Here is a 288358-nt window from a genome sequence, read left to right on the forward strand (position 1 = left end):
GGAGAGTCGATTTAACAACTTGTACTAAATGGTCATAAATCATATGGTACAAGTGCTGGTTTGCCTTCTTGGTTTATAGTAATCTTTCTTTTTAACTATAAAAAGAAAGTAATTTTTATTTTTGTGCTCATTATGTGGTACAAGTTTAACTGGCAAGAATTTAAATAGTCTTTAAAATGGTCATTATAGAAGCTAATTTGCACTTCTTTTGTTCCTTTATTTTACTAAAATGTATGCTTCCATTAGCTGAAAGAAAAACATCCTCATAGGACTAGCTGTAATAACACAGAGACTTTCCTTTATTGCTGCTAAATTAATTTTCTGTGTTGATATTACCTTCACTCCCTGAATTTCTGTATATGTCATGGGAGTGCTTTTTTCTTATCTAGTGTATTTATTAATCTTTCCAATTATAACTCCCTCTCCATGCCACAAGCTTAATGCTTGTGAAGTTACTTCCTCTAGGAAATACTTCAGGCTAAATATGGGTTAAATTCTTGAGACAAAATCTAAGCTTTATACCAAATCTTTTCATCCAAACTCTTAAATTCAAATAAAGCAAGAACAATATTTATTCATGGAACAAGATTTTTTTCCAACTAATTTTCATAGTCATATTAGCCAGAACTACTTATACAAAAAATTAGCATACACCCCAAAATACACAGAAACAATCCCCCCACAAAAATCCTAACTTCATAAATTTATAAGAGGGTGACAAGTTTTACTTCTGAGAGGTAGCACAACCAAGCAAATGAATATTGTATGTGCATTAACTGAGGCACTTGAGATCACCCAATTTACAATAAAACCTCTCTTCAGAATTCAGTGCTTGTGAACAATTATTAGAACAGTGGTTTCAATTTGCCTTGACAAAAACCTTCATCTAGACCTTAAACTTGTAAGGAAAATGTACTATCTCAGGCAAGTGTTTTTCTCAAAAGCTAGTAATAAAAGATCACTGTGGGGAAAGGTGTGATTTCTTAAAATTGGGAACACATTTTAACTTTGTAATTGTGAAATCCATTAGTGACCTGAAAGCACATTGTTCTTCCTATTCTATTTAGGGTCTTTTTAAAAAATTTCATTCAACAAACATTTATTGAGCACCAGCGATTGTGTGAGGTGCTAGGAATATAACTGTGAACTATTTAGGGTCATTTTAATATGTAAAAGGCTTCTGACTTCATTTTGTACACTAAAACAGAAAAATGTAAATTAAGCATCATGAATCAGTTTAAGTAGAGATATGATTAAGAGTAAATGATGGCTTCTCTAACACACACAATTACTAAGTAGTAGGGTGATCTCAATCATAAACTTTGCTGCATATGAAATGTTTTCATTAAAATTGTTTTCTTTAAAGTAAGAAAAATTTGGAAAGCATAGCTCCTGAACTAGCTAAGTTAGAAACTGCTAATTTTCTGAATGAAAACAGCACTGTTTTTTAAAATATTTATACCACGAATTGAAAGACTAGAAAAAGAACTGCAGTTGATAAAGAGAACTATTAAGTTGTCTAGACAGACATCTGGGATTCACTCTTCTCTATTTACCATCTTCAACTGCTTGCTTCTGCCTTGTCATTCACTGACATTTCAAGCCTGTCAGCTACTGTATCTGCAGATGCTGACTGGACATGGCCCTCTGACTGTCCTCCAGTGTAGGTGGGGGTGCTGTACTTTAAAAGGATAGCTTTAAATTGTATCAGAGGTGCATCTGTACGAACACCCATTGGGTCAAAATGAGTTCGGCTTACTCGAAAGCCTGCTTGAGAAAGATAGCACAAAAACTTTTTTAACCTGCAAAAAGGAAAGGAGGAAAAAAATATGAGTTTCTTGTATTTTTAAAGAAATCACAATGTCATTAAAATATGAAATGCACACTTTGCCATTCACTGGTTATCTTACTTTGGCATATTCATTCCTTTAATGCTGTGTCTGTGGATATTGTAATAAAAGGGAGGATGTTCAGCACTGACATCAGTCTTTTGCCTCTTGGCTAAATTTGTGACTGTTTCATTACTTTTTCTTTTTCCTGAAAAATAAACATATATACATACAAAAAGACAACATTCTCTTAAAAATACAAACCAAATACTTTTTTAACTATATAATCTCTCAAATCTAAAATCTTCTTTCATACACCATTTCAACCTATCTATCCAATATTAAATCTTAAATAACTCTTATTATAAGAATATTTATTATTGATATTTTCACTCTCCTCCATCCATGTAACTTTAATATTTAGCTGTTTGTCAAGTCAGAGCTTCCTTTCTACCTTCCTCAACTTCAAACCTCAATTCTATTTTCATCTCCTGTAGGAAGCTATTTATGAATTCTGGTCCCATCACATCACAGATTTGATTACTGTCAATATACTAGTCAGAGTTTAAGTTCTGTTACTTTTTTCTTTCCTTGTTTCATATATGTAGGCCTTTTATGTGTATAAATCCTTCCTTCCCAAATATATTCTAAGTTTCTGGGGATAATGTTCTTCCTTTTTATACTTGTACTCCAACTGAATGCAAATATTTGATATATTAGGTCTTCAATGAACACAAAAAGGAAAACACAAAATAGTAGAATGATGCTCTTAAATCTAATGCTCTTTACAGTATACCATAATGCCTTTTCTTCCCTGCAAAAGAGAAATTAAGTAGAATAAGTCATTTTAAGTCATTTAAAAATCAGCCAATTAGTTGAAGATGTCAAATGAGCATCTGTGTTGGAAAAAGCATGTAGTAGTTACTAAACCATAAGCTTCAGGAGTTGAAGTTTTCTTGTCTTTAAAGATCAACAATAAAATGTTGAACAACTAATACAAATTATAGCTGTAATTATAATCCTCTGGTCTTTAAACCTTAACACGATTTCTGTTTTTTTACCTGTATTCAAAACACAATAAAAAACTAAAGTCTCTTAAATAGCAAAACAAAACCTTAAGATATTAAGGCACTGACATTATAAATCTTAACATCCTTTTGTTAAGAATTTTCAGTGCCTAATACAACTAACTGTATTATTAAAGTATGCCACACACACACATCCCAAATAATAAGACCATTTAATAAATTCTTATAGCTAGTCTAGAATAGGGTCTTCTGGTCGATCAATGGAATTGTTAGAAATCATGCTGATGAGGTTTAAAGAATTAGAGTAAAATTTAAGATCTTAACGCTGTAACTTTATCAAATATAATTTGATCTTATTGTGATTCACATGGTTCTTCAAGACCTTAGAGTTCTTTTGAGGGGGTCTGCACATATTAGAGATGTAAACAAAGTACATGTTAATAAAAATTTTGAGGGGTACTAATGCTAGATAAACAAGTTTTACTATAATTATGTTGTTAGTATAAGATGATGAAAAATGCATTTTGAAGTAGGCTACTAAAGCAGTCTCTCCTTTTCCTACCCTCTGCTATCTTCCTTTCTGCAGATACATACATACGTCCATATGTACATACACACCTTGTGCAGAGTAATTATCTGTTGTATCATCTGTCGTTTTAATAAATACACCATATTCTTCTAAAATGAAAATGGAAATAAAAATTTTACAAAATGATAGTAACAACAATTCAAAGCTTAAATAAAAGCTTATTAAATTCTATCCACATTGTTCTTACATAAGAGACTCTGGTGAAAACAGGCTGCAAGAATTAAATTTTTTAACCCTAATAATAGCTGCTGCTTCTAATGACTTATGAGGATACTAGGATATATCATAGGCCCACCAGTACATTAATAGTCAGGTAAAACTACAGAAGCCTGTACTAAAGAGAAAAACCTTAGCTTTACTGAGTGATGAGTTTAAACCTAGTTTCCATGTCACAATGTATATCACCAAAACTTGGCCATAGTACTCTCAGAAATACCTAAAGTTTCTCTTTCTAGAAAGCAGATAAAGAGTAATAAAATGACAACAGACTTTTAGTTCTTTTAGTCTACTAAAATAAAAAATGTGTATCTTAATAAAATTATTCATTTTAGACTCGGAATATAAATCTTAAGAAATTTTTAACAGCCAGATTATGATTACTCATTAGGGGATTTACTTAAAACAACACTATTTATAGTGCTTTTCTTTATAACATCATATAATTTATCATAACCAATTTGTAAGCTGGTATAAGCTAATGTTCAGTTAGTCCCCTTGCTTGCTGAGATTTCATGGTGCCTGAACTGAAAACTTACTTTGAGGAGTACACTCTGACTCAAAGATTAATGTCTTTATTAGGGCCTGAATGTCATCTAAACCGTGGTGAGCAGATTCAAACAGCATTCTTTTGAGAAATCCCGTATTGAAAAGGGAACTTGACCTGAAAATAAAACAAAACAGAGAATTGGGTTTGAGAAATATTTTCTTTAAAAAAACAGGTCTCTATAATTTAACCACAACTAAGATACATAATTACATAGGATAAATACTGAAATTAAAAAATAATTTATGATTTAATTTTAAATTGTTTATATTCTATTTCCCACTTCTTTTATCATGTCAGTTCTTTAAGGTAGTGGGATTGGTCAAGGAAATTTAATTCACAGTAAATTAGTAAGAATTTATTGAGCCCTCATTAGGTATACAGCCCTGAGTACATAGAAATGTGGGGGATATACCAAAGTATAAAATGTTTACCCTATAAAAGCCTATAAATCTTGACAGGATCTAGACAGGGACATAGAGTAGTGCAGAAGTTTTCACAACACATTCCTGTCAGTGACAGGAAACCTTAATTCCAGTGTGTAGTAGTGGGGTGGCATGGGGCAGGGGGAGATACATTAGAATAACATGTTGTGGTGATGTACTTAAAAAATGGCTTTGCCGTGAGTCTGATATGCTTTCCATTGAATTTGATAATCACATGGACAGAATAGGAATTCTGAGTTAGATAAACTTGGATTCCCATCTTGGCTGTATGTACCACTTACTAGCTATGTAATCTTGAGTAATTACTGCTTTTGAGTCTTAAATCCCTCATAAAATGGAAAACAAAACCTCTCACAGGCTTCTTATGGAAATTAAGTAAGACAGCACATGTAAAATCCCCATTACAATGTTTATCTTCAGTGAAGAATGGTTAGCTATTATAAGGGTCAGCAAAAATATATGAAAGGATATATGATTTTAAGGTGTCAACTGAGTGATCTATGTAAGATTAGCTAAAAGGGAATTTAGAGATTATTTTGGGTTGAAGCACTAAAGAGAGACTATAGAATTTGAACTGGAGAAGGGGAAGGGGGAAGAAATTCTGGATAAGAGCAAAAACAAAGCCTGATGAAATTGTTAAGGCACAGTTTAGAACTCAGTCCTAGGAGTCTGAAAGCCTGAGTTCTGGCCCTACCTGTACTTCTAACTAGTTCTTGGAGGTTGGTTTTAGCCAGCCATATACTGTGCCATAATTTTCCCAACTGTAAAATGAGCATGTCATGCTAGAAGACTTTCCTTCTGAATATAACAGCCTGTTATTCTTACTTTTTCCAGTTCTCAGATCAGTGAGTATGATCCACATGTAGCAGACGATACAGGCAAAAGCATACAAGATAAGACTGGCTAGGTCATTCTTAAGTGTATTTACGTGGGAAGAAGATAAAATAATGGGCATCAGAGCAAACATAATAACCATTTGGGTTAATTTTTAGGTTTAGTATTTGGCTGGACCTTGACCTTATAAAGTAACAAGGTAGAAATTTACAAGTGATTCTTGCATAGTGTTGTTAGGAATCTCAAGTAAAACAAGCTTAAGGTAAGGATTCTAATTAAAAACAACTCAATTTTAAGGCATTAAAAACACAGTAACCATTAATGATGCAAAAGCTCACAAACATTAAGTATTTGCAGTTGAGTCCCATCTTTACCTATAACAAAAGCAGACATTTACTTGCACATGCCTTTCTCACTTAAAACTAATTCCCCAAAGACCTTTTATGTTGACTCTTCTATAAAAAGTTATCATGATCACTTTATAATCACAACTGCAAAAAGCCTCATTACTATTCAGAAATTATTAATTTAGTTGGCACATCAGCCAGGCTTTTCTCTTTGATCCCACTGTCTCTTAGCAGTATCACAAACTTAGGAGAATAATGGTATAGAAAAACCTGAAAATAGACAACACCTCAGGTTCATAGGGGGAGAAGAGTGATAATTATTTGCCAGGGAAAAATTAAATCAGTTTGTCTTACCACACATAATCAAAAGTTGGTAATCAAATCAAGACATAAATCAATCTTAGATATAGATCTTCCTCAACTTACAATAAGATGTCCCGATAAACCTATTGTTAAGTTGAAAATGTAAGTTAATGCATTGAATACACCTAACCTATGAACATAATGGCTTAGCCTAGCCTACCTTCAATGTGTTGAGAATACTTTCTTACACTAGCCTACCATTGGGCAAAATCACCTGACACAAAGCCTGTTTTATAATAAAGTGTTGACTATCTCACATAGTTGAATACTGTACTGAAAGTGAGAAACAGAATGGTTGTACTGTGGCTCGCTGCCACTGCCCAGCAGCACAATTATCATATCACATACCACTAGCCAGGAAAAGGTCAGAGTTCAAAGTCTGAAATGGGGTTTCCCCTGAATGTGTATTGCTTTCACATCGTAAAGTTGGAAAACGGTTGAACCACGGTAAGCTGGGGACCGTCTGTATGTAATTATGCTTAGGCACATACCACAGAGGTCCAAGTTCTATTGCTGTCTTTCCAGGCATGCTTCCATGACAGTTACAGGGTAGCTGTCTGTATGGGTTTTCTGTGAAAAGATAGAGAAATCAGAGGAGAAATAACAGTGTAAATTGTAGTAACTGTTATAATAATTTGTAGTTACCATATACTGAGGATCTACTATGTGCCAGGTGTTGTGCTAAGTATTTTATATGCATTTTAAAACTTTAATTCCTACAATGCTCTAGAGTAGGTACTGTTAAAATCTCAGTATACAGATCAGAGGATTAAAGTTCAAGAGATGTAGAAATCCATTCAAATGGCTTATTAGAGGCATAGCTTTTACTAGCTTTTAGTCACTATACTAAATGAAATAATATAAGTAGGAGAAAATGTTGTCAAGTCCACAAAATTACCATATTTTAAAATAACTGGTTGGGGTAATTTACATGCAATCAAATGTATATATTTCATGTGAAAAAGTTGAGTTTTGACAAATATATATAACCATTTAACCAACATCCCACCAAAATGACATTTTTCATAAGAACTCTTAGGCAACTGGAAGAAAATGAATTACTCTATTCTTTAGGCTTGATTCACATTCAGCTCTCAAAATGTAGGCTAGAAAAATCTAAAGAGGAATGAGGCCTGATATAATCACAAGCAAATTAGGGAGTACTAGCACTGTTCTTAGTTTCCAAAATGGGGCAATATTCTACTACGGACTTCTCAGTTCACTTAAGGCCCAAGATAATCATTTTAAGTCAGATTCTTGCCAATTAACTTCCCCCAGGCCATTCCTGGGCTTATCCTTCACTGTCTTGGAATGGCCTAAATCTGATCATATATCCCAAACCCAGGATTGTGGTGGTATAGGCATAGGTCAGTAGCTTCTTGCTATCTGATAGCACTCATCACTCAGTTGGTCAGTTTAAATGGTATAATGCACACAAGTAATATGTTGTTTTAGATTTCCTTAAAGGCTTCCCTGACTTTTTCCTGGGTCTATTTTTCAGTATTATTTAATTCTAAGCCTTAAAGGAAGGTGTGGTGTTATCAATAACATTAGCTTTGTTGAGAACTATGTTCCTTAAACACTATAGGAATATATTCAATAAGTCTTCCCTGGAGCCATTAAATAACTAAATTACAAATACTACAGGCAGTATTAGCTAAATTCAGGCAATTTACACTATGGGTCTGTAAGTTATACCTACTTACCGCAGGTAAACAGCACACACAAAAATTTAACAGTTTGTTTCTTGATGCACTTTGCAAAATGCTCCCATCATTCTTTCCCCAAGCCTCTTGCCTAGGATTTCTCAATGCTAGGTCAGCATCAGCAAATTTCCTCTCTGAGGGGTCAGGGCTTTCATTTAAAGTTATCAGTAGCAAAAAATGAAGGTGTAAAAGAAAGAGACCTAGTATTACCATGTCATTAGCATATAGGCTATGCAGGCAACTCCAGGTGAGAAATTAAAAAGCATCCAGAGACTTTTATTTAAATACAATGGGTTGAACACATATTTAATTTCTCCTGTCTCTTAATGCATTATTAAAATGAGAGCAAAAGAATAAAAATGGAACCCCGGTGATAAGTAAAATGGGGGAGGAGGTTACAAAGATGATGAGAGATGTCAAATTTTAGAAGTAGGCATCGGATACCCAAGGGGATTATGTATTTTATATGCATTTAAAAATTTAGTATCCTTACGACACTGAAGTTTGCGGGCCAGAGAAAGCTAAAGTCTGAGCCTGAAACTGGCAAACTGAAACAAGCCTACGGTGCTGTGGGACCCTGGGAAAGCGTGAGAATTGAAGGTACTGAGCATCTCTGCAGGTAGCTGTAGGATGGTACTGCAAAAAAAAGAGGCCTGGGTAAAAAATTTTAAGGGGTTCGATTAAGACTCCTACATCTCCTCTAATACCCACAGTCAATCTCTGTCATCCCCATCCCCAAAAATGAAGTTAATCTTGGATGTGGCTGAACTATGGAGGATCTGGAACCAGGGGCATGAGTCACAGTTGAGGGTGAGAGGATATATGAAAAGAGAGCGATTAAGTAACAGAAGAAATGGTAAGACTTTCTAGTCTCCTTCCCCAACATGGTTCCTAGAAAGCCAAGAGAAGATTGGGAGATTCCTCTCTAGAAAAACTTACCAATCCCAGAAAAAAAGACCTATGTATGTTTATTGGCATTTGGGGAAGGGGAGGATGGGTTTGTAGTGAAAAGGCAGACTGGTTCCCTTCTCATTACAGTAAAATTCATCAGTTTAATAAGCCCTTCCCCAAGTGCTTACAAATAACTTTCACTGTGGACAACCTAAGACCACCAAACTTTCAAGATCTGCCATGAGAGACAGAAAACAAAATTACAAAACAGAAAAAGCAACTGGAAACATAAGAACTAAACAACAAAATAATACAAAAATAAAACCAAAAAACCCTGTTTTCCCCTAAATATAAAATATACCCAACTATAGTCAGTATTCTTAGATAAGATTATGTTTTACATCTCTGAAACAATAGGACACTATTACAAAAGGAACAATAATTCTTAGAAATGAACAAAATATGACAAATTTAAGAGTTGGAAAATAAAAATCAAGGAAATCATTTAGTAGAATTAAACGCCAAAGAAATTAATAGTTGAGATTTTAAAAAAAATTAGAGGACCAATTTATGAGATCCAACATAAAACTAAAGTAAATTCTTGGCAGATAGAGAATTTGAAGAAGAACATTATCAAAGAAGTAATATAAAAAAATTTTCCACAATTAGGTTTCTGTTTTAAAAGGGCTCCAGACTGTCCAGCACAATATATTTAAAAGAATGAATTCACATACATATTATCATGAAATTGTTTTAGACTATTGGGTAAAAAAGAGATTTTTAAGTACATTCAGAAAGAAATACAAAGGATTAGCTGTAAGAACAGTAACAGACTTCTCGATATTGGAGGCTGAAGACAATGGAATAATTAAACATTCTGAGGAAAAATGACATACAACTTAGAATTCTATATTTGGCCACGTAGTCCTTCTCAGGAAGCTACAGGCAAGTGTTCATGCAAAATGAGAGAGTAAACAAGGAAAGTGGAAAAATACATAAGATCCAAGATGTAGGAGATTTATCACAAGGAGAAAGCCAAAGGAAATTTCTAGGATGATGAGTGAAAGGAAGCACTAGGGCAACAGCTTTCAAAAGACTGAGAAAACAGATAACCCACACTAAGAGCAGGCCTTTCTCCACGCAAGTGAACCTAGAATCCACCGACCATCTGATGTGCTTGACCGCACTGAAAGGGGCACCGAAACTGTAGAGATGAGGAATGGATTATGAAAAATACACGCACACACACACAAAGGAAACAAAAACATAGTAATCATTAATTATAATTATCAAAGAACTGTATAAAAAAGAAACAGTATTATAGCTTATTAACTGGTTCGTTTCAGTGGAAGAAGCCTTCTAACGTAGGCAGCAATGATCTCTGTCTCCTGGTATTCACACCCTTGTGTAGTAATCCCTCCTCTTGAATAACATTGTTTCAGCAACTAGGTTACAAAAGAACATGACTTCTGTATTGCTTATATTCTCTCTCTCTGGTTCTTCTTGCTGATCGCTCTGATGAAACAAGCCACCATGTTGTGAGCTGCTGTGGGAAGAGGAATGCACGATGAGGAACTAAGAGCACCTCTGAGCAGCTGGCAAAATGTTGAGGTCTTCAGTCTACCAACCTACACGGACCTGAATCCAGGCAATAACCATATGAGTGAGCTTGTAAGCAGATCCTTACCCAGTTAGGCCTTGAGGACTGTAGCCCTGGCCAACACTTAGACTGTGCCCTTGCGAGAGACCTTGAGCTAGTGGACCTACCTAAGCCATGCCCAGATTCTTAACTCAGAGAAACTACTAGATAATAAATATTGTTGCTTTAAGCTACTAAGTTTTGTACTAACTTATTACACAGCAATAGATAATATAATTTGTGAATAATCTGAACACTGAATACTGATTTAGCTAGCTGGAGAGGGGAAGTATGTGCATGTGACTAGTTTGGTTTAAGAAGCTGAATACTTGTCTTCATGGAAGAAGTTATAGTCATAATAAGTATACTATTTAGAAATAGTAATGTAAACAAAAGAAACAGCTGTGAGATTTTTAACTGGTTATTTTAGGGAATGGGAAGTCATTTTATTGATAAGATATATAAAACTGACTTTTAAACTATTTTTTACAAATTGGTAAAAATAAATTCTGAGTGAGCTGACTTATTTGAAAGACATACTCCCACTCTCTTAGGTCTGCATGATTGCAAGAAAAATGCAGAAAAATCATATTGCTTTATAGCAATTTATTAAGTAAAAAATCCTTTAAAATGTTTGATTGAAGAAGAACTACTATGGTACACAGTCTAAATTAAAGAAGAGCTACTATATGAAACAACACGAAGGACTTCTGATGGAGAAGGAAAGAAGTTATATGGATTCAGGATCAAACTTAAGCAGAGTATATTTGAGTTTAGTTAACTTGTTGACACTGTAGAACACAACATGGTAAGAAATGAATAAAAACACTGTAAGAGCTGGTTCATAATTTTAAAGGTAGGGACACCATCAGTAATACTGGGGTATGAGGTAAAAAACTGAGTTTTTTTTTTAATTGAAGTGAAATCTACATGACATATCCTTTAAAACACTGAGATGTCTATTATTCCTTACAGAAAGGAAAAATGAATTAGGAAAATATAAAAAGAAACCATAGGCCACTAAACCAATTATCAGTTATCCCGGAATACCAAACCTCTCCAAAGTTTCATCAAAGGTTTTATAAAAATCTGAATTTTAAAAAGGCAGAGTGGATTCTGTAACTCTTCTGATTCTGTTGCATTAAAAACAAGATTAGGATGGTGGACTAAGCATTGAAGATGGTTTCTCTTCTCAGTCTATCTACATCTCTAGAAATGACAGAGAAGATATTTTTATGAATAATTCCTAAACTGCTCGAAAATAAGGTGAGCTATCATACATCCCAAATCACTCATACTTTCTGAAATCAGCCTAAAAAGCTGAGAGATCATCATGCTGGAAGAAAACCACACTGGTGACAAAAGCTATTAAAGCAGAAAAAGCCTTAGTGAGTACATGAATATAAAAGGCAAAGATGAGTGCAGCTCGAGTAGCTCATTGGCCGCTGTTTAAGAGACTGACTAGATGATATCTCACTGTGCTGATGGACAGTGACTGCCATGGGGTGTAGGGGGGACTTGAAAATATGGGTGAATGTTGTAATCACAATGTTGCTCATGTGAAACCTTCATAAGAGTGTCTATCAATGATACCTTAATAAAAAGAAAAAAGATTGGCTAGAAAACTGTACTTGAAACAGCTGAACGTATTACTCCAATCCATGATTAGTAGATTACAGAAGGTATCTGCCTGCAGTGTGAAGTGATGAAGGTGGGTTTAGGTTGGAGGAGCAAGACAGTGTCCCAAATTTGATGAAAAATACTTATCTACATACCCCAAAAGCTCAGTGAAATCTAAGTAGGATAAACATAAAGAGACCCACTCACATATGCCACAATCAAACTGCTGAAAGCCACAAAGAGAGACTCTTGTAACCAGTTTAAGAGAAAAATAGTTCATCAAGGAAACAACACGATTAAAGGCTGATTTCTCATCAGAAACAATGTATGCCCGAAGGAACTAGAATGATATAAAGTGCTAAAGAAAACAACCTCTTCAATAATACTATAGATAGCAAAACTATCCTTCAAAAAGGTGATATAAAGACATTCCAAATATTAGAAATTGGGGGAATTTGCTGTAAGAAATACTAAAGGAAGTCATTCATGTTGAAAGGAAATTATATAGAGTAACCTGAATCCAAAGGAAGGAATAAAGAGCCCTGGAAAGGTAATTACGTGGGTAACTATAAAAGATATATGTGTGTGTGTATCTTCTCTTAATTTCTTTGAAAATCATAAGATTATTAAAAAAAAATATATAATACTGTATTGTTGGATTGGGTCTACACAGATGTAATTAATGTAAGACAGAATAGCACAAGAAGGGAGGGGAAAATAGAATTTTATAAAAGCAAAGTTGCTACATTTTGCCAGTCTTGTCAGTATTAACCTGAGGTAGATCAACGTAAATTAAAGGCATATACTCTAATACCTGGATATACCATTAAGAAATAACTGAAAAATATATAGCTAAAAAAATCAACAGAGAAATTGAGTAAAATGGCACACTAGAAATACCTGTTTAACACGAATGGAGACAACAAAGGAGGAACACAGAAGACATTAAACACATAAAACAAATAGTAAAAGAAGTGACATAAAGCTGACTGTTTTAATAATTACATCCCATATGACTGGTCTAAATATTGTCAACAAAAGGCAAAAAAGATCAGACTAGATAAAGCAATATCCAATAAGACACTTATAGATTCAAAGTAAAAGGATGAGAAATACATATTATGCAGTAGCAACTACTTTTTTATTTAGGAGGAAAAAAGATCCAATATCAGAAACACTCTGAAAATAGAGCTTTGAGGAAGGATTGCCTTTGCAGATAATAAGCAACACTAAAGTCCTCTGTTATCAAAACTGTGGTAGAGGTATATCAACAGACATCGAGCCACTGGAACAAAGCAGGAAATCCCGACACAAACTCAGTGACACGTGGGGCTTTCATGTAGGAAAGAGAGAGTATTCTCAATCAGTGAAGAGGTGTATTACTCAATAAAACAATCTACCTTGAATAATTTAGAAATAGGAAAGTCTAATTATAGACAAAGTCCAGAATACATAGAAAGAAATGTCTGATTAACTTTACAAGAGCTACAACGAAAAATTATTAAGAAACATTAAAAAAGTAGACACAAGTGAAAAAATGAGAAAAAAATATTCACAACTCATAGCACAAGAGTTAAACTCTAATATATAAAGAGTTCTTAAAAATCCTTACTTAAAAATGCCAACCAAGAACATAACAAAAACAACAGAGAATTGTTTCTATGTCCCAGAAAAACAGAATATAAACAGCTTTATGAGGGCATATGCCACATCTTTTTCTTTGATCCCCAGGCCTGGCATATAGTAGAGGCTCAGTAAATATTTATTGAATGAATATTGAATGAATTTTATAACTGATGGCTTTTATATTAAGCCAGAAATAAGAAAATTATTTTTATAAAATTATATTAATGATTTCAAACAGCCTAGGGAAAGAGGTAATCTGATTTATGTTCCTAAAATTAGTGACAGTGGAAACTAAGTTATTTCTAGATGTTTCAATATAGGGTAGGGCTAGAGAGCATAAGTTGTACAGCATGAGTAAATAACTTTAATAAACTCACTCGAATGTCTTGTCTGTTGATGAAAGGAAATCCAGTATAGGAAATAAAGTTAGCACTGTAATCTTTAAAATCAAAGGACAACAATATGTATAATTAGGGATGTGATAAAGGCTTATTCATTTGAGGCTTATATATAAATTAATATATCAAGTCAAGAGAAAGTTGAATTTACCTTCTACCATATTACCATCCTTTTGAAAAATTCTCTCTTCACACCACTGACAATGGATCAGGTACTGAATCTTCTTGGCTGTTTCATCTGCAGAAGTAGGTCCCCTCAAAACTCTCACAACCACCAACACAAAATGTTCCAGAGCCACTGCAAACAGCACTTCTATGCCTTTGTTACATCGTGCTGCAGCTCTGGAAAAAATTTTTTTAAAATTATTTGGGAACTTGCTTTTTTTGTTTGGTATTATATTGACAATGCTAACTTTGACAGTAAACTATGGGTGGGTTATTAGAAAAGGAAATTTCAATTCTTAGTAGTAGTGCTTTTAAAAGATCATTGCTGTAACTTTTACATAAAGGAAATAAAGGATGGTCGACAAGGTATTCAGCCACTAGACATTTTCCGATATGATGTCCTCTCAACAGGATATCATATAATATAGTCTAAGATTGTCAGTCACTGTCAGCACCACCACCTTTCTTCCTTTTTATCTTTTTGTTCTATAAAAACTCTTCCAAACAATGTTTATTGCATACATAAACTACTACATGCAGGATAGTATGCTAGCTGCTGACTATCCAGTGACAGATGAATAGGCAAAGTTCTTGCCAATATTAATTTTAGAGACTTGGATTAAATTCTACTTGATACATACACCATTTATGTACTTAATTTTCCCTCTGCAGTTATACACTAAACTTAAGTCATATGTATAATTTGAATTTGTTGATGTTATGTTATGAACACTTTTAAGTATGTACCAACTGAACATCAGTTTTCCATTAATTGGGAATAACTGTAAAGGTCTGTTAAGTCTAACTAATCTGTATTTATGCTGAGGTTGGAATTTCAATTTAAATGCTGTGAAACTAGTGTGCAGGCTGGTGAGTGAGGTGCTGATCGTCCGTTATCGATACTCTCAATCCATTTATATTGTATATTATTCTTCTAGTATAATATTCTGAATAAAATGGTTGCTCAAAAAGCCTTCCTTTTTTCAATTCTTTAGAAATCCTAATGAGAAACAGATCTTTTGTTCTATGCATTAGATCACATCATAGAATCAAGTTGATAGGCTACAATTTCTTTCAAACTATGTAAAGAAGATAAAATGCAATGGACATATAAACATGATTGTTCTAAAAAAACCTTTGCTTTCCCTTTCATGGTGCTATCCCTTATCTATCCCACATTGTTGAAATAAATGAATTTGAAATTAACTTTCATTCTTTTCTTTTTTACTACTTTATTTTAATAACATTTTTAATTGGGAGAGTGACTATTTTAGGCACAAGCTTTTAAATTGAATTCTAACAGATACAACATAAGATTACCAAACAAGACAGATACAGAATACAGAATTTGTATTTTATGCCTATTTTGAAAGATGAGATAAGCACTTATAATATTTGTATCATATACCAAAACACAGTAGGTACACTGTTGGAATTTGGTACCTTGCCACTGCAGCTACAACAATTCTGGCTGCGAGTTCCTTGTAATACTCGGTTCGGACAATGTTACAGCCGTAATGACGCCGGGCCACATGTTGGGCCTTGGCATATAAAGAGCTGATATCTGTAGAAGTCACTGACACTATGCCAAGGTTTCTTATATTTCTGAATGCAGAATCTAGATAGTTCACTGATGTTCCAAAAGGGTCTAGGTGTCTAAAATCAGAGAGAATGAAGACATATTTAAAACCATTATAGTAATCAAGATTTTACCATTGTCAATATTTGCAATAACAAAATTCCATGGGATCAAAAGTACTTTACAAATCTATTTTAAATAAAAATTCTTTTTTTTAAAGTAAGCAATAAAATGATCATATGATACATTAGACATATACAAATAAATAAGACCTAGAGGAAAACTGTCATGCCCAGGCATTCTATTTCTAATGTTAGTGTATGTTCTTCCTGCATTCCTTAGGGCAATGCTAAAAGCCTGTATTAATTTACATAAATGAACAGCAACGAAGAACTGTCTTAGTTTTTTAACACCCCCTTGCACCCTCACTTCAGGTCAGTTTAGAAGTAATTTTTTTCACTTACATGAAATCAAAAGATCTCAAATGCATCAGTACATTGGCATCCATTTTTGTCACCTTAATATTACCAAGGTTTTCCTCCCCTTCTTTAAGGATATCATCATCACTCTCTTCTTTTTCTTTGCTGTCTACCACCACTTTCAACTTGTTTAAATGGCAGTTTTCCTGAATCAATGTCACAGAGTTTTCATTCAAGTCATTAATTGTAACCTTGACTGCATTTCCAAGATGTTTTGCCCATTGTAATCCCATTATCCCTTAGGAGAAATGAGAAGGAAAATAATTTTTAAATGTTAATAATTAAAGAATAAAAATAGTATAATAATAATAAAGAATTTTATAAATAACAAGTTGCTTCAAAATCTTAATATTTTCATTAAAATAATCTTGATTCTACTTCCTCACTACAAAGTCTCTGAAAAGTTATCAGAAAAAAATATAAATTTTCATTTATACTTATTACAAAACTTTTCCATGATCTATATTCAAATAAAACATCCATGTTTCTTCTTTATTTTGGGGAACAGCGGGGTTTTTTCTTGCAATGAAACACTTTTTTCAGACAAAATCTTATAGAGAAAACCACTATACAATATGAGTAAGTGCAGGGTTAGTCTGCTTGAAGGGAGGATGGGAAGCTGGACCTCCTGCTGAGATTACCCTAGTGCACCGAAGTATAAAAACAACTTTCCTGGACCAACACTTTTCAAATACTGCACAAGAGCATCATTGTGAATTAAAAAGAATAAATTTATGTAAGTAAATGATCAGGAAGAATTCAGACCAAGAAAGTTCCTTCTCCAGGCTTTCTATACCTACTGGGTTAGCACCATAAGGGACATTCATTACAAAACGGGAGATGGGAAAACTCCCAGAGAAAACATATCCTGTAAACTCGTGAACACTGGCATTAGTAATGTTTTTTCTGGATTTTGTCTCCCCAGGCAAGGGAAACAATAGCAAAATAAACAAGTGGGACTATTATCAAACTAAAAGGCTTCTGCACTGCAAAGGAAACCAACATCAAAACAAAAAGACAACCTACTGAATGAAGTATGAATGAACTCAAACAATTCAATAGCAAAAAATCTGACTGAAAAATAGGCAGAGGACCTTGCGTAGACATTTTCCCAAAGAAGACATACAGATGGCCAAGAGGCACATGAGAAGATACTCAACATCACTAATCATTAGGGATATGTACAATGAAATACCACCTCAAACCAGTCAGAATGGCTACTATCCAAAAGACAAGAAATAACAAGTACTGGGGAGGATACAGAGAAACCCTTGTTCACTCACTGTTGGTGGGAATGTAAACTGGTGCATATATTGGTGCAGCCATTATGGAAAGCAGTATGAAGATTTCTCAAAAAAACTGAAAATAGAAATGCCATAGGACCCAATTATTCCACTTCTGGGAATTTACCAGAAGCAAACAAAATTACTAATTCAAAAAGATACATGCACTCTTGTTTATCACTGTTCTATTTAATAGCCAAGATATGGAATTAATCATCAGTAGGTGAAAGGATAATGTAAGACATGAAACCATAAAACCCTTAGAAGAAAACATAGGCAAAAATCTCTTGAACATTAAGCATGAGCAATTTTTTCTTGGATACATCTCTTCGGGCAAGAGAAACAAAATAAAAAATTAACAACTGGGACTACATCAAACTAAAAAACTTCTCTACAGCAAAGGACACCATCAGCAAAACAAAAAGGCATCCTATAGTATAAGGCCAATATATTAGTAAACAATTTATCCCATAACGCGTTAACATTCAAAATATATAAAGAACTCATATGCCTCAACACCAAAAAACCAAACGACCCGATTAAAAAATGGGTGGAGGACCTGAACAGACATTTCTTCAAAGAAATTCAGATGGCCAACAGGCAAATGAAAGATGCTCCACATTACTAATCATCAGGGAAATGCAAATGAAGACCAAAATGTGGTATCACCTCACACCAGTTAGGATGGTCACCATCCAAAAGACAAGAAGTAACAAATGTTGGCAAGGATGTGGAGAAAAGGGAACCCTCCTACACTGTTGGTGGGAATGTAAACTGGTAAACCACTGTGGAAAGCAGTATGGGGGTTCCTCAAAAAATGAAAAAGAAATATCATTTGACCAGTAATTCTATTTCTGGGAATTTACCTGAAGAAAACAAAATCCCTGTTTCACAAAAAGATGTATGTGTCCCTATGTTTATCTCCATGTTATTTGCAATAGCCAAGATATGGAAGCAAACTAAGTGTTCATCAATAGATGAATGGATAAAGATGTGGTACACATACATGATGGAATGTTATTCAGCAATAAAAAAGAGAAATCCTGCCATTTGCAACAACATGGATGGATGTAGAGGGTATTATGCTTACTGAAATAAGCCAGGTGGAGAAAGACAAATACCATGTGATTTCACTTATTTGTGGAATATGAAAACAAAGCAAAACAAAAAAGGTGAATGGAAAAAGTTGTATCACATAGCTATAATGGAGTATTACTCAACCATAAAAAAGAATGAAATCTTGCCATTTGCAAAACATGGATGGACGCACAGTGTTTGCTAAATGAAAGTCAGACAGTGAAAGACAAATAACCATTTGACTTTACTTACATATGGAATCTAAAAAACCAAACAAACAAAATAGAAATGGACTCATAAATTCAGAGAACAAACTGGTGGTTGCCATGAGGGTCAGAGGATGGGTGAAATAGGTAAAAGGGAAAAATAAGAATGTTTGATATCTTGATATTGATGATTGCATGAATGTATAGGCATGTCAAAATTCACTGAGCTGTAAACTAAGATTCATGCATTTTATTGTATTTACCTCAGTTTAAATCAACAAAAAACAAAATGGGAGATGATAACACAATCAATATGGATTAGAAAATCCCCTGTGTACTGGAAGCACTGACCATGTTCTCCATACATGTACCTCATAAATGTAAAAATTTGACAGCTACTATGTGCCATGGTCTTTACATATGTTTTCCCATTCTCATGACAACTTATGAAGTAACTTCTAATATCCACATTTTAGAGATGGGGAAATGTACAAAATGAGTGCTATGAATGTGATATAAGTTAACAGAGGTACACTAAGAAGAATTAGGTGAAGGTGGTCAAAGAGCACAAACTTCCTAGTTATGAAATAGATAAGTTCTGGGGATGTAATGTACAGCACAGTGATTACAGTTAACAATACTGTACTGTTTATTTTCAAGTGGCTAAGAGAGTCTTAAAAGTTCTCATCAAAAGGGCAAAAAGTATGTAACTATGTGAGGTGATGGATGTTAACTAAAATTTTTGTGCTAATCATTTTGCAATATATACACATATTAAATCATGTCGTACACCTAAAACTATACAATGCTATGTGAATTATATCTCAATAAAACTGGAAGAAAAATAAAAAAGAAGAAAATGATTCCACTGTCAAGAAACATTTATAGTACCTAGTTTAAGATTGACATTTAATAATTATTGAATGCAAAATAAAAAAAGAGAAAACAGTAGAAAAAAAGGGTTGTGTGAGGAAGAATACTGGGAGATAAATTTTAAAAAATAGGTTTGGATCAGATTATAGAAAATATTACATTGCACTCTGAGAAGTTTGGACTCTAAGCAAAAGATGAATGACTTTTTTGATTGAGAAGTAGCATTATCAATGTAAAGTTTCAGAGGAAAGTCTATTTGGCAATACTATGTAAGACAGAGTGGAGTGGAGAGAATAACTGTCATAAAATCATTAAAATGGTGGATATAGAATGGAAAAGGAATATAAGTCACATAATAAAAGAAAAATTAGAAAAGACCTGGTGGCTGAGTGGATTTGAGGACAGTGGAAGGGAAAAAGGAATAAAAACATGATTCAGATTTAAAATTCCAGTGGCTCAGAGGATATTATCAGCTTAGAATCATCACTAGACCACTTTTTACCCTGAGCCATGGTAGTAATAATAAGTAAAGATGCATGAATATAATAGAAAATAATACCTAATACTCTTAGTAGCATTTGCTATATACCAGACAGTGTTCTAATTTCTTTACCTGTGTTAATTTACTTAATCTTCACGTTATCGTAAGGTAGGTGCTAGCGTTCCCCCCTTTGAAGAAACTGAAGCTCAGTTTTTGTGGCCATACAGCTCGCATGTGAAGAGGCTGGGATATGAATCCGGGCAGTCTGTGTCCACAGCCCGTTCTTTAACCACTACCTCTCCCTGACAAGAGGAACTTAAGAAAGAGCTAACTAATCCTTTCATCCCTTTGGTACAAACTTCCCCAAAATAATACTCCTATAACCATTAAGAAAAAGACTTGGATTAGGTACAAGTAGCTTTTCGGAAATGTCCTCCTCTTCCCATTATCTCTTCTCCACGATTAAAGTCCTTTTGGAAAAAAATGTCCTCAATCTCTAAAATTTCACTTTACCCAATTGCCTGATGGCTAGACAATGTTTACTGCATCACAAAAAGAGAAACAACGAAACTCAAAGTGCTTCCTTATTGCAGTAAACAAATATTCTTGCAAAAACTAAAAAAAAGAAAAGAAAAATCCTATCCGAATCTGATTAAGCCTAAAGAGCCAACTATCAGTTTATAGAAATGCAGGGCGTAGAGGAACATGTTATATGAGCCAAGGTAATACAATCAGCAAGAATCTAGACTATGGGAAACTCTATAGGGCAAATGACCTGTTATGTCAACAAATAATTATCTCACACACACACACAAAGTGATGGAAAAGAATATAGATTAAAAGACTTAGGGGACATATCAAAGCATTGAAATATACAGTCTTTGGATTCTGATTTGATTTTTTTTTAAATTATGAGATAATTGGGCATATCTAAACATTTAATGATACTAAATAATTATTCTTAATTTCTTAGGTGTGATAATGGTATTGTAGTTTTACTTTTAAAAAGTCCTTATCTTTTACAGATCCAATTGAGATATTTACAGACCAAATAACATATCTGTGATTTGTTTCCAAATAATGGGGATGGATGATGGGGGAGTTAGGTATGAGGGAAAGTACATGAGGATAGATGCACTGAGCACGAGTTGATAATTTTTAAAGAGCAGGATACAAAGAGATTCATTCACTATTCTCTAGTTTTGTATGTATTTGAAATTTTTCCACAATAAAAAAATCTACCTTGAATATTTAATTTTTTATATCCAAATATTCTGCTAGGTAAGATAGCCATATAAATTCTCTATGAAAAGAAACAAATCTGACAAGCAAAGCAGAGTTCCAAAAAAGCTTCCTTACTTACCAGTGGCTCCAAAGGCATCTAGACATTCCAAAGGTTTTCGTTCTTCAGCCAAAGCAGCCAGTGTACAGAATATTAGCTGCCTAGAAGAAAGGATAATAAACTGAAGTAGTTGTGCTGTACCATGGCTTCATCACTGTAGGTTTTAGTTAAGAATAGTGAGAATTGGGGTTCTTATATATGGCACAAACTATTTCAAAAAGAGACCTAGTAACATATTCTCTACTTAATAGGACAAGAGTTAAAAATTTGTGAAATTAAACTATGAATCTATTTGAGTTCCATTAATAAGCATTCAATATGAACCATGATTTTATAAATAAAATTTGCCCACAAAAGCAGCAGCCAGTTCATTAATTATATAAGTTAGGACTATTTTACTCTCTAAGAAACAAATACATTAGGAAAAAAGAGAGAAAACAATCATTCCAAGAAAATGTGAAAATAGATGATTTACATTCTGTACTTAGTTTTAAATGTCAGTATGTAAGAACATAAGGATTAAGAGAAGGTACATTTGTAATAATATAAAACAGCCCTTAATGCTTTTTTCAATTAATCTTACCTATTTAGTTTCATTTTGGGATTAAAATAGGAATCTGTTTTCTGAGGTACAGAATAGTTAGGACAAACTTGAATATCTGTGTCTGCCTCTTTCAAAATTTCATTAGGTGGTTTAGCAGTAGAAGCTAAAATGAAAAGAAAAAAAAGGTTTCCTGTGAAATACAAAATAATCCTAAATATCTAAAACAATATACATTAAAAAAAAACTTTCCTTTATAGTATTTTGCATTAATGTAATCAGTTGGGTAGATGTCAAAAAAACAAATGAAAAAATTTACCTACTCGCAGTTTCTGGAAAAGAGCAGCACTCATTTAAATACTTGGTGAATTAAAGTTTATTAGAATCTTACTGACTAGCATATCAATGTATCTGTATTATGACACCTAGTTAAGAAGAATCTAAGATAGCACAAAATCCTAAAGTACCTTTATTACCCATCAGACATTATTTGACTTTATACAGATTAGCTGCTAAATATATTTTACTGTGGTATAATTGTTTGAAAATTAGTACCTCTGTATGGTTGCATATTAGCCAGGGAGGATGACTAAGAATCACTGTATTTCCTGCACATGCTAGATTTTAGAATACTTCCTCATTTATTATAATTTTAAATCACAAATTATATTCAAATGGCTATAAAGTAATGCAAAAAAGGACTCTACATTTAATATACATTAGAATCATTTAGCTGTAAGCCCAAATGAAATACTGATGTATTTGTGTGTATGTGTTTTAAAATTTAGGAAATGAGATATACGTAATAATGTGGGGAAAAATAATTGACATTCTTTATGTTTGGATTTCTTGGTAATATTACAATATAATGTTAACTAAATGGCAATCATATTTTTCTTTTTACATTGCTAAGTAATAGTAACCTTTCCTAGTGTTTCCTAGTGTTTTATATTCTTTTACACCCACCAAAGTAGCATGTCACATATCTCACAAGATCAGCCTTTCTCAAACCAGATTCTGTGAGAATATTAAGCTCTATAGAAAATTATTTCAGTGACTATTTTTTCAATTCTCAAAATAAAGGTAAATAGTACCATTCTAGATACATAGGAAAGAAGTCAGTTCATTACATACAATGCATGCCTCAGGGCATAACGTCTTAATTCTTGGTTCTTCAGGGCTGCTTCAGTAATAACAAGCTATTAATTTGATATCACTCAAGATAATAAATGGTACTTTCTCTCCTTTTCCCAGTGTTTTTCAACAGTAAGTATAACAAAATTATTGGTGCAGGAGCTGTCATTAGTAACACAATCCTACAGTTTTTCATTAAGATACCTATATTTACTTGAGCATCTACTGCTTTTTTCTACTCACTTATTAGATATATCTGCTAAATTGAGGACAGCTAAATGGTGTTGGGAGCCTCATAAAAAGAAAATGAAACCTGAAGGATTTAGCAGTTAAGGAAGTCATTTGATTAATTCACTGTATTTTATATGCCTGATAATAGAGGATAACAGAGAAGAGTAACTGGACCACTGTATAAGGATTTACTTACTAACTTGTTATTGAGATTTCTCAACTTACCAGCAACATACTTGGACTTAGTCTCTCCTTTATTCACATGGCGCCTAACATGTCCTAGCATATCAGTCCTCCTGGTGATCGTTGCTGAACAAATAATACAGTGATAATGGGCGCCCATTTTACTGGATATCTATCAAACAGAGTATTTACTTTAAATATATAAATAAGTTCATTTAAGGCAGAAGTTCATTTAAGGTTGCAAATTTAAGTATGTTAGTGTGTTAGGTGTAATAATATAGAAGAAAATATTAATTTTGCCAAGTGATTTGGAAGGGATCTTTACATCCTTACCTGTATTTATATATGCTTTTCACTCTTAGTTTAAAATAGTCCATAACTTTCATCTTAGTTTTTTCCATTCATTTGAATCAGTAAATAATGGTACCTTATTTCTGTTTTCCACAAGTGGAAATTACAAATGGTTTACTATTAGCAGCTATGTGCTGGTAAATATTTAACAACTGGCTTTCCAGGAAAAGAAGGACCTCATATGTAGTTATGGCAGCTTTCTGTGGTATAAATACTCTACGATGGACAATTTCAAGCTACAATTGTGACGGATTTCAAGCTACCAATGTGACATCACTGAATATAAATTTGGGAAAAGATGTGCAGTATGATACCAGAGAGCACTGTCACCATGCACATGAAATGTATTCACATAATTGTGAGAGCACAGTAATAATAAAGCGTAGTAAAATAATTAGGAAGTCTTGAGTTTTGAGAATTCATTGCCTTTGTTTTGATGTAACTTAGTTTTAATAATGGCCATATTTAACATTCAGCTTCAAAATTTCTGAACTCTGAACTAGTTGTGGCATACCACTGAATGTGAGAGATACAATGAAAAGTCTACTATTCCAAGTAAGAAATTGTCACTTTATTATTTCTCATTTAGCTGAGAATGAAAAAAACACCCTAGTGATTCTCCTACTCTTGATGCCTTTCACTCTTAGTGCTTCTATCTCCTATTAGTATCATATAGCAAGTAGAGAATAGTGGAGAACCATTGCACAGGGTTCCTTAAGGTACTGTCGGTACCATATTCAAAATATCTTGTATAAGGTTGATGGACCAAGCACTGTCTGAGTACTGCTTGAGAAAACATTTATGTTTTTCCCCCCAGTACTTTGCTCTTTTTAGTGATCTGAAAGAGAAATTAATAACGAGGACTTACTAAGCTAATGTATTCAGGATAGTGTCACTAAAAATATTTCAAAATTTGTATTCCCCAAATGTCAAATCTATCCTAAAAATGAAAATATTTACTTTTAAAAGTTACTAAACTCTCAGGAACTTTCTTGAGTCTGTCCTTTGACAAAAGGAAGAGCACAGGGAGGATGAATATGAATTGACACATACTAACATATTTACTAAATCATAGAAATTGAAGGTTCTTATTCTATAATCAAAAATTTGAAGTAAAAAAAACATTCCTCTCATTTAGTCTCCATTCCAAAAATCAGTAAATGGGTTAATTTTCCTTATGAAGACAAGAGAACAATTTATCTGATTGAAATTAAAAACTATGAAATAAGTTCAATACAGTTAACTCTTTCTTCACACATTTCCTAGTTTTCACTATGATAATCTGAAAATACCCAGATACAAAATCTTAAAGTAAACCCCATTGCTGAATATGCACATTTTAGTCTTAAAGCAAGTAAAAGTTGCATTTTTTTTTTTTTTACAAGGGGCTACATTTAAAAATAAATCTAACATCTGATTACCTGTTCTCCAATAACATTTGGTTTCACTGGTCGACAAGGTAAGTGACAGATGCACATCCTGTAACCTAGAATGAAGAATAACTGGTTGTCATATCACCGTTCATTAAATACTCAATTACCATTAAAATTATTAGCAAATGTTACTTTGTAAGACTAATGGATTACTCTAAGTTGTAATATCATAATTGATTTATTAATGAGACTACATTTATGAATGAGATTGCCTTAGTTTATACACTTAGTAACTAATACAGGAGGATCCAGGTTCCCAGTCTGGTTCTGCCACGACTACTGTGTTAGATTAGTCATTTAGCTTCTCTGGGGCTCGAATTTATCATCTATTATCTGTCATCTTGACTTTTCTCTTAGGCTTCGCCTTCTTTGCCTTGTGCTACATTTGCCATTACACGGCCTCTTGCTCATTTATGATATGGCACTATCTAGGTCTTTTCCCAATCTTCTTTGTAGGTCCTCTTCCCTCTCTCATACTCTAGATGAAGATTTTTCAGTAGGCTTGATCTGCCTACATTACTTTTTTCTCATTTCCTTGGTAACTTTAATGCCTTTCATAACTGCAGCTATCTCTCCTGTAAGTAGGAATCCACAATTACAGCTCTAGTTAATAACTCGTTCCTGAGGGCCAAATGTCTATTTCTAGCATATTGAGGATATATGACTGGTTATTGGGTCAGCATTTCAAAACATACTTGTCAGGGACTAAGCTTACATCACTTGCTCTTGAACCAGATCTCGTTTTCACTTTCTAAATAAATGATGCCTTCCAGTCACTCCTAACTTAAATCTGTAAGTTATCTCTAACTCCTTTCTCCTCCTATCTTACATATTCATTTCTCTTACTTGTATTATATTTAAGTGTCTCAGGACTCAGCCCTCGGACAACTTCTTTCTTCTGTCCATAAGTACTCTTGTGGTTATCCCATTCAGTCTTATGACTTTAAATAGCACCTTTTCTGACAACTCCCAAATGTGTATATTTAGCTGAAACCTTGCCCAGACTCAGATTTATATAGTTTACAGGCTACTTGGCATCTCCCCTAGATGCATCTCAACCTTTGCAAGTGTAAATCTGAGGTCCTGGTCTTCTTCTCCATACCTGTTCCTAATACAGTATTCTCCAACCCATTAAGGACAACACCATTTTTCTAGTTGCTCAGGTCTCAAACCCAAGCATTCTTGGCTCTCTTTCCTTCACATCTCTCTTCTATTCCATCAGCAGATCTTGTTGCTTCTACCTTCAAACTATTCGCCAACTACTTGAAAGCCTGCCTCCTCACTAAGGCAAAAATTACCATATTCACCATCTACCAGATTACCACCATGTGAAGAACCTAACCACCTTATGTACATGAGAGAGAAAGAACTATGAGCCATTGAGGAGAAGAGAATAACTCAGAGGAGAGAGAGATCAAACCTAAAGGTTAAATAATGGTTTAAAGAATATGCAAGAGACTTTTTAAGTTAAAAATAGATCTTTTTTTTTGAAGTTAATATGGTTTACTATATATTTTTATATACAATTAAACATAAAAGACAGGATGGCTTCTGAATTAGTCTCTAATTCCCAATTACCTATGTAACTAATGATAACCTTTTAACAGTAGAGTTCTCGCTTCTTTTCTGGATTCCTCACACTGGCTATTTCTTTTTTATTGAAGTATCATTGATATTTAATTTTATATTGGTTTGAAATATAAAACACAGTGATTCAACAGTTACCCATATTATTAAATCCTCACCCCCACTAATGTGGTTACTATCAGTCAACATAGGAAGATGTTACAGAATCATCAGCTATATTCTCCATGCTGTAGGGACAACCATCCCTGTGACCGACTTAAGACTGAGAATTTTTGTGCCCTTTTATCCACCTCTCCCACTCCTATCCCTCCCCCACGGTAACCACCAGTAACTTCTCAGTGTCTATGAGTCTACTACTATTTTGTTTATTTTATTTTGTTTTGTTTTTATATTCCACAAATTAGTGAAATCATGTAGTATTTGTCTTTCTCCACCTGGCTATTTTACAGCATTAATACCCTCTAGGTTCATCCATGTTGTTGCAAGTGGCAGGATTTCTTTCTTTTTTATGGCCAAATAACATTCCATTGTGTATATATATTCACTGGCTATTTCAAACTGGCAATTTGGTTGAAACTCCAGATGACCACACTTAACATCAATGTTCACATAATCACATACAGATATAAGTATATACTGGTTTAAGACTGAATTTATAAGGGTTTTTTTTGGGGGGGGGGAGAGGGACACTTTTTGTATTTTATCCAAATGGAATATTGGAATATTATAAAATCTCCCCTATTGTATTCATTAGTAGTTCACCATGAAAATCCTTAGAAGAAGCTAGTTAGATCTAATGTACTCATTTTTCAATGGCTATATATTATTTCATGGTATGTTGTATGTGCCATAATTTATTCAATCATCCTCTTATTTTAGTTCCAAGTTTTTGTCACTAAGTACACACTGCAGTAAATATTCTTGTACATCTATCCTTGTTTATTGATTATTTTACTCCCAGAAGGAGTGCCTGGAACATGGATATGTGTATTTTAAATTTTAAAAATGTTGCCAGTATCTTTTCAAAAATGCTCTAATTCATATAATTCACTACCTGAGAATCTAATAATTCACTATCCTTAGGAAGTCTTTAACTTGACTGAGATCTCATATTTTGCCCTTCAGCTTTATTAATCTCTTTATATAGGCCCTCTTGTTAAGTTTACTCCACTAAATAGTGTTATTTTTGTTACTATTATATTTTTTTTCTAATTTCCATTTATCCAGAATAGAGAAAGGCTATGATTTTGAATATTTATATTATGTTCCATCACCATTCTGAATACTCTTATTAATTAGCTTTTTTAATGCCATCATGTTATCTTTTCTTTTCCAATATTCCTACCAATTACTTTATTTTCATATTTCACATTCAGCATACCCTCGAAAATGTGTAAAGTGGTAGTTGTTCTAACATAAAAGGAAAAGTATAACTTTTTAAAACATTGTACAATATGGAGTAGTGTGAACCCCCAGGGCCAAGAGAGTACCCGGTGCAGGACAGATGCTTAATAAATGTTTGCCTATTAAAAAAAGGGCATTACAGCCCTCGTAATTTCAAACTGAAAACATTTGATTATATTTATAATAAAACTCTAAAAATTGATACCTAAACTGGTATCAAATCTTAAATTTCATTTATATTACTTTTTTGCAAGCACAAAAATACTCACCTTCAAATTCAACTGAAACCTTCCAGTGTAAATTTTGAAGGTGACGATGAAGCTTATGGCTATTACAGGCTCTGAATTTCTCCTTAGGGCACAATGGGCAAGCCTGTTTTTTTCCTGAGAAAGCAAAAAGAACCAATAATACATAGAATATACTAGCTATTAATGCCTAGATCCAGCTACAAATGAAGTAACAGCCCCTCATGCCTACTTTTTAGGTAATGTCTTTCTTACCATCCCTGCCTTAGCATGTAGTTAATAATTATTTTAGCACATGGTCAGTGTCTGATTTTTTTACCCCCAAACTCTCCTTCCTGTGGCTGGCTGATGTCCCATTGCCACTGGAAAAGAAAGGATGAGGAAGTGATAAACTATACGACAGTGTGCCAGCCAACATGCCTGCGAGAGAGCAGTCATTCTGTACTTTAAACAGGAGAAAGGGCAGCAGTGGTCATACTCCCAGAGGGGCAGGAGCTGGGCAGAGAGAATTATCTGCTGTAGTATTCTTCTCCTTTAGCAGCAACAAAAACTTTTAGCATGTGGAGTTAGAAAACCAGAAGAAGGAAGTCGAAGGAGTATGTGGGATCCAATATAATTGCCATTCTGAGACTGGGGGCATGGTCAGAGCCATTGTGTCCCACTACTGAACTGGTTAAGTTCTTCTTTCTTTACTGACATACTCTCCAAAAGGTTATGGATGATCAAAATAAAAGTCTCATTTAATCATAAATGTAATGTATCTCAAATAAAAACTCTGATAGTATACAAAGAATTAAAATCACAAATTCAGGTTTAGAGCAATACAAATAGAAATAATAACTCAATAATTTTTAAACCAACAAATATCTTCCATACTTGCACACTCCAAGTATAGACACAATTATTTTATATATTCTGCCTACTTCAAAAAGCCTCGAGGTGATCTTGAGATGGAATTCAAGCACTAAGGATAGTAAAGCAGAAAGAGAGGAGCTTCGGCAGTGGCAACACAGGATCTCTTGTACTAGCCCTAAATTGCCTGCCCTGGCACTTCTTTTATATGAGAAATAAAAGCCTCCATATTATTTAAGGCACTGTTTTTGGGTATTTCTGTTAGAGCCTAATTCAGTTCCTAACTTACAAAATGCAGAGCTCTTATATATTCATGAATTGTAATTTTCTGGAGGAGCTGTGAAATAACTTAATCCCATAGCACCTTTGCATATAGAAGGCTATCAATTTCTTGAGTAAAAAAATTGTATTTTACCAGTATTCTAGTTCAATGGGAATAAACAAGTTTATTCTAAGCGAACTGTGCATTAGTTGAAAAACGACAAACCATTAGAAATTCAGAGAAAAAAACCTGTCCAAACATGGAAATACCTGTTTCAAGATTATCTGAGTTCAATGAACTGGCAGAGTCAAAATCCCCTTCAGTTATGAAAACTAACTTCTCTAGATCAGCAAGCTGCCTCTGAATTGAGATGTGTCTCTCTGGAAGGAAATAATAAGTTAGAGGTCATGCTTTAACAATCTGTATTCCATTTCCATTTTTATTCGATGATGTCACAAAGAATTTTACTTTTATTTCCTGTAGCATAGTGCCCTAGTACTTAGGTGGGAATACTGCTGGTACTTCAGTTTATAAAATGGCAAGTGTGCCTCAGAAAACAAAAAGCTAGGGAAAAGAACTCTACTGTGTAACTTCACAGCTTTAAAACTTTATTCAATATAATTCTACAAAAAATGTCTGTACAAAACACTGAGGAAATATCAGCCATGTTTCCTATCTTTGAAGAACTTTCAGTGAGGTGGGAGGGATTAATATGTTAACTACTACCTATAAAACAAGGCAGGATGAAATGACTATACGATGCAGGCAGAGGAAGGAGTAATTAACTCCAAGTGCCTCTGAAAATGTCTTCACTGAAGTGGCATTTGAGAATTAAGGAATGAATAGAATTTCAAAGTAGAAATTTGGTAGCCGGCCTTAGAAACTGAAGTAACTTCATAAACAAAGCCATGTGGTACAAAAAATATTCAGCCACCTTATCCCACCCCTGGCTGGAATGTAGTATGTTTGCGAGATGGATTTGGTAGAAAAATACGCAGCCAAAAATGTAGCACAGATAATGGAAGGCATAAATTCTGTGCAAATTAGTTTGGAGTTTATTCTTCAGGCCATGTCAAATCGTTGCTGGTTTTTGAGGAAGTGAATGATATGATTTGAATGTGTTTCAGTAGGGTATTTCTGGTTGTATTACCAAAGATCAATAATTAAAAATTTAAGAAATTAGTAATGGAAAGGTACAGGAGAATAGAAGGTAAAAAAGAAGAGAAGGAAACTTAGACTTTGACATAGTACGTTTGATATACTACTGATATTCATGTACCAAAGCCGAGTAAGCTGCTGAATTATTTTTATAGAGTGCAGGAGAGATTTTGAGTAGATACAAATCATAACTATACATACTAGATGAAACTGTGAGCATAAGAAAGCCTAAGGCAAAAGTGTTATGAAAAAGCCAAAAAAAAAAAGTGAAAACCGTCCCAGTAACACATTTTCAAGTTTCTCAAACATTACACATTCTACAAATAGAATATATGAATAAATCTTTCAAAAACATATTTAACATCTTCTTGATTAGGGGTGTAGAGGAATGCATTCCCCAATGCTGCTGAGCCCACTATTGATTAATAAAACAGATCTAATTTGGAAGCCAGGTATGGAGAGATATAGGTATTTGTAAGAAGCATTGAGGAAAAAGAATCAGGAGGGTCGATTAAAAAAAAAAAATGGTAACGAGAATCAAGAAGCCAAGAGAAGAGGATGTAAAACAGAAATGCCCAACACTAAGTATCTCAAATAGCTGTAGAGATCAAGAAAAGACTACTGGATTTATTATTTAGCAGGTCTCTGGTAACTTTTAAGAAAGGAGGTTCAGTGAAGTGTTTGGGAGTATAAATGGGATTGGAAGGAGAAACAAAGTTCAGAAAATCAGCGCAAGTTATTTTTTTCTAAGAAGTTTGGCAGTATAGAAAAGAAAATAGTTGGGACTAACTTGTTTTGTTTTTTTTTTAAGTCAGAGAGACCTGAATTATGTATATCCCCAAGGAAAGGAACACTTACCAAGTGGAAGCCTGAACATACCAGACCAGGAGATAACCGATAGGAAAAGATTCCCAATGAGAAAAGAGGTGATGGGATACACCACAGGCCTAATATTCATTATACAGTTAGGTTATACAATTTAGAGTCCTAAGCTTTTTAAATTCTGTATTTGCCTCTGCTACCTCCTCCTGCCTATTCCTCTCCAGCCTTCATTCCCAGTTCCTTTGTTTACCCTTCTTTATAATTTGTGTCCTCGTCTCCTCCGCAAATAGGCAGGAGGAGAGCAGGGGTTATTCCGCATTCATCTTTGTAATGGCTAGGTGCCTAGTGTACTAACTTGCTCGGAACAGGCACTAAGGTCTTTAAGTAATTTTTAAAATCTTTAGTCTGTTTGAAAGTAGTAGCACACCAAGTCAATAATTTTGGAATTCAGTCCAGTACTACTAGACATTCTTGCTCAAATTTTTAAAAGACAGAATTTTATCTTATTTTTAAATGAGAAAAGCAAAGAGCAACGAATGTTATTAGTTAACTTCTTATACCAGGTATTGTTCAAATGACTTATAATGAGATATAATTTCTATAAATAGGCAACATTTCCCCCCATTTAACCAAAAACTTCTGCCAGGTTAGACAGTAAGATTCAGGTACATGACAAACCAACCTACTTAATTCATAAGAATTAAAGGTTCTGGGCTTCCATACTTTAAAGATCTGTAAATGTGAAATAAGATATATAGTACTGTATAAGGATATGCTGATTGAAATCATTCTAACTACTAAGTAGAGCAAAATAAGAGAAAAAGGGCCTAGTAAATTAGAAAACTGAAAATTCTGTTGTCCATTATTGAAGAAAACTCAAAAATCCGTCTAAAGATTCATGATATGCCTACGTACATCTCTGAAATTACTTTCTTGTTCAAGATAGACACTATCAGTTGTACTTCAATCACTGAACTTTTTTTGTAACACACCAATCAATCACAAGTCAATAAGCAAATCTCTTGTTAAACCAGAGGAGTCCAAGATGTTAAGAGATTCTTTTACAACTCCTTTTGTTACTTTTTCCTCAATTTTCAATTCTATTTCAGATATGGCACCTTCATGTAGCCTAGTTAAGACTTATTTCAAAGGACTAACCAGACCATCTAAAAATAATTTTAAAAATGTGATTAATAAATATTTCTAATGCATTTCAGATTTCTCAAGCATTACATATTTGCCCCAGTAATGCATTTTTGGGTTTCTGAAACATGTTCTTCAGATTACAGACTCATAAATTTTGGAATATATGAGTAAATCTTCCCAATCTATGTTTAACAAATTCTTGATGGTGTAGAGAAGGAAAAAGTGCTGGTTAATATAAACAGATCCAATCTAGAGGTGAGGTAGGGAAGCTAACTTACTCAGCAGTGTTCTTCTACTCCCACTGTAGTTGTGGGTGAAAAACCAACTGATTGGCCTTATTTGGCACCTAACTCTGATCTTACATAATCAGGAGCCTACATGAGGCATGCTGACATGTCTTTTCTGTAATGTCTATTCTTAAATCTGCAACTTATGTCCTTTTAAAATTGCAAAATAATTCTATTAGACTATAACTATCCAAGTGTTTTATAAACATTAAACACACAACTGGCTTAGAAGTAGGAAAGACAATGCATTAATTCAAGGTATTTTGTTGTAATTCATAAGGGTTGATTTATGGACCACAGAATAATTTTTAAAAAACCGAAACTTTCTTAGACCTCACACTTACAAATGTTCAGAAGGTTCTTAAGAAAGTGTTAGTCATCAATCCTTTAAATTCATTTATGGTCCAGTAAATCACCACTTAGAAAACATGCAAGCACATTCAGAAGCACAATAATATGGGTTATTAATTTTCAACAGTAGACTTCTGATGGAATGGAGTATAAAACTCAATTGGTATTTACGTCTGAGGGAAGACATTCATAATTTAGATGACTCAACTAATCAGCAACCTAAAATTATTTTTGGAAGCAAGCTGCTAAAGAAAAATGAAATAATAAGAAAAAATCATCTTTGACTGTATTCTCGAGACATAAAAGCTAGTTGACAGCAGTCATTTCTAAATCTTGGCAGGTAGGCTCTGCTACAATTAACAGGTTCCCTCGGTGTACTAGGTCACATTTTAAAGGACGTAGCCACTGCAGACGGGGCTGAGCGGGGGACTACTAAATTAGGTGTAACTTCCTATTTCCGTACTAGAAAAAGACCTTTAACGAAGAAGCCCTCAGCCTCATTACTTCTGTCTGCAGCACCTCCACATATCCTTCATCATAACGTCCTCGAGGTTCGTGGCGATTCCTTCTTCCATTCTTTACCAGTTTTACCCGCTACACGGGCCCTTCCGTCCTCCCGCCCCCGTTCCCCTTTCCTGAACCTGCCTTTCCCCATAAAAACAACCCCAGTGAAGAAGGGCCTCCCCTACTTCCCAGCAAGGCGCACTGTGTCGCTTCTGCTGCAGCGTAAAGATCTGCGCCTCCTGCACTTACTGCTTTCAGCCTCGTCAGGGGCAGAGGCTAGGGACGGGGACAGGGCCGGAGCCGGGGCCGGGGCTGGGGCTGGCGCCGAGGCCGGCGTCGGAGCCGGGTCCGGGACCGGAGCTGGGATCCGAGCCGAGTCCGGGGCCGGGGTCGGGACCTGGGCCTGGGCCACCTCCACCGCCTCCTTCTCCTGGGGTAGCAGCTCCTCCACCGCCATGTTCTCCATAGTTACCGCCTCCGTGCCAGGCCCGCCCGGGGACCCGGAGGGGCTCACGGCGGGGTGAGAGAACTGGCGGGAACGCCCAGAGGGGCTGGATCCAAGGAGTGGGGAAGCAAAAGGGAAGGGCGGGGTGCGTGCGACAGACAAAAGATGAAGACCCAGTGACCAAATTTTGTCTGCGGAAAAATAAAAAGCCAGAGGCTGCGATTCGCAGTCCGGGCCACCTCCGCTTCCCCGAGGCGCTCCGACGCCCCCGCAGACTGCGCAGGAGCGAACAGAAGCTGGCGTCCAATGAGGTAAGTGGATTCCGTCTCTACTGCGCCTCTCCCTCCTGCGCGCCCGCCGCCAAACCCAACCAAGACTGCAATACCCAGCGTGCTGTGCGCCACCCGAGGCGGGGCCGGATTCCATGACTTGAGGCAAGAAAACGCAGCTGAACACATGCTCCGGAGCCTCCGAGTGGGAGCCTGGGCGCCGGCGCCGAACTACATGTCCCAGCGGGCGTCGCTTTCGCGGAGGACCTTTTTCCCTGGCCCGGGCCAGCGGGTCGGCACTGCCGCCGGCTCTGGTAAGGTGTGGGACCGGGGGGCTCGTTCATGTGCGTCAGGACGGGCTCCCCATCGCCCTTCCACGCTCCAACGGACGGCGGGCGGGACTGGGGTTTGGGGGTGCCGCGGCCCTGGGCGTAGCGAGTCTGTGGGCGGAACCTGGGGTGTGCTCTGGCCCGGCTCGGCGGCGGGGCCGCCCCTCGCTCCGGGGAGGGTCTGGGCTCTGTGGGGCCGGTGGGCCGCGGTGGCTTAGCAGCCGCGGACGAGCTTTCCGTGTCAGGCCCGCTGACTTGGAGCTGGGACTACTCTTCATTTCCCCCCACACGCGCACCGCGATCTGCTCTTTTCCTTTTGTTTTTGTTTTTGCTTCAGCCTACGCACACCCAGTTTCGTCAGCGCTGCCGTGAGGTTGTAAGAGTCCCGTGGTTAGGGGATTGTGTTTGGTTTTTGTTTTGGCGCCCTAGCCTAGTATTGAGGCATTATGAACCAGAGCTCTGAGTGTGTTGAGCTTCGGGGCACTCGATTGACGCGATTTACATTCCCCCAGGCGTTTGCCAGTGAGTTCCCTAGCCCTGTGCTTCTCTCCCCTTTGCTCTCTGGGCCTGCTTAAGCTTGAACGTCGCTCACTCAAACGCACTGGGGCAGGCAGAGGAAAAAACTTGTTTTCCGGCTCTTCTGCCTCGGACTGTACCAAACATTATAGGTGACAGGGAAAGAGAGGGAATCTCCTTTCAGTCTCAGGCACACGACCCACACTTCGAGTTAGGTTCCCTAGTTACTAAAGCTGATACTTAATGCCTGTCTCATGGGTGTGTTTATTTCCTACTTGTTTCAGAAACCAGGAAGGGGTTGATGATTTGGCACTTTGAAAATCCAACAGGAATTTAACATCCTGCCTTCTCCGTCCACTAAGTACTTGGGAAGCATACCTGGAGGTTTTTTCCCGCCTCCCCCAGTTTGATGGAAACAGATTATTCATGGAAGCTTTTTAAAGTTATAAAACCCTTTTAATGCTCCCCCCCCCCAAGTTTTAACTGGTATTCTGAACTGACTCACTGCTCTTTTAACAGTCAATTAAAAAAGGTAAAATAAATCATAACTTGTAGAAATGAGTAGTGGCTAACTATATTGTGCATCATCAAAGAATCGGTGATAATTTTAAATTTCTAAAAGAATAGATAATTAATTGAAAGCTTGCTTCAGTACATCAATATCGTTTAATACTATCCGGAAAACAAAACATGGAAAAGGGTTACATTTTAGTGTGTGCACAATTTTAATAAGAATTTCCCTGCATGGTCCCTGCCGTTGAGACACCCTAAAGAAGAAATCTTCAAGTTTGAATAATTATATTAAGTGAGTATACTACTCATCTATTGCTGCCTAAGTTATCTCAAAACTTAATGGCTTGAAACAGTAATGAACATTTATTATCCCATAGTTTCTGTGGGTCAGGAATTCAGAAATGGCTTTCTGGGTGTGTCTGGCACAGGGTTTCTCATTGCAGTGATGATACATATCTGCGAGGGATGCTGCCGTGTGGAGGCTTGAATGGGCTGCAGGATCACCTTTAAAAAAGGTGGCTCACTCACATGGATGGCAGTTCTTTTTTGGCAAGAAGCCTCAGTATTTCCTGGGTGGGCCTCTTCATGGGCTACTTGAATGCCCTCATGACATGGTGGCTGAGTTTCCCTAGAGTGAATAATTTGAGAGAAAGGCAGAAGCCACAGTGTCTTATATGACTTAGCCACTTACGACCACATAGCAATGTCTGGTTGGTTACACAGGTCAAGCCAGTGTATTGTGAGAGGGAACAATTTAAGAGTGTAGTTACCAGGCAACAGAAATCTGTGAGCCATTTTGGAGGCTCCCATCCTTTAGGTTATATTTGCATTTTCATATGAATTTCACACTAATAGACGTTTGTCATGGTGAACATATAGGTGTTTTTCCTTTGATAGTACATTATCTGCAGTGTTTTTTCCATTTGTTTTGTGGGTAAGAGGTTTAAATTATCATGACGTTGTTTTCAATGCAACATCAGACCAACAAGGATCAGTTTAAATTGTAAAAAGGTAACATAACCAGTCCATTACATAGAAGCATTTTCTTTCCTGAAAGTTACTGTTTTTTCCTGTACCTCCCCAGCTTGAAATGGAATCCTTGAAACAAGAAAGGGATAAGAAGATTATTACTCTAATCTGGAAACTCAACTATGAACTCAATTGTTGGCATAAATGATCGTATAAACACAAAATTTCTGGGTAATTTAGAATTTGTTCTTAGAAATCTATGTTGAATATTTTTTTACAGTGATTAGAATTTTTATTCTCTTTATATTCCTCAAAGCATTCTACAAGTTTGATTTAGTGTAATTGATCATTCTTTTATAGAACTTCACTTAACTGTGATCATGATTGACCAGAAATAACTGCAGTTACATGGTTTCTAGCCTTCTTGTGTTCATAATCTTAAAACATGCCGAAACCAGCAATCATCTGTCCTCTGGGCTTCGCTTCTAGACCCTTTTGTATCTTCCTGCCCCAGCAGACCTGGTGATGTTCCCAGACTCTGGCCTCTGTGTACCAGCACAAGACACTTGTGGTACACACTACCTTGTGAATGTCTGTAACCATAGGAGATGATTGTGTTTGTCATATGGCTTTTTTTTTTTTTTTGGTCAGCAGCTAACATTATTGACTTGATCCAGAGCAGGGCTGCAAAACAGAGTGAGATGGGAAGTAGGCAGAAGAACTGTGATGGAAGTGGCTCAGATCGAAAGACTGAATATTCTGTGGAAGAAAAATTGACTCAATTATTAACTCAGCAGGCATTTCTGAGCACCTCCTAAGTTTTTAATACAGCCTACTCTTCAAGGAGCTCAGAGACTAGTAGAAAGACAACCATGTAGGCCAGTGTTTATTTATAGTCCCTCCGTGTACTACCTGTGCAGAGTATGTTTCACATTCCTTGTTTCATTTGAGTTCATCAAAAAACCCTCTCGGATGGATTATCTGTTTTTATATAATCCACCTGGGGCTGAAAAAAATAGGTGATTTGCCTGAAGTCACAGTGAGCGACAGAAGGGGAGGGTGTCTCAGGAAAATGAATACTTAATGACTGGTTTTGAGGTGTAGGTGGGGCAAAATACAGCAGTTCTGCAGGCAGTTGAAAATAGTGATCTGGTGCATGAGAGAGAAGTCAAGGTGAAAGGAATAGTTTTGAGAGTCACTCTTAAAAAGGTGATAGATGAAGCCAAAGGAGAGAAACGTCATTATGAGTGAGAATGGAAGTGAAATAAGTGGCACAATGAGAATCCTATCATCTGGGAAATAGCTTGGAAATGGAAGTCATTGTGCCAAACTTCAATCTTTGTGAAATTAAAAGGAGAATTTCTAATATATTATTTTGTTGTGATGGTAAAAAACACATAATGTGTTTTTAATGTTTATTTTAGCTTTTCAAAATGTCCAACAAGGAATCTTGTGGAAAGAAAGATAAGTCTCAGAGAAAAAGGACCACCTCAACACTCAACTTTGATGAAGAAGTAAGAATTTTTATTTGTTTACCTAAAGATACCCTTTTTTACAGTCTATCTTTGTGTAATGGAAAAAATATACCTCACTTTTTAAATGAGATATGTAAATATTTTGTTCTGCCCTTCTGACCTAGGAGAAGTCATTTGTTTTTCCCATTCTTTACCTGCATTATTTTATTTATTCCTTACAACCCTGTGAGGTAAGTACTACTGTTATCCTTGTTACACAATGAAGTAGAGAGGTATGTAATTTGCCTAGGCATTCCTGACTTCAATTTTAAGCCCCCCAAAGTACCCTTTTCATAGTAGTAACACACTATTAGACCGTTTTGCACATTCTTCCCCTTTCTCTGTTTACTCAGCATTGGATAGGATTACGTGCCCATCAGTCGGAACAGGCTACCAGGGAGGCTATGCTTGGGAAGACATGCTCACATGTTCCTTTCTCTGTTACTCAGCACTCTACCTTAACAAGTGTTTTGGTAGATGAAATTTAGGATATTCACTCAATTGAGCTAGGTGTTGTCTCCAGGAAGCAAGACTGCAATGTGACTGATGTAACCCAAACAGGCAAACAAAAACTATGCCATCAGTTTTATTATAAACTCTCTGAATAGTTTGCATAGTGCATCATCAGAATTAGACAGTGTTTATGCTACATTACCACCCAGGATGAGAGACTAAAGTCTGGCAAAGGTGATTATTCACTAAAGAAGTGATTTTTGTGATAGTGGGTTAGTTCATAAGTCTTACTCATCACCTGGATGAAATATTCTAGAGATCATTATACTTTTTGGTGTTTGTTCCTTGGTGTCAACTTTCTGGTGACTAATTTGGCCCCCACTATTGTGATACTTGGAAAAGGGGACCTGGAGCATTGCCATACAGTACTCACTTGTCCTTGATTTATGTATCCCCTGTTTGACACTAATAATTGGCATGCTGTTTGCAGTTCTCGTATTCACACTTAACCTACTTGACTCAGACTATTTTTTGCCATGACTACTCCAAATATGCTTTCATCAAGGCTAGCAATGGATTTCATGTTGCTAAATCCTTTGTCAATTTTCAGACCTCATGTGACTTGATGCATCAGCAGTATTTGACATAGCTGATTACACCTTCTTGAAACACTTTCTTCCATGTAGCTTTTGGGACACCATGCTGTCCTGATTTTCCGCCTTACTAGTGACTGTTTCGAAGTGTCTTTTTCTGGTTCCTCCTCATCTTGTTATATAACCTTTCATGTGCCCAGCCTCAGTTTTTCCATTTAGTAAATTGCAGTTCCATTATTTCAGTTGCTTGGGCCAAAACTCTGGTTGTCATCCTCTACCTGCATCTAGTTTGTCAGCAAATTCTATCTGCTTTCTCTTAGTAAAAACTGAGTCTGACCACTTCCTCCACACGTGTTGTTGCCTGGCAGCCGTATCTGGGGAGGGTCTCTCTGCATACCAAGCAAAACGTCAGCCTCGGGGGTGGGTACTATTGACTCCAATCAGGAAAGAGTTAGCGATCAGGTCAAACAAGTGCCAGCAAGAAAGGAATAAAGCAAGAGTAGAAGCAAATGTCAACAGCCCTGCATGCAGTAGAGAGCAAGGAAGAGCAGAGGGAGAAAAGGGAAGTTCATTGAACTGCTTGGCATAGGGCAAGTCCTTGCCAACTCCTAAAGCCAAGGTCACCAGGCACCCAGTGTCTGCCTAATCTGCATGGTGCAGGAACTAAATCCCTACCACTTCAGAATTTTGGGGAGCCTCAGAGCACTGGAAGGAGTGAGATTATATTCTCACAACGTCCACTTCCCTGCAGATCTGAAATTAAGCTGGGAGAGAGAAGAAGGATTGCATTAAGACTAGAAAGCTGAATGAAATAGCAAAGTGACAAAAGACACTTTCCACTGGAGTTGGAGGTTGGTGAATTTTTGTCTTTATTGTGGAAAAGAGTTCAGAGGTCAAGTAAAATAGGCTTATGCAACAAGAAAGTTTATTTGTAAGAGTACACACTCAGATGGGAGTACAGAGAAGGCATGCTTAAGGGTTCAGGATTTCGGGTTTTATAGGGCCTTTTGGGTAGGGGTTGGCATAAGGCATGATGTATACAGGTGATTAATAATGCCTTTGAAGTGTTTTAAGAATAGGGTTATTTAGGTGACTGTGTTAATCTGATCTCAACATTCTTTATTCAAGTAGGTTCATTTACACTCCTGAGGTCTGTCTCTGATCCTCGTTACAAAGTTGCTTGTTTGATTAAAGGATTGGAAGAAGAGGAAGAACAGCATATAGATTAAGTTAAAGAATAAGATGGGCCTTTTTTGCAAACTAAGTACATTTTACAATGGTGTGACCCTTGTCCCACTTCCCTGCTCTGTCTCATTATCATCATAATCCAGGCAGTCAACTTGCTTTTGTAAGATTATTCCAATAGTTTCTAAATTGATCTCCCTGTTTCTACCTTTGCCTCTTTGTATTCTCTTCTCAACTCAGCAGCCAGAATGATCTCATTAAAATATGAGTCAGATCATGTCACGCTGTCACCACTTGATGGTGGTTTTCTACTTCATCCCGAGTAGAGCTGGCGGCCTTGCTGGGGCTCACAAAGCGACCCACTCTCCCCATCTTATCTCCCTCTCATTCTCTTTGTTTTCTTCACTCCTGGCTTCCTTGCTGCTGTTCTAGTGAGCCAGGCACATTCCTACCTCAGGGGCTTTGCCTTAGCTGTACTCCCTAAAACTTGTTCCCTAGATATTTGTCTCTTCATTTCTTTGGATCTCCATTCATATATCATCGTATCAGTGGGACCTTTTCTGACTCCTCTGTTTAAAATTGCAGCTGCCTCCACCCCTACCTTCCAGCCCTTCCTGGCCTTTTTCTCAGCTTTATTTTTTTCCTATAGTGTCGTCTGACACACTAAACGTATTACTTGTTCATTTGTAAATTTCTGCACTAGATTTTAATGTTCATGAAGGCAGGAACTTCTGCTGTTGTTTCACTGATTTGTCCCCACTGTATAGAATATCTTTGGTACATAGATATTCAGAATGTGTGTCTGCGGTCTAATTGAATTCAGGATCCACTGGAAAAATAATGGGTTATATGGTTTTGCTTTGGAGAGGACTGGATTCCACCATGGCAGTGCTGCCTCCCAGTGCCCTTATCTGTGCTGTCAGCTGGCCTTCTGCTGTTCCATCGCAGCTCTTTAATTCAGGAGCACCTAGATCTTCCGATTTCTAGTTGAGTCTCCCATCTAGTTGTTCCCCTTCCTCTTACCAAAGGTTGTGTGCCTTTAAACATTGTTCCCCCCTGAACTTTATTATTAATATAGAAGGACTGTTGATTTATAATAATAATAATGAAATAATGCTCTTACACTGTGCTTTTTCTTGTGCTTTTCTTTCCTTTTTTCCAAATGACATTCTTAGGATAAGAAAGAGAAAAAAACCGTAGCAAGTTCTGCTGGGTCTGCTTGCTGTATAAAATCTGTTTCATCAGAAAAGAGAAAACTCGTGAGTGTTTTGATACTGTAACTCTACAAATTATTTATACTGAAGTTCTAATGTATAATTAGAAAGTTATGGTATAAAATCCGCCACTACTTTTCCATTAATTTTTTTCTTTGTATTACTTACTTTTTGATAGCCAACAGAAAGAAGACCAGCGTTTGTTTTTTTCTTTTTCTACCCACCAAAAAACATCAAGTTCTTTATTTCTTTATGCTAATACCTAATATGGACCCTGCCATGTGGAAATGGACAACATGGATACAAATTTAGGCAGTTTTTAAGTCTTTTCCCATACATGGTTATAGTTGTCTTTACAATTTCCTTTTGAGGTAGCCAAGACAGATACAGTGTTTGTATTTTCAGATTCAAAAATTGAGATCCAGGAAGTTAAATGACTTGTCCAAGGACACAAAATATGTACAGCAACAGAACCAAGTCCAGAGTTCCTTCCACTCACACAAATAATTAGAACCGGTGATAGCAGACTGACACATTAGAAAAGTGCATGTTTGGTTGATGAAATAGTTAACACATTCAAGTTGAATTTAGCTATATATTGGGATACCTATACAGTTGTTGTAATAAGAAAAAGTAGTTGAGAAACTTCCATGAATGCACAATTCTGTTTTTAAGAATTTGTCTTCATATAATGCAACTGCTGTTTCAATTTATTGTTGTTGTATTAACTGTCTTAAAACATTGATTTCATAATTCTCTGTTGAAAAATCTTCACTCAGTTTTTTTGTCATTCAGCAGGACTCTTAAATTTGGTCACACCTTAACTATCTGGTTTTCTTTTTTCTTCTTCCTCAAAACAGTCCTGCTTCTAGTTAGACTGGTTTATTTTCTCTCTGCTGAATTTACACCAGGTATCTAGCTTCTTTGAAGGCCTTAGCATTCTTAGCTGAGAATACCTTTTTATTTTACCTATACTAATCTTTATTTTCCCTTTTTATTTTACCTGCTAATCTTTATTCAAACTATAGTTAATCTCTAGCATATATTTTGTCCATCTTTTTTTCTAGGTATGCTCCAGCTTTTGGTGGTTGATGTTTTAAACTCTTTTACAACTTACTGTCTATTCTTCTGGCTTTGTCCTTATTATTATTTGTACATATCCTTCTTCTCTCTACTTTATGCTTTTACTTTAAGCTCTTTAAAACAGGGACAAATCCTACTTCTTATTTTTCCTGTACCTAGCCCTGTATCCCCAGAAATACATAGTGGTAGAGTAGAGAAAGTAAACAGATCTGGTTTTAAACCATGGCTCTATTACTGAATTGCTAGGTGATGTTGAGGAAGATACTTTGCTCCATTTTAGCCATGGGTACTTTAGGTACTTTATCTGTAAAGTAGGGAAGGGTAATAATAACTGTCTCACATGATTATTGGAAGGATCAAGCAAATTACTGTGTCAACCTTCACTAACACATACATAGGTATGGGAAAAAATATTGTCTCCCAATATCCTTCCTTCATAACTGTAGTACCCTTGCACAGTTTCTATTTCCTAAACAATACACTTTTTTTCTTTCAGAAATCAAATCATACAGACATTCTGTATTGTAATATGAAAAGAAGAAAAGAACTGAAAAGGTGAATTCTCTCTTTTCCTTGATACCATTTTACTTTTTTGGGTTAAAATTCTGTGACTAAATATTTAGATTTGCAAAATCCTTTATTTACTTTTGATTAGTACTGTTCTGCATGTAAATATTTGTAGCTATATCATAGATTATGATTATTGAATTTTCCTGATATTAAGGAAAAGGTGAGTGAAATAGAAAGTCTATCACAATTCTGTAATGTGTAAATGATACTTTCAAATCAAATGTAGATTTTTATCTCAAGTGATTTTATTTTGATACACCCTTAGAAGATAGATACATAACTTTATTACATAGATTAATGGAAGAAGCTGTGAGGCTGATTTAGAAATTTTGGATAAATTATCTTTACATATATTACCTGTGAAGAGAATATATAGCTTATTGAATTGATATGGCTCTAAAACCATGTTAATTAAATAGGTTGTGGCCACAATTAGAGAATTCGGGGAATGTTAGGAATAATGGAGATTACTTTTCTTTAATTTCTACATTCTCTGGATAAAAATTTTAGAGATTTTTGTGGTGAAAAAATTTCTTGCCACTTATGTGGGTAAATAAGTATAAAAAATATAATGCATGTTAAAATTGATAAGATCAAAGTTTCTCTGAAAATAAGGAGTTGTAGAAAAATGGCATTAAATAAATAAAAGTTCTGCTTCCCAAACAAGCTCAGTTAATGTCTAAAAACAAAAAGCAAAAACAAAATATCCAACTTGCTTTTGATTCTTCAGTTTTACTTTTGAATGTCTCCTATTTTCTGATACTTTCTTCTATATTTGTATATGTTGAAGTATATTCTGTCACAAAGTAGATTTTTAATGCTTTTTGTACTAGTGACTTCTTTCAAAAAAAATGTTTTAAGTTCTAAAACAGTGCTTGATTTTTCACTAGTTTACCTTTTGCTTAAGGGCACATTTTCTAGTCCTTGATTTTATATATGTATATAAGAGGTTAAATAGACTTCCAATCTGTAAACTACCCCCCTTAGACTGATTCACAAAGTCTTTGGGAAGAGGAAGGAATAATATTGTTGAATTATTTTGAGAATAGGATCTAAATAAGTCTAAGGATGCAAGGAAGTTCACCTTGGCTTCAGTATTTACTCAAAAGCTGTAATTGGCTTCACCCCTTGCAAACTGAATAGTTGAATGCCTACCTCAATAACATTTCTGTATCCCTGAACCCACGTGTGATCAGTGAACATGCTATTGTGTGAGTTATCATCATACCTAATCAGGGTAACAACATCAGTAATATGAACAAGGCATAGCATTTGGATTTATAGTTAATACCTGAATATTCACTTTCAAATATTGTCAAGAATTCTAGATGTAAAAGCAAATAATCCATTTAAAAAATGGGCAGAGGATCTGAACAGACACTTCTCCAAAGAAGAAATTCAGATGACCAACAGGCACATGAAAAGATGCTCCACATTGCTAATCATCAGAGAAAGGCAAATTAAAACCACACACCACCTCACATCAGTAAGGATCGCCACCATCCGAAAGACAAACAACAACAAATGTTGGCGAGGATGTGGAGAAAGGGGAACCCTACTACACTGCTGGTGGGAATGTAAATTAGTTCAACCATTGTGGAAAGCAGTATGAAGGTTCCTCAAAATACTAAAAATAAAAATATCATTTGACCCAGGAATTCCACTCATAGGAATTTACCCTAAGAATGCAGCAGCCCAGTTTGAAAAAGACAGATGCACCCCTATGTTTATCGCAGCACTATTTACAATAGCCAAGAAATGGAAGCAACCTAAGTGTCCATCAGTAGATGAATGGATAAAGAAGATGTGGTACATACACACAATGGAATATTATTTAGCCATAAGAAGAAAACAAATCCTACCATTTGCAACAACATGGATGGACCTAGAGGGTATTATGCCCAGTGAAATAAGCCAGGCGGAAAAAGACAAGTACCAAATGATTTCACTCATGTGTGGAGTATAAGAACAAAGCAAAAACTGAAGGAACAAAACAGCAGCAGACTCACAGAACCCAGGAATGGACTAATGGTTACCAAAGGGAAAGGGACTGGAGAGGGTGGGTGGGAAGGGAGGGACAAGGGGGAAAGGGGAACATTATGATTAGCAGACATAATGTAGGTGGGGCGGGCATGGGGAAGGCAGTATAACACAGAGAAGACAAGTAGTGATTGTATAGCATCTTACTAGGCTGATGGATAGTGACTGTAATGGGGTATGTGGTGGACTTGATAATGGGGGGAGTCTAGTAACCATAATGTTGCTCATGTAATTGTATATTAATGATACCAAAAAAAAAAAAACAATTCTGGATTTAACTTACATTGAAATTGTCTTCTGTCAAAGACAAAGTAAATGGCATACCAGATATTTTAAAACTGCTCTGTCATATACTTAAACAATATGATGTAAAAACTGTTATTTATTTTAAAAAGATTACATGGACAAAGTTGTAATACTGTGCTTTGCAAAAACATCAATATCAACTGTGCAGGATTTCTGTTATCCATTGGTTGCCTGCTGTTGTTTAATTATTGGAGAAGTAAGCTTATTTGCATTAAGGTTATAATTATTTCTTTATGGTGTATGGCATCTTCTGTAAAAATCATCCTTTTCAACAACAGAATGGTACTGAAATTGATGTGCAAATAGTTAAATTTGAGATGCAGATGGGAAATGAGAATTTTTTCATCTTGAAAACCATTTACATTGTATCATTACCACAAATCCAGATCCATTAAGTACATATAGATGTATTAGCAGTAAAATTGTAAGGGCAACAATCGTAGGTCTGCTTCTGAAAGTATTCAGAAAGCATTTCTTTAAGCATTGCACTTTGAGTTTGTAGAATTTCTTCAGTAATATTACATCATCACCAATGACCAAGTCTTAATCCAAGAATTGAAGAGGAGATATGTTTTACCTGTTACTATTATTAGAGAGATGGCAGTATTGCCATTAGAAATACCCATTATTGGCAGAATTATCCAAAATGAGCTTTGTTCTTCAATTGGCCCAAGTTGAAAGTAAGTATATAATTCAGTATTCTAAATGTGCATTATGATGACCAGTGGAGCAGTCTTGCATCTGATAATGTTGGAAATGACTGTTCCTGCAGTATGTCATATTTTGGAACACTGGTTCTTAAATTTTTAATAATCTAATTATAGTAATAATTGAATTCTGACAAAATTTCACATTCTTATATCACAACAATTCAATCTAGGATGGTGACATCCATTTTCAACTGAATATTAATGTTACACTAAGTCATTCATAAGTATGTGCTGTATGTCTAACTTACATCTAAAATGATCTCAGAACTTTAATATATTGGGTTGCATATGTAAAATTGTATTACTGCAATATAGCATTTCATGAAACTAGTTGACAAGAGGTAATTTAAGATATAATTTTATTGGTCTTTTAAAAGGTATTATGATGAGTTTTCATTAATTATGACCGTACAGGCCAAGATGTATAGATTACTGTGAAATATGTAACATGGGCTCTTGTGAAGAAACAAATAAAAGGAATATGAAAATGCTCAGAGAACTACAAGGTCCTATTAAAATTTTTGTTGTATTTTATTTTTCTTTAATACATTGCCATATTACATGATATATTGTTAGGTGTCAACTAAGATCCTATTAAAATGTAAAGTTTTGTCTTACTGTTACTTATTAATAGATAAATAATGATAAGCAATCTTTTTGTAGGAAGAGGTAGCAAAGAAAATAAAGTCAGATGAAGACTCAGGTGAAACTCCTATAAAATACTGAGATCCTTATAGTTTGCTCTTGTTTAATTATTTGAGAAGTCACTTATTTACCATCTTTCTCTCCTGCTGGTCTGTATGCTACTTCAGGGTAAGGACTCTATTTTATGAGTCTCCATTGCTGTGCAGAGGCACTCAAAGATTTATTGACATAAAGTAGTAGATTGTGTTTCATTGAAATTTTTTCTCTTTTCTTTATAAAGTAATACCTGTTTTTATTAAGGAAAATATTATTATCACTTCTAGCTATTGCTCCTCTAAACATGTCAGCATATTTCTTTCTTTTTCACTATGTTTATTTTAATTCTCAAGACCACATTATACATACAGATTTGTGTCCCGCTTGTTTTTTGCTTAATATGATATTGATAAGTTCGGTTATGTCATTGAAAACTTTCCATAAACATCATATTTGATGTGGCTGAGATAGTCTATCATATTTGATAGATGACAAATTTTTTAGTTATTTCCAAAATTTTAGCATTTACTTTATATCTGATTTTTTGCTATTATAAAATAATCCTGAATTGAACATCTTTTTTTTCACTCCATTTCTGATTTTTTTCCACCATTGTAAAGATGTTTAAACTGAAAATTACTGAAAAGTCAAAGAATATGAACATTTTTAGAATTCTTAATTATACTGACAAATTCCTTTGTGGAGCTGTTTTATCATTTTACATTTTAGCCAGCAACATAGGAGAGAGTCCATTTTAAAGCCCTTTGCCAGAATTGAATGTTATTTTTAAATATTTCCTAATTTGGTAGAAGAAAATTAGCATGTTGTTATAATTAGCGTAACTAAGATTACTAAGGAAATCAAACTATTTTTCCCAAATGTTTATTAGCCACTCCTTTTTTTCTCTTGGTAATTTTCTGTTGATGTCCAATTCTAGAGTCTTACTACTTTTTGATGAGCTTTTTATTTGCTAAGACTAATAAGCTGTCACATATATAGCAAATACCACTTCCCAGTTCTTTTAATTTTGTTTGTTATTTTTTAATATGCTGAAGTTTTAAAGTAAAAAGTCATTCACACTTACTATTTTTGTGATTTTTCCCACTGCTATTAAGTTGAGGAAGTTCTTTATTAAGAAATCAGATATTCCCCTAAGGGTTTAATATGAAATTTAGCAACTATGATAGTAGTAATCATTTTGCACTTAAGTGTTTAATCTATTTGGAATATATGTTGTCTGGTATGTATATATAGCTGTAAATTTGTTTTTCTTTTTCCCAAATAGCAAACCAGTTATTCCAACACCATTTATTGAGTAATTCTTTCCACTTCATTCTTAATGTAGCCATTTCTTAATACTGATGAAGTTCATGTTGGCTAGTTCTGTCATTCACTAACATTTGAAGTGATACAGTGCAACACTACATAATAAGCATGTATAATTGTAATGTAACCTCGGTTTCTTTGCTGCTTTACAGATTGCCTGGAGAAACCCACAAGCTGAGTAAGAGACCAAAAATCAGTTCTTCATCCCAGAGAACTGTTCAACTCCAAGAAGCATCATCTTCAACGGATAATCAGATTATTTCAGAGAGTCCTTCTTCAACTGGAACTAAAAAAGATAAAAGTAAAGATGTAGATTTTAAAGTTAAAGATATTCAATTGACAAATATTAGGAGTAAGCTTGAGTATGGAATTAAAAACTTAAGCAGTCCTAATATTGCCAAAGATGTGAAACCTAAAGCTGAAGGGCAGGCAGGTGAAAAAAAAATCCATCAGCTACTTGCTCAGAGGGAGACGAAAGAGCTCATGAAAGAAAGGTACAAGGAATTTAGAGTTGATTCTGAGAAACGTGTTCTGGAGAAAAGCAAGAGAATCCAACTTCCTCAGGATTGTAATTCCAACGAGATAATTAAGGAACCCCTGGAATCTAGAAGACGGAAGATCAGTTTCAAAATCCCAGTAAAATCCCGTGATACCCTCAAGAAGCTTGTAGAAGAAAATGTCTTCAGTTTAGATTATAACAAGTCAAAGACTAAAAAGCAGGTGAAAAAAGAATGCCAGGAAGGCTCCCAGGATTCATTAAATTTGACTAGGCAAAAAAGTGGACCTTTGTTTTCAGATTCCACGTATAAGCCGACTGTTCATGAGTGGAAAGGGAAATATACGCATCAAGAAAGTTCAAGTTCTAGTGAAAACCTAACCCAGGTAAGATAGTACAAAATGAAGAGCATAGGTTTTAGCAAAGAGTTTAATATAGTCAGTTTGAGCTGTTTCTGTTACTGTTAATGATCATAGATTGCTGATTCAATTTAGTCAGGAAGATATGTGTTGGTTCCTGTATTTTACCCCTTTAATTCCAACTTCCTTAGGAAGATACCCTGGCAAATACCAAGAAACATAATGGAAGGGAATGTATGAAAATATAGAAAGAAGCAGTTAAGTTATGTATTGTCCTTTCAGAAAAGCACTAGGATAGTCTCTTATGACCCCAGATACTCTAGGAGACCTAGGGGTTGTTATTGTGAATAACTCTACCAAATTATTTTTTGAGCGCCACTGTGTGCCAGGCACTGTACAATCAACAGTCTCTGTTTTCAGAGACTTACTCATCTGAGGAGACACAGCAAGCAATCAGCAGTCCCTTTAAATCTGATAAGTACTTATCAATATGGAGATACACAGTAGGGGATTACCATGGCCTTGGTCACTGGAGGGATTAATTGAGAAAGGTTTACTGGAGGAGGTAACATTTAAACTGAGAACTAAAGAATGAATAGGAGTTACTACTACTAAAGTGAAGGCAAGGTGGAGTGGGACAAGGAGAAGCAGGGATCATCCAGGAATGGGAACTACACATGCAGAGATCCAGTCTAGAAGGCTTGGCATATCTATTTTACTTCTAAATTTTGTAATAAATTGGTACATATGAACTTACTTGAAAACCTAATCTCTATAACCTTATTTCTGTGGCAGATAACATTATTTACCTTTAAGAGAATTTTTAGAACTTTAAAATTTCAGAAATTCTGAAATTTAGAGACTGCTTCTATACAGGGGTGACTGAGCCTATCTACTTTTAGAATCAAGACTCTATATTGCAATATAAGATATTTTCTGGGAAAAATACAGGGATTATAACTAGTGAGGCCAGAAAAACTTGAGTACTTTTCATTTAGTCAACTTGAAAAGGTACAAAGAGGGAAAGAATTGAGTTTGTTCTTTGTATTATTTCTTATAGGAAAGCTCCAGTTTTCTTGTGTTAACCAGTTCACTAGGGTAGAATGCAAGAAAGGAACGTGAAGTTGCCAGTGTGTTCAGTGAACGTCTTTGTGTCCTTGTTTAGTGTACATCTAAGGAGCAGTATGAGAAATCCTTGCAAGTACATCTTACAGTTTCTTTTGGTATCTGTGTAGAATTATTACACAAACCAAATGAAGTACATAGCATGAATATTAAATTGTAGGGGAAGCAATTTTTGCATGATTACTTTCCAGTTATTGAAATTAAAACTCTTCATAAAGTGTTCCTTTGATAGCAGTCTTATCTGACTTTAAGTCATTTAGAAGCAGCTAGTATATATTTTTATCTTGAATATATTATGTTAGCATATTATTGATAGTAGCTAATCATCTTAATATTATGTTTGTTTTGTTTTCCTCACAAATTCCTCAGTAGATTGTTATCTTTCTAAAATAATGGATGTACTTTACAAGGAAATAGTTGCATTTTCTGGATTTAGTGATCTTGTTATTTAGCAATGATATTATGCTTTCCTAAGAGCAAATAACTTCTTTTATTTCTTGGGTTTTATAGTCCTTTGATAGAGCTCCCACTCAGTTTGCACCCTTCCCTCACCATTGCCAACTAATGTTCTAGAGATATTTGGTTTATAGGCCTCTTTTATAAACACTATCCTACTTAATCCTTACAACTCCGTGAGGTAGAATCCATTAGTTTGTCAAACATTAATTAAAGGTACCTAGTGTATATCAGGTGCTTTTCCAAGTTCTAGAGATTTAGGGATGAATAAGGTGATCTTTACCTTCAAGAAGTTCTCAGGGAGATAACCTAGTAAACAAATACAATTGCAATACAGTGAAGTAAATGTTAGAGCCCTAAGAACTGGGTTGGGGCTAGTTTTAGGGTGAGTTAAGGAAAAGCTCGCTAAGATAAAGATTCTTAAACTTGGTGTGGAAGGATGTGTTAGAACAAAGAATATTGATGTTTCCCACCAGGGGAGAGGGCCAGTATGTCTAATGTCACAGTTGTGAAATTGCATGGCAAGAGTATATGTGGGCATCTAAGTTGTTAGGTATGACTGGAGTTGAGACGTGCAGAGAATCTATAGGAGAGGAAGTTGGAGAGAAGCCAGGATCCAGACAACAGATCAGTTTGCATCCCATGGGAACAATTTTTTTTTAAATCTTGTATTCAGTAGATAAAACCATTATTACCCTCATTATTAATTTCCGTTTTGTTATCCCCAGAGAAGGCTTTATCTCAATCCATGTGTAATAAAGCATGATAGGGGAAGGCAAACAGTTAAATGCCCACTAAGACTTTCTTTTTCAATAGGGAGGAAGTTTTCAGGGACAATTGACAATGAACTATTCTGGCTCTTGGGGTGATGGAAAATTTATTCAAGTCCCTGGAATTGGCCTGTGGTTAGAGAGAATGAAGGTAGTAGTGATCTCAGGAAAAGAATGAAAAGACTTGGGATGTCAGGGGTTGCAGGAAGTTCTGATAATAATCTCTTAACTTGCTTGAAATTAAAGTTGAAGTTGTAGTTGAAGAGACAAAGAGATTTAAAGTCAGGTATAGAAGGGATTATAAAATCCCAGGTCAGGGAATAGTAAAGCTATAATAGGCCTATGTGTGTAATGTATATGGTGTTATGTGAAGATTGATGTTGGGAAGTTAGTGTGGAAGCTGAATTCCCAATAAAGCAACATATAATATACTTGTTTAAAGAGGATCTGTAATTTATGCCATATATAATCTTCTGGAAAATACCTATGAGTTTGGAGTTATCTGAGAGAATTCTTAGAAGATGGTTTTGTTGGGTAGTGACTTTTGCTGAGTTCCCCTGTCACCTGTACCGAGGCGAGGGTCAGGTAGGCCTCATCCGCTCAGGAGAAGTGCCAGTGAAAAATTGGAATTAGTGGAGAGATTTTCGAGGACAAAAAATAAAACACAAACCTGTGATTCTCTACTCATATGTAATACAATTGTGAGTTTCTCAGCCTTTTTCCGTTAGCCACATCATAATCTTCAAGTTCTCTTTATTGTTTGGTCATGTCACTTTTAGAAATGGCCCAGTTACTCCGGGATGAAAATTTCCCACCATGGGGGCCAGCTTATTTACTGTTGCCATGGTTCATTCTATTTCTTAGGGAGGCGTGTAGTTTTATTCTTAGAATATGAATGTTTTTAGGCATGTACATATGAATGAGTAAATCCTAAAGAATTTCTACTGTGTTTCATGACTTAATAGAATGAGGTTTTTCTGTTTTAGGGGCATTTTTCTCACCTGGGGGCAATTTTGCCCCTTAGGGGACACTTAGCAATTGACTAGATGAAGACGTTTTTGATTGTCAAGATTGGGAGGGGGTAGTGCTGCTGGTGTTTAGTGGTTAAGAGGACGGAGCTACTGTTAACATACTACAGTGCACACAGAACACCCCAAACGAAAAGTTATACTACCCCAAATGTCACCAGTGCCAAAGTTGAGAAATCCTACTCTAGGAATAGGCTTCATTCTTAACTAATGAAATTACTTTTCATTTCAGAGTTTTGAAGCACCATGTTCTTCAGTGTCACTTGAAAGTACTCAAGACACAGATCAAGAGGTTATTGATTCATTTTTTCACTTTGACTATTTTTAATGAAATTAAATCAAACAGTTCCCATATTAATAAAAAGTAATGATTATATAAACCTTGGTTATATGAAAATAACAGTGATGTCTATTTAAATCAGTATGTAAGTTTTTATAAAGTAATGAAAAACTATTTGGAAAAGTATTTACATTTACCTTTTTACCTTTGTTTCTCTAATCTGATTAAAGAGCATGGACCTGTGGCCCACAAGTTATGCAAATTTTGATTTAATGTTATGTTTTTCATGCGTATGCCTAATTTTGCCAAAAAATGATATAACATGTTTTTGCCTCATTTTTCTAATCTGTAATATGGTGGAAATGTTATTCAATGAAAGTGAGTACATATGTACATTTATTGTTTTACCTGTTGCTTCATTTCCCAGCTAGAATCTCCTGATTGGCCCTCAGATAATTTTATGTTCCCAGGTTCTAAATTAAAATTAGATTCATAGAACACTGAATTTTTCTATTTAAAATTCTTTAAATTTAAAGATGACTTTTAAACCACAGTGATTGCTCTTTGTGACAGTCAGTTGTATTTTTCCGTCTTGAGGGTCAGTGCCTCTTAATAGAAGAAAGATTTCTCTCCTCGGCTCTAAAGCTAGATTGTATTTTTATTTCTTTGCATCAAAACACATCAGAGAATTACTTCCCTGAAACAAGAAGAGTCTTAAGGTCTAGTTTTCAGTTTTAATGGTCCATAAATGATCTTAGAAATCTCAAGAAGAGCACTCATCATCCAGATAAAGACATATTTGGCTCCAAAGTGAGAATGGGAATGAGAATTAACAGACCTGAAGGTCTTGTGTGTATTGGTTCTGTGTGAGGAGCTTCACATTATCTCATTTAATCCTCACAAAAATGCTAAAAGGAATGAACAAAATGTAGGGGAACAAACTGAGACCCAAAGTAGTTAAACAGTTTGCTTGCCTGAGGTTACAGAAGTAATAAGAGAAGAGCTATTTTTAAAACTCCTGTGTATGTTTATAAATTTGTATTCTTTTACCTTGTTGCCCTCCATGTTTTTGTGATTTTTTTTTCTTTCCACAGACCATCTCCTCTCAATTATGAATTAATTGCTTTCTTCTCTTATTAATATGCAGGGTAAATAATTGAAAATATCTTACTGTGGGTCTTCTACAATTTAGATGCAGATAGTGGAAGAGCTTCATGCTGCACGTGTGGGAAAAAGTTTGGATTTACCAGTGGTTCCACCTCCTGGAGAGTTAGCGAATATGGAGGTTGACTCAATTGAAGATGTGCAGTCCTTTGCTGGTACCATATATGTATATGATAATGTTGATGCATCCTGGGCTTTCTTAAGAGTTAATTTGCCAAGATTCAATTTTTATATTAGATGGAAAATATTAAAGTGTGCTGATAAAGTGTGGTATATTTCTTTTAGCTGCAGGAATTAGGTCTAATATTTGTCTTACCATCATTTGTTTTATATATCTCACATTATTCAGCAGTTAGACATATATCTTCTCACTTTTTGCCAAAAGGCAGTAGTCAGAGTTATCAGCTCTGTTTTATTCTTGCTGTTAATCATAACTTTTAGTAATTTCAACTTTGTGAAGCACTAATCAGAAATAATAGATTGCTCAAAGGTATTATATTCATGGATTTCTTAGTAAATTTTTTATCATTCTTACTACTGGGAGAAGGTAATGATGTGATATAGGTATTGTCCAGATTCTATTAGCATGCTATTATGAACTGTATTTATAAAAATAGTAATACTATGTTACATTCACATTGCATTTTTCAATTTACTCTTTTTCTGTGCATTGACTTATCTGATCCTTACAGTGGCATAGACAATGCTATGAAATAACAATGCTAGTATTATTATCTGTTCTCTTTCTTTTACACATATTTATTTTTTCAATTGTATTTCACTCAGAGTGTATTAAAATTAGCTTAAAATTCCTAAGTGCACAACTACCACTGATGCAAGTCAGGGTTTGACAACTATTGGGGCAAGTCAGTCTATGACTTAAACTCCACCCATAAGTAGTTCATAATGTTCTACTGGTAGGTAATTGATTATTGTTCTTTCTCTTAAGAATGGGAGTAAATGCATTTTTGTTTTTGATGTCTTAAGGAGTGCTATCTCTTAAGAATGGTATCAAAATTTTAGTTACTATGCAAATCTATTACCAAGTCTTAGGAAATACTAACTTTGCTCTTTTCTCTAGCAAATACTGCTTCAGACAAAAAGCTTCTAATTGTTATTGACACAAATATTCTGATGAATCATTTCAAATTTGTTAGAGTTTTGAAGAAAACAGAAATCCCAGGTACTTATAAAATATATTTATTCATTCTGATTTTCTTATTTGAGTTGATATTTTATATTAATAGCAATGTGGGATTTTTTCCCACAAACACATTTCCATTTGGATATGCTATATATGCTTAATATATATATAAATGCTAGCATCAGCTTAAGTGGAAAAAAAAGAAAATCTTCATAGGTTAATCTAGCAATCACAACTTACTCTGTGATTTCTAAAATTACTGTATTTTTTTTCAAAAGCACTTAATTTTGTAACTTTCTTAGGCACTTAAAACTTTTATTTCCATTTTTTATGTATTATTTTTTCATTTAGATTGTGAATTCCTCACTTTAAAACTTTCTGTTCTCCTATAGTAGTTCGATTTAGTAGCTCAATAATGTTTGTTGACTTCTAAGAAATCTTTTTGGTTTTTAGGCTACGACAGCCTTGTGTTAATAATTCCCTGGGTGGTTGTGCAAGAGCTAGATCGTATGAAAGATGGAAAACTACTCAAATGTGCCCGGCATAAAGCTATACCTGCAGTTCATTTCATCAATGATAGTCTCAGAAATCAAGATAGAAAACTATGGGGTCAGTCAATACAACTTGCATCTCAAAAACTTTGTAAGTATTGTTCTCTCAGGGTGCTTCCTGATTAAGATTTTTTTTAGTGCTGACTCATTTATTGGAGGGAAATGGTGCAAAACTTGCAAAAAATGTTTAACCATTGGAATGTGAAATGGTAGAATCTAGTGATGTTTTGGAGTGTTCTGTTAGCTTGGTTTGGGGGTCTTTGGTTTTTATTTTTCTGCTTCTCCTAGACTTGTGGAGGTTAAGTCTCTTTTTCACATACAGTGATTGTATGCGTAGTTGTCTGTATTTCAGTATTTTGGATTCTTTTGTTTTAAATACCATGTTAAGTGATGAGGCTGGTAAGTGAACCAGGTTTCTAATCTCTCACTGTGTGCAGTTAGTATAAAACAGGCAGGCATGATTTCCCCCTGGTTCATCAGAATAAGGAGGTGTTTTATAATAAAGGTCTATAGATTTTCTCCTGATTTTATTTTTTTCCATATTAGTTTCTATTGAGTCATTTTTAAATCACTCTGGTCTTAGAACCTAAGCATGTTCTTGATGTTTTATATAACTTTTTGGGAAAGAATTACATAAAGCCGCACTGTTGCAGAGTTTATATATATTAAAGGATTTATTTCATTCTTTAAAAGTTTGATTCTTCCTAACTCAGAATTATTTGTATATGTAGATTTATATTATTTTAAATATAATGGATTTATGTTCTTGACTGTACACATAGCCACATAAATTATGAAAGAATCATCCTAAGATGAATATAACTGGTATTAACTCTGAGAAGGCTTTTGGCACAGCTAAATTTAGTGCTAAGTCTTTGAAGAAAAAGGGTCTCCACCATTCATTCATTCCCTTTACAAGTGTTTATTAGCTCTTAGCATATTCTAGATAGAATGCTTATGTATTTGGAGTAGGAGCTTTGTATGATGTATGTAAGATTTTTTAAAGGAAAACCACAAATAAATACCACTTATTATTAAGAAAATATTAATGGTCTTTTTTTTTCTTTTCATTATGAAAAATTTCAAATACAGAGGTAGAGTCAATAATATCATTAATCCCTATATGCCTGTCATTCATTCTTAGTAATTATCAACATTTTGCCATTCGTATTTATTCTCTCATTTCCTTTTCCCCTTTTCTTCCAACTCCTGGAACTCCTCCAGTAGTTTGAAGCAAATTCCAGGTATCATCATATCCTTTTCACTTGTACTACTTCAGTATGTGTTGCTAGCTGATAAAACTTATTTTTAAACAGCCACACTTAACAAAATTAACTGCCCATCTAAGTCATCATTTAGACCATCTGAAGTTCCAGTCCTTAAGAAAAGGTGGGGATTCCTCTTACTCTTAATCTTTTAGTTTTTTAAAGTATGTTGATGCAAATTAAATTTAATCATATAATAGTGTAGATAATGATTGTAATAGTAGGTAACACTTCCATGGCTGTTATTCTCCAGACCCTTTCCAAGTATTTTACAGCCAATATCCTTTAGAAATACCTTTAGTCATTTCTTTTCATAATAAAATTACATCTTATATTCTAATGCTAAATTGAAATTCTAATGAAAAATTTCAGTTTAGGATTATTGAATAAAGTTAAAATACTTCTTTAGAGAAAGGCAAGAACAAAATGAACTTTTATCATATTTTACATCTGTCAAGCACATTTGCAGCCAACTCTAATAATTGCTTTTGTCTATTTTCCTTTATGTAAGCATTGAGTATTATAACAGTGTATTTTTTTTACACAAGCATTATTCCATTAAAAAAAGAAAAATGCCAGAAATTGAATGCAGATGGTCCATGTTAAATAGCCTCAGTTGACTGTGATATTAGCCTTATCCTTAACTCTTCAAAATAGTATTTTTTAAAACCTGACCTTGGAAAAGTTAAAGGTGAGGAAACCAGTGAAATGAGGAAAACAACCTTTAGCTCAAAAACTGGTTGTAAAGATTGATTGAATTAAATATTAAAGTTCTTAATGGCTTATGGCCTGCTATAGCTGATAATTCTCTTGTGTCCTCATAGGAAGAACTTAACAGAGATTGATTAGAAAATCTGAAAATTACTTTCCCCTAACTGGATAAAGATTATTAATAGGTAATTCACAAAAGAAGAAATACAACTAGTCAGCCCAGTGTTCACTGCAAATATTTTCCTGTTTGCTGACTTCTAAGAATTCTTATGTATATATAAAAAGTTTTAGTTTATATCTTTCATGTGTTCCTTTGTTATTCTTTTTATTGCTTCTAAGTTTAGGAAGTTGCTCCTTTCCAACACCTACTAAGAATACTTAACAGTGCTTCAGTGCTTTGGAAATATCAATTACTAACTTTTTAAGAGAGCAGTTTATCAGTGTGTTTCAAGAAGCCAAATATACAATTCTCCTTCTAGAATATATCCTAAAGAAATAATCACAGGTGCTTACAGTGATTTGTATAATGTGCATCACAGCATTATTTATATAGCAAAAAATTTGAAACAACCTAACAATTGGAGAAGTTGTATATAATGCTATGGCATTATATATATACGAGAGAATACTATATTTCGAAAAATGTTAATGACGTGTAACAGTAAACAGAATAGGATTTAAACAAATATAAAATACAGTTCCCAAATTGTTAGATTCTGCATATATACTTGTCGATGGTGAATATTAGTTATATTTAGCGGATTGAATTTTGTGTTATTCTGATTTTCTTTGTATTTTCTGAATTTTCCAGATTGTCTTTATTATTTTATTTTTATAGTAAGGTAAAAATAATTAAGGGCAAAAATAATCTGCCACTTCCCTCACCAGACATTTCTTCTACCATTCTTAATATTTTCTTTTATATTTTTGTTGATTTATATATTTGCCAAATTGTACCAGATGCTGTTCCAAATGTTGGTGCTACAGAATAAATGATATAGACAAAGCCTGCTGTTAAGCTTAAATACTATTAAATATTAAAAATCACATTAACTATATATAGAATCTATTTCAGTATCTTACATAAGGGACTTTTGCTGTTGAGATGCTGTTTAAGCTGAATCTTAAGTAATATGTATATATGTACATAAACATATATACATATTACTGTTACTTAAAAAAAACTTGCTATTGCCATATACTGGGCCAAGTGCTTCATAACATTTTCTCATTTAAATTCTCCCTGGTTAAGTAGTTTCCCAGGATAACACATTTACAAAGTGAGAAAGCAGGGATCCAAACCCAGATCAATCTGTTACCAGAGTCTTTATTTTGTTCACTTTTAAACAGTACCTGAGCAGGTGCTCAAAAATATTTTCTGAATAAATATTTCATGTATATTCACGTAGTTTTATGTGTTTTCCAGCCTCATGTCCTGGACAAGGTGATAGAGCAGATAATCTTGACCTTTGATACCTTTAGAACAGTGTACTATAATTTATTATGCTGAATGGAGTTGTTTATAAAGTTAGCTAATTTTGAGCTGCCCATTTTGCTTTGTTGTATTTTGTGAGCTAAAAACAGATAAGTTGGCTACTATAATATATGTCCATCTGGCTCACTGATTGTTTGATAAAAGAACTGAATCTATCTCCCTCAGGTTCATGCTCTGAGACCATCTGTTGAGCTCTGTCTAGTCACTATGAGATTGTGAGCTCCTAAGAAATTTGATTTTGCATATCCAGTTGCTTAGCACGGCGATCTGGCACAAATTAGGCCCTATATAAATATTTATTGCATGAATTAATGAATTTTCTGATTTGAATGTTAAGAGGACTAAGTAATAACAGTTGAGGGAAAAAAATGGTTATAATCTGGGAACAAAGTTGAGGCTCACTGGCTAGTATGTCTTCAATTTCAGTGTGTAAATGACTTGCCAAGGGCTAAAATCAGTCTTTCCGTCCAGGCTCTAGAGAATCTTATCCAGAAGTGGGTCTGGGGTGTGATTCTGTAATCTGTATTATTACACTCTAGGGATTTCTGAGCAGGTAGTGTAAGACTTAGGAGAAACCATTTCTTTGGTCCTATTTCTACATGTTACATTATTTTCACAAAAACAAACTTTTACTTACATGCTTTAAGGCTTGGAGAATGCCAGAGGGCACTGTCAGCCACTAATCAACACTTGTTAGAGATTACTTTTTATGTTTCAGCTTAGAGCCCACATTGCCTTCTCCCCTGGATCTCTAAATGCTGAGAAAGGAAGAGCTGATCCATGAAAGTGGTTCTGTCACTGGCAGGACAGTTGCTCATTATTTTATAGACCTCTTTTAAACAGATCATTTTAAGCATGTTGAAATCATATAATTTACTTAAAATCTCTAAGTGACTGAACTGAGAAGCATTCATAGCTCTTGGTTTCTGGTACGGCATTTACCCTACTGATCATATTTCTTTCCTTTGTGTTTATTAATAGGCATATCCTGTTCCATTTTAGTAGCAAACTAACTACTTTATTAAACTTGCAACCATATGATGTCTGAATTCTAGATCCAGAATTTTTAAGGCCTTGTTTTGCTATGTCTTATCTTTCTCTTTTTATTTAAAATTTTCTTTCCTTTAGATGTTTCTGATTTGTATATACAGCCTAGATTATTCATACAGTATTTAGATTTTTAGTGTGCTTACGATTGTTCCTTTTTCTGAATTTGTAGATGGTCTCAGTGATGAGAACAATGATGATCGAGTACTAAAATGCTGTCTTCAGTACCAGCAATTATTCCCTTGTTCTTTTGTTATCCTGTGCACGTGAGTTTCATAGTTATTTTACTCTCTTGTTAATAAAACAGTTTTTATACAAAACATTTTTGAAAATCATACTGTATCCAACATACCAACGATCAGGACTGTAGATAATTTTCTAAATCTACCAGTAAGTATATTCCATTATATCTCATAATCTTATTCTTATAATGCATATGCTATTGGAGAGTGAGATTTGAACCTCATGAAGTTTTGTGTCAATTTAATTTAAATGATATCCAGAAAGCTTTTGAAAAAGTAGGAGGAAGTCAATTTAATATCCCAATAAAATAATTCAGAAGTAAAAATGTGACGTTTTTTTGTTCATAAGAAAAGAAGTTTATAAATTAATTTATTTGTGGGCAGGGATAGTTTATACTGCAGTTGTGTTCTGGGTGCCTGCTATTGAGTTGGATTTGGAGTCTTAGATCTACCAACTTAACTGTTTTGTAACCTTGGAAGGTTGCTTAACTTAGTTTCCTTATGTGTAAAATATTGGGAGAATAATCATAATAATATACCTGCCTCATAAGGTTATTGTATGTAGCCAGAAAATGAATAAAGGACTTAGAGTAGTGCCCAGTGCATAAAATGATCTCAGTAGGATTTTCTTTTCTTCCTTCTTATTCTCCATTACCAACTATTATTTTCTTTTTTTCTTTTGGTATCATTAATCTATAATTACATGAGTAACATTATGATTACTGGACTCCCCCCATCGTAAAGTCCCCCCAACACACCCCATTACAGTCACTGTCCATCAGCGTAGTAAGATGCTATAGAATCACAACTTGTCTTCTCTGTGCTGTACAGCCCTCCCCGTGCATCCCTGCTACATTATGTCTGCTAATCGTAATGCCTCTTTTCCCCCCTTGCCCTCCCTTCCCACCCATCCTCCCCAGTCCCTTTCCCTTTGGTAACTGTTAGTCCATTCTTGGGTTCTGTGAGTCTGCTGCTGTTTTGTTCCTTCAGTTTTTTTCTTTGTTCTTATACTCCACATATGAGTGAAATCATTTGGTACTTGTCTTTTCCCGCCTGGCTTATTTTGCTGAGCATAATACCCTCTAGGCCCATCCATGTTGTTGCAAATGGTAGGATTTGTTTCCTTCTTATGGCTGAATAATATTCCATACTGTATATGTGCCACATCTTCTTTATCCATTCATCTACTGATGGACTCTTAGGTTGCTTCCATTTCTTGGCTATTGTAAATAGTGCTGCAATAAACATAGGGGTGCCTGTCTTTTTCAAACTGGGTGCTGAATTCTTAGGGTAAATTCCTAGGAGTGGAATTCCTGGGTCAAATGGTATTTCTATTTTTAGTTTTTTGAGGAACCTTCATACTGCTTTCCACAATGGTTGAACTAGCTTACATTCCCACCAGCAGTGTAGGAGGGTTCCCATTTCTCCACATCCTCGCCAGCATTTGTTGTTGTTTGTCTTTTGGATGGTGGCCATCCTTACTGGTGTGAGGTGATATCTGATTGTGGTTTTAATTTGCATTTCTCTGATGATTAGCGATGTGGAGCATCTTTTCATGTGCCTGCTGGCCATCTGAATTTCTTCTTTGGAGAAGTGTCTGTTCAGTTCCTTCAGCCCATTTTTAATTGGATTATTTCTTTTTTGTTTGTTGAGGTGCGTGAGCTCTTTACATATTTTGGTTGTCAATCCTTTATCGGATATGTCATTTATGAATATATTCTCCCATACTGTAGGATGTCTTTTTGTTCTATTGATGATGTCCTTTGCTGTACAGAAGCTTTTCAGCTTGATATAGTCCCACTTGTTCATTTTTGCTTTTGTTTCCCTTGCCTGGGGAGATATGTTCATGAAGAAGTTGCTCATGTTTATGTCCAAGAGATTTTTGCCTGTTTTTTCCTAAGAGTTTTATGGTTTCATGACTTACATTCAGGTCATTGATCTATTTTGAGTTTACTTTTGTGTATGGGGTTAGACAATAATCCAGTTTCTTTCTCTTGCATGTAGCTGTCCAGTTTTGCCAACACCAGCTGTTGAAGAGGCTGTCATTTCTCCATTGTATATCCATGGCTCCTTTATCATGTATTAATTGACCATATATACGTGGGTTTATATCTGGGCTCTCTAGTCTGTTCCATTGATCTTTGGGTAAGTTCTTGTGCCAGTACCAAATTGTCTTGATTACTGTGGCTTTGTAGTTGAGCTTGAAGTCAGGGAGTGTAATTCCCCCTGCTTTGTTCTTCCTTCTCAGGATTGCTTTGGCTATTTGGGGTCTTTTGTGGTTCCATATGAATTTTAGAACTATTTGTTCCAGTTCATTGAAGAATGCTGTTGGTATTTTGATATGGATTGCATTGAATCTGTAGATTGCTTTAGACAGGATGGCCATTTTGACAATATTAATTCTTCCTAGCCATGAGCACTGGATGTGTTTCCATTTATTGATTTCTTCTTTAATTTCTCTCATGAGTGTCTTTGCAGTTTTCAGAGTATGTCTTTCACTTCCTTGGTTAAGTTTATTCCTAGGTATTTTATTCTTTTTTATGCAATTGTAAATGGAATTGTTTTCCTGATTTCTCTTTCTGCTAGTTCATTGTTAGTGTATAGGAACGCAATAGATTTCTGTGTATTAATTTTGTGTCCTGCAACTTTGCTTAATTCAGATATTAGATCTAGTAGTTTTGGAGTGGATTCTTTAGGGTTTTTTATGTACAGTATCATGCCATCTGCAAATAGTGGCAGTTTGACTTCTTCTTTACCAATCTGGATGCCTTGTATTTCTTTGTTTTGTCTGATTGCGGTGGCTAGGACCTCCAGTACTCTGTTGAATAGCAGTGGGGAGAGTGGGCATCCCTATTTGATTCCCGATCTTAGGTGAAAAGCTTTCAGCTTCTCACTGTTAAGTATGATGTTGGCTCTGGGTTTGTCATATATGGCCTTGTTGAGTTACTTGCCCTCTATACCCATTTTGTTAAGAGCTTTTATCATGAATAGATGTTGAATTTTGTCAAATGCTTTTACAGCATCTATGGAGATGATCATGTGGTTTTTGTCCTCCTTTTTGTTGATGTGGTGGATGATGTTGATGGATTTTCAAATGTTGTGCCATCCTTGCATCCCTGAGATGAATCCCTCTTGATCATGGTGGATGATCCTCTTGATGTATTTTTGAATTCGGTTTGCTAATATTTTTTTGAGTATTTTTGCATCTATGTTCGTCAGGGATATTGGTCTTTATTTTTGGTGTCTTTCCCTGGTTTTGGTGTTAGAGTGATGCTGGCTTCATAGAATGAGTTTGGAAGTATTCCCTCCTCTTCTATTTTTTGGAAAACTTTAAGGAGAATGGGTATTATGTCTTCTCTATAGGTCGGATAAAATTCAGCAGTGAATCCATCTGGCTTGGGGGTTTTGTTCTTGGGTAGTTTTTTGATTACCAATTCAATTTCGTTGCTGGTAATTTGTCTGTGTAGATTTTCTGTTTCTTCTTTGGTCAGTCTTGTATTTTTCTAGGAATTTGTCCATTTCTACCAACTGTTATTTTCATAACTTAGTTCTGAGGTAAAGCTAATGTAATATTAAGCAAAATTGTATTCATCATATATGAGAAAAGGCTCTGAAGCAACTGAGAACGGCAATTTTAATTCTAGTTTTGGTATGAATTTTATTAACTGCAAAATGGAGTTTTTGCAGTTTCATGATCATGCCTAAATTCTCTGAAATGGACTAATTACAGAAATGAGTAGCCTTACAATTTTTCTTACAAAGGGTCTTGGTCATTATAACTGTCTTTAAAGATAATTTTATGATTTCTGGCACTAAAGGAAATGTTAGAGATTTCTGTCTCTAGGTATTACATTATATTTTGATCTAGGGCATAATATATCATCTTGGAGTTTGTTGAAGGCTAAAATAGAATTAGCAGTATGTTAATCATTCTGAATTTGAGATAAGGTACATTTGAGAGATAATTGTTATTTTCTTAGTTCAACTTAGAATGAAAATTAAATTGGTGAGACTTTGTCGATTATCCATTATTTCTGTGTTTTCTGTGTTCACTGTTTTGGGATTAATAGATGTAACATTTTTAGCGAAATGTAAATTTGTAGTCAAACCGTACTTTTAATTCTGCCATTATCATGTTCTAGGTTAGCCTGTTTTTTATTTATATTTTTTCCTATAAAGGGCAATAATCATGTCTACCATATAAATCACACTTGCTTATTATGAGGATACATTTATATTATTTAAATGGATGATGATGATATTAATTGATAATAATAGCAATAAGAGAGCAATAAGAGAGTATATAGTTCTATAACACTATATACTGCATTCTTAAGTGCATTACTAACATTTACAATCTTAAATATGGGCCAGCAACCCCCAGATACTATATCCAGTCCATATCTCTCTTCTAAGCTCTGGACTAATATATTCATCTGCTTATTTGAAATCTCTACTTGGATGTGTCATAGACACCTGGAACCTACCATCTCCAAAAATAAACTCTTGATCTTTCCTTCTGAATTGTTCTCCATCTGTATAAAAAGTGCCACGTTCCACCCATTTGCTAAGGCCAGAAACTAGGAGTCATTTTTGATACCGGCCTTTTCCCTCATCATCAACCAATGGGTGCCATATGGTCATTTATCTCTTGCCACTGTCCTATGTTAAGCTGTGTTATTTTTCCTCTTTTCTTCCTTTTTGTACTCTAAGACCATGCTCTCTTTACTTCCATACTTGTTTCTTTTCATTTCTTCTTCAAAAAGTAATAATGGTATTTTTTAATTTATAGTTTTTTTTAAACTTCCTTTATGGAGAATTTCAATAATATTTAAAGTGAAGTTGAGTACTCCTAAGTACCCAGCTACAACCATTATCAAAATTCTGTCATTCTTCTGTTATCTCCATCCACTCTTTGTCCCCCTATAGGATTATCTTTATACAGGTCTTTGTATTTTGAGGAAAATGTTCAATATTGAAATACTAGTTTTACAGTGTGGAGAGTGGATACCTTGGTGTGGCCCACATCCCTCTCAATATATGAAACAGTTCCATTACCCCTGAAAATATTCTTGTGCCCCTTTGTGCTCTTTTTCTAGTTTCTTAATGTGGAAGCTCAGATCAGTCACATGAGACTACTGTAAATTTCCGTGAAAGCACTGCTTTAATTGCATCCCACAAATTTTGATATGTTGTATTTTTATTTTCATCCAATTCAATATACTTTATAATTCCCCTCATGACTTCCTCTTTGAGCTATCATTTATGTGTTGGTTGCTTAATTCCAAATATTTGCAAATATTCCAGTTACCTTTTTGTTGTTGATTTACATTTATATTCTGTTATAGCTTGAAAACATAATTTTGTGATTTCTCTTCTTTGAAATTGTTAAAGTTTGTTTTGTGACTAAGAATATGGTCTACCTTGGTGAATATTTTATGTGCACTTGAAATAATATGTGTTCTGCTTCTGTGAGTGGAGTATTCTATAAGTTTCAATTAGGTCAAGTCAGTGAATAGTGTTGTTCAGGTCTTCATAACCTTACTGATTATCAGTTTATTTATTCTGTGATTACTGAGAGAGGAGTATTGTAATCTCCAACTGTAATTATAGATTTGTTTTCTTTTCCTTTCAGTTTATTTGTTTTACTTCATTATTATGAACTTCTCTAGTAAGATGCATACACATTTAAGATTGTCTTCTTGGAGAACTGACCCCTTTCTCATTATGTAATGTCTCTCTTTGTTCCTGATAATATTCCTTGTTCTGAAGTCTTCTTTGTTTAGTGTTAATATTACTATTTCAGTTTTGTTTTGGTTAATATTTAAGTGGTATGTCTTTCCATCCATCTACTTTTAGCCTATCTGTGTCTTTATTTTAAAGTCAGTATTTTGTGGATACCATAGAGTCGATACTTTCTTGTTTGTCCAGTCTGACAATTTCTGCCTTTTTAATTGAGAAGTTTGTACCATTCACATTTAATTCATTGATCTACCATTTTTAAATTATTTTGTTTGTTTCATTTGTTCTTCATTTTTTTTTGTCTTGGGTTTATTGTTTATGGCACCATTTGATCTGGTCTCATCACTATTCTCTAATCCTACTGGCTTCTTTCAACAAATAGCAAATTCATGCTAATTGTCTAATTATGTCCACTCTGAGTAAATTTGTAATTACCTGGCCTGTGTAAGTTATTTCTCTTACTATGGCTGTCTATGTTTACTTCTCTTTGGATGATCATATTCCTGTGTTCAGATGCAGCTTCCGCTTACCAGTATAATTTTGGGCAAGTTACTTAATCTCTTTACACTTCAGTGTCTCATCTTTACACCTCAGTTTCTCATCTAAAACAACTATACCAGAGATACATTAGTATTCTAAAATTAGTTTCACTCCTAAGAGGTTTGTTGTGATAATTAATGGATTGATATATGTGTAAGTGCTGTAAACAGTGTCTAATATCAGGAAAACACTCTGTATATAATAACTATTATTACTTTCAAAAGCTCATATGATGTGGTATATGTTAATTTATTTATCTTCTCTATTTAAAAAAAATTGTTATCCTTTGTTAATATATATGCTGAGGAGCCCAACTTCTGATTAGATCCTGTATGTTTTGAGTTGCCATGTGATATATCTTATAAAAAATAAATAATTTTTCCTCCTAACCCCAACCTTAGGGATGATAGAAATTTAAGAAACAAAGGCCTAATAAGTGGTGTGAAGTCACTCAGTAAAGAAGAATTGAGTGCAGAGTTATTAAATTTACCTCTGAACACCAGTGTATGTCCTCAGCCTTGTGTATCTATGCAGCAATTGACAGCAGGTAGTATTCTTACTATGAATAATTAAAAATATATCTTATTTTATGTTCTAAGATTTTTGATAAGTATGACAATCAATAGTAAACTTTAATCTTGTCTGTTTAAAATAACATTGTTTGCAATATTTGCTGGCCTGTAGATAATAGAGATAAATAAAAATTATAACGGTAATTCAAAAGAAAACATAATTAACATTACTGTCTTCTACATATATTTTTGTAAGTTAATTTGAATTTTTGTATGCTCACATACATTTTACATATTTATAATTATTTATGTACATGCTATTTTGTACCTCACAGAGTATGCCCTTATTTATTTATTTTTTATTATCAAAAGTATGTCACAGTGGTTCACTGGTCCCCTTACTCTCCCCTGCACCCCATCCTACTCTCCTCCTCCTTGGTAACCACTAGTCATTTCTCAGTGTCTATGAGTCTAATGCTGTTTTGTTCCTTCTGTTTTGTTTTGTTTTTATATTCCACCAATAAGTGTATGATAAATATATTTGTCTTTCTCCACCTGGCTTATTTCACTGAGCAAAATACCCTCTAGATCCATTCATGTTGTTGCAAATGGCAGGATTTCTTTTCTTTTTATGGCTGAATAATGTTCCATATTATGTACCACATGTGTGTATATGTACCACATCTTTATTCATTCATCTATTGATGGACACTTAGGTTGCTTCCATATCTTGGCTATTGCAAAAAGTGTGGTGATTAACATAGGGGTGCATATGTGTTTTTGAATCAGGGATTTTGTTTTCTTTGGGTAAAAACCTAGGAGTGGAATTACTGGGTCAAATAGTACTTCTAATTTTAATTTTTTGAGGAAGCTCCACAGTTTTCCACAGCGGTTGCACCAATTTGCAGTTCCACCCACAGAGTAGGAGGGTTCCTATTTCTCTGTATCCTCGACATTAGGTAAAAGCATTATGAGCTGCAGCAAGTATTCCTTTGAGATGGAGAGAATTTTTTAGTGTTTTTGTAAAAATAAGTTTATATTAATAATCTATTAATACAGTAAACATTCAACAATAGAGAAACTTGAAGGACTCTAATCATAATCAGAGGACTTTAGTTTGAAAAGTTCTAGACTAATACTTAAGGAAGCTTAAGGCAATATTGTTGTTTTATCTTTTTTCATCAGAACAGTCTGTTCTTTAGCTTGGTGTTTGATGACATAATTTAAAAATGTATACCACTTTCTCCATGGGGGAAGTAATTAACTTATTATACATATGCTACTTATTTGACATTTTTGGTAATAAAATTTCTTTTGTCATAATACTCAAAAAGGCATTTTGAAGGAATAATAGGACAGTCTAGTTTATGATTTTTCATAGGTAACATGCTTTCAGTTTGTCCATTTTATTACTGTCATTTTAAATCCTTAGCTTGTAGAGATATACCACTTAACATTTTGAATTTTTCCATAAAGAAATTGTAGTTGTTGTCAGATTTCAAAATAGTACTGTTAATGAATGGCATCAATTAGAGTAATAAATGCTCATTCTAAAAGGGGAGAGCATAGAAGTAGTTAAGCCAGTGATTTTGGTCCTTTCAAAACAATTTATTAATATGAACTGCAATTGGAAGAATATACTGTTTTTGGAAGAAAGCATATTTTGATCCTTAATTCTTAATTTTTTATTATGAATAGATGTAAAGCATTATTCGAACTGTTCCTTATTTCAAAAATAGCAAAATTGTGGTTGAAATATCACACACAGTTCTCCAATTTCTGTTTTACTAAAAGTATTTAGTTGCCTTTTGTCAAAAAGATAAAACATTTACTAATGTAATACATTTTATATTGCATCTAAAACAACTATACTAGAGATACATGTTTCTAAATACTGTTTTAAAAATAAAGTGTTGGTTTGTTTTCTAGGTAATTCAAGTACTAATTATATACATAAAATATTTGTCATAAAATATTTATTAGTGTGCTAAATAAAGCCTGTAACTATTTGTTTTAAAGAAGCAACAACTTTGGAAAAGAGCTGTGAGAAAGAATCTACAAATTCTGGACTACCCATTCTACTTGAAAGCATCATATCTGATCTTGAAAAATCTCTTGGAACAGCTTTATCTTCAATATTAGAAACAGAAATGAAAATTGCTTTTGGAAACCTCTGGATAGAGGTGACTATTTCAGTTCTGTTAGTTGAAAAATTCTTTTTTATTGCTAAAGATTTGCTACCTTATTTTGAGAAATATTATTTGTATAAAATGTGTAAGCTTTGTTGTAAGAATCCATATCACATATTTTTTCTTGAAATTTTTAAAATAACATTTTGAAAATTAATGGCATTTCCTGAAGAATAGGACTATATTATTCATTTTTTCCATTGAACAAATACTTATTGTGCATCTACTGTTAGACAGACACATTTGCCACCAATGAAGCTTAAATTAAGAAAAATTAGTGTCGTATTTAGTTTGAGTCCAAATGTCAGGTGTAGGGAATTCCCCTAGTAATATGTATTCAGAAAAAGAAGTATATATTGTGGCTTATGTCATGTAAATTTGAGAATCAGAGTATAAATTTGATTATACTAGAAGATATTTTGAATTTTCTAGATTCACATCCTTTCTGCAATCAATAAAATACCACATTTGGCAATAGTGGCCTTTTTAGTTTAATGTTCATTTGCTGTTCATATTTACAACTGTGAGTAACGTTCCCCATCAATTACAGATTGTACCTATTCCAGATATTCAGTGAGATTCCAGTATTTTCCAGTATTGTGTGTTTGCTGCTTGATTATATTATCCAGTGTTTATGATGAACCATCAGAAGATTCTAGAAGGGTTGACTTAAAATGGACATTTATAATAGGGTCTAGGAAAGTGTATCCATTATTCAAAAAAGGATGTGTTGACATCTTGGAGTATTATATGATCAATCTTCTTCATAAACATGTCTTTGCAAGAGTGTCGCAAATGTCAATTATCATTGACAACTTTTTTCTATATAGATCTTTTCCCCAAGTTATTTGACATAATTAGATTGATTACTTCCTGGAAATGATCATATTGAAAAGTAGATTGGTTACTTTTGCTGTTGAAAACTGCTCTTCTGATTAAAACACATACAATTTCTAAACTATGAGGATTAATACTACTATGAATTTTATAAAAGTGATTTGCACTGGAATTAGCATTTTAATTTTATGATTGGCTTTTCATGAAGCACCTTTTAGTTTAAAAACAGTCCAACTAAATACATTTTGCCCAGAAATAAATGTAGTAATTCCTAAGTAGGGACTTTCAATAATAGGATAATAAATAAATAGATGCTAATTTTTTCTACACACTTTTTAGATGCTGTACTTGAAACCACCATGGACTCTAATGCATTTGTTACGATGCTTTAGAAAACATTGGTTGGCTGTATTTGGACTAGTAATGGAAAATAATTTGCTTTTAACCATTGAGAGTCTAAATGAAAATCTCTGTAAAGGTATGAATCTTTTATTTTGTCTTTAGCAGTGTTATATTAAAGTTATCCTAATAGATACATTCCATTGAATATAAATTAATTCCATTTAAGATAAATTAATAACAAATTTATCAATTCTTAATCATTTATAAAGAGAATTTGTGGCGGCTGGGTGACTGAATGTAGTTCATACAGATTGTGACTATTAATGGCACCATTGTTGATGTTCTTGGATATAGTGAATATATAATTTTTAATAAAGTTTAAAAACTTTTTAAACCATATTTCAGTTTCTTCAGATTGCAAATAAAATTTAGGTTTTTTCAAATGAAAAAGCTCATTGTGTTTAACTCAAAAAAAACTTTGAACACATTTCATGTGCTAATTTTAAAAATAGTGTATCAAGGTTTCTATCTGAAATACATGGATAAGGAATAGGGAACCTATTTTATAACCAGAAGAGACTACAGTCAACAACTTGGTTGGTGTTTTTTAACCTGTTTCACAGAACCTTCTTGAAGTACCTCCAGAGCTGCCACAGGTTAGAGGTGGAAGTGTTGACAGGAAGCCAAGTAAATGGATCTCAACTCCAAGTTGAGTCATGCATTTTTCTTTTATCTGTTTATATATGGAAATTCCATATAGGATTTTTTAAAATTTAGGGAAAAGATGGCAAAGCCACTGATTTAATATTACTAAAGTCTATCAAGGAAACTGTCCTTGAGAGGGTCAGTGATTTGTCCAAAGTCAAACAGATAGATTTGTCTTGCTATGCTTTTTAAAAGCGAAGTATAACCACTATTAGAATGTTGGTTATACCTTATATATATATATATATATATATACCAGTGTTAGTTGGTTTTGACTTTTTTCGAACTTCTAACATGAAATGATCTGTTCTGTTTTTATTGTGTGAATTAGTTATATCCTCCTTTTAAAAATAACTATGAGTATAGGAGGGCCATTAAATAACAACCTAAATACAAGAGGGTTTAAGTTAGGTTTAGAGGCACAAAAACCAGGCAATGAGGAATAAGAAAGATAGTTTTACTGTTAAACATACTGTTAAACAATTATTGCAACACTGAACATATATTTTAACACTAAGCTCCCTAGAAGCTAAAGCATACCAAAGTAAACATGTATTCTGTGTTAGGTATACCACTTCCCTCTATCTTTCCCCTGAAGTGTAAACTCTCTGAAAATGTTTTAGATCTTTAAAATTCCCCTAGTGGATTTAAAGTGTCTGGTCAGTGCCTTGTGACTTATACATGGCAGATGTTGCATGAATATCTACTTTTTAACAGTTACAATTTTAAAAATAAAGACACTTTCCAGGCATTAACTATATATGTAGTCTTTAAGTATAGGAGTTATTTATTTGGGATATTGTTATATAAGGGACATGGAACAACATATTGGACATGTCTTCAAGCAGTTTTATAAGATACCTAGAAGCATTTTTTGTATCTTTTTCTAAGAGGGTCATTATTTAGTTGCTTCTATCAAAAGAGAAAGTCCATATGTATGATCTTGAACAAATTTAGTTTAAAAAATGGGGCATATAGTTGGCCTCTCCCAATCATTGATTTTTCTAAGGGTGGGCAGTACTGTTTTGCACGCAGCTTAGAGGTAGTAGGCAACAGCTCTAATTGGCAATAAAGAAAAGTGGAGGGATGGTACTGTTCCTTCTGCTAAAAAGTCATTTGTGGAATCATGTGCATAGTTTACTGATCCTTGATCTAAAAGAATCTGATGCCTAATGTTTACTGATTTGTGAAGAATATGTAATAGAATTATAAAAGTGCCTTCTGCTATAAAATAATTTTGAATTACAAAAATCAGTTTATGATTTTGTTTACTGTCTTTTAATAGTACCCTCAACTGTTGAATCATACATACAGTTAACATGTATACCACATGTATCCTCGGATCAGTTCAGAGAAAATTGTGTGGAAAATGACTAGTAGCTTTCTCTGACTTTGTTATTCATACTAACTTTAATCTAAATAATCATGGACTATATATAAGCATTAAACTCTCTGAACCATGTAGATTTCTTTTTAGTTGTATCTGGGTACTGATTTTATCATTGTTATTTCCCTTTCACTCATAATCTTAGTAAAGAATTTTTGTAAGATAGAAAACAATAGATTAATTCAAGGATATAAGCCTTACATTGGAGAAGCACCCTTAAAAGAGGTTGTGCACAATTTCTCTTCCTCAGATTTACGAGGGTAATCAAAGCTACATGCTGTCCTGTGTGTAGAATCTCAGCTCTCTTCCCACAGGAATTTAAACTGGTCACTGACTTTAAAAATAACTAAAAGTATTTTGTAAGGAAATACACTGGCATTTTCTTGTTTGGTAAAGGGAAAGTGAGAAGCTTGGCTGTAACTATCGTATATTAATTAGAATTTATGAATATTGTTAATTACTAAAATATCCCTTTTATTTTCATTTGACTTTTCAGTATTTACAAGCAAATACTTACCTTGTAATAGAGTACTCTTACTTTTTTTTTAACTCAGTGCCAGTGAAAAACCATACTGGCGTTTCAGACTGTTGTAAGTCTCTGAAACCAGGAACATTGAAAGAAAACAAAAGAAATACATTGCAGCATGGTTATTTTAAATAGCTTCAAAAACTGTTATTTAGCATTTTACCTTAAAAATGTAAGGAATTTTTTTTCTGTGCTCAGAGTTTTGGTGACATTAGGAAGTTACTTAACTTCATTGTTTATAGTCTTTAAAATCTTTGAAGTTATTGTCACTACTTCTCCTAATTGGTTTGAAAATTTAGTTTTAGTTTTTTGAGAGAAAATTGTTACACCTTTAAATCATTACTTGTAGATTAACTCACTTTGCTAATTTATGGGGAAAAGAAATTCTGCTAGCTTCTCTTGCCCACAGCTCACTATTACCCAAGTCATTTATTTTTTGCTGAAGTTGTGCACAGAGAACACACTATTTTCAACAAAAATGTAGCATTACATTTCATATAATAGAATTTGAAGTAAATCGTTACATGATAACTGAGTTGACTGTGAGAGGTACCATGTATGCCCACCACCAAAATACAAAAGACTCTTCTGATGCCTCCATAGTAATCTGTGTGTGGGACACCCTCAGTTTTGAAAATCTGTTGTTTAACTTGTTTGGTGATTGTCTCTCTTTTCTGAATAGTATAATATTCTTTCAGTTTACTTTTAAGTTGGCCATGTTGAGGAAACTCCTGGAATCTGAATACAGAATACCAGTATCAACTCCAAGAATTTTGTCTGTTAACTAAATCTGTTTTATGCTTTTCACACCAGATAGATAGATCAGGGGTGGCATGTAGGTGTAAATATGCACTCTTCTTAAATTTCACAATTAAGATAGGTTGGTTCTCCAAAGACATTTTTGTATTGTATACTCATTTTCACACATATTTTTTTCCTTCTTAATTTTCTGTTACCAGCTAACAATGCAGTGGATTTTACAACAGTGCAATTTCTGCTTCAGGATTCTAAAAAATTGTTACATGCTTTCAGTACGAGGTCAGATTATGATGGTATTCTCCCACAGGCCTTTGCTCAAGTAAACAAACTACTCCAAACATTTACAGAGGTAAGATACCTTTAGAATGACATTTAGGTAGCTAAGCACAGATGTTTTAACTTGGCAGGCAACAGTAGGTAAGGGATATTTTAATTGTAACATATTCTAACATACTAAGGCTTTAAGTGAATATTAAGTGAATTGAATGGAGAGTAAGCAATTCTTATTACAAGTTGTAAAACACAGCTCCTCTTATGGAAGTCGTGTCATAGTGGTGTGTTGTTATTTCACTTATGAATACAAGAAAGATATGCATTGTTTGACTACTCATTTTCCAGTGCTCCAGACGTGTGCATCACAACATGAATCAAAGTACTTTGGAAATTTTATTAAACATGCAGATGCCAAGCCCCTTTCAAACCTTACTGAATCATATTTCTGGCAGTGGTGTCCAGTAATGTTCTGCTTTTACTTTTTATTTTGAAATTCCAAACTTACAAAAAGTTGAACAAGTAGTACAAAGTATTCCCATATACATCTTCTACTCAGATTGCCCATTGTTAACATTTTATCACATTGCTTTATTGTTTTCTCTATCTGCTTATCTACTTATCTATCCACATTTTTTGAACCATTTAAGAGTATGGTACAGATATGCAACATGCCCCTTAACCCCTAAATACTTCCGTGTATGTTTCCTAAAGAACAGGCTATCTCATGTAACTGGTAATCAGGAAATTAATATTGGTATAACACAATTATCTAACCTGTAGACATTAGTCAGACTTCACCGACTGACCTATCAATTTTTTAACAAGGTTTCTAATGTGATTCTTATTCAGTCAGCCTAGCAGTAATGCCTTTTTATGCCTTTTAAATGAACTATTAAGTTTTGTCCCTGGTAAAACTCTATTTCTACAGTCTTCTAATTTCAAATTTAGAAAATTCTGGGAGTTTAATATGCCAGAAACAACTAACAACTGAAAAAATTGTATCATAATTACCAAATAAGGTACTTACTAATGGTACTTTCACCTAATGCATGTTTATCATATTCCTGTTTTTTCTCTGAGCTATTGAATTGGCTAGATTTTTCTCACTGTTTTTTCATGGTCTCATAGACCCCACTACCTGTGAAATAATGAAAGGATTAAATGATACTAAACTTAGTCATAGTTGGTGAAGAAAGAATTTACTTGCTTCAGAGATTATCTGAGGGAATAATGCCATTCGCGTCACAAACCTGTGTCCTAAACCCCATCTTCAGTGAAACAAACATAGTGAACAATGTGGGACATTCAGAGTACTCACAGGCTTAGCAGTCTTTAAATTAAGATTATTGAGAATAAAAAACCGGATTTATTGAGATAAAAATAATAATGTGAAGTTTTAAGATCCTTTCATCAATTGGAAACCTAGACCATGGGAGGTGCCATGAAAATGTGATGTTAAAGTTGAGCGTTGTTTGTCAGTAGTGGTATGGCTATTATATGTTGCCCACTGAGTATTGAAGACTATTGAATTTTTTATTTAGTAAGTTATTTATTCCTGGGTCCTGGTTTTCCAGTTGCTACATTAGCAAAAGATTTAAAGGCAGTGGTGAAGAAAATGACAGTGCTTTCCCCTCAGCACTTAGCATTTCATGGGATTGCCTGAAGCAGCCTGTTATTTCCACAACTAGAACTCTGAGCGAAGTGTTGTTTCTTTATTTCCATGTCAGAAACAATCATTGTCTAAGTCACCCAGGAACATTGTTATTTAGTTTGGGCTTCTAAAATATACTTTGATAAACATCTATTACCTTAAAAAAAATAAAATATACTTTCAATAGGAGTTGCTTTGTAGAATGCACGAGATTCAATATATGACCTAAATACTTAGTCATGTCTCAGTAACTTGAGTACCACAAAGAAATAGATTACTTCCAGGGCTGGGTATCTAATAACTATAGTAACTGTAAAAAAAACAACAAAAACCTAAACCTTAATCTTAATTTACCAAGTGTAGAAAAACAGGAAAAGAGGAATATTCATTATTTGTTTGCTTTTGAAAAGGCTTTTGAGAAACCAAAATGGAAAATTAACTAACATTATCATTTCCCAGATTTTTATATAAATGGGATGAGAGCAAGAAAAGGATATATACATTTTTCTTTATAAACCTTCCAACCAACAAAAAAATAAGACTTGCTCTACCAGGTTGATAAAATAATTAAAATCAGTCTTGTTAGTAAACTTTCTTTAGACTTATATGGTTCTGGATCCTCATCCTTGATGAGTTTTGTTTTTAACCTTTGGTAATTTAACGTCTCTGAGCCTTAATTCCTTCTTTGGTAAAATGAGTATAATAATCCCTCAAAACTCTCCTGAGGATTAAATAAATTAATATCCGTAAAGCACTTACTGCCTAGAACATAGTAAGTGCTATGAAAGTGTTGGATAAAGAAATCAGTTTGCATAGTTGTATACACTACTTTTTGAAAGCTGAAGGAAAGATGTGTTATGTGGCGATTGAAAAAATTTATCTCAGAACAAAGTATGTCCTTCCATCCATGTGTATGTATTAGGTACATATGAAAGTAAATAGAAACAGAGGAATAATTTCCTTTTTCTTCCTGTCCCAATGAAAGGAAAGGGTAATATTTACTTTCACAGTTAGCGATCGTAACCTCATTTGTAGTCAGATTGCCAAAGGTCATGTCTTCTTCATGCCCCAGGAGTGTACTTGCTCTTTCTATGCCTCAGTTATAAAATATGGATAATCTTAGCATCTGTTTCATAGGAGAGTTGTGAGGGTTAAGAGCTAATAGATACGAAGTCTATAGAAAGTTTCTCTACATAACATGCTTAACAAATATTAAATGTTATTACTGATAGTACTGGCAATTTTTTTATGTGGCAAGCATGAAACTAATAATCCATGAAGCTAACGTTTGAAATCATAGTTTTATCAACAAGGAAACCTAGAGAAATGGAGTGATTTTATTTAAGTCCCCAAAGAAGTTACAGTAGAGCCAAGGCAAAAAACCTGAGATTTTAAACTCATAGTTAAATTTTTTTCCATTCTATCCAGATGTCTTTTTCATTTGTTAATGTTTTTCCCAGAAGTGATATTTAAAAAAAAATTCCTTGAATCAATAGATATAGCTCTTATACTCTGCTTCAAAATATGCTCAGATCTATTTCTGACCATATATTTAAAATATGCTCAGAATATTTTTCACTGGTCATGCTGTTTACTGTACTGTCTCCTTCCATCAACTGCCAAATTTCTTAAAAGAGCAGTCTATAATCATTGTTTTTCACTTAACCTATTCCTTAGTCCATTGCAAGTTGAATTCTACCTCCACATTATTAAAATAATTAGTTATCATTTGCTTCCTAATTATTAAATCCACTCTTTTCTCACTCTTCTACTTTCTCAGCTTTTCTTAGCATATGATAGCCACCTTTTTTTCCCTGAAACCTGTCTCTCTTGACTTCTGTTGCTATTGAATACTATGGATTCTCCCACTATTTTCTTGGCCTCATTTTCTTTCTGGTAGTTCCTTTCTCCTTCAGTCTAAACTTTTTTGCTGTATTCTATCCTAATAGTCTCATCTGCTTCTAAGGTTTGTCTCCATGAGAGTGACTCCTAACTATCTTTTAAGCTACAGATGTGTGTATCTAATACCTGCTAGATATCTTACTTAAATGTCTTTTTCTACCTCAGTCAGCATATCTAAAAACAAACTTATGTTCTGTTCCCCTCTTTTCCTTATCCGCAACCAGACTTTCTTCTTGGCTTTACTACAAAAGGCCATAAAATCTGGAAACATAGATAAATACACATTAAATGGTTTATTGCTATTACAGTATAATATGTGATATGTTCAGTGTGTTGTCCTTCATCAGCAATTTATAGAATATTGTGCTATTTAAAATTGTGATGAATGTGGTACATTGAAATACCATTTCCATAAATTCATGCGGTACATTGAAATACCATTTCCATAAATTCATGCACATGTGTCTGAGATGTATTGCTTCAAAGTGTTTATGGCTTTGACTTTTGCTGAATAAAACTGTGTGTTTATATTCTTTTGGAGAAGCAATCAAGGGGGCTTGATCTGTTTAAAACACACAAACACACATTTCTAGACTTGATGGATGCCCTAGGTTTCTGTTGTTTGTACCATTATTATTTTAGGTTAAAAACATCTTAGAGTTTCTCTCACTCCCTGAATCTAGTTTTTGGCTAAGTCTTTTTAAACATTTCTTGTGTACATTTTTCTTTTTCTTTTTATTCTGCTGCTTTTTACTACATAATAAAAGTTCTCAGGATTCTTCTCCTGGATTATTTTAGTAGCCCTCTAACCAGTCTTCTTGCCTCTATTTTGTTCCGTTCCAGTTTGTCTTAGAGAGCAGTTCTGAGTCTGTCACTTCCTAACTTAGAAATCCTCAGTGCTTCACCATTGCATGTAGAATAGGGCTTACATTCTATCCTAATTTCTCTTTTTAAAGCCCTTTGCAATCTCATTCTTTTTACTGGATTGTAAAGTGTTTGGAGGCTTGATTATACTTATTTATCATTGTATCCTAGGTATCCTGTATGCAGTGCAATACCGTATGTGTAAGAAGTGTTCAAACAGTATTCTTAAGTAGATTGGGAATTTTGTTTGATATAAAAGGAAAAGGAAAATATTTTTTCTAGCTCTGATGCTTTTCTGGGATTCTTCTATACATAGTCAAGAACAAAGAATAGTCAACACTTCCCAGAAAGCTAGAATATTTGTAAGCACAATTGACATTCTGTCTCTCTCACTTACTAGTGAAGGACTAGCTACATTTTATGTAATTCTTATTTCCCCAGGTCAAGGCAAAACTTAAACAAAATCCTTCAGAAAATTCAGTGGGTAAAAAGCAAGAAGATATTTCTTCGATGAAGTCTAATAGCCAAGAAATCACCATTTTCTCAGGTTCTCATCTTCCCCAACCCAACAGGCATCAAGAAATCTGGTCCATCCTAGAGAATGTTTGGATTACAATAAATCAGAACAGGTACTAACCTCCCAAGAATTTTTTAATTTTAGGATTTTCCATCATTACTGTTACTGAATAGTGTTTGGGTTATGAGCTTATTAATATACTAGCTTATCTTGTTGTGGGCCTTTGTCAAATTGATACCTTCTAGAAACAGTGATACCTACTTAAATAGGGGTACACATCAGAATTACCTGGAGAGTTTTAAAAATACATATGCCTAGGCTCAACCCCTAGAAATTCTGATTAAGTAGGACTGAAGTGAAGCTGAAATAGTACATTAAAAAAATAGATCTCCAGGTGATTTCAGTGTGAAGCCTTGCTGAGAAGTATTGCCTATGTGAGATTGGTTAAACCAGCAGGATGTGAAGCCTTAATAAAATTTAGAATAATTTAAGAAATGGTCAGTTTAGATTAGGGAAAATTCATGTCATGATTTTTTTAAAAAGGAAGATAAATGCTCTTATTTAAAAGGAAGACATACTTTTATCACATCAGGTACCATGGTCTTGGCAAATGGGAAGATAGAGACCACTTGTGAGTACAGTTGACTGAATTTGAACAGCACAGGTCCTTATATATGGATTTCTTTCAGTAAAAACTTTGGGAAAAATTTTGAAGGTTTGCAACAATTTGAAAAAACTCACAGATGAATGAGTAACTAGAAATATTGAAAAAGTTAAGAAAAAGGTATGTCCAAATGTATAAAATATTATGTAGCTATTAGTCTATTATGTCATTTACTACCATAAAACATATACAAATCTATTATAAAAAGTTACAACTTACCAAACCTCATGCACACACACATTTGCAATGGAGAGAAATGTAAACAAATTGTCACAAATCTCCAAAACACTTTCCAATATATTTATTGAGACAAAATCTGCATATAAGTGGATCTGCACAGTTCAAACTCATGTTGTTCAAAGGTCAACAACAGCCTATTAGTCAAGTTTTCTGGGTCAGATGTTATATGCAGATTTCCTACTGTGTGTGGGTTGACATCCCTATCCCCTGGTTGTTCAAGGGTTAACCATTTAGTCTCAGTCAGTCATCTCTTACAACAGTAGAGATTTGGGGCCCATTTTTACGCCTTGGCTACAGTTAAAATTTTTTCCAAACAAATTTATGGTCTGTCATATTAAAGAAATAACTATACCTGATATGAGCTAAAGGAAATATCTAAAAATTTGTATTTTTATATAAACCAAAGGTTTTGTTTGTTTTATCCAGTCTTAATGTATTTTAATGTTTTGGCTAATCAGATATTCTTGTTAGCAGTAAGTTATCATATATATACTAGGCAGAGATTATCTCTTTCAAAATAAAATAGATTAAAATCAAATGTATGCTATTTTAATCTTCCTATCCCTTAGAAACACTTGAGTGCTTTATGTTCTTTAGAGCTGACCCTATAATATGCATACATTTCTGTTGGATGTTACAGAGTTCTGGGTAATTGATTTCTGGATAATAGACTTTATGTTGCAATATTTCAGTAAGTGAAAAATACTTATACATATTGCTTTTTATCAGTATATAGTTATCAAGCATATTGTTTCTCATACCTGATTGTGTACCATAGTCACTGAGGAACTTATCATGCTTGGACCTTTCATGTGGAGATTCTCATTTGAAGTTCTTGTATAGACTTCATGTACAATCAATCATTTATATGAAACTACTGGAGTGCTTTTGCACAACTAAATATCACCTTCTTCCCATGTGTTCTTGCTGTAGTTCATAATCAGCTGAGAACTTAGAGTACACCAGGTTCAGGTTTTTGTGTCTTTTCTATTTACAAGGAATTTGGGTAAGTGTTAGATAGAGACCATTAGTGATTCAAGTCAAAAAAATATTTCCTGCTATTTCTCATTCATGCTTTTGAGACTTTTTTAAAAAAGTGTATTTTGAGTTTGCAGTGGGAACTGTAATTAAATAAAATGTCTTACTTTTTGCTATTACTTTTCTGTTTAACTCAGAATTTTATTGTATCGTGAAAGCAAAAGAAAAAAAATTGGTTTTGACAGTTTATTACCTGACAATTTTTGTTAAGTTGACTACTTATAACCAATTTAATAGTTTACTTAATAATCTAGAATTGAATGAGCCTGAGAGTAGATTGCAACTGTCATCCATGTCTTATATATATATATATATATATATATATTCAAGTTGGAACATTTATATTCACATTTTTCTTAATCTCTGACTTTATAATATAGTAAATATACTTAAAAAATAATATTTTGATCTATTTTGGCATATTACTGTATTTTTTAAAATTATTATTTTAATTCATTTTGATATCATTGATCTACAATTACATGAAGGACATTATGTTTACTAAGCTCCCCTCTTCACCAAATCCCCCCCACATACCCGTTCACAGTCACTGTCCATCAACATAGTAAGATGCTGTAAAATCACTACTTGTCTTCTCTGTGTTGCACAGCCCCCCCCGTGCCCCCCCCACACTATACATGTTAATCGTAAAGCCCCCTTTCTTTATTCCCGCCCTTATCCCTCCCGTCCCACCCATCCTCCCCAGTCCCTTTCCATTTGGTAACTGTTAGTCCATTCTTGGGTTCTGTGCTTCTGCTGCTGTTTTGTTCCTTCAGTTTTCTTTTGTTCTTATACTCCACAGATGAGTGAAATCATTTGGTACTTGTCTTTCTCCGCCTGGCTTATTTCACTGAGCATAATACCCTCTAGCTCCATCCATGTTGTTGCAAATGGTAGGATCTGTTTTTTTCTTATAGCTGAGTAATATTCCATTGTGTATATGTACCACATCTTCTTTATCCATTCATCTACTAATGGACATTTAGGTTGCTTCCCTATCTTGGCTATTGTAAATAGTGCAGTGATAAACATAGGGGTGCATCTGTCTTTTTCAGACTGGAGTGCTGCATTCTTAGGGTAAATTCCTAGAAGTGGAATTCCTGGGTCAAATGGTATATCTATTTTGAGCTTTTTGAGGAACCTCCATACTGCTTTCCACAATGGTTGAACTAATTTACATTCCCACCAGCAGTGTAGGAGGGTTCCCCTTTCTCCACAGCCTCTTCAACATTTGTTGTTGTTTGTCTTTCGGATGGTGGCAATCCTTACTGGTGTGAGGTGATATCTCATTGTGGTTTTAATTTGCATTTCTCTGATGATTAGCGATGTGGAACATCTTTTCATGTGTCTGTTGGCCATCTGAATTTCTTCTTTGGAGAAGTGTCTGTTCAGCTCCTCTGCCCATTTTTTAATTGGATTATTTGCTTTTTGTTTGTTGAGGTGTGTGAGCTCTTTATGTATTTTGGATGTCAACCCTGTATTGGATCTGTCATTTATGAATACATTCTCCCATACAGTAGGATACCTTTTTGTTCTATTGATGGTGTCCTTTGCTGTACAGAAGCTTTTCAGCTTGATATAGTCCCACTTGTTCATTTTTGCTTTTGTTTTCCTTGCCCGGGGAGATATGTTCATGAAGAAGTCGCTCATGTTTATGTCCAAGAGATTTTTGCCTATGTGTTTTTCTAAGAGTTTTATGGTTTCATGACTTGTATTCAGGTCTTTGATCCATTTCGAATTTACTTTTGTGTATGGGGTTAGACAGTGATGCAGTTTCATTCTCTTGAATGTAGCTGTCCAGTTTTGCCAGCACCATCTGTTGAAGAGACTGTCATTTCCCCATTGTATGTCCATGGCTCCTTTATCGAATATTAATTGACCATATATGTTTGGGTTAATGTCTGGAGTCTCTATTCTGTTCCACTGGTCTGTGGCTCTGTTCTTGTGCCAGTACCAAATTATCTTGATTACTGTGGCTTTGTAGTAGAGCTTGAAGTTGGGGAGCGAGATCCTCCCTACTTTATTCTTCCTTCTCAGGATTGCTTTGGCTATTCGGGGTCTTTTGTGTTTACATACGAATTTTTGAACTATTTGTTCCAGTTCGTTGAAGGATGCCGTTGGTAATTTGATAGGGATTGCATCAAATCTGTATATTGCTTTGGGCAGGATGGCCATTTTGATGATATTAATTCTTCCTAGCCAAGAGCATGGGATGAGTTGCCATTTGCTAGTGTCCTCTTTAATTTCTCTTAAGAGTGTCTTATAGTTTTCAGGGTATAGGTCTTTCACTTCCTTGGTTAGGTTTATTTCTAGGTATTTTATTCTTTTTGATGCTGTTGTGAATGGAATTGTTTTCCTGATTTCTCTTTCTATTAGTTCATTGTTAGTGTATAGGAAAGCCACAGATTTCTGTGTGTTAATTTTGTATCCTGCAACTTTGCTGTATTCTGATATCAGTTCTAGTAGTTTTGGAGTGGAGTCGTTAGACTTTTTTATGTACAATATCATGTCGTCTGCAAATAGTGACAGTTTGACTTCTTCTTTACCAATCTAGATTCCTTGTATTTCTTTGTTTTGTCTAATTGCGGTGGCTAGGACTTCCAGTACTATGTTGAATAACAGTGGGGAGAGTGGGCATCACTGTCTTGTTCCCGATCTCAGAGGAAAAGCTTTCAGCTTCTCACTGTTCAGTATGATGTTGGCTGTGGGTTTATCATATATGGCCTTTATTATGTTGAGGTACTTGCCCTCTGTGCCCATTTTGTTTAGAGTTTTTATCATGAATGGATGTTGAATTTTGCCGAATGCTGTTTCAGTATCTATGGAGATGATCTTGTGGTTTTTGTCCTTCTTTTTGTTGATGTGGTGGATAATGTTGATAGATTTTCGAATATTGTACCATCCTTGCGTCCCTGGGATGAATCCCACTTGGTCATGCTGTATGAATCCTTTTGATGTATTTTTGAATTTGGTTTGCTAATATTTTTTTGAGTATTTTTGCATGTATGTTCATCAGGGATATTGGTCTGTAATTTTCTTTTTTGGTGGGGGGTCTTTGCTTGGTTTTGGTATTAGGGTGATGTTGGTTTCATAGAATGAGTTTGGGAGTATTCCCTCCTTTTCTGTTTTTTGAAAAACTTTAAGGAGAATGGGTATTATATCTTCTCTGTATGTCTGATAAAATTCTGAGGTAAAACCGTTTGGCCTGGGGGTTTTGTTCTTAGGTAGTTTTTTGATTATCGCTTCAATTTCTTTTCTGGTAATTAGTTTGTTTAGATTTTGTGTTTCTTCCTTGGTCAGTCTTTGAAGGTTGTATTTTTCTAGGAAGTTGTCCATTTCTTCTAGGTTTTCCAGCTTCTTAGCATATAGGTTTTCATAGTCGTCTCTAATAATTCTTTGTATTTCTTTGGGGTCCATCATAATGTTTCCTTTCTTGTTTCTGATTCTGTTGATGTGTGTTGATTCTCTTTTTCTCTTAATAAGTCTGTCTAGAGGCTTATCTATTTTGTTTATTTTCTCAAAGAACCAGCTCTTGGTTTCATTGCTTTTTTCTATTGTTTTATTCTTCTCAGTTTTGTTTATTTCTTCTCTGATGTTTATTATGTCCCTCCTTCTGCTGACTTTAGGCCTCATTTGTTCTTCTTTTTCCAATTTCGATAATTGTGACATTAGACTATTCATTTGGGTTTGTTCTTCCTTTTTTAAATATGCCTGGATTGCTATATACTTTCCTTTTAAGACTGCTTTTGCTGCGTCCCACAGAAGTTGGGGTTTTGTGTTGTTGTCATTTGTTTCCATATATTGCTTGATCTCTATTTTAATTTGGTCACTGATCCATTGATTATTTAGGAGCATGTTGTTAATCCTCCATGTGTTTGTGGGCCTTTTTGCTTTCTTTGTAGAATTTATTTCTAGTTTTATACCTTTGTGGTCTGAAAAGTTGGTTGGTAGGATTTCAATCTTTTGGAATTTACTGAGGCTCTTTTTGTGGCTTAGTATGTGGTCTATTCTGGAGAATGTTCCATGTGCACTTGAGAAGAATGTGTATCCTGTTGCTTTTGGATGTAGAGTTCTATAGATGTCTATTAGGCCCATCTGTTCTAGTGTGTTGTTCAGTGCCTCTGTGTCCTTATTTATTTTATGTCTGGTGAATCTGTCCTTTGGAGTGAGTGGTGTGTTGAAGTCTCCTAGAACGAATGCATTGCATTCTATTTCCTCCTTTAATTCTGTTACTATTTGTTTCACATATGCTGGTCCTCCTGTGTTGGGTGCATATATACTTATAATTATATCCTCTTGTTGGACTGAGCCCTTCATCATTATGTAATGTCCTTCTTTATCTTTTGTTACTTTCTTTGTTTTGAAGTCTATTTTGTCTGATACAAGTACTGCAACACCTGCTTTTTTCTCCCTGTTGTTTGCATGAAATATCTTTTTCCGTGCATGTCTTTGGGTTTGAGGTGAGTCTCTTGTAAGGAGCATATAGATGGGTCTAGTTTTTTTATCCATTCAGTGACTCTATGTCTTTTGATTGATGCATTCAGTCCATTTAATTTAGGGTGATTATCGATAGGTATGTACTTATTGTCTTTGCAGGCTTTAGATTCATGGTTAACAAAGGTTCTAGGTTAATTTCCTTACTATCTAAGAGTCTAACTTAACTCACTTAGTATGTTGTTACAAACACAATCTAAAGGTTCTTTTCTGTTTCTCCTTCTTTTTCTTCCTCCTCCATTCTTTATATATTAGGTGTCATATTCTGTACTTTTTGTCTATCCCTTGTTTGACTTTGGGGATAGGTAATTTAATTTTGCATTTGCTTAGTAATTAGCTGTTCTACTTTCTTTACTATGTTTTTATTACCTCTAGTCACAGCTCTTCAACCTTAGGAACACTTCAATCTACAGCAGTCCCTCCAAAATAGACTGTAGAGATGGTTTGTGGGAGGTAAATTCTCTCAGCTTTTGCTTATCTGGAAATTGTTTAATCCCTCCTTCAAATTTAAATGATAATCTTGCTGGATAAAGTAATCTTGGTTCCAGGCCCTTCTGCTTCATGACATTAAATACATCATGCCACTCCCTTCTTGCCTGTAAGGTTTCTGCTGAGAAGTCTGATGTTAGCCTGATGGGCTTTCGTTTGTATGTGATCTTATTTCTCTCTCTGGCTGCTTTTAATAGTCTGTCCTTATCCTTGATCTTTGCCAGTTTTATTACTATGTGTCTTGGTGTTGTCTTCCTTGGGTCCCTTGTGTTGGGAGATCTGTGGATCTCCATGGCCTGAGAGACTATCTCCTTCCCCAGACTGGGGAAGTTTTCAGCAACTACCTCCTCAAAGACACTTTCTATCCTTTTCTCTCTCTCTTCTTCTTCTTCTGGTATCTCTATAATGCGAATACTGTTCCATTTGGATTGGTCACACAGTTCTCTCAATATTCTTTCATTCTTTGAGATCCTTTTTTCTCTCTGTGCCTCAGCTTCTTTGTATTCCTCTTCTCTAGTTTCTGTTTCATTTATCATCTCCTCCACTGTATCCAACCTGCTTTTAATACCCTCCATCGTTTTCTTCAGTGATTGGATTTCTGACCTGAATTCATTCCTGAGTTCTTGGATATCTTTCCGTACCTCCATTAGCATGTTGATGATTTTTATTTTGAACTCCCTTTCAGGAAGAGTCGTAAGGTCCATGTCATTTAAGTCTTTCTCCGGAGTTACATTAATTTTACTCTGGACCAGGTTCCTTTCGCGTTTCATGTTTGTATATGGCGCCCTCTAGTGTCCAGAAGCTCTATTCTGTTGCTGCTCAGCCCCGGAAGCGATGTCGGGGGTGGCAGGGGAGCGGTATTGGTGCCTGGGGGGAGGAAAGAGCTGTTCCTCTCTTCCTGGCTCCTGTGTCTGTCTCCACTGCCTGAACCAGTGGGCCGGGCACACATAAAAGCTTTTGTCCCAGAGCAGCCGGATGGATCCCTGCTTTCCACAAGCGGCCGGAATCCCAGTCTCCCCAGGAACTCTGCCTGTCCCAGCTTCCCCATAATCAGAAGAGTATGATGAAAGCACCATGAAATGTAGGTTTGTGCTCCCAGCGCACATTTCCAGAGCTAGGTATTCAGCAGTCCCAAGCCTTCCACTACCTCCCTGCTCCGTTTCTCTTCCTCCCGCCGGTGAGGTGGGGTGGGGGAAGGGCTTGGGTCCCGCAGGGCCACTGCTCTGGTGCGTTACCCCGTTCGGTGAGGTCTGCTCTTTTCTCCAGGTGTGTGCAGTCTGGCGCTGTCCTCTTTCCTGTCGCTCTCTCAGGATTAGTTGCGCCAACTATATTTTCTAATAGTATGCAGTTTTAGGATGAAGCCTCTGTCTCTCCTCTGATGCCACCATCTTTAATCATATTACTGTATTTTATATACAAGATTATTTGAACAAAAAGTTTTGCTCCTTAAAAAATATGCAAACCATAGTTCCTATGGGATATAAAGACAATAACTTTGGTACAGATGGCCAACAGGGACATGAAAAGATGCTCCACATTGCTAATCATCAGGGAAATGCAAATCAAAATTACAGTGAGATTTCACCTCACATCAGTTAGAATGGCCACTATCCAAAAGACAACAATTAACAACTGTTGGAGGGGATGTGGAGAAATGGGAACTCTCCTACACTGTGGGATGTAAATTGATACAAACGCTGTGGAGAACAGTATGGACATTCCTCAAAAAAACTAAAAATAGAAATACCACATGACCTAGTACTTCCACTTCTAGGAATTTACCCAAAGAAAACAAAATCCCTGATTTGAAGAGAGATATGCACCCTTGTGTTTATTGCCACATTATTTACAGTAGCCAAGATATGGAAGCAACCTAAATGTCCATCAGTAGATGAATGGATAAAGAAGATGTGGTACATATACACAATGGAATATTATTTAGCCATAAAAAAGAACCTCTGCCATTTGTGACAACATGGATGGATCCTAGTGGGTATTAATTATGCTACATGAAATAAGCCAGGTGGAGAAAGACATACCATATGATTTCACTTATTTGTGGAATATAAAAAGAAAGCAAAACAAAATGAACAAAATAGTAGACTCATAGACACTAAGAAGTGACCAGTGGTTACCATGGGGGAGGGGTTGAGGTGGGTAGGAGGGGAGGGTGAGGAGGATAAAGGGGTACAAAAGTTCTCAGTCATAATATAAGTTGTTCACAAGGATAGTTGTACAGCATGGAGAATACAGCCAGTGATTCTGTAACATCTTCCTATGTTGACAGATAGTAACTGCACTAATGGGGGTGAGGATCTAATAATATGGGTAACTGTTGAACCATTGTGTTGTATACTTGAAACTAATATAAGCTTGTATATCAACTATACTTCAATAAAAAAAATAAAATAAAATTTACATTCACCCAAGCAGTGGTAAAAAATAAAAATAAAAAAGGACAGTAACTTTGGGAAATAACTTAATCTTTCTGAAGCTCAATTTGTTCATATAAAATCAGAAAGTAGGATTATCTAAGGGTTAAAGTAAGGATTATGATCCTTAAGTTTCCTATATGTTTTTAAATTCATGAGTTGTGGATTTTGGACAAAGTTTAGATATAGTATGTATTTCTTAAATTTAATTTCAGTCCATTCTATCTTCTTTCCTGAAGAGTGTTTAACTTACCTTTCCTGACCCTGGCTTAGAGAGTAATATGACATTTAAAGTTCTAGCAAAGTTTTATCTGAGGATTTAGATTATGTATTACAAATAGCTGACTCAGAACAAAAGTGGTGATTAAAAGTTCTCTCCTGCTTTGGCTCTAATCATTTGGCTCAAAACCTTATTCAACGATTAAGTAATGGTAGAATTTTCTATCTCACTTCAAGCTAAAAATTTTAATATTTTGTAATATAATGTCACTTTATGCTTCAAAATACTTCTTCTTTTTGAAATTTCAAACTATTTATTAACCAATACATTTCTACAAATTTCCTGTTTTCCCTTTTTCAGACTTAACAAAGCTTTAGCTTTTATGGAAATTTCCTTTTTAGCATGTGACAGCCTCTTATTTTTGTTTTTGTATTATGTTGTTGCTCATTGCTGTTTTGTGATCATAGGTCTCACAGCATAATCGGGGCCTGGTATTCATATCTGAACTGGCTTTCACTAGTTTTTTTTCTAGCAACAGAGTAGAAACTATGAACATGTAACACTGAGACTGCTGTATTGGAGGACTTCGGGGTCCTTTTCTGTTTCTCCAGATACATGATAGATGGCAGTTTAAAGTTACCTCTAAAAAGATCCTGTGTGAGAAATCCAAAAAGTCCCAACCATCGCTTTTAGAGCCCCATGAGTCTTCTCAGTTCAGTTCAGTGTTAGGTTTTTACTAGGTAATTTTTCTATAATTTTCTTTTATGATTTTTTTGGTCATTTGGGAGCAAAAACTGAAAATAAAACATATTGAATATCCTATCTTATTTTAAAAAGTTAAGTTTTTGTGGGTAATAAATAACTTTATAAATATTCCATATTATATGGCTCCTTTGATGCTTTTTAAAAATGTGTACATTTGTATTAAATTACTGCAGAAAAAGTGAAGTCTTCTTTATGTTTGTGTCAAAGTTGTGCTTAACATTCTAAAAAATAAATGTACTTTGTTCATTAGAAGGAGGGTTGAAGCATACTGTAAGTAGCCCAATAAATTCTCTCTTAGGGCTTCACAGACTCAGTTAACTTAACAGCCATGGTGTCCACAGAATCTTTGCATGTGCTTTTAATCCCAATTGTGATTATCTTGCAGGCATAGTTTATGTGCCTCTAAGTTACGGAATTCGGCGAAAGCCAGCTTACCAGTTCATAAGGGGTGTTCTCAGTCAGCTCTGAAGTGAATTAGCATGTAGACCATCCATTATATTTTTTGATTTAGCCTAAATAATTTTGAACAATATATATTTAAGTAGAGACATATAGATAGTAAGTTGAGAGAGAGAGAGAGAGACGTGTGTTTCAAACTTATTGCCGTAGACCAAAAATCAAAATAATTTAAATAATGTTTAACAAATCTTAGAGCAAATTCACAAAGGTAAGAGCAGCCCCAGAGGTACATCTGAATCAAATATCCATTCATTCAGCAAACATATATTGATCTTCTGTTATGCACTAGACATAGTCTGTGTATTAAGAACATATATATATCAGTGAGCAAAACAGACAAAAATATTTACATTCTAGTGGTGAGAGCTGAATAAATAAAATATAAAAAGGTATCCAAAACATCTGGAAACATAGAACATCTTTAAATAGTATGTTAGTTACATATTTAAAATAATATGCTCAGCATACTCTTCTTTAACTGTAAGATATGTTTTCAAGTGAGATATTTTCAAATTTAAGACACAGATCCAGTTATTAATATGTTGCAGAGTGTCTGAAGTCTAGACTCAAAAGAAAAATGGTGTATTTATTATTTTCCATACTTTCAGGCACTCAGGATTACATTATGTGGTCATAAATTTGAAGAGTAAAGAAGAAAGGAGGAATAAGCATTATTTAGGGAGGAACAGGAGTTACAGTCTTAGGGGGTGTTCTAGGAAACTCATTTAAAAAACGACATTTGTCCTGTGTTCTGAGGATGTGAAAATGGAGCATGTAGTTTTTTGCAGGAAGAGAATTACAGATAAAGGAACAGAAATAGCACAGACCTTGAAGGAACATGTCTGGTATGCAAGGAGGCCAGTGTGGCTGGAGGAAGGGGGCAGAGTTAGAGGAACTGAAGGGGTGAGAGACAGTATGCTTTTTGTGTAGGGCCTTATAAACTATTAAGCTATTGTTAAGGACTTAAGGCTCAGACTGTTGGTAAAAGCCACTGCACCAGTTTTAGCAAAGAAATGACATGATAAAGCTGGTGTTTTAAAAAAGGTTGCTCTGCCATGTTGAGAATAAACTGAATGATGAGGATGAAGGAAGGCCAGGTAGGTGTCTAATATGATAATACAGGTGGAAAATGAATTGGATCAGGAGAGATGTGATAGAAATGGTAAGAATTGGTCAGATGCTGGATATATTTTAAAGGTAGAGCCAGCAGGATTTGCTCATACACCATGATTTTGCTGAGACAGGAGCAAGAGGAACAGTAGCCACAGCAGATGATTATTCTTGCCCGTCCTATGACTGGTATGGCTGTTCTCGTCCTCATCTTCCTCATTTCTCCTGCATTCTGTCAGTTAGGATAGGTCTTGGAGGAGGAATTTTTAGTGCCCTTATTTTACAGCAAGTTCATATGTCTGTATAACAACTATAATGGAATTTGGGGGAATAATAATGTCTAGTATATAGAATTTTTATTTATTATGGCTTTCCTGAAAGAGTTTATTTGCTATATTCATTCTCTGTCTCTCTTTCTCTTTGTCTCTGTCTCTGTCTTTCTCTCTCTCTCTCTCTCTCTCTCACACACACACACACACACACACACACACACACACACCCACACAAAATGCATATACACCCAGAAAAAGATGAAGGAAGCCCCTGTGGGGACACCACTAATACTTCTCTCTTGTTGGTGGACTATGGGTGTTAGGTATTTTCTCCTTTCTACATTCCTGGGTTTGTTTTTCCAAATTTAATATGGTGACTAGAGTTTAAATGTGTGAACATTTTTAAAAAGTAAGTATTTTTTAAGTAGCTTATGGTGTTTATCTTTAAAATAATAAATGCACAAAATGAGTTATTTTTCTATACACTATCAGTGAATAATCTGAAAAACAAATGAAAACAATTCTGACATTATCATCAAAAAGAATAAAATACTTAGGAATAAATTTAACCAAGGTGGTGCAAGAGTTATACACTGAAAACTACAAAACATTCCCGAAGGAAATTAAAGAAGACCTGAATTAAATGGAAAAATCCGATGTTCATGGATTGGAAGACTTAAGAAAGTTAGAAGACTCGTGCATCCTGATTTCAAAACTTAATACAAAACTATAGTATTACAAACTTAATACAAAAATATAGTATTCAAAACAATGCTATGGCATAAATGTAGACACACATATCAATGGAATAGAATCAAAAGTTCAGAAATAAACACACACATCTATGCTGATTTTGACAAGGATGCCAAGACCATTCAGTAGAGAAAGAATGGTCTCTTTAAGAAATGGTGTGGGATGACCCATTCGCTGCACTCAAAAGGATGAATTTGGATACTGACCTTACGCTACATACAAAAATTAACTCAAAATAGATAAATGACCAAAATATAAGAACTAAAACTATAAGACTCTTAGAAGTAAACAGAATAAATCTTTGTGATCTTGGGTTAGGGAATGATTTCATAGACAATGACACCAAAAATACAAACAAAAGATAAATAGGGGCAAGCCCACCTGGTACCACAGACTGGACTGCACAGACCACCAAAAGATATATAAAAGATAAATTGGAGTTCTTCAAAATTAAATTATTTTCTGCATCAAAGGACAGCTTAAGGAAAAAAGACAGCCTATAGAATGGAAGAAAATATTTGCAAGTTATATAAATCTGATAAGGGTCTGGTGTCCAGAATCTACAATGAACTTCTAGAACTCAATAATAACAAGACAATCTGACTAAAAATGGGCAAAGAATGAATAGAAAATTCTCCAAAGATGTATAAATGGTCAACAAGTACATGAAATGGTGCTCAACATCATTAGTCCTTAGGCAAATGAAAATGCCATATTCACTAGGATGGGCATTGAAAAAAAAAAAGGGAAATAACAAACGATGGTGAGAATGTGGATAAATTGGAACTTTCATACATTGCTTATAGAAATGCAAAATTGTGTAGCCATTTTTGAAAACAGTTTTGTGGTTCCTCAGTAAGTTAAACATCCAATCAACATAAGACCCAGCAATTTCACTTTTCAGTATATACCTCCCAAAGTTGAACACAAGTGTTCAAACAAAAACTTGTACATAAATTATAGCAACAATGTTTACAGTAATCAGAGTTCAAATAATCCAATATCCACCAACAGATGAATACATAAACAAAAGTGGTATATCCATACAATGGACTATTATTCAGCCATAAAAAGGAATGAAGTAGTGACATTTGCTATAACATGAATGAATGTTAAAAGAAGCCAGACATAAAAGGTCACATAATTCATGTTTCCATTTATATGAAGTATCCATAGTAGGCAAGTCCATAGAGACAGAAAACAGGTTAGGGGTTGCCAGGAACTGGGTGGGAGGGAGTGAATGGATATACAATTGGAGTGAAGAAAATGTTCTATAACTAGATAGTGGTGATAGTTGCACAACACTGTGAATGTACTAAATGCCATGGAAATGTATACTTTAAGATGGTTAAAATGGTGAATAGTATGTGTGTTTTACTACATTTATAAAAAGTTTTGGAAATGACTGTAGAGGAGAAGATTCCCTTGAATGCTTCTACCTAAAGGTAACCAGTTAATGTGGGTAATATTATGTACATGTAATAGGCATATGTGTTAGTTTCCTAGGGCTTATACCTCAAATAGCCACAAATTAAGTGGTTTAAAATAACAGAAATTTATTTGCTCACAGTTCTAGAGGCTAGAATGTCTGAAATCCAGGTGTCTGCAGTGTTGGTTCTTTGGAAGTTCTGAGGGAGAATCTTCCCAGCTTCTGTAGTTGCCAGCGATCTTTGTAGATATATCACTCCAGTTTCTGCCTTGTCTTCGTGTAGGGTAGTGGCCACATAATCCAGTGCGACCTCATTTTATCTTAACTAATTACATCTCCAAAGATCCTATTTTAAGTATCTGAGGTTTGGGCGAACATGAATTTGGGGATTGGGAAACACTCTTTAACCTAGTACAGCATGTGTTTTGATTTTTTAATATTTTTCTTAGGTTATATAAGTAAATATTGTATCTTCTGTTTGTTTTATAGCTGGCATAGGCACTATTTTAATAGTTGTTTGGTATTTCATTAGGTGGTTAATTCACTATTAACACTTTTTATATTGTTGAACATTTGGGTGATTGCTAAGTGTTGCCCAGTCGTGAATGCTAATATGTGATAGATTTTGCTAGAATTGGAATTGCCAGAGTGAAGTGTATGTACATTTGTAGCTTCCAGCTTCAACAATCAATCTGATGTCTAATGTTTTTCTTCATCTTTATGTACTGGAATACTGTCAATACTTATGTGCTGACTCAAATGTAGATTGATAGTGTTATTTTCCTCCCATCCCTTATGGTTTCTTAGAATGAAACATTCTTCACACAGCTTTTACAGTATTACTTTAGGTTAGACCTGTGTGGTGGTCAACCTAGATCCTTTGAATGAATGTTAGCCAGGCATTTACAAGTCATGTCTCTTATTTCTTGTGTAATAGATCAGCCTTACCAAAGATAAGTTATAAATATTACCTTATTTTATACATTAGAAATGGAAATACTTGGATTATAATAAATATGCATTTGTACCTATGAGTATTTTTTCTTTTTCTCTATTTTAGCATGGATGTGTTTCAAAGACTGGGCTCAAATTCATCTCTGACCTTTTCAAAAATAGCGTCATTTGAAGAAGCGTTTGTATGTCTTCAAAAGTTAATGGCAGACGTGAAGGATATTCTTGAAGCAATTCAGAGGTAAACACTAATTTTAAAGTTTCATTTATTACTTTCCTCTTTCTTCTAGGCTTAACAGCTCTTTTGGAGTTTCTGTGAGTCTTCCAGTAAGTTTTGTGAACTGAGAGCTTTTAGATTTAACTCTTCCCCTTTGCAAAGAATCCCTATTTCTAGTTTGGAGCACAGGAATGGTTCTGCTTTTTTCCTTTCTAGAAAAAAGAGTATAAGATAGTAAGTTTCAGAAGGAACTTAATTTCTTTATTGTGTAACTGTAGTTCCCAGAACAGTGCCAGGCACATAATGGGCCAACTCAACAATTCCTTATTGAATAAATATATGTTAAGGTAATTACCACTTTAAAACATAGGTTAATATTATGATATAAATGTTTGATTTCTTCCAATACAGTCTCACAGTACCACAAACTGAAGAAGTTTGAGAAGCAACATAGTCTTTTTTTTTTATTAAGGTATCATTGATATACACTCTTATGAAGGTTTCACAAGAAAAACAATGTGGTTATTACATTCACCCTTATTATCGAGTCCGCCCCCATTCCCCATTGCAGTCACTCTCCATCAGTGTAGTAAGATGCCACAGAGTCACTGTTTGCCTTCTCTGTGCTACACGGTCTTCCCCATGACCCCACACACACCATGTGCACCAATCATGATACCCCACAATCCTCTTCTCCCTCCCTCTCCACCCTCCCTTCCCTACCTCTCCCCTTTGGTAACCACTATTCCCTTCTTGGAGTCTGTGAGTCTGCTGCTATTTTGTTCCTTCAGTTTTGCTTTGTTGTTATACTTCACAAATGAGGGAAATCATTTGGTATTTGTCTTTCTTTGCCTGACTTATTTCACTGAGCATAATACCCTATGGCTCCATCCATGTTGTTGCAAATGGTAGGGTTTCTTTCTTTGTTATAGCTGGAGAAGCAAAATAGTCTTATAATACTTTGAGAATTATACATATGTGAATATTTTAAATATTTGTGAAGCATATAGAAAATATAGGGCCAGAAAGCTATAGAATGGACCAGACCACCTTTGTAGCATAAAGTCAAATGTTTTCTTTTGTGGCAATTAGAGGAGAGTACTAAACTTAATCTTGCAATTATTTTGATATATACCAAAACTGTTTGACCTGAATTAGGTATGCAGCTTGCTAACAGAATATTGTTCTTTGTAAGTTAAAAAAACAAAACCCAAACTGATTTGATTTTAGTTTAATCCAAGTTTGAAAAACTTGGTTCAAAACAACAGTAGTTTTGTTTTTTTACTTCCTAGGGGTTTTTGGAAACTTCATTTCTTTGTTAGTGCACAAAGCATTTGTACTACCTTTTGCTTCACAGCTGGCTAAATAATTCTTAGAATAAAAAGTTAACCAAAGCTTTTTGCCACTCTTAAGTTACTAATCAATTGAAGATGTGGCAGATTCCAAGGCAAGTTAAATAGTATCTCTACATGCAAATAGTTCCTTTTTTATTTAAGCAGTATTTAATAAGAGTAGCTCTATGAAGGAGAAATAGTTCTGATTTTAGGTTTGTAAAAACTGTTGCACAGCGTAGGTTGCATACACAAAGGGATATCAGTGTGGGTTCAATTGCTCAACAAATGTTTACTGAGCACCAGCTATGCTTGGCATCATGCTAGGCTCTGGGGAATCAAAGATAAATAAGATGCAGTCTCTGACTATACAAGGTTTCCAGGGGATTTATGTGCAGGTGGTGGCGGACACCATACTTAACTCATTCTCCTGTGAAAAATATATTAGAACCTCTTGAGCTGCCAGTAGGGGGCATTATGAATAAAAAGTTTCCTCATTTCAGCATTCATTAACTAACAGGAAACTACTAAAATTGCAAGGTTTTTTTCTTTCCTTTTACCCTTCAGACAGTAGGTATTTAAATCAAAATGTAACAGAAACTAATAGTTACATTATTTTGTCAAGTATACATGTAGCCTTAAATTTTCTTAAAAATGATGTTAAAATAAGTTAAAAATTTGGGTAGGTTAACTGTGGGTGGACTTAAAATTTTTTAAACGTTGAAAAATACACTCAACTTTATAGTGACTGCAAATTCACTTGCATTTCTTGATGCTTATTAAAATGGAATAGCTTCATTTGGTTTTGAGATACATGCTCAGTGAATAAATGTCAAGTCTATTTCTTTTTATCATAGCAGGTCTATGTATAGCATTACACTGCGAATCAGTAAGAAGGTGACCTGTTAATAGGTCCTTCAGTTAAAGAAGTGAATGAAAATATGTGTTGATCTAAGAGCTTGAACTTATGGTTTCAGATTTATCCCTTTGTCTTCATGACTTCAAGCATGTTATCTACCTTCTAAAAGCCACAGTTTCTTTCCTTATTAAATGGGAACCTGGATGCCCTCTCCAGCAGAGTAAAAGAGATAATGAGATGATGTGTTTGAAAATACTTTTGAAAATGTAACACATTTACAGGTGTTAGTCTTTGTTTTTTCCTTTAAACTGATACATTAAATTTGAAAAGTTAAAAAGTATATATTTCAATTTTAATAAGGCTCTAAATATGATTGTGGTCTCTTAAGATTGAAAATACTGGTGGTGCAGTTGGCTGTGGAGTCACACAATTTGGAGCAGAATACCTTATTTTGCAAATGTTGTAAAAGGGGTGGGGATATTGCTGATTTCTATACTGTCTGTGCACTTTCTTCTTGGGTCGGAGAGTGAATTTATTAACTTATTTGCTATTGGTTTAGAAATTGCCTCTGTCTTTCTCATCTTTCATGTCTGTATAGGATTAAGTTGAGTGCTTTTGTTAATGGTTTCCTTACCTAAACAATAGAGAAGCAGTCAGTACTCCTTGTAGACAAAAGTGTCTTAAGATATTTTTAGGTCAGTACTGTCTAGTCTCATCTTGTACTTTAGTGAACTTACATCTAGATTGATCAAATTACTCTCAAGATCACAAAAGCCTTTCAGTATATATAGATTACAAAATTTGATTTGGAGTGAAAAACTAATTGGAGAGTCATATGACAAATCTAAAAGGATTATTAATCATTAATCTAAAAACATTATTAAATGTCTGTATGCTTAAACTGGCATCTCACAAAGTTAAACAGGTCATGTAATACAACTGTAAGGCAGACTATAAGTGTGTGCAGTTTCAACTTGAAAGCTAATACTCAAACTGATAGGGGAAGTGTTTTAAGTATGTTTCTGTGTCTATGAAGTAGATGCTGCACTGCCTGGTTTAGAAGCAGAGGAGAGGGAAGGGGAGAAGAGGACAGGAAATTGTAATCTGCCTAGATTTTATAATCATGTTTATGTGTTTCATCTTTATAAGGTTGACATTACTTAAAAAAAATTGTAGTGTTTTGGATCCAAAAATTTAACTAAATCATAACAAAATGCATATGTTCATTGTATCACTTGGTTTAACATATAAAACTGTGCATTTCTTTTTTTAATTGAAGTATGGTTGATACACAAATTATATTGGTTTCAAGTAAACAACACAGTGTAACTCAACAGATACACACATTATTAAATCCTCACCCCAACTAGTACAGTTACTATTTTTCAGCATAGAAAGATGTTACAGAATCATTGACTATATTCTCCATGCTGTCCTACCATCCCCATGACCAACTTATATTATGATTGAGGTTTTCGTGCTCCTTTATCCCCCTCGCCCTCCACACCCACCCACCTCATCCCTTCCCCGTGGTAACCACCAGTCACTTCTCAGTGTCTATGAGTCTACTGCTGTTTTGGTTTGTTTTAAAAACTACATTTTTATGTCAATTTCAAGAACTCTCAATTTCTACTGCCAAGTAACTTTAGGTGAAGTTTTTGGAAGAATTAATGTTTTCTCAGTTTCATATTTTGAATTATATGGGAAGGAGAGAGGGAGAGGGAATTACTATTCTTTATAAATAACTTGGCATATTTTGCAGGGGAAAAGGATTTTTTTTATATGAAAGAGAGTATCTTTTAAGTTTAGAATACTTTTTTCTAGCTGTCCTAGTTGATTTGGTTGTTTTTAAATGTAGAGTAAGTGAGTGCTAACTGGTGGCATTAGACATGACCATATTCTGAATGGGCATTCAGCCTAATCCCAAATATTTTGGAAAATGAGACTTCTGCTTGAATTTAGGAACGCAAGATGCTTAATTTTTTTATCATCATCAAATGCTTTAATAATCTCCAAAACTTTAGTAATCTCCATTACATTCCTGTGACTTTGGTTTGAAATGATTTATAGAGCTGTTTTTTTCTAAAACACAGTTACAGTCGTGAAGTTTGGGATTTTTTTTTGTGTGTGTCATTTACACATTTTTTTCTTATTGAGCCTCTAAAAAATGAATTTTCCTATTACTTTCTTATTCTACTTTAACATAAAAACAAAATACATACTGGTATAACCATACATGATTCCTGGGAAAGGGAATCCTACAATCATAGCAGCTTTTCAGATCTACTAATGATTCAGCTGCTTGAAAGAGTGTGGAGTTTGCATTTGAGATAATATTTTATTAACTTAATCCTGTTGTGGTTAGCTGACCTCTTGAGGTTTTAAAAGGTTTATTTAGAAAAGGTCATACTTAGTTGACACAAAGAACACTCTTTTAGGCTGTTTTATAGATTAAGTTAGTTGTTGAAACAAAAGGTTTTGTTAAAGATGAGTAGAAAATAAAGACCTTAAGAAAGTGACTTTACAGTATCTCAATTCATTGCAGTGTGCAAGTTGTTCAGCTGTTGATAAAACTTTGATCTAGAATGCAGAGGTTTATCCGTGTTTAGGTCCGATTTATTTTCTCTAAGACCTGGCCTTTCTCCCCTTAAAAAGTCATACTTTACCTCCCATCTCCCATTAGGGTTTCCACAACTCCCCAAATATTACTGCACCACTTTATCAGACTTTTCACATACCCCAATCCTTTCCATCACCAAGTATATGAGTTGCTATGTGGAGTAAGAAAGTAATACAACGTATTATTTAAAAATGAAGGGGCTCAGTTGCTTCACTCTCCATGCTATCATTTTGTACCTTACTCGTTCATTATTTATTTAATAATCAGCTCCCTAAGATGTGAACACCTTTATGGAAGAAACTTTTCTGTACTTACTTTGGTTTGTCCTACTTTTCTTATCTACACCTGTGCCTATATCACAGGTATATATAATGGATGGTCAAAAAAAGTGTATTAGGGCTAATAGTACTACATTAGTACATTAGATGAATAGGCAATGCAGAGATTTAAAAAGAGATACAGAAGAGAGAAGTACAAGCTAAGAAAGGGTAAAGAATAAGAATTTCAGGAGGAAGGAGCAAGACTGGAAGAAAAAAGTTGAGGAGATAAAACAAGGCATTTATGTCTAGAACAGATGATGGAGCCTCCAGTTATTTGTCCAGATGGGATCACATGTCATCTTTAATTGCTTAATCCTGTCTCCTCTTAATCCTCTCCTAATTCTAGAGAATCAGCTCTATAAATTAGAGTTAGTAGAAGGAAAAGTGGAATCTAATGGGAGTGATAAGCAGACATTTCTTATATTAGACATGTGTAAATGTTTCATATAAAATATAGACAGTTATAAGTAAAAGCTTGCTGTGATATATAACAGTTTGATAAACACTGCTTTAATTAACACTTCATCAAGTGTTCTATATAATACTTAATAAAATTTATATTCAATTTGATGAGAAATATGTAACATCCAAATATCAATCTGACTCAATTATCCAGCACCAGCATATATATATATATGTTAACCTGGCTTTTTAATGCCACTGAAGGTACAGATCCGTCATGATTTAATTTTTAGAATAACTAGATTTCATTTTATATATCAGAATCTCTTACCTGTACTTCCCAGCATTTGTAATTCAGTAATAGAAAATAAGGATCTTAATTTTTTTCCTAAATATCACTGGGATGATACCACAGTTCTTGTGGTGCCTGAAGCATTTCTGGATGTTCGTTTTCCCTTGTTTGAGTCACTAAAATCCAGGGTTGGATGGCAGAGTTAAATATTTCCCATCATAAACTCCTCATCACACCAGAGTCAAGCAATCAAATATAGTATGAAGATTACTTCTTGAAGATAATAAGTATCCTAATTTGTTTGTGGAATTATTCTTATAAACTCAACATTCTTTTAAATTTGCCTTTTGTTTTCTAGCTGCTTATTTCTACCTAATAATTTATTGGTCTGATATTTGATTAAAATTCCCTGCTATTTTAATAAGAAATGCTAAAAACCAAGTACTACATTTTTCAGTGAAGCAGATGGGATAAATGACTAAATCAGGGTAAACATCAGTAAAATAAATGAAACTGGAGGGAAATCAAAAGTACTGAATAAGGGCTATCATAATAATTTCAACCTATATACTGAGTAAATGGTAAATATATGGGATAAAGCCAGAGGATCAGCTCTAATTCCTTCTCACAGAGTAGTTGTACCAGAGGTTTAAACTTACAGTGTACCCTAGACTCTAGGATTAGTCTTGTCTATTTTGAGAAATATCCTTTTGTGCCTCTAAAGGACTTTTAACACCATGGCAGGCCAACCATCTGCCTGTAAAGTGATGCAATAAATACCCTCAGAGCTGTTTTCCAATAATATAAAAGGTTAAGTCCAACCCAGGACAGTGTTTTCAACATAGAAGACACAATAGTTATTATATATCAGATAGTCCTGGCATTATCTAATATTTTGATGTGCCAATGTCTATTAATAAGGCATAATAAACTTTCTTGAATCAACATACATTTACCCTTATCATAATTAACTGCAACTAAAATCTTGAATTTTCCAATTACTTTTTTTGCTAATATTTGTTAAGCTTTCTTAGTTTATTTTTTGATGGCATATAGCTTTATTTTCCCCAACTGAATTGTTGAGCTAAGACAAGTAAGATAGTAAAAATCATATTTTATATTAAAGAGAGTAATTTGTGCATATTTTATTGAAACCCTTTTGATAATATAGACTAAAAATCATAACTTTTGTATCCTGTTGGAGCATGAGGTAGAATAAAGGGTATATCAGCCTTCTTGAAAAGGACTTGCATCCATTTACCAGGGTGACTCTATCCTAGAAAAAGTGAAATACTCAGATTTTGGGGGAATTACTAGATACTGACTCTGAGTTAATACTAATCCTTGGGGTCCTAAAATTCCACCATAGTTGGAGAAATGGTCAGAGAAGTAGATCTACCTTGATCAATAAATGGTGACTACTGGTTTATTTGGAACTTTAGAAAAAACAAAATTGGAAGATTAGTGACAGGGAAGTCTGGAGAGGTGTGTGGATGGGACACAAAGTTGAGGGTATTTGTGTTCCATGTGAATACTCATTGAAGGCTACTCATCCAAGGGAGTGGACAACTGCCTGGACTCAGTAATCACATGGACAAGATCAGCAGTCAGCCTCTTTCCATAGGCACCCCAGGGAATGGTCTTTGAGCTCATCTGCAGGACAGTGGCAATCTGGATTACAGGAGCTCAGACGTGGGACTTTCCCTCATGAAGTCTGACCTGGCTGCCACTACCACTGAGAGCCCAAGCTGCCAACAGCAGAGGCAAATGCAAGCGTTCAATAAGGCATTGTTCCCTAGGGGCCCAGTAAGTCAACTTAGTGGCAGTGACACCTTCCATCTTGAAGGGGATGGTGATTTGTCCTCACCCGAACAGATACTTATTTTGGATATGGAATTGCTTTCTTTCACTGCAGTGCTTCTGCCAGCAACTCCATCTATTGAGTCAAGAGAGATCTTGGCTACTGTCTGCGTGTCCCATACAACTAAGAAACTTACTTTATAGCAAAAGAATGCAGCTGTGGCTACATGGCTTTATCATATGCTAATCTAAGGAACTGGCTTTATAAAACACTGGAGTGGCCTGTAGAAGACTTATTTACCACACCAGCTGTAACCTGTGAAATCAGGTGTGTGAAGCTAGATAATGCTGTATTTGGTACTGTTTCTCCCTTAGAACATGAATATCGAAGAACCAAGGGAAGCAGGTGGTAATGGTTTCAATCAGTTCTTTCTCTAATAGCTCTTGAGGGTTGACTGGGCTCATCTGGGTAGTTCTCACTTAGTAAGATGGTGTCGTCTCAAAGGCTGGCTGGCTGATGGCTGTTGGCTGGAACACCAAATATGTGGTTTTTCCATGTAGCCTGAGCTTCCTCACAGGCTGAAGGCTGGTGTCCCCCAGTGTCCCAAAATATCAGGTGGAAGCTATATTGCCTTTAGTGACATTGCCTCAGAAATCATATAGCATCATTTTCCCTGTAGGCACAGATCTGCCTAGATTCAGGAGAAGGGATCATAGGAGGAGAAATGTCAGTATTACATTGTATGAAGAAGTAACACAGTCTGCCCTTCGGCCACAATCGTTCACATTCCTTCTACTAGCAAAACACTCATTCACTCTTCCCAATGCGCCAAGTCTTACCCATTATGACATTAGCTAAAGTCCCGGATTTCATCATTTAAATCAGGTCTGCGTGTGGTTGAGGTGAGGCTTCTGGGGTGTGACTCCTTAGATGCAGCTCCTTGAATACTATTCCTCTATCTTAACTGCTGTGAACTTAAGAGACAAGTTAGTTCCCCCATCCCCCAACATACAATATTCAGGCACAGGATAACTATCATACACCTCCACATTCAAAAAGGGGGAAAACCAGAGGGCCACAGGATTCCTGGCAATTCTAAAATCCAGCCACACACGTTGCCACTTCCTTGATTAGGTCTCAGTCCCACTGTCTGGGAATTATTTACACCTGCTCTTGACTCAGCTTTCTGGTCTCTTGGTTTTGGCCTCTGAACTTCTCCATAAAAAAAGTAAACTGCATCTGTGGAGGTTTCTCAACTTGCTTGCCTGTTAAAGGTAGGGAGTCCAATAAACCTCTCATTTTTTATTATCTCTATCCCTTTTAGTCCAAGCAGTGGTGCTTACATAAGAACAACCCTCTAAAACACTGTTTTCTGTGACTCTTATTGGGGTTCACTCTGTTAGACAAAAATCAAAACCACGAATATTTTGGAAATAAATGCTTCTCTCCTTTGGGTTCCCTCAAGCTGCTATGGGCAACACCTTTAAGATATTTGGAAGTCCTGTTGTTTAACAGAATTTGGAAGTCCCACTTGTAAGAGCAGTAAAAGGCCTGTTGTGTGTCTGAAAGATTCTTCAAGGCACCTTCTTCGATCTTTCTGAGGTCTCAACCAAAGGTCTTCAAATAATGCACTATAATGGTCATCTTTAAACTGTGTTTTCCTGCCATACTTGTTAAAGGTGAATATTGTGTAGTACTTTAACTTCTAGCCTAAGATAAATTTGTTTGTTATGTCAGGAAATTTTTCGTACTCTGCTTTTGCAATGTGTTCCCTAGACTTCTCATTGGATGTAGCCTGTTGCTACCACCCTCCCCTGCCTGTATGCTCTCCTTTTGTTAGCTCTCTCCTCTCAACCCCTTCATGCACATTACTTCAGTCTTACCCCTCTCCTTGATTCAGTTGTAGATTTTCTGGGGTTTTTTTCTCTCTATTTTTAAGGTATAGGTCTCCGTATGTGTGTTAGATCAAATTTGTTCATTGTTGTTCACACTATTATGCTTGCTGATTTTTGAGCAGTTCTGCGATGTATATTAAAATTTCTAAGTGCAATTGTGAGCTCAGTTTCTTACTGTAATGCTGTCATTTGCTTTATATATTTTGAGGTTTTGCTGTATCTATCATCATGGTGAATTGGTCTTACTGCTAATACTTTTTGCTTTCAAGTTTGTTTTCTCACTTATTAATACTGAACCAGCATTTTTTTCCTTTTTTGTTAGTATAGTTATATTCAAAATTTTATTTTTATATCTTTATATTCAAACATTGTTATTTCTTTAAATTGTTGCATAACAAAGCTACATTTGATTTTTTGATAAGTAAAATCTGTTTACATATATTTTTATTACTGTTATTTTAGACTTAATTTCTACTACCTTTTTTAAAAGTTTCAAATAGATTTATTAATCCAGAAGTATCACCCTACATTTGAAAATGTTGACAATCTTTGAAGATAAACAGATCTTAAACTTTAAGACAGGAGTACAGAAGCACTTACTCACTGACGTCACATATACCCACGGGATGAATAAAACCAAACCAAAAAAAGCCTTTTCTAATGCTATACAAATGATTATTTTAGCTTAAAATATGCGATAATAGCATCATATACATATTAAATAGTACATATATTAAATAATATAATAATGTATATTTCACCTTGGTAAAGATGAAGTGCTGTAGAAACTATTTTATCAAAAGTGGCTCTGATGTTTCCACACATAGACTTGTACATGATTGGTCATAACATTTTTCATAAATGCCAAAACTAGAAATAACCGAAATATCTACCAATTGATGAATGGATAAACAAACTGTGCTATATCCATACAAAGAAATATTATTCAGCAATAAAATGGAATGATTCATGCTACAACATAGATGAGCCTCAGAAATGTTATGCCCAGTAACAGAAGTCAGATACAGAAAACCACATATCATATTATCCCATTTATATGAAATTGCCAGAAAAGGTAAATCATAGAGACAAGGTACATTAAATGAGGGGAGCAGGGATGTGAATGCAAATGGGCACCAGGGATCTTTTGAAGTTGACAGAAATGTTTAAAAATTGGATTGTAGTGATGACTGGACAATTTTGAATATTTAATAAAACCTATTGAATTATACAATTAAAATAGCTCAATTTTATAGTGTGTAAATACTCCTTGGTAAAGCTGTCTTTTAAAAGTGGCTTCTGTAGTGCTAGAGATACTGGTGTCAAAGATGCAAAGTATGTTTTAGGAAAGGTGAGAATGGATAAAAGCAATATTTCTAGTTAAAGTATTTTTAGATAATGTGATTTTAAATGTATAAATGTGATTTTCAAATGTATGAATTGAAATTAATATTTAAAATAGGCATCTTACTATTTTGCCTATTTTAAAAAGTTTATTCAAAATTATACTTGATTTTCTTTTTTTTTTAGGTAATTATTTTTTATTGAAGGGTAGTTGACGCACAGTATTACATTACATTAGTTTCAAGTGTACAACACAGTGATAAAACATTTATATACATAATTCTAGGTTTCAGCTATCACCCTACCAAGCTGTTACAATATCTTGACTATGTTCCTTATGCTATACATTACATCCCGGTTACTTATTTATTTTACCATTGGAAGTCTGTCCTTTTTTTTTGTGAGGGCATCTCATATTTATTGATCAAATGATTGTTAACGACAATAAAATTCTGTATAGGGGAGTCAATGCTCAATGCACAATCATTAATCCACCCCAAGCCTAATTTTCGTCAGTCTCCAATCTTCTGAGGCATAACAAACAAGTTCTTACATGGAGAACAAATTCTTACATAGTGAATAAGTTACATGGTGAACAGTACAAGGGCGGTCATCACAGAAACTTTCGGTTTTGCTCATGCATTATGAACTATAAACAGTCAGTTCAAATATGAATACTCATTTGGTTTTTATACTTGATTTATATGTGGATACCACATTTCTCTCTTTATTATTATTATTTTTAATAAAATGCTGAAGTGGTAGGTAGATACAAGATAAAGGTAGAAAACATAGTTTAGTGTTGTAAGAGAGCAAATGTAGATGATCAGGTGTGTGCCTGTAGACTATGTGTTAATCCAAGCTAGACAAGGGCAATAAAACATCCACGTATGCAGAAGATTTCTCTCAGAACAGGGGGGGTGAGGTTCTAAGCCTCACCTCTGTTGATCCCCAATTTCTCACCTGATGACCCCTCTGCGACTGTGCCTGTCTTAGGTTGTTCCTCCCTTGAGGAATCTTACCCGTCTCTGGCTAACCAGTCATCTTCCGAGGCCATACAGGGAAATGTAAAGTTGGTAAGTGAGAGAGAAGCCTTATTGTTTGAAATGGTTAGCTTTTTATTTCTTTGCATATTTATGCCCTGTAGCTTCTATGCCCAGCATTTGTCTTGAGGTATCTTTACCACTTGGAAGAATTATGATACTCGGTAAATTTGATATGAGGCACGAATTCTATTTAAGGGTTGTAATTAGGAAGGAAGAAGAAAAGCTATAGAAGTAGCAGGCGGAAGAAAACATGGGAAGATTTGATTATTTCTTTGACATATCTTCTTGTAGAGTAACTTCAGCATGTATAGGTTTTAAGCTACTACTTAAATTGCGCACACACATTAACATAATAGGAGTATAGTTACATAACCAAAACATATCTGCAATTACCAGCCATCTCCAGTGAAACCAAGAAAACCAGTTGGCACCTTAGGCATTTGTGAAAACTTATCTATGATATGGTGAATATTGTCCAACTGAACTTGGAACAGTCTGAGAGAAATCAGACAAATTAAAACAACCCATTCCTGGGGAATGTTCACATCCCTTATGTTCTTTTAACAGTAAATAGTCTGTAGTTGTAAGATTTTGGAGCGCTACAATTTGCACTTCTCCTAATTCTTGGTTGAGTTCCAACAGTATAGATCCAGTCAAATTTGTTGTTTTACTGTATGCACAGGCCAGCTTAGATATCTCCTTCATTCCCATGGCAAGTCCAGGAGCTGGTGGGATGAGTGCATCTACAGCTGTAGCAGTGCGTTGATCTTTGTTGGGATTTTTTGATGATCATCTTCTGGCATGAGTCTTCCCGAGAGTGCTGATGTTGGAAGTTCTCTTTCATATCGTATCTTAGTTCATTTTCGGGGTAGCCCAATTAGGCTTTGATTTCTGTATAAACGTAAACAGACCCTTTGCCTACACTTGTATATGCCCTTTATACCCTTGTGTAGAACTCATTGTAGGTTACCACACAGGAACTGACCTTTTTTGTTTTGTTTTGTTTTGTTTTGTTTTTGGTATCACTAATCTACACTTACATGACGAATATTATGTTTACTAGGCTCTCCCCTATACCAGGTCTCCCCTATAAACCCCTTTATAGTCACTGTCCATCAGCATAGCAAAATGTTGTAGGATCACTACTTGCCTTCTCTGTGTTGTACAGCCCTCCCTTTTCTCCTACCACCCCATGCATGCTAATCTTAATACCCCCCTACTTCTTCCCCCCCTTATCCCTCCCTACCCACCCATCCTCCCCAGTCCCTTTCCCTTTGGTACCTGTTAGTCCATTCTTGAGTTCTGTGATTCTGGTGCTGTTTTGTTCCTTCAGTTTTTCCTTTGTTCTTATATTCCACAGATAAGTGAAATCATTTGGTATTTCTCTTTCTCCGCTTGGCTTGTTTCACTGAGCATAATACCCTCCAGCTCCATCCATGTTGCTGCAAATGGTTGGATTTGCCCTTTTCTTATGGCTGAGTAGTATTCCATTGTGTATATGTACCACATCTTCTTTATCCATTCATCTATCGATGGACATTTAGGTTGCTTCCAATTCTTGGCTATTGTAAATAGTGCTGCGATAAACATAGGGGTGCACTGATCTTTCTCATACTTGAAAGCTGCATTCTTAGGGTAAATTCCTAGGAGTGCAATTCCTGGGTCAAATGGTAAGTCTGTTTTGAGCATTTTGATGTACCTCCATACTGCTTTCCACAATGGTTGAACTAACTTACATTCCCACCAGCAGTGTAGGAGGGTTCCCCTTTCTCCACAGCCTCACCAACATTTGTTGTTGTTTGTCTTTTGGATGGCAGCCATCCTTACTGGTGTGAGGTGATACCTCATTGTAGTTTTAATTTGCATTTCTCTGATAATTAGCGATGTGGAGCATCTTTTCATGTGTCTGTTGGCCATCTGTATTTCTTTTTTGGAGAACTGTCTGTTCAGTTCCTCTGCCCATTTTTTAATTGGGTTATTTGTTTTTTGGTTGTTGAGGCGTGTGAGCTCTTTATATATTCTGGACGTCAAGCCTTTTATCGGATGTGTCATTTTCAAATATATTCTCCCATATTGTAGGGATCCTTTTTGTTCTATTGATGGTGTCTTTTCTGTACAGAAGCTTTTCAGCTTAATATAGTCCCACTTACTCATTTTTGCTGTTGTTTTCCTTGCCTGGGGAGATATGTTCAAGAAGAGATCACTCATGTTTATGTCTAAGAGGTTTTTGCCTATGTTTTCTTCCAAGAGTTTAATGGTTTCATGACTTATATTCAGGTCTTTGATCCATTTTGAGTTTACTTTTGTATATGGGGTTAGACAATGGTCCAGTTTCATTCTCCTACATGTAGCTGTCCAGTTTTGCCAGCACCACCTGTTGAAGAGACTGTCATTTTGCCATTGTATGTCCATGGCTCCTTTATCAAATATTAATTCACCATATATGTCTGGGTTAATGTCTGGATTCTCTAGTCTGTTCCATTGGTCTGTGGCTCTGCTCTTGTGCCAGTACCAAATTGTCTTGATTACTATGGCTTTATAGTAGAGCTTGAAGTTGGGGAGTGAGATCCCCCCTACTTTATTCTTCTTTCTCAGGATTGCTTTGGCTATTCGGGGTCTTTGGTGTTTCCATATGAATTTTTGAATTATTTGTTCCAGTTCATTGAAGAATGTTGCTGGTAGTTTCATAGGGATTGTATCAAATCTGTATATTGCTTTGGGCAGGATGTCCATTTTGACGATATTAATTCTTCCTAGCCACGAGCATGTGATGAGATTCCATCTGTTAGTGTCCCCTTTAATTTCTCTTAAGAGTGACTTGTAGTTTTCAGAGTACAAGTCTTTCACTTCTTTGATTAGGTTTATTCCTAGGTATTTTATTTTTTTTGATGCAATTGTGAATGGAGTTGTTTTCCTGATTTCTCTTTCTGTTGGTTCATTGTTAGTATATAGGAAAGCCACAGATTTCTGTGTGTTGATTTTGTATCCTGCAACTTTGCTGTATTCCGATATCAGTTCTAGTAGTTTTGGGGTGGAGTCTTTAGGGTTTTTTATGTACAGTATCTTGTCATCTGCAAATAGTGGCAGTTTAACTTCTTTACCAATCTGGATTCCTTGTATTTCTTTGTTTTGTCTGTTTGCCATGGCTAGGACCTCCAGTACTATGTTAAATAACAGTGGAGGGAGTGGGCATCCCTGTCTAGTTCCCGACCTCAGAGGAAATGCTTTCAGCTTCTCGCTGTTCAATATAATGTTGGCTGTGGGTTTATCATAGATGGCCTTTATTATGTTGAGGTACTTGCCCTCTGTTCCCATTTTGCTGAGAGTTTTTATCATGAATGGATGTTGAACTTTGTCAAATGCTTTTTCAGCATCTATGGAGATGATCATGTGGTTTTTGTCTTTCTTTTTGTTGATGTGGTGGATGATGTTGATGGACTTTCGAATGTTGTACCATCCTTGCATCCCTGGGATGAGTCCTACTTGGTCATGGTGTATGATCCTTTTGATATATTTTTGAATTCGGTTTGCTAATATTTTGTTGAGTATTTTTGCATCTACGTTCATCAGGGATATTGGTCTGTAGTTTTCTTTTTTGGTGGGGTCTTTGCCTGGTTTTGGTATTAGGGTGATGTTAGCTTCATAGAATGAGTTTGGGAGTATCCCCTCCTCTTCTATTTTTTGGAAAACTTTAAGGAGAATGGGTATTATGTCTTCCCTGTATGTCTGATAAAATTCCGAGGTAAATCCATCTGGCCCGGGGGTTTTGTTCTTGGGTAGTTTTTTGATTACCGCTTCAATTTCGTTGCTGGTAATTGGTCTGTTTAGATTTTCTGTTTCTTCCTGGGTCAATCTTGGAAGGTTGTATTTTTCTAGGAAGTTGTCCATTTCTCCTAGGTTTCCCAGCTTGTTAGCATATAGGTTTTCATAGTATTCTCTAATAATTCTTTGTATTTCTGTGGGATCCGTCGTAATTTTTCGTTTCTCGTTTCTGATACTGTTGATTTGTGTTGACTCTCTTTTCTTCTTAATAAGTCTGGCTAGAGGCTTATCTATTTTGTTTATTTTCTCGAAGAACCAGCTCTTGGTTTCATTGATTTTTGCTATTGTTTTATTCTTCTCAATTTTATTTATTTCTTCTCTGATCTTTATTATGTCCCTCCTTCTGCTGACCTTAGGCCTCATCTGTTCTTCTTTTTCCAATTTCGATAATTGTGACATTAGACCATTCATTTGGGATTGCTCTTCCTTTTTTAAATATGCTTGGATTGCTATATACTTTCCTCTTAAGACTGCTTTTGCTGTGTCCCACAGAAGTTGGGGCTTAGTGTTGTTGTTGTCATTTGTTTCCATATATTGCTGGATCTCCATTTTGATTTGGTCATTGATCCATTGATTATTTAGGAGCGTGTTGTTAAGCCTCCATGTGTTTGTGAGCCTCTTTGCTTTCTTTGTACAGTTTATTTCTAGTTTTATGCCTTTGTGGTCTGAAAAGTTGGTTGGTAGGATTTCAATCTTTTGGAATTTTCTAAGGCTCTTTTTGTGGCCTAGTATGTGGTCTATTCTGGAGAATGTTCCATGTGCACTTGAGAAGAATGTATATCCCGCTGCTTTTGGATGTAGAGTTCTATAGATGTCTATTAGGTCCATCTGCTCTACTGTGTTGTTCAATGCTTCCGTGTCCTTACTTATTTTCTGCCCAGTGGATGTATCCTTTGGGGTGAGTGGTGTGTTGAAGTCTCCTAGAATGAATGCATTGCAGTCTATATCCCCGTTTAGTACTGTTAGTATTTGTTTCACATATGCTGGTGCTCCTGTGTTGGGTGCATATATATTTAGAATGGTTATATCCTCTTGTTTGACTGAGCCCTTTATCATTATGTAGTGTCCTTCTCTATCTCTTGTTACTTTCTTTGTTTTGAAGTCTATTTTGTCTGATATTAGTACTGCAACCCCTGCTTTCTTCTCACTGTTGTTTGCTTGAAATATGTTTTTCCATCCCTTGACTTTTAGTCTGTACATGTCTTTGGGTTTGAGGTGAGTTTCTTGTAAGCAGCATATAGATGAGTCTTGCTTTTTTATCCATTCTGTTACTCTGTGTCTTTTGATTGGTGCATTCAACCCATTAACATTTAGGGTGACTATTGAAAGATATGTACTTATTGCCATTGCAGGCTTTAAATTCGTGGTTACCAAAGGTTCAAGGTTAGCCTCTTTAGTATCTTACTGCCTAACTTAGCTCGCTTATTGAGCTGTTATATACACTGTCTGGAGATTCTTTTCTTCTTTCCCTTCTCGTTCCTCCTCCTCGATTCTTCATATGTTGGGTGTTTTGTGCTGTGCTCTTTCTAGGAGTGCTCCCATCTAGAGCAGTCCCTGTAAGATGTTCTGTAGAGGTGGTTTGTGGAAAGCAAATTCCCTCAGCTTTTGTTTGTCTGGGAATTGTTTAATCCCACCGTCATATTTGAATGATAGTCGTGCTGGATACAGTATCCTTGGTTCAAGGCCCTTCTGTTTCATTGTATTAAATATATCATGCCATTCTCTTCTGGCCTGTAGGGTTTCTGTTGAGAAATCTGATGTTAGCCTGATGGATTTCCCTTTATAGGTGACCTTTTTCTCTCTAGCTGCCTTTAACACTCTTTCCTTGTCCTTGATCTTTGCCATTTTAATTATTATGTGTCTTGGTGTTGCCCTTCTTGGATCCTTTCTGTTGGGGGTTCTGTGTATTTCCGTGGTCTGTTCGATTACTTCCTCCCCCAGTGTGGGGAAGTTTTCAGCAATTATTTCTTCTAAGATACTTTCCATCTCTTTTCCTCTCTCTTCTTCTTCTGGGACCCCTATAATACGGATATTGTTCCTTTTGGATTGGTCACACAGTTCTCTTAACATTGTTTCATTCCTGGATATCCTTTTGTCTCTCTCTATGTCAGCTTCTATGCGTTCCTGTTCTCTGATTTCAATTCCATCAATGGCCTCTTGCATTCTATCCATTCTGCTTATAAACCCTTCCAGAGTTTCTTTCATTTCTGCGATCTCCTTTCTGGCATCTGTGATCTCCCTCCGGACTTCATCCCATTTCTCTTGCGTATTTTTCTGCATCTCTGTCAGCATGTTTATGATTCTTATTTTGAATTCTTTTTCAGGAAGACTGGTTAGGTCTGTCTCCTTCTCTGGTGTTGTCTCTGTGATCTTTGTCTGCCTGTAGCTTTGCCTTTTCATGGTGATAGGAATAGTTTGCAGAGCTGGGACGAGTGACGGCTGGAAGGACTTCCTTTCTTGTTGGTTTGTGGCCCTCCTCTCCTGGGAGAACAGCGGCCTCTAGTGGCTTGTGCTGCGCAGCTGCGCGCAGACAGGGTTTGTGCTTCCTGCCCGGCTGCTATGGAGTTAATCTCCGCTGTTGCCGTGGGCGTGGCCTGGCTCGGGCAGCTACTCCAAAATGGTGGAGTCGCGTTGGAGCAGGAGCTGCTGGGAGGCTATTTATCTCCGTAAGGGGCCTCCCTGCTCCCTGCAGCCCAGGGGTTAGGGTGCCCAGAGATCCCCGGATTCCCTACCTCTGGATTAAGTGTCCCGCCCTGCCCCTTTAAGACTTCCAGAAAGCACCCGCCAAAACAAAACAACGACCACACACAAAAAAAAAAAAATAGAAAAAAAATTTTTAATTAAAAAAAAAAAAAGTTTTTTTTTTAATTGAAAAAAAAGGTGGTCGCTCGTTTTTCTTTATTCTCCGGTGCCAGCCTCAGGCCTCTGCTCACCGGTCTTGCTGCCCTGTTTCCCTAGTATTGGGGTCCCTATCCCTTTAAGACTTCCAAAAAGCGCTCGCCAAAACAAAACAGCAAAAAAAGCAAAAAAAAAAAAAAGAAAATGGTCGCGCGCTTTTCTTATGTCCTCTGGCGCCCAGCCTCCAGTGCCTGCTCACTGTTCTTGCTGCCCTGTTTCCCTAGCATCCAGGGCCCCCTGGGCACGTACTGTGTCTGCACTCTGGCCCGGATGGCTGGGGCTGGGTGTTCGGCAGCCCTGTGCTCCGTCTCCCTCCCGCTCTGCCTATTCTTCTCCGCGGGGATTTGGGGAGATGGGCGCTCGGCTCCCGCTGGGCCGGGGCTTGTATCTTACCCCCTTCGCGAGTTGCTGGGTTCTGTCAGGTGCGGATGTGGTCTGGATATTGTCCTGTGTCCTCTGGTCCTTATTCTAGGAAGGGTTGTCTTTGTTATATTTTCATAGATATATGTTGTTTTGGGAGGAGATTTCCGCTGCTCTACTCATGCCGCCATCTTCCGCCTCTATACGTGATTTTTTAAAAAAAGAACTATGTTTTGAATAGTGTAAACAAAATTTCATTTAGAACATAACTTCATTAAGTTTCTTCACAGTCCAAAGAATAATACCCCTGACTTATTAGAATTTACATTTGTGTTAAATATTCCAAAACCCATCCATGTCAACTCTGAAATTTTAATCTTGCCTGATACTATGGTATTTCTCTTGAGGGTAGACCTTGATTAGTAATCAAATTCCTAATATTTGCTGCTTGACCATTTTTCTTGATTTTTCTGACTCCATATATTCCAGACTGTTCAATGGATTTGTAATAAAATTCTAAGATGAAGGGAAATTTCTTGCTTATCATTTGCCTGAAATCTTGGCTTGGGTTCATCTTATTGAACAAAAAATATGCTCCAAAAATGACAAAAATTCAGCTACTAAAATCCCTTCACAGATGTTTGCCAATGGTTCTTTAGCGAGGGCTGTCTTGAAGCATACTGTGTGGGCCCTGCACTGCCATCTTATTTTATCTTTTCTCTTCATTGTACTTCCTTTTGTTCTCTTTCTGCCTTTTGTTGGATTGACCAAGGTATATTGTTATTAATTTTTCTAATTCTTTTATCCAACTACTAGTTTGAAAGTTGTACATTTTATTTCTATTTTGTTATCTTAAAACTAATAAATGCATACTTGATTTATGAAGTCTAGAAAGTAATATTCAGATCCTGACTAGAACAAGGATCTTTAGAACACTTAAATTCTGATGTCCTTCCTTTCATATTCCTAGTCCTTATTTGCTAACATAGTTCCACACTGTTTAATCACTACCCACCCCCAAGTTATTTGTTGTTATGGTATAAAATAGAGTCTGTTGTTTTTAGCTTTATATTAGGTGTTTAAAATATCTGACTCCATCCTACTCTTTGGAGATTCAGTTTCCTATTTAATGAAGCAAATGTTTGAATAATTCTTAAGCAAAAATCTGTTAGTGATTAAATGCTCTCGTTCTGACCAAAAGTGTTATTTTACTTTCATTATTGCTGGGTATTTAGCTGAATATAGATTCTAGATTGACAAATGTTTTCCCAAAGCACGTCTTTCTTCTTGGAAATGGCAAGTCAGCTGTCAGCTGTCAACATACTGCTTTTCTTAGTAAATTAAATCTGTCTTTTTCCCTTGAGTGCTTTCAAGATTTTCCTTTATAACTTTTAAGTTAAGAATTTTATCATAATAGGTTAAGTTTAGGTTTTGTTTTATTTGTCTTCTTAAGCTGTGGCATCTTTCTTACATCTGAAAACTCACATTTTCAGTTCTGGAAATTCTCAATCATTATCTCTTCAATTATTGCCTCTCCCCCTCTCTCCTTAATTCTTTTATTTTGGAATTTCCATTCCTGCCTCTCCTCACTCTCTCAGCTACATTTATTGACTCTAATTTTTGTCATCTCTTTTATCCCTCTGTGCTGCATTCTGAATAATTTCCTCAAATTTGTTTTTTGATGTAGTAATTCTCTTTTCTTCCAATTTTAAATTGTTCTATTTAGTCATTAAAAAATATACCTTTACGTTGCCTAAAAATAATTCAAAAGGTGAAAACTTTTTCCTTTTACTTCAGCTACCTTGTTCTTCTTGTAAAGAACAACCAGTGTTAATCAGTGTAGACTCCCTTGTTTATAACTTTTGTTTGTACTATCTGTTTTAAAGGAAAAGCTCGATTGTAAGCTCTATAAGGGCAGGGATTTTGTTTTGATTTTTGACGTATTCCCACTTCACACAGGAGTAAACATGTAAGCAAACAATAAGTGCAGAAATAATAAGAAAGAAACTACCTGTTGACCTGGATCTGAACACCATGATTTCATAGTTACAGATATAGAGTGTAATCCCCAAATTTGCAAGTTTAGAAATTTAATTTCACCAGTTTACTGAAAACTTACCAGACTCACAGTAATCAAATTTAGAAGAAAGTAAGCTAATATATCAGAATGCCCATTTATTTGTTTACATTAAAATCAGTATCTACCTGATGAATCAAAAAATCTATAAATTAGGTGACTCCTAAAAGAAAGTTTACACTGCAATCTAGATTACTTCGAAGTTTTCTTGCTGACTCATGGGAGCACTGACCTCAAGCTTTTATTAATCTCTCTTCTGCTCTAGAGCTTTATTTATCAAATAGGTCAGCCTTTTCCCTACACAGGCTAATTCTTTTTCTTTAATCCCTTTTCCAGGCTATTCTAACAATTCTCTAAACTCCTTAAGTCATGTTTTGTTTCATTTATTCCTTTGTTCAAAAAACATTCATTTTCTTCCTTTATCCTCTGATTCAAATACAGCCTTTCCAATTTGGCAGGCAAGGTCTTAACATACCTTTTAAGTCTTATATTCCCTTAGTGTACTTTATAGTTAAGCAAATTAATTTGTGAGTGTGTATGGTTTTCAAGGCAAGCCCTGTGCTTTTTAAATTCTGAACCTTGATACAGTCACCTCAGAACCTGGAATGATCTCTTAATCTCCATGTATTTTTCAAAATTGTTTCCATTGTCCAGTTTCAATTAAGAAGCCACTTAGTAGATGCGGGCTTTATGGTTTGTATTTATTCCTTAGGGTTCTTAGCACATACTGTCTCCTTTTATAACTATCTGTAGGCATTTTATCTCTCCTAAATTTTGAATGCCATGAAGTGGGAATAATATCATACATCTTTGGTATTCATTCCCAAGGTATCTTGCATGTTGCTTTGAATCCAATACTATTTAATAACAGTAACAATCGAATAATAATAGGTAACATTTTTAAGAACTTGGTATGTTCCAGGCACTGTGCTAAATTCTTTACCTACATAATCTTATTTGATTTATACAATATGATCAGAGGTGTTATTACACCCATTTTACACATGGGGGAGTAGGATAACAGGGATTGTGTCATTGCCCAAGGTCACACAGTTTATACTTGGCAGGATGACTTATTGAAACTGGTCTGATTCTAGAAAACTCTTTTAAATATACTAAACTTTCTGACTGAGCAAATGACTTTAGTTCTGATTAATAGGTATTTTTTAGTTGGTTTCATAGAACTTTAGAAAATTTCTTAATTTAAAAGAATATTTTATGACTGACAAAAAGGTAGAAAATACCTTTGCCTTAGAAGGAGATTCACCTTCTTCATTTGTTTTTCTAAATTTGTCTTTTTTTTGCCTTTTCATTTTCCTGAGGGGAGAATGAATTACTTAGGTTGAAATGAATATCCCCCAAGAAGGTTTCCAATGACAAATGGCCTTATCTCAAGAGACAGATGTTCATAGTGAAACAGCTGGGATAGTAAAAGCAGAAAACTTTATCTGAGGTGATAAAGGCAAATTGTTTGTTTTGTTGTATTTTTGAAAATAGATCATTAGTTTGAAATTTTTACTTTGTAATGGACTGGATATTTTAGAAGTGCCTTAGAACTTACATAGCATTGTTGAATTGGATACAGTATTTCTAATATTGGAAAGGGAAGGGAAAACAGTAGCTATTTATTTTGGAGGTTGAGTGTGCATGCTGTCTTAGGTAGCTCCGCAGGGACCATAAAGATGTGGGAAACTATCCTTAAGCCAAGGGGCAAGTGTGATGAGGGAAATTTGAGGTAAAAACACAGAAGAAAGCAGTCTGGAAGACCCTGGGAAGGACTGGAAAGGAACAAAGGACTCAGGGCAGAAACAGGATAAGAGGACCCAAGACATTTCCTCTGAGCAGGGCTGAAGTGCTTGTGTACTGTGGGTGAATTAGCCTGTTTCATACTACAGATCTGTAAAAGCAGACTGAGGAAGAATTACCAGAAGGGAAGGGTGAAAAGTTCAAAAGACTGGCATCACAAGTACCAAGAAATGGAGTTCCAAAAGAAGATCTTTGAAGTGTTGAGTTACTACTGAGAGGCCAAAAAAGAAGTTTAAACAGTGTTGGTTGTATTGAGTAACATGGAAATCATTGGCGAATTTGTCAGTGGCAGTTTCATGAGAGTGTTGGGGCAGATGTTACATGACAGCAGGCTGAGGAGGAATGGAGGTGAGGAATAGAAACAGGGAGTGTTGTAGCTAGAGGAGATCTCAAGGTCAAGGGAAGATACTGTTCAGATTTCCTTCAGAAAACAGGGTCAGTCAGTATAAATGTTAGATAATACATGAAAAGATGAAACTCATAATAATTACATAGTTAAAGGGGAAAAAATGATTCTGTAATGACATGTGAAATTACTCATGACCATTTCATTTCAGTAATCCTAAAAAGTTTTCTGTTTACTCAAAAAGGCCTTTCTGCTGAACAAGTTTTGCCCTCTTGTAAGTGGAATCATATAGTATTTGTCCTTTTGTGACAAGCTTATTTTACTTAATAGACCATGTTTTGTTTATTCATCTGCTGCTGGACACTTAGGTTGCTTCTACACCTTGGCCGCTATGAATAATGCTGTTATGAACATGGTACAAATATCTCCTTGAGTCCTTACTCAGAAGTTGAATTTCTGAGTCATGTGGTAATTACATTTTAACTTTTAGAGGAAACACCATACTGTGTTCCATAATGATTATACCATTTTACATTCCCACCAATGGTGCACAAAGGCTGTAGTTTCTCTACATTTTTACCAACTCCTGTTACTGTCTATTTTAGTAGTTGTCCTAATGAGTGTGGTAGTATCTCATGATTTGATTTGATTTGCTCTTTTTCATTTTTTATTAAGATATCATTGATACACAATCTTATTTTGGTTTCAAATGTACAACATAGTGGGTCATCAGTTACCCATGTTAATAAATCTTCACCCCCTCTAGTGTGGCAACTATCTGTCAACATAGAAGAATGTTACAAAATCACTGACTGTATTCTTCGTTCTGTACTACTGTCCCTGTGACCAACTTACATTGTGATTGTGAATTATTGTGCCCCTTTATCCCCCTCTCCCCAGCCCCACAGCCCTTCTCCCCTGGTGATCACTAGTCACTTCTCAGTGCTTAGGAGTCTGCTGCTGTTTTGTTCTCTCTGTTTTGCTTTGTTTTTATTTTCCACAAATAAGTGAATTCATATGGTGTTTATTTTTCTCTGCCTGGCTTGTTTCAGTGAGCATAATTCCCTCTAGATCCATCCATGTTGCTGCAAATGGCAGGATTTCTTTTCTTTTTATGGGTTTGCTCTCTTTTCATAAGAAGTCCAATATGTATCTTAAAAAGTGCACTTTTAATGTTGGTCAATTCAGTGTATTTGTATCACAAAAGGAATTTTCACTCTTAAAAATTTTTCCCTACCAGGGTTCTTTTAAATAGAACATTTACCTAATGTTCTTGATATATGCTTAACAATTGTATGTAGTGAGATATGCTTGTAATGAGGCAGTAATAGAATTGTATCTCAGCCCTGATCTTACAGCAGTAAATGGTGGGAGCAAAAGATAACTGGATCTTCTGTTTCTTTCACTCTGAGCTCTTATCTTTGCTTGCTCCTTCCTGGTGATTTAGGGAGATCCTATTTGGCATGGTACAACAGAAAAATATTAAGTGCCTGGTAGTTAAGGTGGGGTTAATCAAGGAATAGCATTCATTAAAGTATTAGGAGAGTCTGTGATTCAATGTTACGCAGTTTAGCTGGCAGTATCTGGTCTGCAGTGGGCATAGAAGACCTAGTTGAGCCCCACAGGGCCCTGACACTAAATAGAAGAGAGATGAGCTCGCTTGTCATGCCTCCTGTGGCTCCCTTCTGTTCACTGTTAGTGCTAAGCACTGAGCTGGCCTCCAGCGGCACCATCTCAAGCAGTAAGGTTATCAGTCAGCAGGAAGATAATGCTATGAAGAAGAAAGCAGATAGTGTGGGTATTTAGTAACTAAATGCTCAGTGAATTCCATTTGCTAGGAAATGTTCCATCTTGCTTCTCACCATGGGGTCTATGGCTCCCCAAAGTTGGGCCACCAGTATTTAGGATGGCAGCTCTGTTAGTGCTAGAGCTGCCATATGAAATAATCACAGACTCAGTGGCTTAAACAACAGAAATTAATTTTCTCACAGTCCTGGGGGCTGAAGTCCAAGATCAGGGTGCTGGCTGGGTTGGTTACCCCTATGGCCTCTTTGTGCGGCTAGCAGATGGCTGCCCTCTTGCTAACTCTTCATATGGTTATCCTTTTATGTATGTGCATCCCTGTGTGTCCAACAATCCCTTTCTTCTTATAAGGACACCAGTCAGATTGGATTAGAGCTCACTCTAATGGCCTCATTTTAACTTAATCACCTCTTTATAGGCATCTTCAAATACAAGTCGCATTCTGAGGTACTGGCGGGAGTTAGGGCTTTCACATGAATTTTGGGGAAACACAAGGTCATCCCATAACAGTAGCCAACGTTCAATAACAAAAAAAAGTGCTGGATTTGTGTTGTGATAAAATTTTTGGGACAGATGATGGCTGGCACTTTTCAGAACTTCCTGAATAATTGTATAGGATCCCAGGATCTTCTGACGTAGCTTAAACAGTCCAATCCAGATCTCTGTCAAAAATATCTCTTCAGTTATGAATGAAAATCCACCCAGACAATACTTGACTGCTGTATCACAGATGATTTGACAGAAGCTTAAATTTGCAGTTAGAAGATACCTTATCTTCATAGACTCATTAGCCAAGATGAAAATATGCTGTTTTGTGGCCATAATTAAAATTATCTGAAGATGGCTCTTAACACTATACCTAATTAATGAGACGAACTTTTGGTGACAATACAAGCTGTCTTTTCATCAGTCAGATTCTAAATGTTTCAGGTCTATATCCCATAACTTTTCTGGGAATAAATTGTAGGATTGACATCATTTACCACAGATTCACCTGAAGTTTCCTTAAGGTAAAACTGAGACCAAGAATATGCATGTTTTGTTCTGGGTTGGCCACAGCTCAGCAAAGTTCAGTAATATGGTTGCAGCTAATTATCAGAGTACCACCTTTTATTTCTAGGGGTGCTCCTGGACCCTGGTAATGTGGAACAGTTTGCCCTCATCTAGTTGGTAGCCAATGGGTAGGGCATAGTCCCTGTGTTCTCCCCCATGTCCAGAGCATGATTTATAGATTGGGTTGTGTTCTGTTAACAATCATGTTTTTGTTAGAATTTGGCTCCAATAATTAGGAGAGATTGAAAATGTTACTAGGTATGTATTACAGATCCTCTGCCTTTATTTTTTGTGACTTTTCCTATTGATGTTTACGTCAGTATTCAGGACTAAAGAGAGAAGCCCGTTGCGGTCCACATGGATTGCAGAAATGTTCAGCTTTACAAGAACAGATCAAGTCCCCAAATAGTTTGAATGACATGTTCATTTAGTTCTCAGTTGACAAGTTGAAGTGATACTTTTAGGTGTTTTTTAAGATGACAGAATAATAGTAATAGCTAACATTTTGTTGAGCCAAGAACTATTTCCAAGTGCATTATGTATATTAATTTATTTAATCCCTTTAACAGACTGGTGAGATAAGTACTATTCCTGTTACAAATGAGAAACAGAGGCACAGAGAGGTAAAGTAACATACCTGATATCGTTCATCTGGAAAGTTGTAGAACTACGATTTAAACCTAAGCAGACTGACTTGAGAGAGACCATAATCGTAGCCATTATATCATCATGCTCTTTTAAAATCTCGGACTGATGGGTATCTTCCATTTGCATAGCTGATTTCACCGGATTAACTATAGAGCACATAAGACTTCAATTTTAATTGTGATAAATGACAAAAAATTAAACGGGTACTTTAAGAACCAAGGTTTTTTTCCTGGTGTTTCTTATTGTTGATTTGATAATTTTCACCTAGAATTTATCAGTCGTACAACTTAAATTCAGCAGCAAAATCTAATTTCATAGTATTGTCCAGACATGCCACTCGATTAAAATGAAAAAGCCAGAGCTTTGAGGGTCCAGATGATCTGAAGTTGAATCCTAGTTCCATCCATTTATTAACTGTCACCTAGATGGGTTAATTAACCTTTTTGTATTTCCTTATCTATAAAATGAAGTTATAATAGTTGCTTTATGAAATTGCAGGGATTAAAGGAGATATTTGTTCGGTCGCTGGCATGGTTAGATGCTGACATAAATATTATCCTCAACAATGATGTTATAGTGATTCATATTATTTAAGCCTTGAGTTACTTCTTAGCTTTAGTAAACATAAAACGAGATTTTAAAATAATGCTGTAAATATGTTGACTTCAGGTAATTACTGCTTTTTAATCTAAATTATTTATTGTGATAAAATATGCATAACATAAAATTTATCTTTTTAAGCATACTTAAAAAATGTATTAGTGTGATATTAAATACATTCATAATGTACAACCATTATTACCATCCATCTCCATAACTGTTCTTCTCGTATAACAGACTGTATTCCCATTAAACAACTCCTCACTTACCTTCCTCCCAGCCCTGGCAGCTTCCATTCTACTGTCTATTTCTATGATTTTGACTATAAGTATTTACACAAAAGAATTGAAAATAGTCTCAAACAGATACCCATGTTCGTAGGATCATTATTCACAGTAGGTTAAAAAGTGGAAGCAACTCCAAGTGTTCATCAACAGATAAATGAATAAGCAAAATGTGATATATACATACAATGAAATATTATTCAGTCTTAAAAAGGAAGGATATTCTGGCATGCTACAACATGAATGAATCCCAAGAACATTATGCTAAGTGAAATAAGCCATATAATTACTTTTTTTTTTTGGTATCATTAATCTACAATTACATGAAGAACATTATGTTTACTAGGCTCCCCCCTTTACCAAGTCCCCCCCACATACCCCTTCTCTGCCTGGCTTATTTCACTGAGCATAATACCCTCTAGCTCCATCCATGTTGTTGCAAATGGTAGGATTTGTTTTCTTCTTATGGCTGAATAGTATTCCATTGTGTGTATGTACCACCTCCTCTTTATCCATTCATCTGCTGATGGACACTTAGGTTGCTTCCATATCTTGGCTATTGTAAACAGTGCAGCGATAAACATAGGGGTGCATCTGTCTTTTTCAAGCATAGTATTCTCTAATAATTCTTTGTATTTCTGTTTATTATTTTGAATTATTTTTCAGGGAGACTGGTTAGGTATGTCTCTGAACGTCCTCTCTCAGGGGTTGTCTGAACTATTTTGGACTGGACTAAATTTTTCTGCCTTTTCATGGTGATAGCGGTGGCTGTAGGCAGTTTGCAGGTGTGTCAGCTGGGAGAAGAAAGTCCTTTCCTGCTTGTTGGATGCCTTGCCCTTCTCCGCTGCCTGTGTTGGTTACCTGCACTCCTGGAGCAGCCACTGGGTTAGTCCCCTAAGCTGCTGTGGGCGGGGTCTCCGTCAGACCAGCACGGAGCCCTGCGGGGAGTGGCAGGCACGCCAGGTGCGCTCCTCCACAATAGCGGAGCCCCTGCCGGGCAGCTGTGTACCAGCAGTGGCCTTTGGGTCTGGCCTGGGCGGCTGTGCGTCGGGCTGGGATTCCGATCAGCTGCTGGGAGTGCGGCTGCTCCCTCTGGCACCACTGCAGGTGCGCGTGGGTCTCTCCCGTGCCCCTCTGGTGTCGCCATCGCTGGCACGCGTGGGCTTCTCCCGGGCCGCTCCGTTGCCGCCACTGCGGGCTCACGCAGACCTCTCCTTGGCTCCTCTTGCGCTGCTGCCGCCGGTGCGCATGGGCCGCTCCCGGGCTGCTCGGTCGCCACTGTGGCGGTCTTGCACGTGCCGCTCCCGGTCCCCTCTGGCACCACTGCCCCCGGGATGCCGGTGTGTTGGGGTCCGCGCCAGTTGGGGAACTACTGGCAGGCTGCTTAGTGCCGTGAGGGACTTCAGAGCTGTGCTGCCGCCCAGGGGGTTAGGGTGCCTAAAGTTCCCTGGGATTCCCAGCTGCTGGCTTAGTGTGCCGGGACGACTTCGTCCAGCAGTGGGGTCCCTGTCTCTTTAAGACTTGCAAAAAGCACTCGCTTTTCTTTTGTGTCAGGGGCGCCCGTTGTGGGGACCTGCCCGCAGGTTTTGCTTTTCTGTTTCTCTAATATCCAGCACCCCGTGCATCTTGTGTCTGCGCTCCGGGTGCCGATTTCTAGAGCTGGTTGTTTAGCAGTCCTGGGCTTTCACTTCCTCCCCGTTTCCCTCCCAGTTCCGACTCCTTTCTTCCCGCGGGGTTCTGGGGTGGGGGGGCGTTCAGGTCCCACCTGGCCGCGGCTTCTATCTTACCCCCTTCGTGTGATGTTGAGTTCTTGCAGATGTAGATGTATCCTGGCTGTTGTACTGTATCCACTGGTGTCTCTTTTAGGAATAGTTGTATTTATTGTATTTTCATAAATATATATGTTTTTGGGAGGAGATTTCCAATGAACTACTCACGCCACCATCTTCCCGTGATCCCTTCATATCATTACTTTTTAAACTTAACTTTAATTTTTTTCCATACTCTGAAGAACTGTTTCAAATATTAATATAAAACTTGATCTTGCCATCAGGAAACCTAATTTATTCAGATCTGTGGGATTAATTTATGATTTATTCCAGAACATGCTTTCTCTTCTTTGAGTTTCTATAAGTAGATATTAAACTTGAATATTCTAAACTTTCCCCACTTCTGAGTTTGCTGCTTTATTTTTTTCTAAATAGAAAAGTTGTATTTGAAATTTTAAGTCCTGATTTAAAAATCAGTACATTTTTAATGCATTATTTTATTTTTAATTTTTATCATATTCTATTATTTTTGTCTCAAAAAATTTGAGTGGCATAGTTTTTTTTTTTCTTAAAGAGGATACATTGATATTTATCTAATATTGGATGAGATGGAAACAAAACTTGTTTAATTCAGGTTAACATTGCTTACTTAATGCTAATTTCTGTAGATAAATAGAAAACTCCAAGTGCTTATGTGATTAAGAGTCAGGACTTCCAGTAAGTGTTGGTTCTGCTACTAACTTCCTTTGTGGCTTTGAGAAATGTACAACCACAAAGATTTAGTGTTTGTATACACAGAAAATAGTTTTCCAGCAGCATTTGGTAAAAAGCAAATTAAAGAATTTTTTTGCTTACATATAAAATTTTTTAACTTTTTAAAAGAACTTTTATTTAATTTGATTTTGTGAAATTATTTAAAGGCAAGAAGTTGATGGTAGTTATCCTTAATGGAAAAAGCATGGGCTTCTTAGTCAAACCAGTGGAAATTTGGACCATTACCACTCTGTGTAATGTTGGGCAAGTGTTTTTTACAACTCTGTCCTTTGGTTTCTATATCTGAAAGTGGATTTTCATAACACCTAATATTTATTGACATGTGCCAGGCATTGTGCTAACACTTTAGATATATAATTTTATTTAGTTCATATAATAACCTTATATGGTAAATACTACTTTCTTCTCATTTCATAGATGAGAGGAGCTGGGGTGCAGAAAAGTAGGTAACTTGATCAAAGTCAAATTCACAGTCTTAAAGAATTAGTAGTGTCAGACTTTGAGTAAGCGTTCAATAAGACATAATGTGTTATTATTGATGCTGTAATAAAAGAAACCAAAGTGCACTCAGATCAGACCTGGTTTCTACATAGTCTATGAGCTGCAAATTAAATCCTACTTCAGATGTCTATTCCCCAGTTCTGATGCCAAAATTCTTAAGTGAAAATCCATTAAAAACAACTTGAAGATAGGGAACCATGTCTTTTAATTTTGTTATATTTCATAGCTGTTAGCATAATATACATTTGGGAAAATAGTGTACATTGGATAAATACTGTTCTGAATTTCTCTTGAAAGGACAAGTTGATATGTTTATTAATGAAAAATGGCCATTTTCAGCAAAGTATTTCATTTCATCTAAGAGCTAATTCTCTCATTCTGTTTCTTTTAAAAAGTTGCCATTGAAGGGTAATTTTAGGACTTTCATTCTAAGACTCTTTTGTCTTCATACTGGTATAAGAAAAAAAATGTGAAAGCTATAGAGAATGCTGACCTCTCAAGAATTTTTGTGTGGGGAATTACTAAGGCATGGAAGTCCATAAACCATTTTTCCCCATTTTATTGTTTGTGTATTTCCAACAAGCTGTATTTCTAGTTAGTAAAAGTTGGCATTTTTCTTATACCATGCCAGATTCTATTGTCAAAAACTCAAAGTTCATTGGACAGAAGTCGAAATTCAACCCTAAATTGAGTGTATTTTAAAAGATTGCCTAGTGTACTGAGAACTCAGTTTACCTCAAAACATTCTTTAAGAATAAAAAGTTTATAACAAATCATATAATATATATCCTAGTTTTAAAAAATGTGTTGTTTTATTTTTATTATAATAGTTTTATATTTGTGAATGATGTTGACATACCAATAAAGCCTTTCTTCATTAGAATATAATTCTGTGATAATTTGTCAAATAATCAAGTGTTTATACTTGGAGCAAATAAATTTTTAGAAACAAAATTTTTGTGTTTCATCACAGGAGTAACTTGTAAATTTGTTCACAAACAGCAGTTGGAAAATGGGAGGAAGAGGCTGTCAGATGGATAACAATGAGACGTTTTTCTTCTTTCATTATCTTCCTATGCTTGCTTAGGATATTTTTCCTTCATATGCTCTTTGGTGTACTATGAATCTTTTTGGTTTTTTGTTCACTACTGTATCCAAGGGTCTGGAACAGTTCTTGGCTCACAGTGCATCTCAGATATTTGTTGAATGAGAGAATAAAGTGCCTCTTGTTTTGATCTGGGCATCTTTAATATGCATCTTGCCTTTTTACTTACCAAATACATTGTGAGATTTAGCCATTGTCTCTAGAATTTGCCTCAGCCACTGGACTCTGTATTACAGTACAATATTACTTGTAGTTACAACTCTGTTTTTGTGGTGGTAAGAGGAAAGAATTTATAGACTGAGAAAACAAGTTCCTCCAAAAAGGCAGCTATAGAGACAGAAAGTAGATCAGTGGTTGCCTGGGGCTGGGATAGGAGGTGAGAACAGAGAAAGATTACAAATGGGCAAGAGGGATCTTTTTTGAATGAAGGAAATGTTCTAAAACTGGATTTTGGTGATCATTGTATGGCTTTGTAAATTTATTAAAAATCATTGAATAATTAAAATGAGCAAATTTATGGTATGTAAACCATACTCAGTAACACTGTTCAAAAAAATAAAACCAGTTAGAAATTTAAAATTCTATCGATTTTTGTCTGATTGGAAAATGATGATAATAAAGTAGTTTTATTTGCTTTTTATTGAAGTGTAGTTGACATACAATATTAGTTTCAGGGGTACAACATAGTGATTTGACAATGATATACATTACAAAATGCTCACCACAATAGGTGTAATTACCATCTGTCACCATACAAAGTTATTATAATATTTTTGACTATATTCCCTATGCTGTACTTTTCATACCCCTATGACTAATTTATTTTATAATTAGAATTTTGTGCATCTTTGTTCCCTTTTACCTATTTCACCAATCCCCTTCCCTCCTCTCCTGTAGCAACCACCAGTTTGTTATTTGTAAAGTCTATTTCTTTTTTTCTTAATTGTTTCTTCATTTGTTTTGTTTTTTAGATTTGTTATATAAGTGAAATCATATATTTGTCTTTCTCTATCTGACTTACTTCATTTAGCATAATACTCCCTAGATCCATTCAGTTGTTGCAAATGACAAGATTTCATTCTTTTTATGGATGAGTAATATTCCATTATTTACATACACACACATATATACTTATTCCATTATATATATATAAATATAAATGCATACCACATTTTCTTTATTCATTCATCTATTGATGAACACTTAGGTTGCTTCCATATCTTGGCTATTGCAAATTGTGTGGCAATAAACATAGGGGTGCCTGTATCTTTTCAAATCAGAGATTTTGTTTTCTTCAGGTAAATTCCTAGAAGTGGAATTACTAGGTCGTATAGCATTTCTAGTTTTACTTTTTTGAGGAACCTCCATACTGCTTTCCACAGTGACTGGACCAATTTACGTTCCCACCAGTAGTGCAGGAGGGTACCCTTTTCTTGCATCCTTGTCAACACTATTATCTTTTGGATAGTAGCCATTCTGATTGGTGTGAAGTGATATCTCAGTTGTACTTTTGATTTGCATTTTCCTGATGATTAGTGGTTTTGGAGCATTTTTGTGTGTGTTGGCCCTGTATATGTCTTCTTTGGAAAAATGTTTATTCAGGTCCTGTGTCCATTTTTTAATCAGATTTTTTTTTGTGTGTGATTGAGTTGTATGAGTTGTTTTATATTTTTTGGATATTTGCCCCTTATGGTATATATTATTTGCAAATACATTGTTCCTTTCAGTAGTTGCTTTTTCATTTTGTTCCTGGTTTCCTTTGCTATGCAGGAGCTTTTTAGTTTGATGTAGTTCTATTTATTTTAACTTTCATTTCCTTTGCTGGGGAGCCATACCCTGAAAATAATCACTAATGCTGATGTTCAAGAGTTTACTGCCTGTTTTCTTTTTGGGGTTTTGTGGTTTCAAGTCTTATATTTAGGTCTTCAATCAATGTCAAGTTTATTTTTGTGTATAGTGTAAGACAGTGATCCAGTTTTCTTTTGTATATGGCTGTCCAGTTTTTCTAATACCATTTATGGAAAAGATTGTCTTTTCCCCAGTGTATATTCTTGCCCCCTTTTTTGTAAATTTATTGGCCATATAAGCATGGATTTATTTCTGGTCTCTATTCTGTTCCATTGATCTGTGTGTCTATTTTGGGGCCAGTAAACATAGGGGTACCTGTATCTTTTCAAATCAGAGATTTTGTTTTCTTCAGGTAAATTCCTAGAAGTGGAATTACTAGGTTGTATAGCATTTCTAGTTTTTGAGCATTTTTGTGTATGTTGCCCCTGTATATGTCTTCTTTGGAAAAATATTTATTCAGGTCCTGTGTCCATTTTTTAATCAGATTTTTTTGTGTGTGTGATTGAGTTGTATGAATTCTTTTATATTTTTTGGATATTTGCCCCTTATGGTATATATTATTTGCAAATACATTCTTCCTTTCAGTAGTTGCCTTTCATACTGTTTTGATTACTATAGCTTTGTGGTATAGTTTGAAACCAGGGGGTGTATTACCTCCAGCTTTGTTCTTCTTAAGATTGCTTTGGCTGTTTTTGGGGTCTTTTGGGTTTCTATTTAGGATTATTTATCCTGGTTATGTGAAAAATGCTATTGGTAATTTGATAAGGATTGTGTTGGGTTTGTAAATTGCTTTTGATCGTATGGACATTTTAACAGTATTCTTCCAATCTGTGAGCACAATGTATCTTTCTGTTTATTTGTGTCATCATCATTTTCTTGCTTCAGTGTCTTATAGTTTACAGATTATATATAGGTCTCTCACCACCTTCATTAGATTTATTGTAAGTATTTTATTCTTTTGGATGCAATTGTAAATGTGATTGTTTTCTTAATTTCTCTCTCTGCTAGTTCATTATTATTATATAGAAATGCAACAGATTTCTGTATATTGATTTGTGTCCTGTGACTAATGAATTCATGTATTGGTTCTAATAGTTTTTTGGTGGAGTCTTTAGGGCTTTCTAAATATATTGTATCACGTCATCTGCAAAATAGTCACAATTTTACTTCCTTATCATTTGGGTGCTTTTTCTTTGTCTTGTTTGATTGCTGTGGCTAGGACTTCTAGCACTTTGTTGAATAAAAGTGGTGAGAATGGACATGTGTCTTTTTCCTGATCTTAGAGGAAAAACTTTTCAGCATTTCACCATTGAGCATGATGTTAGCTGTTGGTTTGTCTTTTATCGCCTTCATTATATTGAGGTATATTCTCTCTATACTCACTTTATTGAGAATTTGTATCATATATGGATGTTGAATTTTGTCAAATGCTTTTTCATCATCTAATGAGATGTTCATATGGTTTTTAGTCTTCCTTTTATTAATGTGGTATATATCACACTGATGGCTTTTTGGGTATTGAACCATCCTTGCATCCCTGGAATAAATCCCACTTGTTTGTGGTGAATTGTCCTTTTAATGTATTTTTTATTTTGTTGAGAGTTTTACATCTATGTTCATCAAGGATATTCATCTGTAATTTTTTTTTTGTAGTATCCTTGGCTTTGATATCAGGGTATTTTTTGTCTTATCTATTAGAGCTTTTTGGTCTGTGATTACATTTATGTTGTTTCTATGTATTAGGTAGGTCAGCTGTGTCTTCTGGTCTTGAAGGAGTGTCCCTAGGTAGAAGATGTCCTGTGTGGCCCAGAATCACAGTCCTCTCTGGTCACCAGAACCACGTGCTCCAGGGGGCCCTCCTGTTATTTCTGGGCCAAGACTGCTGCGGCACGCTGGTGGGTGGGGCTGATTCCACACCCAAATGGCTACAGTGCCTGGCTGTGACTGCTGTGGGCATACTGGTCGGCAGGGTTGGATTCATCCCTGTCCCCAGACAGGAGCCACTTTGAGGGGCTGCAGGCTGAGGCCACATGCTGGGTGTGGCAGGGTGGAAGTTGCTTTGCCAAGGCAGTTGCTGGGGTGGGCAGGCTGGGTGACACCGGTAGGTCTACAGGGATGGCTGGGGCAGGGCAAGTGGTGCTACCAAGGTAGGTGGAGTGTCAGAAGTAATGCCCACCAGCACCAGGCCAGCCAGTTAGAAGGAGAGTAAGTAAAACAGCCCCCACCAGTTCTTCTTGGAAGAAGTTCCCACAGATCTCTGCTCCTCTGGCATACCTAAAATTAGTCACTAAATCTTCATAGGTGGACCATGTGCCTATCAAACTGTTGCATCTGTGCTGTCTTGGAATACATGAGTTTGGCCTTTCAAGAGTGGAGTCTTGGTTCCCTATAGCCCTTTGGCTCTCCCAGTGTTAAATCCTGCAGATTTTCAAAGCCAGGGGGTCTCTCATCTTTTTGGTACGAGTACCCAGGGCAGGGGTGTCCCATGTGGGGTCCTGACTGCATTGCTGCCCTTTCTACCAGTGGCTTTTTCTTTACATTTTAGTTGTGCAGGAACTGTTCTGCTAGTCTTCAGGTAGTTCTCAGACTTATGTATGTAGTTGTAGTTTTGGTGTGTTCATAAGAAGAGGTGAGTTCAGGGTCTTCCTACTCTACCATCTTGGGATGATTCCTGTAGTTATTTTCTTTATTTCTTACACTGTACATGACTTGTTTCTGTAGATAAATTACTGATTTACCTAAAACCAGTTTTTCTGGAAAGTATTTCAGGACAGAGAGGTGTTAACTATATTTTCTAGTAGAGTCCTTTCTTTTGTGCTAAGACCTTGGAGTTTTTATTTTTTTTTAATTAAAATTTTTGTATCATTAATCTACAATTACAGAAAGAACATTATGTTTACTAGGTTCCCCCCTTCACCAAGTCCCCCCCACATACCCCTTCACAGTCACTGTCCATCTGCGTAGTAAGATGCTGGAAAATCACTACTTGTCTTCTCTGTCTTGCGCAGCCCTCCCCGTGCCCCCCACACACTATACATGCTAATCGTAATGTCCTCTTTCTTTTTCCCTGCCCTTATCCCTCCCTTCCCACCCATCCTCCCCAGTCCCTTTCCCTTTGGTAACTATTAGTCCATTCTTGGGTTCTGTGATTCTGCTGCTGTTTTGTTCCTTCAGTTTTCCTTTGTTCTTATACTCCACATATGAGTGAAATCATTTGGTACTTGTCCTTCTCTGCTTGGCTTATTTCACTGAGCATAATACCCTCTAGCTCCATCCATGTTGTTGCAAATGGTAGGATCTGTTTTTTTCTTATGGCTGCGTAATATTCCATTGTGTATATGTACCACATCTTCTTTATCCATTCATCTACTGATGGACACTTAGGTTGCTTCCATATCTTGGCTATTGTAAACAGTGCGGCGATAAACATAGGGGTGCATCTGTCTTTTTCAAACTGGAGTGCTGCATTCTTAGGGTAAATTCCCAGAAGTGGAATTCCTGGGTCAAATGGTATTTCTATTTTGAGCTTTCTGAGGAACCTCCATACTGCTTTCCACAATGGTTGAACTAGTTTACATTCCCACCAGCAGTGTAGGAGGGTTCCCCTTTCTCCACAACCTCGCCAACATTTGTTGTTGTTTTAAGACCTTGGAGTTTTTAAGGCTCTTAATATAAAACATTTTTTTGTATCATATAATTTCCTTACCCTTTTTAATGAACAGTTTGGATTATTTCCAAAGCTATAAAAATGAATATGTGTAAATTATTCCACATTGTGTATCATTTGTTTACACTTGGTTACAAAGTTAAAACTATTTTTTTTTCCATTGCCATCCTAAAGGATTGATATAACTTACCTGGGTAGCTTAGTTTTTATTTTTTAAGCAGATTATTCATGGACCTCCCCAATATACTGTCCTCCGTTATTTTTTTTATTATTTTTGGTTAGGAGATACTGTGTTTTAAAGTTATTCGTTGGGAGGAAAACTGTTTCAATGAAATTGATATTCTTATGCAGATTTTTATATATTCCTAAAGATATTCTGTCTGTAACTCCTCCAAAGGAGTATAGCCTCTCTAAAAATTTAACTGTATCCTGAAAAATTTACTAAAGCTCTCCCACCCTAATAAAGACCAAATCACTTAAAGATCTAATTAAGGTTATTGAGATCAGCTAACTCTAAAGTCTGACCGTATTAAGCATTGACAAAGATGTGAGCACTTAGAGACATTCTTGTAATTAAAAGGCACTTGGAATTTAAGAATTAATTGAGGTGACTTGATTTCTCATTAATTAGATCATTATGCACTTATTCTCTAACTTGAAACTATTAGATGATGATAATAGTTATTGTTACTGTTATAATCAATATGTATATATAGTGCTTGCTGTGTATCAGACATTTTCAAAGACTTTTCTTATAGTAACTCATTTAATTCTTAGAATAATCCTATGAGGTAAGGACTATTACCATCCTCATTTCACAGATAAGGAAAATAAGTCACACAGAACTCATCCCAGGTCACATAGTTAGAAAATTCAGGCAAACGTTGTTCATAACCACTATAGCATGGTGAAAAGACTCCTTTCCCTTCCTTTTTTATTTTTAAAAAGAAAAATAAATTGTTCATCCTAAAAGGGTTAAGAAATACTTAGTATAAAAATGATAATACTTTATTGCTAGAAGGAGAAATATGTCCTTCTATTTCCTTCTTTATTTCTTATTTCTACTTGCTATTTATGTATTTATACTTTTATGTTATGTATGTTATTTTCCATTGTTACTTTTATGAATCAGTGTTATTTACAATTGACATAATCTGATTACCAAGGCTTTTTCATAGGAGTGCTAGGCTGGTAGTTCAAACAGTTATTTCAGTTTAGTCACACAATCTTTTACTATATGCCTAATAGTTTAATCACTTGTCTATTTAGACTGGTTGAGCATTTATATGGGAAATCTTCAAGCTTTATCTTCAGCTTAAAAGATATGCAGTATAGGTCCATTTCACATTTCTACCCTTTGAGAAATCTGTATCATTATAACTCAAAATGTGAGCTGTAATTTCATAGAAGAGTGCTTATGGTTGTTGATTAATTGATGTAAGAATCAATAAAAATAAGCTTTATTTAAAGTAATAAATTGATCTCTGTTGAATTAAACTAATGGTTTCATAATTTTTAATTGAAAAAACCCAGTAAAGGTTACAAACATTTTAATAAGCTTATTACTTATCTCTATGAGTTATCTCTTACGATATGGATTTGTTTTGGAGAAAAAATTCAAGTTGTTTTTTTCTTAAATCATTTGTTCCCATTCCTTTATTTTTTAGGATTTTGGCCCCCAGCAGTAATTACCAAGATACTGAGACTCTCTATAACTTCCTAATCAAATATGAGGTATGAGAAATATTTTTAAATGTATATCATATCTCTACCATAAATAAGTTATAATATAAACAAAGATGATAAGAGTTCTAAAACATAATGGAATGCTGTTTAATTGATATTTGTTTTAAATTCTTGAATGCCACAAAAAAATATCACGGAAGTGACCTACTCAATTTTTTCTTTAAGTTCTCTAAGTAAAAACATACAGCAGAGTCCTCTAATAATATGCTTTCTCTAACACAGAATTGTTTCTCATCAAGGGTGCTGTTGGCATTTTGGACAGGTCATCTCTTCATTGTGTGGAACATTGCAGGACGTTTAACTTCCCTGATCCTCAGATACTAAATGCTAGTAGCTCCCCCAGTCATTGCCACAACCAAAAATACCCTGTCACTCCACCCAACTCACATACCCAGATGGCCCCTACAGAGGAATAGTCACCTCTAGTTGAGAACCAGTGATTGCTGAAAAGGAAAGCTATAATTTAGTTTCCTCTATGGCGGCAACATAAGCCCTGGAGTTAGAGCTGTGGTGAGGCTCCAGTGCGTTTTGTAAATTAACCTGAATGCTTTCCTCCTCATTGCTGGTCCAAGGAGAGTATTCTGTTGCTCTTCAGTTCTGTTTGCCTAGCGTTCTTTGCCTATGTTCCCTAACATTCTTTCCCCTCAAGTACGTGCATGTATATCTAATTTTTTAAATGCTTTAAATGAAGGAACATGACATACATTCAGGTCCACATTTCTTATAGTGTCAAACTCCTTTAAATATATTTCTTCACTTTTATTCCTGGTGAGCACTTCCTTTGACTTTTTGTTTGCCACGCCTTACATTAAGACCCTTAGGACTAAGAACACAGACTCTGAGGGCAAACTACCCATGTTGAAATGTTGGTTCTGCCACCTATTAATTGCGTGCTCTCAGAAGGGTGATTTAATTCTCTTTGTCTCAGTTTCTTCATCTGTGTAATGGTAATAACATCAGTAGAAAAACTAGAGGTATTCTTTAAAGACTAACTTAATAGATATGAAGTACTCCAAACACATACCAGGCACAGAATAAGTGTTCAGTAAGTGTTACCTGTTTTATTTAAGGAAAGAATAGTGTATGTGCTTTTAAAAAATCAGCCTTAATACCGAATAACCACATTATGTGGTTATTAAGAGGATTTCCTCTTTTGGGATGGTTCGTATGATTATTTCCTTATGCTTTCTGAATTTAAAATTGAGTCATTCTAACAATAAAAATATATTTGTGGAGAAAGTAGACCAATTTTGAAGTCACATTTCCTGGAAAAATCTGGTATGTAGTTTTTTGGTGGGGGTAGTACTTCCTACTGCTGAGAATATTGGAATAAAATACCTAACATTATTTATAATGATATGTGGATATGATTTCAAGTTTTAAAAATCATTTCTCTTAGCAGAACTTGCTCCTCTATGCCAGTTACTGTACTGGAAATATTTGTCTTACATCACAAACAGGGATAGAACCATCTACACCTTCTAAGATGATTGGCAGTTTTATACCTGGCCTTTGCCTTTTGTTCTTGATATTTAAGAATTAAAAATAACATGGTCCCTTCTAAAATTTGGCATTTATTATAAATAGTACAGCTGAGAATCAGTGACACCAATTCTGCAATCCACTTTAGTCTCAACTCTAGTGTTTACTGACAAAGGCATCTTTTAGCTATTTGTTCCCTGGAAATTAAAATTGTGTACTTGAGCACAGAAATGATATTTAACAGTGTAATTAAAAATGTTCCAATATAAGTAATAAAAAATGCTTTGTGTCAAAATTAATGAATATGATGAAATGAGATATTTCAGGCTAGAACTTAGGGTGTGTGTCATGAATTTGTGCTTTAGTTTTCCTTTCTTAGTAATACATTAACTGCTCCTTTGTAAGTCATCTGCCCATGATCTAGGAGCCAGCCACTGTCACGGAATACCCTATCTGTGTTCTGGGATAAGTCTAAATGTATGTGGGTGATTGCTTTCAAAACTGAAGATGCATCTTGATACTTTTTTTTTTTTTAACTCTACTGAGGGCTTAATGAACTATCTTGTATTCACATTATATCAGCTTCAAAATCAGTTCTTCAGCTGATTTTTCTCCATAGTTGACAGAGAACAGATTATTCCCTTTACCCTCTGATCGTACGTCTGCAGTGTTGCTGACATTTGCTGGCCTAAGTCTGGACACTTTATATAGGTCCTGCCATGTTGAGGCAATAGTAAAAATATCAAAGTTCCTTGAGACCAGGGCAGAACATGTAAAGAAGTAGGAATTGGACTGTTTGATAGCTTAACTCTAAATATATAATTTAGAACATTTTCAAAAAGTTATTTTTTAAAACTATACTAAAATTAATTTTAATAAAAATTATGAAGCACCTAAAATTATGATAAATTATATATAATTTCCTAAATCATTAAATGTAATATAAAATACACAAATTTAAATACATAAATATATAATCCTAATATTAAGCAAAATTTAGGATTATATGTATTTAAAATATGTAAAAGCTGTATTTTAACCTTCAGTAAATGAAACGTTTTCAGCACAATTACAGTGAATATGAAAATACTGAAAAAGCTCATAGAACTTTTGCAAATAAGCAATACCTTAAATTCCATAGAACTCTTTCATGATATGAATCTTTAAAGTAGTATTAAATCAGGGTAGGAACATTTTTCCTCACCAAAAAACCCATACAAGCTAATGATATTTTAAATAGTTTTTAGACTAATTAAACAGAAGAGAGTCTCATTTAGTTTCCCTTCACTAACTCAGAATTTCTTAAAATTTAGGCACTATGCTGTTATGAGATAAAAAGAAATTTCCTCCACACATTTTGGGATTCTTTTTGCACATAAGTGGAATATAACCTGAATTGTAGTAAGCCTTAAGAAATAAAGTATTCATTACTAAGCCAGGTGGAGAAAGACAAATACTGTATGATTTCACTTATTTGTGTAATATAAAAACAAAGCAAAACAGAATGAACAAAACAGCAGGACACTCATAGCCACTGAGAAATGACTGGTGGTTACCATGGGGGAGGAGCTGGGGTGGGGAGAAGGGGAGGAGGGAAGGATGAAAGGGATAAAGGGCCACAAAAATTCTCGATCATAAGTTGGTCACAGAGATGGCAGGACAACGTGGAGAATATAGGCAGTGATTCTGTAACATCTTCCTGTGTTGACAGATAGTAACTGCACTAGTGGGGCGTGAGGATTTAGTAATATGGATAACTATTGAACCATTGTGTTACATATTAGAAACCAATGTGAGATTGTCTTATTGAATATTGTATATCAACAGTATTTCAATAAAGAAAAAATACAAGTAAAAAAAAGGGATTCCTTCACTGCCTTTTCCATATATATGCCATGACTGATTTTTGCATGATGGACTTTTATACTTATAGTATTGTAAATTATGTCTCTTATTATGATACTTATGAATTTAAACATATTAGTCTAAATATTTAGACCTTGATAGTATAAAAAAATACATTTCCTTAGAAAATGTCTATAAATCAAACTTTCCTAAACAGACCTTTCCATACAGCTTATTTATATATAACCTTAATTTGTAAATGAAAATGAAGGTTATTCAGTAATATCTTTCAAGAATGGTCAGCCTTGGTATTCAAAAAATATTAGAGTAACTTTTGTTACTCTGAGTAAGTAAGAATACTTAATTGTTCCCTCCTGAATTATTTCTAATGTTCAGGATATAAACAAGACGGGGCTGTTCCTGCTTTCAGGATATGACCTGAAATATACTGTGACCCCAGATATACTGTAGTCAAGTATAGAGTCATTAAAAAATTTTTTTTTATAATTATTTACTTTTTCTTGAAAATATATGTTGAAAAGGTGCATTAGAAATCTTTTAAAAGTCTAGGCTAATTGCAGCAAGAATCTGTTGATTAAGGCCAGAATTTAGTGTTTCATGGAGTACACATTTTTTTCTGTCGATTTGATCTAGAAAGTGATTATCTCCTTTCTTGAGATTCCCACTAATCCCAAGCCCACCTCCCTTTTTCTGGTTCTGTGCAGAAACTAGGCTATAACAATAGGACTAATATTTTTACTATAGTTCAGTGTTAGTATTATGGTCACTGAACTCTTGATTGTCACTGATCACTGCTTATGCCAAAACGAGAGACTTGACATCCTGCTCCCTCAGAATTTGGGACACTCTAATTGTGTTCTTGCCACTCATTTGGTTCAGTATGCATTTTTAATAACTATATTGTTCTTTTCAGGTAAATAAAAATGTCCAGTTTACTGCCCAGGAACTTCATGATTGCATTTCACAGACTGAGTATCGGTAAGTCACATCTATGTTGTAGATGCACCATTGTAACAAGCTTTTCCTATATACAGCACCACTTGGTGGTGATGGTGGTAATGGGCTCTTTTTATGTCTTCACTATACTATAATTCTTTTTTACCTTTATTAATATGTAATATTTCTTACATACAGAAGAGGTGTGTGTGCGTATGTATGTATGTGTATAGGAGGTATAAGGTTTAAAGTGGTTCTCAAATTATTTGGCCTCAAGACTCCTTTATATTTAAAAAAAGTATTGAAGACCCCAAAGACCTTTGTTTATATGGGAATCATATCTACATATATTTCCTGTATTAAAAATTAGAATTGAGAAATATAAAAATTATTTAAAAAAATAACAGTAGCTAACTAATTACATGTTAAGATAAGTAACATATTATAATGAAAATACTTTTCCCCAAACAAAAAATATTATCGACAAGAGTGGCATTGTACATTTTTGCAAGTCTCTTAATGTCTGGCTTAATAGAGGGCAGCTGGGTTCTCATAGCTGCTTTTTCATTTAGTCTGTTTCAATAATCACATGTCATGTGTCACTGGAAAACTGTACACTCTTGGAAGAATGAGAATGCAAAAGGCAAATCACATCTTAGTCTGATTATGGAACTATCTTTGACCTCTTTGGGTCTTAGACTCCTCAGACTATGTTTTGAAGAATAGCCTGTATAGAGACTGCTGATATGCCTGCCAGTTGGTTGACAAAACAGACCTTTACCCATCCCTATTTGTATACTGCCTCTCTCTAGGGACTTGTTGTTTATAATTCTTATCCTTATCTTTATGGCTTTACTACATATTATGTATCAATAAAAATATGTTGATTAATTTTGCCAGTTTTTATAACTTAATGGTATCATACTGTGTATATTCTTTAGAAAAAAATACTTTGGCTTATAGTATTCATACATAACAAAAAGGGAAGTAGTATAAATTGGATTCTTGCACACATAGGTAGATGTGAAGTCCTCTGGTCCTTGGCCCAGGCAAAAACACGAGGAGCAAAGACCCCCTTTAACTCTGTCAGTGTTGACTGCCAGGCCCTATCCCCTCCTCCCATAGTCTTTTTTACCCAGCAATGAGATTTATCCATGTTGAGGCATAGAGAAGCAGTTGGTTTCCGTTCAGTTCTAGAATTGAGTGACACGTGTTATTGAATATCACCACTGCATTCTGCATAATCATGCAGTAAAGACCACAGGGCTTGTGGGAAAAATGGGGTTGAGATACATCACTCAAAAACTTATTAAGTGATACATTAAAAAAATAGATAGGAACCTAATGATATCAGAATGGTGTCACCATTTCACCCATTTAAATGGTTAAGAAATACATACTATAATGAGTCAGACACTTTACTTTGTAAAAGAGCTGCAGTTTCCTTGTGGATGCAGTCATTGGAGGGTTTGCACCTTATGGCTTAGTGTTATGTGCTGGAAGGGGGGGTTATCTGAAATTGGATGTGGTAACACCAGATGTGAGTGGATGTGGCTCATAACACACAGGGAGCTGGGGTGTGTCTGAAGTTTGTGCTTGTGTGGTTTGTGTATTCCTGAGCAGCTTTGTTCTGCTGGGTGCGGTTTTTTCTGTTCATCCAGCATTCCTCACTGCTGAAATTATGTTTAAGAAAATGAATTTTGTTATGCTCAAATTGTTCTTTAATATGTCAGTGGCATTAGAACACATTCCTGTGTTCAAACAAGCTCTGTAGCAAAACTATTTTCACTGCTCTTAAAAACTATTTCAGTAATATGCCACTGTATCACAGTTGATTTGCTATTTAAAACTTGCAGGTGTAGCTACAAAATTTTCTGAGCAGGTGGAGTGACAAAGTTAAATCAAGGTGCTTCTGTTGTTAAAACTCAAGTTGATGAATTTATTTGATATCAAGACACTAGGAGTGAGTCATGCACAAATGTTAACTAAGCAGCACAGCTGTGAAAGTTCACATACTCAGATTAAAATAAATTTTCCAAGAGAATCTGAAGCCAGTGGTCTTATGTAATTTATTGCAGCTGGGAGTAAAGATGATTTCTTACCCTAATCTTCAAATAATCAGTTGTACTCTTATTTATAGATCTTTACAAGATAATCCACATTTAAAAGTTTGTGTACATGAGATTTGTGTCAAAACTATACAGTGTCTATCAACCTTAGCTGTATTTGTGAAGGTGTAGAAAGCTTACTGTAGGTAACTTGAAGGGAAGAGTACCTTGCAGGATGGTTCTAATCAGATGTCTAAAATTATTTTGACTTCGGGTTACTTTTGGAATAGTTGGGAGGATTTTTTTTTTTGTGGGGTGGGAGTCCAGGAGTCAAAGTTGAATGTTCTGATTTAAAGAGCTGTACTTGTTTCTCTCCTCTTTGTTTTATTTCCACTTACTGTGCCAGGGATTTGAACTATATTAATTAATGAACTGCCTCTTATACCCAAAATGGTGGTTTTGAAGAGAACTGTATCTTGAATGCATTGAAAAATGGCAACTGCTGTTCAACAGACTTTCAGTTAATAGCTTTTAGATTTGTTTCTCTGTTTGTTTTGAAATTCTTTGCCATATTTACAGTGAACAGTATCTCTCCCATATTAACCTTTGGTGTACTCCACAGCTCACAATTTTCACAGAAGCTGGCAAGAGAGACTTTTGGTTTCAGTAGCTCATTCTAGACACAAGGCCAAGTGCAATAGATAAAAATGGCAGAGTTTTTGTGTGACTCAGAGGTGAAAACAGAATAGTAATTTAATTTGCATATAGCTGACTACCTTTGGAAATGTTAAGGAAAGCAATCACTTAAATGGTCTGAATTTTCTAATCTTGCTTTTGATTTATAAAGTGTTAGCTGTGACGGAGGAGACTGTTGATGTGCCCAACACCATATTTACTGCAATAGGGAGGTAATTACGCAGCTCCAGACATGAAACTATTTTGTAGGCTCTGATGGAGCAAGGGATTAAGGTTGCAGATTGAAGGCAGCTTTGATCAAAAGTTGAATTCCATGGTGCAGTAAAGCCTTGGTGTTTGTATCTGTAAATTGATTCTTGTTCTGTCTTGGGTAGTTTGTAGGTTCTTCAACATAGCTTTTGCTCCTGCCAGTGGGATACAAGCACTGCTTACCCAGTATTTGCTAGAAAATCCACATTGGCAAATTAGCAAGATTATAAGATTATTAAACAAAATGCCTTGTGTGGTATCTTTTATATCTATGAGAAATAGTTAGAAGCACCATTTAATTCATTTTGTCTGCCCTCTGAGTTCTTGTCAGAATGTTCTGGCATCTTTGGGGAGGCAAGTACCTAAGGTCATTTTTTTCTTTTTGAAATGCAAATTAGTTTGTGATATCAGCTTCATAAAATACCTGGCATATCCAGGTAGTGTGCTGCCTAAGATGGCATGTGTATCAGAAACTGCTTTCTCTCCCTGGTGGCAGGTGCTTTCCAGAGTTACTGCTCTCTGACTCCAGGAATCAGCTCCATGGTAGCATCTTCTAGATTACATTAGAGCTGTGGTTCTCTTAGGTGTGGCTCCTGGACCTGAATGTCAGCATCAGGCATTTGCAAGAAATGTAAGCTCTAAGACTCCCCCCCACCCAGACCTTCTGAATAAGAGACTCTGGGGATGGAGCCCAGTGGTCTGTGGTAACGAACCCTCCGGGGCATGCTACCATTTCAGAATCTTTGCATTTAAGTTAATCACCTGGCCTGTCCAAGAAGCCTTAGACAAAGAAAGAAAGAAAGAAAAAGCCATAGAGAAAAATAATCTAAAAACCAGTTTTTGCCTTTTGATATATCTGTTTCAGTTAGAAAAGAATTACATTATTTTTTGTGTCTATAGTTGCAGTGATACTTTGCAGTAAATTTGGCTTCATTATTGTAATAGTTAAAAGATATTACAAAATAAATTATATTCTTTATTTAAATTGAGGTAAAAATTGACATAACATAAAAATAACAGTTAACCATTTTAAGGTGTATAATTCAGTGGCATTTAGTGCATTCCCTCTGTTGTGCAGCCATCACCTCTGTCTAGTTCCCAGACTTTTCCATCAGCCAGTAGAAAATTCAGTACTCATTAAGCTGTCTCTGTTCTCTCCTCCCTCCAGACTCTGTGAATGTATCTTATAAATAAAATCATATAACATATGACCTTTTTGTATCATTTCTTTCACTTGGCATGGTATTCAGTTATCTTGTATTTTAGCCTGTATCAGTACTTGATTCCTTTTTATGGCTATTCCCTGGCATGTATATACCACACTCTGTCTGTCATTCATGTATTGATGGACTGTTGGGTTGTTCCCACTTTTGGCTATTGTGAATGGTATTGCTTTTTGTCCAGCTTCATTCATTTGCGTGTTGTGGATATCAGGTTGTGCCAGCACCATTTGTTGAAGAGACTGTTCTTTTCCCATTGAATGGTCATGGCATCCTTGTCAGAAATCAGTTGACCACATATGTGAGATTTATTTCTGGATTTTCACTTCTATTCCACTGGTCTGTATGTCTTTATGCCAGTACCACACTGTTTTGACTGAAGTTGCTTTGTAGTTGGTTTTCAAAATTGGGAAGTGTGAGTCCTTTAGCATTATTTTTCTTTTTCAGGATTTGGCTATTTGGGGTTCCTTGCAATTCTATGTGAATTTTAGGATCAGTTTTTTCATTTTTGCAAAAAAAAGTTCATTGGGATTTTTATAGCGATTGCACTGAGTATGTACATCACGCTGAGGAGTATTGCTTTGTATTAAGTCTTCCAGTCTGTGAACATCAGATGCCACTAATTTAGGTCTTAAAGATTTTTATGTCAGTGTTTAGCTTTTGGTGTACATGTCTTGTGCCTCACTGATTACATTTATTTTTAAGAATTTAGTCCTTTTCATGCTATTATAAATAGACTTGTTCATTTCTTGTTAGTGTTTAGAAATGCACTGGTTTTTTATGTGTTGATCTCTTACTGTATAACGTTGCTGAATTAATTAAATTAGCTGTAACAGTTATTTTGTGGATCCTTCAGTATCTAAAAATAGAGATAATTTTACTTCTTTGTTTACAGTTGGTATGCCTGTTATTTCTTTTTTTGTGCCTAATTGCTCTGGCTACAGTGTTGAATAGCAGTGATGAACATGGAAATCCTTTGCCTTTTTCCTGATTTTAGGAGGGAAGCTTTCAGTCTTTCACCATTAAGTATGATATTATTACACACTTTATAGGAGCATTACATTATATTCTGCCATTCTATATATAAGCCATGGAGAAAAGGAACTCAAGAATAGACCGAACATATACAGTGAAAAGCACCTGATACTTTTCTCAGTCAGCAATGACATCTTGCTGCAGGAAACAAAATCTGCGCATGACAATCCATTGTCTGAATGCTGACTCACACAAATAAAGAAACCAGACGCCACTCGGATGGAAAGAAGAGTTAAGCTCACCTCTTAACTGTGAGAAAAGAGAAAGAAAAAGAAGAAAAAAGTCTTGTTACTGAAGGAGTAGTCTTCACATGTGGAATGAATAAGCAAGAAAAGGAATACGGGTCTGCCCTTTCTGTTTATTTTTGAGTTTATAAGAAAACGTTTTTATCTCTCTGATTTTGGATGTCTTAGGTCTTCTGAAAATCATTCGCTGAGTAGTTGTGAAGAATTGGCAACAACATAACACTAATTTTAAGCACTTTAAATATAGGAAACAGGACTAGAGTAACACAAAACCAAAAATTAGCCTCAGAGAAACTTCCCATTTCAGGAAGTGATGCTGCTCAAAACATGGTGTGTTTACTTTTGCTGTCAACTCTTGTCCTAGTCCCTGAGTTCTGATTGGCCTCTTTTCTCTCTGTACCCCTACATGAGGCTACCCTTGCAGGGGTGGGCAGTGGGGAGAGATGGCTAGTGGTCTTCCCCAGCACCAGGGCGACAGTTGCAAGAAGCCAAGCAAATAAGGACTGTGTTTTATATAAGAAAAGTGGCTGCCATTACTTGAACCCGTCATGTGCCAAATGCTGTACTTCATGCCGAGTATTCTTTGTCAACTTACTTAAAACAAATCCCAGTAAATTTCAGTATGTTCTGCTGAGATTTGGACTCTATACACCAGATGAATGAATTGGTACTCTTCCTGAGGACTGACAGATCTCACAGTTTGTAGACCCTGTGTCAGCTCTTGAGGGCCTGGCTAGGCTTCAACCTAGGTGCGATTTTGAGTAGACATGGCATATCAGGCATTACTCTCTGCTTTCCCACCTCTGATACTCATTTGTTAACTGCTAGGTAACTCACCAGAGCAATTGTTTTGAAGAGTTGAAGTTCTGCCCCCTCTCCTGTGTCTGTTCCTATCAGGAGGTGCATACTCTAAGATCCTCCAGTCTACATGTTCTTTACTTCCCAAACCAAATAGGACAGAAATACGCAATCTACTCCACAGCATTGCTTACCCCTTGGACTAGGATATTTAATAACAGCCCATCTCCTGCTAAAAGAGCTCTTTCAGAGACCATATAAAGGACTGTTTTTAAGCATCTGACTTTGCTCGTTGGCAGCAGATCTGCCATAGGAACCTTTATTTCTGAATGCTAGGAATTGCTCTTAGGTCATCTCCGTGTTGGCTACCTGAGGATCTGTGCTACCAAGTGCTTATCCTTTCATGTTGTTTTGTCTGTGCTAAGGAACCATAACTCTTGGTATTTTCTCTCTCAAATATCAAATAATGTATTTCAAATCCCAGTGTTAACCTGTTGTATTAAGATTTTTAAATTTATTCTACTGCTGTCTTGCAGCAATTTAACATTTCTCTATCCTCTAGGGAAAAGTTAACTATTGGATGCCGCCAGTTGGTTGAGATGGAGTATACAATGCAGCAGTTCAATGCATCCATCTGTATGGAGGCCAGAAACCGGGGATGGTGTGAAGACATGCGGACCTAAGGCTAAACCATAGAACCTAAGGCTGAATTGTAACTTAAAAGGAATTGCATATGTTTTCAAGAACAACGGAGTAGTTCCATCTTTTGAGCCAAACCCAATTGATGTGTGAGAAATGTCTCATAGGTATATAAGGGTGATTGCTTATTAAGAACGATCTCCTTCCTTGAGTATCTTAAAAGCCTAATGCATCCATTGTGGGATAAACTGTGGACTCAGTGCTTCTGAAATTGACAATACCTCCCTACCTCACCTGCTGATACTGAGCCAGTATGTCCACAGAAAGGAGAGCCATCATTTTAATCCTCTTAGGGTAGGAGCCACTGTGGCATCTGAGGAAAGCCTAGGGCACAGCGTTCACCTCTCTCAACCCTAAATATGAATACATGACAGGACACTTCCAAACCATGCTCACCACATTCCACAAATGAAATCTTACTCTGGACTCTTTTATCTTCAAACTGTTTTTCATGTAAACCTGGTGAATATAACACACATGCCTTCCACCTCCCCCGAGGTAATGAGAGTAGAATTTTGACTTCAGTTCTAACTTGCTGTATAGCCTCATCTCCTCTTCCCTGGGCTTGTCACCTACCTTTCAATATATTTCTAATGGGAAGAACAGGGAAATGGTACTGTTTCCCCTTAAACGTGAAGCATCATTGATTTATGGGATTAGGTGGCAGTGACTGATGTCTGCCCATAGCTAATGAGGTGTTTATTTCTTAGTTATACAGTAAGTTGGAAATCCTTGTTTATTAGAGTATGCTTTTGGCAGTGCATTAGATCAAGTTAATTTGGTATTCTATTAAAAATGTTAATTTATTATTTTTAAAAAGCAATAAATCATTTTTAGTAAGATTTTACTTTTCATTTTACTTCTGAATTGTATTTCTGAACTGTGTACCAGGTGTGATTATAGAAGTGATCATCTCCAATAAGAGAGACCCTACTTAGGACGTTCACTGTCAGTCTGTGCAGGCCCCCAGCCCAGCCCAGCCTCCACTCGGGCTCACATGTCATCAGGGGCATGAGCCTGGGTGGGAGAAGCTTCCAGAGCACGTCTGCTGCCTGCCCACCAGACACACTTCCCACATCCTTATCCCTCATTTACTCCCAGTTGTTGTTCCTGGGTTTGGAGACCTTGTTACCTCCCTCTCAATGCTTTTAAGGAACTTTCCTTTTCATTCCTGTCACCCGCATGCTTCCACGTATTTCACCCTTACACATGTGGACTTTAATTTTATCTTAGTCTATGTGTCTTTTACTTTATGCATTATCGATTATCTCAATCTTTCTTGGTATTTTCTTTCTGCACATATTTATTTTGATTTAGAAGCATTTAAAAAAAATGTTTTAGTCTGTTTCTTTGAAACATCAGGGTTTTTTTTCTCCCTTCTTTGTTGCCTTCTTTTCTGATCTTAAACTTACTTTATACTTTTTTCTAATAGTCCATCCAGTGCAGGAGTTGAGAGGTCCCCTTTCTTCTCACCTCCTACTCTTTATTACCCTCTCTGAACTGGAATAACTCAGTTAATAAAAAGATCGTAAGCCCCACCTTGCAGAACATACGTTTGTTTTGATGGAAGAATTATCGGGTCCTTAGCAGGGTATCTTCTGGTTTTATAATCTGCATGCTTCAATATGTATAGCTGTTATATTTGGGGCAGAAGTCGTCATAGGTCTGCCTCGAATCCAGCGGGAGCGATGGAGACGGTCACACCAAGGGAAGAGCTCTGTACACAATGCCTTTGGCCTTGCCTTAGTGAGGAGCTGGTGATAACTTCAGGAGAGGCATCCCATGAGGATTACTCCAAAGTTCCTGGTACCATTTTACACTAGCTTTTTCAACAGAATAAAGATAATCCATTTCCCTTCTGAGAGGACCAGGAAGGATCCTCTGCTTGGGAGCAGCCTCAGCTCTTCCAGCATCTGGGCTAAAGAATTGTTTGGAGTCTGTTGTACCCCACTGGGTCCTCTTGTTAGGGCCCATAGCAGGCAGTTGGGACTGCACAGATTATGGTAAACTTTACTTTCCTATTGTGGTCTTTGCCTGTCATGTGAAAAACAGGACACAAGACAAACCTGAAGCTGTTGCCTTGTTTTGACCGTCATCTTCAGGGAGAATGGAAGTCCTTTGACACTTGCAGGGGCTGATGCAGGCTATTTAGGTGGTGTCTTCAGGGCCTAGGTCATACTGTTAATACTCCTGACTTTTGACCACTCTAGCCCACCTTTGGAGCCCCTTTTCAGCTCTTACCATGAGTCAGGATGAATTTACCCCTTTCTTCTTAGAGGAAATATATCTCACTATTGAACAATCAAATTCATTTTTCACTCTCAGGAAGTGGTGCCACCCATAGCCCTTTTCTGATTTAGACTGTGGGCCAGTTTCCCTCCTAGCTGGGGGCTCTTTGGCTATTTTGCCAGTAAAATCCACTCCAGTGAAAATAACTCAGCTCCATGAGTTTAAGCAGAATTACCAGCTGCAAACCTGGAAGGTGAGGCAGCAGGTAGATGCCCAAATCTCAGCTACTAGCTTGGTTTAGTGTCCCTGACTATAAACCAATTGCTACATCCTATACTAGATCGTGTTCTAATCTTTTCTCAGCCTTTGTAACTCTACTGTAGACTAATACTTACAGACTAAACATTAGCTCAGGACATAACTCTTGCATAGCCAGTAAGCATCAATGGTTGTGATTTGATTTCTAGTGAGGCAAGACAGATGTGTCCTATCTCTTTAAAAAGGCTTTTCCTTTAAAGATCTGGTATGTTTTTGGTTAAGCTAGAAACAAAACTTTTTCCTTTCCAAGTGTACTGTTCTGTTTGGTCAAACACAAGTAGGTAACCACTAGCAGTCAAGATGAGTCCCATCACTCCTGCAAATTCCCTTGGGCCCCCTTGTAGACAACCCCCATTGCCATCACAGGAACCATTGACCTGTCTGCTGTTTTTCCCAGAATGCTATATAAATGGAGACTTTGGAGCCTATTTTTTTTTTAGCATGTTTCTGAGATCTTTTTTTTTTTTAAACCAGACTTTCATTCTTTCTATTCCATAATATTCCACTGTATGGATGTACCATTTACCATTCACCAGTTGTAAGGATATTTGATTTCAGTTTTTGGTGGTAAACCTGCTATATTCACGTTTCCACGTGAACATTTTCATTTCATTTGGACGTATACCTAGAAATGGGATTACTGTCATAGGCCAAACTGTTTCCAAAGTGGCCTTGCTTATAAAAAAAACTCATCCAGCAATTTAAGAGTTCTAGTTGCTCTGCATGCTAATCTTAATTTGGAAGTCACTGAATTATGTATGTCATTTTGCTTTTCCCTAATACCCTATGATAGCATCTTTTGATGTCCTTGTTGGAATCCATTCATCTCTTTTGTGTCTTGTTCACATCGTTTGGCCCTTTAAACTTGGCATCATTTTGTTGAATTTTGAGTGTTTCAAATACAAATCCTATGTCAGGTATTTTCTTTCAAACCCATACTTATAAAGACTTGGTACCACTTCTAGTTGAGACGAAACACTTGCTTACTGCACAAGGTAGATCTTATGACTTGGGAGTCATCTTATTGGGTAGCTGGCCCTGCTAGTTGATTGTATGACTAGTTATATTTGGTAGGTAGATGCCTTTTAATATAGTGGCACTTTCAAATTGCTAGGTATTTTGGTTTGTAAGTTTCATTCTTTTCTTACTTTGTTATTCAGTGTGTGCCCTTTTCAAGGCTAAAATTGTATTACACTTCGCTCTGTGCAGATGTGTAGTCTTCTGTTCAGACATATGCCTTTTTTCTCCATTCGTTTCCACAAAATATGAACCCTCTACATACCCAGCTTAATAACTGAGCTTTTTCTTCTCACCTTATTGAGCCCTCAATAAGGCACGGAGCTATTAAGTGAACCTTTTCTCTTGGCCATTGTGCCAGTAAGTTGAACCCATGCACATGACTGTCCCTTTAGCAACTCTACTTGTTCAGTGCATTATGTTAAGATTATTGAGAAACTTCTGGGCTTAAGAAGGAAATTGGTGCTTCACAGTAAATCCTTTTATGATCTACAGAGGATTTAACTTTTTTTTTAAACCAAATAAATGGCGTGTAATGTTGTATGGCTTGCTTTGATACATTTATCTTGTAATATAATTGCCAATGTACTGATGCCACATGTATTATCTATATTCAGTATACTGTACATTAGGTCTCTTATGGCTTCTCATTACAAGTTTGTACCCTTAAACACCATCCCTCTTATCCCCCTCCCATCCCTGGGTAACATTCATTTTTCTGTTTTACAACTTTTTTAGATTCCACATGTGGTATCACAGTACTTGTTTCATTTGCTTAATATAATGTACTTAAAGTCCATCCATGTTGCCACAAATGGAAGGATATCCTTTCTTGTGGATGATATGAACAAATCTCTTGTTTACAGAACCAAATTTGTGGCTTGGCTTTACTATTCAACATTCATATATTGGTGTTTCTGTTTTTTCTTTTTCACCCAGTTAATTTACTTTGTATCTTATGTCTCACTCAATGAAGATTCTTCAAATAATTTTTTGGAATAAAGTAGTATACAAATAAATGACAAATACTAGAGACTGAATTTTCTGTTATTCATACTCTTCCTTCTAAAGGCAATAATCGTAAAGGGACTCTTTCTTCTTTGCCTACTTTAATTCTGAGATCTGTAGAGATTGCAGGGTACATACCTAGGGTGTAAGGATTCTAGCACTGTTATCACATTCCCAACTTCAGGTTTTCCCCAAAATGATTATGTAAGGGATTCTAAAAACATTAATGGTAAAGTATATGCAATTTGCTAGGAGCCAAAAATCCAAACCCTACCTTGAAAATTCATGCCTGGATATAACCAATTGTTTTGTTAAAAAGGTTATTTTATAATTTTGCTATTTGTTCTGTTTGACACATTATTACAATTGACCACAAGAGTGGTTATTGCCAGTATTATTTTTAAATGACTTCAAAACCCATACTAGTAAAAAAAAATTTTTTTTAAATTACACTGAGGCTGTGCCACATTTTCTCCTTCTCTCAAAAACACATACACTTTTTAGATGTGGATTAACATTAACTGGTCACTGAGCACTTTTTCCTTTACGGAAGTTTCTTATATAGACTTGAAAATAGCTTTCAGCCACCAGACTACCTGTTTAGCATCAGTAGTACAGGAAACCTATGACCCACAGGATTCCCACCTACTATTTACATTAATCATGTTTCTTAGGAATTGGAGAAGTGATTTCAAGGATCATACTGCTGAATCCCCAACTAAAATTTTATTGCCTTGTACTAAATAGAACATATACAGAGACATTTAAAAAACAGTCGTCATGTTAGGCAAATTCAAATATGCCAACCTAGATTTAGTCCACAGATATAGCCAAGAACTAATAGCCAGCAGGTGAACTGATTTCCTTTCTTGGTGGTTCTTTGTGGAATTAGGTGAGAGAAATAAGGTGTGAAAGTGCCAGTGCAACACTGGAGAAAATACCCAATGTCCTTCCCGACCCACGCCAGCCACGGGAGCTGCTCTGCTCCAGATGGCTCGTTAGATCCTTTGTGCTTCATCTTCTCTGAGAGGAAAAACCCCACTCCCTATTTCCAGGTGTAAGATGCCGGGTGAGTATTATTCCACAAATGCCTTATTAAGCTCACCATTCCTGAAAAAAACCTTTTCCCCAGAAACTTTTAAAGTAATGAATGAGTACAAGTACACACAACAACATTTGGATGTGGATCCCGTGGTGCAAGGATGTCCTGCAAAGCCCCTTCAATATGCTGCGCCAGCACCATCAGGATGTGCCCATGTTGGCACCTTGTCGTGTGTGTAGCACCGCACACCAGACACCAAGTCACCCCGAGTGTTTATCCACATGAATAGAAAAACTGAACAAAAACACAGTTGTGATAGAGGCTGCATTCATAAACCCAATACAGATGAAAATCACTTTTTTCACAATCGAGGGCTGCCATTTAGGATTATTTTGTTACTGATAAATAAAAACAGAATTATTGAGAGGGTAATATACTTTGTTGTTCTTTACTGTTATAAGAGTGTCTTGTCATATAAAGAAGTCAAAAATATTTAAAATCAATTTCAAATTAAAAAATCACAGCTATGTTACTGTTCAGCAACCCCATTCAAATAACAGTACTTCATTCTCTAACAAAATTATAGCTGAGGAAAAGCTCTGAAGTTTGCATTCTGGGTATAACAGGACACCTCAGTCCGCATACTTTAAGGCTGCCACACTGCTTCAGTAATTTGAAACTACCACATCTTCAATAGGTAAAGCACTCTGCTGAGAATATAAAAAGTTATAAAAAGGCAATCATAAAAGATTAAATCTTGGTAGGCATGTCAGCTTTCTTCTAATAAAAACAAAAATAGTCATTGTCATCTAGTTAAATAGGTTTCCTTTGTTATAGAGTGTTCCAGTTATTGAAAAAGGGTCCTTAAAAAACCCCAAATGCCTGTGTCTTAAAATCCTACCCCTCTTGCCCCATTATACGTGTTTAAGAGTCATTTAATGTGCAAATGGCAAAAAAAATGTGGAGAGGGAGGGAACTTCTTGAAATGACATGCCCAATCAATTCTTGGTTTATTCTTTTACAATATCAACTTCCAAAAAGCAATATAACCAAAGTAGCCCTAAAAATACACAAAACACACCTTCATCTTTGCATTCCTTTCCCAGTAAACACAAAAAGTATGTACAGCATGTTTAATAATATGCAATATGCAAAAGCTTTGTGTTGCTGTTAGCAACATCTATACCCACCCACCCTCCTTATTCACAAGAGTACCTCTACTAAACAATTACATCACAAAGCCTGTTAGTTTGAAAGGGTCTTAATTTGTTAAAACTGGAAAATCTTTGTATAGGGGCTCCACTCATTTGACTCAAAGTTATAGACTTCCAGCGTATTCAGAAATTCATTGCCATCAAATCCTCCCACTGCATAAATGGTGTTCCCAACAGTTGCAATCCCAGCATTGCTCCTTGGTGAAGTCATGTTTCCCATCATCTTCCACTCATTTCTGGCTGGATCATACATCTCCACACAACTGATGGCATGAGAACCATCAAAACCACCACCCACAAACAGTTTTCCTACGAGAGAAATGAGACAAGGTAAATCTAGAAAGGATTAAAAAACCCTCAATCTGTCTTTCACTAAAATCAGTAGTTCTTAATAGAAATGCCTGTTCATTCTGTCAGGAAGTATTTGTTAAATGCCTGCTCATGTTGCAAGCACCCTCTAGAAGCTGAGGATACAAACGGAATAAAACTGATGAAAACCTATTTGCACACGGAATTCAATTCAAAGGGAGGAAGGCAGCATCCTTAGAACTAAAGCAGTTCTCACAGTAATTCTGTGTGGCAGTTGCTATTTGCCTTTTAACAGGTGAGGAAATGACACACAAAGAGTCTGGATAACCTGCCTAAAGATGCAGCTACTAAGCAGCAAACCAATTTTGTGCACTGATGTTCTGTACTAGTCCAGTGTTTAAGAACGAAGATTCTAAAGTTACAGGAAAGAAGATTTCCGCTAACTGAACATTTTCTAGAGCTTTCCAACTACACAAAATGATTTTGGTACAGAAATTTCTTCTTGGAAACAGATGGAGAGTTTTGACTATTTTCAAATATATATGGTGGGCAGTTAAATAAATTACTTTAAAACCAATAAAATGTTAGCATTAAGTACTCCTGTAGCTTAGAAAAAAAATTTATGACAGATTCTCAAATTCATTATTTTTTCCTCTGCCACTTAACCTATCTGCATCCAAGTATTAATGAAAGAACTAACAAGGCTTTGTTTACAAAGTAGGCTGAAGGCTACAGGCTGGTAGGATCCTTGCAGGTTTGTTTACACACTTATGCTTTCACCAGTTGAGCCACAAGCTTAAGATTCTGCTCTGTTGTTCCAAACAACAGTGCTGACTAAATTCATTATTGTAATTATATAATTAAACGTTACGTAAGCCAATTAATGGGAGGGGAAAAGAAAGCTGTGTCTATAAAGCTAAGTTTAATTTGCATTAATCTTAGTTTTCCTTTCAATTAGGTATAGAGTTGACAATTTAAAAAGACTAAATCTAGGTGATCTGCACATCAAATTCTTTAGATTCTTGTTCTCAGGAAACTCATACTCCAAGATGGTATGAGTTTGGCTTATGAAGAAAATGACTTAGAACTTTATTCAGTGAACCCATCAAAAGATTGGTGAATGAATTATGTTATATATCAACTACAGAGTCCCTGGTTAGAAAAGATATTTCTACAAGACAAAACCACAAATCCCCATTGTATCAGAAAAGATGGCTGCTTCTGAATTCTAATTATACAAGCAGATAGTTACTATTGACATTCTTCCAGAACTTTACGACAAACTGTTGCCACTATCTACTCCTCACCTCCAAATCACAACACTCACCATCAAGAACAGCTACTCCAGATCCTCGCCGAGCCACATTCATGGGAGCAATTAAAGTCCAGGTGTTATTCTCAGGATTGTAACGTTCTACTGTGTTCAGACAATTCCAAGACTCTGCACCTCCAATTATGTACAAGTAACCACCAAGCTCACAGACTGCAGACTGGTGTCTACCTATAAAGTCAAGCCAAACCAAAATCATTACTATACCTCCCTAAACAGTAAGTGTGTACTGTACATACTGTTGAGGTCTTTAAAGAAAAACTTAAAGAAAAACAAAAAATCAGCTTACGAATGTTAAGAGGAGCACAGCTTGTCCATGACTTTGTTACAGGGTCAAATACATCACAATTTTTCAGTCCTTTTTGACCATATGGATCAGAGCCACCAACAATGTATAATTTCCCGTTCAAAGCACACACTCCTATGAGAGTATACAATAAGGTTACACATTGATGATTTAATCATATTTAAATACTGATTACCTCAGAAGAAAAGTATTATTACCTGCATTACAACGGTTAGTTCTCAATTCAGGAACGGGCGTCCAGTCATCTATATTTGGATCATACATCTCTCCACAACTCAGGTCATCTGAGTGGCCATTCGATCCACCCACCACATAGAGCTGGCCCTAGGCCAGAAGCGAGACGTTAGATTCTCTGCCATCCTTAAGTTATGAGAAAAAGCTCAACCAGGGTTGCTTCTTCCTGCGACGTAAATACTTACTGTGAGTACAGCCATTTGAAATCGGGCTCTTGGTGTTCTCATGGGAGCAAGAAAGGACCAATGATCTGTGTGTGGATCATAGCATTCAACTGTTCGGAGACATTCTTCTCTGTTGTAACCACCTAGTAAAGGAACCAGCAATGTTTATGCTTAAAATATTAAACTGAACTAGGGTTTCTTTCCCAGAACAGTTTAAGTAATGTGCACAATGAAAAAAAGAATTTTTACCCACAAACTTATTAGTAAGGCCCCATTAGTTGATGTTTTAACTAAGTGCTCATAATAGCTGAATAGCACCTTTATCAGTATGAGTAAATTGCTTAGTCTGGCTTGAAAATTAGAAAACAATTTACCCACTTTTCTAGTTTTTTAAGCATTAGACACAGACATTAACTTAAAGGTAGGTAATGCAATAGTATTTACTCGTTATTTCTCTGTCTGTCATCTTAGAGTGTGGTAGAGTGAACTGCCAAGAAGGCGTTTTAAACCCTCTCTTCTCAGGTCTGCATGCCACAGACAAGCCTAAGTGGCCGCTGAGAGGCTCAGCCAGTGGAAGGTTTCCAGGAAGGAATCACTCACCCTTCCGTTCTTACCTGCAGCGATGAGCTTGCCATTCATCTCTGCTGTCCCCAGGCCAGAGCGCGCGTACTGCATAGGCGACATGGGCTTTTCTATTAGCTCATCTGGTTGCATCTCAAAGCTTAAGCTTTTAGTTAGTTTTGGAGTACTTGTTGGTGAGCTCTGTGGGCTGTTTCGTCCGTGAAGGAAAATTACACAGAATATACCATCCAACACAGCCAGGCACAAGTAAGTGTTATCTGCAAGCACAAGAGTTCTCTGTTTAAGATGCAGTTATTTCATTTGGTTGACTGTGATCCTGAACTGGACTCCCGTGGGCAGTCTGGTGCGAGTTTTAGTTGCTTCTGGGTTTTCCCCTCAAATAGTCAACTTAAAGTATTAAATGGTTCCACTCAACACTTCTTAAAATATAAAACTGAAGACAATCTGACAAGTGTAATATACTTACTTGAAGTCTTTTCCGAAGCAATGATTTTCCACTCATGCTTAGGGCTTTGAACTGTAGCATTTGGAGGAGAGAGACATCCAGTGGAACTGCTACTTATCGGCTTATGGCCATTCTCACGGGGTGGCTTTTTCTGCAAAATCAAAAGGCAGCTACAGAAACCTAGCCACAGACCGCACCTGGTATGCCTCCTTCCTGAGCTATTCCACAACACTGAAGAAACACCGAGCATCCCTCACCTGTGTGCGAGTCACAGCACACCTAAATCTAACACAAACCAGCACTTCCCAGCTGACACAACTTAATGGCATACATCCATCTCCACTTAATGATGAAATGACTACAGCTACACAAATAGCCTGGTCAGAGAAAGCTCCATTTAAACAATTAAAAAAACAAGAATCAGAAAACCTCAATGGGAAAAAAAAGGGGAAAGCCCCATAATCCACATAAGCTCCCAGACTGGTATTTTATATAAAGTATAGAATCTTCCAAAATAGACTATAAATTTAAAAGGCATGAAATTAACTGAAAGAATATATTTAGTCTCTAGGCCACTGTCAAAACCTAACAAAATTAACATACACTGGTACCCTTCATACAATGCAAGCAGAAAAGAAGCAGATAGACTCATCCACTCTCTCTAGAAGTATTCTACAGGAAAAATGTGGCAATTACAAGAAACACCTAAAAGTGTACTTTTTCAGGACTAACTGATAGATATTAGAGTGGTTTTCGAGACAACACTGCCAACACAAAGCAAACATTAAAAATAGTAATCAGAAATAAATGCTAAAACTAGATCCAAATATTCACAAAAGTAGAATACAAAGGAAGAGAGGGAGAAATGGGCAAAGCTGCAAATTTTCAAACAACTGTAAGAGAATTGTGTTGTAATGCATGAGTTGCCTTTGATGGCTTTCTTCCAATCACTTTAGTTCCTGACACTTGCAAAGGATAAGATCATAGGGAACTGGAATCAAGACTATCCTGAGAACTATCAAATGAACAGGGACCACTTTCAGTACCTGGCCAGTTCTGTTCATCCATTTATTTTGGTCCTCAGGGCTAGAGCCACATGTGTAGGTTGATTTCTAGTGGAAATTCCTGTTTCTAGTTGAAGCAAAAAGCCACTTAACAATAGAGGAAAAGATTTTGGTAGTTACTTATGAAAACACTACCAAAAGTTTGGTAGGGACCATTCAGCAAGTGTGGTTATACATATGTAGACAATTTTAAGAAAAGGTAAGAAAAGGTAGAAAACATACTATGATAATGGTTGTCATTAAATTCCATTTAGACATTTATTATACACCTGTATATTATTAAGTACTTTATTCACATCATCTTTTTAATCCAATGAGGGGAATATTATCAACCCATTTTATAAATAAAAATACTGAGTCTCAGAACATTATGTATTGCCTAGGCACTACACCTGAAAGATTAGGAATTCCGCATATAAAGCTACTGCTTGTATACTAGGACAGACTGTGTTCTCTGCTACTAGGAATTATAAGGTACATAAAACCCCATCCCAGTCTGTGGGAAGAAGGGATCCAAAATATCACAAATCGATGATGCTCACAGTAAGAGCTTTTATCTTAGTAAGAACACTGTTCTAATGTATAGATTATAACTGAGGGAAAAACCAGCATGAAAGAGGTAAAGCAACAATACAGCAATGACCACCACTACTATTACATAACTAAGAAGTTTTACATAGAAATATTGGTTAACTTCTTTATGTTCCTCGTGGAACATTTCTAACATAATCCTTTACTCTCCCTTATCTTCCAACTTTCCCTTAGCAACTCCTCGCACCCAGCCCACCCATGGGCCCCCACACACTTCCCCACCAGTTTCCAGGTGGTAGTCTCTAGGAGTTGTTTCTTTTTTAGCCACTACCACTTCTCAAGCTCGAGTTTCTAAACCTTAACACTCTTAGGAAATTATACCTGATAAAGGTTATTAAGTGACTTCCTAGGACCGATGCAGAAAAGGTACCCCTAACCTTCTACCAGACCTCCCAAAGAATGGTTTGAAACAGTTCACAATTACTCCTCCTGCTATCTGGCTTTTGTAACACCATTTAATTCTAATTGTCCTACTACCTTTCTAATGGCTTCTTCTCAAACCCTTTTCCTGAAGTCTAATGTGTCCCTTCATCCTTTTTATTTCGTGATCTCTGTTCATGGCACCACCTCCTAATGAGACATATGTCAGAATCCCACTCTCCTAATTCTTCCTTTTCCCTAATTTCTTAATCTAAACAATCACTAAGGATTCACTCAACCTTTGTAACTACAAATGGCTGAAGTCCACCCTTTCTCCACTTAGACCAAGCCTTTATATTTTCACTTTAACTACTTACTATTCATATGTCTACAAATTGGTCTCACAAGCTTTACTACCCTCTGTATCTGCTTATAAAAATAGGGTTTAATGCAATCATTTTGTAAAGAACCACAAATCAGCTGGGATCCCAAGACCCCGAGACTTCTACCTGACAGTTAACCTTTGTCTAAAACATGATTAATACACGTAGATATTTTTGCTGTACCTACCATGATCTAAACAATCCCCCTATTGTTGGCCTACTGTCCATTTTTTCAGTATTAAAGTTATGAAATACATCTGTTCATCATCACTCTAATCCCTTGGCTAAAATTATTTGAATGTTTCCCACAACTTGTGGGATAATGTGTAACCCCAGCCAGGTGGCATTTACCTGCTTTCCCAATCTGTGACCTGTAATCCCCAAAGTATCATCCTTGTATAAGGTATTCTTTGCTGACACACCTTCCCTCTAGCTGCTGTGCAAACTCTTCTAAATCCTGAGCCTGCTGAAATATTGCCTCCTTTTGAAATTTTCCTAGTTTCCTCTCCTCCTGGCTCCACTTGCCCTCCCATTTATGCCATTGGTAGAACCTTTTAAGTCTGTTTTTCTAACTTACTCCTAAAAGGTCTTGAAAGTGGAAAATCTCTTACACATTTTCGTCCCCATCTGTAACATCATAGCCTGCTAATTAGGCATTATAACTTTTGCTGGTTCAAAGACTACTTTTAAAAGAATGTAAACTTAAGATTAGAGTCGAAAGAAAATAAGCTAAATGTCCAAAATGCACAAACATGAACAATGTTTTCAACTAACTCAAATCCAAAAACTTTTTGTGAAAATAAAGATATTTGGCCACTACTGCCACAGAACACCTGGTAACATCACTTACATAGGCTGTTTCTGAGTCTATCATTCACCTTCTGTTAAAGGAAAATAACCCTTAAGCTGGGTCAATTCAGCCTACTTGATAGTTCAGTCCTCACAAATACAATGTTGAGCCAAAGGCCAAACAAAATAATGTGTACCACATGACCATTTACATAAATTTCAAGTATAGATAAATCTATCATTTCAGGAGTGAAGATAATGGTTTCCTTCGGGGTTGTGTAGGGAGGTGACTGAAAGGGGCAATAGGAAGGCCTGCAGGATGACAGCCGTCTTCTCTTCTTGTCCCAGGTAGTGTTTAAGTGGGTTGACTATGTAACATTTATGATTTGTACACTTTTCAAGGCTACTTGTCCATAAACTAATAAAGTTTATACCTGAGCTTTTAAAAAATTGGGTCTGCTAGTCATTCCTGTTACAAACTATTAATTTTTGTGATCTGACCAAAATGAGTAATTTGTACGTTGCTGCATCTCATTGGCCCTTTTCCTTACTACTTGTAAATTCTACCTTATTGAGTAAAAATTCTAAATGGGATTTCCTAATTTATTTTTATATGGCAAAACAGTAGCAACTAAGAAAGCTTGTTTTCGCCCGAAAATGTTTCTGTCCAGCTTTACCAATGAAATTCTTCCACTTTCCTTTATTAAAGGAAAATTTCAGTATACTGTAAAATGCTCTAATCAGATTTTACCCTGAGGTTACCTCAGATGTGCAATGTGTACCTGCACAAACTGAATGTGGTCATCATCACTGCCAAACACCTCAGCCTGTCCATCTAGTAGGTTCCCATCAAGCAGCTTGTGATCAGCTGAGTAGTACAAGGTTTGAACCTGCAAAACAGCAACAGAACACCCATGTGGCTGCTGTCTCCACGGCCACTCCACTAGTCTGCACGTCACACAAACGCCTCAAGGTAACCTCCAGTGTGCTTCCTGAGCCTCTTGACTTCTTGCTCTGGCAGGATCCCAAGTAAAGGAAATACATGTCATGGTTGTAAAAATTTGAAAAACAAAAATAAAATACAAAATCTTTCAATACTGGCTGAAGAGTCCTTGGCTTGAGTGGATTGAAAGAAATCTTCATTTTTTCATAGCTTTCTATTATATAGCATTAAGAAAAAAAGCAGTAGTACAATATATAGACTCTTAAAGACTATACATATTCACAATGAAATTCACTAAGTATGTTTACACCTTTGAAGATAAGTGGTTTGATTTGCATAACATTTCTGTCCTGTAGGCAAGGTCAAGAAAAAGAGATAAAAAAACAAATGCAAAAATTCAAACGAGTTATAGAGATACCTCTATTAACAGATGCAAGTAACTGGCTAATGCATCTTGCATTATGATTTCCAAGTGGGGAAACCATACAGAATTTAAAGATTGCCTGCTAGCCTTTTCAGAACATGATGATAACAAAAGTTTCAAAGGCCTATGGATTTGGTAAGCCTTCAGTGAATCTGAAAGGCTTAAGTGGAGGGATAAACTCAAGGTCACTCCACTGCTCCTCTGCAGATGTTTCATTCCCACCATCTCTCCATCAATTTTTTCATGTGTACTTTTAAAAAAGTAGCCCAAGTGAAGTGAGTATATGTATGAACAACCCCATTGAAAAACACAAAGCTTTAGAGAGAAGAATCCTGTAAAGGAGTAAACACCATTAAATCATCATCGTTCTCTGCCCACAGCGGGTTTTCTTAGGAGAGCTGGGGCAGGACTGCTGCTTCTTTACGTGTCAATACACTTGAGGTTTCTTCTGGTCTCTTCAGTCTTGGGTATCCTAGTTTTGTTAATAAACCTATGGGGAGATAAATCAATGGGGAGGAACAACCATTAGAAGCTTTTACCTACTTGCAAATTTAAAGCAAAAACCTGTGAAGAAAAATCAAGAATCTACAGAAAATTTCAGTACCACCTCCCACTTCTAAAGCAAATTACATGCTACTTTAAAGAAAGTTAACAGCACATAATAAGCAAAGAAATAAAAAAGAAAAGCAGAAGACCAAACTGAACAGTTCATTCAGCTCACCTGGACACCCCCCCTGCTCTCAGCTTAGGGGTACCTATAGCAAAATTTAAATTCTTTAGGGTCATGGTTATAAAATAAAAGTGAAAGGGAATCCTTCATGTTGTAGCAAAATAATGCTTAAGAATTGCTGAATCCCATTTACTTTAAAACTAACCTCTTCCATCAGCTCTTCCAGACTGTCTCCATTCTCCCAGATGCTACGCTGCACCCAGTTGATTACCTTTGTATACAATTTGCCATTGCTGGGCAAGCAAACATTATCTTCAAGCATTACCTCCAACTACAATTGGGAGTAAAAACAAAGACACACGGATCAGTGTTGAGCCTCTAACTCTCAGCTTAATTCTTGATTTCATAATAAACTTGTCACGACTGCCCAAGTGCATTCTGTACCATTTACTCTAATTTGTAAGGAGTACCAAAACCAAAGACAGTAAACCACCTGGTAGGCAGTCCACCACACTGCTAAAAACAGCATCGTTTCAATATATTATTTTTTTACAACCATTACTCACTTGCTTTAAACACGGACAAAGAATCCATGCCTGCAACTAGATAGTATCTATCTCTTTATTGGTTTATTCCTTACCTTTAGCCTTGGAAGTTTAAGAAATTCTTCCTCTTCTGAAATTTGTAACAGGTGCTCTTGAATATAAGCATCAACCTTATTCAACAAACGGGAGTCTCCCATACAACTTGCAAAATTTCGGTAAGAGATGCAGCTGCTAACATCCATTCTAGACAGTAAATAATCACCACAAACCTTGGAAAAGAAATACACGAGTACCAACATTTATATATATTTTACTTAACAAATATTTAATTGCCAATGTGTAAGCTCTATGTGAAGATACAAAGATGAATAAGAAATCCTTGCCCCAACAGAACTTTTAACAGTAGGAAGAACACATGTATACAACAGTAAACATCAAAGAATGCCTTATAAATGTGTAAGTTGTTTAAGGAAAGGTACAACAAACTGAAATGCTATGATAATGCACATGAAATGTGCAGACAAGTATTTCCAACTAGAGATAAAGCTCCATGAAGGCACTATCTGAACTGGGCTCTACAGGAGAGATGATACTGTTGGATGCAGACAGGAAGTACAGAAGATGTGGCAAACAATGTATCCTGGCTGGAGCAAAAGATAAGACAATTAGGAAATAATTTTGGAAAAATAGCAACTACATTAACGAGAACCTGGAGTGCCAACCTGAGGGATATGTGCTATAAACCATAGAAGGATTTTTTAACAGAGGAGTGATGTTCAAGGAGGGACCAAGGAACTTTTTCTTAAAGGACCAGATAGCACGCATTTTAGGCTGCGGGCCGTATCTGTGTCTGGCAAAATTACTTAACTCTGTCACTGTAAATAGAAAGCAGCCATAGGCCTTATGTCAATGCAAGCTGTATTCCAACAGAACTTCATAAAAACAGGCAGCTGGCATGATCTTCATTAGTGGATTAAATGCTTTTTTTCCTACGAATTATTAGCACTTCTCAATGGTGTTAAATTGTATAAGGAATACTTTTAAAGAGGAACCCAAAGCATAGAAAAACAGAAAAGTGAGAAGTTATATGACTAACTCTTGAGAAAAACAGGAATTATTGTGAATATGCTATCAGAAACTGACACAGCCATCCTGCCAGAGAACACTACTGGACGAGCAAGGGTATAGTCCAAATTATCTGATAAAAATGTGATATTACTACATTATAACAGCTACAAAGTTAAAATAACATATTCAGTTGCCTAGGGGAAAAAAAGGGGTATTTTCAAATTCTTAAGACTAACAAATATCTTATGACAAATGATGCATTCTAATCATATAAAATAAGACTCCCTAGTAACAGTACTCCTTGTATACTGCTTCAGGTACTCTACCTGCTTTACTCGGTCCATCTTCAGCTTTTTTGCTGCAGAATAAACATCTTTTACTAATTCCTTATCGGCTTTCAACCTATTAAAAAAAAATTCCTTTGTCACTTAGGATACCAAGGCCTTAAAACAAGGCACTTAATATAAATTTAGAGAGACCTGGAATTTCCTGATGATATTCCCTAATTATATGATTTATTTCAAAACACTTACTGAGCAGTATAGGCATAATTCAACAAGACTTCAACAGCTTCTGGATTGAGATCATCAAATTTAACATGAGAAACTCCATGGGGATCACTATCACTATTAAAGATTTCAAATAAATAAGGACTGCAGCACGCCAGGACTGCTCTGTGTGCTAACATCTCATGGCCACAGACCTGAAATTACAAGGAATTAAAATTAGAAGTATTGTGGACTGTGTATTTCTCTAGATAATTACATCAGATCCTTTACCTTACATTTCTACGTAAATTATTCTTTTTAAAAGTCATTTCATTAAGTCCCTCCTACAAAAAAGAAAATAAGCAAATCCAAGACTTACAGCTTTCAGCAATAAAAGATCAATTCTGTAAGTTTCCAATTAAGTTTTAAATACCTGAAGTCGAACATCACAGAACTGGCCACTCTTCCTCAGGGCATTTAATTTGGCAACAGAAGACTCAATGAAATTTTCGTCTTCAAACATTAAATATCCATTGGGAATCATTTTTCCTTATTAATTTGGCTAAAGGGCAGAAAGAAAACCAAGTTATTTTACTTGTGAATGGCGATTTTTGTAGTTGCAGTTTAGAGAGTAATACTTTATTTTCAAATTCCATCCTATCAACAAATAAAACTCTACCATACAAAAATATTGCTGAAACAACACTGGCACTGAATGTCTAATCTTTGGAACCCCCCTACCCCCATATTTTAGTTGTAAGTCTTAATAAGGATCCATACACTGTGGGTGTCTCACCAATTCTGGCCAGGTTTCCGGGTCTTTTAGCACATTCATTGTGGAGAGAAATGTGCACCGGCCCCGCCCACACCCACCCAACAAGCAACCTGAGGGCCTGAAGGAGTGGAGGGGTCATCACATGTTCCCTTGGATGTGCGCTGCTGTCACTGCATTAGTCACACATGAGAAAAACTGATATACAAGATAAACTTAAATTTCTGTTCCCTTTTCAGGTCTCTTATATTCTAAATGACTTACCTCCTAAGATCATGATAGAAACTTACATTCTTTAAAAAATTTTTCCATTTCACCTTTGCTTGTGAACTAAGTGGCTACACGAAATCCATCATTAAAAAGCAGTAATGGGAGATTCAGTTTGAAGTAACTGGTTTATTTAAATTCAAAATATTTTACATAAGGAAGAAGGAAAGTGTTTTTTCTACAAATGATTCCTGACTTTTCCACCTTTTAAAGACTTATGAAAGTCTGTTAGTGTACTTGGCACAGTCTTCAGAAAAACAAGAGTGTCTGAATGCTGCACTGGGCACTGAATATTCACTTACTGACTTTACTGGTGAGAAATATGTTTCCGGGATGTCGTAAATAATCCAAGGACAAAGGAGTGTTAAAACTCAGCACTTCCGTTGAGGTATGAAGACAGGTGGCTGAAGTGAAGGCAGAGGTGAAGCTCTAATGGTGATTCCAAAACTATCAGGCTTGAAAATGATGTAATCAAGTCCTTAAAAGCTATAGACATGAATTTCTTCTGTGATAATCATGCATCATAATCTGTAACAATGACAAATTTTAGATCATTCAGAATGATCAAAAGACTGTCATTGATCTAGGTAGATAAGATCATTCAAAGTAATTTCTGATCTTGAGATTTTGAGATAAATGGCACAAATACAAAAAATAATGAACACAAACGCAATTAAACATAAAAATTTTTCCATTTAATCTGCAACTACTCAGTTAATCAAAAAACAAAAACAAAAACAAAAACCCCAAATCCAGAATTAGGCAGGAGCTAATAACTTTTAGAATTTAAGTGAGATTGTTTAAGCAGAAGATTAGAGAACAAATATAAACATTGGTTAACTCTAATCATCTTTAAGATTAGATTCCAAGTTAATAATATACAAACATGTGAGCTGTTCATTTCACCAGCCAGCAAGCAACCTTTGGACATTACTCTCAGGCATGTATACAGTGCTACAGTCCAACCAGACATACTGTTCCCCAGAATGTGCTCTGCCCTTCCCAGCCTCTTTTTCAGGTTATTCTGTCTTCTCTGAATACCTGTAATCCAGCCTCTGTCAGATTAAATCTTACCTCCAGGGAGCCCTAGCTAAAAATCCCGAGTTGAAAAATAGTTTCTCCCCATCCTGCACGTACAGAACCCTCTCTGAAAGGTGTGTTTAACCTTCCAGCAGGTGCTTCTGTGGACCTGCTTATCTGTGTAGACTCAAGGTCCCTGAAGGCAGAGCCTCTGTCTTACTCATCTTTGTATCCATCCCGTCTACCCCTACCAAAACAACAAGCCTAGAAACTGTAACAAAAAATAATCGTTCAGTCCTCCTACCCAGTCTTTCACTCTCATGTCATCAACTACAAGTGTCAAATTCAGATGGCATTTATTTTTGAATCACATGCACTGCTATTATACCACTGTGTAATTCTGGATATCAGAATTATGTAAGAAATTATCTTAAAGATATGCATACTTTTAAAAATGAATATCTTAAAATTACCTGGATTTCCCTTATATATCAATCAAGCCCACAATTCTAAATCTAACAGTTAAGGTGAATAACCCAGCACTTACTGTAGGCTAGTCCAGTTCTAATTCAACAAACTACTGTGTTAGGTTCAAAACACAATCTGTAAGAAAGCTGGATCCCATGTTCACTAACTGGTTTCTTCATAACTTAAGTTTTACTTCATAGAAACCTGAGTACTCTGACTCAAGCTGAAATTGTCATCAATGCTTACCTTTACAACAAACTATAACACGCCATTACATAATATTGATTTCCTTTGCTCTACACTTGCTTCTAGATTAGTTAATACAGTTTTGCTTAAGAAACCAGTTCTAACAAATGTTTTCCAAGTGCCACACAGCTCTATGTACACAGAGAGAACCCATGATCCTAAAGAAACCTTCATACTTTCAAGTAAGACCAAGCTCAAATTAAAGAAAATCTTTGTATATATGGTACATTCTGGGGTGGCCAATCCAGTCACAGTTGGTTAACAGTTTACTTCAGTTTCATGAGCTGCTCTTAGAACAAAGGTGAAGGGAGGAGGGAGGGGAACCCTCCATGCAAATTGTGTTTATATGATTAAAATGTTGCCTTTGAAAAACCGAACACATCATAATACTGAGATTTATAAATATTTAAAACTATGACCAGTTTTATTCAGTATTTACTTGTAAAGTAGTTTTGATCTAACTAAGAATAAAAATGGCATTTATTTATATTTGATAAATTGGAAGTTATACCTTCAATTTGTTTTGGGGGGAAAAAACACAACAGATGGTTAAAATCAATTCAGTCCTTTGAGAGAAAACACTGGAGAATTTTTGGAGCAACTCTTGGCACACAAATTTGTACAATAGTATTAGTTTTTCAAAAGTAAGTTCTACTACAATTAGTACTTGGTGATTTCGCAGTACATCAAGGTATTAATAATGAATCTAATCTCTTTAATGTCTACTGATCAGTACAACCCTGATTTTCAAGTAGCTGCAGTCCACTTGACGTTTAAGTTAACGCAGCAAACTTTATTCACTTACTGCCCTCATATACTGCATGTCTGTACTCACTCACCCCTAAGTTGGAGGAGGTCAAATCAACTCCTGCCTGCAGAACCTTGTCTCTGAAAGCTCACATTCACTTTCACTAGAGTAACCTTGGGCAAATTGGGCCTTAAGCTATTCCAAAAATTCATGGAAGATCTTACTTTGGTCTGTGAAACTCACACACAATAACTGGTAGAATAAAAATGTAGGGGGAATTTCTTTTCTTCGAAAAGCCAAAACAGTCTCAACATCCCAGAGTTATACAAAACATAAAACTTAAAAAGATTAGCTGAACTGAAATTCAACAGGTCTTATCGAACAGTTGTAAAAAAAAAAAAAAAAAGTAGGCACAACATAGCCTGACCCCAAAGTCTTCTCAGGCCTTCAGTAAGAGCAAGATAAAATGTTATCAAACTTTCAAAGCATTCTTAAAACCTCCAGGAAAATTACAGATATTATTTAAGCTTCCCTGCTGTCTTTTGAGAGTAGGCAACTCACACAAAATAGCAGTCAACTCCATTTTTAAAGGACAGACTTTATTGAAACAAAGTAAATCAATGACTTTTTCTAAAACCGTAAGTTATAGATTCTCAGTGTCACCTCCGAAACTATCACCATCCATCTATATTCAAAACTCACTCACTTGTTTCACGCTTTTTACCCTCATCGTTTTGTATGTAATTCTTTAATCCCACATTTATGGCACCAAACATATGGCAAACACAGTTTGGAATAGGATGCTCATAACACAGTGGTGTTAATGCTATTCCTCAGCCTCGAATACAACCCAGACGGACCAAAAAGACAGATAAGCCAAGCAATGAAAATAGCTCAAACAGAAGGAGAAAAGGATGTATGACAGCACACATATTCCAGAAACTGTAGCTATTTGTTGCAATGGATTGCAACCTTGTAGGAAGAACATGGCCAATGGTTGAAGAGGAAGTAAGAGAGATCAATGCTAAGGTTTAAACAGTAGAGAGGAGAAAAGGATTCAGCAATTCAGAAAAGGAAACATCCAACACTAGCAGAAATGGGAGGATGGGGGGGGCGGTGGTCTGGCAGAATGGGCAAAACATGGAAGCAGGAAAATTTAGTGAAGATATCATGTATCTCATGCTCTTGCTTATCCGAATAAAGGCTGTAGATATTTTAGCTTGGATATGGCATCATTATCAAAATTAGAATTCCAAAAAGCATCACAGGATCATTTTTAGTTTGTTGCATGCTGAAAGGATGGAAAAGAGGAATTTGTTTTGGGACGTAATACTGAGGTATCTACCGGGTACCCAAGTTGATACCCAAAGTGGAGGAATACCAAATCTAGGTATAAGGTTTAGAAATCACTTCCAAGTTGGTAACTGAAGTTAAGAAGTGAAAATATGCATGTATTTTCTGTGGTTATAACAAAAACCCAGAAATCACCCCTTACTTGTAATTCCTCCATTTGTACTCTCTAGCACAACAAAGTGGGAGAATCCTCAACCTTTAAGAATTTCTTCATGTAGATTTGACTATACCATCACACTCTTGAAAAGCCATGAAATTATTTTTGGGTGAACTTCATCTTATTATCAATCATTCAGACATTTCTGTAACAGGAAAACATTTTACATAAACAAAACACTATTTGCAAAACCACATTCAACTGCTATCTAAAATACCCTTAAAAGCAAGAAAACAAAACCCCACTCCAAGGTAAGGTGGCCAAAAAAGACACTAATTTAAAACTAAACCCCAAACCTGGAATGCTTTGTTTTGGAGGGAAAAGTTAGAAAACACAACTACAAATTAAGATAAATTAATAAATCAGTCTCTGTTAACTAATAGAATTTTAACTGTTAGGGAAATACAGAGGAAAACCACTCTACGTCTTTTTTTTTGGTCGGTGGATCTAGTCCAGTTTTACCTCTACAGTTACCAAATTATAAATATTTGATACGTGGCCTGTCAGGTGCCATTAAATACTATTTGCTTCATCTCCAGGTACACAAATACAACTGCTTCTTCAGCATCTTTAAGATAGAAGTTTCAGGAGGATTATGCCCAAAGCTATTCATCAATATTCTCTTATTCTTAAATCAACCCCTGGTGCTATAATTACTAAGAGAAAATATGGCCTCTGGTAGTCTAGTCCATGCTGTAGGTGTTCAACTGTTAATAATAGTACTAGGCTTCCAGAGTTGTTCTTTATTAAACTAGACTAGACAGAAGATCACCATACACAGTCCTCAAAGAAGAGCTCGATGCCGGATGTTCTAATCTTCCCTCACTGACAACAGACATTAGGAAACCAAAACGCGCTCTTTAGGCATCTGATTTCTATTTGCTATAATTTTTGAAATGTCAGCTGTCTCGAAGAATAGACTTGTCCACTACCAATTGGGAAAAAAAAAATTCTATTTTTAAATATTTTGCAGTTCAAGTTTCCCTGATTTTAACTCTGAATCTGATACTGCCTGATACCTTCCTAATAATCAGAGACCCTTTGCAAGATGGATAGAACCACGGATAAAGAGCAAAACCTCTCTGCCGATTTCTTTTGTAAAAAAGTAAGTGGCAAACGCTCCAGAGCGACGGAATAACTCCTCTGCGGCTCCAGGCCTTCCTCCCCGCGCGGTCGGGCGGGCGCCCCCACTCTCGTGGCTGGGAGGCAAGGCGCCCGGAGCCCGCACACCCCCGCCTGGGATTGGCCGGTCCCGCAGTCATTCAGCTCCGACACGTCAGGGCAGCCGCTCCCTCCCTATTCCCGCCCCCTTCTCCCCGCGCTTGGCAAGAAAAGCGGGCAACGTGGAGCGGGAACAAAGGACCCCGCGGCCCACAGCGATCAGGGACGTGGTGCCACCCCAACTCCAGGCCGAGGCACTGCTACAGCCTGGCGCCTGCTCCCCGCCTACATGCGCCGGGGCCTGGCAGGGCTCTCGGGGGAGAGTCCAGACACCACTGAGACCTACACACTAGGCATCGGTCCCTGACAGCGGGAACCGAGATTCCCGCGCCCTCCTTCCGACAGGCCCTCGAGCCCCGACCCAGGCCCTGGGGACCCTCGAGGAAAAACTTCTGGTCCCTCCCGCCCCGCTTGCTCGGCTCTAGCGCTCTCCGAGGCGGCTGGGGCCCGCCCGCGGCTACCAGCACGACCCGGCAACCATGGCAGCGCGGGGAGCGCGGGGCCCGCGCGGCGCGGGCAGCTTGGGGCGTCCTCCCCACGGGCCCAGGCCGGCGCCCCGCGCCTCCCACCCTCTCCCCCAGCCGCCCGCGCCTTCCCCTGGGCTCGGATTCCGGCCGCGCCCTCTTCCTCCTCCACCGCCGGTGGACCTGCGCGCGTTACCTGGTTCATCTCCGAAGAGATGGAAACACTCATCTCTGGAGCTGCGATGGGGAGCAGGAGGAAGCGGGAGGGAATCGGCCCCACGGAAAGCGCCTCGAAGCCGCGAAGGAGAGAGCGATCGGGCGGGAGGACGAGCTCGCGGTCCGCGGAGGCTGCGAGGAGGGGAAAGCGCCACCAAGGTCGCGGGGAGTCGCTCGCTCGCTCGTTGGCACTGCCCCGCCGAAGCAGCACGCAGAGACGCTGCCCAGCAGTCCCAAGCGGCCGACCTGCCCGCGCGTCCCGGAGACACTGCCGCCGCCGCCGCCCGCTCCCGCCGCTTCCCCTATCACGTCACCACGTGCGCCGCCGCCGTCCCCGCCGCCGCCAGCGCCTCCCGGCCGCTTCCGGCTCGAATCCGTCAGCGAATCACAGGCGAGCCCCAGAAAGTTCCCGCTCGCGGCGCCGCCCCTGTTGGCCCCGCCCCGCCCCGTTCTTGTCCTTCACCCTCGGGTTCCTTCCTGCGCAGCCGAGCTAGGTCAGTGCAAGGTGATCTCGGGGCGAGAGCGAGCGCGTCTCCTCAGTGGCCGCGCGGTCGCCCGGCCTCCCCTCGCCCAGCACCCTCCAAGCCTCACCCTTTCGGGCCGTCCGGAACTGGTTCTCTCCAGCTGCCCTCACCTGTTCTGCATCTCTAGAGGCACAATAGCCAGAGAGATTAAAAGTGCGAGATTAGATTTTCGGCGTCAAATTTACGCCGGAGACCGGAGTTGACAGTTTAGAGTCTCGTGGGCCCTCCGCCCTCACCTTTGTTGGGGGGTGGTGTCTACGCAGAGGAGGTGCGGAGATACAGAGAAAGGAGAGAGGCCCGCTGAGGGAGAGGAGGGAGGATTCAGTAACTTAGAAAAACAATCGGAGAGACTACAGAAGGCACATACATCAATGCTGCCATAAAACCCTGTTTACTTCTACTTTTCATCCCCTGGATTTCTGTTTTGTCTGAGTGCCACTCTCCTTTCGGAGATGCTGAGTCAGTTTTTTGTTGGTCTTGCCCACTTTTGGAAAAAGAAAGTAGCCTTGAGTACTGGTGGGCCCTATCCTAACCGCCTGCGGCCTTTAGACCGGATGTCAGTCAATCCACTCCACCACCTTTCCCCCCAGGAGGCAAACCTGTTAAGGGGAAACGTGCTGTGTTCTGGCCTCTGACAGCAACTTCTTGCGAGACTCTGAAGGGCACGCTGGAAGTTTCCTAGTTTGAAGGTGAGACGATTCAGTGAGGTGAACTTGTTTAGGGTTTGGCCAAGGCTTCCAGGTAAATGTCCTGTTAGCGGATCCTCATTTGGGAACTGTACGTAAGCAGTCTAACTCTAACCTTGTTTGTATTTGGTCAGTCAACTTAATTCATAGACATTTCTAGGAGCTTTTTGTCAATGCTTCCTACCTTTCTTTGTCATTAACTCTTTATTTGGTGCTTACGGGAGCAGGAAAAAAATGTGTTGGAGGCCTTCATCGGCAATAGAAGCTTTACAGTTTTTCATTTAAAAATCTTGAGACAAGGAACCTTGTTTCCCCTCCTTTTTTTCCAATTCAATTGTGGGAGGAAATGGGAACTAAAATATTAGTATGATTCTTATATCTTAAAGAGAAGAGAACTGACATTTGCCACTGGGCTCTTGTTTTTGTCTTCTGATAATAACCAAAAACACTGTTCACTTTTATTGCAAACGATGCTATTAGAATACATACCTTTTAAGTTCTTTTAATACCATGGCTTCACCCTAACAGTGAGAGAGAATGAATTGCTCCATGCGGGTAGGCACATAACTGTGTTGCCTGCTGGACACAGGGTCCCACTTGCTGTACTCTTAGTGCTCTTTGTGACCTCAAACTGAACATTTTTCTTAAAGCTACAGTGTGATCAGTCAGTACATTTTTGCCTTGTGTGGTATTTCACATTTATATATCACCTTCTCTGTGAGTAACAGTATGCGTTCCATTTGTTTTCTAGGCAACTCCAGGCTTAAGCCTGTCTATATAATTACTATATAATCCAGATGAAAACTTGAAAATGGAACATGGTGGGCAATTTCAACCGTATAAAGTAACAAAGAATGTTAGTGTTTTTCTCTTAGTATTTAAATTAGACAAGATATTTCCAGAGAGTGCTTAATAAGGACTGTCAACTCCTCTTTTATGTCAGGCACTAAAATATAAAGTAGGATTGTTGCCAATATGTGATCTTCCCATTTTCCATTCTGAACTTGCTTCAAATGTTGCTTCAATCCGAAACTCTGATCTGTGTCTTATTGTTTATGTATTAGTTTGCTGGGGCTACAGTAGCAAAGTACCACAGACTGAGTGGCTTAAACAACAGAAATTTATTGTCTCACAATTCTGCACGGTAGAAGTATCAGGGCATCTGCAGGCCACGCGCCCCCTGTGGGCATTAGGGAGGGATCTGTTCCAGCATTTTCTCCTGGCTTCTGGGAGTTCCCTGGCTCATGGCAATCTAGCTCCAATCTTTGCATGATATTTCCCTCGGTGCCTGTCTCTGTGCCCAAATTTTCCCTATTTCTAAGGACACCAGGCATATTGGGGGCTGACTCCAGTATGACCTCACTTTAATAAAACCTGCGACTCAGTTTCCAAATAAAGTCACAGTATGAGGTATTAAGGATTAGGACTTAAACATAAGAATTTTGGAGAGGACATAATTCAACTCCTAACACGTGGACTCAGTGTTTCTTCTCAAGGTTAGCTCACTGACCACATGTGTCAAAATCACCTGGATGTTCTTTCTTATTAGAAATGAGGGTCCCTAGGCCTCACACCGGGCAAGTGATGGTCAAAGGAGGGAGTGACTTTTGCCCCCAGGAGACATATGACGATTTCTGATAACATTACCGCTGTGTAGTCTGTCCAGGACACTGCTGAACATTGTGCTGTGGACAGGACAGGCCCCCCACCAAAACATGATCCTACCCCAAATGTCGACAGAGCCAAGACTGAGAAACCCTCCCCTACCACTGTTAAATCCAGATCTTTGGGAAAGGAATCTCGAGACATTCTGACAAGCATCCCAACAACTTGCTGGAAAACTAGTTTGTTTCAATGAGAGTTGGAAAATCATTGCAGCTACAAAAGCCTTTTCTAGGCATCTGAACAGGCTCCCATTTTGTTCCAAATGTTACCTTTCTTATTAGCTACGCTAATTAAGGATTACTACTTAGCAATTCATGTGATTTACAAGTCTTACTATAACATTAAATTGGAAATGTGTTTACATTTAAAACTTCTGTACCACATCACACTATTTGGGATCAACTGTCTACATTTTCAGGATGTCCTTTGCCCAGTTGCTGAGCTGTGTGTGCTCTGCCTCTAGTCCACTGGTGTCCCCTATCCTCTGAGTGACTGACTTGTCTGTTTCATATTTCTGTCATTCCTTGCAGTCAATACTGCTCTCCTCTCAACTCCTTTCTCTTTTTTCTTTTGGCTTTTGAAAATATTTTTAGTGTGTATTAGTAGTGTCAAAGAGCAGAAACAAGAAAATGGCAGTAGCATAAAAGGCATAAGAAACATGGGGAAAAAATCTTAAAACCTCCATTAAAATAGGTCATTGAAATTGTCCTGTAGTATAACGTAGAACACATTGAGAACTTGATGCCTCTCTTAAAAATTGTTTCAAGTATTCCCTTTTAGAATACTCATTCTTCCATTTTCTGGTAAAACTTTCACAGAGACTTTATATCAGAAAAACAAACTGTTCAGGTATTACTTTTCTTAAACCCAGAGATTGTGAAATCAGAATACTTTGGTCCTGCATTATCCACACCGGCTATTGCATTATCTGAGCTATTTTACGAATGGCCTTTGCTAGTTTTCTAAGTCATCACTGCTATCATTCTGAGAACAGCTCTAGCCTCCTCTCCCAACCACCAGAATCCCCTATTAATTTCTTTCTCTTTCAACATCTTCTTAGGAATGAAAACTCCTCTTGTCATGGAAACATTCTTCCTGTGACATTATAGGATCTTAAAGCCTGCTCCCCTTTCGACTATGTGGCTGATGACTGTATACTCACCTCTTGAATTTTAATGTGCAACCTAAGCTTTCCAAAAGCCTTCATCCAGAACACCTGTTTTAAAAAAATCAGCTTGATTGCTGAAAATGAGCAAGGTTGCCTTTGTACTACTCTGGGTTTTTAATGTAAACATTAAAATCAAATGTATAAACCAAAGTGTGGTGACATATACACAATCTATACAGTTCAATCCAGGAAGAGGTCTTGTGTTGTGTTCACACTCTAAACTTGATACCGGTGGGTGAAAGTTACACTCTAGTTCACTTGAACTAGCCAGCCAACTATTGGTAGTGTAAACTGATCTCTTGGCATATGAAATCAAGAGACTGCTTCCAAGGAAACAGGCAGACAGCACAGAGCAGTGGGGTCATCACATCAGCTCTCCCTTCTTCTGTGTCTCCTCTGTCGTGGAGGAGACCAGAGTAAAGTACAATGAGAAAAGGACATTTTACAACATTCTAGTGAACTGGGCTTTCTAAACCTGCTGAAGACAGAAAGTCATAAAGTTCTTATCTATAGATTCCTACTCCTGAGAGTCACCCCTCCTGGATATACTTTTCCAGAATTAGTACCCTTGGGAACAGAATTCTCAAATGAAACATTTTCTTTCCCAATCATTTCTAATTTTTTACTAGAGAGAAAAATGTGAAAGAAAAACTATGGTGGCAACATATTCTACCAATGCTTTTATGAGTGACCATACCTGAGACATACCTTCAGCACTCTCTCTTTTTAGGACCTTGCTCCTACCAATCCTTCAAGACCCAGTTAGCACTGGGCCACTTCTGCAAAGTGAGCTAGAATAATGGAAAGAGTGCTGGATTTGAAGGACTAAGGTCCAAATCTTGACTCTGTTACTTAACTATTTCAGGAAAATCTCTTGTCTTCTTGCTAACTTTATCTTCTAAATCTTTAAAATGCAAACAATAATACTTACCTCATGGAATTACATTCTTGGCACATGATGGGTAAATATTTATTTACTTTTTATTCATTCATTCATCTATTCATTCATTCATTCATTCATTCATGATACTCTCCCAATTACTCCAGCATAACTTCTTTTCCCTGTCCCTGAAGCCTGGCACATCACTTGGAACACTCATTTGTCACTATCTGCCACAGGGCACTCTTATACTTGCAGATGTAAGGGATGAATGATTTGAGTCTGAGTATTCAGACGGGGGTCCTGTCCTGTCCGCTGCACAGGTAGATAGCAGCAGCCCAGGTGCTTAAGGCGCTTGTTCCTCTGCCCTCAGACATCTACAGGCGGTGGGTGCATGAATGTCCAGATCACATATGCCTCTCGTGGCTCTTTCTGTCCAACTGATGTTTCCAAATAGTGACGATAAGTGGCGGAGGAAGCTGGAGTGACAGAGACTAGGAAAATACGAAAGGAGGCGGCTGTGGAGGCGCACCTCATACCAGAGGGAGGAAAGGCCCTGCCAGCGGCTTAGAACATCAGATCTCCTTGGTGATTTTTCTTTCTGTGTCTCTCAAAGGGGCCTCAAATATGCTGAAGGGCATGTGTGATTCTCAGCTCCCCATCACCCTTCACCTAGGTGCCTGGTGGCCCAGACTCCAGGAATGTTCTATTCCATCAGTGGGGGAAGCCTGGAAGCCTACACTATTATTGGAAATAAGAGGGTAAGCTATTCCACTTTGTGCTTAGCTCTGTAAGGATAAGGACCATGGCTCCTTTTGTGTCTAACCACAGCACCTAGCCTACTGTTTTTGCATTTGTTTTGTGTCTTCTCAAAAATACATTAATTGAACCATTGGAAAGCTATTTTCTCTATGTTAGTTGAATAATAAATTTGAGAAGAATTTTCTTTTCTCTGCAAAGTACTAACATTTTCCTTGCTGTGAAGGGGATTCTGTCAATTTTTAAACTTCTTTCTTCAGGAACTTATTATAGTGTCTTAAATGATTTAAGGTCTGCTGAATCATAAAACTTTTATTACTTTTACTCTATCTGGAATGAATCTGTGGATATCCAATTTGTGTATTAAATATAAATGAAAGAGAAATATCCTTTAGTTATATGCATTTTTCAAAGTTACCAGATCACCTACTGAGAAGTTAACTTCATTAATTAACCACAGTATTACTATGTAGAAATTTTGGGGTAATCTCATAGTGTTGCAACTGGTTCCTACTGGTCGCATTAAGTTTATGAGATGTGATAAGCTCTCACTCAAAGGGATAGTTATCTAGACATACCTTATAATTAACCTGAACTTCTTTGAGGGTCTGCATTAGAGAAGCTAGTTAAATATGGCTCTTAAAAATCTTCAAGACACAACAGGCTCATGATCATTTCTTTACTGTGTCATATTACAGTGAGACAGAGAATGAAACCCAAGTTCCCTAAAGGTAAGGGCACTTGAAATGAATTGAAAAGCTCTTAAGAATGTGTATCTACAAACAGTATATAGCTTCCTGTGGTTTTTTCCAAGTGGATGAGTCATAATGTAGCTGATTCTCAGATTTTTACATAAAATTATTTTTTTGCCATGACAAAATGAATCCCGTTTATTTTCTCCTCTGCATTTCTTAGAAAATTAGGAGAAGCTGATGACCTGAATCACAATGGGGGTCAAGGTCTTCCCCCAAGATTCAAGATCTGGCCCCTAGCAAACCCCATTCCTCGTGTTCCTCCTCCGCCGCACTGAAGCCCTCCCTTCCTCAATACACTCAACACACCATTCCCTTTGGATGTCCTGTTTGCCCTGACGAAAGCACCTGTCACCTGGTTAATTCCTACTCAACCTCTGAACCTCAGTGTGGAACTCCTTTCCTCCAGGCAACCTTCCCCGACTGGCCAAGGCTGGGCCGGCTCTCCTTCCTATGAACTCACGTAACACCCTGGGACATCTCCCCTCTTTGTAGCATTAATCACAGAGTAATGAAAGTAGCATTTGTCTGCACCCTCTCTGTATGCTACACTCTCGGAGGACAGATGCCATCCTGTTCATCTTCACATCTCCCATGCCTGCCGTGGGCCAGGTATGCAGAGCTCTTCAACACACATCTCTACAACAAATGAGAGAAGGACTGAATAATGCTTTATAATTTTTGCCTTGAGCTTTGATGACACGCAAATGTAGAGAAAGTGACTTTTGCCTGAATTTTTGTGTTACGATGGTCAATTTGTTTTAGCTTTCAAATTCTAACCTGAAGTAATGTGGGATGATCACAAAGTTGTCAAGAAACTACCACGTAGCTATTTCTCTGTCACTTTTCAGAAAAATGTATCAGTGGGGCCATTGCAAGCCTTTCATGTGACCCTATTTGCCTACATGTGGTGGCCCACATGTCAGTATTAGTCATGAAATAGCAGATTAAGCACATGAATTCCCAAAAGATTGACTCATTCCACTTTCTGGAAGATAACGTATCTGCAACTTTGATATCCGTTGAGGGAGGCATCATTATTCTAATGTTGCACATATGTAAAGCCTCTCTTACTCTGTGGGGCCTGTTTCTGGGTTTCTTGAGCTCTGCCATTATATCATAAACTTCTTGCATGTCTTCTTCATGTTTTCACAACCATAGTGCCAAGCATGGTGCCTGCCACATGGCAGGTGCTCCAGGGGCCAGGAGGGAATTATGGAATAGCAATTTTGAGCATTGTAGGGGCATATGATCACCTTGTGTTATTTTACTCACTCCTCACAACATCCTCAACAGGGATCAATTATCATTCGTATGTATGGGTAAGGAAATGGGAATTTAGAGATGTCAGAAGCCTGACCACAGTCGTGTTATTTGAGTGTTGGAGCCAGGAGATCAATCCAGGAGCATCTGATCAGAAAGCCCACACTGTGCCTTTCAGTACATGTTTACTGAATCGATGTATTAATAATTTCCTTAGAGGACAAGTGAATCAGCAGACACAGCTAATTCATCTAGAGGAGAGGTGGGCAGGGAGGATATTGGTAGGTCACATAACTAAACTCTTGTCTCTGGAGCTAGTGGAATTAGCTATTAAGGATAATCAGAAGCACAATATAACCAGTAACTAAAGCCGTAAACCCACCGCACTGGCGTGCAGATGTAAGAAATGGAGTAACTCTTCTTGATAAACGACATCGGCGTAACTCCATGAACAGGTGACTTAGAAGAAACAAGGTGGGGCAGAAATAGCAGGTTACCTATAATTTCTATTTATTCTCTTTTTCCTCTTTAGAAACACAATACTAGGGGCCACAGTTCCTAGCACCCTTACACTTAGCTTTGATAAACTGAAGTATTGTATGAGGACTTCATAAAAGTGTCCTTCAAAGGGAAGAGGAGTACCCTTCTGCCTTCCTTTTTCCTGCTGGCTGGGATGCAGGAAAGCCAAGCAGCCATTTGGATCATGATGTGACAGGCCAGGGATGACCAGCACAGGGCCACAGGAAGAGGCTGGCTTCCGAAGTCCTTTTGAGCTGCCATTCCTGATCTGGACTGCCAAACTCTAGGCTTTCTCTATGTAAAAGGATAACAAACTTGAGTCTTGTTTAAGCCAAAAACGGAAGTGGAAATAACCAATTCAGTGATTTCCGTCATTTAAAAAAAATCTCCCTTCGCTGTATTATTCTGTTTCTGTTCAGTTTATTTCATCCTGCAATACTGCAGCTGTTCGTTATTTCCTGGAACTTAAACTGCACATGTGATACTAACAAGCAAAAAACATTTCTATGCCATAGACTGTTTAGTTATTGATCCTATCTAACAAGGTCACAGTAAGTCCTTTGTAGGTGACTGATTAAAGGTCAGGAGGCCACATGTAAACTCTACAAATAACCTCAAGTTTTGAATCATATGATTTAGAAGGTTAGGCCCTACCTCGGCTTTGTCTTACTGACCATTATCTATACCACATCATTTTTATTCTCCCAAATGGCATATTAGCCTACTTGGTGGTTAACAGCAGATGGTCACTGAGTTTACATATAATAGTGGGAAAACATTGTGCTGTATACAATGATTTCACACATGGATTGTAAAGCTTTTGATTCTTTTAGAAAGTAATCAGTTTATTGAATGAGGTCAACTCTGTGGGGAACAAATTGGGTATGGTTTTATTTTTCTCTAACCTTCAAACATGCACTGTTTCATTCCTGCCCTATAAATACCCTGCAGATAAATCCCATAGCTTTTGGTCACTTTTCAGTAGTTAAGGCTTACTTTCAGGTATAAAAGACAAGTGCGGTCAGTCTAAATCAAAAGCTTACATCAAATTTTCTAATCCAATTATACCTAGTCTTGAACCTAATTTAAAGCTTCCCCTCACCTCCCCCATCCTCCAGCTCGGGCCTGGTCAGAGGCTCAGGCACCCTCAGTGGACATGGGGGGTGTGACCTCTCCCTTACTCTTCCTTTTACTCTCTATACATGGTGATGAACTCCATTCTAGTCTCTGCCCTTTCTTCCTGCCACATGCCCTCTTGCTTATGTCTCTCCAGCCTCCTTTTCATGCCAGAACATATTAAACATGTTCCTGCCAAGGGCCTTAGAATTCCTGTCCTCCTTGACTTTCTTCAGTCACCTCTCACAATTTGGCTTTGCCGTACAGACGCTGGAAGGGTTCCATAGGCAGTGGTCTGATCTGTTTTCTTTGACTAAGTCTGCCATGCATGTTTCAGACACACTCTCTAGAATGGGGAGTGGAATTGTTCTTTTTCTCAGTTTTGGAACTTGAGCTAAAATATAGAGACAAAGCCATTCAACATATTGTTAAATAAGAACCTTCTCACAAACTAACGTGCCTTAACTGTTAAGGAGAACATCTAAATCTGAGGTAACCATTATGGTGTGAGCAGCTCCATGAATTCAGGATGTCCAATTTTTAGGAAATAGAAACTTAATTATCTATCTAGCTCAAAAGCAGTATAAAATTGGTTATACAGTTACTGTGGTGGCAATCTGTCAGTTCTGGTGTCTATCACTCACTCTTCCCTCTTGGACCTAGCATCCTTTGGTCACAGTGAAGGTTCATGGATGGGTATAAGACCAAATTTGGTCCCTTTAGAGCAAATTACCTGGACACTGGCTGTACAGGAACCTGGAAGACATACGCCTCGCCAGGGCCATCACATGCAGAGACCTTGCCTCAGAGTGAAGGCAGTAAAAAGCAAGTGGGTGTGAGAGGTGGCGAGGCGAAGATGTGGTGTACTGTCTCTGGATCCAGCCATACCTGAAGTCAGTGTCTGGACTTTTTATATGAATTTATTTTCCCTTTTTTGTTACACTAGATTATTTTATTTTTCATCACTTACAGCCTTACTGTCATGGCATTTCTGACTTAAACTCTTGCATGTGCATTTTCATCAAAGCTGTTACATTCCTGGCATGTTTCCTCAAGATGGACTTTTTCCAGGGAGTGATGATAATTCAAAGGACTCATGAGTGAATATGAGTTATATGACTAACTCGAGAGATACTAAAATTCTTTAAGGAACCTAAAATCCTTTAACATTCAAAAGAATGTGTTCTCCCTGGTGCCTAAGACATATCCTTCTAATAAAGATGTTTACTTCTAGTAAAGTAGTATATAGAACAAAGTGGTTTACATCTTTGAGAATTCTTAGCAGTGCTACTGTTGAGAGAATGAATTTTCTGGAAGAAATCAAGAATTACCCCTAATACTGTGTTTTACAACCCCCCAAAGTTCTAACTTTAAATTTTTGTTTTTATTCTCAAACGAAAATGTTTATGGAAAGAAATAACAAAATTTGAGAGGAAATTTGAAATCAAATTCATTATGGGTTCAGCAAAAAGGAAGAAGCCTGGGCTCGAGGTATTATTAAATACTGCACAAGGTCTGGTTTGTGTTTCTCCTTCTAACAGGGATAAGGAGAGACTAGAGAGGTTCCTAAGAAACACAGAAAGAGGTTAGTGGGTAGAAGGCAGGATAGGTAAGGAAAGACCTGGTGTTTCCTTTACTGGAAAAGGAAAAACTGACCTTAGATTCTTGTGTTTGCTTGTTTATTCATTCACTCATTAAACAAATGTTTATTACAGTGCTTACTATATACCAGGCATGGGGGTCGGGGGGAGACAGATATTGAAATAAATGGCCATAATCACTGTAATAATGTAAGAGAAACAGGTCCCAAAGCTATGGGAGTCTGGAAGAAGAGCAGGTGAGCCCGTAAGGGCTGCAATCAGGGAAACTTCCAGAGGGTGGGGGGCTTGACCTAAGACTAAAGGATGGTTATGAATTTTCCTGGTGGGTAGAGAAGGGCATTTTAGAAAACATGTGCAAAATAAAACTGTGTGTCTCAGGATTTGCAAGTAAATTATGAGGGAAAGGGAATAAGACAGGCGCAGATTGGACAACAAAAGAAATGAAGGTGGGCAGGGAAGCAGATGTCTTGTTATTCTTTAGAATTTGGAATTGTCTTATAGGCAGTGTAAAAGGCTGACGGATATCAATCTAGGGAGGAACATTATCATATTTGTATTTTTTAAAACATTTGTAGTGGGTTTTCACAAGAGATAGCTACTAAGTTCCACATATCCACAAAGGAGAGAATATGAGGGGAAAAGCTGAAATGCAAGGATTGAATCATTGCAAGAGAGAGTTTGATAAAACAAAGAACTTGACCTAGTGGGTGGTCAGACAGAGTTTGGGAAGATGTCTTATAAAAGATGGTCATCTTTCACACTTTAAATTATGTTTTTGGTTGAGGCAATAGGTTAGACATGCTCGGATTTCCAAAAGCATGTTCTTTAAGGAGTTGTTAATAGATGTTTAATAAACAGAAAACAAAGTTTCAGAGCTTGCCAAGAGTTTAGCTTCAACACAACTGAATTGGCTTGTCTATTTTCTGCAGGGTTTTTACAACCTTTAATATGCTAATATGCCTTGTAAATCTCTGAGTGGGACATTGGATTCAGGAGTTCCAAACTTAAATTGATCACAGGATCCCATATATGGAGTGTTTGTGTTCTTCTTTGTTCTATAGAGCATGCTTGGTAAAGTACTGAACCAGAGACATTTGACTATGTTAATAACCTCAGAATTTTTCCCTCGGTTTCTGAGATCCTAAAAAATATTTTACAAGACTTAGAATTATTTTCCAATAGTGTTTGTCCATTTCAAGTGGGTGACCTTCCAGTACTCAAGTGAGTGTGCCAATATTTTATAATAACTAGGCAGTGAATACTTTTGGAATTCTTACTTAAAGGATGGAGAAACCAGATAAAATGTAAGCATATATGTTGGCCTGAAACTCAAATCAAACTAGAATCCTATGGGCCAATTTAGTAGGCAGTTTGGGAAACCAAAGTCCTATTCATTTCAAAGAATTAAAAGAAAATAGGTCATAGATAACTGTTGCTTCCCCTCCCCCTTACCCCCACGCAAAGATATTTCCTTAGAATTTTAATGTGTAGTCCAAAGAAAGAGAGATGGAATTTGGGAGTCATCTAAAGAACATCACCATTGGGAATGTGATATTAGGTTACCGAGCATAAGATTTGCGATGTTTAAACAAACACAATCACAAGGATAGGTTTTCTAGTGATTTAATTTAATCTTGGGATGGCAAACAGATTTCAATTTATATGTCAATTCCAAGTAGTTGACAATGTTGCTTGGAGTATTAGGTTGAGAAAAGTTGAGACTGAGTCTCAATGAAGTGGGACAGTGCAATGATTGATGAGCAATATCTGCCTTCTGTGGGGGAAGAGAGAGTGACATGCCCCATCCTTATAGTTACCGTCTCTTTTTTAAGTCGTACTTGGAGGTATATTAGGTCTTAAAGGGTACTGGTGAGCTGGAATGGGTCATAAACAACTATTTAAGAAATACAGGTTAATTAAAAATTGATTCAGAAGATTCTGTCAAATTGCTCAGAGTGTGCATGTGTGTAAATATATATATATATAGTAAAGCCCTATAGGTCTGGAAGAAGCTGATGTATAAGGGAACCATATTACATTGATTTAGGTTAGAAATGTGGACTTTGCCGAAGTGTGATACAACACTGGACCCCAAGAGAAAGGGGTCCTTGGCAAAGAAATCTACAAATCTCTTTTACCACGTTAAATATAAGTCTTAAATTTCCCTAAGATAAATTTGTAAGTCTTCATAGAGTATCTATATGAGAATTTCTACTGAAGTCTATATAGTTGATGTTTTCTGTATGTCCACTGAGTTCATGTTCACTATTATCTGTGTTACTAAGTGGAGCTATAAATCCTTAATGAAATGTTCAATATAAAGTGTACAGAATTTTCTTCCCTTTAGCAAATGGGGCCTCTGTTGCCACAGGGATCGCAAAGTCCCTGCACTGGTGACACTGTCAAAGGCAGGGATACTTCGCTGGGTCTGAAGGAGGAAAATAGTGATGTGTCCTTGTTGATCACACAGCATCCAGACAGATCCCAGCCTGTGTCTCCCAGCAGGCTCATCCTCAGGGTGGATCAGCTGCCGCCCAAGGAGGGTGACGTACCTGGTGAGTCAGGAACAGTTACCACTTCACACCCAGCTTCCTGCCCGAATCTAAGCCAATTCTGTTTCTTAGCCAAACAGCATAAAAAACAACTTGAGAAAAATGGAAATTTCTGCCCTTCTGAGACAGTCTATTTCCAGTAGTGTCTAGTCTGTGGCTAAAATTCTGGATTTGAACTTAGGAGAGCTCAGAACCTTTGACAATTCAACTGCCCTGCGCCTCAGTGTTCTTACATTTTTAACTGGGAAGAAAGGGAGGCTGGAAGTGGAGGCAGTGAAGAAAGGGATTTCATGGTTAATGAGGTCTAAGCATTTTACCTAGAGTCCCCTGGTTTCCATAGACCACGTGCTGTGGGCTCACCAGTGCAGCGATGAGATGCTGATCCTATTCAGTGACACAGAAGGAGCCCCCTCCCAGCTCCTGCAAGAGGTCTCCAAGGTTTGTCACACAAGTGATCTGCAGTTTCTGTGGTCTCTCTGGCTCCTGGAGGTTTCAGACATTTCCAGTCTCCTGTGGCTCTTGAGGTGAACACCATCATGCAAGGTGGCCCCTCTCTCCTCAATTGCACTGTAGGGCCACTTTGAGCTGTTTTCCAGAGACGTCTGGGTAATGTGACTCCATGTTAGTATTTACCAGCACTATTGTGGATGTCTCTTCCCTAGGAATGGACTAAAGGTCCTGAGGATCAGGCTGGGAGTAACCCAACTACCTTCAAAATCACCTCTTCCTTTACAAGGCCTGTGCTTGCCATTATTGCATGTGTATAAGCCAGCAGAAAACTTCTTTCCTTGGGCTAGGTTCCTGAGACCAGGAGTCTAAAGAGTTTTTGCTCTCAGAAACTTTAAAAGACTTTTTAAAAAGTCTATCTCTTTGCATACTTTCAGTCAACATCTGAACATGCTGTACAAAGAATCTATGTATATCATCTTCATGCTTTAAGTTCCTTTTCCTCAAAGGTTTACCATTGTAGCTTTGTCTCATTTGGGTCGTTGTTCATAAAGTGAAGAGCAAAATATCCAGCCAAATTAGACTGACTTTTTTTTTTTTTTTTTTGTCAGGAGATGGCTGATTTCATATTCATTTTTTTATTGCAAATAAACATGGTTAAATGCATGTCTATGCAACCTCACTTTTGAATCTGGAAGACGGAAAGAATGAGATTGAGTTGAGAGAGAAGGCATGAAACCTCCTGGTGGTTTCCATTGTTTTGCTCAGTCCTTCTTGGAAATCTTAGGAAATCTACATTCCTGCAAAGTCTTTCCGTTTGGTGGCCTGGAGGTGTTTACCCCTGGAGCAAGTACACAAAGGTTAGGGCCTAGTGGGGCCTTGCTTTCCATTTCTTTTTTGTAGTGGTTGCAAGGCCTTTGGGAAGGGGGATGTGAGAAAGGAACCAGAGGCCACAGCAGTGTCTATTCAGTTAAGCAGTATAATGAAAGGATGTGTGGGAGTGTGTCCATAACTGTGAAGTCTTCATCTCTCTACCCCAGTGTTTTGGGTACCCTGGTCTAAAGCCCACTGCCTTAGACTCCCTTATTCACTTGGGATATGCCCAGGTATGTCTGATGGCTAATCTTAATTTAGGCCTGCAAGTTTGTTAAGTACTTAAGGGACCAGGCAATCTACCTGCATAACCTTGTCTTCCTGAAGAGCTTGGGGCAGATAATTCACTGTATCATCTAAAGTCATGCAGCAGAGGACTCAAGGACTGGATCGAGATTCTCTTAGTGCCTAAATCAGCTTTTCATTCCTACCACGAAGGCATTCTTAGTTGCACAAGACATGGTCAGCTGAGCATGTGAATTAAGGGGAGAATTTAGAAGGAAAGCTCAGCCTTTGTAGACCATTTCTTTTTGAAGTCCTCATGCCTCTCTAGCCCCAGGTAATGTCTGATCACCCAGGCCTGCCTTGGGCGAGAATCTTGTTAGGTCAGTTTGGTCAGAATCCCCTCTTACCCTTTCATACTTTCCTCTTAGTACTTTGTCTACCAAGCCCCCAACTTTGCTCCTTGGCTATGTATTCCCACTTTTCCCTGTATTTGGAGGCTGGTCTCTCTTCTGTACTACAAAACCTTATATAATAGCTCCCTGAATAAAATCTTCCTTACTGTTTTTAACAAGTGTCATGAATAATTTTTGTTTTCTTCAACACTCCAGTAGGGCTTTAGATAAAGCCCTTTGCGAAGCACTTTGATTTACTTAGAGAGATTTGCATAATATATTAATTAGACATGGTAACTATTAAAAAATTCACAGAACAGTATTCTAATGGTATTGTTTTAATTTACTAAGTAGTGAAATAAAAGATTCAACAGCTCTTAAATAGCCTTTATTGAAAAAAATTACTTTATTATCACCAAAATTTTGCTCTCTGCTGACCGAGTGTCCAGAAGGTTTCATTTTAGAGGACCTTCCTCCCCTTTGCTTCTCTTTTCTCTTACATTAGTCATTTTATTTGTTTATCCTGAGCAGTCAGAAATCAGCTTTTGCTTTGAAATTAAAGACACTCATTTTTTGTCTTTCAGTTTTTAAAAATATGTTGTCTTAGGCCAACTTGACAGTTTCTAGTTTTTTTTAAATTAAAAATTACTAGTTTTACTGCCTCTATCCACTTGGGTAAAAAAGTGTCAATAAAAAATTCATTAAAATCACCCTGAAATAAAGAGTTTTATTTGAGCCAAACTAAGAACTTAAGTCCAGAAAGACTAACTCCCACAGATAGGAGAAACGTTTCAAGAAGTCCAAATCATACCAAGGTTTATATATTCTCAAGGAGAAAGGCCAAAAAGACAGAACTTCAAAGGGTACATTCCATTTATATAAAATACGAGATGCTAAAAAAGGGGTGGGTGGGTTGGGTGGTATACATCTTGGCACCAAAGGGTATTAAGGAGAAGGGTAAACATTCTTGCTTATATCTTATGTCCTTGAGAAGAAATCCAGAGGACAAAGGGGAACAGATGTGGTGGTACATACTTTGTTTAGCTTTTAACATTGGCTTTAATTAGCAGATGGTATTCTAGGCTTAGAAAGTTTAAGTTTTCAAGGGTGACTAATCTGAGACTCCTGGCGTTAATGAAACTTTCAATATTTAGGCCTTCAACATCCTTTTTGGTGGTCCCTAGTGTGGTGGTGAGCTTATTTTTTTTTCACAAAAGGAATAGTATCTAATTTACTCTAATGTCCCACATTTCTTTTCAACTATTTGTTTTTTTAACTGATATTATTCACATAGGCTTAACATTTTTAAAGCATACAATTTAGTGGTTTTAGTGTTGTTATTCCCATTCCTCCAACACCAAATGCAATGGTGTGTTTTTTCCCTACGTATATCATACACAGTAACAATATCATACACAGAAGTAATAGTAGTTTAAGTCAGTTCGGGTTCTCAGACCCAAATCCAGTGTGTGTATGTGGCAGGGGGTCTTCCCAGACGTACTAACACCAAGCAGTTCTCGAACACCAGCAGGGTGCTGGAGAACTCAATTCTGATGCTGTCTGCGGGGAGACAGCACCAGATTCCCAGGTTAAGGGCTCCGTCCTACAGGACTGCCCTCCACCCCCGACTCCAGACGCTGGTTGCGAACCCCAGGCAGTTCCCTGTGCTTCTGACCTACTGGCTACAGATTGGAGGTTCCCACGACCTTTCCTTACACCCACCCCCCCCCCACCGCCTTAGGTTCTAGTAATTTGCTAGAGCGACTCACAGAACTCAGGAAAACACTTAACGTTTACCAGTTTAATAAAGGATACCACAAAGAATACAAGTTAACAGCCAGAAGAAGAGACACAGGGCAAAGTGCCAAATAAAGGAGCTTCTATCCTCGTGGAGCTCGGGGCCTGGCTCGGTGGCACGTGGAGGCGTTCTGGTTCCCCAAGCATAGAAGCTCTCCCAGACTGGGAAGCAGGACATGACGGAGCAGAGCAGAGAGCTAAAAGCTCTTCTCGGGGGTTTTGTGAAGCTTCATTGCCTAGTCATGATCGACTGAATTATTGTCTATTGGCTGATTCAGCCTCCAGCCCCTGCCCTTGGGTGGGGGTCCAAAAGTCTCTCATTAACATGACAGGACACCCATTCCACCCTTAAGACTCCGCAGTGTTTTCAGGAACTGTGGATGAAGACCAAATATACCTTGGAAATACGGATTTGGTCATGTAAATGACCAAATATGTATTTCTTATGACTCATTATATCTCAAGTATACTAACTTTAAAGACAGCATCTCAGGTCACCTGTGAAAGAGTAGATTTCTACAATGCAGTTCTTCCAGTTTATATATGAATGGACTTTTCTGTTCTTGAAGCTCAGAGCACAGCACAGGGCCTGGCAATTTGTTTGTCCTCAATAAGCATTTATTGAGTGAATGAAAGAATGGAAATGTCTGTCTTCGGTTGCTGAGTTGCTCAGGACAAGCTTAACAGTGAAGAGCTTTGAATAGTTTCAGCATCCCTGGAACCTAAGGACTCTTCATCTTGTCCCCTTTTTGCAAACCACGTTGGCCACCAGAGCACAGACTAGCATGACGGCCGTCACAGACCAGAATCTGGTTGTTGAAGAAACGACAGATGTCGCTCATGTTTCTTGTCATATTTGTATTACACATCTCCTTGTAGGTTTTTAAAAATCCCTTTGCCATGATAGAGATCTCTGGTCATGGAACTTGGGCCTACAAAAACACCAAAGAGCTGTCAGTGTGGGATCCGCCCAGGCACTTTGAGAATGTGCCTGTGTGCACTGTTACCTGCTCCTTCCTTTCCCTTACAGGAGCCCTCTGGAATCAGAGTCCATGGACAGGGGTCTTCAGTGTCTGCTGGTAGATCAAGGCCAAGGATTCAAACAGCATGTGGAACTTCAGGGCAGTTGGAGCCCAGCTACCCTGGAAGACAGAAAAATGTATCTTGAAATAGTTTTGTTATGCTGGATTTATTTTTATCTCATTGTTCATCAGCTTCTTTTTAAAGCCAAATTACTCGAGTTGCTTCAATTTATGAAAAATGTGTGTGGTTTAAAAAAATTTTCCTGAAGAAAAGCTATATCAACACAGACCCTTTCCGTTTTTCTTTTCATGTCAAGTTCAACACTGTAAACCAGTTCTGCTGAGGTGAAAATGCCAAGAGAATTTTCCTCCCAGTTCTTTATCCCAAAAGATAAATCCCTTTAGGACAACCCAGCTGGGTGTTAGCTCTTAGCTCCCTCCCAGGGGTATGTGTTCTGTGAGATGCTACAGCCCCTGTTGGACCACAGCAGACAATGGGGTCATCAAGAATCTAGCCACGAGGTACACATCCTGACCCTGCGGAAGGAGGGCCTCTGTAGGACATCATTGTGCTTATAATTAATTCAAATATTCATGATCCAATTTACATTAAAAATTTGCACTTATACTAATCAAGCAAAGAACCCCCCATGAAATATTTATTTTAGGGCCTCTCCTTACCTCTTGTCTGGATTGTTGTCATTGCATCCCTACTGGTGTATCTGGCTCTGTTCTCAAGGGACTTGAACCCTGATTAGAATTGACAGATAAAATACAAATGCCCTAATAAATGTGAATTCCAGGTAAATAAATTTTTTTAGTATAATTTAATTTTATCCCCAAATATTTAATATACTTTGCCCCCAAATAATGTGGGACAACTATAACACATTGCTGGAATGACTTGTCATGAAGTCTTTTAAAAATTCTTTTCATTTATCGGTGCTGACACTTCCCAGTCTTAGTGTCCAGCCTCATCAAGTGCTCTAAACTGAGTATCTCCATTGTGTTGTCTTATGGGCAACATGTTGAAATCTAGACTCATTATCTCCCTTACCCATATTCTCGGTTTCAGGGACATGGCCACCTTCCATGGAGTTCCTAAATTGCCCTGGAGCATCTTTTTGCCCCCACATCCATTAGGTGGGTCTCTGAGACTTCTCACAGGCCTTTTTGTTTCTCTCCCTATTGCAGTCTCAGCAGCCAATGATACCTTTCAAAAATTACAGCCCATTTCCTCCACTGCTCTCCCCTTTTTAATGTCCTTCTTTCTAATCAGGAGACTTTCAAACTTTGAACCATGACATGCACATGCACACACACACACCACACACACACACACACACACACACACAGATATGTATATAAAGAATTAACAATTTCCTGCAACTGTACTTACCCTTATCATCTGTGGGGCATTCTGATGTTTCCTATTTCATGAGAAAAAAACCCAGCTAGCTGGTGACCCCCTTAATTGATGAGTCGTGACCTGTGGTTTAAAAAAACACGGCTTTTGCCATTTTACAACTAACAATCAGGCAGTCTTTCTGAAACCTTGAGCAGATCATGTCACTTCCTTCCTTAAACCCTTTGAACAATTTTCTAGTCATTCGCCTTAAGATAAAAGATGAGATGCTTATTGTGGAGCAAGAAAAACCTCCATCTTGCTCTGTTCTCCCTCAGACAGTACTCTTGTCTGCAGAGAGCACCTCCCCTTCCCTAGAGGTACCTCCTCGTGTCAACAAGTTCTTCAGGCCTAAAACCCATGTCTTCAGTGAGGGTTTCACTGACCTCTTAGCCTAGGTGAATCCCTTTCCTGGATGGTCTTCCATCCTTAATACTTTTTTTTTTTTTTTTTTTTTTTTATTTCCATTTTATTTTTTTATTTATTTATTTTTTTTTTAATTATTATTTTTTATTGAAGGGTAGTTGACACACAGTATTACATTACATGAGTTTCAAGTGTACAACACAGTGGTAGAACATTTATATACATAATTCTAGGTTCCAGCTATCACCCTACCAGGCTGTTACAATATCTTGACTATATTCCTTATGCTATACCTTACATCCCGGTTACTAATTTATTTTACCATTGGAAGTCTGTCCTTTTTTTTTTTTTTTTGTGAGGGCATCTCTCATATTTATTGATCAAATGGTTGTTAACGACAATAAAATTCTGTATAGGGGAGTCAATGCTCAATGCACAATCATTAATCCACCCCAAGCCTAATTTTCGTCAGTCTCCAATCTTCTGAGGCATAACAAACAAGTTCTTACATGGAGAACAAATTCTTACATAGTGAATAAGTTACATAGTGAACAGTACAAGGGCAGTCATCACAGAAACTTTCGGTTTTGCTCATGCATTATGAACTATAAACAGTCAGTTCAAATATGAATACTCATTTGATTTTTATACTTGATTTATATGTGGATACCACATTTCTCTCTTTATTATTATTATTTTTAATAAAATGCTGAAGTGGTAGGTAGATACAAGATAAAGGTAGAAAACATAGTTTAGTGTTGTAAGAGAGCAAATGTAGATGATCAGGTGTGTGCCTGTAGACTATGTGTTAATCCAAGCTAGACCAGGGCAATAAAACATCCACGTATGCAGAAGATTTCTCTCAGAACGGGGGGGTGAGGTTCTAAGCCTCACCTCTGTTGATCCCCAATTTCTCACCTGATGGCCCCCCTGCGACTGTGCCTGTCTTAGGTTGTTCCTCCCTTGAGGAATCTTACCCGTCTCTGGCTAACCAGTCATCTTCCGGGGCCATACAGGGAAATGTGAAGTTGGTAAGTGAGAGAGAAGCCTTATTGTTTGAAAAAGTTAGCTTTTTACTTCTTTGCATATTTATGCCCTGTGGCTTCTATGCCCAGCATTTGTCTTGAGGTATCTTTACCACTTGGAAGAATTATGATACTCGGTAAATTTGATATGAGGCACGAATTCTATTTAAGGGTTGTAATTAGGAAGGAAGAAGAAAAGCTATAGAAGTAGCAGGCGGAAGAAAACATGGGAAGATTGATTATTTCTTTGATATATCTTCTTGTAGAGTAACTTCAGCATGTATAGGTTTTAAGCTACTACTTAAATTGCACACACACATTAACATAATAGGAGTATAGTTACATAACCAAAGCATATCTGTAATTACCAGCCATCTGCAGTGAAACCAAGAAAACCAGTTAGGCACCTTAGGCATTTGTGAAAACTTATCTATGATATGGTGGATATTGTCCAAATGAACTTGAACAGTCTGAGAGAAATCAGACAAATTAAAACAACCCATTCCTGGGGACTGTTCACATGCCATATGTTCTTTTAACAATAAATAGTTTGTAGTTGTAAGACTTTGGAGCGCTACAATTTGCACTTCTCCAAATTCTTGGTTGAGTTCCAACAGTATAGATCCAGTCCAATTTTGTTGTTTTACTGTATGCACAGGCCAGCTTAGATATCTCCTTCCTCATTCCCATGGCAGGTCCAGGAACTGGTGGGATGAGTGCATCTACAGCTGTAGCAGTGCGTGGATCTTTGTTGGGGTTTTTTGATGATCATCTTCTGGCATGAGTCTTCCAGAGGGTGCAGATGTTGGAAGTTCTTTTTCATATCGTATCTTAGTTCATTTTCGGGGTAGCCCAATTAGGCTTTGATCCTCTGTATAAACACAAACAGACCCTTTGCCTACACTTTTATATGCCCTTTATACCCTTGTGTAGAACTCGTTGGAGGTTACCACACAGGAACTGCCCTTTTTTTTTTTTTTTTTTTTTTTGCTATCACTAATCTACACTTACATGACGAATATTATGTTTACTAGGCTCTCCCCTATACCAGGTCTCCCCTATAAACCCCTTTACAGTCACTGTCCATCAGCATAGCAAAATGTTGTAGAATCACTACTTGCCTTCTCTGTGTTGTACAGCCCTCCCTTTTCTCCTACCCCCCCATGCATGTTAATCTTAATACCCCCCTACTTCTCCCCCCCTTATCCCTCCCTACCCACCCATCCTCCCCAGTCCCTTTCCCTTTGGTACCTGTTAGTCCATTCTTGAGTTCTGTGATTCTGCTGCTGTTTTGTTCCTTCAGTTTTTCCTTTGTTCTTATATTCCACAGATAAGTGAAATCATTTGGTATTTCTCTTTCTCCGCTTGGCTTGTTTCACTGAGCATAATACCCTCCAGCTCCATCCATGTTGCTGCAAATGATTGGATTTGCCCTTTTCTTATAGCTGAGTAGTATTCCATTGTGTATATGTACCACATCTTCTTTATCCATTCATCTATTGATGGACATTTAGGTTGCTTCCAATTCTTGGCTATTGTAAATAGTGCTGCAATAAACATAGGGGTGCATCTGTCTTTCTCAAACTTGATTGCTGCATTCTTAGGGTAAATTCCTAGGAGTGGAATTCCTGGGTCAAATGGTAAGTCTGTTTTGAGCATTTTGATGTACCTCCATACTGCTTTCCACAATGGTTGAACTAACTTACATTCCCACCAGCAGTGTAGGAGGGTTCCCCTTTCTCCACAGCCTCGCCAACATTTGTTGTTGTTTGTCTTTTGGATGGCAGCCATCCTTACTGGTGTGAGGTGATACCTCATTGTAGTTTTAATTTGCATTTCTCTGATAATTAGCGATGTGGAGCATCTTTTCATGTGTCTGTTGGCCATCTGTATTTCTTTTTTGGAGAACTGTCTGTTCAGTTCCTCTGCCCATTTTTTAATTGGGTTATTTGTTTTTTGTTTGTTGAGGCGTGAGAGCTCCTTATATATTCTGGATGTCAAGCCTTTATCGGATGTGTCATTTTCAAATATATTCTCCCATACTGTAGGGATCCTTCTTGTTCTATTGATGGTGTCTTTTGCTGTACAGAAGCTTTTCAGCTTAATATAGTCCCACTTACTCATTTTTGCTGTTGTTTTCCTTGCCCGGGGAGATATGTTCAAGAAGAGGTCACTCATGTTTATGTCTAAGAGGTTTTCGCCTATGTTTTCTTCCAAGAGTTTAATGGTTTCATGGCTTACATTCAGGTCTTTGATCCATTTTGAGTTTACTTTTGTATATGGGGTTAGACAATGGTCCAGTTTCATTCTCCTACATGTAGCTGTCCAGTTTTGCCAGCACCACCTGTTGAAGAGACTGTCATTTCCCCATTGTATGTCCATGGCCCCTTTATCAAATATTAATTGACCATATATGTCTGGGTTAATGTCTGGATTCTCTAGTCTGTTCCATTGGTCTGTGGCTCTGTTCTTGTGCCAGTACCAAATTGTCTTGATTACTATGGCTTTATAGTAGAGCTTGAAATTGGGGAGTGAGATCCCCCCTACTTTATTCTTCTTTCTCAGGATTGCTTTGGCTATTCGGGGTCTTTGGTGTTTCCATATGAATTTTTGAATTATTTGTTCCAGTTCATTGAAGAATGTTGCTGGTAGTTTCATAGGGATTGCATCAAATCTGTATATTGCTTTGGGCAGGATGGCCATTTTAACGATATTAATTCTTCCTAGCCACGAGCATGGGATGAGTTTCCATCTGTTAGTGTCCCCTTTAATTTCTCTTAAGAGTGACTTGTAGTTTTCAGAGTATAAGTCTTTCACTTCTTTGGTTAGGTTTATTCCTAGGTATTTTATTTTTTTTGATGCAATTGTGAATGGAGTTGTTTTCCTGATTTCTCTTTCTGTTGGTTCATTGTTAGTATATAGGAAAGCCACAGATTTCTGTGTGTTGATTTTGTATCCTGCAACTTTGCTGTATTCCGATATCAGTTCTAGTAGTTTTGGGGTGGAGTCTTTAGGGTTTTTTATGTACAGTATCATGTCATCTGCAAATAGTGACAGTTTAACTTCTTCTTTACCAATCTGGATTCCTTGTATTTCTTTATTTTGTCTGATTGCCGTGGCTAGGACCTCCAGTACTATGTTAAATAACAGTGGAGAGAGTGGGCATCCCTGTCTAGTTCCCGATCTCAGAGGAAATGCTTTCAGCTTCTCGCTGTTCAATATAATGTTGGCTGTGGGTTTATCATAGATGGCCTTTATTATGTTGAGGTACTTGCCCTCTATTCCCATTTTGCTGAGAGTTTTTAACATGAATGGATGTTGAACTTTGTCAAATGCTTTTTCAGCATCTATGGAGATGATCATGTGGTTTTTGTCTTTCTTTTTGTTGATGTGGTGGATGATGTTGATGGACTTTCGAATGTTGTACCATCCTTGCATCCCTGGAATGAATCCCACTTGGTCATGGTGTATGATCCTTTTGATGTATTTTTGAATTCGGTTTGCTAATATTTTGTTGAGTATTTTTGCATCTACGTTCATCAGGGATATTGGTCTGTAGTTTTCTTTTTTGGTGGGGTCTTTGCCTGGTTTTGGTATTAGGGTGATGTTAGCTTCATAGAATGAGTTTGGGAGTATCCCCTCCTCCTCTATTTTTTGGAAAACTTTAAGGAGAATGGGTATTATGTCTTCCCTGTATGTCTGATAAAATTCCGAGGTAAATCCATCTGGCCCGGGGGTTTTGTTCTTTGGTAGTTTTTTGATTACCTCTTCAATTTCGTTGCTGGTAATTGGTCTGTTTAGATTTTCTGTTTCTTCCTGGGTCAATCTTGGAAGGTTATATTTTTCTAGGAAGTTGTCCATTTCTCCTAGGTTTCCCAGCTTGTTAGCATATAGGTTTTCATAGTATTCTCCAATAATTCTTTGCATTTCCGTGGGGTCCGTCGTGATTTTTCCTTTCTCGTTTCTGATACTGTTGATTTGTGTTGACTCTCTTTTCTTCTTAATAAGTCTGGCTAGAGGCTTATCTATTTTGTTTATTTTCTCGAAGAACCAGCTCTTGGTTTCATTGATTTTTGCTATTGTTTTATTCTTCTCAATTTTATTTATTTCTTCTCTGATCTTTATTATGTCCCTCCTTCTGCTGACCTTAGGCCTCATCTGTTCTTCTTTTTCCAATTTCGATAATTGTGACATTAGACCATTCATTTGGGATTGCTCTTCCTTTTTTAAATATGCTTGGATTGCTATATACTTTCCTCTTAAGACTGCTTTTGCTGTGTCCCACAGAAGTTGGGGCTTAGTGTTGTTGTTGTCATTTGTTTCCATATATTGCTGGATCTCCATTTTGATTTGGTCATTGATCCATTGATTATTTAGGAGCGTGTTGTTAAGCCTCCATGTGTTCGTGAGCCTCTTTGCTTTCTTTGTACAGTTTATTTCTAGTTTTATGCCTTTGTGGTCTGAAAAGTTGGTTGGTAGGATTTCAATCTTTTGGAATTTTCTGAGGCTCTTTTTGTGGCCTAGTATGTGGTCTATTCTGGAGAATGTTCCATGTATACTTGAGAAGAATGTATATCCCGCTGCTTTTGGATGTAGAGTTCTATAGATGTCTATTAGGTCCATCTGCTCTACTGTGTTGTTCAGTGCTTCCGTGTCCTTACTTATTTTCTGCCCAGTGGATGTATCCTTTGGGGTGAGTGGTGTGTTGAAGTCTCCTAGAATGAATGCATTGCAGTCTATATCCCCATTTAGTACTGTTAGTATTTGTTTCACATATGCTGGTGCTCCTGTGTTGGGTGCATATATATTTAGAATGGTTATATCCTCTTGTTTGACTGAGCCCTTTATCATTATGTAGTGTCCTTCTCTATCTCTTGTTACTTTCTTTGTTTTGAAGTCTATTTTGTCTGATATTAGTACTGCAACCCCTGCTTTCTTCTCACTGTTGTTTGCTTGAAATATGTTTTTCCATCCCTTGACTTTTAGTCTGTACATGTTTGGGTTTGAGGTGAGTTTCTTGTAAGCAGCATATAGATGAGTCTTGCTTTTTTATCCATTCTGTTACTCTGTGTCTTTTGATTGGTGCATTCAACCCATTAACATTTAGGGTGACTATTGAAAGATATGTACTTATTGCCATTGCAGGCTTTAAATTCGTGGTTACCAAAGGTTCAAGGTTAGCCTCTTTAGTATCTTACTGCCTAACTTAGCTCGCTTATTGAGCTGTTATATACACTGTCTGGAGATTCTTTTCTTCTCTCCCTTCTTGTTCCTCCTCCTCGATTCTTCATATGTTGGGTGTTTTGTGCTGTGCTCTTTCTAGGAGTGCTCCCATCTAGAGCAGTCCCTGTAAGATGTTCTGTAGAGGTGGTTTGTGGAAAGCAAATTCCCTCAGCTTTTGTTTGTCTGGGAATTGTTTAATCCCACCGTCATATTTGAATGATAGTCGTGCTGGATACAGTATCCTAGGTTCAAGGCCCTTCTGTTTCATTGTATTAAATATATCATGCCATTCTCTTCTGGCCTGTAGGGTTTCTGTTGAGAAATCTGACGTTAGCCTGATGGATTTCCCTTTATAGGTGACCTTTTTCTCTCTAGCTGCCTTTAACACTCTTTCCTTGTCCTTGATCTTTGCCATTTTAATTATTATGTGTCTTGGTGTTGCCCTTCTTGGATCCTTTCTGTTGGGGGTTCTGTGTATTTCCGTGGTCTGTTTGATTACTTCCTCCCCCAGTGTGGGGAAGTTTTCAGCAATTATTTCTTCTAAGATACTTTCCATCTCTTTGCCTCTCTCTTCTTCTTCTGGGACCCCTATAATACGGATATTGCTCCTTTTAGATTGGTCACACAGTTCTCTTAATATTGTTTCATTCCTGGAGATCCTTTTGTCTCTCTCTATGTCAGCTTCTATGCGTTCCTGTTCTCTGATTTCAATTCCATCAATGGCCTCTTGCATTCTATCCATTCTGCTTATAAACCCTTCCAGAGTTTGTTTCATTTCTGCGATCTCCTTTCTGGCATCTGTGATCTCTTTCCGGACTTCATCCCATTTTTCTTGCGTGTTTCTCTGCATCTCTGTCAGCATGTTTATGATTCTTATTTTGAATTCTTTGTCAGGAAGACTGGTTAGGTCTGTCTCCTTCTCTGGTGTTGTCTCTGTGATCTTTGTCTGCCTGTAGCTTTGCCTTTTCATGGTGATAGGAATAGTCTGCAGAACTGGGACGAGTGACGGCTGGAAGGACTTCCTTTCTTGTTGGTTTGTGGCCCTCCTCTCCTGGGAGAACAGCGGCCTCTAGTGGCTTGTGCTGCGCAGCTGCGCGCAGACAGGGTTTCTGCTTCCTGCCCGGCTGCTATGGAGTTAATCTCCGCTGTTGCTGTGGGCGTGGCCTGGCTCGGGCAGCTACTCCAAAATGGTGGAGTCGCGTTGGAGCAGGAGCTGCTGGGAGGCTATTTATCTCCGTAAGGGGCCTCCCTGCTCCCTGCAGCCCAGGGGTTAGGGTGCCCAGAGATCCCGGATTCCCTACCTCTGGATTAAGTGGCCCGCCCTGCCCCTTTAAGACTTCCAAAAAGCACCCGCCAAAACAAAACAACGACCACAAAAAAAAACAAGAAAAAAAAATTTTTAAAAAAAAAAAAAAAAAAAAAAATTTTAATTAAAAAAAAAAGGTGGTCGTTCGTTTTTCTTTATTCTCCGGTGCCAGCCTCAGGCCTCTGCTCACCGGTCTTTCTGCCCTGTTTCCCTAATATTGGGGTCCCTGTCCCTTTAAGACTTCCAAAAAGCGCTCGCCAAAACAAAGCAGCAAAAAAGCAAAAAAAAAAAATGGTCGCGCGCTTTTCTTATGTCCTCTGTCGCCCAGCCTCCAGTGCCTGCTCACTGTTCTTGCTGCCCTGTTTTCCCAGTATCGAGGGCCCTGCACTCTGTCCCGGATGGCGGGGGCTGGGTGTTCGGCAGTCCTGGGCTCCGTCTCCCTCCCGCTCTGCCTGCTCTTCTCCCGCCGGGAGCTGGGGGGAGGGGCGCTCGGCTCCCGCGGGGCCGGGGCTTGTATCTTACCCCCTTCGCGAGGCGCTGGGTTCTCTCAGGTGCGGATGTGGTCTGGATATTGTCCTGTGTCCTCTGGTCTTTATTCTAGGAAGGGTTGTCTTTGTTATATTTTCATAGATATATGTTGTTTTGGGAGGAGATTTCCGCTGCTCTACTCACGCCGCCATCTTCCGCCCCCCCATCCTTAATACTTTTATAGTAGAAAGAAACTTTTAAAATATTGGTCAGTCCCTCAACTTCTCAAAATCCTTCAGAGGCTCTCCGTTTCAATCAAACAAAAATCCAAATACCTTACAGTGGTCTGTGTCATCCTATGTGATTCCCTTTCCCCATTTGTTGACTTCAACTCCTACTACCCTTTCTCCTTATTTACTCGCTCCAGCCCGCTGGCTTCCTTGTGATTGTTTCAGGTTGGCCAGGTACCCTCACACCTCAGGACCTTGGCACTTGCTATTCCCTCTGCCCATAACACCTCCCACCCCAATATTAACATGGCACTCTCTCATTTCTACCAGTTTTTTCAAATGATACCTTGTCAGTGAGGCTTTCTCTGCTCTCCTTACGAGAAATTGTATACCTTATGCTGGCATTCCCTACTTTATACTCTGCTTTATATTAATTTATTTTGCTTATTTGTTTTTCTTATTATTTCTCTCCACTAGGATGTAAGCTTTATGATGATAGGGATTTTGTCACTGCTAAATTCCCAGCACCTAGAATAGTGCTTAGTTTGTAGTAAGTGCTCAATAAATGTATTTGCTGAATAAAATAATGAGTCAATAGATAAATCTTATAAATCCACTTCCAAATCATTGTTTTCTTACAGGAAAAGATGCCTGTTCTATACATCAATGTACCCACATTATTGCCTGGCATATAGTAGTGTCTCAAAAAAATTTTTTTTGAATTAAATTCGTTTAAATTGGGGGTGGTAACAATGGAGAGGGAATAGTGTGTGTCACTTTAAGAATACTTCTGTTTGTATTCATGTTTGTATCCCTGATGTTACTGCAAAGTACACAATCCTTAAAAGAGGAAACTATTAGTACAATGTATTCACTTGTTTATTGGAACAAATGTTAGGTTTAAGCTGTTTGCAAACACCAAGAAATTGGAGGGGGTGTATCACATGGGAGCATGGTGGAAAGGGATTTTGCTGCTTCAGAGTAGCGGTACCTGCACAGTCCCACCTTTGGGGGAGTTGCCATCAAGTGGAATTCAGGTCCCTAGACCCTTAGTGAGCATATTTAGGACCACCTGGCTTCAGGATTCAGATCCTCTCCCCATCAGGTTTTAGAAGGTAGAATGTGCTGATTCATTCATTATTCCTTGGTTAGATACTCAGCAAAACTCCGGGGGCAGTGTCCCATAATCACCCACGTCAATTACTTTTGCAGAGAAAAGTATGACTAGTCACAACGGGTAAGATAAAGACAACAAATAGCCCACATCAGTTCCATTCAGGTTTTTCCTCAAGAATTTTTTGATGTTTTGATGCAAAAAGCATGGGAAAACTTTTCAGAGCTTTTGAGTTGTTTTCCTGGCTTGGGGGTATTATTTTGCCTATTGGTAACACTCCTGCTGCATCATCAAGGGGGCTGCTGGTTTCCAGAAAGTTCCTGTTCCCTTGTCAATTCTAATCCCAGGGGTAGAACAAATGATACATGAGTCTGATTGGCTGGCAACTCAGGGTCATCCAATAAACCAGTTATTTAAGCTTGAATGATTTCATCTATAATAATTCAAGCAAACAGATGCAGAAAGAAAATGTCCTTTTCTATTCAATATCCCAGAAGCATGACTAGAGGAACATGGTCACATCACTAATTATGCAGAAACCAAGGTTTTGATTTGATCACTTGTAGAGGTTGAAATCCTCAAGCCGAAAGTTCTCAAAGTTTAGTGTTTAGACTCTATAGCAGGGATTGCCAACTTTTTCCATAAAGGGGCAGAGAGTAAAAGTTCGGCTTTGTGGATCGCATCCCTTCTCGGTATGCGCGCCCATTTTCAGTACCTTCTCCACTCCACACCTCCATTCCCTGCCCAGAGAAGACTGCCTGACCCAGGAACTGTCAGCGCGTTTGGCTGAAACCATCAAAGGAAAATCCTGTTGGCATTTGGATCTATAAAGTGTTTTCTAGAAGTTGCCCTTGATCACTACCACTTTTCTCACTCCAATAGATGATAACGGAACCATTTCTTGCTGGTGAAAAAACAGCTTCTCAATGAAAAGGCATTCTTGGGAAGAGGCTCACTTCCAGAAAGAGATGGTTCCAAAGAAGACCGCCACCAGCAAGGGACTGCATGATGTCCAGACCTCGTGGGCTCTCAATGTCCTCTTCTAGGACACTGTTTAGGTCTCCTTTATTGGATCCATGGCATCTAACTAAACACAATTCTAATTTTTCACTTACTAAAAGTTAACTGCCAACCTGGGATATTTGTGTTAAAAGGTGCTTTTTGATGCCTACGCACTTTACACTCTTTCTTCCAGATAGCCTGCATCACAATCCTGTGAAGTAAGTACTTTTAGGAAACAAGACTGAGATCAAATGACTTTGCAAGATCACTCCGTTAGGGTCAGAGCTGAGCTTCTAACCCAGGTGTGGTGGGATCAGCCCTATATTCTTGCATATTACGGAATATGGCCTTATTCATTTAAGTAGTTCTTAATTGAGAAGATGAAAGGCTTATTGGTTGTGCTTTGAAGGTTTGTGTAGGTGATTCCACCATGAGAAGTATTTTTTAAATGTTTTTGCATATGTAGTGTAATAATTGATGCCATCCTTTTTTGTCGGAGGAATGATGACATGAACCTTCTCTTTATTAGCAATTTTGGCTCTTTTCTTTTTAGCATAATCTCTTAGCCAGTTGTTGATATTTTCAAATATGGTTTTAAAACAATGAACTTGCATTTTGTCACAAAGATATTATTTTCAAAGGAAAGTTAAACCCCTTGTGATATTTTTCCATTCTAAGTCATTACGACGGTTTTAATAAGGTTTGAACCTTCCCTAATATGCGGGAGAAACAATGAAGAAATAGAAAACAATTAAGTTGTTAATTGAGAAGCTATGGTAAGACTAATAATATTTTCTTGATTCATTTAAGATTAGTCTTTACATTTCTTGTTCCCCAGGTTTCCTGTATCTAAAGTAGAGAAGCGAGCGACATTAGGACTGATTATTGAAGTCTTTAGGAGTCTATATGTTATCATTAGCATATGGGCTAAAAACTGTTTTTCTCTTTATATGTGTAGAGTCTGACTGAACCTAGAAGAGCAATAAACATCCCTTTGGAGACTTCCTCCTAAGAGAGGAGGGAAGAGGCTGATTGTGAAGGTAATGCAGTAATAAATACCCTGTTGGAGAAAGTGATGAAGGGTAAAGGGCATCAATCTATGCTCTTGTTTGCCTTTTGTTCCAAATACAGGGAATTCCAGGCATCAAAACCAATAGACTTGGTTATTTTCTGACCAGGTCTCTTTTGGCAGAGGCAAATATTTTAAGTTTTGCTGCTAATTTCTAATTCTTAATTTAAGTCTGGGAGATATGTCCTGACTCCTTGCTGTAAAGGATAGGAAGAATTCTCCTAGAACCTTCTATCTAACTTGCTGTCTTTTACGTCCTGATAGTTGTTCCCTCTAGTATTATATTCAGTTCTAGTGGTTGCTTTTAATGACAGGACAGTTTGATGGCCTCTCTTTTCTGACTGATGTTTAGATGTACCTGTTGACTCCTTGCAATGAAAGTTGAGGAAATTAGTACAGGCAGTCATTGTTTAGTTTTTTCCTCCCCATTTTCCTCAGTTATAGTTTTATTTTTATGTTACTGTGGTTTAGAACATTCACATAACAGGCTTCTTTGTCTTCTAGTACCTCTGTCAGCTCCTGGTCACCCTCAGGATAAAATTCTCTACTGTAGTGAATGAATGAAATCCTTAATCACCGGGCCCCATCCTGCCTCCCTGGTCTGAGCTGCAGTACAGACATCCTCACCATCCTCAGATATACCATAGCCTTGGATGTCTCTGGGACTTGGCACATTTTGTTAACTCTAAGTCGGGAATTCCAGCTCCCTTTCTTTCTGGCCAATTCCTACTTACACTTCCAGACCCAGCTCTCATGTACCCTTTTACTGAAGCCTTCCTACCTCCTATTTTCTGGGGTGGTCAATCCCATGGTCCCTTCCTACCTGTATTACAGCACTTTTACATTGAACTACAGTTGGGACTTATACACCTGCTTCCTCCCTTGGCTGTGAACAGTAAATGTGTGCATCTTATATCAGTGTCTCTAGAATGTGGTCATTTCATCATGCAGAATGAGCAAATGAACAAATAAGTAAAAAGCAGTGCATTTGGGATTTTCTTTTTTTACTAAACCAATTTTATTCAGCAAAGTTTTCAGGGGTCCTTACCTACTCTGGTTTGCATTTTTCTTTACTTGGAAACCTTATCTGCCTTGTTAGCATAAGAATAATTGACGGAGAAAAGTAATTTCTGGCTCTATTTCTGGTAAATACTCATCTTTTCTACACTGAGCTCAAAAGTGAAGAAAGAGACACTCATACACTACAGCATGACTTTTTATCAAAATACACCACTTTAGAAATTGAAACGATCGAATAAAGGGACAGTAAAACTACTTTGAAAGGATGTTTATTATCAAGTACTCTAAACAAAAATAATTTGTCTTTTATTCTTACTTTTTTTTTACTAAGGCAATCTTTTATTTAAAAAAAGCCCCAAATCCACTAAATATACATTTGAGAAGGAAATAAATCCCAGAAGTGGCATTTATTTAAAGCAGTTCCTTAGGAAATTCTGTGAATGCACACTCTGTTTTGAGTACACCCAGCATGTGGTCACAGGTTCAGTGGAACTGGCACAATTCCAGTTCTCTGTTGACTAAAAATCAGCCCACATGTTGCTCCTCATACACTCGTTAAACTTTCTGTTACACTCTAAACTCCTACTGACGTAAAACTGCCTAAAGCCAATGGAGAATAGGTGCTAATGAATCAAGCCCCCATATATAATTTTTGTTCCGAGACAGTATAATTTTTTGAAAAGGTATTAGGGAATAAAGGACTCATGTTAGAAAAGGAAGAATAGTGGCGTGGTGAAGACCTGGAAGCTCACTGCTTGAGGCTCGAGTCCCAGTTCTCTGTTGCTTTCCATGTGCATGACCTTGACCAAGTAACAGAACTTCTCTTAAGCCTCTTTTCTCATCTGCCAAGTGGGACAAACTACTGTGACTTAATACGTGTAGTGAGCATAGAACAGTTCCCAGTACCTCATAAATACCTAGCAATTATTAATTTTGTTGTAAAGAATATAGAAAGGAAAAAGCAAATGGTCATTTCTCTCTGGTGGTCACTATCAATCACTTGGAGTATAGCCTCCCAGATCATTAAATACGTAGCTTTAACCAAGACAGCAATATTGCAATAGAAATGTTACTGCTACGTTAGCAAAGACTTGGTTCAACAAAACCTAAGTGTACACTTTACAAATAGTTTTTCTAAGGAGATTTACTTCAGAAGACTAGTTTCTATATTCCTTCATGGCTTTTCAGTAATGAGGGCGATACTGGAAGAACATACAAGGTGATTTAGTTACTGACAAATCCATGGATTAAATGTATTCAGAATTAACACACTATCATTATGAATTCAATATTCATGACAAATATTCTGGACAAACAGCCAAAGTATGGCCTGGGTCTCTCTTTAACTTCTGATGTCTGTATATTATATTTTAAAATTTGGCCTTCTGTGTATTCTATTTCTGGTCATTGAGAGGAAAGCTGTTGCTTAGCAACCAGAGTTGTTTCTGCTTGGCTGATGTGTAACATGGAAAGCCGTGCAAATCAGAGGCAAATAATTCTATCCATTAGGAGTGCTGAGTTACTGGTTCTAACAACTAAGTTGCCACCCAGTTTAGTTTATGGTTCCTTGTGTGGAAAAGATGAAATAAATGTGAGACAGAAGGCTTATCGTGGTATTTACTAAATTTTTTAAAGAACACAAATTGATTCACAGGATATAAATATGTATATAAAAATAGGAATAATTTAGGGATATAAAAAATTACCTAACTTTTGAAGTGTGTGTTTAAAGTTTCAGATGTAAATAGAAAATATTTACATCTTAAAAAGGGAGAAAGCTAAAATACATATACTGAATCCTCATGTTGTAGCCAGCATCAACAAGAAAATGTCAGTGCCCTATAAAACTTGTAAACATGACTTTACATGTATCTTCTTCCTTCTTTTATTTTTAGATTTTTAACAAAGATTATTCACTAGGAAAAGAGAAGTTAGGTAATACAGTGATTAGAGATTATGTGATAGTGAAAGTGCCTTGGCACCTGCTGACAAACATTGACCAAGTGAAGCTAAAGAACATTTGTTGGAGCAAATGATTTGGGGGTGCTGATTGTGTGCCGAGAATTGATAGGATATTGGAGAAACAAGACTTGGAAATGGGCTGGAACTTAAACCTCTCTGAAAACTTCTTGTGGTGAGCCATTGCCGTCTGCTGTGTCTCTCTCAAGTTCCCAAAGCCAAGGGTAGAGCCCCTGCCTGGCTGATTCCCCATATTCCTGTTCCTTGGCCGGGGTAAGTGGGGGGCCAGGAAGGCTCTGGTCTTTTCAACTTCCATGAGGGCATACATCTGGATTTATAGGACTGAACCCTGCTGAGGAAATTTTTTTCCCCAAAAAGAGAACATGAGTGCTGTTAGGAAGAAAGAATAGATGCTGAAGATGCATCAATGGATATAATATATATATGTATTTATGGTTATACATATTGTGGATATAGATTGTGGAAGACTTATTTAAAGGGTCAATTTTTCAATGACTTAATTGCTTCTTTTTCTTCATGTTCTTTACCTTTAAAGTGGACAAAAAAAATCAACTTCGAATATTTACTACATACAGTAAAATTATTGTTTAGTTGGTGGTATCTAGGTCATTTTAGAAAGGTAACATGCAAGTATAGTTCTAAATCAGTAGTGCTTGCATCTTTTCATATGCAATTTAGGTCAAGTTAATTTTTGTGATTTGAAGGTGTATTTATAATAACCCTGAATATCAAGGACATTGAAGAAATCTATAGGATCACAAAGGTTAAATCAAGAATTAAATTACATCAAGAATACAATTAAACCAAGGTCACTGAGGCTGATTTTTATACAGTGTAGAAGCAAACCAAACTGGAAATAGACCAAATCATTCCTTTTACATAACTGGGTTTTTGATGCAAAGCAAAGGCTCATTAGATGGTGAAAAAGTGCACAAGTTTCTCTGGTAAATATTTTGGTTTGCACATATTTGACTGTCAACACTATTCCTTGTCCCTTAAACCTAATAAAAGGCTGCTATAATTTGAACCTGCCACTTGGGCTACTTTGGTAGCAGCCAGTGAAAATAAATGGCCAAGCCTCCCAAATATTCTTTCTGTGTTAGGACACCAGGTCAGCTCCTGAAACAAAGGTCGGAGTAACAGTCTTCAACAAGATAGAAGTACACATTTCTTTTTCACAAAATAGTCAAGTTTAGGTAGGTTATGGCGGATGTGGCAGTTTCATGATGAAAGGGACTAGGTTTTTTCTATCTAGTTACTCTGCCATCCTCAACATGAAGCTTCCATCTTATGGTCTAATAAGGCTGCTCCTGTAACTGCCACCACATCTTCATTCCAGCCAGTGGGAAGTAGAGAAGGGCAGAGGGGAGGGCATATACCTCTTTTGCTTATGTATCATTGGCCAGAAACAGTCACATGACCTAGCAGCAAGGGAAGAGGGAAGCTCTTAGTTGGGTGGCTGAATTCTATTGCTATAGAATGGTAAAATGGACATTTCCTGCTATGCCATCTCATAAACTTATTACTACTTTTAAAATCTAAAACAGAAAATGTCTACTTACTAAAAAAAATAATAGCAACCTAAATATCTATCCAAAGAAACAAACCCTGGGTCAAATGAAGTAGTAGTATAAAATGAGTAACATTTTTACAGTGTGTATTCTCTACATATTAATTAAACCATTATTTTTCAAACTATCAAGGTAGTACACATTGCACTAAAGAAGTCATTAACCTATTGGCACCCTCTAGTTCTAATATCCTCAGAAAGTGAGTGATTAAGAGCATCTTTAGATGTAGTTCTGCCACTATTAGACTTCTTATATCATCAGCACGTTGCTGAAGCCCTATACAAGTGTTTCAAATGAAGGGTCTCATATCAAAACCCTTGAAAATATACATTGCCTTTGACCCAGAAATTCTACTTTTAGGAGCCTATTAATGAGAATATTGAGGATTCAGAAAATGGTTCACCTATAAGAATATTTATTGCAAACTTCCTTGTTGTAGAGAAAAATTAGAAATAGCCTAAATGTCCCAAAAAAGGGCAGTGTGTACATAAATTGTTACATTTACACAATGGAATACCACATTAACTTTAAAAACTGCAGAAGCAGAAATAGAATTATTGACATGGAAAGTCGCTCACAACATATTTTTAAGTGAAACACACAGATTAGAAAACACTGTTATCCAAAATTTATAAATTAAATCTATGAATATTCTTGAGGAAGGCATACCAAAGATTATTTCTGGGTGTGGTATTTTAGATCATTGTTGTTTTATTCTTTTTCCTTATTTGTATTTTTGAAATTAGGAAAAAGAACACATTTCATTTGTATAATCACAGTTGTTTTTTTTTTAACATGGAAAGAAATTAAAAGCTGTGTTCATTTACCAGATTCAGAATGGTGCCAGAAGACAGATTTTTCCGCCGTGATCTCAAATAGGAAGCAGTTCCTTGCCCTGGAAGAAGTCCTTCTCAAGTCCTCTTCAGTCATCTCAGGAGCAGTCACATTTTCTCCCACAGACAGGGCCAGATTTCAGAAGACCTTAAAGTCCAAGAGCAAGGGTTTTATTCTATAAGTAATGGGAGACACTCAAGTTTTAAAGCCATCACAGAGGATAAGAACATATTTCTTCCTGCAATATATCTCAAGATTTTCTACCTAGTAGACGTTTAGAAATCCACTGGTGAATGAATAAAGAAATGATCAGATGGGCGATACAACAAAGAGAAGAGACACTATCATGATACCCTAGAATGGGAAGATCTGTGGCAGTAAATTGACAGGGTATGGCCAAAGGTTGGAAGGACGAGAGGTGGTGTCAAAGGTAACCCTGGATTCGTGTTTAGGGACCAGCAATGACTGACCAGGAGAAACTGGAAGTCAGAAGGATTAGCTTTTAGTTCTGAAATGTAATAATACTTTTTAGATGTTGGTTGTCCGTGGATAAGGAGACATCTGACATGTAGTTGGAAATAAGAGTTTGGAAATCCAGAAAGAGGACAGACATATTTATGGAGAATTAGACAGGCTGGTTCATCCTTGGGAAGAAGAATTCAGAGCGGTAAGCTGACCTGCATTTGGGGGAAGGGGCACAAAGTGGGGCAAGGAAGCAAAGAGAGATCAGCCAGCGGGGACGACCCTTCTGCTGCTTCTCACCCGCCTGGGATGGCTTTCCTCAGGTGGTTCCACAGCATCTTGTACACTCTATTGCCAAACTCTTTCATAATGAACCTAAAATTAAGTTTTAATGGGGAAATTTCAAACATGTCAAACAAATTGAGAATAATGTAATGAATGCAGTGTACCCATCACCCAGGATATCAGTCAGAGTTCAATAAGCAAGGCAGGACCATTAGGGTGTGTGTGTGTGTGTGTGTGTGTGTGTGTGTGTGTGTGTGTGTCTGAATGCAGGTTTCCCCAGCTATCTGAAAGTAGAATGTTCCTATGAAGCCTTTTGTAAATGACAATGACATAAAGCAAAGAAGCAATCACTATTAATTTACATGGGAGATTTTTTTGAGCAGTCCCACACCCCCAAAATAACTTCTCTCAGGCTTTTCTGATACCTTAGGCACATCTTGCTAACATGCACAAAATAAATTGAGATTAAGTGCAGATGCTCCCAGATACAGTGTAAAGCTATGGCAGCTTGATGCTGAATGCTGAGCGTAGTGCCTGGGGACTTTGGTGAGATTGTTCTTGCTGCTTAGAGTATGGTTTTAGTTTTTAAGCAAAACTAAAGTTGAATGCTATTTTTGCAAAAGGAAAAATCCTCCTCAATTTCTTTCAGTCAGTGAAAACAGGTACTAATATAGAAGTGAAGTGGCATAACGTGAGTTTTTGAAAAGTTTTTGTATGCTTGTATATAGGCAATTATGCAATTGGGGAACCTGGTTGAACAGTTAGAGCTGTTGTGCTTGTATCTGCTGTTGGCATTTGAAGTGCAGAGGGCAATCAATTGGAAAGGGGAGATGGAGGTAAAGGGGAGTTCAAGAACAAGCTGGAACTGGACACTTGGAGGGCGGACTGACGCTCATCTTCCCCCTGACCTCAGTGGTGTGGGTGTCCTGCAGAAGTCAGAGCCCTTCATCACAGAACTGGGTGCACACACATCACTCTGGAGTTGGAGAAGCCAAAGGAAATTCCAGGAGCAGGTTGGTTGCAGGCCTGTCCACTGTCTCATGCCAACTGGTGAACCAGCAGGTACATGGCAATAGGTATGGCTATAAAAATGGATGGAATTTTACTTCTACTCCCTAAATTCCACTCATGAATGTCTCTTGGTGCCCATCCTAACCAGAGGAAAGGGAATTGTGAGAAATGTAGTGCAGTTTAGCCAAGCTGACTCATTGCAAAGCCACCATACCAAATTGCAACAATATCCCCTGGTTTTGTTTCCTCTAGGCCTCCACACAATTTCTGGCCCTCATTCACTTTTTGGGAAGAAAATCATAGGCGCCTTTTCATTTTATCTTCTAACCATATTGTGCTTTAAAAGTTAAGATTTTCTGTCTCTAGACCATGAGTTTCTTAAGAAAAGGAGCCTTGTCTCATTTAACTTTTACCTCACATATACAGGTATCTGATAAATGCTTGCTGACTCAATGCTGAATGATTTTTATGTGAATGAACAGAAGTCTAGAAAGAGCAAGGCTGATGTTGTAAGGCAGTCCTTGTCCTGAGGAAATGAGTTTAAGAGTTGCCACCTCTGCGAAGTCATTTTTGAGTCCTTTCTCTCTCGTGCCTTTAGGTAGAAATTCCCAGTTCTTCTTTGTGCCCCACTGGTGTTCCTGGTCTATACTCCTACCATAGTACCCATATATTTTATTTATAATTTGCTTACATGTCTTTCCTCTTCTTTCAGATCTAAGCTTCTTGAAAGAGAGAACTGGGCTATTTGACCTGTCTCAGCTTTATCTTTTTAAACTACCCAATGTAAACATGATCATATTTGCCTCCCTCAACAAGATTGCCATGAAAACTTCTCCTTAAGGGAAATATTTGGACCCTTCTGTTTTTATTTTTCTACTGTTTTGGGTTTATAACAATTAAGTATATGTAATTTTCCATTATACCTAATATCTTCAAGGACGGTGCATGGTCTAGTATACATCGGTTAGAAACTCTCCTCAGGACAATGGAGGTATCACTTTTCATACAAGAGTTATTAAAGGCTTATGGCTCCCTCTACCCTTCACGTAAGTTATTAGTCAGGACTTTTGACTGAGTGACAGAATCTAACTTGAACCAGACTAGGCAAATGGCAACCTTATCGGCTCATATACTGAAGCTCCCAGGAAGGCAGGGACCACAGAGCCTAGGGATTTGATGGCACAAGGACTCACATCTCCCTTCTTCTCGTTCCATGTCTCTTTGTATGCTGACTTCATTCTCACAAACTTGTTTTCCTCGGAAAGCTGACATAGCCTCAGCTCTTCTTCTGAGAGGAAAGGGCTATTTCTCTAGATCTTAGTTAAAAAATCCTAGGGAAGGGGCTCAAGTGTATGGGAAAGGTGGGGGGAGTATGGGTTATGTGTGGGGGTACTGTGATTGACAGCCATCATGAAACCACATAGTTGGGGTGAGGCAGGAGCCGCTGCCCCAGAGAAGAGTCAAAGCAAACGGACGACTGTTGCACCTTTGTGCCTGTTAACTGCAAAGAAAGGAGAGCAGAGACGAAGTGCTAAACAACACACAAGATTCTGTTGCTAATTTTACAACATTTCTTACTGTGCTAGGTGCCACCAAAGAAATGAAAATAACAAGAAATCATCTCTACCTTTAAGAAATTCATAACACATGGGTGATAAGAAAGTGCATAGGTAATTACGATTCAAAAGAGAATCTATACTAGTTATCACCAAAAGCATACAAAGTGCTGCAAAAAGTTCTGTGCAGAGGGAGAGGCCATATCGATCTGAACAAGCAAGACTAGGTAACTGCTCAGCATCTTCTAGAACATCAGGCTTTTGAAAGGTATAGATGGGTGATGAGCAGACACTCCATCTAGCTGAAACTATGTGTAGAAGGCTTCTACTTGGGAGAAGTGTGCAGAGGGTATTTGGGAGCTGCAAGGAATCTAGCTACAAGCTGTCAGCATGATTTAAAGTCATATTATGAAGGCTTTTGAATGCCAGGCCAAGGAATGTGTATTAATAAGTCCTGTGCCTTCTCTCACTGAAACCAAAGTGGGGAAACAAATGAATCCACAGAAGAAAAATGCTTATTTCTGTATATGTCAAACTGCAGAGTTCTAGTAAAGTGAGGTAACCATGGCCATATCTAAAGGAGAAATAGGTGTCGGCTGCACTGTGCGGTCAACATGTCTGATGTTTGGATATGTACAAAAGACAAAAATTGATAGCATATAGTTTGAGGTGGGAAAATTTTTAAAAGCACTAGGTAATGTAAGCTAGTTGTTTTCAAAGTGTGAGCTTGGGACCCACAGCATCAACATTATTCAGGAATTTGCTTACGATTCAAAATCTTGGGTCCCACCTCAGACTGACTGAATCAGGAAAGCTGGGAGTGGGTCCCAGCAATATGTATTTTAACAAACATCCTAGGAGATTCTGAGAAATGCTAAAGTTTGAGGACTACTGTGTGGTAGGCTGAAAACGACATCCTCCAAGACATCCATGTTCTAATCCTGGGAGTATTATCTTTTATGGGAATGGGGTCTTGGTAGGTGTGATTACAGATCTCGAAACAAGAGATTATCCTATATTATCCAGGTGGGTCCTAAATGTAATCGCAAGTGCCCTTACAAGAGAGAGACGGGGGAGATAGCACGGCAGAGAAGGAGGCGTATGACCACACAGGTGAAGACTGGAGTGACGCAGCTCGGAGCCAGGGATTGCCAACTAGCTACACAGAAGGTGCCAGAGGCAAGGAACGGATTCTCCCTCCCAGCCCGAGGAGGGCGTGTGCGGTGAGCTGGCGGGCACTTTGATTTCCACTCAGTGAAACTGGTTTCAAACTTCTGGTCTCTAGAAAACAAAGAATTTCTGTTGTTTGAAGCCACCAAATCTGTGGTAATTTGTTACAGCAGTCACGGGAAATGAATACACATTGAAATAAAGAAAGAATATAGGTTAAAATACCTTTAAAAGTCATTAGATTCTTATACCAAGAAAATATGCTTTTTATTATTTAAAAGTTCCAAGAATAATTAGTCCTTTGTGGTGAGTAAAATTTCCCACATCTGAAATATTTTCCTCACATAGTTGGCTACTGAGCGTTAATGTGTAATGATTTTCCTAATGTCAGCATCAAAGATGGCCTTTGTGTACCTTGATTTTCCTATGACAGCTAATCCTGAAAGCAGTGAAACAAATTCTGTTGGGTAGAAGAGAAAAAACGGGGACATTGGGTTATAGGTAAGATTTGCATAGGTAAGAGAGCTCTAACAAATCTTCCTTGATGGATAAGAAAATAATCTTGGGAAATAATAGTGGCATTTATTTATGGGAAAATGCTTCATAATAAATATGAGCAAACTTTCTATCTGTAATCTATGCTACTTGATAAACTATTCAAGCTTTTTAAAAGATATCTGGAAAAATATTTGTAATAATTTGTGCACAATGTTACTCAGATCACTTTCATGCATATACGTCATCCAAGGTTTCAGTTACCCATGGTCAGTTCTGATCTCGAAGCAGATGATCTTCCTGCTGTGTCATCAGAAGGTCAGTGGTAGCCTAACTCCACCAGCCAATGCCTGTGTCATTCACCTCGCTTCATCTCAGCAATTAGGCATTTTGTCATCTCACATCATCAAAGGATGGGTGAGTACAGTCCAGAAAGATACTTTGAGAGAAAGAGAGACCACGTTCACATACCTTTTATTACAGTATATTGTTATGGTTGTTCTATTTTATTTTTAGTTATTGTTGTTAATCTCTTACTGTGCCTACTTTATGCATTAAACTTTATCATAGGTAGGGAGGTATAGGAAAAACAGTATACATAGGGTTTGGTACTGATCGCCATTTCAGGCATCTGCTGGGGGTCTTGGAATGCATCTCCCACAGAGAAGAGGGGCTGCTGTCCAATGCTATCTCCAGGGATCCAAGTTTCCTTAGCTGCCCCTCATCAGGGGCATTGTTTGTGGTTAATACACTATGGTTCATTGCCCTCTAGTTCACAGGTCCCATGATCTTTTAAATTCAATCCAACAGACATTTGCTGAGCATCTATTGCAAGTCTAGAACTGTGCTTGTAATTTGGGGAGCACAAAGAAAGGGCCAGACACAGTCGTTGCCCTCAGAAAATTTACCTCACTATTGTGCAGGAAATGCCAGTGTAAATGACATGGACGAGTAGGAGAAAGAATAAAATCAAATGCCACAATCTGGGAGGCTTCACAAAGAAAAACTTGGAAGAATGGATTTGATTCAGACAGGTGAAAAGTGGAAAAGCATTTCAGGCGGCAACAGGGTGTGTGGTGCAGCCGAGAAAATGAGCGAGCACAGAGGCTGGAGCAGCGGGTGTGACCCAGAGAAAGGGGTACCCTGAGCTGTTGGAAGCACGGTGTGTGGTGAGGCACAGGAGCCAGGCTTCCTGGGGCCCAACTGGGCTCCGAGTTACACAGCAGCCAGGAATCTTGAATGTTTCCAGTAAACACTGCATCCTAGAAAAGTAAGAGAGAAGCAGTCCTATGTAAAAACTAAAACACAGTATTTAAAAGCCTCTCTTTCATTCTGTCCAATTCTCCTAGTCTAGTCCTCTGGACACAGCTCCTGGGGATTTACAGCTCTGCTCCTGTGTTTCTGAGGGTCCTCAGATGTGTGCGTGTGTGTGCGCTCCCCCTATGTGTGTAGGTGTGTCTAAATGTATTTGAACACGTGCCCATAAAGTTCCTCTTAGGAACAAAGGTGTATTTGCTAGGAAAATGTTTTAAGAGGCAAGGTGAGGACACAGTCTACAAGGAGACAGGGAAATCAAAGGAACATTTACATAATAAAGTGACAGGAATTTAGAAGGTTAGCTGGAGAAAGAGGGAGGAGGAGGTAGAGAAGGAACAGTACGGATGGAGGAGGTCAGAGCCTAAGAAAGGCTGGTAAGCAACCCCTGGGGCCAGGGTGTTTGAAGGGCTTTTAGTAACAAGGATATTTAATTTGTATTTTTAAATTATTTTTGGTGCTTCCATGGAGATCTTCTCCATTGCCTTGAATCTTGCATGAAAGTTAGTTACACCCAGAGCCTTGAGTCGGTGGTATTTGGGGGAGTCCATAAACAGGTGTGTGCGAAGGACGCAGGGCCGTGGCTGGCATGGGGCAGCAGCAGTTCTCCTGCCATGGCGAGGTGCTCACAGACAAAACTAAGCTGGAGCTGTTGGTGACAGAGAGAAATCTAGGTACGTTGTCCTTCTCCCTAATCCTTGGAGAAATTGGGAAGGATATTGAATTTTCTGTTCCATGCGGCACGGGGTTCCAGTCAGTTTCACTTGAGCCATACAGGATGAGCCCCTGCGTATGTCTGGGTTACACCAGCTTGTGGTCCTTCACGTACAGTGACATCCCAGGCTTTGCTTCATTGGGCTCCTCTGTCACCACGGAAAGGCCTTTCTGTTTGCTGAAAATCACCAGGCAAGTAACCAGCTCCCGGACGAGGAGGTAGTTAGAAGGGCTGAGGGTAGAGTCTCCAGAGAGTGGCTCAGGTCTGGATTCTCTTGGCTGCAGAGACCTATTTTCTGTTTACCAGGGGATTAATTATGGTTTCCACACTGGTCTGCCAGGGCACCAGCGAGGTTGGTTAAAGAAAGCAGAGGCGCTGAGTTTGGGATTTTTCCAGCCCTGGTCAGTGATTTTCAGCAGGAAAATGAAGGGGTGTGATTTCTCCTTTACAGCCTCTCAATCAATTATTGAGGTTCCTGTAACTCATCTGATTCTGGTCTTTTATCCCAATATAAACACACCAGATTTACAGCAGCTGAGGGGAGGTGCCTCAATTCTTTCTTTTTTGGTCAACGTAAGAGTGAATTCATAGTGTTTGATTAACCACATTATTTTATAAATAACCAGTATATGCTAGGCTACAGAAGACTACATTTGATATTTCCAAGGAAATCAGGAAAGGTTTGGAAATAGATGGAGAATAAATAAATAAATATCTTTAGCTCTTATAACAAGGGTTTGAGACTTTTTGCTAGATTCATTACAACCTTATTAGGATATATTTTTCAGTATATTCATACAAAAGCAATGAATCAACACAGCATCTTCTTGTGGCTTGACAAGTTATATCATGGGAGAAGTTTTTTTTAGAAGCCGAGGCAATAATAGTTTGCTTTCATTTGTTGTCTGTTTGCCATAGGAGGTGGTTTGATTGTTTTTCACTGTAATTACTTCCACGGATACCCAGACGGTTCACATTTTGCCAATGAAGGAAAAGAAGCTCTTGAAAACACCACAGATCATTTTTAAATGGAGAACTTGTTTTTCAATTAAGTGGAATTGCTTTAAGTAATTTGTGATAATCATCCTTTAGAACTTAATATAGAGGTGCTTATCCTTATATTGATAAAAATAACCAGCTAGGGAAAATTGTATAAACCTCATAAAAAGATTTAAATTGTGAAGTAGACTGATAAAAAGAAACATGTGACAGGTCTGTTCTAGAATTTTTTGCTTTATCAAAATAAAAAAGGATTATTTTTTGTCTTTTGTAGTAGTAAAATAATTAGAATAAAAAAAAGTTTAACATATGGTTGTTTGTATCCTGATTAATTTCCATCCCTTTAACTGTTTGCTCTTTGTAAACTTGCATTTGTAAAGGTAGAGACTAGCATTATTGTGATATATGCCTGGATTAGAAGATAGATAGATAGATGATAGACAGGCAACAATGAAATACTCTTCCTAACTTAGTCTCCAAACCCCACTAATGCCTGAAATTCCACTTACTCCATAGTACTAGGCATAGTCCCCTTCAGTAGTGTTTGTGTCTGTGCTTTAGAGAGTGATGCACACTTAAACATCAACAATCAGGAAGTGTGGCATATTCAAGGGGCAACTTTTCTGACACTTTTTCTCTGTGCCATCAATCTGGTCCTTACAATTATTGGGAAAGAATGGCTATAGTCAAAAGTCCATCCAGTATTCCTCGCTGGCAAGAAACAGCAACAGTGGTAAATATTAGGATAATCAATCTTGGGCTGTCTTCTGGATCTTACTTATGCTTGGAGAGATCAACACACCAAGTAAGTGAATATAAAACTGTCACATAAATGAATTTCTGAATCTGGGGTTGAGAGTTAAAGAGTCCAGGTTCCAGTTTATGGACTCCTTGTACTATGGGTCTCTGTGATGACCAGTTCAAGTGAAGATGGGATTATATCTCCATTAGAAGGCATCTTTGATGCATTCCTTAGAATCTGTAAACTGGGGCATTTTAATCAGGCTGTTTGGAAAAGCTTCTAGAATTGCCTGCTAGTGGCAGCGTCCACTGGGGCATAATTATTCAGGTAAGGCAAAACCTCTACAGGTCATTTGGAAATTTAGAGTTGGGAAGGGCTTGAAAGGTTATCTGCCATATGAACTCTTCTACAGCCTCCCTGAAGAGTTATTATCCACTCTGCTTGAACACATACAATGACATGGAATCCACTTAAATACCCATTTAGATAGGAGTCTTTCTAGGTTTATTTACATATGCCCCACACATACTTATAATTTTCTAGGAGCATCTTGTTCAGAGTGGTAGCCAAATAACCTTTTGCTTTTAACTATCATATCTGAGATTTCTCTATTTTTGTACAAAAGTGCCATGTTAGATACTATAGAGAGAGTATAGGATTGAATACTATAGAATAGAATTCTGGTTTTAAGGAAATTTCACTCTAGTGGCAGAATTGAGACATAAGGTGTACATATACTTTGCCTGGGAGGAATAATCTAAGAATTTCATGGGAGATAGTATGTGAGTTCCAGGTAGAATTTGGGAAGATGTTTCCAAGACTGGCCTAGAAAATAAGCAAAGTTCTATCACATGGGAAAATAATTCAGTAGGATTCAGGTTACTTGCTTAAGGATTCCTTTTCCCAGAAGGCAACAGTGGGGATCAGCAGTGGACTTGCTCTGGGAATGTAGATTTTTGTGCCCTTTGATTTTTCAAAGATGATGTTAGTTATTCTCCTTTCAACGGAAGGTTCTTACTAAACCATATTTCCTGTCCCCAGGGTAATCTTACACTGAATAGCAGAAAGGAAGTAAATAGAGTTTCAGAAAGCAACTTTAAGCCATACCCATCTTGAAAAATATCTAAAGGAGCCATTTTAAAGGCACTTTTATTCAGATATTTAAAAAAAAGGAATGAACAAAAAGGCAAGAAACCTAGGTTTTTGCCCTCTAAAATACAAATGCTGTCTGAGGGAGAAACTTGACATACTCGAATGGCAGAGGTTTGAAGTCTGAGGTTTTTGATTTGCATTTTCTGGATATGCCATGTGGGTGACTCACTGAATGTAAGCGTCCTTGTTCATCTCCCCCTATCCTGGGCTAGTCCGGACCCAGATCCACTCTGTCTCTCTGGGTTTGCTTACTGGGCACAGAGGAGGGTTCTGGTCAGTGGCTAAGCCACAGGAGAGAGAGCTCCCTCTTCCACCACTGACTCACAGGATGACTGGGCCGGCTCACTTCCTCTGCTGACGTTTTTCATCCTTTGGGGTAGAGTGGAGCTCTGACGGTCTTCACTACTGTTCTTCATTCCATGGGAATAAACGTGTATATGTGTGAGTGTTCCTTGAGACATGGGTGAAAAGGAAATTAGTTCTGATACTCTCCAGGCAAATCCCAGAATCATACTTCCTTCTATTAATGTTATACCAGTAACACCCATGGGATAGCCCATCAGGGATAAATAGCAGCTTGCTCAATGTTTGCCTGTTCATTGCAGGGTGAGAACAAAATCTTTGGCTACCCAAGTTACATCCTTATGTTGACTCACTTCCTTACCCTCCTCCTAGCTGCCAGAGCAGCAGAGCTGGTTGCCAGAGGTTTTACTTTGCCTTCCCCAAACAAGGCTGGTGTTTTATCCTGGAGTTCAGTGCACAAGATTAATTCCTACTCTTCTATACATACAGAGGTGCATTGCTTTATGTTGTAGGCTGTTTATCACATAAGTTTTGTGAATATCAAATATTTGTAAGCAAATTGAATTCCTTCCCCAGTTGAATTATCTTGGAAGAGGTTCTTCTTTGCTTTGACTGACTTCTCAGCATGATGAAGTGGGAAGAGCATCAGAGTAAGAAAGAGGAGATGAACTTCCACATGCCGCTAATTGGCCATGTGACTTTGGACAAATGGCACTCTAAAGTCCCACTAATCCAGGACCTAGCCATGTGAATTTCATCATCTCTAATATTTTGGATTTGGATTACATGGTTTTTGTAGTCAAGTTATGGAAGTCTTTACATTTAAATTCTTTTAATTCTTTCAATTAAATTGTTAACATTTTTTAATTTCAGTAATCAATAATACTGTGCTTTAAATGTCTTGTGTTTACCTTTCTTTAAGGAGTCTATAGTAATAACTAGCCATTTTTGATAATTAATTTGAAAGATGAACACATGAAGGTTAAACAGTGGTCATACATATTTTATAAGCAGGATTCTGATTTGTAATTTGTCTTTCCTAGCAAAATATTTGACCATGTATTTCTAGCAGTTTGATAAATATTCTGCACAATCTGGGCCCTGCCTTGTCCCCAGTCCTCAGACTTCTCTACACACTCACAGCCTTAGAGATTTTTACACCCATGGTTTTTGATTCCATCCATTTGTTGGTTCCAACAGACTTACCTATTCAGCCATGCTTCTCTCCTAAACCCCAAACTCATATTCTATGGTCTGTGACGTCTTCATTTAGGTGTGCAGTAGATATCTCCAACTCAGTATGTCCAACAGAGAATGCCTGATTTCTACTGTCATCCCACCTGCTTCCCCTACAGTTCTCCCTGCTCTTAGTTCAGAGCCACTTGCTCACCCCAGAAATTTGGTTATCTTCCTTACTGTCTCTCTCTCTCAATCAACTTAATGCCACCTAATTGGAGTTAGGGGTTGTGTCTGTTCTTTAGAACTGAACCCACTTTAGCTAGTTTGGGCTGAAAAGGATTAATTACAGCATGTAGCTTGCAATCATTGAGAAGGTGGAAAAAACAGCCACCAGGCTGAGCTTTCAGGAGCAGACTGGAGAGCCACACAGCGCCTGGGCCACAGAGGTGGAGGGACTGCCCTGTGAGCGGGTGACCTCTCGCTGAGTAGGGAAGCTGAGTGGCAGCTGCTGCTCTGGCACCAAACTACCACCGGCAGAATCAGAAAGCTGGCGAGAGAAGGCGGTCAGCAGTATCAGCAACCATCAAGGTCGGGAGCGTGCCCCAGGAAAACCAGATTCCCCGCCCTACGGTCAGCCAAAGCTTGTTCTCCAGCTTTAGTGATTTTAGCTTCCACGCCTCTACTTCAGATTAACAGAACAAATAAAAACTAAAACCCTGTCTGCTGCGAGGTCTGGGAGATGTGGCTTTTAGCATGCTAGTCTTTGCAGCCAAAGAAAGCACATGGGATCAGAGTGATTGCCGAGGGCCAGTCCTCCATACACAGGTGTGGTGGTAAGACAGGATGGAAAGACAAGTGGTTAAAAAAATGTAAATGGATCTTTAAGTTCATAGCTGCCAGTCAATAAGGTCACACTAAAAACAAGTCAAATAGTTGAGTCTCTTGTGTATAGTACTGGTGGGTACTGTTCATACAGTTTCAGGAATAATTACATTTCCCCAAAGATACAACTGCACACTCATGACCGTGAATAGCATCACCATTCCTAAAGGATCAGCCTCACATGAACCAAGTTAACAAGGCCATAATATCAGATCTCCTGGAGAGTGGGACTGTATATACCTTATAGTTTTGCAAGAAAAGTGTGAGATCAGTCAGCCCAGGTACCGTTTTTCATGGCTGGCTGTGCATATCTATTTCCAACTCTGGGCAGTGGTTAAACTCAAGTCTGAAGAAAGTTTTAAATTGCACAGAATCTCAGACTAGAAACTTTTGTAGTATTGGCTAAGAAAGAAATCCATTACTTGATTTCATTTTTATTATTTGAAATCTATAAAGGTTTATTTATTTGAATGAATCAATTTTTTCTAAAAAATACATTGTATATATTATATCACATCACAATGCACTATATATATATATATATTTCATTTAATTTACTTTATTGGAAGGATAAAATCTGCAAATTCTTTTTATTCTTAACCTTATCCTGCCTGCCTTTCAATATTTAAAAAGCTCATGCAATTATTGATGTTGTTTACCTGTTTACAAGTTTTTTATTGAGATACATACAATAATATGCACATATCTTAGTGTACAGCTTGATGAATTTTGACGTGTGCATACACTCATTATCCAGAACAAGATATCAAGCATTCTCACTAATATTTTTTCTTCTTCACTTATTTCATTGTTGTATATACTTAAAATTTAACTTTAAATAGAATCAGTATAAAACAATATTGAGGAACCTCTGCTGAAAATACAGAGATATAGAAAAACTCGAACAAAATTTTAGGATGTGTGCTTTTAAGAATGTGATTTTATCAAATTTAGGAAACTTAAAACTGTCTACAAATTAAAAATTCTTCCTTTTAAGTAGTTCACATTTAAAAACAGCTGAAGGATATCTTCTGTTCTTTCCAATTTCCCTTGTGAAGGACTTTTAAAGTAGCTGCACTTTATTAGTGCCTTCTGCATGCTAGGGCTTGAACATTCTCTCCTTAATCCTCATAGCTTCCCTGTGAGGCAAGATACATATATATTTTGTTACGCTAGTGTGGACATTGAAGCTCAGAGAAATTGCTTGATCAAAGACACCTGGCTAGGAAGAGGTAGAACTGAGGATTTGACCTCATATCCTCCCAACTTCAAAGTTTACTCTTTCTTCTGCAACATTTATTTATTCATTCATGCATTCATTCATTTTTTTCAATTAATGGTTCTGGAGTTACTATGGGCCAGGATGTACTGTTTGCTGGGATTACAATAATGAGCCCAAAAAAGCATACCATCCCTGCCTGAATGAAGCTGAGAATCTCTACTCCTTCTAGGTCAGTTGTTTATTCAAGATTTATAGATGAGGATTAACTTCCTTCAAACACAGACAAGAATGCAAAGATGGACATTTTTTTTTAATGTAGGAGATGACCGTTTTATAAATATTCCCATGTGGAGGAATATTAAAATTGATTACCAGCCCTAGGTTATCTATGTCTGCCTGGAGTTCTTGATGACTTCAAGGTTAATGAAGCACATAAATCAATTAGTCTGGTGAGGAAAATAAGGTTTATTTGATTTCTACATGAGGCAGAAGTTAATGACAGACATTGAGTTTCCTATCAGGGAGATCAAGTTCTGAAGACTTGGTTTAGTGATGTTCCTGAGGGGCTGGTGGCCGGAGCATGTTGGCCAACGCTCCCAGAGTCCTGAGTAAAGGTGCTAACCTCACCAATTATCAACTAGAAAGGATAATTATGCTTGTGAGGACTTCAGTACCTAGAGGGCCAGGTAGCAACATTCTTCATTTCCATACACAAAAATATCTTTTCTTCTATTCATATATCTTTTGTTTTGCCCCTTCTAATAGAGACATAGATATAAAGAGCATTTTCCACTTTCTACTCTACTGTACAAAAAAAAAAAGCCCAAGGGCAGTGCTGAGTGGTTGGTGTTCAGCCTCGCTCTGGAGGAGTGGCTTGGAGTGGCAGGGTCTGTGGAACCCTGGAAATAACATGCCTGGTCTGATGGGCAGCGGTTACCCAGCTCCTGTTGATAGAGTCAAGAAAGACAGCCTAGTGGTGCCAGATATTTCATTTTTTTTGAAGAGAAGCTAGAAATCTGAATTTTTCCATGAAATCACCTGGTTTTTAAATCTTGGCAACTAATTCAAAATTTTAAAAGCACCCAAAATGCTCTTGGACCAATATTTGCAATTGGGTGACCGATCATCCTGGTGTGTCCAGCACTGAAGGGTTTCCTGGGACATAGGTCTTTCATGCTAAGATCAGGAGAGGTCTTGGGAAACTGGGATGGTGAGTCCTTCTAGAATGTGGAGGGTAAAGAAAACATCTCTGTGGGCCGAATAAAGTCTATGAGTGGTCAGTCTGTGACCTCAGAAATATGGGACGGCAGACTAGAATAAGGTTCACACAGTCACGTTTTCAAAGGAGGGGGAAGATATTTGGTGAATAAAGAAGGACATCATATCCGGGGACCGGAACAGGTCCGACTCTTCGGCTTTCCCCACCGTCTTTATCTGATGGCTGCAGCCAGGTTAGAAGCTATTGTGACAAACTGGTTGCAGTGCTGTTACAGTCTTTTTTTTCCCAGCTGCCTATCTTGAAATTTGTTCAACAAAAGAACACACTGGGGAGAAAACCCCTCCCTGGGGAGTGGGAGACCCAGAGGGGGAAAAGAGGCCAAATTTTCTGAAAGGATGCAAACAATCAAAGGGAATGTTGGAAGGTTACCTGCAAGTGGCGTGGACCAGACAGGTTTTATTCTACTTATGTTTTGTAACTGTAAGTGCTAATTTTTTGCAAGAAAAGATTTTGGTTTTAAAGACTATTACCATGGGAAGGGAACTTAAACACCACATAGTCCAAAACTTCCAATATAAAGTCAGAGGAATTGAGGCCCAGTATCCCATAGCTAGTTAGTGGCAGAACGGTTCAACCTGGACCTGTTTGGAATGCGGTAGCTGGGTGCCAACAGCATGACAGTGGAAGGCGAACACAGCTCCTCGAAGATGCATTTCCAGTAATGAAGAAAGCTTCATGGCACAAGGGAAAATAACCATTAAAATCTAAAAATGCAACAGAAGCTATTTCACACTCTGCCTTTTCTTTATGAAGTGAAATGATCATGAATAACTAACTGAATGCTCACATTGTTGAGACTCAATGCCAGTTGCATGCAAGGAAGGACACAGAAGTGGAAAAAGGAGAATCCACTATCAAAAAGGCTGCTAGATTGTATCTGGGCCACTTCATGTGGACAGCACCATTTCAAACTACAAACCTATGGTTTGTGAAACATCGGGAAGTTTTAAAAAAGTCTATGCAACCATCACTAAACACTGCCATATATTTAGCTTTATGCTTCAGTTCCAAGTGCATTACTTCTTCATAATAGAATTCTCTTTGAAGTCAGAGAATGAACTCTGTGGTGAGCATGTGCCCCAGGTCCATACGGAGTGAGTAGAAACAAGGCTGATATTTATTTTATTACACTAACATGCTGCACTACCAAGGACCTTACTGGTCATATTGGACAGTCACCAAGAGGCATCATTAAGGTCCAAAGATTCAAACATACCTTGTTCGAATAATTAGAATCTTCCTTGCTTCCTTTTGGGCCAAAATGAAAAACATCGTTCATCTTTGGCACCTGTGTGTGTAAATTCCTAGGATTTGCAAAGTAGGATAAAGACAAGGGCACAATGGCATGAACATCATACCGACAGACCACATCGGCTAACCTAGGTTCCTTGCAGACTCTAAGAAGCTCTTAAGGCTAGAGATCTGTGGTCACACTGTCTTTATTGTGAGTAGACTGCATGTAGCTACAGGCCACTTAAAAGCTTGGTGAATAGTTCAAAGTCAGAATGACCTAATATGAGAGGCCAACCCTTAACAATGAGTTTATGGGTGCAGAGCAGAACCCACCACTGCTCCAGCACTTACCATTCTCATCCTGATTAGATCCAGGAAGGCAGTGAGAAAGGAGGGGTATGTGAATTCTTGATAAACATCTTGGGGTGGATGACATAAGAATAGGAGTCAGCAACACACAATTAGAAAACATTGTTTTGGTGTTCAGGCCAGACTCCCTTCCAGGACTGATCCCTACAGAAGTGGTTTGGGTGCTCTGTTTCAGAGGCAAGTCCTGAGAGTGTTCATTGTTCATTGCTGTTGTATGTGTGTTGAAGCTTAAAACCACAAACATTACTATCTCATAATTTCTGAGGGTCAGGAATCTGGGAATGGCTGGGTGGTTCTGGTCTAGGGTCTCTCATGAAGTTGCAATCAAAGTGTCAGCCAGGGCTGCCATCAGCTGAAAACTTGACTGGGGATCAAGGGTCCTCTCTCAAGATGACACATCTTTGGCTTGAGATGGCTCATTCACATGGCTATTGGCTAGAGGCCTCAGTTCCTTCCATTTTACCTTCAACCTGTCTGTGGACCTGCTTGAGTGTCTTCATGACAAGGTAGCTAGCTTCTATCAAAGTGAGCAATCCAAGAGAGAAGGTAGGATTGGTACCACTAAGTTGCTTCATCTTGTCATGCCCTTGGCAGCCAGTATAGTTGGGGACTTCCCAAGGCTTACCAGCTTTCTTTAACATGAGAAGCAAATGAGTCTACACTGGAAGATGTGGAAGTTGAGAGATGGCTCTGACACTGGAACCAGAAGAAGCCTTTGGTCACTGCTGTGCATTGCTGAAAGCAGTGGTAAATTATCCTTAATATTAGGGATAGAAGGATTGGAGCAAGTGTTTAGCCCAAACCTTCTATTTTAAAGATGGCAGTTGAGGGCATGAAAAACAAAATTCTACATAAATATTTTATAGTATTTATATTTAAAATAATTATCATCTCTAATTAATCTTTGTGGGTTGATTATTGCAGTAGAGCATAGATAAGCCATTTCTGGACTTTCCAGGCTTATTGTGAACAGAGATAAGGTAGTGGCTGGCAATGAGGAAACCAGAAATATGATTCTTAGCAACCTTTGAGTCATGTGAATCTGAATGCAGAAAGAGAATGAAGATTATAAATCTATTTCCCCCATGCATGAATGGGATGATGGGTTGTTGGGAAATTGCAAAGAAAGTTTCTTCTGGGCCTCAAAGCTTTTTAAAAAGGTAATGAAAAGTCTTGGGTAATTTGCTTAACCTTGTTAGCACCCATTTCCTCCTCTGTCAAGTGAGGCTGATGACAGCAACCTTTTAGGATTATTGTGATGACTAGACATAATCTATACTAAGGTGCTCAATAAATGGTAGCCAATTATATCATTACTAGTGTATTTTTTCTTCAAGGCATTAAGCTCATAACCAATATGCAGTTATTACTACTCAGGAGAACTTTACCTTTTGTTTCTCAAAACTACATTGAAGTATCTGAGAGGTGGTGGTGGATGGAGGGGCAGATCCTCTAATCCACTGCAGCGCTGTGAGGCAGGGTTTCCCCTGAGACCACATGGAGCAGAATTACGTGGTTTGTTTGTTAAAAATGCACAGTCTTGGATCCTGCCACAGACCTACTGAGTCAGTATATCTGGTGATGGACCCCTGCATTTTTAACAAGTAACCCAAATAATTGTTATGCCCACTAAAAGTTGCGAACCATTACATAAAATGTTTTGGAGCCACGATGGTGCTCACAGATGGCAAGGCAGCTAACTAATCTTAACCAGAAATTTCCAAACTTTTTTTTATTATGTATCCCCATCAATAAAACCTTTTGTATAATATAATCCTAATGGTTGTATGTTTATGTTTATATATTTATAAATTATTTACATGTACCCCTATGCTAAATATCATATACATTATAAAACAAAATAGAAAAATTTAAAAGATGACATAAAATTTTTGTATAGTCTTTAAATATTTTCTTCCCATATCCTAGTGGATCATATGTTCTACTCCTTGGGATCCATCCTCCCTAACCTGGAGACCACTGGCTGAACCAGAAGTGGTAACTGTGGCTGTGTTCATTCAATCACTTACTAGGCAAGTGTTCAGAGTTCCTTCCAAATGCCAGGTCTGTTCTAGGCTCCGGGCGCTCACTGTGAGGATCATATACTTCTGTCATACTCGGAGTGCTCATAAAGCCACTACACAGGGTCAACACTGTGTTATTTCCAGCTTCTTCGGGCAGGAGCTTTTGGTTCATCTCTGCCAGGCAATGAAGTGGTGCTGCGTCAACCTCAAGGTTATGTTCAAGGTCACAGATACATGACTGAATAGGATATTTGGGACTGGAAGAAGATCCAAGATAGTCATTGGTAAATCACTAAGAATCTGAACAGTGATGTAAAACAGATAAATGGCCCTCACTGGATTAAACAAAGCACCATCTTTGGAAAGTTGTGTGACACTGGACTTACATATGTGCAGTTTTGGAAGACCTATATATGTGTCCTGCTGCGTGACCTTCTGTAAATTATTTACCCTCCTGTTTGCGCTTTTGTAAAACAAGGATAACACCTTTTCTGTCTTCCTAACACACTTGCTGTCACACCCGGCTCCCCTCATCTTGATAATGGTCCCTTTGACTTCCAGGCTTAAACGATCAGCTGTCAGTCACTATGTATTTGAGTGCCTGATGGATATCCCAAAGCACCTCTAGGTAAATAGAATTTCACTTTTCCTGATTTTACTAAAACAAGCAAGTTCTAACTCTCCTGATTTCAACAACTGCTTCCCTTCCATCTATCACACTTCTGCTCCCACAGAGGTTAAGATAGATGACTTCCAAACGTGGCTTTGCCACTTTGACATTTTACCTCCCTAAACCTTCATTCCCTCATCTGTAAAATGAGGATCATGATAGTTACCTCCTAAATTATTGTGAGGATTAAATGAAATAATTTATGGAAAATGTTTGGTGCAACTGGAACAGTAAAAATTAAGTAAATGATTATTTCTTAAATGGCAAACATCATTTGTAAATATTTCAACATTTTGGTAAAAGCAAACTGCAACTTGATAAATCTGTTCAGAATTTGGATTTTACTTGGTGATTCTAAAAAAACCAAGTGGTTTGACTTTACGCCTTTTATATGATTAACCTTATATACTATACACTGAGAATGAAGTTGAAAGGTAGATTTCTTTTAATATTCAGTTCGGGAATGAATAATGCCTGGCTTGACAAAATGGTACTTCTTACTATGTTTTAGACTGATGTAGAATTAAGAACTGCCCCCAAAATTGAAGACTTAATATTTACTAGATATAAAAATAAAAGGAAAAAATAATGCTAATTTAGTAAGATGTGATCATAAAGTAATGAGCTGGGGAGTCTGTATGTGCCACAACAAAGCTTAGATCCTGACTTTTAAATTATATGGTACAGATCTTACCCTAATATTTAATAACAATGGATTATTTTTTCTTGTTACATAAGTTATTGACATAGCTTAAATCGCTGATTTAGTGACTCATGGTGTAACAGAACAGCCTTTCCTCCTTCCTACTTATACAAGGGTGATTTAATTATACGGGCACATTTTAGCTGATTATAACCTACCTTCATAATAGGCCTGTAGCATCAAAAATGCCTGGAGGACTGACCGGTGTTTGCTTCTGAGTGAGTTTACGTGCCAGTTTCCCTGAAATGTCCTAAGTAGAAACCCATCTTTAAAACAGAGGCTTTTCCATCACCTGAGTTTGAAGCTGAGCTTCTGTGTTCTAAGTTCTCTCGGAACCTTATTCTGCTTTTCTATCACTGTAGACTCATAGTGGCAGAGGGCGTTACAACGGGTAAGAACCTTAGAGATCTTCTAACTATACTCCCTCATTTTTTTTTAGATGTGAAAACTCTGACCCAGGCACGTCGGTTATTTTCATCAGCTTCAGAGTAGTCAGGATGTGGTCAGGGTGCTTAGCTTTCTGTTCGTAGTTTATTTCTCCTCAACTCAGCTTCTTTCCATTTCTCTAACTCCTGATTTAGTTTTTGGGTTCAGATGCAAAGAAGTGTGGGAAAATCAGATTAACCAGAAACATTGTGTTCAGTCCTTTCCCTGGAACAAGCCTTGATGAGTGAGTGGAAATACTGGTATTTCCAGGTTCTCACCAGGGAGGTGTGGCAAATTGGCTGCGGACTTGCTATTGTATCTGGCTGTACTCATCCCGTTCTCTGACTCCTATAAATTGAGTATAAAATTATCTCTAATTTGAGTGAATATTCACATTGAGAAATCACATTGTTTCACCTTTTCTACCACGGTGTGATTCAGAGGTATTCCTGAGTGAATGAATGAATCCAAACCAAATTCAGGATTTTATGTATTCTAAAAGGATTTCTAAGAACCTAAAATACTGATTATTAAATAAGATGTTGTAGACTCAAAACTCATTACTGAACTTTAGTTGAGGATATCTACTATGACTGCTAATCTGATATCCTAAGAGTTGTAAATTTTGTATTTCATATTAGATTATAATTAGATTGTAAAATAGAAGATGTTATTTAGCAAAATTAAAAGTAAAAATTAGCAAAAAATCCAGGTAGGTATATGAGTGTAGCATCAGAATAATGTAAGACAGGCTCTTAGGGTTGTGTTTATAGAAGAAAATGGTATAATGGAGATTAGGGTTTACCAGAATCCAAAGCTGCCTAGAAGTTGCAATTTTAGGTACACATAATTGCGAACAAAGAAATAATCTCAGAACCAAATATACATTATTATATTAAGAAGCAGTGTCAAGCGTGAAGAATCTTAGATGTCTAGAAAAATGTAGAATATCCACTGCCTTATTTCCTTATTCTCTGTAATTAAATTTCTACTTCACCACTTTACCAAAACTGCTTTTAGGGAGTCACCAATGAATTACAATTGACCCCAAACTTCCTTCTTCAAGGAATATGACATTTGACACTATTATCTACTTCCTTCTGGAAACTTGTTTCTTTTAAGCTTCCATGATGTTGCTTTTGAATAGTTTTCTGCTACTCTTCCCTTTCCTTCACTTCTACCTTATATATTCATCATCAATATTCCATATGTGGTCCTTTTTTCTTCTAATGCTACAAGAAATCATGGACATGCACTACAGGTCAAATCACACATGCCCACAGCAGACACTGCTAATTAACCCTAGCAATTTTCCCTGACCCCATGTGCTCTCCTAGAATTCTCAAAGATGCTTCAGGCCACCACCAAATGATCAGAGAAGAAACTTTTTTCCCCACTTCTTGTTTTACATATCCATCTTGGAAGAGCTCATCTCTCATGCTGACTTTAAATTCCAAAAATCCTGGGGCTTATTCATTAGTGTCTCCAGCACCTTGCATGGTACTTGGAGAGCATGGTTAGGGTTGGATAAATATTTGAATAATAAATGCTGAAATGTTTGACTAGCTAATAATATCTAAGTATGTTCTGATATGTCTTGGGGGTGCTTGAACGCAATTAAAATTGTAGTGATCGTAGAGAATGTACAAAATAGTGATACCATTACAGTGAGGTATGTACATTTTGAGAATTTTTATTTCTGAGCAGACAGTACATTCTATACAAGACTTTATAATTATTTTCAAATAAGTAAACTTAGAGATCTGCTCAATAATAAGAAACACCCAAAGGAGCTGTGGAAGCTTGGATTAGGGATTTAAGGATTTGGTAGCAGGCTAGTCGAGTGGAATGTTTTCCTCATAGTTGTAAATTCCAATCCAGTGGCCAATGTGAATAAAATGTGCTTTCTATTTACTCCTAGCCAAGGTCAAAGTAGTAACATCTTTTTTTTAGATTTCATCTTGGTATCATTAATCTACAATTACATGAAGGACATTATGTTTACTAGGCTCCCCCCTTCACCAAGTCCCCCTCAAAGTAGTAACATTTAATTTTGCACTGTACTTTATAGCTTTGAAGAATTATACATCTTCAATAATCAGGGTTACTGCCTGATATGTTTTCTGAAAATTAATAAACAAATCTCTACAATGTTTACTACAAAGATGCTCCCAATAAAACATGTTTATAGAAGCAGAAAAAAGTATAAACTTTGAGTCTGATTTTTCTCCTTCCTCATTGCTTCATTTTTAGGCTGATCTATACAGGAGGATTATTATATAACAGGGAAGTATTTTCCACTGAGGTAATATTGCTTAAACTTTATTTATTTGTACACCATCTTTACCAATTTTTCTATATTCTTATAACAGCACAATACTACCTAGCATCAATGTTGGCCTTTATAATGATATATTATCAAAGACGCTTGGTTGGCTTATGCTGAAGGTGAGCAGTGTACATTTTTCAAGGCATGTAATAATGTGGTACTTCTCAGGGGCCTGGTTGGAAGGTCCAAACTGTGACCCACCTGCTACATTTGGTGACCCACCACAGTACTCCATTTACACCAGTGCGTGTTCAGTTTCCGGGCGTAACCAGAAAACTGCAGCCCAGAATCACGCGTTCTCTAGTGCAGGTGTTGGCAAACTTTTCTGCAAAGGGCCCTTGGTACACATCTGTGGCTTTGTAGGCCCTGTGGTTTCTGTTGGGACTACTCAGCTCTGCTGTTGTAGCGCAAGAGCAACCGTGGACAATACATAAATGAATGGATGTGGTTGTGTTCCGATAACATTTTATAAAAATAAATGGTGTCCTGGATTTTTATCCCAGGGGTCATGGCTTGTAAATTCCTGTTCCAACGCTGTGGTTTTGGTGCTCAATTAGCTTTTTCAACTCTATGAATTATATTTTCATTTTATTTTCATCCTCTGTGTATGTGTCTGCCATTGCTCATTTTTAATGTGGACTGAAATGCAGTCTACTCTGCTGTAGGTACATTGCTCTGGACATTTCCCGCCTCGTCTGAGTTTTGTTTCTCTTCCATTCAGAGCATAGTTTACAGGCTGCATATTGTGAGTGAAGCTGCATGTAGTCTTCATTGGAAAACTGGGGCTCTCTTCTCTCATTTGAGATTTTGTTAAATATTCTATATCAAAGATCAGTCAAACTAGTTTACAGTGTAGTTTGTTTTTGGACAGTTTCTCTTAGTTCATTCTTCCAACCCTTCGTGGAGCCCTGGAAAATGGTAAACCCCCTCGAGGGTGTTAACTGGACACTGCCTATGCACTCCATTATTTCACGTCTCCAGATTTGGGGGGAGAGAGACGGGGAGGAGGGTTAGCAAGAATTTTTCTGGATTTGTTTGACCCAAAATATTAACTCAATATTGTTTCTGGTATGTGGGGACAGGATTAGTAGACTCTCTCAATCCCTTCTATTTTTTTTTCTTAGATGCTTCTTTTAAAAATTTATGGCATAAGCTTAGATTCTTTCCTTGCTTGGTAACTGAGGCCTTTTTTTGCTTCTTGCTTTTCACATTGCTTATTTGGCCATTTTGTCTATTTGAGAGCAGTACAGTGTGGAGGGTGAAGATACAAGCTCTGAGTTTAGACTGCTTGGCATCCAATCTCGGGTCTACAGATTACTAGCTAGGATCTATGCTCCAATTTCTGTACATCTGCAAAATGGGGACAGTGTTGTTTTTCATAGAGATTTATTATTAAATAAATTTATATGTACATAGTCCTTAGAATAATACCTGGCACATATTGAAAACTATTTACATTTTAAATATTATTGATACATAGTTTTGACTTTTTGTTTTCTCAAATAGTGCGAGAGGTAATTTTAGTATTTTGGTTCTACTGTGCCACGTTGACTTGGTGTACTATTTTTGAAACTCTATAATCACTCTTTACTAGAAATTAGACCTAAAAAGTGGATAACAAACTGTTTCATAATCTATGGACAATAGAAGAAGCAGAAAGAAAAGGCATTTAACACATTTAATAGATAAGTAAATTGGAAAGAGTTAGCCGTGCAGCTCTGTTTATAAGTGAAACTGATTCATTTTCAGCTCTAGGAGGCTTTGATTTATTCTGCTGGCTTGGCTCATATATGACTTGGTGTGCTTCAGAGCACACAAATTTTGTTTTGTCTATTTGTCTCACACTAGATCCTTCCAAATCCTCTCTCCTGACCTTGTCTTTTGACCATATGTGCCTTTCTCATCTCCTGCCGCCTTAAATGATGTTGGTTCCACTCTTTTCATTATTTTCCATGTAAAGGAAGCTTTTGTATTCTTGGCTCTAAATGGCAGAGAGATTGGTTATTGCTTGTTTATGTTTCCACCCAAAGCTTTAGGCACAGAATTGGTCCTTCATTTAGTTTGATTGTGAGGTTTGGGGTGAAAGGATCCTATCAAAATCAGGGATACTGGCTCCTTAACTTGGAAAGATCAATGGAACTTTTTCAGCAGGTTGTGCTGGGGATTTGGGATTTACAGATAGGCCCAGTTTTGCATGGATTCTTTACAATTTCGATCGCCAGGTCTTCTTACAGTATGAGCCTTTTAAATCTTGCAATTATATTGCAGCAAAATTGAAATAATTGTTTCTATTTCAATAAAAGCAGCATTGCTGGATGGCACACACAGTTAAATTAATTTTCTGGTAAAATGTAGATCAAAAAGAAACTAATTTTTATCCCCATCTTTGATGAAAATATTTCTCAAAAGTGTACAGCCTCTCTCCTATTCTTAGTATTGAACATGAGAAGATTAGCCTGATTGAGTGCTGACTCTAGGACTAATCAGAAAATCAGAGTTTCTTTGATAACAGTTTATTTTGGTTTTCTCCTAAAAATAGATTTTTTTCCATCAAAGAAAATTTGTTTCTTGAGTTGTGATCGAGTGTTTGATATTTTTCTTGTCACTCTAGTTTATATGCTACCACAGAAAGAGGTGTGATCATAATATTTAGTTAGTCTGAGTCACTGTGGCTCAGGAGGTCAGTAACATAAGTCAAGGTACAATACTTCCACATTTCTGTGCAGCCAGTCTACATGAGAACTAAATGAATGAAATCCTTAAGTCATGTCTAGTTTACCATATTCATATGAATTGAAAGAATGGTGGCCTATTTCTTTAAACAAATCAGGCAACATTTCAACTATTTGAAGTAATTCTGAAAATAATATAACAGATTCTCAGGTTACCTCTATCCAGATTTAACACAAGATTGGAGGGCACTTACATCCTTAGAAAATTAAGTGTAAAAAGTGAAGATGTCCCTCTCCCACTGATACCCCTCCCTTCTCTCTATGCTTAGAGGTGATTATTCTGTGAAGATGGTGTATACATCACTTATTTATTCGTATGTATAAAAATCTCTTCAAAGACTTAGTGACTTAAAACAACAACTACTTATTGCTCTTAAGTCTATAGGTCATTTGGGTAGTTCTACTGATATGAAATAGGTTGGGCTGATCTCAGTTGGACTTGCTCATGCGTCTGTGGTCAACTGGCAGGTCACCTCATTGCTGGCTTGTCTTGGTATGGTTTTAATCATGAGTCTGGTGGTTCGCTGATTGTAGGTTGGGGCGTTGGGGTTGACAGAGCCGTAGGTTGCTCATCACTCAGCAGGCTAGCCAAGGCTTAGACACAAGGTCGCAGTAAGGTTCTAAGAGGGAGGGTAAGTTCTAAGTGGCAAGCAAGCAAAACATGGCTTCCAATGCGTTCTGCTGGTGAAACTGACAGTCATAAACACACCAGATTTGTAGGATGAGAAAATAGACTAGCTTCTTGATAAAATCATATTGTAAAGGGCAGTGGATTTCTAGGAGGGGAGGAAAATTGTGGCCATTTCTGTGATCAACTACAAAGCACGTGTATTTCTTCCATGTATATTTCTTACATTTTTAGAAGATGTGTTTATATTTAGCAATAAAATTTTGTATTATTATAAGAGTCAGCAACATTAATATCGTATTTAATATGTGGCTTTACATATTAGAAAATTCACAATGATGTTTTTGAAGTTTACTGTTCTGGTGAATTTGATGCATATAATATCATAACTTACCTATACATTCATGGTCTTACTGATGGATATTTAAATTATTTCCAATTATATTTTTGCAATCACAACTGAAGCTGCAGTGAACATACTTGTACACAATTTTGTGTGCATATGTGACAGTTTTTCTAGGTACATTTCTAAAAGGGAACCTACTAGGCTGTGCAATCTATACATTTTCAACTTTACTGAGTATTTCCAAATTGTTCTCTGAAGTAGTTAGGCCAATTCACAAAACCTATCAGAGTATATAAGAGCTTCATTTTCCCTACATCCTTATGAATTATACTTTGTATTATCAGATTTATTTTTATTTTTTGTGGAGCCAGTTGGGGAATATCATCATTTTAACTGCCTGTTTATTTTGTAAGATTGAACATATTTAGTATGTACACTGGCCAGATAAATTTCTTCTGTGAGTTAATTGCATATTGATATATTTCAATACTTAAATTTTATTTTAAACATTAAATGTGTTTCCATTAAATTATTTGTCTTTTTTTTTTAGATAGCAGCAATTAAAAAATAAATACTAGAAACCAGTCTTTTTCAATTATATTTATCATCTTTTAGATTGTAGCATAGCCTTTAACTTACTTTATTGTGTCTTGTTATTCAAATACTTTTTAGTATTAATATGGTCAAATATTTCAGCATTTTCCTTTATGGTTGTACATTTTTTTTGTATTGCTTATGAAAGTTTTTCCTACCAGGATGTCATAAATACAGTTTCCTTTATTTTCTTCTAAAGTTTGAAAGTTTTTCTTTTCATGTTTAGTTCTTTAATCCCTCTGGAATCTACTTTGTATATGATGTAAAACAGTGATCTAATTTTATCTTTTTCCAAATAGAAAGTCAATTGTCCTGGTACAAGTTATTAAATAATCTCTTCTTTCTCAATGATTTGTGATGCTAATAAGTCATATCCCAAGTTCTTATGTAGACAGGTTTATTTCTGGGCCCTTTATTTTATTTGATTGGTCTCATTTTTTTCATCTATGCACCATTGCTATGCACTTTTAATGACTGTAGCTTTACAGTAAGTTTCATACCTTGTAGGGGCAATAGTCTTTCTCATTCCCTTTCAAAATTACTTGCTTTTCTTGGCCCTTTACTTTTTAAAATTAAATTTAAGAGCAGTGTGTCCAATTAAATGGTGGAAAATCCATGCTGCAAGAAGCAAAGCAAAATAAGGGGAATGAGAATGCAGGGGAAAATTTATGGTATTAAATAAGGTGATGAAGATAGGCCTCAGTGAGAAGTAAGATTTGGGGAAAGACTTAGAGGAGATAAAGAATGTTAGCCAAATAGTCTTCTGGGGAAGAGTCTACAGGCAAAAGGAACAGCCAGTGCCGAGGTTCTGAGCCTGACGTGTCTGAGGAGCAGTAGAGGCCAGTAAGGCTAACGCAGAGTGAACAGGGGGAAGTACTGGGAGCTGGTGTCAGAGTGCTTACGGGGAGCAGGAAGCCGCTGTAAGGAGGTTGGCTTTTGTTGTGTGTGAGATGGGAAGTCATTGCAGGGTTTTGGGTAGAGTTGTGACACAGTCTGACTTAAATTTTGAAAGAACATTCTGGTTCCCTTTGTTGAGAACAGAATGTGGGGAGTAAGGACAGGAGCAAACCACCAGGGCCATTACAATAATCCAGGTGAGAGATGTGGTGGGTTGGGCCCGGTAGTAGCAGTGTTGGTATGAGAAATGGCTGGATTCTGGATGTATTTTATAGGTAGAGCCAATAGGATTTCTTGACGGACTGGGGGTTGGAGTGTGGAGGAAGAGACGAGCCAAGGATGACTCCAGGCATAAGCACCTGGAATAAAGAATTGCTATGAACAGGTTAGGGATGACGGAGGAGTTTTAGGGGATGGGCATGCTGAGTTTGAGATGCCCATTAGACATCTATGAGGAGGTGGGTCTGGAATTTAGGGGAGAGGTTTAGGGTGGAGATATAGATTAGGGAGTCATCAGTATAGATCTGGTATTTAAGTGTGGACACCAGATGAGATCACGTAGGACATGAATATAAAGAGAAGTGATTCAAAGACTAAGCTCCTCACTAAGAAGTCAAAGAAGTGCACAAAAGGGATCTTTGCAGAATGATGGAAATTTTCAAAAACTTAATTGGAGTTGTATGATTGTGTGGTTTTGTAAATAGACAAAAAAAAATAATTGAATTGTATGCTTAAAACAGGTGTAGTTTATGGCGTGTAAATCATACCCCAATTTAATAGCCTTTGCTGTTGCTGTTAAAAAGAATAATACATTTTAAAAAAATCAGTCAAAGAAACTAGTAAAAGATTTGAAGAGTGGCCAGTATTGAGAGCACACCAAGCAGTTACGGAGTTCTGGCAAACAACTCAGTGTAATTTCCTTTCTTTTTGTTTGTCTTGTACCATTTCTCTACTGTATTTTTCCATAGCAAATTGGATAAAAGAAATACAAAATCGTGTTACTTGCATTTGCTTGAATATGCTCTTAATTCAGGTTAGCAACTTTGTTCTGCCAGCTTTTTTTAGAAGCAGTGAAAAACTTTGAAGTTTTGCTAGACAGGATTCTCTCAGACTGAAAAAACTGATTAATATAGGAGAAAAGGGGTAATGAGCTGGGGAAAAGGTGATTTCACACAGAAGACTCTTTGCTAAGATGAGCTCTGCAGGGGTAGAAACAATAACAGGGACGGGGTCACCTGGATCTGCGTCCTAGAGCCCTGGGCATCCTCCACAGCGAGAGCCTTGGTAAATAGAGAAACATCATTTACAACAGTTTAAAATGACATCCAACAAATGTAGAAAATCCTGTGGCAATGGCTTTTCTTGCTTATATATAAAACTAAGACTTATAGATCTTGCTTCATGACTTTAGATCTGATAGAGCCAGAGGCGGCAGTCGATGCCTCCCTTCTGATAGGAGGTCTCCGGCAGCACTATGTAAAGCAGCATAGGGTTTTAGGCACATCTCTAGGGAAGCCTCCACTTTAAAGGATGTGGTGTATTGCAAGATGCATGAAGTCACTTCTTAGAAGTGTACTTAATAAAGGAGGATTAAAGAGAAGCAAATACAGACCTCAGGATCAGAAGACTAACTTGTGATCAAGCACAAATTTTAATTGTTCTTTTTTCTCCATGCTGAGAGATACTGTAAAGATCTGAGACCCAAATGGAAAGTCAAAAGTATATATTCAATATATAATTTTACAGATGGTGCAGCAACATATCATAGGTGGCAAATCAAGTCAGAACAAATCCACGCTAACCTTCTTCATCTTTTACTAGACAATGTGAATCAATGTTTCTTGAGGATGAAAATAAATGAGCTAAAGATATAGAGCAGGAGCTGAATAAAATACCTGTATTTTGTTTTTGTTTTTTTCTGGATATTTTGATCCTGCATTTTAAAAATTATTATAAAGTATCATTGATATACAGTCTTATAATGGTTCCACATAAACAACATAGTGGTTTCAACGTTCACCCATATTATCAAGTCCTCATCCCCTCTATGGCGGTCACTGTCGATCAGTAGTAAGATGTTACAGAGTCATTAATTGTCTTCTCCGTGCTGTACTGTCTTCCCTGTGACCTACCTATATTGTGATTGCAAATTATAGTGCGCCTTAATTCCCTTCTCCTGCCTCCCCCACCCTCCCCCACCCCTCCTCTTTGGCAACTGCTAGTCCCTTCTCGGTGTCTGTGAGTCTGCTGCTAGTTTGTTCCTTCAGTTTTGCTTTGTTGTTGTACTCCACAAGTGAATTAAATCATTTGGTATTTGTCTTTCTCTGTCTGGCTTATTACACTAGGCATAATACCCCCTAGGTTGTCCATGTTGTTGCAAATGGTAGGATTTGTTTTCTTTTTATGGTCGAATAATATTCCATTGCGTATATGTACAACCTCTTCTTTATCCATTCATCTCTTGACGGACACTTAGGTTGCTTCCATATCTTGGCTATTGTAAGTAGAGCAGCAATAATCATAGGGGTGCATGTGTCTTTGAATCAGGGACCTTTTTTTCTTTGGGTAAATTCCTAGGAGTGGAATTCCTGGGTCAAATGGTATTTCTATTTTTAGTTTTTTGAGGAACCTCCATACTGCTTTCCACAATGGTTGAACCAATTTACATTCCCACCAGCAGTGTAGGAGGGTTCCTCTTTCTCCACATCCTGGCCAACACTTGTTGTTTCTTGTCTTTTGGATGTTGGCCATCCTCACTGGTGTGAGGTGATATCTCATTGTGGTTTTAATTTGCATTTCCCTGATAATTAGCATTGTGGAGCATCTTTTCATGTGCCTGTTGGCCATCTATAAAATACCTGTATTTTGATAGATTGAGTTTGGAGCATTTCATTTTCACTGTTCCCTTAACATGACAGATAATATTTGTTTTAACACGCCTCATCCAAGAAGCTCAAATCTAATATATGTGGTGGATTATTCTGATCAGAAAAAATATTTAGAAAAAGGATTGTTTTTTCTAATAAATACTCATTTATTAGATGTGGCTGATCTACAAAACACAGTAACATCTAAAATTAATTTGAACATTTTGTCATTCCATTTTATCTGGTGAAGAGGACATGCCGCCAGGGAGGAGCAGGACAGCTGGTCCACGGGCCAGCCTCTCAGGCAGGCCTGTCTGGGTTGAGGGTGGGCAGGAAAGAGTTGGAGGGCTTAAAATGCTCAAAGGTGTTTCTGATAGAAGGGTGGTAGTTGGAGAGAGCTGGGTCCTTTTGAAATGCGGTCGTCTGCTTCCTGACCCTGCAGTCATGTGAGGGGCAGCCTGCAGAATGTCAGGAATCAGCCCAGAGGTATTTTTTCCTAGTAGTTTTTCCTACGTATTCTACAGATTGGCATTGGTAAACAGAGAATCGTAGGAACAATTAAAAAAAAAAACACCTTTCAGTTAGGGCAGGATGGTCTTATAATTTATGACTGCCTATTAAGTAAGCTCAGAGGTCATCCAGAAGGTGTTTTCAGATGGACACATGTGGCGTGTGTGTTGTATGTAACGATACACATACCTGTGAATATACACACATGTGAAAATTGCCCAGAATCAGGCAACATATAAAAACATAAAGACCCTGAGTCAGATTAGATCTGAGATGCTGACCAGTTACCCGTGGCCAGAGAGCCTGGGGGTCAGAGCTCAGACGACACCTGAACAGCCTATCAGTTAATTCGTTGAGATGTTTACAGCTGTGTAATAAATTTGGTTTATTAGTTTGCTTAGGGTGTGATTTAAAAACCAAACTAATATATTTGTTTCTCCTGAAGTCACAGCTGAAGCATTACCCCCCCGGGAAGAGAAGAAATTTCTGATCCGTTTGGGATCTGTAATAGGGCCTGACAAGGAATGGCTACACGGTGGCACGTGTTGTGTCATTGTGTGCAGTTGTAGGATTGCCCAGGGACAGTTAGGACAGGTCCTTAAGACACGTAAAGGTTTCTTCGTTTTTGTTTCCATACAGTGGGCCCAGGATCTTTTACTCAATTTTACACATTAAAAAAACCCTTTTCATTGATTAACCTTACAGCAAACTCCAGAGGCAATGACTTAAAGTCCAGATAGAAATGAGTCCTGGTGTCCCTCCCCCTGGACAGTGCTGGGTAAACACAGAAACACGTGCATTCTCCAGCCGTCCTTTTCTTCACCTCCTTGGGGACCACATCCTTCAGTTAGCCGCTTGGCATTCACCGTAAAAACAAAACCGGCCTCTCAGCTTTGTGAGGCAATTTCTAAAGATCACAAGAAATGGGCAATAACTGGAAATCATTTATTTAGGAAAAGGGATTAAAAATTAATGAATGAGAAAGACCCCAAAAGGACATCCTCCCGATTCAGGACCGCTTTACTTTCTGTTCCTCATTTAATTCTGCACGGTTTTGAAATAAACTTCATTGTCTCTTTTGCTTTAATCCCCCCTCCCCGCCTTTTAACCTTCTTCCCCATTTTAATCGACTGCTATTTTTATTTTTGCCTTCGGATTGCAAAATTCAATTGTGATATTTTCTCCTTTATTATTTGGATATTGTACTGTGCTTCTACCAGCATCTTAGATTTCTCTGTCTTATTTTTCATTATTTGTCTCAACTTCCTTTCACGGCTCAGGCCGTTCAGTACCGTCACCCACTCATCTTCCTTTTTACTTTTGAATTACTGCTTGAGATTCCCTCACAGACTTCTTCTCCCTTCTGCACAGAGCAGAGTTTTTCATTACAGACTCCAAAGCATTCATCGGTCCTTGAGTGCTGGCTCTCCTGATGGAAGGTTGCCACACTTGTCATAATCCTAAAATGCAGGGTGAGGCCATAGTCTTTCCTGTATTGTACTGACAGATAAATTGGAGTGGTAGAGATTAAATAGCTTTCCTAAGAACAAACAATGAGTCAATGATAAGTGTTTTGCCAGCTATCTATCCATTAGAAGCTGGTCCATGGACAAAATTCTTCTTTTATAATAAATCTCAAATAAACATATTAAATACTCTTCTAAACACAAATGGCAACTTTGTGGAGATCCCAATGTAGGGAATCCTGGGGTTTCTTTGTCCGCTGAAGAATCCTCTTTTTCTCAACAGGCTCTGATGCTCAGGACAACTGCTCTCTGGCCAGTCTCCCTTTTAAACTGAGATCCTATGACTTACTTTCTCTTCCCCTTTCGTAAAACAAGTTACCAGATGATAGAATTTCCCTAAGATTACTAAGCCCTTCATTGGTTCCTACACATTTTGCTGAAGGTCTGTTATCATCTCCAGTTTTCATGCTCAATACCCTATGTTTAAAGCCAGTGTCAAGTCCTGGGACTGTATCTCTTGGTTGTCCCTGTTCAGCCTTTTAAAATCCTATAGAACATGATGTTCAGTTCATGTGTTCCTAGCGTAGATGCCTAGGCTCTTCCGATGATGAAATCAGTGTGGTTATATTTGGACGCTGGGTACTTACATGTGACAAGATGGGCATGTTGCCTAAGGATTGGACAACATGTAGGTTGTTCCCCTATCTTGGCTACTGTGAATGATGCTACAGTGAACATGGGCATCCTTAGAGCTCTTTGAGATCTTGATTTAATTTCCTTTGGTAAAATCCCCGAAGTGGAATAGCTGGATCATATGGTAGCTCCAGTTTTAATTTTTTCAGGAACCTCTACACTGTTTTCCACAGTGGTTATCTCAGCTTACATTCCCACCAACAGTGCACCTTTTCTCTTTCTTTCTTTTTTTTTGGTGCCATGTATTTTGATGGCTATAAATGGCTTTCAAACCCAACTTTTAAATCTGGCTGAGCACTCTTCTTTTCCCCTATAGTTTAGGGGTGATATGAGAAACCTTCTTCTCTCTTCTGGACAGTTTTTGGATGTTTCCAGGATCTGTTTTTGTGTTCCAGACCAGTGAGAAATATTGTTTTTGCACCCTGACAACCCAGCAGACGTCATCTCTCAGGCCACCTCTAAACAGGGACCTGGTGAACAATTTTGATGACTAGTCAAGCTCATGTTATTTATGAGATGTGTGTGGAAACATGCATGAAGGTTTCAGGACACTGTAGGAGAAACTTAAAACACAAGACTTGGATGTCTAATGCAATCAGAAGGCTGTGCCTTCAACAGAAAGGAGAAATCTCTCTTCTAAATTGCACTGATGGTTTTCAGTGTTCTTCTAATTTTACCATTCCCAGATCCTTTATAAGTTTTGCCAGTATGGTATCTGAAAACATATAGGCATATGTGTGTCTGGTAAGAGATCATAAAGTCCTTGAAACTAATTGTCAGGAGGGCACAATTCATGATACATTCTTTTGAGAGGTTCATTTGGAATTGAACTGATTCTCTTAAAGATTTTCTTTAAAGGTAACATGGGTACAAGTACTCTGTAGACTGTACAGTTATGAATTACCCTTAAACTATATGAGGGTCTTAGCCTTGAAGGGACGATTAAGCTTATTCTGAGTGGCCGTAAGAGGAGTGCATGAGGCTAATGGGAGAGCAAAACTAGCAGAGTGGGGCCTTTTTAAGCATCAGAGAGGTTTGGGGGGAACAGGGGGCTTTCTTGGGAACTAGGGAGGGCGACTTGTGTCTACTTGTCATGGGTGTTACAGAGAATTTTGATGAGACCAGGACCTTTTTCACTCTTATCTGTCTTACAAGTGTGTGGTGGGCTTTTTCAGAAGCTATGTGATCTGTGATTTCACAAGTGATTATATACAGAAGTAAATATAAGAATCTTCTATTACACTGGGCATTAAAAAGATCTGTAAAACTATAAAGTGATGCCATTCTTCTAATTATTTTCTATTTTGGAAGATTTTTTTTCATAATACCGTTTATGTTAACATATACTATAATTATTACCGTTATTTTTAATGGATTGATACCTAAACATTTTTAACACTCCTCAGTTTTAATTTCAAACAGGGTAAATAGAACCAGTTATCATTCATATAAACACAAATGTTTGCCATCCTTGTATCGGTTACCTGTGCTGTATAACAAATTACCCCCCACACTTAGTGGCTTAAAACAAACATTTATTTATCTCACCGTTTCTGTCTGTCTGGAATTCAGGAGCAGCTAACCTGTGGGATTCTGGGTCTTCTAACGCCGTAGTCAAGATCTTGATCACAGTTGGTGTCATCTGATGGTTTAAACGGGGTGGGAGAGTCCACTTCCAGGAAGGCCCCTCACTGGCTGTGGGCAACAGGTCTTCATGCCTTGCCTTGTAAATCCTCACGACATGGCAGCTCACTTCTCCAGAGTGAGTGATTCAGGAGAGAGAGAGTAAAATGGAAGCTATAAAGTCTTTTTTGACTTAAGAAGTCAGACTACCTCATCTTGCCATAATCCATTCTTAGAAATGAATCACTAAGTACAGTTCACACTCAAAAGGAGGGGAATTAGGCTCCACTGAAGGGATGTGTGTCAGAGAATTTGTAGACATTCTTTAAAACCATTACAGTCCTCTTTAAAAACTCCAAACTAGGTGATCTTAAATGGTATTTTTAACCCTGAGTTTCCATGGGGAAGGGAAATGAGGTCAATATTTAGGTCAGAATAAAGATCTAAGGGACCCTCTTGAAAGGATTTCCTTCATTGCCTATCTGGCAAACTTCCATTAATTCTTTAAAACTAAGTTCAGAAATCACTTCCTTCAGAAAATATGTAGGCTCTTTCCTCTGTACTACTCTGTACCTATGTGAACATCTGTGGTTATGTTTTTCACACTGTATTGCCATTATTTTGTTTCTCATTCTCTCTTCTTATTAGACTGTGAGCTTTGGAGGCAGAGTTAATACCTTCTTTCTTTTTTTCTTTCTCCAGTACCTAACATTGTGTCATACTCATTTTGGGGGGGTCACCTTTACTCTATATTTGTTCATTTATTCTTTCACGCTGTTCCATCACTAGTATCATATATTGTGTTAGGCCCTGGGATGAGATTCCTGCTCTTGTGGAATATTTTAATAGGAAGATAGACAACAAACAAATAAAACAAGATAATTTCAAGAAGGAATCTGTGCTATGATGAAAATAAACGCAGACTGAGTTATGTGGGTCGTGGGATGGAACGGTGTCCCCCTTAGGTGGGGTGGTACAGGGGCACTCTAAGTCTTCATGTCTGGGGCTGGCCAGCCCAGTCTGGTGCCTGGATACTGGGATTGCCCCTGGCCCCTAGAATAGGGGAACATGCTTATTCTAAAGACCCAGAGGGCACAGGCAGTGAGTGTCTCTGCAGTGTGTGTGGGACACGGAAATGCAAAGTGTTGATGAGCATGTGAGTGGCAGAGCTCGTTCTGGCCTTTCATGCTTGCACCTGTCCTTCTGTTTTGTCCCATCCCTTCATGCCCTGGAGCCCTCATGATCTTTTGCTGAATCCAAACCTGCTCTTAGGGAAAACCGCTGTCCAGAAATCTTGCATTGGTGCATGATGAAGGTGTTGTCTGGCTCTGTGTGGCAGAGGTGTTATGTTCGGGAATCTGATTGGGAAAAGTTCCTAAAAGTTTCTCCTAACTTTGCAGATATGTTCAAACCTAAGTCTTAATATCCTAAAAATAAGCAATTAACAAACAAAGCCCCCAAATCTTCCAATATCGACTGCTCTGTGGAACCTCCTGTGATGACTCCCCTAAGTGATCAGCCTTCTCTCCCTTTTGTCATGTTTTAGGCAATTGTTTAAAGACCTCTCTCTTTTTGAGGGAAGAGACTGCCCTTCATTCACTTGAGGGTATATTTAACTTGGATAGATTCTCAATAAAGGAGAAAAGGAATCTAAAACCATTCACAGTAGTATGCAAGGGCTGGTGGATGCTTGAAATATGGTCCCTTCCCCAGACAATATAAATGTATAGCAACGACGGGTGGTTGAGTGAGGGACGACATATCTTTCTTACAAATAATTTCTAATAAGAGAAATGCTTATGTTAAGTAGAGATAGAGCCAATTGCATTTAATGTAATATAAACTAATTCACAGGATGAAGATCTGGAAGGAAATGAACCAAAATGTTGGAAGCATGGTCTCTAATTTGTAGCATTATTGATTGTTCTAATTTTCATCTCATTTATTTTCTGTTTTGTCTGAAGTTTCTCAAAAGAGCACGTATTAATATGTATTAAATAATGAAATTTGGTTTAACCCCCAATAAATCATTTTACATTCTAGTCCTTCCAAAGTCCTTTGCATTGTGGGAGGCCCCCTGTGAATTTTTTGAAGCACAAAGTATTCTTTGAGGAAAACACATTAGTTTGAAATGACCTCAAGGAGTCATAAACTTTTAGATGACTGTGGCGATATTCTGGTTTAAAAAAATAATCAGACCAGAGAAATTTAATATGAATTCAATGAATTCATTCTTTGGAGTAAGATTCCCCAATTGCAAGCCTTAGATGCCATTGTAAACCAACTTCCTGAAGGTCCCTTTACACAGCAACACTGCACGGTTATCCTGTGAAGATCATGAATATACGCTTGTAGGATGAATGGAACAAAAAATTGTCACAGTGTTTTGTCCATGGGTGCTTGTGGTTTGGGATAAAATTCCAATGATAGTATCATAGTTACAAGAAGTACTTAGTAGATGGTAGACAAGATGATGTCTGGGAAACTCAAAAAGTGTCGCTACTGTTAATGGAAGACACTTGCCACTAAAAATACATAATGCAACTTTGCATCAAACATCTTTATAGAATAGAAGAGTGGAAGAAAGGAGCATTTCTAACTCAAATGTTATTTTATCTAATGTGATTTTAAATAAGTATGCTTAATTAAATGAATAAACTCAACATTGAAATTAGATACATAACTATTTCATTTCTATCTCTAAAGGCTTATAATCAACCTGGTTGAAGCCATAAATTTTTTTTCTCTTTGGGAAAGTAACCTTACATTAGGGTTGCTTTCTATCTCTGTATACCTTTATAATAAGACCAAAGTCAAAATTACAAACATGTTATCCCTTCCAGGGACTCCTAAAATTTAATAGGCATTTATACTTTTATGTAAGTAATTAAACTCCAGTTGTGAGATCCCAGGCATCAGCTGTGGATGGAGGAAGTAGTAGGGAGGCAGCTAAGTCTCTGTGTCCTTAGAATCACACCAGACAGGGCATCCTAAACCTGAGTGAGACTGGCTTTGTGGGGGATGTTTCCATCAGGGAACATTTCTGGGATAGGTAACATTGGATCTCAGTCTGCAAGAAGGTGGTTGACACATGAGGAAGAAAGGTCTAAAACGGATGTGTTTGTGATCTATTGGTACCTTACAAACCACCCCAAAACTTAAAGCTTCAAACAACACCCATTCATTTGTCTCTCTTCTTTGGCTTGGCAGTTTGGGCAGAGCTCAGCTAGGGTGGCCCACGTCACTGTGCGCCACCTGCAGTTGTTGGCGGGTGGGTCCGCTGGTGATGGATGGTCTTGCTCGCAGTCTGGGGCCTCAGTAAAGGATCCTGCAGTGTGGCTGGAGTGCTGGCCCCTTTCTTCATGCGGTCACTGTCATCCTCACAGAATGGCTTGTTTATGTGGCAGCAGTGTTTAAGAGGATGAAAACAAAGTTCAGGGCTTCTGGAAGCCAAGGTCTGGAAGTCATAGCATGTTGCTTCTGTCACATCCTAGTGGTCAAAACAAGTCACAAAGTCACTCAGATTCCTGGCAGGAGGGAAATAAGAGTCTACCTTTTGTGGGGGCTGCTCTAAAGAATCTGTGACCATATTTAACTTACTATAGGGCATTTCAGATGGGGAGAATGCAGCTTCTGGAAGGGAATAGAGACAAGAAAATGTAGACTCTGTAGGAGGAATTTTAAGGAGTTTGGCTTGATTATAATAGAGGAGGCTTGCTGGTGAGCAGCTTGAAATGACACCAGGCAGGCAGCCTGAGAGACCCAAAGCTTACAACCAGGACTTTGATGTGTGGGGTAGCAAACCTCAGTGCATGTGCCCTGTTCATTGCCTCAAAGGACTCCCTTTAATTCCTTTTCATTACTGTTTTCACTTTTTAAAGAATTTTTGCTGTGAGATCTCAAGGGACTCTGTCATAAAGAGCCATGTCTAGGAATGGACATTACCAAAGCTTTCATGGATCTTCAGAAGACTCGAGAGCATAGAGAAAGCAAAGCTCTGGAGCCAGATAGACCTTGGTTCAAATTCTGCCTTCACTACTCACAAGCCACATTGACCATTGATTAGTCACTTAACCTCTTTGAGCCTCAGTTTTCTCCAGTATCATCTGGGGCTAAAATCGTACCTACCTCACAGAATGGCTATGAAGGTTAGATAATACACTTACAGACTTACCTCAGGGTCTTCAACATTAAGTAGGTGCTCAATTAATGTCAGCTGTAGTTATTGCCTTTGGCTTTTCATTCTTGTAAAACAAGAATACTACTGCTGTAAAACAAGGTACTACTGCTGAAATTCCAGGGTTTTATTCTTAAAATAGTTAATGAAATTGAGCATCAAGAAGCCTGCAATTAAATGGGCTATGCCCACTCCCAAGGACAGTGTTCTTTCCTGTGATTTGCATCCAAAGGTCTGTTTCACAGCTAATTGCTTCTCTTCCCTGAAAGAATACTGACTGGATGGCAAGCATATCTTACAAGTCGTTGATGCTTTAAAGAATAAATGCATTTATTCTCTATTTGAATGTATTATATAAGATAAATCAGGATGCTGGAGACTGCTCACTTGAAAGTATAAAGCTTTCCCCTACTTAACACGTCTTTAAATTTCCTATTGTGTGTGTATATATATATATATATATATATATATATACACACACACACACACTAGATATTGGAGATACAGTGATGAGTGAAATCAATGTTGTTGCTCTCAATAGCTGCTTTTAAAACTCTGCATTAAATAAGGCCTAAGTAAAAATGCTTTATACATGTATATTTTCCCCTCAGGGAATGTTGACAAATAGACTGGTTAACTTTTTTTGTCCTCAGTCCTGGGCCACATTAACTTAATCCTGGGCCATATTAACTTTATAGCAGTAATTTAATCTACTTTTTAGAAAAAGCAACTATTTTGTTAGCTAATTCTAGAGCCAACCCTAAGTCAGATGGTCCATCTGTCTGGCAAGTAGAATGAAAACCACATTGGCTGATAGTGTAGAGCTTCCCTGAGTCCATTATCCAGGGAGAGAGAGGTTTTCCCAGGGCTGGTTGGCCACCATAGATGTGGTGGCCCCAAATCAAGTAAGGGAGACCTTTAAACATAGGTACTTAAAAAAAAATACTCTGTACTAATATGCGCAGATTTAATGTCTCTCATACCATGTTATTTGGAACCTATCCTTGGTTGTATTCATGTTTTCACATATCTACAAATGAATAATCCTACTGATTCAATTTGGGAACCATCATAGTCACATACAAGAGGGGCCCAGTTTAGGTGGTAGGGGACTTCAAACTCAAGTCTGCTCTTGTAGGTGAAACACAAACCATTTGATAGATTATGGAACTAGGTACGGCAGAAAAACACTACATGTGCTGGCTTCATTTCTGTTCCAGGCAAGTGGGTGATACCTTCTAGAGGATGCCTTTTGGCCCCAAACTGGAGGTCACAGTCAGAGAAAGGTGTTCCATTCCATTCAAAAGTCTTTTTCATGATTCCACTCAGAGCATCTGGACAAGGTGTAAGAATGATCCTGGCCTCTCAATTGTATCTCACTTAAATTAACGTTGTAAGGCCCTGTTTGGAAGATACATTCTCCACTCTGCATCGCTTTCTCCCACTCCCAATTCACCCCTGTAATTCTCCCTTCCAACATTTTCCAGGAAATAGTTGAATCAGTCACATTCCATCAGTCTCATGTCATATGATTTAATTATGATCCAAAAAGCAGAAGATGGAAAGTATTGGCACACAACTAATTAACAAACAAAAAAGGAATGTTTTTTCAAATATTGTGAATAGAGTACCATGTAATCTACTGTCAATTAACTAGGAATGGCCCATCCTAGCACTTTGAAATAGGAAAGTGAGAGATACATTTTTAATGGAGCCGCCTCTGCCTCCAGGCCTTGAGAACATTAACAAGGATCAGTTCATGAAGATAGTGGCTGTAAACCTGCATAATAAATAAAACATGAATTTTGAATTATTCATTGAGTCTTCCTAAGGGACTGAGAAGCTGTAGGGATAATGAAAATGCAATGTTAATAAGCAATCAGTAGTGATTTTTAAAAAGGAGGTAAAAAAAGGGCCCATTTAAGTTTCACCTTTGCTGACAAATGAACTAAAAGGAGAACTTTAAATTAGTAGTGCTAATTGATGTACACTTGCAGTGCAGAACATTATTTTTTATCTTATTGACATATATTTCACATAAGACATTGTATAAAATCAAGGTATACAACATGAGGCTTTGATACCTTAATATATTGCAATATTATTGACATTCTAGTATTGGCCAATGCCTCTATTACACCACATGATTATCTTTTCTTTCCTGTGGTGGGAAACATGAAGATCTAGTCTTTAAGAAAATTTGATGTTTATAATACAATATTGTTGTTTAAAATCACTATACTGTGCCTTATATCTTTAGGACATCTACTAATTGCAAGTTGGTTGCCTTAAACAACATCTCCATTATTCCCCTAACCCCAGCCCCTGGAAACCCCCATTAACTGTGTTATTTTATATTTTAATGCAATTTTATTGGTTTATAGTGTTACCATTTAATAATAGAATTAGAGCTGGGGGAGAAAATAATAACAGTAATAATAAAAATGATAGATACTATTTATGAGTTACTTTGATTGGACTTTTTAATAATAAATTATCCCAAGGTTGTAGAGGGAGCAACTGAGACTAGAGAGATTTAAGTAACTTGCCCATGGTCATAGAGTAGGATTTGAACACTGGCCTTTGTGAGACTGAAAGTTGTGTTTCTCCTCCATGCTTATTTAGTCAAAGAATATTGCCTCAGGAAGGTGGATGGATGAAGAGAAGGAGGTAAGTGTTCTGGGGAGTCAGAGGTCTGGTTCAAATATCAGCTCTGCCTCTTACTAGCTCTGGGGCCTAGGATAATTAACGTCTGTGCTGTAGTTTTTTGCTATATAAAATGGAGATAATATGATGAGGATTAAGTCAGAAAAGGTATACACAGCAATTAACCTGATGCCTGCTGTGCAGCGAGAGTCCAGTATATGGTCTAATTATTATTGCTATTGTAGTTGTTACTGAAAGTAGACAGGAGGGAAAAGGAGTGGTGTGGCTGCCTTAGATGACAAAGCAGTCCTCAGATAGTGCCACGTGTTCTTGCCGGGTCTGGACAGCAGACTACTCATGCTTTTGAGTCACCCAGCCTGGGTGATGCCAGCCTGCCGCACTCATGGCTGGCTGGCTGAAGTCCTCAGTGCTTCCAGCTGATGGTGCTCTGCATCCTGCCCCATCTGGGGACCACATAGGCGACCCCTCAGCTTCCTTTGGATGGTGTTATGGGCAGGTTCGCAGGGAAACGCGCCCTTTCCCTTTGTCCGGGTCCTCCTCCTGGAGCTCACCCCGGCAGGGGACTCTCCGATAGGTTTCTCCATTCTGGGGCATCTTTTCCACGCGTTAGATCCCCGGGTCTCTTCTCCCGGCGGGAGCTGAGCTGACGTCCCCAGGCAAATCACAGAACAGCGGCTTTTGAAGTTACTGTCTGAAGGTGGGAGGATAGTGGGGTGGGTTGAACTGTGTCCCTCCACAGGTCATATGTTGAAGTCCTAACCCCCAGTGCTTCAGACTGTGCTGTATTCGGAGAGAGGCCTTTAAAGGCGTGATTAAGATAAAATGAGGTCATAGAATGAGCCCTAATGCAATGCGACTGGTGTCTTTGCAGAGGAGGAGATTAGGACGGGTGGCTGACCAGGCAGGACACCGGGAGGAGGCAGCTCTCTGCAAGGCAAAGGGAGAGGCCTCACAAGAAGACGAACCTACTGACACCTTGACCTTGGACCTCCAGCCTCCAGAACTGTGGGAAATTTCTGTTGTTAAAGCCGCCCCATCCGTGGGGTTTTTAACGGCAACCCTAGCCGAGTCCTGCAGGTGGAATGGTCCTCAGCTGGGCTGAAGCAGGAATGACTGTGCTCAAGGCACTCTGGGGAAGCCTGGGCGGAGGAGGAGCCCTGCCTGCCAGGCCACCTGGGGTCTCGGGTCCTGAGGGTCCATGGAGGGATGGGAGCATTGCAACTCCAGAGGGTCTTCGGTCTGAAATATCTTCATGCTCAGATTTCGAATGATATCACCAGCAATTTACGTGGAAGTCTTGAAGCCCTTTTTAGTGTTGCCAGCCTTTTAAAAGAAAAAGGTAAGTGGCTCAGCCAGCAAAATCGAGTTTATTTGGGAATAACTGGGGAATTGCAATTCAGGACAAACACACTGTGACGAGCCATAGGCAAGTCCAGAAAACAAAGGAGAGGAGCATCCTTTTGTACGAGGAAAGGGGAACGTTGGGAGGGGCTTTGAACAAAAGTTCACTGGAGAAAAATAACAGTTTGAAGTGGTGGCAGCCTCTCATCGGCTGCAGGCAGGGGCAGCTTGTTTCTGCCGGGCTCAGAGGAAATCTTCCTTCTTCCTGCTGGCTCTGCAAGCTTGGACAAAGGGTACGTGCCTGAGAACCTCTCCTTCATGGCTTCCTGACTCCAATTTTAAGTTAGGTTTCCTTACCACATTTCCCCCATGATCAGTAATCTCATGAGAAAATGAGAGTTGACTAGATCACTGGGATGCTGTTGATAGGCTGGGGATGTGGGATGGAGAGTTTGGATTCCAGGAAAGGGGCAGTGAAGGAGAGGATGGAAAAGCACAGACTGTCAGATCCTTCCCCTCCCAGCTCTGCCGGGGGCCAGCCTGGAAGAATCTCTGCCTGGGTGAACAGGAAGGAGGGTGGAGTCTTGCTCCTTTCTTGGTGGTCCCCTTTTCCCACAATGTGAGGCTCCCTGGCTGGGGCACGGGGCTCTGGTGATCGCCTCATGGTTTGGTGGTTGAGACAGCTATACCTCATGACCTTTCTTTTGACCTTTCAGGGGCTGTAACATTTTGATCAGAAATTTCTGTGTTAGGTGTAAGGAGTGTGGTGCAATCGGGGAAGGAAGTGTGAACAGTCAAAACAAACACCCTGGCCCTAGTTCAGTGAAACAGGACACAGTCATGCCCCTTGCCCTGCACCAAAATGTTTAACTTGACCCCTTTTCATCTTACTTCCAACTCTAGTACGGTGTAGTTCATAACTTTGGTATTTTTGTTATCATTTTGCCTTACACATGAACACAAAGGAGCCATCAACAGCAGTCAACTGGTAGCTTGTAGAAACTTTCTGTATTTGGAGTCGGATGAAGCTTGTCCTCCAAGAAGGTTTCTGCCCCTGTCCTCTCTCCCTCTCCTTCCTCCCTGGAATCCTAACTCCACAAAGGGCAGCTTAAGGCCGCACCCCCTGGGAGGTTAGCAGTGTTTAGGGAGCAGAATTGACTCTCTTCATGAGATTGAAAAAAAAAATATTTGAGACTCACCAAAAACGAATTTCTAAGGATATAATTTCTGCTCAGGGCCAGTTTTGTGAGGCAGGAAAACCTCCCAACGTTTCCAGTAGGTTAATCTCTAAATTCCTTGTCATTCTTTGTGATGTGGCAATTCTCTTTAAGGAAACAATCTCAGAATTTCCTGAAAGAAACTGAATGTATATCTGTGAAGGATAATTAAGACTGTGGATCAAAAACAAAACAACACTTTGAGGAAAATCTTCTAGGAATCTATAATCAACGAGCATTTTGCATGTGAATGAAATAGAGGATGTGAAAAGGGTGAATCAGGATGATACATAAGGAGGAATGGAAATAGAGAGCGGCTCCTATAAAACTAAGAGATAACCTATCAGACTTTATTCTGGGCCAAATAGAATGTTACATATTATAGGAAAGATGTTATCTGGGTAATTATTTTCATATTATTTCATTTTAAAAGGTCCATTTTATTTGAATGATAATCATTTCTTTTTTCTTTCTTGTTGCGGAAGTGGAATGTCTGTCAGTGTATGGCCCCTAGGTGGGGATGGTCACATGGAAGGGTGGGAAAAAGGCCTATTTCATTTTCGGTGTGTGAGCTTATGGGTGAGAGAGAAATAGCCATTAACAAAGTGGAGAAAAGCAAATAGTTTGACAAAATTTCACGTCATTTGTGCTGATGTTGCGAATTCTCTTTGAATAAATAACCTCGACACTTCCCAAAAGAAACTGTATGTATATCTGTGAAGAATCACTAAGACTGTGGGTCAAACACAGAACAACACTTTGAAGAAAACCTTTTAGAATCTGCACCATGCTCCTTCAGGTCTCTGGTCCAAATGACAAAAATGTACTTGGTAAATGCACTCATGTGGGCTTGTCTGTTGGCAGTAAGCTTGTTGGGGAGGCAGCCTGAATTGGACACAATAGAGAATCGCAAATAATACCTTGACACAGGAGTACAAAGGCAAGTTTATCTTTAGGGGGATCCAGCCAAGGAAAGTCCATTGCATATCTTTATTTAGATAGTTTCCTCTGTAAGACATCTTGGGCAGTATCACAAAGTAGGTCAATATGGAGTAAACTGTATTTTCTCTATAGAAACATGTTAGAATTGAACTTTGAAGAGAATATGGTGATAGTAGCTCATGAAAGCAAACACATAGTATTCAAATAAGTAAATGTTATTTTCTAAGTCTTAATAAAATGTAAGTATAGCATACATACTGGCTGCAGAAAAAGACATGATATAAAGATATACCTTTATCATAGCAAAAATTTGTTACCTAGAATTGAGTCATTTATTAAGAACTGATTTTTATCTAGAAATTCACAAAGTCTTTTGTGGATACCTTGGATCTCTGAAAAAATAACTTCAAGCAATTTTCTGCAGAAATGGCTTCCCCTCCCTCTGCTTATTATACTCTCTGTAACAAGAAAAAACCTTTAGATCATTCCACTGATCTTAGCATTACCCTTCAGTGGTACTCAAATCATGCTTGTTGTCAGGAAGGTTGACGATGTCTTTTGTCTATGAAAAGGTTTTTATTTTAAAGGTATGTTACAAAACTAATGTTTATACCACACAATTTAAAATATGCAAAGAAGCAGAAAAAGAAAGAAAAAATAAAAGTAGCACTACACAGTTTTACATCTCAGAGGTAATTGCTGTTTCCTCACATGTATGGTCACATTTAACCTTATAGCAACCAACTTTTTCATCTAAGGAAAAGAAGCCCTCTATCCATTAGAAAAAAAATCATTCCACTGAATATTCATAGCATCATTTAAAATGGATCTATGTTATTTCATTCTATAGACCATAGTATGTTTAACCAACCCCCATTGTTGTCTGGACATTTCCATTACTTTCATTGTTTTTGCCATAATGCCTGTAGCACCACACCTGTGGCTCTCGTGGGGTGTTTGCTTCATTCAAGCAAAGGGGGAAAGCTTGTGTCTGGGTTACAGATGTCTCTGCTGATGCCCCCTGGGCATGGACCGCTGAGGTGCCAACAGTGCCATCTCCCTCCTCCTGGTGGGCAGCACGATTAGCCATCCATTTTGTGGCGCATCTTGCCTGGAAGGAAAGAAGAACTCAAGGCTGATGGCCAGGAGACTTGGGAGAGTCAAGCAGGTGATACTCTTGGATTGGGCTCCAGATGTGTCCTGTGTGAATACTGACGAATCTTGGGTATCTACTTTTGGAGTAGATGATGCCATCCACTCCAGAGACGACTCTCCATAAATGGTGGACATGGTGAGCTGCTCTGCGGATATCACTCAGCTTCCTCCCCAGCTATGGTGGTGCTTCCTAATGTTTTGTGAACAAAATAAGAGTCAAGGTTGGAGGTTGTGCATGCATGCAACTACAGAATTTTCCCTTATAAAGGATTACTTGGTCACTGGCCTCTCTGAGCACCAAGTTCACTAAACAGTGTCCAAGTTGTGGAATACTGAACTACCAGGAGCACTTTTTGGAAAGAACAGCAGGGCTCAGTGAATGGGGTGACTTGGTTTTCTAGAAGGAGTTATCTGTCGTTCTGATTGATTCTGGCCCAGAGAGCCATCCACACAGTACTAGAGCACTTTAAAGAATCTCTGAAGGTCCCAACACCATTCTCTTGAGTCTTCTGCACTAACTGAACTGGTGATAATCCTTAACTGGTAGGACTAAGAGATAAGTGTCCATTGTTATGATTGTCCATGCAGCTGATGGCCCATATCCTATGGGTTTTCATTCACTCTTGTCAAGGTCTCCCTGTGAAGTATGGGTGACTAATTGTAGAGACGTCTTAGACTATGCAGTATGCTCTTCCTCAAAGAATAGGCTTGGAATGCAGAGAAACCAACTGGTTCCTATGCAAGGCTTTGCTTTTCTCTCATATACCCTATACAGTGCTTGTTCCTTGAACAATATTGACTTGTTAATCTAAGAGATGGTTACATATTCTGTGGCTTAAAACTTTTTGTATTAAAAAATATTTAACACAAAATTTTCCACTTAATTAAATTTTCTGTGTATGGGTCTGTGACATTAAGTCTGTGGCCTGTTGCCTCTCACCTTGAGCCCACCTCTGTTTTCTACAGAAGCTCCTAATTTCTAACATTCTCTCCTATGTTGTGACTGTCCTTCCTCCATGACAAGACACCATTAATTGTAAAACAGATCACTGTATTAATAGCAGCATTTTATTAAAAAGGATGTTCTTGTCAAGTTTCCTTAGATGTTGGTTATAAGCCACATTCCTACTTCAGAAGTATTCTTATGTAGAAAAAGTGTACCATAGACCTGAGGAAGTCTGCAGCTTCTCTGGGCCCTGTGGCAATGGCAGGAAGTTAAGGAATGCCTGAGGGGAGATTCACTGTGTGCCGGTCCGTGGTGAACCAGATGGAAACCCATACCTTGTTGAGCAGTCACAGGAGCACCATGACGCTGCCTCTGAAATAGAATGCATGTTTAGGCTTGTGCAAAATAACAAGGAATCATGACAATCAGAAAAAAAAAATTATTGAAGACTAGATAACCACTGCTGAAGGAAAATATTTATATTTTTATATTCATTGAGCATCTACTATCTGCTGAAAACTTTAAATGCATTTCTCACTTTAGCCTCAGTACAACCTTGAGAAGTAGGACTGATCTGCATTTTACAGAGGGGATAAGCAGGCTCAGAGTGTTTGTGCAATTGCCAGGATCTGCCTGGCAAGTAGTGGAGCTGGGGTTTGACATTTGGTCTGTGTGACTCCAGTGCTGGCTCCTGCTTTGCATCCTGCCAGTTACCTGCTGGGCTATAGTCACAGCAGAACACGATAGAAACAACTGAATTCCCTGGTTATCTTCTAGTTCTGCTGTTCTACTAAGATCTCCTTCTCTCTTAAACCCCCCATGGTGGCCAGTGCCTGCAGAATCATGGGTTGACCAATCATGTACTACCTTGTAATGGGTTTGTTTTTTAACCTGTATTTGAAACTTTATTATTTAGTATTTCACACATTTGCATCCTTTCTCTTTAGTAGAGTATAAACCCTGATAGGGCACTGACTGTTATGTGTCCCACATCATTTTATTCATGTATATATGTATGTATGTATTTATTAATTGAATGTGTTTATTCTTTTTTAAATTAAAATATCATTGATTTGGTATGCAAGGATATTGTTATAAACACCTCTTTTGAAATATGTCCAGAGCAACTACCACACACACTGACCTTTGTGGAAACTCCCCTTCTCCCAAGGTTGAATGTTATCTCACCATCTCAGTCCCCTGGCCATCACTGACTGGAGGGTGTGAGAAGACACTTGACCTAAACTGGGCCAGTGAGAGCCCTCACCCCTTTGATTGATCATTTATTGGCCAGGGATGACCAGTTATTTTTCAAGTTGGGTTTCACTTACACCTGAAATATGGCAGATGTTTATTGCAGCATTAGTTATAATAGCAAAACTCAGAGACATAAAATGTGTTCTGATGCAGGGCTGGCTAAATAAACTACAGTACACCTATAAAAAAATATCATTGATATACAATCTTATGATAGTTTCACATAAACAACACAGAGGTTTCAACATTCAACCATATTATCAAGTCCCTGCCCCACCCATTGCAGTCACTGCCTATCAGTATAGTAAGATGCTATGGAGTCATTGTTTGCCTTCACGCTGTACTGCCTTTCCTGTGACATACCTATATTGTGACTGCAAATTATACTGCCCTTTAATCCTTTTCTCCCTCTCCACCCACCCTCCCCTTTGGTGATCACTAGTTCCTTCTTGGAGTCTGTGAGTCTGCTATTTTGTTCCTTCTGTTTTGCTTTGTTTTTATACTCCACAAATGAGTGAAATTATTTGGTATTTGTCTTTCTCTGCCTGGCTTATTTCACTGAGCATAATACCTTCTAGATCCATCCACGTTGTTGCAAATGGAAGAATTAGTTTTCTTCTTATGGCTGAATATGTCTTTTCCCCATTGTATATCCATGTCTCCTTTATCATATATTAATTGGCATTCCATTGTGTATATGTACCACCTCTTCTTAATCCGTTCATCTACTGAGGGACACTTAGGTTGCTTCCATATCTTGGCTATTGTAAATAGTGCTGTGATAAACATAGGGGTGCATATGTCTTTTCGAGTCAGGGATCTTGTTTTCTTTGGATAAATTCCTACAAGTGGAATTCCTGGGTCAAATGGTATTTCTATTTTTAGTTTTTTGAGGAACCTCCATATTGCTTTCTACAATGGTTGAACCAATTTGTATCCTCACCAACAGTGTAGGAGGGTTCCCTTTTCTCCACATCCTCACCAACATTTGTTGTTTCTTGTCTTTTGGATGTTGGCCATCCTAACTGGTATGAGATGATATCTCATTGTGGTTTTAATTTTCATTTCCCTGATGATTAGTGCTATGGAGCATCTTTTTTTCTTTGGAGAAGTATCTTTTTTAGATCTTCTCCCCATTTTTAAATTGGGTTATTTGTTTTTTGGGTGTTGAGGCATGTGAGTTCTTTATATATTTTGGATGTTAACCCTTTATCAGATAAATCGTTTACAAATATATTCTCCCATACGTAGGATGCCTTTTGTTCTGGTGATGGTGTCCTTTGCTGTACAAAAGTTTTTAGTTTTATGTAGTCCCACTTGTTCATTTTTTATTTTGTTTCCCTTGCCCAAGGAGATGTGTTCAGGAAAGAGTTCCTCATGTTTATATTTGAGAGATATTTGGCTATTTTTCTTCTAAAAGTTTTATGCTTTCATGACTTACATTCAGGTATTTGGTCCTTTGTGTATGGGGTTAGACAATAATCCAGTTTCATTCTCTTACATGTAGTTGTCTAGTTTTCCCAGTACTAGTTGTTGAAAAGGCTGTCTTTTCCCCATTGTATATCCATGCCTCCTTTATCATATATTAATTGACCATATATGTGTGGGTTTATATCTGGGCTCTCTATTCTGTTCCATTGATCTATGGGCCTGTTCTTGTGCCACTACCTACCACACCATTTTGATTACTGTGGCTTTGTAGTAGAGCTTGAAGTCAGGGAGCATAATCCCCCCAGCTTTGTTCTTCTTTCTTAGGATTGCTTTGGCTATTTGGGGTCCTTTGTGGTTCCATATGAATTTTAGAGCTATCAGTTCTTGTTGCACAGTATTTTACAAATCATGTATGCTCAATTACTACCTTATTGATTTGATTTTAATGAGCACTGGGAGACACTTCTGATATAGTTGATCAGAAATGAAAGTCACAGTCAAGATCATTTTAAGGCATTCAGGTGAGGTTCAGGGGACTTATGACAACTCTTATACCCACAGGGCCAGAGAATCAGGGAGACTGATGAGGGAATAAATGGAATTTTAAAATTTGGAAATAGCTTTTTTAAATCATTAAGGACTTCTATAAGGTCGTTTGACTACTTTAAATCTGTGCTGTTAAAAGACCTTTATATTTCCATTGGCATTCTCATTATGTTTGTATTTTGTCCTCAGTCACTCTACTACAGTTCACTTCCACCAGGGAAAGTTCTCTTACCACTAGCACAACCTTATGGTTTATACCTCTGAGCCTTACCTTTTTGAGTATATCAGAAGACTAATACTGAAACGTGTTCATGCAGAAATATCCACCAAGATCAAAAGGAGGCAGGAAAATAGAAGCTAATTTCATTCAGAAGATTGTGTTTTCCCCTGGCCTTGGCAGGTGTTTCCTCCTTGAGTCACTTCCTCCGAGAGGGTAACACGCACAGCCTCCTCGAGAGCTGGTGAGAATTGTCTGAATGAACAACAGCAGATTATAAACAAACTTTCTTTCAGTTCATGGTAGTGCTTATTTTGCGTTGGAAATTATGTGTCATTCAGACTACCATAATTTCCATTCTTACGCCAAATGCAGTCTTGGAGGAGACTATTGCTGGCATGAGGTCTGGAGCTTGTACTGCTTGAAGCCAGTAGCTTGTTTTCCCATCTGGGCTAGGCACAGAGTTTGCAAGCTTTTTTTCTGAGTTACTCATTCCCTGGTAAATTCCAGTCTCGGGCAACTACAGGACATATACAAGGCTTTGCCCCAAGAGGGAGAAATGTAATATGGCCCTTGTTTAAAAGTGTTTTGCTACTGGAAGTACAGCTAGTTCTGTTGAGGTTTGTGTTGGCCACCTCAGGCTTGTGGGTTCAGTTCAATGTTTTTATTTAGTTCTACAAGGTTTTATGGCTTGGCTACCTGAGCAACTGGCCCTCACACTGTTCCTTCCTACCAGTTGGGAAGATCTGCTGGAGTACATGGCTAACAATTTCCAAATTTTACTTTGGATTAATCATGATGATGGCTCAAGTGTTCTTGGAGGGTGTTCGTATTTGGAACTCGCCGATCTGGTCTGATGTGGCTTTGGTTGTTGGCTTTTCTTGAAGGGGAGGGGTTTAGGTGCTCCATTTCAAAAGTGCACTGTTACTAAACTGCATTGATTTATATAAGTCTTCTCTAAGTTTGGAGCCTCTATCAGTTTCCTGTTACTGCTGCTACAGATTCCATGAGGGTAAAATAATGCAAATTAAATTTTATTTTTGCTTTTGGAGGTCAAAAGTCAAAAAGAAGTCTTAAGAGGCTAAAATCTAGATATTGTCAGGGCTGGTTCTTTCTGGGGGGCCCCAGGGAAGACTGCTTCTTCCCTCTTCTCCTTCTCGAGTCCCCCTGCAGTTCTCAGGTGCGTCACTCCCGCCTCTGCTCTCAAGGTCACACTGCCCTCTCCTCTGCTGTAGTCAAAGTCTCTCTGCCTCCCTCCCACAGGGACCTGGTGACGACATTTAGGGCCCACCCAGATAATCCAGGATAGTCTCCCCATCTCAAGACCCTTAATCATGCCTGCAAAGTCACGTTAGCCATGTAAGGTGATATTCACAGATTCCAGGGACAAAGACAGGCAAATTTTGGAGAGTCATTATTCAGCCTACTATAGGCTCTAACAGTATTCGTACTTTCTAAGCCTTAGTTTGCTCATGTCTAAATGATGATAGTAATACTTATCTCTCACTAGGTTGATGTAAGGATTTGGTAAGTAAGGTACATAAAGCATCAAGGACCCCATAGATGTTCAGTTAATGTTAGTTTTATTTTTCCCTGTCTCCTCTTATACCTGAAAAATTAAAGATCTCAGTTTGAAGGCAGGTGAGCCTTTGAGCTTTATAAAAAAATATTGCAGTACAATACAAAATATTAGAAATATTTCTATTGAAGTGAGTGTCACCCACACAAAATACTGGTTAATATTCGGTTGGGGAGAACAAATGCTGGTGAGGATGCAGAGAAAGGGGAACCCTCCTACACTGTTGGTAGGAATGTAAATTGGTACAACCATTGTGAAAAGCAATATGGAGATTCCTCAAAAAACTAAAAATAGAAATACCATTTGACCCAGGAATTCCACTCCTAGGAATTTACCCAAAGAAAACAACTTCTCAGATTTGAAAAGACAGATGCACCCCTATGTTTATCGCAGCACTATTTACAATAGCCAAGAAATGGAAGCAACCTAAGTGTCCATCAGTAGAGGAATGGATAAAGAAGATGTGGTACATATACACAATGGAATATTATTCAGCCATAAGAAGAAAACAAATCCTGCCATTTACAACAGCATGGATGGAGCTAGAGGGTATTATGCTCAGTGAAATAAGCCAGGCGGAGAAAGACAAGCACCAAATGATTTCCCTCATTTGTGGAGTATAACAACAAAGCAGAACTGAAGGAACAAAACAACAGCAGACTCACAGACTTTAAGAAGGGACTAGCAGTTACCAAAATTGAGGGGTGGAGGAGGGTGGGTGGAAGGGAGAGAGAAGGGGATTGAGAGGCATTATGATTAGCACACATGTTGTTGGTGGGGATCACGGGGAAGACAGTGTAGCACAGAGAAGATAAGTAATGACTCTGTGTCATCTTACTACTCTGATAGACTGTGACTGCAATGGGGTGTGGGAGGGACTTTATAATATGGGTGAGTGTAATAACCACAATGTTGCTCATGTGGAACCTTTATAACACTGTATATCAATGATACCTTAATAAAAAAAATATCCAATTAGGGATTCAGGTTGGTATGGAACTGTAATGTGATGCAATAGAGAATGCGTTACTGTGTTTAGAGATGTAGGTATTGTAATATTAATGCAATTAGATGCTTTCCAACTTAAATATGACACTGAGAATTTTCTGCTCTCAGTATCTATTAAGTGTATGTGTTTTTAGTGTACAGGGTCCTCCTTATTATGTTATCATAAATGGAAGAGGCTTGTTTTGTAGGCCAAATCAAGCTGGTAGGCATGTCACCTAGAAAAGAATTTAAGAAAATGTCATGCTGAAGACAGTGTGGTCAGAGATAAAGATGGTCTTCGAGAGGCTATCTAGAACCCGAAGACGAGCCTATGAAGGTCAAGGGAACCCTTCTTGTGTGAATTAAATGTAGTACTTCCTATGTGGCTAGTTTCTTGCAGAACTAAGTGAGGCAATTATTCTAATATCTGAATGTTATGCATAGGATAGAATGTTAGGCTGGGCTTGGAAATGAAATCAGTTGGCTTTGACTCCCGACTTTGACTTAGAAACTGGGTGATTTTGGGTAAAATACTTTTTGGAGCCTCAATTTCACATTTATAAAATAAAAAATAGAGATGTATCATATGGCTATTGCTATATTAACAAGCCATCCCAACACTTAATGATTTGAAACAATAACCATGTATTATTTCTCAGGAGACTACGGGAGGGTTGGCTAAACTTGTCTGGACTCTTGTGTGTCTGCAGTAGTAGACTGCCAGGCAGCTGATCTGATCTAGGATGACTTCAACTGTGATGACTTCAACGGTCTTGTGTCTTCTAGCAGGCTAGTCTACACTTGTTCATATGGTGACCAGCAGGGTTCCAAGAGAGAATGGAAACACACAAGGCCTCGTAAGACTTGGGTTATTCAGAACTGTCACAATGTTACTTTGGCTACATTCTTTTGGCTGAAGCAAATCCAGCTGAAATGTAAGGTGTAAAGATTCTATCCGTTTCTTGACTGGGGGGAGGTGGCGAAGAAGGGGGATGGTAACAGGGCGCTACAAAATCACATTGCAATGGATGTGGATAGAGGGAAACCACTGAAACCAGTAATGCTACCAATCCACCACAAATATCTAACTCCAAGAGAGTTAAACAAGCATAAATAAAATATTATGTATAAAGTCCCTAACACTCAGTAAACAACAAATTCTAGTTCTTTTTCTTTCCATTTCTCTCCCTTATCTCTTTCCTATTAATGAAGTCTGGAAGTTTATGAGTTGTCTTAGCTGCTGCTTTAATATTCTTGGACTTGAAACTAATTTTTTATGAAAATGATTTTTTTATATGAATCCATCTCTCCCATTCTGTGTTTATATAACATGTTATATTTTCTGGAGCTAAATGTAAGTTTTAAAATTTATCTTTAAATAAGTTAAAACTTACTATGTATGTAATAATGGTCCATATATTGTGCAAGATGTGTATGACAGTGTGGCGGAGAGGGCCACTCGCTCTGGACACTCAGTGTCTGGGCTTGAATCCCAGCTGTGCCACTTAGTAGCTCTCTGATCTTGGGCCAGCTACCCAACCTGTCGTTTGTAAAGGGGGCATAATAATAGTACCTTATATCATGTGGTTGTTATGAGAATCGAATGATTTAAAATTTTTGAAGCCCTTAGTATGTTGGTTGGCACATAGGAAACTCTGTATGAATATCTGTTGGATACATAATAAATAAACAAGTCTCTTCCTTCATCTTCAGTTTATCACAGTCTGTGTTATCTCAGCTCTACAACTGTAGACATTGTTAATAAATGATTCCAGCTCTCTTTCTCCCTGAGCACATAGAAAACCTATGTAAATAGTTTTAAATTAAATGATTGAATAAATAAACAAATCCCTCACTTGAAGAACTCACAGCAATACACTGTGTTCTAGGGACGTAACCACCAGATTGTGATTGATTCCAGCACCTTTCTCCCCCCAGCCCTGTGGGCCTCAAGAATTCCTCTCTGCACAGTATTCCAACAGCTTTGGCAAATTCTTCCAAGCTGATACCCAAGAAGCAAACTATTTTTCCTACCTAGTCTACTGGGTTCGCTCTGACCTTGCATTCCAACTTGCGCAGATGCTTTTGAGTCTTGTTTTTCTCTACTATATCCCAGCCTGATTCCTCCACAAACTTGGTAATTGGGTCACCATCTGAATTTTGAATAAAAATACTTTAATACAGATCGCTAACCTGACTCTGTGGCACTCCATGAGGTACTCCTTCTATGTTGGCACAATTTTTTTGTGTCTTAACTACCTTGAGTGCTTAGACTCTTCAGCAAGTTCATAATCCACTCAGGCTTACTTTCACCATCTTATCTGGAAGCATATTATGAGAAACTCCAAATATTTGCAGAAACCTATTTATACAGCATCTATAGCATTGTTTACACCATCAGCTTTAATTTAGCAGTTCTATCAAGAAAAACTGTGAAGTTAGTTTGAAATCATTTTCTTCATAGTAAAATATTTGATATTGTTGTCTTACAGCCCAATTATTCACAAAATATGTTTAAGGTTTTTTTCTCTAGACATTTGTCAGGGAGTGGTCCATACTTTATAGACTCAAACCTTTTCCCTCCAGTTATTCTTTTTCTTCCTGACTTTTTAATTGATTGGAATATTTGAACAATATATTTTTCCTTTAAAAATAGCCTCAAAATTAGTATAGTTATGCATATATTTTATTATAAACAGACAAAATTAAGAAGCAAGTGTATATATATAAAACAGTGTGTACATGTATGTATATGTAGATATAGGATATATATATGGATATGTACAATGAAATATCATTCATCCATAAAAGACGGAAATCCTGCTATTTGTGGTAACATGGATGGAACTTGAGGGTATTATGTTAAATGAAATAAGTTAGAGAAAGACAGATACTGTATGATCTTGCTTATGTGGAACCTAAAAAAGTTGAACTTATAGAAACAGAGAGAAGATTGGTGGTTGCCAGGGACTGGGGTGGGGGAAATGAAATGTTGGTCAAAGGATAAAAACTTCCAGTTATAAAATGAATAAGTTCTAGAGATCTAATGTACAGTATGGGACTATTGTTAATAATACTGTATTGTGTTATTGAAAGAGAGTAGATCTTAAGTGTTCTCAGCACAGACACACACACACACACACACACACACACAGAAAAAGGTAACTATATGAGGTGATGGATATGTTAACTTTTTTGTGCTAATCCTTTCACAACGTATACGTAGATCAAATCATCATGCTATATATTTTTAACTTACACAATGTTATATGTCAAATATATTTCAATAAAGCCAGAAAAAAAATCCAGATTTCTATGAGCCAGAGTAATCTACTAATAACCAACCTTCCTTCTTTCCTTCCTTCCTTCCATCCCTCCCTCCATCTCTTCCTCCCTTTATGGAAGAATGTTATGCATACTCTTTCATAGCTTTTTTCCATTTAATAATCATATTTCTATGTTATTAAATATTCTTCCACAACATAATTTTTGATGGTTGCATACAGTTCTGTTGTATGAATGCAGCATAATCTAATCAGCAAGTCTCTATTTTGGGGAACTTGTTTTCATTTTTTTATATTATAAATGTTGCCATTTTGAGCATTTTTATGGATAAAATTTTGTCCACAATCATGGTTATTTTATTATAATGTATTATTCAAATAGATTTGTTGAATCAAAAGATGCAACGTTTTTAACCTTTTACAAATTTGTCAACCCCACCCACTTTCCCCCAAAATATTGTTGCCATTTATATCTTACTATTGCTTGTTCTGGGAATTAATATTTAAAAAAATGTTTTTTAGTGAATTCGATAGGTACAATGTTATCTAATCGCTTTAATTTGCATTTATTTGTGTAGAAGTGAGGTTTAACATTTAAAAATAAATATTGGCCCTTTTAATTTTCTCTTGTGAATTTCCTATTTCCTTTGCTTTTCGATGACTGTGATCATTTTTTCTTATTTATTTATAAGAGCCCTTTATGTTTTTGTGTCAGTAACTCATCATCTGTCATATATGTCATGAAAACTTTTTTTCAGTTTCCCATTTGCCTTTAATTTTGGTTTTGTTGAAATACACACAATTTAAAATTGTGTGTAGCCACCTGTAGCTATGACTTGAAAAAATTAAATGGCAGTCTTCCAGTAATTTTGTCTAATTCAATATTTAAACCTCCTGGTATTGATTTGCACGTACTAATCAAGGCAGGATCTCTCCGGATTGGTTTCTATCCCCATCCTTTTTAGTTTCATGTCTGAGAGCAGTGGTGGTCAGGGCAGATGCCTGAGTTAGAAATGCCATTGTTTCGGTGAGTGTGGCACTTGCCGTGTACTTATCAGTGAAGCCAGAAGAACATTTTGATAGAATTTGTGTTTGCTCTTGATCTCATCTTATTTTCTTCTGCATTCTCATCATCATTGCTTTTTTTCAGTTGAGATAACCACTTCCTTCCCTTTGTTCTGTAGCATATGCTTTAGTGGGTTCAGTGGGTGTGTTACAAAATGACTACATCTGCTTTAAAACGTCTAGCAAGGTCCCAGACATTACTTTCTTTTATAAAGACTTTAACGTTTTTGTTCTTTTAGCTCAACAGCCTTTTGAAGTTGTGAGTTCTATCCATGAAATGGGTCATCAGATGGAGATAGCTCTATTATTGAGCTCCAAAACCCTAGAAATCTTTTTGTCTTGGGAGAGGCAACACAGAGGTGAATATGCTATGGATACCTAAGTGTCTGTCAGCAATTGTGATATGATGGAATCTGCCAGTGATTCCAGGTTTAAAATTGCTCAGGGAAAGAAATGAGCCTTTATAAGGAACCAGGTGCTGTATATACATGTGCGTCATTAGCTCCAAACTGTGGGTTTGCTAAGGTTACATATGAGCTCTCGGATTTTTAGAAGAAGAAATTGAAGCTAAGAGATTAAGCAATTTACCTAAATTCACATAGCTGGTACAAGGTGTGACGAGGATTGGAATGCAGGTCTGCCTGGCTCCAAGACCTCTGGGCCACTCTGGTGGCCTTATAATAGTTTACTAATATAAACCATAAAAATAGTAAACTATAGTAGTTTACTAATCAACAGAATGCATGGTGCAAGAACATATCTTAAATACCAAGATCAGGTAGTAAATGGATGTGCTGTTGAATGATCTACATCTTCATCCTCTGACATCCTTGGAGCTCCTGTGGTATCCAAAACTGGAATTCAGATTTTTGTGGTCCTTCCCTATGTACCTATTGTAATTATGGCCAGGAAAACTCAGGAATCTGTCTGCTTCAACATTTCTTTCTTACATAGTCTGTGAATTTCTGATAAAAGTGAATTAATACTTGCTAGTCATAGAACCACTGACCTGAACAGATGATCTAATAACCTCACTCTTAATTTTTAACACATATCCCACCCAAGTGCGGAAAAAAAAAAATAGGCCTAGCCAGAATTCATTGCAAAACATACTTCTTAGATGAGACAGTCATGAGGCAATGTCTGGTTCTTATTAAAGGTCATAAATAAATGATTCATAATCCAAACAAAAATATAGACTTTGTCATATACATCATTACTACCCAGTGTATTTTCCATGGAACATGAGACTTTTATACCTTATTTTAGTACTGTTGTCACTTGAATCATTCCTGGCAGTTTAGAATCCATCTGGTTTAAAAAAGACTACAGAGGAAGACACGTTACTCACAATGGGAAAGCGCCACAAAAGAAATTTATCCAAAGCTCACACCAGGAAGGGACCAATGTGTTGTTTGTTTTGTTTATAGGTATATAGTTTTGTCTCCATAAAAGCTTGAATTTCATGTTCAGGATTAAAAGTAGTTAAGTGCCAGCAAACACCAGGGTCTTCGGAAAAACTATGTAAGATTTCAAAACCTTGCAAATATTAACTCCTCTCTTCATTGTTTGACTTAATCTGTTTTCCCTTCCTATGGAAACTAGCTTTTGTTTTGAAATCTGACATAGGAATAGATTGTTGAAAGGAAAACAAAAGATAGAAATATGATTTTTTTAGGGGAAGGGTGGTTGTTTACATGCATGAGTATAATGTGTTTATTATTTTTAAGCCAAGCTTTTTGTTTTACTGCTTTGGAAAAATTAACTTCTCTGCGCCACAATGCCTTGCCTGCCGGTATTTTATGGAGCCATCGCTCCATAAAATTGCTTGTAATTTCTTAAATTTAATTTCATTAAATATGAGGTAAGGTCAAGGGCTGAGGTGAGCAGGGATGTTTGAAGAGAGAGGAGAAAGAAGAAATGGTTGTCTCTGCTGGGGAAGTGTAAGCAGAGTTGTTAGGAAGTGTCAAGTATCCATTTGCGCCTCTGAGTCGTGAATTTATTGTGGAACAAGTTAGGGGTATTGAAGAGTTTTCTTTGCCAACTCAGTTACTAGAACATGGCTACAGTTGAGTTTAATGAGATTTGGAGGTTTTCCAGACAGGTAGGAAGGAGGGAGAGAGGGGAAATTCAGTTAAAGGAGTTTGCTCATAAATGGTTTCCTGGGCATGGAGGATGGTGAGGGCGTGAAGGTGATGGGCTGAGGGAACAGTCATCTGTAGGAGGGGGAGCGACAGAAAGTTGACGTAGGTGAGGCATAAAGAGGTAGACGTGGGTACACCGCATTCAGGAGGTATGGGCTTCCTCTGAGGTAGGCATTCTAAAGGAGGAAAGGCGAATGAAAGCTTTGAAAGTAGCATTGGAATCTAGAAGGACTCCAACCAGGCTCTGAAGTTCTATAGGTTATAAAGAAAAAAGCAGCTTTTTGTGTCTTCAGGAAGAACAAGATTTCAATGAAAGAAAAGCAAGAGGTTAAAGAAGAGGGTAGAGAAGGATGGAGAGGATGAAAGAAGGACTACAGGATCCACACTGGGAGGAGAAGGGTGGATGAATGACAGGAATTGAGCAGAGGAATTGAGCAGAAAGGGATATAAGCAGGAGCGGTCAGCCTCAAAGGCCTCTTAACGGAAGGCCGAGCAGTTCAGCTCTCAGACTCATAACATCACTGAAGGAACAAGGAATCGCACAGCAGGTGCTGGACGGGCTTCTCGGGTTTCTGCAGTGTCTTCCGTTGCCATGAACCAGCTGGAATGTCCTTGGGCAAATTCTTGCCTGGCTCTCACTTTCCTCACATATAAAGTGAATCACTTCCAGCGCTCGTGTGCCGTCTTCATTGTCTGAAATGGTCCCTACCTCCTTGACAGCCTGTTGAAATCCTAGCCAATCTCTAACCATCTCTTCTCTACCCCTGGGCTTTCCTCAGTTTAATCACCCATTCCAACTAGACGGGACCTTTCCAACTACTCAGAATCACTGTAACACTTTGAACCATACTGAGGGCACTTAGAAGTCTTCCAAGTAATATGGTTGCTTGTGTTTATCCTCATCCTCGTCAAAAACTCCATGAGACTAGGGAATGGGACACATTCATTTTGCTCAGGTAGCTGCTCAGAGGTGACTTTTGAAGGAACCAGTAGAGCACACTTCTGGGGGATGGAGCATTATGAAGGGATAGAGACCGTCAGGAAGAAAAAGTGAAAAATAGCTTGTGCTGTATTTCAAATTTGCATGAGACATTTAGGTAAAGAGAAAATGTGATTTCATTAGGTCTAAAGAGTTGTTTGTATGGGTCTTGCTACAAACTTGAAGAATTAACAGGCAGAATAAAATGATTAGTAGAAGCTTGATTGTTCTAAGCAAAGAATTTTATGGAGTTTAGGGAATCCTGTCATGTTAAATGGAAATAACAGAGAAAGAAAGGAAGTGATGGAAATTAATTTATTTGAAAGAGGATTGAAAATACAAGGTAAGAAAACTGAAAGACATAATTCCTAAGCTTTAAAAAAATGGAAATATATAATTTGCCCTAAAAACTCAAGGAGTGAAAAATTTTTCTAGGCTAATGGTTATCTTCCAAAATGTATCTCTATCAGTATTAATTTTTGGGCTTGGAAATTTTATGACATGATTCGAAAAGTGATTATTGCTTTGTCTGTTAAATGGAGTGTTTTAGTGGCTGCATTTTTTGAATCAAGCATTGAATCACATGGCCTGACAAGAAAGAGTGTACTTGTGGGGATCCATGGGACAGAATATTGGATATTGAGATGGTACTGGAAAATTCCAGAAGTTATGTCACAATAGCACATACCACCACTACCAAAACCAACAAAAATAGTAACAGAAAACTTTCTTAGGTCTTCCTATGTGTCAGTCTCTGCTCCAGAGGTTTGCATATCATATTAGTTAGCATTCAACCAGAGACCTAGAACCAGGAGGAGATATATATTAGGACATTTCTTGCAAGGAATTGGCATATGCGATTGTGGGAGTCCGTAAGCTGGGTCATTAGGAAGGGCGAACTGAAAACTCTTGGGCACGGGCTGAAACTGCAGTGGTCCACAAGCAGGATTCCTTTTTACTCAGGGATGCCTCATCTCTGTTCTTAAGGCCTTTCAACTAATTGAATCAGGTCCATCTAAATTATTGGGGATAATCTCCCTTACTTAAAGTCAGTTGATTCTGATTTTAATCATCTCTGAAAAATACCTTCAAAGCAACACAGATTAATGCTTGCTTGAAAAACTGGGAACCGGAGCCTAGCCAATTGACACATAAAACTTGTATTATTTCATTTCACCCTCAAAACAATCCCCATGAAGTAATTCCCCCAAATGTTAAATGTTGGAGCAGGGGTTTGAACCCAGGTGGTCAGGTGTGGGACTCGAGGATGATACATGATGCTGGTGTGCATTGTAGGAGGGAACTGGGAGCCATACATAGGTCTCCTCTGAAACATCTCCTGGGACAGGTCTCTTGTATTTCCTAGAGAGCAACCAGTCTCTTACATCCAGGACAGCTCTCAGGCTACCACATGGGGGATATTATCCAACACCCAAGTTATAGTGATAAAATGAACTTAAAATCATTAGCTTCCTGAGAAATTGCTTAGTCTCTGTCATTTCTTTCAAAGGGTATAGGGAAAACAAAGCAGTTGGCCTTTGACACCCTGTTCACCCCTCTCCCTCACCCCTTAGTACATTTTACTAAGACCACAAATGTAAAAACTGGCATCGAGATAAGCATTAAGCTTACATTAAAACTTAGGTGATGACTATAGAGGATTTATTTCAATCTAAATCCTTCTTTGCTATAATAAGAAAGAGGAGACCATCTGGCAGAAAGAGTAGAATGAGATGGCGATGTAAACAGAATTGTATAAGGAGAGGGCAATCCAGTCACTAGGAGTGGATGGGGGTGAGGGAGGATGGCCTGTGGTGGGGACTGTCTCTGCCTGAGCCTCTGAGCACCTGTGAGTCAGGGGTCCTGGTGGGAAAAGGCCAAGCTCGGCTGGGGTCAGGGCGGAGCTGACAAAGCCATAAGTAGGTGAGAGCAGCATTGCTTCCCAGCCCAGCATCCTGCCCACTTGGGATCTGTCATCTCCAGCTTCCCTTGGTGACCACACCTGTTCGCCCTTCCAGATCCCCTGCTGATCGGATTTATCTCTCAGTGAGTCAGTGCCCCTCAGTGCCTCAGTTAGACACTCTGACAAACAGCAAGGGCAACAAGAGCACAGGCCCTTTATTCCTGTGTCCAGGGCCAACTCCACATTTCTCCCTCAGTTACCAGCGTTCTGAATACTGCTCTCCACAGAAGGGAAGAACCTCAGGAGTGGGCTGGATACTGGTCCCCAAAGATAGCCGATCCTAATCCCTGGAACCAGTGCATGTTACCACATTTGGAAGAAGGTTCTTGGCAGATGTGATTAAGTAAAAGATCTTGGAATGCAAGATTATGCTGGATTTTCTGGGTGGGCCCTACATCCAATCAGAAGTGTCCTTATAAAAGAAAAAGGGAGGTCAGACCGAGAGAAAAGGAGAGAGCAATGTGAACACAGAGACAGGCTGGAGTGATGTGGCCGCGAGCCAAGGACTGTCAGCAGAGCTGGAAAACGCGAGAACAAATTCTCTGGAACTTCTGGAGGGCTCTAGAGGAGATTTTGGCCTAGTGATACTAACTTTGGACTTCTGGCCTCCAGGACTGTGAGAGAATAAGTTTCTGATGCTGTGAACTGCCGAGTTCGTGGTACTCACACAGCAGCCCCCGGAAACGAATACGGCCTCCTAACTTCTCCTTCAAATGACTTGTAATGTCTTGTAATCTCTATTAAGTACTCCCTGAAAAAATAAAGGATTCCTCATAGCATTTCCCCACTTCGTCCCACGCTCTACTTCATATTCAGGAGAAACCCCAAATATTTATTGGTTGGTTGCACCATATTTGCTCTTGGCTTGTTATAAGCTAAAAAGTGGAAGGGAACTGTTCATGTGCTTTGTGAAATACCCAACCTAATGCCCTATCAATATGGTTTTGATGGTAAAGATCATGCAGAAGACTTTAAATGAAAGAGAATTATGGGACTAAAAAAACCAAGTTAAAAAAAAATCTGTCCTCTTTCATTAAACATGGATTTGGGGTTAGAATGACTTCCTTGTCCACTTATTAAATAAATCAAAGGGGCAAACAGAAAATAAACAAGGTTATGTTTTTAGTACAGGAAGGAGATGGGAGAGAGAATGTATTTCACCAATTCTCATTCTTTTATGGTCATTTTTCTGATTATCAGTGCAATCTTCCTTGTGGATAAATGCATTTTAGCATTTTATTACATTTATTGCATTTAGCATTTACTTAGTTAAGGAGTTTATCTTAAACTTTTGAGTGTACTTTAGGATACAGATCTTTGAAACAGTTGATTTGCATCCCAAAGATTTGGTTAGAGCCTTAATTCCTAGTGAGGATAGGTCTATTTAAATTTCCAGTGTAATTTCATCTTTTTTTGTTTAAAATATTTTAATTGGTAAAGTTTGTGTTACTTTAGCTCTTTTTTGTACCCTGAAGCAACTCAGAAGAGAAGGAAAAGTCAAAGAATATGTGTTTGACATCCAAGACAATATTGAAAAGCAGTTCATTTTAACAGCAATGTTGAGAATTTATAGTATGAGCAAATAAGGCATGTTTCATTTTTCTCAAATTGGGTTTGATAAATGTCTTGACCACATCCATTAATCTGCATGAGTTCACCTGAGCATAAATTCTAAGTTTTATAGGAACGAAGCCTCTGGTTTAGTGTACATTTAGAATAACTTTACCATGGGCACCAAAAATCCTGTGTAAAAAAATGTTAACTGCAAATGATAGGAAACAACCTCATGCCTATGAACAGGGACAGGCTACATATAGAATAAGTCCATAAAGTGGAATGTTTCACACCCATTAAAAATACGTTATGTATACTTACACAGAATGATCTTCAAAGATGTATTTTTAAGTGAGAAATGAAAGATGGAGAATAGTATATATAGGACAGTACCATTTGTGCTTTTAATTTTTAAAATGTTACTTTTTATTTTGAAATAATTTAATACTTACAAACAGTTGTGAAAGTGACACAAAGACTTCCTGTTTATCTTTTAGTTTCCCCAATAGTTAACACCTTACGTAACTGTAGTACCGTAGTCAAATTGTACACCACATTGGACTACAGCTACGTAAGGTGTTAAATTTTGGGGGCCCTGAGTGAAAGGTACTGGATTTTTAATGGATGTGAAATGTTCCACTTTATGGACTTACACTATGTGTAGCCAGTCCCTGTTCATAGGTACTAGGGCTGTTTCCTGGCATTTGCAGTTAACATTCTTTTACATAGGACTTTTGGGGCCCGTGGTAAAGCCGCACTAAATGTACAGTAAACCAGAGGCTTTTTTCCTATAAAACTTAGAATTCATGCTGAGGGGAACTCATGAAGATTAATGGATGTGGTCAAGCCATTTATCAAACCCAGATTTGAGAAAAATAAAAAATAAAACAAACCATAGTACAATGATGCAATTCTATTCACTTAACTACTGACTTTTTTGAATTGTCCCACTCATGTCCTTTAGTGTACTTTAATCTCAGGCAGCTCCCTCAGTTCATCAGTCTTTGCTTTTATGACCTTGACACTTTTGAAGAATATTCATCAGATGTTTTGTACAATGTCCCTCAACCGAATCTTTCTAATGTTTCCTCATGATTAGATTCAGGCTATATTGTTTTTGGCAAGAATACCATAGAAGTGGTGTTGTGCCTTTCACAGTACATGTCAGGAGACACAAGATGTGGGTGCGTTTTATTGTTTGAGATGTCACTTTGATCACTTGGTTAAGGTGGTATTTGGTTCTCCATGGACAACGTATCTTTTTTTGCAATAAGTATCTTGTGGCGAATTTATTTGAGACTATGTTTACATCATATTTTTTTGTCTACTAAATTGAGCATCCATTGATGGGATTTTGCCTGAAAAAAATATTATAATGGTGTTTCCATGTATGCTTTATGTATATTACATATATGCCCATATCTGCATAGAATATTTTGGGAATGTTACCTCAGAAACTGGAAAAAAGCATTGGTTCTGGGAAAGGGAAATTGGGGAAGAAGGCAGTTAGATGGCCATGTCAGGGAGATGTTTCACCATGTAACCTTTTATGCAGTGTGAATTTACAGGGTCACATCAGGATTTGGTGAGGGATAGTGGTGGAGTGAAATATGTAGATTTAAAAAGGAAAACTATCTTTTCAAGTGACACAAAAAAAGCCTTTTGCTATAAGATTAATACAATTATGATTTTTAAAAAAGTACTGGGAGAGGGAAGAAGCTAAATTCTACTTAAAAGGATTTTGCTGTTTCTTTAAATGCAAATCGGGACTGTTATATTATCTGAAAGCACATTTACTTGGGTTTGTGATCCAGAACTACAGCTCGCTGGTTCATTAAATCTTTAAAATGCGAATGGATTAAAATTTTACTTGTAACTTGTGATAGATTCTAAAACAAGGCTTATATTTTATAATCTGTCTTTTGGCATAAATATTAAATTCTAAAGGAAAGAATATGGCTTTTATAAAGTTATTTATAACTCTTCCTGTTGAAAGAAGCCAGGATGAGCAAAGGGACTAGATTTTTTTTTTTTGAAACACTGTATTTCTTTTCACAACTAAGAATATTTTCTTTAAAAATTCCAGGTCATACATAGCTATGATTCCCTATCAGAAACATTATTCTAAGAGACGTTTTGGAAGCACTGACTCTTCTTGGGCTCCACGTGTCAAATATGATAATCTACTTGTACAGCTGGTGCAATGCCCGTCTTCCCAGCCTGTGAGCACCACAGGTCACAGTTGTATTTGTAACGTGGGTATCTGTTCCTTCTTCATCAGAGGGTCTCTCCTTTAACATGGGAAAGTAATTAAGAGGCTTGATGGCACAGATCTCTTCAGTCATCCACCCAGAAGTCTCCTCAGCGTCCTGTGAGATTTCCCACCAGCACAGGTTCCTCCGTGACCCCTGGTGTTGATGCTGTTTCTCTGCTGTCATCCATGGATGAGATGATGCTCCCTTCCCTAGAACTGCTGGAGAGACAGTGAAGGGAAAGTTTGAGTGTGTGCGTATTTTTAAACTAGTTTGTTTTTTTGACCCTCCTGCGACTTGCGTAAGTTAAAATAGGACTGTCAAATAGGACTCTCTGCAGTGATGGACGTGTTCCGTCACTGGCACTGACACCGCAGTTATTAGCTATATGTGGTGACTGAGGGCTTGAAATGAGACACTGAATTTTTAACTTTATTTGATTTCAGTTAAAATTTAAGCAGTCACATGTGGCTTGTGGTTGACTTAGCACAAATTCTAAGCATGGTTTCTGGAAACTGATTCCTGACAGCAGGGTAAGTCTCTTAATTGTTCTGAGCCTGGTTTTCCTCATCAGTTGAATGGAGATAATTATGTACATACTTTGCAGGCTTGGCTTGAGGATTAAGTGATATATGCTAGTCCCCCTTATTCATGGTTTTGCTTTTCTTGGTCTCAGGTACCGCAGTTGACTCTGGTCTGTGAAGCAGATGAACCTCCTGACGTGTCCTCAGAAGGGCAGTAAGAGCCTAACGCTACGTCATTCACCTTACTTCCTCTCATCATGTAGGCGTTTTATCATCTCACATCATCACAAGAAGGGTGAGTACAGCGCAATAAGATATTTTGAGAGAGAGCGTGACCATATTCAGGGAACTCTTATTATAATATATTGTTATAATTGTTCTATTTTGTTATTTTTGTTGTTAATCTCTTACTGTGCCTAATGATAAATTAAACTTTATCATAGGTGTGTATGCATAGGAAAAAAAACCAGTGCACAGGGTTTGGTACTCTTGTGGTTTCAGGCATTCCCTGGGGGTCTTGGAAGGTAAGGTATCCCTTGTGGATAAGGAGGGGCTGCTGGATGCAGAGTACAGTGCTTGCTTTGTGAAAAGGGCTTAGTAACTCTTAGTGGCTATTTATTATACAAATGACAGTGGCCTGAGGCATCCAGTAGCAGGAGTGTCATCGTTTTTGGAGATCACCTGCTCTAAGTATTTCTAAGGTTCCCTTTGATGCACACTGGTGATGCTTCTTTGATATCACTCCATTGGCGGAGGTGGGGCAGGAAGTTAGAGAATGTTTCTTAAACTGGCCCTTCTGCAGGTCTTGAGACCCCATCTGCTTCCATGCTCCCTCTGGCCCTGATGTAGACTTTGTCCAGGAGCCTGTGGTGAGAGGAAGCTTATTTTCTCCCTCAACATTATGCTGTCAGAAGAATCCCCAAAGGATGGCATTGAGCCCCAGCTGAGCACTTTGATAGAACAGCTTTTCATTTATATACACAAGGCTCTCAGAGGCAGTGCAACTTTTGACAAGTTCTGGGGTGTACTGTGCCCATGCCCCGGCCACTCTGCATAAAACCCTTGGCGGTCATGGTGAATTTGCACCCAGAACACCTGTTGTCCATCTTCACTTTGATGTCCTGGCATCACTGGGGCCAAGCCCGGCAACTCTCAAGGGAAGGAAACTGGGTCCTGTTACTCCCATGAGACTTCTTGTCTCTAAAAACATTCAGAGCACAGTGGATGAATGGGAGGAAGGTGGAAGATCTGTGCCTGACTCTACCTGGGAGCATCTGAGCCCAAATGCAAATGCCTGTTGGGAAAGATGGCGAGCCTTAGACCCTGCACAGCCTCTAATATTTCACTTTTGTAACTTGGTCCCTGAAAATCCTAGCTCCGTTCTCTTATGATTCCTTCCATTAGCAAAGAACTTTCCTAAACAATTACCAAAATATGAGGGTATTGACCTCACAGTAAATACATCTGAATTTAAGAGTTTATTGATATCTGAAGAGATTGCAAAGCAGTCCTAGAGAGAATATTTGTTTTATAGGACAATTTTGAAATATTGAATATGAACTCACTGTGCTATCAATAGGAGAAGTATCTGTTCAGAAGAGAGGTGTCCAATCAATTTATTAAAAAGTGGCAGTCTATGTATTTCCACCTATTGTTTTCTGAGGTATTTCCTTCCAAATGCTTATTTGAATCAGTAGTTCTCATTTTGTATAGTAGGTTAAAAAATTCAATCCCTTGATATGCTATGGGGTAAAGCATTCTGAAACTGCATATCAGTTGTAATACAATGAATAAATAATTTAAACCTATGGGTATGTGTGCATGCTTTAAACACAACTTCAATAATAAAGAAATTAAAGACAATTCTGCTTGCAAAAGACCCATAATAATATAAAAGTGAAGCATACTGAAGGAACAACAATATGAAATAGCCTTGCACAACTCATTTACTTTGTAATTATTAATATCATTCCTAAGCACATTATTAATAATTAATAATTAATGTAATTATTATGAACGATCCCATAATTTTTGGCTTGGCTTTCTTTTGGAATGGCTTTCATGTATTTTGATGTTTTGATTTCATGGGTGGTAGTCACTATTCTTGGGTACATGAGAAGGAGGAAGATTCTGTGAGTCAAAGTTAGTATTATTGTTCCATGTGAGAAGAACTATTATTAAAATGTTAAAATATTGCTTAGCCAAAAAGTACCTTTAATTTTAGGGGAATATATGGTCAAAGCTAGAATTGTATGGTATGTTATTTCCTATTATAAACTTACTGAAACCGGGGCTTACTAATTGTGATTAGTTGTCAATGTTCAGAATGTCATAGTCTTTGATGTGTGACAACAGTGTGTGTGTTCATTGTATTGCTAAGACACTGGTCTTCATTGCAATGCTCGCAGAGCTGTCTAAATTAGCAATATCAATTTTGTCTATTATTTTAATAGAATATATTGTTCCATGTGAGTGAATTTTCTGGGTAAGTGAAGTTCATCATCTCCAGCACTGATATTTTCTTCAATAAGATTGTAAACTTCCTGCGGACAGGGGCCAAGAGTGATTTACAATATTTAAAGTGTATTTGTGAGTACAAGTACTGCAGTATTAGGCACACTCTTAAAATATACCTTTTGACTTTTGTGCAGTTACTTTTCACAGCCTCATTAAAAGCAGCAGGCTTGGGGGAAAGGAATCCTACAGGCATGCTCTTGTATAATTATGTGTTTATGCATTTCATCCTTTGGTAGACACTGAGCTTTCTGTTTAGTTCACCTCTGTATCCTTGGCAACCATTGCAGTGCCAGCTCAGTGGCTCTCCCTGAGTGTCAAATGGCTTGACCCCAGACTGCTTGGAAGCTGAAATCTCTGGGTGTGTTTTCGCTTTACCAATTACTAGCTGAGTGACATTTTGCTAGTTATTTTCCTTGAGTCTGTTTCCTTATCTGTAAATCTGGGAAACTAATGCAAAGTTGTTATGAGACTTGTATAAGGTGATTCATGGGTGCACGTAACCCAGTGTCAGCGGTACATAGGCACCCAATATATGTCTCGTCCCTTCTCTGGCTTCTTTGCAAGGCAGATATTCTTTTCCCTCATTTTATAGGTGAAGTCACTGAGATATACAAAGGTTATGTGACTTACCAAAGTTCATGTTTACATTTAGAAAAGGTTCCAGAGTTAGTCTTTGTCTCCTGACTGCCTACCCATGTTTTGGCTATCAGATGATGCCATCTCCTGTGTGTCTAACAAAGTCTTGAGATAGTGATTGGAGTTGGGGGCTCAAGCCCAAATGAAGAAATAAAGAGAAAAAATTTCAGATTGAAAGATAATGAGACTTTCATTCATTTATGCAACAAATATTTGTTTGTTGTAGACTCGGTAAAAAGCCCTAAATTTGGTCTTATGCAAATTTCAAAATGGAATGTGCAGTCATTGCCTTAAGGAATCTACAAGTGGTAGCAATAAAAAGCCATGAAGACAAAGGCTGCTAATCCAATGCAGTATGTAATAAGAGCCTCATGAGTGGGTTAGAGCGCTAAGGGGATTCAGAGAGGTGGGAGGGATCATTTCGAGAAGGCAGCGTGTTTGGGCGGGTGTAGTGATCCCCTCGTCCATCACAGCGGTGCAGGGCTTAAGGGGGCTTGAGTACTGCTCATCCTCAATTTCTTCTGCCAATGTTACATATTCCTTATTTTGGGTACCGTCATCATAGAAAAACACCTGGATTGGGATACAAAGACAACGCTCGTTATAAAACCGGTCATGCATTATTTCGGCTGCCTTGTCCCTATCTAGAGCAGCTGTTTCGGAAAGTATTGCCTTTGCTTCCCACATTTAATTAGTCACTAATAGCCAATATGGGCTATAAATGAGTTCTTAGCTTATTGCTGAGAATTCAGATCAAGCATGGCAGATGGTTCCTTATGCTGAATTCCCCAACAGGCTTTTATTACAAGAAGATGGACCCTTCAAGTTCAATAGCACAGCTAGGAGCTAACAGTTTGTAGACGGCCAGCCTCCTAGCACGGGGATATTTCACAGTGGGATACTGCGCACCAAAGCTCAGGCTTCTTTTTGAAGCAGGCCTTTCTTTCTGCTTTCTCCTTATTCCTTCCCTCCTCCCTGCCTCCTTCCTTCCTTTTTTTTTCTTTTCCTTTTTACTTCTGGTGTTCCTACCCAATGGGAGTATACAAAAGAAATAGAATCTATGATATCTTCCCACGTGGAACTGACATTAACTGTAGGGAGCTAGAACCCGAAGCATAAAACAATATGAGAACGTAGAATAGCATGGGTGAGGCAGCCCCACCTCTCCGCGGAGGGTGGAGAGAATTCACAGTAAGTGATCCATTAGAGCTGCGGTTGCCAGGAAAGTTGCTTGAAGCCAGTTTGTTTACTTTCTTTCCTGCTTGTTCCAGAGCAAGTTGCAAGTTACTCCAGGTTCTAGGCATTTGATTCCATGTGCGTATTGTTTTTCATCCACATTATCAGTATAGCTACATTTTCATTTTTTAAAAATCTTTCAATCCAAGCTGACTGAAGCCTAGTTTTCTTATCTCATTTACCAATATTTATAGGGTGTTCAGGCTTAGGGCCAATTTGTGGTGAGTATGGCCTTTTTATCCTCTATATGTCTTTACGGTGGTGTGACCATAGCTTCCAGTGGGATTATAATAGTGATGTACAGGTGATGGTGATAGTAAGAGGATTTGTTTGAACCACAGTTTGATTCCATACTCCAAATTGAAACTTCCCAGTGGCTAAACCTTGCCAGGTAAATCTTTGGAAGTGCAAAGGAACAGAACTTGTATTTACTGAACACATGCTATGTTCGTCACCGTGCTGTGAATTTTAGACAAATCCACTTAATTGTTGACCACAATAACTTCAGTTTATAGATGAGGGAACTGAGGCTCATAGAGATAAATCCACTTGTTTAAAATCATGCAACTGGTACATGATGGAGCTAGGATTCACACCCAGGTCTCTCACTCCCAAAGCCATACCTTTCCCACTCTACTTAAAAAAGCTTCCTTAATATAAGATTTATAAAGGATTCCTAGATGCTGGCAGTGCAGCAGGATCCCAGACATACCACTGCCACCAAAACCCTGGCCACTGCCCCTTGTGGAAAGAACTGGAGTCAAGGGCTCTTGGTGTTTCAGGAAATGCTATGGAAACTGAGTGACATGTGTGAGGAGGTGGGCTAGGGGGGAAGGGAAAGGGGAATGTGAAAAAGATATTCCTCTGTCATCAGTTTTATGTTCAGCTATGAACACTGTACTAAAGAAAGTCTGTGTTCCAGGTTACAGCTCTGTGGGGATATGGTCTCTCAGCCGGCCTGCTAGTCACAGCTGCTTTGGGGAGGGTACCATTTCTTTCCCTATGGAGTTGAGATGGTGCCATTCACCTGCCATTCACGGGATCCAAAACCAATGACCCCTCTGACTATCTTTGGGCAGGGACCAGACATCTGGTTCAGTATCGTTCAATTACTGTGGTGTCTTTTCCCTTCAGAGTCTCACTGCCGTTTTTTTTTTTTTTGACATTGAGGCTTGGACAAAGCCAATTTAGTCCATCCCATCTGCTTTTATAACTTTAAATATCTGGGGAAATACATAGTTGCCCTGAGTCCTTTCCCTTACAGGGCTTTGGGTATTTCTGGAAATACTCTGTTTCCGGAAACCACCATGCTCACTTCTCAACAGGATGAGAGGGGTGGCTTGCCCTCGTCTGCCAGACCTGGAGCTTGGTCTCTGATTCATTCAAATATGACCTCGGTTTAATGTCAGAGCCAGAGTAACCGGATGTGTGCTCCTTCCTCAGCAAGACGGCTGGGCTCTGGGTCCTGCTGCTTCCTGAGCTCAGCCCATGTCTCACATCTCCTAACTTTCCTGTTCCTTTGCCATCCCTGAGCCAAAGCCAACGGGAGGGCAAAGAAAGGCGGTACCAGGATAACCCATTTGGAACAAGACACAGACACACAGAACAGAAGGAGGGGGGTCAAGAAGAAAGGATGGAAGTATGGGAGTGAATTTTCATGGTAAAAGAGTTTTGATTTTAAAGTAGCATTTCCTTGGGACAGGGACATATGTATTAGTTGAAGCTAATGACACTTGAGCTTCAGGCCCCTCATTTGCACAGGACTCTTCCAGAAGATTCTCTGCCTCTAAATTATATAAACTTGAGTTCTCTTTAAAGGCCTGAATCCGTGCTAGCCCTTTTAGAATGGTTCTTGTGAATGTAAAGACCAATCCTAGATCGACCAGTCCAGAATCAATACTGAACTGGTCATTGGAAACCCCTGGTGAACGGACTGCTTAGTGGAAAGAGGTAAGCAGTAGCTTCTGGCAGCTCCTTGCATTTGGGCCAGGGATACGAAATAAGTTTCATTTCACGTGTCAGGCTCAGTTGCAGCCCTGATAGTGGCTGTGTTGAGAAGGATTCTGAAGCCAGGTCCAGGTTGATGAGAGTCAAATAGAATTAGTGATTGCTACCATGGCTATTTACCCAATACTAGTCCTGGTTTGGATTTGGACTCAGTATCTCTGGCCTGAGCAGGAAGCTAGAGTAACACAAATGTGGCTAGAAAAAATAAGAGCAAAGGGATATCTTTTTCTGTGATAAGTGTGTTTCAGAAAATACAAAGTAATTCTTTTTTATCTGGTTTATGAATTATGCAAAATGCTGGGACTCCTGGCAAAGAAAGATTCTTCCTAACACATACACTGAACCAGGCTAATGACTGTCCCCTGAATAAAGAGCTGGATGCCAAGCAGAAAGTGGGCTAGACTCCAGCACCTCTGAGCACTTTCAGTCTCTGCCGTGGGTTGGTGGGTCACACAGAGTCCTAGTGGTCATTTTCCGTGTGTGGAGTGCACATGTCAAATGCTATGTCCTGGGCTTAGTGTGTTCTCAGTGTTCAAAGAATACAAAAACATGGTTCATTTAATAGTTAATAAGTGACAATAGATTTATACCATGTATTGTTCCTAAAGAGTGGTATTATGAGCTGAATTGTGTCTCCTCCAAAATTCGTCCACTATCCCAGGCTCTGACTGTATTTGTAGATACGGTCTTTAAAGAGGTAATTGAGATGAGGTCGTTAGGGTGGGTCGCATAGGAGATGACTGGTGTCCTAATAAGAAGAGATTAGGACACAGATACACATAGAGAGCAAATGCCGTGTGAAAGTGAAGGTGGCTGCCTGCAAGCCAAGGAGAGAGGCCTCATAAGAAACTAAACCTGCCGACACCTTGATCTCAGATACCTAGATTCCAGAATACCATCAGACATAAATTTCTGTTGTTTAAGCCACTCAGTCTAGGGTACTTTGTTACAGCATCCTTAGTCAACTAATGTGTTTGTCATGTTCCTTTGGAATTTTGTTCTTATCCATACACTGTGAAGCTTCATATATTTTTCCGGTTTCTGTTTTATTCATATCTTTTGAAAAGTACTCATTTTACCCTTTTTCTTTTCTTTTACCATGCATGCGTTGGACAGGATATTTAACAATGGTGATTTTTGCCATAAGCCAGCCTGACTTGACAATATTTCTATTTAAACTGCCAGAAAGATCTATTGAGAAGCTGGTGAAAAAGGAGAACAACTCAAATTAATTTCACTGAAATACACCAGAGGATGTAAATAACGCTTGGTTTAAAAATTGATTAACAGTCCTGTCAGTCCAGAAAAAATGGTGCTGGAGATAGACTAGCAGGGAAGGCTTATCATGGAAGGGGGTGGTTTGAATAACATGGTTGAAGTTAGTAATATGTTTATTTCAGACACAGATGATGAATTTCAGTAATTATTTGGTATGTATTATAATCAGCTGTATAGTCAACAAATAATGTACACTGTAGCCCTCAAAGGCTGGGATCACAGGAGAAAAAACCCACATTTTGATTAACCATAATTCATTAACCAGAGTTCATTTGCAGTCTGTTCTTAGGAGAAAAATGTGTGGTAACAAAAAACAACTACATAAGGCATTTAAAAAAAAATCAAATTTGGGGGAAATATCCTGGGATTCAGTATAAACTCAGGCCAATCTCATGTATCATTTATATCTGTATCCAGATGTCTCCTTAATATGAATTGTTGGCAAGAATTACGATACTGAACTAATGCAAATATTCAATCATCAAAAATCGAGTTAATTTAATTTTGTTCACTATATCCATTTACTAAGTCTAGGAAGTGCTCTGATTATATTAAGAAAGCATTTTCCATTGCCAGTGTAGGAACAAATGGGAATTCCTATTTCATGTCATCTAAGCAGAAACTCAATGAATTAACCTTTGCCCTTAAAAATGAAGGTGTTATTGTGGTTCTAGTTTCACTAACAGTAGCTTTTTCATGCCAGTCCCCCATGTATAAATGTTGACTCTTTGGCTCTCAGAACTTTCTATTACTTTTATTAAAGATAATAAACATAAAAAAAAGTCTTTTCCAAGAAAATGTAACTGCCAGTGCTTGGCACCCAGGCCAGAGCTGTTGGGTGGGCAGCCACCTTCAGGGGTCTTCTCGCCATGGATGCTGCCACCCCTGGTCTGGGCCTCCATCCACTGTGCCTGGACTGCCACCTAGCTTCCCATAGAGTCTACCCATTTCTTCCCTTGCTCTGTAGTCTGTGCACAACACAACTGCCATGATGATTATTTAAAATATATCTGTCATTTCATGGTTCTCCTTAGTTCAAACATCCTATGACTTCCAATCAGTCTCAGAGTAAAAAGCAAAATCCTAACAATGGCCTCCAAGGCACTCCACGACCTGCCTGGCTCCTCTGTCCCATCTGTCATGGGCTCAGTTCGTCCCTGTACCCCAGCTGCACTGACACCTTTGCTGTTTCTCAGTTCTGCCGACCTGTTCCCTCTGTCTGGGAAGCTCTTCCTACAGTTGTTTATATGGCTCTTTCCTTCATGCCTTTTGTTTTTTTGCTCAGATATCCCTTTCTCTTTGGGACCTTTCTTTCTCTTTCCAACTGCCACCCCTCCCCAACTCCTCCTCCTTGTTCCTGATTTGTTTTTCTCTATCATGCTCCTCACTATGCCCAGTCTCTACATATTTGTTTCATTGTCCTTCTTCCACTAGGATGTAGACTCCATGAAGGCATGGATTTTAGTCTATTTTGTTCACTGCCTGGAATCTTTTTTGGCCCTTTGGAGGGCCAATAAATGTTAATTTAATGGATAAATGACTGATGGGGACTTTTTCCAGTAACTCGTTTACCTATTTGCCAAAGGGGCCAGCAAAAGATCTCAGAAAGAAGATAAATGAAATGCTAACACTGGGTTAAGTCTCCCAAGGAAGACAAAATGCAACAGAGGGAAACAGAGCATTCTGATGCCATATTGCATTCTGTTTGCAAGATGGGATTTGACAATAACATAAAGAAGCCAGAGAGATAGACAGATATTTCCATAGTAACGTCTCTTACTATAATATATATTCATACCATAAGAAACAAGTGGGCTATCAAATATTCTCTCCCAAGGTGATGGTATTTCTTTTTTTCCCCTTCTTTTTCATTTTTTGTTTGTTTGCCTAATCATATATATTATCAAAATCAATGACAGTCCATTTAGAGACAGGCCCTTTTCTAGAGGTCTGACAAATAAAAACCCACTGATGTCTTTTTTGGTTGTTGCTGTTGAACAGATTTTGAAAAGAAGTTTAGTTATTTGAGTTCCATCACTGCAGGCATCTGCTGATTACAGCTGTTCCTAGGAAGTGGATTAGAATATCAGTTTTTTTTCCCTTTCTCCTCAAATCAAAACCTGACATAAAAATAGCCATTGCTAATTTGAAGATGATGATTTCACCATTTCAGTATTTTGGCTCCCAATAATTTAGTCTTCCAGAAGAGTGCTTGCTTGTCTGTTCCTTGGCAAAGATTAGTGAAGCATTTAACCACTGTAAAATGATGGGGCAAGAATTCACATAAGCTCTCAAAGAAGTGATCTATTTCTTGGGTGAGGATGACTTTGATAATGTTTGTTGGTTTCCAAAGTAATATGATTCCTCCTTCAGATAGTGATACAGAACACCTGAGTTTCCTCACAGTGTATATCATTGCTTTCCCCCTCCCCCTTTCAGCCCTAGCATTTATCAAAAGCCTGGCTGGGAGAAGTAATATTTAAAGACATCTAGGAGAAGGCAAGGAGAAGGTAGTGAGTTTGTGCATTAATAATTTTTTCATCCTAACACAAAGCACAATTTCTCACAAATTCTGTTTCCTTTTTTGCTGTGGCTGCCAGGAAGCTCCAACCATTTTGTTAATAGTTATAGAAACTAAATTAGCACTTGAGGCTAGCGTATTTGCTTCTTCCAGATATTCATTACTTTGCTTTTTCCATTCATATTTTAATTATTGTGTAAGTCTATGGTGAACACCTTCACATCCTTTTGTAAAAAGATATGAATTATAAAAATATCAAACCTTATTTTAATCATATGTCTTCTTTATCTCCCTTTGCCCTTTCTTCCTACCTTAATTTCAGCAGCTTGATAAAAATTGGGCACAATGAAAAACAGCAAAGTTGACTTGTTTGGAATGCATTATGATGTAGGCCTATATAACTAATAGTACTGACAATATTTAGAGATCTTTTATTAATTGGATTATTATATTGAGTTACTGAATTATGACAACTGAAACAACTAAATTGAACTTTCTGTCATCTGCAGGAAATTATTAAAATATACAAATAAAACAATATCAACAAACTTCAATGTAACTATAATAACTGTGTTCTCATGTCCATGAATCAGAAAATCGAATGCTAGAATGTGAGCTCAATGGGCTTGTTAGAGGGGATTGTCTGTTTTTCAGTTTATCCCCAGAGTCTGAAATATAGTACAGACTCAATGAATATTTGTTGAATGACTACTGAATGAATACAATTTACACACATGTGGAATTAAGCCTCAGTTAGTTGTATTTCTAAGTGAGATATGGGCTGAGCTGAGTGGTGATGGGAAGGAGGAAATAAAGAGAAGTTTCTCCCCAGAATCCACATAATTGCCATTATTGGTGTTCTCATTCCTTTAATAGATCTGGATTTCCATTTGGCAATATTTTTCTTCTGCTTGAGGGATTTTCTTTTGCATTTCTTATAGGGCAGATTTGCTATTGATAAATTCTTTCAGCTTTCATATGTCGGAAAAAGTCTTTATTTCACCTTCATTTTTAAAAACTCTTTTTACTGAGTATAGAATTCTAGGTTGACAGATTTCTTTCTTTCAGTACTTTAAAGATGCTCTATTGGCTCTTAGTTTTGTTGACAACAAGAAGTCTGCTGTCATTCTTATCACTGTTCCTCTGTACTTCATGTGTCTTTTTTCACTGGCTTCCTCTTAAGACTTTCTCTCTATCCTTGGTTTCAAGCAATTTGATGACAACATGACATTGTATAGTTTTATTCATATTTTTTGTATTTGGAGTTTGTTGAGGTTCTTGGCTTTGTAGTGTTAGTGTTCATCGAATTTGGAAAATCTTAACTATTATTTCTTCAAATAATATTTTAGTCCCTCACTCTTCTGGTGGCATTCTATTTACATAGGTACTAGTCTGCCTGAGGTTGTCCCACAGCTCACTGATGCTCTGCTCATTTTTACTGTTGTCTTTTTTTCCCTGAATTTCACTTTTGATAATGTTTCTTGTTATGTTTTCAAGGTCACTAAATATTACTTCTGCAGTATTTAATCTGCTATCAATCTCTCCCAGTGTATTTTTCATCTCACGCATTATGTCTTTATGACTCTAGCAGTCTCAGTTGAGTCCTTGTTTATCTTCCAAATCTCTACGTAACACTAGTCGTACCACTTCCTTCTGACTTTCTGAAGAAGTGGAAGATGCTGAATGACTGTCCCAATGTCTCTGTCAAATTCAAAACTATACCATTTCATGGTTTCGGTTGAGTGATTATTCTCATTACGGGCCATATTTTCCTGTTTATTTGCATGGTTGGTGCTGTAGGTTGAATTGTGTTCTTCCCAAAACTCATATGTTAAAGTCCTAACCCTCAGTACCTCAGAATGTGACCATGTATGTGGAGACAGAGTCAGTACAGAATTGATCAAGTTAAAATGAGGTCTTTAGGGTGGCTCTAAACCTAATGACTCGTACCCTTATAAAAAGGGGAATTTAGAGATAGACACGTATACAAAGTCAGCCATGTGAAGAGACACAGGGAGAAGATGGCCATCTCCAAGCCAAAACGAAGGCCTGGAACAGATCCTTCTCCCATACCCCTCATTCCTTAGAAGGAACCAATTCTTCCAACACCTTGATCTCTGACTTCTACTCTTCAGCACTGTGAGACAATACATTTCTGGTGTTTAAGTCACCCAGTTTGTGGTACTTAGTTATAGAAGCCCTAGCAAATTAATATACTTGGTAAGTTTTGATTGGCTGCAGAAATAATTAATTTTGCCTCTTTGGGAACTGGAAATGTTTGTATTTCTATAAATCTTCTTGATATTCTCTGGGATTCAGAGAAATAAGAAATAGTTTGATGCTTTCAGTCTTGCCTTTAAGTTTTGCTTGGCGGGAGCAGAGCAGTATTTTGTCCAGGGCAGATTTCGCCTCCACTCCACAAGCCAAGCCCTTCTGATCACTCAGTCTGATGCCTCATTAATTATTAGTTTTTCCACTCTAGCTGGTGGGTACAGGAACTATTTCTGGCTCCGTGTGAACTCTAGGAGATGTTCTTTGGATGGTTGTTTCTCACACACCTTGGGCAGTTTCCTCACACACATCTGCTGACCACTCCTTAGCTGAAGGCTCAGGGGAGACCCTCTGCAGATCTCCAGAGCACTCACTTCTCTGGTATTTTGCCCTGCAAATTCCTGGTGCTTTAGCCTTGCTGGACTCCCAGCTCCAGCTCCTCTCCAGCTGGAAAGGCTTGGCTCTCTTTCATGTGTCTCTTACATCCACCCATCAGGATAACCTGGGCCTGTTCTCATGGTTATGGCAAAGGGGCATGACTGGAAGGAGAGCGAGCTCATTGGTCAAAGAAATTATATGGGTGAGCTCAAGAATGGAGACGGAAAAATGAAGATCAGGACTATTACTGTAATTAATCTGTGCCCTCAGTTTTATGATCTTTGTTACATATTTTCAGATTATTCTTTAGAAAGAATATACAATGTCACCAGCAGCATATGTGTGTACTTACTTTTTTACATTGTCTATCAAGCTTTGGGTTTTATGTTTTTTATTTATATTTTTAATGTTTCATTACATAGTTTTTCTTCTTGAAACTGATTCTGAGCCATTTATAATATATTACTGTTTTATGACTCTGTGAATATATATATATTGATTATTCTTAGAAATAATCACCTAAACTCCAGAAATATTGATTACTGTGCATTTTTTTCCTCTCTCTGTAGGTACAATCACTTTAATGCTTTAAGAGATATAACCAGTGCTGGCCTTCATTTTATGGAAACTTCCATATGACAGTTCACTTAGAAAAAAGTGTGATTGAGAAACTATAGGGAGGTTAGAATTGGACTTAGAAGTAAAACCATTTAGAATTTCAAAGGACTAGAGATTATCTGGTATAATGTCTTCTTTATAGTGATATGTACAAGTAAGAAAACTAGAGCACAGAGCAATTTAGTTGTCCAAAGTGGAAAGCCTATTAGTGATGAAGGGTCTAGTACATAATAGGTATGTAATAAGCATTTTTTTGAGTGAATAAATAAAAACAGAACCAGAATTTGGGTCTCCTAAACTATGTTTGGCATTCTTTATTATACTATTATAGAGATATAATGTCTCTAGGATTGAAAATGAGCCTAAGCTATACAACAGTACGAAGCAAATTGGATCAATTAGGGAAGCACACACTTTCAGGGTATTTAAAAAACATTTTCAATGAGAGTTTAAAATGGCTTTCTACAAACACAGAAATAGAAGAGATTATGCCTTTCTCTAGAGGTGTGTGGACCAATGAGTGAAGATATGAGTGAGCGAGAATATCACACCCTAATGTTAGCAAGGGTGGACCCAGTGAGGCAGCTCCCCAGAGTCTTAGGAATGTGGAGACTTACACTGGGCTAAGGGAGAAGAATCTAAGACAACGTGTGGTTCAGGCCTGATGAAACTGTCTTTGTGAATAATAAATGGGTTGAATGCAAAGAAAGAATATCCATTCCCAGTGTGAGGATATATCACTGAGATGGAAAATGGTCTATTTTTAACTTTACGATGCTTTTCAAACCTAGGATAAAGGCTCATCAGGAATGTCTAGAGAAGCTTATATTTTTGTAAATTACCTCTTCATCAGCTTAAGCCTTAGAACTTTTACTGGATGACTTATCTAGTATCAGGTACAAGCCTGAGGGTCTTAGCAGTTTTACAGCATAAAGCTATGAGAAAGATAATGCTCAATCATTAACTACAGGCTTCCTATGGATTAGGAATGTTTATGACTCAATACAGC

General features: G+C 37.4%; 4 protein-coding genes and 1 long non-coding RNA gene across 9 annotated transcripts; 3 read left to right on the plus strand and 2 right to left on the minus strand.

Annotated features, from left to right (window-relative positions):
* Window positions 1–548: 548 nt before the first annotated feature.
* TRMT1L (tRNA methyltransferase 1 like) lies at window positions 549–35020 on the minus strand. Of its 2 annotated transcripts, none has more exons than XM_036912555.2 (15): window positions 34886–35020; window positions 30057–30167; window positions 28698–28811; window positions 25426–25490; window positions 23696–23825; window positions 22148–22271; window positions 21586–21665; window positions 16288–16540; window positions 15688–15900; window positions 14231–14421; window positions 6691–6769; window positions 4202–4326; window positions 3476–3535; window positions 1911–2037; window positions 549–1802 (listed from the first exon to the last, which is right to left on the minus strand). In XM_036912555.2, exons 1-15 carry the CDS (start codon window positions 34956–34958, stop codon window positions 1562–1564), a joined length of 1986 nt encoding a protein of 661 aa, XP_036768450.2. In that variant the 5' UTR covers window positions 34959–35020; the 3' UTR covers window positions 549–1561. The 2 variants fall into 2 exon arrangements, with proteins under 2 accessions (XP_036768450.2, XP_036768449.2); XM_036912554.2 differs by lacking the exon at window positions 34886–35020 and adding an exon at window positions 34305–34563.
* Window positions 34682–146316, plus strand: SWT1 (SWT1 RNA endoribonuclease homolog). 4 transcript variants are annotated; one of them, XM_057507946.1, is made up of 19 exons: window positions 34682–34811; window positions 38521–38610; window positions 42017–42100; window positions 43635–43693; window positions 48924–49653; window positions 53238–53297; window positions 54478–54604; window positions 55531–55632; window positions 56047–56235; window positions 60835–60928; window positions 67588–67733; window positions 69718–69881; window positions 71064–71202; window positions 74644–74792; window positions 79575–79762; window positions 95076–95207; window positions 134122–134188; window positions 138462–138526; window positions 145338–146316. In XM_057507946.1, exons 2-19 carry the CDS (start codon window positions 38530–38532, stop codon window positions 145456–145458), a joined length of 2697 nt encoding a protein of 898 aa, XP_057363929.1. In that variant the 5' UTR covers window positions 34682–34811; window positions 38521–38529; the 3' UTR covers window positions 145459–146316. The 4 variants fall into 4 exon arrangements, 3 of the variants coding, with proteins under 3 accessions (XP_057363929.1, XP_036768447.2, XP_036768448.2); XM_036912552.2 differs by lacking the exon at window positions 34682–34811 and adding an exon at window positions 34954–35083; XM_036912553.2 differs by lacking the exons at window positions 34682–34811; window positions 42017–42100 and adding an exon at window positions 34954–35083.
* Window positions 146317–149557: 3241 nt separating this feature from the next.
* On the minus strand, window positions 149558–170083 carry IVNS1ABP (influenza virus NS1A binding protein). Its single transcript, XM_036912550.2, has 15 exons — window positions 169911–170083; window positions 164340–164565; window positions 163432–163560; window positions 163044–163213; window positions 162837–162912; window positions 161538–161711; window positions 161103–161228; window positions 159643–159750; window positions 155695–155824; window positions 155261–155485; window positions 154668–154789; window positions 154446–154572; window positions 154231–154362; window positions 153939–154112; window positions 149558–152611 (listed from the first exon to the last, which is right to left on the minus strand). Exons 3-15 carry the CDS (start codon window positions 163540–163542, stop codon window positions 152358–152360), a joined length of 1929 nt encoding a protein of 642 aa, XP_036768445.2. The 5' UTR covers window positions 163543–163560; window positions 164340–164565; window positions 169911–170083; the 3' UTR covers window positions 149558–152357.
* On the plus strand, window positions 169078–178549 carry LOC118925969 (WAS/WASL-interacting protein family member 3-like). The gene is made up of 4 exons (XM_036912383.2): window positions 169078–169134; window positions 169596–170607; window positions 171045–171143; window positions 178160–178549. The coding sequence occupies exons 1-3, from the start codon at window positions 169078–169080 to the stop codon at window positions 171134–171136; spliced, it is 1161 nt and encodes a 386-aa protein (XP_036768278.2). The 3' UTR covers window positions 171137–171143; window positions 178160–178549.
* A 33681-nt stretch (window positions 178550–212230) lies between these two features.
* Window positions 212231–215059, plus strand: LOC130684957 (uncharacterized). Its single transcript, XR_008999386.1, has 2 exons — window positions 212231–213751; window positions 213909–215059. It is a non-coding gene; the product is annotated as an uncharacterized LOC130684957 (long non-coding RNA).
* The last annotated feature ends 73299 nt before the right edge of the window (window positions 215060–288358 follow it).

The sequence above is a fragment of the Manis pentadactyla genome, chromosome 9, assembly GCF_030020395.1.
Source record: "Manis pentadactyla isolate mManPen7 chromosome 9, mManPen7.hap1, whole genome shotgun sequence".
Lineage (NCBI taxonomy): Eukaryota > Metazoa > Chordata > Mammalia > Pholidota > Manidae > Manis > Manis pentadactyla.

Coding starts and splice junctions, on each gene's coding strand:
- TRMT1L (XM_036912554.2), bottom strand. CDS start 34,521: ATGGAGAACATGGCGGTGGAGGAGCTGCTACCCCAGGAGAAGGAGGCG. Junction 28,812..30,056: donor CTCAGATAATCTTGAAACAG/GTATTTCCATGT, acceptor TTGCTTTCTCAG/GAAAAAAACAGGCTTGCCCA. Junction 6,770..14,230: donor GGATGGTAATATGGTAGAAG/GTAAATTCAACT, acceptor ATCTTTTCACAG/AAAACCCATACAGACAGCTA.
- SWT1 (XM_057507946.1), top strand. CDS start 38,530: ATGTCCAACAAGGAATCTTGTGGAAAGAAAGATAAGTCTCAGAGAAAA. Junction 49,654..53,237: donor CTAGTGAAAACCTAACCCAG/GTAAGATAGTAC, acceptor TTTTCATTTCAG/AGTTTTGAAGCACCATGTTC. Junction 53,298..54,477: donor CTCAAGACACAGATCAAGAG/GTTATTGATTCA, acceptor TCTACAATTTAG/ATGCAGATAGTGGAAGAGCT.
- IVNS1ABP (XM_036912550.2), bottom strand. CDS start 163,542: ATGATTCCCAATGGATATTTAATGTTTGAAGACGAAAATTTCATTGAG. Junction 162,913..163,043: donor AATTATGCCTATACTGCTCA/GTAAGTGTTTTG, acceptor TTTTTTTAATAG/GTTGAAAGCCGATAAGGAAT. Junction 155,825..159,642: donor ACCACATTCAGTTTGTGCAG/GTACACATTGCA, acceptor TTGATTTTGCAG/AAAAAGCCACCCCGTGAGAA.
- LOC118925969 (XM_036912383.2), top strand. CDS start 169,078: ATGGATAGAACCACGGATAAAGAGCAAAACCTCTCTGCCGATTTCTTT. Junction 169,135..169,595: donor CCGATTTCTTTTGTAAAAAA/GTAAGTGGCAAA, acceptor TCCTTCCGACAG/GCCCTCGAGCCCCGACCCAG. Junction 170,608..171,044: donor AATAGCCAGAGAGATTAAAA/GTGCGAGATTAG, acceptor CTTTCCCCCCAG/GAGGCAAACCTGTTAAGGGG.